This window comes from Protopterus annectens, chromosome 10.part0 (genome assembly GCF_019279795.1).
Source record: "Protopterus annectens isolate FY-2018-M chromosome 10.part0, PAN1.0, whole genome shotgun sequence".
Classification (NCBI taxonomy): domain Eukaryota; kingdom Metazoa; phylum Chordata; order Ceratodontiformes; family Protopteridae; genus Protopterus; species Protopterus annectens.
In genome coordinates, this window is record NC_056744.1 from 552,136,389 (window position 1) to 552,424,746 (window position 288,358).

Below are 288,358 nucleotides of genomic sequence, written 5' to 3' on the forward strand. Positions count from 1 at the left end.
CTCGGTCAACATTGCTGCCTCATGTACTGTTAGCATTCAACAGCCATGGACCCACCTTCCATTTGCATGCTTATGATTACTGTAGCCACTTGTCTGCACAGAGGACAGCAAAAGCCATGCTATGTACATATGTGTTGTGTGTGTGGTCCATGCACATATCCACTGCAATTACATGTATGACATAGCCTAACATGTGTGTTCGTTGGTGTACAGTAACAGTCATCTGTCACAGCTGTGTAAGACCCAGGGCCCCTGGTATGCGTAGAGCTGACCTGGTTATGTACAGTGGTATCATTGCAATGCATAACACAGGATGGAACACTGTCGGTACATGTGTATTCTGCACAGTTGCTGTAGACCTATGTACAGTGCACTGGTCATGAGTCACATGGTGTTGTGTTAATGTATGGCTGTGTATTGCTGGTCCAATGACATTGTGATGTCAGAGAGCTACATTGTAGATTGTGGTGTGTACCGCTGTGATATGCACCTGAGACATCTGTGATAGCTCCTGAGTGTGTACTGGTCAATACAGGTGAGTGGCCTTCATGTACGTGGGGACAGTAATACCATACTTTGCCCTTCTGTGTTTAGAATCCGTGTGCATGCAAGATGGCCCTTTGCAACTGCTAAGTGTGTGAGCATGCCCAGTATGCCATTGTGTAGATGGACACACAGTACATTACAAACTGCGCCTTTCCGTGTTTAGAATCTGTGTGCATGTATGCAAGACGGCCCTTTGCAACTGCTAAGTGTGTGAGCATGCCCAGTACGCCGTTGTGTAGATGGACACACAGTACATTCCAAACTGCGCACTTCCGTGTTTAGAATCCGTGTGCATGCAAGACGGCCCTTTGCAACTGCTAAGTGTGTGAGCATGCCCAGTATGCCATTGTGTAGATGGACACACAGTACATTCCAAACTGTGCCCTTCCATGTTTAGATTCCGTGTGCATGCATGCAAGACGGCCCTTTGCAACTGCTGTGTGTGAGCATGCCCAATACGCTGTTGTGTAGATGGACACACAGTACTTTCCAAACAGACGTGTGATACTAAGTGTGTGGGCATGGCCACTGAAATCCTGTATAGCGATGGTGGTCATCCAGGCAACAGGTGTCAATTTTCAATGTCACGATGGATGCCTACATTGAACACACTGGTTGCTGTCTTGAAGGGTGTACTGTCTGTGGCGCATCCCGTATCTATGTAGTATTGTTGTAGTGCTCCGTAGATATTTGGTTGCCCCGATCACACCACTGCCGTGTGTTTGTCTACGTCTACCTTGGAACAGTAATATGCTTTCAGACTGCTCACTCTCTATACATTCCCTATCGGCGTCCTTGCCTTTGCGGATGATGTCACTTACCTAGAAGTATGCCTCTGGGAGTGCTGTGTTCAGTAATCTCGGTAGCGCATTCTGTAAATGCGTCATGCTGTAGTGTGTTAGGGTAGTTAGGTGTATGTTCGACTCCCAACCATGTGTGTATGTGTATGTGTGTGTGTGTGTGTGTGTGTGTGTGTGTGTGTGTGTGTGTGTGTTTTTGCGCGCATGCTCCCATCCGCCTGGGGACTCAGTCTTGCTTATAGACGACGCACACCACAGCAGTTTGCTACCGACGTCTTTGCCTTTGCGGATGATGTCAACTACCTAGAAGTATGCCTCTGCGAGTGCTGTGTTCAGTAATCTCGGTAGCGCATTCTGTAAATGCGTCATGCTGTAGTGTGTTAGGGTTGTTAGGTGTATGTTCAACTCCCAGCCTTGCCAAATGTGTGTGTGTGTGTGTGTGTGTGTGTGTGTGTGTGTGTGTGTGTGTGTGTGTGTGTGTGTGTGTGTGTGTGTTTGCGCACATGCTCCCGTCCGCCTGGGGACTCAGTCTTGCTTTTAGATGCCGCACACCACAGCAGTTTGCTACCGACATCTTTGCCTTTGCGGATGATGTCACCCACCTAGAAGTATGCCTCTGGGAGTGCTGTGTTCAGCAATCTCGGTAGTGCATTCTGTAAATGCGTCATGCTGTAGTGTGTTAGGGTTGTTAGGTGTATGTTCGACTACCAGCCCTACCAAGTGTGTGTGTGTGTGTGTGTGTGTGTGTGTGTGTGTGTGTGTGTGTTTCCAGCTGCATGACAACAGTACATTGCTTTGACAGTATTCACTCTCCATAATATCCGTGCAGTGTCTTTGCCTTTGATGCTGCTGTCTGCAGGCTAGACATGTGCCTGTGTGAATTATGTGATCCATTGATCATGGTAGCGCGTCTTGTAACTGCGTACTGCTGTCGTGTGGTACAGTGCTTATATTTATGTTCTGCTCCCAATCCTGCCACATGTGTGTGTGTGTGTGTGTGTGTGTGTGTGTGTGTGTGTGTGTGTGTGTGTGTGTGTGTGTGTGTGTGTGTATCTACATATATATATATATATATATGAGATATATGTATGTATATAGCTATATATATATATATATATATATATATATATATATATATATATATATATATATATATTGTATATTGTATATAGATATTTATGTTGGGATTATCACTCTTGACTGTGCTGCATTGTCTGTACGTGAAGACCTTGGATGTATGTACATCTGCTATGGTGCTGTGATAGTGCACATACTGTGTGCTGTAGTGATTGTGGGTTATACATGTGTAGTGACCGGTTATTGTGTTGCTAGGTATTACACGGGCATTGGAAACAATGTTAGTGCAGCACCTTTGAGTGGTCGTATGCAGATCTCGGAAACAGTCAGTGGTGGTTATCACATTAGAGTGTGAGTATGGCTCATATCCATATGTAGTAACTGTCAAGTCTATGCACCCCAGGTTAACATTACAGACACACGTTTATCCACAGGTTGTGGTACAGATCCCAGGACTGTATGTGTAGACATTGACAAGTGCAGGACTGGGTTGTGTTGGATGCATGGAGGGGTGTCATGGCCAGCAATGGGGATTTCTACAGCCTGGCAGGTATGGTCTGTGATTGTCCCACAACCTCCTGTATATGGCTGACACATGCTGTACCTGTGTATATGCAGACACACACACTTACCACAAACAGCTATGGCTATCACATACACACACCCATTGCACCACCATTGGGCCATGCAATAACCATTGTCCTTCACACACACACACACACACACACACACACACACACACACACACACACACACACACACACACCTATGTGTACATTGGATGGCTCTATGACAGCTCTGGATATGTTAACATCACACCCTGTGCATATGATGTCACCTGTGCCACCACCTGTGATGTGTAACATTGATGCAGGATCTGACTAACCTGGTGCTGCTGCACAGAGTGGCTTTATTCCACTGAACTGATGTTAGCATGTTGTTAACATACAGTGTGTTACTTCCAGGTGTACTTCAGCAGGCATGATGCATTGCAGCTATGACCATCACTGTAGCATAGTTTACAGCACTGTTACCTCTGATGATGGATGATGTAGTCTCCATCCATGTGCCATTTCACTGATGTGTGTAGTATTGGCAGCATGTGTGTGTGTGTGTGTGTGTGTGTGTGTGTGTGTGTGCAGTACGTGTGTGATGTGTGTAGTACACATGTATACCTGCTTAGAAATGCATACACAACACTACACAGGCTTCACCATTCGTACACTAGCTTACTCATTCTTCCACATGCGCACATGGGCTAATGTGCGCACACATACTTACTCGGGATTACTGGTGTGCACAGGCGCAGACACACTGTGGGCAGGTTTGCAGGTCACATCGGTGGTATCCATGGCGTACGCCGTCAGTTTACTGACGTTCCCTAGGAAAGCTCATGACACGCCTCTTCCACTGAGTACTGACAGCACACATGTGACACTGCTTCGGTGAGGTTACAGTGTTTTGTACATACACACTCCTGTTGTCACCTATCTTCTACTCTAATAGTCCTCTTATCCTAAACTACACCGTAGAGGCTTGGCCCATATGGCATGACATGTTGTGATTCACTATCCTCAGCCTCACTTGCCTCACATTGCCTACAAATGCTTCGTTACATCTCTGACAGAGCGCTTCCACACATAGGTACCAGTATGCAGTAGCCATGTTGTCTCCGGCTTGCCATTCATCTGCATGGTGTACTAACATCTAACTAAACCTACATTTTGTATGTATATTATCCATATGTCTTGTGTTGAAGCGCAGCGCGTTCTCATGGTGCTGTGCTACACTTCCACACCCGGGATCGGGGGAGGACATCTACTGGTTCATTGATATCCAATGAACAAAGCTGCCACTGGCCTTGGACTTGGACATTGGCATGCTTCTTCGACTGTATTCATACTGTATTTGCAGCTGTCATTGCTCCGTTTAGCAATGTTAGTCGCATAACATCCGGGTACATTTCTGCACATAACTCTGCTCTTGCACGGACAGCTTACTGTTTCATGTATCATGTAGTTACGTAGGGTTACCACCTGTCCCACTTTGTGAGAGACAGTCCCTCTTTGGGCAGTTGTGTCCTGCAAAATATTGTGAGAAAATGGCAAATGTCCTGAGATTTTAGGACAAAAGTGTTTTCTATATTGTATGTAATAGTTGCATAAAACAGTTATTCTGTATCTGAAACATCTAAATGTTATACGAAACAGAATAGGGAACAAAAATGCTACAAGAATAAACTTTTATTCAGGCAAACAACTGAAGTTCTGTCCTTTGTACTGGCCATGGGTATGTTTCGCCCTGCAAAATCTGATGTCTGTAGCACAAATGTCCCACTTTAGCCATTTGGAAAGGGGGCAACCCTATAATTACATCATTTGCATAGCTTACACATACAAATGGGGTATGTTGCAAATCCCAACATTGTCCGTGCAATGTTCGTGTTACGGGCAGTCTTGCACGCCCCTGCGGGTGTTTGCTGAATAGCCTGGCAGTCATCTTTCCTTGCTGTATTCTCACTCAATCCATAAACGCCGAAGGCGTCGTGTATCATGGTCTAGGCTTTGCTGTGTGCTATGTCTATTTGTGGTGTATGCATGGCTGTGGGTATGTCCCACTGTCATCACTGGTAAAGGTGACACCCTATAGGTACTTCCTGTAGACTGCTGTGTCATTTGACATGTCAGCACATACCTGCAGATGAACTTCCTACTGCAGCGCTTTTCATACCTTCTGCGTTATCTTGCGGTCGATAATGCTGTTTCCTCACACATGTATCTGTTTCTGATCATACCTATCAACCTCCTAGTGCAAAACATCTGTACAAAGCCTAACATGATGGGGGGGACAGATAGGGGCAGATTCTACATATTGCTCTTACAAACGTAGATAGCTGGCAGTATTATAGGTTTTGCATTAGTATGCCCTTTCTGAGGGATTTGGGGTCTTAAACACATATGTTTATCATTATTTAATGATGTCAGTTCTCAGGTATTTGGCAGACAAGTACACATACCTCTCAACCTCCGACAGCAGGAAATCTGGACAAAACCATAACTAAAAGTGGGGCAAAAGCCCAAAAGTAGGGCCAATTTTTAAATATTGCTCTTACAAACTTAAAAAGTTGATAGAATAACAGGTGTTGCATTAGCGTGAATTTTCTGAAGGGTATGAAGTCTGAAACTCAAATGTCTCTCATTATTTTCTAACTTCAGTCTTTAATGATTTGCACTAATTTGACAGAAAACCCCAATTTTATGAAAACTGTACCAAATATATGAGGCAAAAATTTGGACATTCTGCAAAAATCTGTACAGTTGAGAGGTATGCAGGTACAGATTGTGAGAGGAACACACCACACATATGAGGCATACATCTGGACATTCGTACAGTTACGCCAATACACACAATACATGGTGCCATCACAAGCCAGTTACCATTACATTCCTATTGCTGAACACACCCACCCACTGGGTTATATTCCTCACACAGTCCAAAAGGTGCTTAGCCACACTACGTATTCCATCATGTACCTTATGTGAAGGCCGGTATTTGCGCTTTCCGTCAGTGGCAGAGCTCACATACGAGTATGGTGGACTGGAAACTGTATCGGTGATGCTCCGTGACACCCTGAGGGACACATGTCATTTGAGTCTATTAACCTTCCACATTGACTTTCACAGGCCATACATTGTAATTCACATTTGTGGGCAAACATGCTTATGAGTTGTACATGTCTTGTCATTTATCCTGACGTATTTCTTCTCACCTGTCCACCTAGTATCACTAGTTCTGTACATTTCATTAGGACGGGTTACCTTCATACCTCTCACTTGTACACATTATGGGTATATGCCCTGGGGTTTGACCTATGATTCTGTTACATTTGTCATGATAATGTGCCTTTCTGATAGATTGCTGGCAAGCCATGATGGACTGTGCGGTTAGGTAATCATGACTGACATTTCTATTTCATGATTACTAACTCTCATAACATTCGTATTCCCGACTACGCAATTATTCTATCAATGGTCTCACTTTGTCTGAGGTATATTTAATATAGTCCCTATTTGTCTGTCGTGTACTATGCTTTAGTCCAGCTGTCTTATTCTGACATTCTGGAAGGTATGGTTACCATCTTGGTCGAATGCGTGTTCATCCATGATAATCACCTACATGACACTGATATAGGTCCCTACATCGTCCCCCAATGGTTTACACAATATCCAGTGGGTGGGTTGCACCTTTTTGGTGAATATAGGCATGTGCTATACCCACTTAGGTATATTGATCACTTCCATGGGGTGTACCTAATAGATCTGTGCCAACCAGCACCTTGGCCCAATTCTGCATACCCATGATTCCCATACCTGACACACCTCCACAGTACCCATTAGACATGTTTAATGTGAACAATAAAGTGTGAGGACACTTCTGAGCACTCCCCACTCTGCAGATATCAGCTCGTACATCGTACATTCAATCGAAGCATGTGTTATTACCCTTGTACCTGCTACTTTTGCATGTACAGCTATATCGTAGTTGCAGCTGTGACATCTTTCGCATCAATGACGGTTCGCACTTCGTATGGATCAATTTTTGGGGTCCTGCAAAGGACACCTATATTCATGTTTAACGTGTAGAACTTGCAGGCCCTGTCACACTGGTACTTTCCGAGAAATGGTTTGGAAACCATCGGTGAATTCTCCTTTCAGGCATGTCTGTCTGTCTATTCATATTAGCTATACCGTGACCTATTTATGTACATGTGTTATATGTACAGGGACATATGTTTGTTGTGTATATATCTATTCATGTATCGTGTGTGTGTGTATATATATATATATATATATATATATATATATATATATATATATGTACATATATACATATGTCTGTACATTCCTCATCTCATAATTTGCTTTGGATTTATGTCTGTGGATATATGTGTATGTATATATCCATATCATACCTTTCAACTGTACAGATTTCCGCTGCATGTACAGCTGTTTGCCTCTTATCTTTGCTCCATTTTTCATAACCTTGTGTCTATCTGGCAAGTTAGTGTCATATCATTAAAGACTGACGTTGGTAAATAATGACAAACATTTCAGGTTACGACTTCATACCCTTCAGAGAATCTATGCTAGTGACACACCTGTTATTCTATCCGCTTTCTATGTTTGTTAGGCAAAATCTGGGGATAGTCCCCATTTGTGGTCCATTTTTCATAACCTTGTGTCTATCTTGCAAGTTAGTGGCATATCATTAAAGACTGACATTAGTAAATAATGACAAACATTTCAGGTTACAACTTCATACCCTTCAGAGAATCCATGCTAGTGACACACCTGTTATTCTATCCACTTTCTCTGTTTGTTAGGCAATATCTGGGGATTGTCCCTATTTGTGGTCTGTTTTTCATAACCTTGTGTCTATCTGGCAAGTTAGTGGCATATCATTAAAGACTGATGTTGGTAAATAATGACAAACATTTCAGGTTACGACTTCATACCCTTCAGAGAATCCATGCTAGTGACACACCTGTTATTCTATTCACTTTCTATGTTTGTTAGGGCAATATCTGGGGATTGTCCCTATTTGTACCAGTTGTTGTCATGGCTTTGTCCAGTTTCGTACTTTACGGGTTTAACAGGTATGAGCCATATACATGGAACGTGGGGAAAACACCATTCATTTTCTATTCTGTGAGTGGATTACACACACGCAGGTGCACTTGCATATCCTTATTGTGGGTTACATATGTTTCATAGATAATTGTGCTTCCGTGAACTTTCATAATTCTGACCGTAACAGTTAGATATCTGTATACCAGTTTACGGACTACTGCAAAACACACGTTCACCTTTACATATTTAAATGTGTGTACTGCACGAACGCTTTGATTACACTTTCAAGTTATATGTGCAGTGGTCGTAGGTCAACCGGGACTGCATTCACATTGGCCGGATACCGGAACCACTGTTCTATTGGTGTTCTCCCTCATTGATATGCATCCCCATAGTACTTAGCTACATCAACATACACCTCACCGCTTCACCTACGACACAGGCATCCATTCTCCTACTGGGAAAAAGGTGGTACTACATATTACACATTCCCTAATGCCTACTGCTGTGGACTCCGGCTGCATTGTTAATCACTCCGAGGGTATGCAGAACACCAAGGTATATAGTCCAGCCACATACAGGTCTTTGATTGTCAGGGTGTTCATGTAGTGATCTGGATTTAGGCTTGTCCAACTGGTGAACGGAACTTCCCTGTCCGAGGTCAAATGTCAGATGAAGCATATGGACAGGGCTTATCTCCCTATTTTGAAGTTTTACCTGTGTTTATAGACACAGGTGTTTGGGCACCTGTCAGCAGCTAATTCTGTTGGCATTACATATTATGGGTGGGTTTGTTACAGTCCATACTCCACGGTGAGGGGTGTTCCCATTTACATTTGACTATTACCTGTATACAGTCATACAGGGATTATTATTTTTGGACATTAAGTGACTACAGGTATGCGGTTGTACATTACATAAGTGTGGAGGGCTGTTCCTGTAAATATGTACGGACCATACCTCTCAACCTCTTAGAGCACCAAACCTGTGCAAAACCTACACAATGGGGGGACAATTAGGGACACATTTTAACGGTTGCTCTTACAAGCTTACAATGTTGATAGAATGCTAGGTCTTGCATTAGCATGACTTTTCTGCAGGTTGTGGATTCTTATACTCAGGATATTTCTCATTATTTACTGATGTCAATCCACAGCTATTTACCACACTGGTGCAGGTTGTCGGAGGCATACACCAACACTATGGGGTGAACCTGTGGTCATTCTTAGGGTTGCCTCCTTTTCAGCTGCCCAAAGTGGGACATGTTCTGTAGAGATGTCAGATTTTCCAGGACAAAACATACCTACAGCCATGCATAGTACTGAACTTTAACCTTTTTTGTATATATAATAGCTTATTCTAGTAACATTTGAATTGCTTATGCTACTTCACATAACATATTGAGGATTCATATATAAAATAACCGTTTTATGCGACTATTAAAGCATATTAGGAAATAAACTCTCAGGACATTTGCTATGTCTTGATTTTTTTCACAGGACACAACTGCCTACAGAGGGATTGTTACTCGCAAAGTGGGACAGGTGGTGACCCTAGTCATTCTGCGAATATCCGGACATTTGAGTGGTATGGCACAGACCTCTGTAATATGCTGTTGTGTTCTGGCACAGCAGTAGCTCAGCATTAAAGACTGCAGTTGGAACGTGCTGACAGACAGTTGGGTTTCAGACTTCATACTCCAGACATTAATGCCAGTGTGCATACTGTTATTCTATCAAATTCTATGTTTCTAAGAGATATGTTTACAGATTGTCCGTGAGTTTGGACCTTTGTCTCACTTATATTCATGGCTCTGTCCAGATATCTTGCTCACACAGGTTGACAGGTACGGTCAGTCATGACTGCACACAGTCAGTGTCCCTCACACTTGATCAGGGTTGACCTGTTTATGTAGTGTCTTCCTCGCCCTCATGCCATTTTCCACTTTGCAAATGTGTGCATTATATTCTCCCTCCTATTTGTGTCTGGACACGTGTGTCACAGGAAGGCATTTTATCCTGGGTGGTAGGTTATGCATGCCCACTTAGGGCTGGACAGTGTCATGGACCTCCACTGCACGTTCTGACTTGTGTCCAGATATATACTGGATTGGACATCATGTCGTCATACCCATTCTACTATTTACACGAGTTGGTCATCCCATGAGCGATATCCCAAAAATTGGTCAAGACGAAAACAAGTTGGATAACAAAGATTTTTGTGGCTTCACAAAAATGTGCAGGGGGTTTTACCTGCAGGGGATACATGGTTTGCAATCCTGACACTGCCAAGGGTGACAATACCTACTACATATGTGTAGGAGTCACTGTGTGTAGCTGTTTCTGCAACAAACCAGTGGACCAAGTACGGCTGGATTTGGTGGATGTTCTGGTATGGTGGCAGGTTGTGTGTTGTGGGGGATATGCTGGGTAGGCTATTATGCATCCAGGTGTGTTGCATTTGTTATGGCCAGTTCCATCAGGACCCATCTGTGGGTATGTGATGGTGCCGTATCTATACATTTGTCTCGCATATTTCCATATTCATATGTTTGTGGGATTGTGTTCTACACTATGGCCTGTCTGCTTGTCTTGCAGCTGTTTCTACATGAGGTTGTGTTTCTTTCCACTTCACCCACTGCCCCCTCATACACCTCCGGTTCACCTTTTCTGCATATGACACAAGTATCGCCTTTGAGGAATTTACCATTAAACACACACCCCTCACACACGAATTACTCACACCCCATAGAGCACTACTTTGGTTGTTGGCCCATGACATGGCCAGAGTTACACATTGACTACCCTACATGTGTCGGGTACCTTTATGGTTGTGTGGACTACCCTGCCATGTTTACTGTCCACATGCTATACCTCATGCACATAGGTACACGCCCTTACTTCACTTTCATTACTTGGTTGGTGTATCCGGGTACTACCCGTTCGACTGTGTCACATACATGTTCGGATTATACAGCTGCCTTCTGGATTTTGCCAGCCTGTTCTACTCATTGGTAGGATGGCACCTTTTCCTATGTCCAAGCTATTCCTTACACATGTCCGACTGTTGTGGACATTGCCTCCCCACAATCAATGGTTGTGTTTCCACCTTTTCAATTGTCCACAGTGTGACATAGGGTTACCACCTGTCCCACTTTGTGAGGGGCAGTCCCTCTTTGGGCAGTTGTGTCCTGACGTAATTGTCAACATGGCAAATGTCCTGAGATTTTAGGACAAACATATTTCTTATATTTTATGTGATAGTTGCATTAAACAGTTAATTTTGTATCTAAAATACCTGACTGTTATGAGAAACAGACTAAGCAACTAAAATGCTACAGGAATATGCTTTTCTGTAGGCAAAACAGTTATGTTCTGTCCTTTATACTGGCCGTGGGTATGTGTTGGCCTGTACAGTCTGATGTCTGTACCAAACATGTCCCACTTTGGCCATTTGTGAGGGTGGCAACCCTACTGTGACAGTTGCGGTGAACACGGCATATTTTACTGGCCGACACATACCCATGGTCAGTTCGGCAGATAGAACTTACAATTTATGCCTATATCTAAGCTTATTCTTGTAGCATTTCGGTATCTTATTCTGTTTGTTATGACATTTGTGTATTATACGTCCAGTGAAATATGTTTAATGCAACTATTGCATGACGTCTACAGAGGAATTATGTCCTATATTCTCTGGACATTTGCCAGTTTTACATGTCTGTGTCAGGACACATCTGCCCAAAGAGGGACTGTTGCTCACAAAGTGGGACAGGTGGTAATCTTGGTCGACGGTATGGATCATACTGTTTCTTTCGGCCTACATGTGTCCGTGTTGTTATGGCTCGTTTATATGCTCCTTCTGTTTTGTTTACATGCGTATGCTATTTCCTATCACATTTGGTATGTGAAATACGGACATACCTTTTGTATGTGACTATTATATGGCTTGTGGGATATGATTCAGACATACGGTCACTACCTATATCTACATTTCTCCTTGTGTATTTTGTTATGGACACATCTGCACAGCTATGTTCCCTCCCTCAAATTATGGGTCGGCTGGTGACCCTCTCTGTTGGACTGGACATACCTACTGGCGGCACGCTAACATCTGATACGTTTCACTTCCACATGGTATAGCTATCTACACTACGTTGGACTACAGGCACACGGTTTTCCTGTCATTTGTTCATGGGTAGGGACCCGATATTCCCTACTGTGCATTTGTGTTTGAGTCTTCATTTTCTGTTCGCAGGGACTCTGCTTTGCATACGTTTCAGTCTCCACGGACACTGATAAGTACGATTACTATTGCTAGCGGAATATAATATTCAGCAGTTTAGGTTTCTCCTCGAAAGCCGACATTGACACGCCTCCCTGCGCAACTTCGATATGCCCCTTGCACTCGCGCACGTTTCCTATGCACGTGGCTGTGGCGGCTGCGTGCCTTCATTAATATGCATATGGCGTGACTACTCCACATCTAAGCCGCACGGCCGGTGCAAGCCTTACGCCGGCCTTGCGCCAAGCTTCATGAATCCGGGGGATTATGTGTACATTCTTTATGGTGATTGCGATACAGTGGGGTTAGGAAATTTATTTTTTTCCCAATGTAGTGTGATCTTTGAGTTGCTATATTTAATTTACAGGGGGTGCAGTGGCGGCTTGCCCCCTGTAGAAATGTAGTAAAAAGTGTGTTTTTTTTCATTTGGTGGTGTTATAAGTGGAGAATATTTATATTTGCTTTGTAGTTTTCAATGTTGTGAGATTCGATGTTATGAGTTTTAGATGTTTTGAATTTACGATATTATGGTCTCGCTGTTTTGAAATTAGATGTTATGCATTTTTGATGTTTTGAAGTCGAACCATACACACACACACACACACACATATATATCTATATATATATATATATATATATATATATATATATATATATATATATGTATATATATATTATAGCAATAACCCATGGCTGGGTGTGGGTAATGCTGGATTTACCCACATTTAGCATGGTTTGTTCATGAGGGCAAAGCCCGAGTGACTAAACAAAGCCAATCGTGGGTAAATCCAGCATTACCCGCACCCAGGCATGGGTTATTGCTATTATACAATGGTATTAGTTTTGTGTTGTGTTATGTTTGTGTTGTTATTTAGGTTTTTGTTTGCTTTAATTTGTATTCTTCCACTTTTTATTAGATAAAATAGTCCACACTTTTACTTCATGTTAATTGTTTATTTTATTTGTTGTTTAATTTAAATACCAGTTATAAATTTTTTTCTGGCTCCCTTTAAAAAGTTTATGTATAAGAAGGCTTGTGCATGAAACTGAAGGGGTGTGATTAAATAGGGGACCATGGCATTTAATGTGGTATCTGTCTGCTTCTGCAGTTACATTGAAAAATCAGTGTTTGTACAGTGCTATTTAAAAAAAAATCAGTTACTGGAAGCACATACCCTATTACTGCTACCTTTGAGTTTAAGTTGGTTAAGGTACATTTCCTGGAAAATATATAGGTTATTTTGAAGCTGGATATTCGATCATATGCGCAGTAGCAAGCCCCGCCCAAACTCCACCTGACACATAGCATCACACATCTCTAAACCTCCTACCTAAGTAGTGACTCCGGTTCTGATCTTCAAAATAACCCTGTGGGCACTTGGATCAAATTCTTTATTTGAATAAACTGCTCTTAAAATCAGTATTCCTAGAGTAGACAGGGATGGATACAGAAGTTACATGCAGATTCATCTTAAAATACCAAATAAACTTAAGAGTCTCAAATAGAACTCATAGAAACCATTCTGAAAGCATGAGTAGTGTGCTTTGTGTAATTTTCCAATTCCCCCTGATCGTTTCTTTTTAAAAGGTAGAAGAATCTATGCCGATGTATTGTTGCACTGACTTTCACAGCGGCATCTCTTTAACCCTTCTGCATGCCTAATCAGCGTAACTTAATATTTTTACAATTCATAATGTTTCACACTTTAGTTGAATGAGTCTGTGATACGTGACAAAACTGCTTTAAGTTTAATGTCATTATTTGAGGGGTTTTGGTCTTCACTATAGCAAGCTCGTTGCTGCATCTTGTAATGTGAACAACTGTAATAGTTTTGTAAAAATATGGGATTTGGATGCTGATAACTGCTTCCTGACTTTACTAGTTCTTTTATGGCATCTGTTGACCACATGTGGGACTACATATCTGTAAATTGTAAGTACAGTCTTTAATTGCCACTTTATTTTTTGTTTTATTAGTGGGAAGTTGAGTGCCCTTACATACTTTAAAATCGGGAAAGGAAACCTTTCATTCAGTTTGGGGGGGTGTTCATTTCTTAATCTGTTCTACCAGAGTTACTGTGTGCTTTATGTGTGGGTGTGATGTGTTTTTTAAACTTTCTTGTCGTTTTATTATGTTGGTTTTGGTTTGAACTTTGGAGTTGGATCGGAGTTTTGTTCATTAAAGTGTGCCGGTAAAGTGTGTTTTGTTCACTTCTCCTCATTACAAGTTGCCGCAGATTAATACTTTTGCGGCCGGACTTCTTTACTTGGTTATGTTGGATTTATAATGTGCACGCTGGTTGGATTAGCCAGTCAGAGTATATATATATATATATATATATATATATATATAAATGATGCTATTATTAAATAACATTCATATATTCTGGCATGTCATGTATTGTTGATGTTATTGAACAACATAAATGTGCACTGTCATGTCATGTATCAATGACACTATTAATAATATAAAAATCCAACAGGTGTAGAAAGGAGCGACACTGATCTCTTTGGTACAAAAACCAAAAACTGTGTTGTAACAGAGTATTCAAATCCCAAAAAAAGTAGTAATCCAGTAATGTCCAAGCAAGTGAACCACAACCACTGGTGACTTAAAATCTTTATTCCATCAGATAAGCGTTTTCGCTGCTAAGAGCTTCTTCAGATCTATTGAATGGTACACAAGTTAAAATTCCCCAGTATATATATGGGTGTAACAAGAGAAACAATTAACACAATTAACACAATTAAAAGGGAAATGTTAAAAATCTCATATACTAGACAATACTAAAAAATATATGTATATGAGTGTAAGTACTTATATCTAACATTCAAAGATGAATGAAAAATGAATAAATAATATACTATGCCATGTGGGCATTGCAACTTTTGCTCTTATATTGATACAGCCACTGGGATTACACATCCTGATTCACACAAAGTGTTTAGAACTAATACAACTGCAGACTGCATGACGTGTAATGTGGTATATCTTGGGGTTTGTCAAGCCTGCTCTAGTTTCTATGTGGGCAAAACAAACCGTAAGCTCAGAGACAGAATGAGGGAACATATATACCACATCAGGAAGGGTTCTAGCCATAATGCTTTGGCTAAACATGTGAGTCTTTATGACAACACACACACATTCTTATTCAGGGTTTTAGAGATTGTAACACCGAACAAAAGAGGAGGTGACATTAGAAGTCAAACTGAAAGTAAGGAAAGTGACTGGATTGTCCGATTAAGAGCTGATAGTGGATTAGGCCTGAATGAGAGAGCCTCCATTAAACCCAGATTGAGGAGACGCAGGAATATAAAATGATCATATCCACACATTCTTGCTGCACTTAAGAGTATATGTTCTGATTGAATAATCAAGTAACTTACAAATGTTTACAGTATTTAGATGTAAGTAAGATTTTTTCTGCAGCCCATGACATGACATTTTAGCATACTCAACTTTTTACATTTTTTGATCCATTTGTCTTTTTATACATATGTGTATTATATTATTTATTAATTTTTCATTCATCTTCATTTCCCGGGCATCAATGACAGTATAGTTCCCATCTTGAAGTTGTAACATATTTTAGGTTAAAATGCTGGTCAACTAACATATTTTAAACTAATATTTTTATATGAATATGCTAAATTAAGGTTTTGACATAATATTTTGAAACAACATGTTAGCGATGATTTTAATTGTGTTTTTTTATATCATGAACACTCCCGGGGGGGGGGGGTTGTTTATTGGGAATGCTTCATTTTTGATAACATATTTTTAACTTAAATTAACATGTGCACAAGCACAATGGCACATGCACCAAAAAGCAGGACACTGGATACCAAAACGGATAGTTTCCTTTATTTCCACAACAAAACGAAGATGCTACACAGAGGTTGAGCGCTTTCATCTAGATTACTAGACTTCCTCAGAACATTGTTAGTAATAGTTCTCCCCATTAAATACCTAAAAGCCCGCCATTTACATCAATTATCCAATCTAGCTTATGAGCTTCATTTTGTCATTGTTTAAAAGTATAGTGATGTATTGCCTTATGTAAAATAACAATCAATATATTTCACAAAACTAAGACATGATTATACACTAAGCATATATTATTTGAAATATATATATACTTCCATATATTAACAATTAAAATCAGCATAAAATAACTCCATGACTGTCATTACTTCAGGCATAATAAATCCTAATCTATGTACAATATGTTTTAAAAAATTTTTTTTCCCCATGAAACACTTAAATAAAACTCTGGTGAAATAAAACTCTCATACTGTGTTATCCATTCTTACACATATATTCACTGTTATTATATATTAATATTGATATTAGTACTTATTGTAATGTTTAAAGTGTTTAAATTAATTTGATTTTAAATTAATTTGTTACTTCAACCTGTCGGTTGTGGTGATGGTAATATCTGTATATGGTACATAAATTCAAAGATACTGAAAATAGTGAGAATGTTCCACCCCTTCCATATTGGCTCCATAACAATGGTCGATCACCACCCATGAAGCTCATAAGCTAGATTGGATAATTGATGTAAATGGCGGGCTTTTAGGTATTTAATGGGGAGAACTATTACTAACAATGTTCTGAGGAAGTCTAGTAATCTAGATGAAAGCGCTCAACCTCTGTGTAGCATCTTCGTTTTGTTGTGGAAATAAAGGAAACTATCCGTTTTGGTATCCAGTGTCCTGCTTTTTGGTGCATGTGCCGTTGTGCTTGTGCACTAGTTGGAGTACTCAGTTGTAAGAGGACATTTTTCCTTATAGTCGTTGCTGTTTCAGTATGGATTCCTTACAGGATGTTTCAGGCTGTGGCACTCCAGTAACAAGGGAGGAAGTCAACAAACTACAATCGGAGATGGCAATTATTAAAGGGGAGCTCACCCGGTTAATCGAACTTCTAACCCCGCATTCTGGTTCTCCCAAAGCTTCAGGTAAACCTACAACTACCGTGATGGCGTCATCCCGTTCCTCTATAGGCCCGGCGAGTGACGAGGAAATCCCTAATGGCCAGGCAAGAACCTCGTCGCCGTTTTTATTCAGCTGTACGCCGAGGAAGGAAGCGCATCAAATGGTGGATAAAAGACCTAGTCCACTGAATTTTTCTGTAGCAGTGGACAATGCAGGAGAGGATATATACCTAATATCGGGAGCGAAACCTAAACGACACCCGCCGGAGCGAACATACGCTACTAAAGAAAACACCAAAGTGATTATACAGACAACTAAAGGTACTGTACAACAGTGCTTCCGACCAGGCAGGTCTGATGCACACGAGAACTATAATGTAGTAGCTTTTTTAAAAGTGCCGTTTGCCTTTTGTGACGGCAAAGACATTAGAAGTAAAAGTACAGATGATGACAAACAGTACACTTCACTTAAGCAAATGATATATGATTTTGGGAATAAACTCACCAAAATCAAAGCCCTACAAGTTGACAATCTATATCTCTGCAAATGCATGGAAAATGACATTGTGCCTATGGGTCTACGTTTTTTCAAAGAACCCATAGGTGTAGATTTGAATATGGACAATATCAAGCAATGTAATACTATGTTTAATGCATTTGGCAAGCAGTTTATGGAATTCATAGTAAATAATAATGATTTAAAGATGGGCATTTTATTAAGTGAGGTAGAAAGTTTGGATAGATCTATAAGACAGGATGTTTTATTTATGCAATAGGAAAAACTTTATTATAAACAATATGACTATGCTGAGAATAATAGCAAAAGAATATTTGAAAGAAAGTGTAAAAAAATGGAGAGGGACAGGCAGCAATATGAGAGAGGGAATGCTTACAGATGGAACACAATAAAAGGGAGAGGAAACACAAAAAATACTGTGAATATTGAAAAGCATGAGGTGGTTTATAATGAAAAATATGATGATATTTTTTTAGAGGAAGAAGAGAACAACAAAGGGAAAGTGGTGAAATGGAAGGGAAAGGGGGAATACAAGAGGAACAGGTACAGGAAATGGTAGGGAACCCCATAGGGACCTCATTGGATAATTTGTCAATATATGATGCAAACACAGTTGATGTTCACTACGACAGTGGTGAAATAACCACACCCAATACCCCCTCCATTTCAGGTGAGGTGAAAATATACAATTATACCACTTATGAAGTTAATCCCGAACTTTTACAAATATTCACCAAAGGTATGAAGTACATACCGGACACATCTATGGATTTGTTGGATACTTTAGTTGAGGTGAAACTATTCCTCAGAAAAATAAATCTTGGGGTATTCTTTCAGGACAGTAAACAGCAGGTAGTGAATGTAGGTTCACTACGTAAGAAGAGTTCCTTTACACCTCCTATGGCCAAGACTATAGAAGCCTATGAAAATGTTATTAACAAAGAGATTTATAAGCTTCATAACAAATATAAGTATAAGAGATGTGACAACCAGGTAGTACAACAGATACACACTACTTTAGATGCACTGTGTGACAATAATATCCGGATTATGACTGCGGATAAAGGGGGAGGCATAGTATTGTATGATCAAGAGAAATATAGCAACAAAATGTTTGACATATTAAATAATAGTGCACAATATGAAGCCTCCTCCTTAAACCAAGTGAATATAGCTCACAGGCGTATTGATTCCTATTTGGAAGAATTTCTGTTGGACCAAAGGATTGATGAAGAACTTTATAGATATTTAAAGGTTGAATTCCCAGTATTAGCAACTATCACGGGTATTCCCAAAGTACACAAAAGCCCACTAGACCCCCCTTTTCGACCCATTATTTCGGGGAGTCTGAGTAAAACCTTTAAATTTGGTAAATTTATTGACAGTAAATTAAAGCATATATACAACACAGTACATCATATTATGAAAGATTCATGGGCATTCTTAGGTATATTTAAAACTGAGATATGGAGTCCTGATGTTTTATTTGTTACAATAGACGTGCAGGAGTTGTTCTCCTGTATCCCTAAAAATGAAGGACTCAATAGTTTTATCAACAGCCTATGTAAACATAGTGCACTGGACCAAGATGATATTTCATTACTAACTTCCCTCATGGATATAGTACTAGACAACAATTACATATATTATGAAGGGGAATATTACAGACAGAGTAATGGTGTGGCGATGGGAGCAGCGTGCGTGCCCATGTATGCCAACTTAGTACTCTTGGATTGGGAGGAACAATATGTACACAATTCAACATGGATGAAGAATATTAAAACATATGTTCGATACCTAGATGACATTTTTTTGTTATGGGATGGAAATGTCGAAGAATTGAAGAGATTTATTGATTACATCAATGGTACGACAAATTACCTCAGATTTACACATCAGTTTAATAATAGGGGTATTAACTTCCTGGATGTGTACATATATAATGATGGACATACATTCCAATCCCAAATCCATAGAAAGGATACATATAGTAATGGGTACATACATTTTGGCAGTGCACACTCATATCAAGTCAAACGTAATATAGTAAAAGGCCAATGTATAAGGGCGGCTAGAATGACCTCAGTAAGGGAGCATATGGAAAAAGAGCTGTCCTTTATAGGAGGCCTATTTTTAGAGAAGGGATACCCTGTCAATATGATTAGAGATATTACAAAATATGTATCACAACAATGGGGGCTTCAATATACACCTTTATTGGGAATAGGGATAACCAAGAAGAAGGATAGAACAATTGATGGTGATGAATATAAAAAAGCATGTATATTCAAGTATGGAAAATACACTAATGAAATTAAGGGAATTCTTACCAAAAATTGGAATATATTAACAAGTGACGTAACAATCAAAGAAAGGATACCCCACAAACCACAATTTGTTTACAAGGCAGGAAATAACTTAAATAGAATTATACAAATAAAATCTAATCAGAACAAAATTAATAAGGTGAGGAAAGTAGGGACTAAGAAATGTGGTCATTGCAATTATTGCAGATACATATTAGAAGATTTAAACATCACATTAAAGAATATCACACATACCAAAATCACATTTAGACATGGGAACTGTCTGACAAAACATCTGATTTACTTGGCTATTTGTGATACATGTCAGAACTATTATGTGGGGAAAACGGATCGTTTTTTCAAAAATAGAATCTATGACCACATATATTGTATTAACAAACTGGATACGAATAATGCCCTGTCCCGACACCTCATTCATAGTCAAGGATGTGGTTGATTTAAATTTGGTATACTTGAGGTAATAACACCTAACCCCAGGGGGGGAGATATAAAATCATTAGTGAGTGAAAAGGAGATTAAATGGCAGCTAAGACTAGATGCAGCCACACCCCCTGGTTTGAATGAAGTTATTCCTACTAAACCCTTAGTTAAGACATAAAACATAGATTATCAAATTTAAAATATTAGATTACTGATTGTTTTTATCCCTATCCATCAAGTTATGTGGAGGGCTTGTACTTGGACCCTAGCATCATTAGTAAAAAACATATTTTGATGTCCTAATGATGTGGACACTTATATCTAGGGTACATCTTTGGATACTAGCAGCTATCATGGGTGGTGATCGACCATTGTTACGGAGCCAATATGGAAGGGGTGGAACATTCTCACTATTTTCAGTATCTTTGAATTTATGTACCATATACAGATATTACCATCATCACAACCGACAGGTTGAAGTAACAAATTAATTTAAAATCAAATTAATTTAAACACTTTAAACATTACAATAAGTACTAATATCAATATTAATATATAATAACAGTGAATATATGTGTAAGAATGGATAACACAGTATGAGAGTTTTATTTCACCAGAGTTTTATTTAAGTGTTTCATGGGGAAAAAATTTTTTTTAAAACATATTGTACATAGATTAGGATTTATTATGCCTGAAGTAATGACAGTCATGGAGTTATTTTATGCTGATTTTAATTGTTAATATATGGAAGTATATATATATTTCAAATAATATATGCTTAGTGTATAATCATGTCTTAGTTTTGTGAAATATATTGATTGTTATTTTACATAAGGCAATACATCACTATACTTTTAAACAATGACAAAATGAAGCTCATAAGCTAGATTGGATAATTGATGTAAATGGCGGGCTTTTAGGTATTTAATGGGGAGAACTATTACTAACAATGTTCTGAGGAAGTCTAGTAATCTAGATGAAAGCGCTCAACCTCTGTGTAGCATCTTCGTTTTGTTGTGGAAATAAAGGAAACTATCCGTTTTGGTATCCAGTGTCCTGCTTGTTGGTGCATGTGCCGTTGTGCTTGTGCACTAGTTGGAGTACTCAGTTGTAAGAGGACATTTTTCCTTAAATTAACATGTATTAGGCAGGAAATGTACTGAAAAATTGTATTTATATAATTGTATTTATGTATTTGGGTAGTTTATTGATCCATTTATTTATTTGGACAATTATTTAATTAAATGAGTTAAATGGAAGTGGGTGGGTATGTAAGGGAGTCAAGCATTCAAAAGTATTTGTTCTGAAGAAGTCTGTGATATAGAGACGAAACCTAGGTCAACACTGTCATTCAATAAAGTGGTATAATAGTGCTCATTGTGGTTCCTGTTGTTGGAGTTGGTCCATTTTCCTAGTCTGTGGTGACTGTTCGTGAAATTTGCAATTAAAAGCTAATACTCAGTTGGACATGTTTTTAATGTTTTAGCTGGATAACTGCAAGGCTGAAAAGTGATTTTCCTACCATATAGGCCTGAGAGACCTCTCTCCATCACAAGCTACAGCAGTGTACTTTGCTTTATTGGAAGATAGGTAATGGAAGAATGAATGAACAAATGAATGAATGGGTGAGCTTCTCACCAGCTATCAAGACTTTATTATTAATTATGCTATTTTAAAACAGTAAAAGCAGATATTTTAAATCCTGATGATCATATAAGTATGAAAAAGTGATAAAGTATACTAACCAGAGAAGTTAATGCTGATAGCAAATCTAAAATCAGCAAAAAATTTGCATTCCTGTGCCAACAAAATAAATTATTAAATATGGAGCTGTAAAATGTTTTGTGTTATGTGTTATATCTGAGTGCAGATTTTAATGTCAGCAAGAAAGTATGGAATGGCAGACACTCTGTGAGTCAGTTTTGTGTAGGAAGCTACTACTCTTAAAAGGGGCTTCAACGTAATATTATTAAATCATGATCTGAATTATCACATTTTATTGTAAACCTTTCATAATGGACAGTGGCATTCAAAACACTTCAGAATGTATTTTAAACAATTATATATATATATATATATATATATATATATATATATATATATATATATATATATACACATATATATAAAATAGCAAGTCATTCATAGTACAGTATTATTGAAAATTATTTTATCAACACAACAAGCTGTTGAAAATGGTTATGCTATTTTAGGAAGTCTGGAAGGAACATTTTAGTAAATAATTGTGTCACTGATGTGAGAAATAATTACTTTTTAAGGAAACACTAGCTACCTATTCAATCCAGTACTATGCATGCCATTAAGTGAAACTGTATATGTGGTTTCTTTTGAATTATCAATGCAAATGGAAGTTCTTAATGCCACTCTGATAACTGGGAGATTGCAATCACTGTACATTTGGAAAGGCTGAGCTATCACCACCAATTCATGGTTTTGAACTTAAAAAGCATTTCTGAAAAAAAGTTCTGGCTTATCTGACATTTGAAAAGCAAATAGCCATCAAGACATACTAGTCAACCACATTTACTATAAAAATGTAGGTTGAAGCATAAAATGGTGACTTGCTGAAATCAGACCTTTCAAAAGAAAAAAAAAACACGCAAAAAGGAAAAGGGCAAAAAAATCATTTTTTCATGTTTTTTTGCAGGTTACACAACTCACCTTCCAACCCCCCGTACTTGTATATACCAACACCACAGTTTTGCTACCTTGATGAAGGGAGAAATCTCCCTAAAAAGTGAATCTTTGCTGGTGCACCATTACAAATCACACCAGCAATGATTTGTTGAGAGGAAAAAGCATTCATCATTATGTTTCTCAACTTATTTTTATTATTTTTTATTTTTATTGTTTTCCTGCTGACTACTAGCAGACAATCATTTTCTCCTTGAGCATGTGTAGAGAAGCCACAAATGTATTACATAATGAGACCATGCTTGCTGTTAGCTCCTTCCTCTGATTTTGTGTTATAGGTTCTTACTCCTATTGCCCCTGAAATGGAATTGGGAATCTAGTCATTTCAGGAGGAAAGGTAATTGTTGTGGAATTGTTTTACTCTGAAATGATTGTATAGAAAATGACCATGCAGTTTTTTTATTTATTTACTTATTTTTATTTTTTATTTTTTTTCATAGCAATGTCAGTGACTATTTACCACAAAGTATTGTCTACCATTACATGCCGATAGAAAATTATCAGTTTTCTGCAAGCCAACTTTCACCACTGACAAATTATTGCTTCATATTAATGCTCTGTTCTAGGTCCTGATGAACCTGAAACATAAGATAGTAAAGCAGCAAGCATTTTACAAAATTATGAGGACTATTTTAAAGGCATGAATTATTATAATTAAACTGTTTCAAATATAAACATTATTTCATTGCATAGGATTAGAGAATATAATTTGATCTCATTTGTATTTATTTTTCCATTAAACATAGAGTGATTGTGTAAACCTTGGCTCTAGATGATTTTCACTGTTGAAGTGACACCGTGACCACTTGCAAAAATGGGGAAAAAGGTTGATGGATGGATAGTGTGATATCTGCCAGTCATGTAACAGCTTGCAACATCTGTTTTTGCTGTCTTGAAGGATATTGCAGACTTACTATGATGCACCATTGTTTGACCTGTATGCACTTTCTCATCTGCAGTGTAAGCACATAACCATGAGTTAGGCGGTTATATGACTGCAGTGCATATAAGATGTTCTGTCTTAAAAGTACGTACTAAATTGGCTTATGAAGCATATCACAGTGCAGCTGAGTACAGGTTTCTGGCCATCATACCATGCTGACACATTCTACTATGCAGTGACAGAAATAAATGTTTCAATCCAGTAGGAAACAACACAGATGTTTTAGATATGCATGTTTAAATCTGAGATTATTTTTTTCTTCAGCCTGAGTAAAAAAATGTATTATTAAAAGAATATGCTTTCTTTACCTACATGGTACACAGTCATTGTCCAATCATTTTGATAGATCAGTAAGATGAAGTTTCTTCTTACTTGTCCAATATCTCAGAGTGATTTTTTTTTTTTTTAGAAATTTAGGAAAGATTCAGATATAGATTATACAAGTTACAGTCTTATGAGGCTCTTAAGCTAAGTGTCAATGACCTCATTTATTAGACATAACAGGTATGAGATGTTTGGGGAAAACATTTAGTGGTAGTCCAGAGAAGGTCTTTGCGAGGGACAGTCCCTCTTTGGGCAGTTGTGTCCTGCAAAAAAATTGAAAAAATGGCAAATGTCCTGAGATTTTTAGGACAAAAATATTTCCTTTATTTTCTTTAATAGTTGCATTAAACAGTTATTTTGTACCTGAAACACCTAAATGTTATAAGAAACAGAATAAGCAACTCAAATGCGACAAGAATAAGCTTTTATTCTGGCAAAAAAGTAAAATTCTGTCCTTTGTACTTGCCGTGGGTATGTTTTGCCATGCAAAATCTGATGTTTCTACAAAAAATGCCCCACTTTGGGCATTTGAAAAAGTGGCAACCCTATCTTTTTCTGCAGTCTTGACAGACCTGTCATTTTTGCCTCAAAAAAAAAAGGAAACCGGCCCAGCGTCCTTTTACTCGGTTTTATCTATAACTTTATTTGACTCGCATAACACTAAGGAAAGAAATCAAAGTAAGTATAAACATTCATTTATTCTGGATGCTGCCTAAACCTCATCTACATCTGAGGTCTTGTTGCCCATGAACATTTTATTTTGCTGAAATTTACTGTTAAGACTTACAAAGCTGTATGCATATTTATTCTACAACTGTCTAGAATTGCTTCATTCTGAATCTTCCTTGACTGGCTACAGTTTGAAATCAAGGAAAACCTAAGTCTACTTAGCTGGCAACTCATACATTAACCTAATGAAAATTGTCTCTTTAAGTAAAGAACCCTACTACTGTAAATCACTGGTGCTGCTGACATGATGTGCACATTATGAAAAGCACAGACTGTTCTCTGACTAAACAAATACAATCAGATGTCTGTCATTTGATTTGCTTTATATCACATACTTATTGATTGACTTATTGATAAGTTGCTATGCATTTTCTCTGAGAACTACTCATGACATTTCAAACTGTTCTTGGCTAAACAAATATAAACCCTGAACAAGGCTTTTCCAGTTTAACTCCTTTACTGCTAACCAATTTTTCCAGAAAACTGTCCTGAAACTACTAACTATTTTATGATATTTTTTCTCTCTGCATATAAATTTCTATTTCACCAAAATATTTTTTTCACAAACTTTTAATGGAATGTTACTAGCATAACTATCTACAAAGCATCATTAGATTGGGGTTTTTCCTCAAAGGAAAATTACCACATGCATCTTGAATTTTATGGAAAAAATCATTTTAAGTCATTCAGCTTTAGTAAGTACAAAGCATAATATATCACTTTTATACAGAAATGTGCATTTTTTCATGCCTGAAATCCAAGTATCACTATATAATAATGTTTTAGTACTTTTTGCAATTGGTACTATGAAGAGGAATACAAGCTACTGATAATTTTTGCTGACTGTTATGCTTTGCAAATAATGTAGCTTGTTAATTTTAGAATGACATTCTAGCATGGATTTGACTAGAATTTGAATGGCAGTAGCCAATATTCACAGACAATTAAAGTGCTGCACAAAATAACGCTAGTAATAGAGACAAACAAGGAGGAGATGATTCCTAGGTACAAGTAACATGTCATCAGGATGATAAAAATAGGACATTATCTGGTGTATGCAAATAACTGCATAATAATATGAAAATAAGATTATCGATGCAAATAAGGTATACCGATATATGCAAAACACGGCATCATGCATAGCAAAGCGATTCAGAGATTGTGTGCTTAAAACTGGTGTAGGGCTGTTCTGAACCCCAAGGGTTCATGATTTACAGATAACTGACAATGTTTGGGGTAGCAGCAGCACATTAGTGGTCAGTCGTATAGCTAGGAGCCATTATGTTGTGTACAGTGGTCCTCTGCACTGCTGTAGGAGGTGCTCTGGGTGACTTACCTACCATCACCTGACTGACCAGCAGATCATGAACCATTTTCATGTGGATAGGTAGACTATACACGAGCTTTCTGAATATTGCCATTCACAAGTGGAATCAGGGGAGATGCATGGATTTCTCATCCTAATGGATACTAAGGAATGTGTGGCCTTAAATATCATAGCAGCAGTGATCTTTTAGTAACTTAGGCTGGACATGCTAGGAATATATCAAGCATCAGCTTTGCATATCCTGCATGAGTTTCTCAGCATAATGCTGCAGCATACAGAGAAGTGTATGTGCTTCCCAAGGATTGCAGAGGAGAGAATGACCATTATGTAGATATTTCACAGCATAACACCCTTGAGATCCTTTGAACCACTAATTGCACAAACATTAACTCCAATGCCCCTCACAATCCACAGGGAGAGAGATGCATCAACTAGAAGGGCTTCAACTCCCTCAAATTACAGGTGGTGTTTAATGACCAGGACATTAATTAAACTACAAAGGCAGTTTCCATGACTCAAGCTCATATGGGACATAACTAACTTATATCACTGTTTCATGCAGCGGACTTTGGAAGCAGTTCCTGTGACTCACATACATATGGGACATATCTAACTTATATCAATATTTCATGCAGGGGACTACCCCATGACCATTTAGCTGGTAGATGCATATATCTGTGTTGCAGAAAGCAAGTATATAAAGTTGCCATGCAAACTACTAGCAGGTCTCATATAATTTAAAATTCTGGTTCTGCAGGTAATACCAGTTGTGTGCCAGATCCATGGATGTCGATCCCACTTCAGAACACCTGGACCATGACAGAGACAGCATAGAGTACCACTTATGCAAAAGCCTAGAGGGAATGTGTTTTTTAGCCAACTGAAGGGATGCTTCTGCTGCTTTGTACAACTGGTGGGGTACTGCAGCATGGAATAAAAACCTGCAGCCACATCTTTGTTGTGTGTGCCATGTTGCATAGCATGGCATTCTGGAAACAGCTACACCACCAGGGAAACCTTCCATAAGGGCCATCATAATTCTAGGAGCAGCAGCTGAGGGGCAGAACAGTTAGGAGATGAACAGACAGCATCAGTAGTACCACAAGCAAGTCAAAGGTGGGAGCAATACATTTTGACACTGGCAAAGAGGTAGGTAGTATCTAGTCTACAATCACATGTATTGATGTAGGTAGAGAATACAGTGATGTCTGCACTACAACACATAGACTATAGAAAACAGTGGACTGACTGGCCACAGTGTGTGTCAGATATTACCATACCCACACATGTTACGAAGTGGGCCAGGCAATATTATTATCACTTGCACAGATGTGATCACATATTACCCAGAGTCATCATAGTGTCAAGAATAGTCATGCACTCATGTAGCAGGTTGTGAGGAAACAGGGATCATACCTTTTGTTGCTGAGGTAGAAATATTAAGCCATGAGCATTGCAATATGCACTATGGTGACCTATGGTCTCAGGTATTGATGGTATCCATGCAGAGATGCCAAACAAAGATGCTTGCTTCAGGACCCAAGAAGTGCATGGTATCAACAAACCAGATGATGGTCATGTGTTGCTGTGTTAATCTGTCTGCCACATGGGATAGTGAAAGAGCAGAACTACATGAATGAGAGTTTGCAGCCTGGTGAGTTGTCCTACGCAGACCTCTCAACTGTCCCTATTTTGGAGGAGAGTTCCTATTTTCAAGTCTGATTTCCCTGCACAGGATGTCCTTATTGTGGGTATATGTCACTATTTTCAGGTGTGATTTACCCCTTCACACAATTTTCTGAATCCCCTTATCACATGCAAATTTTGAAGCTGTATAGTACACAGAAAACCATATTACATTACCAACATGGTAGTGACAGCAAAAATTTAATGAAAAAGGGCACAAATCATACAACTACCTTTTTTTGAAGCAAAAATAAAAGAGTTTGTGTGGAGAAATTTCTCAATATATTTTATGAAAATCTACTTGATAATGTGCTTACATTTTCTTCACTCTGTGTTTTTAAACATTTTTCTGAGTAGTATCCCATAGTGTTGCTTGAAGCAGGAAGAGTTATGTGCTATTTGGCATTCAATTTTTATCCTAATTAGATATCCATATTCTTGGCTAGGTATACCTACTTTTCAAGGTCTTTTGTTCCTGTTTACAATATCTGTTGATTGAAGTCAGAGGAGCATTCACAGCCCTGAACATAAGACTGGCTTTGCCCAGTAATGGTAAGCTCTATGCTGTTACCAACAATAAATGTGAACCTGTTTCATTAACAGTCAGTGTCATGTGGATATTCATGGCCAGTGATCTTGTATTAAGGTCCTTGCATGGCCATGGCAACCACCAGTGGATGCAGTGTCAGCCACCAGTGACTGGAACAAACACTGTCTGCTCCTGTCTCCATACTCCATGCCACTGTTGAATTGCAATGAATCATCTTATAGGCCTTACACCTCATCACATAGTCAATGCAGAATACTGCCTATATTCGCAAGGCTATAGGCAGCAGCTGTCTGTGTCTGTTTCACTGTACTGTATTTTCTCATTTATGCTAAGTGTTGAAGCCAGGTCAGGGACAAACTTGTCATTGTGGCAACATTGTAAACCAACATACCTTTCCACTGTGAGGTATGCACACACACACACACACACACACAGACAGACAGACACACACACACACACACACACACACACACACACACACACACACACACACTAGAGGCAGTGTATGCTGCAGATGTCATGAGGGCTGTGGACTCCTGTCCAGTATGAACATGTCAGGTAACTAAAAACAATATTATCTATACCTAATTTTTTATGATTTCTCCCCTGATTTCACCACATTTTTATCACCTGATTATGTATACCCTGTATAAATGTGTAAATTACTTATTGCTAAGATTTACCTCTGTCTTTGTTTGTAACTTCATCCAAGGATGAATATAGTCTCTGCATTTGCACAATATTGCATTAATGATGTTACTTAATTACTGTTTTATTTATTTATTTATCTAAGAGTGCTTACTACCATACTACACTGATTATAATACAGCATTTTCAGGCACGGCCTGTGTTGTCTGATATTTATTTATTTATTTGTTTGTTTGTTTATATTATAATATTTTTTTGCTGCTATTCCAAATGTAACAAGGCTGAGACTGTAAATGGTCAAGCTTTGATCAGCACCTTGCTAAAGTAAATAATTGCAAAGTAAACAAGTGCAAATAAAGAAAGAAAGAAAGTATTGTGAAACACGAATAGCAGTGTAAGGACCTGAATGACAATACATGCATTAAGTATTTATGTATGTATGTATGTATGTATGTATGTATGAATATATGTATTTCTAAAACACAGCTCTCAATAACTTTGGTCTTTTCACACACATACTGTTCAAGTGGAATGTGCCATCTTTAACAGGGTAAACTTATTTTGACTGAGAAGAAGCCACATATATACATAATGGCCACAACAATATGCAGCATGTTAATCTCAGAGATACATACCACCTCACCAAAATAAGCCATTTGAGTTATCATTTCAAAATAATTACAAAATGGCTTTCTTTTCATACATAACTTGCCCTTCTCAGATGAAGTCAGTTACTTTTTATCTACTTATCTAATATCTAACTGTGAAAAATGCAAAGGCTATAATGGTTACAATAATATATTTCAACTTGTTACTCTCAAGCTAATATATTTCAACTCGTTACTCTTGCCACCTCTCAGCAATCAATATAAATAATCATTTAACATTAACTATCCAGTTGACTGTTACTTTCACACATAACATGCCTTACCATGACATATACAAAACTAATAATCTTCCTTATATACCTCTTATAGGTTCATAGGTTCATAGGTAGGTACTAGGCTATTGGCCTTGGGTCTATATAAGCTTAGCCAAAAAGGTACCCTGGCTTTCGCCACCCAAGGAAATTATTTTCCTGTGCCCCTATTGAGCAGAGCCATAGAAGTGATCCCCAGGGTGAATTTTCCTATCGGCCATCCAATCATCAAGATTGTTCTTGAAGAGGGCTAATGAGGAGCTTTGTTTGATGTAGATAGGTTGTTTGTTCCAGAGTATGGGAAGTATCTGGGATAGGAATGTATCCCTCAAGCATGTTCTGTTTTTTGTGGTGACAAGGTTTAGGTCCCTAGAGCATGTAGCTCAGAGGGATTGGGATTTCTTTAAGTGGAGCATGTCCAACAGCTCTTGTTTTGACATAGCTTTGCATGTTAGGCAGAGATCGCGATGTGTGATGGAGTAAAGCTGGAGTTTTTTGAGACGGTCTGTGTAGGTCATCTGTTTGAGGCTGGTAATCCTCTTTGTGAGGTATTTCTGCTGCCTTTCTAGCTGTTGTAGATGTCTTGTAAGGTACATACCAAAAGGGGCATTGTACTCTATAATGGGTCTAATGAGTGATGAGAAGAGGGGAACAGTGACCTCTTTTTTTTCTGGATGAGAAACCTATATTTGATTGTGGTGAAGGGGAAAGATATAATCATCACAATAATGTATTTCAGTTTGTTAGCCTAACACTCATTTACACATCTATCCAACAAGCCATATTGGTTAACAGTAGGCGTGTATCTCCATTGCATTAGGCAAATGATCTGAGCAAACATGTACGGTCTAGCCACAGACCCTAGGTATTCCCTGTAGGTTTCCTGTCATTCTTGACAAGGACCATATTACCAATCCATGAAAAAATTACGTGATACCATCTAGTCAGGAAGGCTTTAGTTGAAAGACACCAAGGTGCTGCACCATTTAATGAATACTGGAAGGTTATTCCTCAAAGAGTCCTTTAAGTAATAAGTTTTCCCATTCAAGAAGTGTAGTTTTTCATTCAAACAAGTTCTACTTATGTTACAATGTAAATTGAGAGTGATGGAGTAAGTGTTCCTAACATTACAAGTATTTCTGAGGTGGAGAAGATATAGTAAAATGGACTTTTATAGTCCAAAAGTGCAAGACAGAGATTATCATGCAGAGGGTGTCTATGATCAGCAATCAAATGGAAAGATCACCGAAAAACATTACATTGAAAGTGTCATTCAGTGAAACTCCAGATGTGGGGTGGGGGCTGCACCCCTCACCCCCTGCTAATTATATATAAACCTACTCTGATATCACACTGTAGTGGGGAGATGGCAAATTTCTTAATCCCTATTGTAATGTGATCTTATTCATATGGCTTGATGAACAGCATGGTCAATGAGACATGCCAGTCAATGTTTTTTCCATTCAATGGCTGAACATAGACCCCATGCAAGGTGCTGTATGAAGCAGAAAAACTTAAATACTTTAACTTTTCTGTATAGTTGTTTTATTCTCTTGGTTAAGACTGAAATAATTACATCTTTCATACTGTGTTATGCGTTTTTGTGAGAAGCATGCAATGACTGAACTAATAAGGAACGAACATAGAGGAGTAAAATATTTTTGGATCTTGAGGATATACTTCTGCTAATTAATGTAAGAATAAACTAAAACATTTCCTTACTGTAAAGTATTCATGTTGATCAAAGGACATTTTATTGAAAACAGAATTGCCTAGAAGTATGACAACTGTCACTTTATGCAGGATTCTATTTATGTGACAATAAATGGGAAGTACTTGTTTCCCAAATGCAATGACATTATACTGTTTGCATTACATCTAAGACCATGGCCTACCTAGCTTTTCCTGAAGAAAATAAGAGATTGTTGGGAATTAAGAATGGCAACCATTTTTATCATCTACAAACTTGGTCCACCATAAATCTTGGACTTCTGTTTTACATAACAGCAGAAGATGGTAAATAGAATGGAAACTGGCACAGAGCTCTGAGAGATTCCTCTAGTGTGCAATATATTACATGAAACTATACTGCTGTCACCCTTTATTATTGATCAGTATGCCAACTAACATGATATTTGAGTAATGTAGGAGTCAATGTCTACCAAATTTCACTGTTAAATAGATTAGGTTCTACTCCATGTTTTTATAGATAATGCTAATTAAACTAGTGGAACAATAAACTCCAGCACCAGTTAGAATGCACATTTATGTAAAGGCACCACAATTGCTGTTCTCCAGAGATTAGGTGTATACTCTGTGATGAGACTGAAATTGAAAATCATAAAGAGGAGTTCAACAGTAACAATATGTGTGCTAACAGCAAGGCTTCCTGGTACGTTGCTGGGCTCACAGAGCTATTATATTTAGTTTTTTACAATAGCTTCCAGGGTGTGGTCCACACTGAATATTGGGGGATAAAGTTAAATTAGTCAAGGTATGTGACATTGTGGGGCAAGGAAAGGAAGAAATTGATCTAAATTTATTAGCCAGGACATTACTAAGCATTACCTCTGGTGTTTGTAATGCAATTAAAAAGCCTTGCAATTATCCTTTGAGGATATTACACTCAGGATCATTGCAGACTCCTCTTTCTGGCTGATGGTAGATTTCATTTCCTTCTTCTATCATTACATTTATTTTTTCTGAACACTCCTTCATAGAGGCATAGACCTGAATTTTCCACCACACTAATGCCTAATAAATACTGATTAATGTGTACATTGGTTCAGGAAGCTTTAAAAGTCATGAGTAAATGTGGTAGCTTTGGTGGCTGTGTCAAAAGGGGACAAACAACTCCTGATATTATTAAGATGTTCAGATGGGGATATATGCCTTGCTTTAGAGTAGTTCTTAAATTTAGTTGTATTTGTGGACTAATTTGTATTGAATTTCACTGAAAAGTAAACAACATCATGGTGACATTTCGTCAAGAATGAGATATCATTATGTTTGCAAGCAATGGTAGTATTCAGAAGGACAAGGTCAAGCATATGTCTCCCTCTTGTAGGAATATGGACAATTTGATCTAGTAGGTTCGTATTAATGAAATTTAGGAAATTCTGAGCAGTTTTATTGATAATTGTGCAAGGATCTTGAAAGATGGATGGTAAATGAAGTCACCTAAAACTGGGGTAATACAGATCAACTCAAACTTGTGAAGGCATCTAATGAGGTCATTAAGTAACACTGAAAGACATCTATTGGTAGCACTGGAGTGGTAATTGATTATCAAATGTTAAGAATATATTTAGGAGCTTAAATTCAGAATATTGAAATATTTGCCACAAGGCAATACTTAATGCGGATAAAAAAATATTCTCCTTACCACTCAGCAATTCAGAAAGACTGATAGACACTAGACTCTGTTATAGAGCAAGTGTTATCAGAACCATTATTGTATTTTATTTTATTTTATTTATTTGCAAGCCAGATAAACGTATTGGATACTAATTTATCTTTTCTTTAACAACACATATAAGAATGTGATCAAGTATGAAGAGATCCTCTAAAACAGGGAATTCAATGTATTGTTCAGACTCCAACATACATACATACATACAAACATACAAATATTTCAAGCACATAGATTAATGCCTTTCTAGCCTGTCAATATATCAAAGCAGCTGTTCCCATAATAAGTGTCCAGGCTGTTCTTAAAAATATCTCAGCTAGTGCTTGCTATAATGTAATTTGGTAGTCTATTCCATGCATCAGCTGTCTATCAAATCTTCTGTATATTTTGTCTGATGATTCCCAACTACTTTTGAAAACTACAAACATTCTCAGAGGTAGTTGTCTCTAAATGTCCTATATAGCTGAATAAGGTCTCCTTTTAAATGTCTATCCTTCTGCCATTAGAATGTCACAACCAGCAAAAAGTTGTGCGACTGTTTCAATTCTGTTTCTCCCGCATGTTCAATGGACTTTGTAGACCATTGTGTATGTAGCCCACTATCTTGGGCTGCTAATATTAACCTTTCATCTTTTGGTTTGAATTCGGCTCTCCTTAACTATTCCTGCATTCAAACCTGATCAACATGAGGTTCTTCCAGGAGTTTTCTATACTTGCAACTATATTTATGCATTTTTCACATTTCTTGCCTTCTCATCTAATCCTTCACCTTATATTCTTTCTTATGTTTTTTGGCACATTCAGTTGCTTCCTGATGTTTATCTACTTCTGGTTTGATTTCCATTCCTGCTTGATGCCGGTATGCTACTGCTAGACTTTGAAAGGAGGTCTTCTTAGATTTATTGTTCTTGTGTTTCAAAACTTTCATTACATCTGGGTCTTGTGAGGTCAGCAGATATGTGTGCAGTCCCATGATTGCAGATCTATACATGTAGTGAATTTCAAGGAGGCCCATACCTCCTTCAGTAAGAGGAATATTTAATCTTGGTATGCACTGATTTTTATTAATTATTTGGTGAGCATGAAACATTCTTTTTGTTTTTATGTCTAATCTATCCAACATATTTTGGGGCCAATCAATCACTCCAAAACTTTAAGTTAGGGCAGGAAGAGCAAACAGGTTTATAGCTTGAATTTTCTTCCTAGATGTCAAAGCTACTTTCAGTATTAATTTAAGTCTTCTAAAATATTCCTTACTTACATTTGGAGGCTTTTCTTAACTTTGTCTCAATCTTTCTAGCTGCTACTTCATCCCATTTCATATCTTGTACCTTTAAACTTCTTATTCTTTCTTTTACTTCTTCTATCCATTTATGATCTTTGTTATGATCCACAGGATCTTCACAGATATTTCTCCAAAATGTATCTATTTCTTTTTTTTCAGGTGGTCTTTCAGTTCTTTTTACCTTATTTCACAATTCTCTATATGACTTTTTGGGGTCATCAATAAAATGCTTATTTTTTACTTTTCCTTTATATTTGTCTATGCATCTTCTAAGTTTTTCTGCCTGTGCTAATATTTTTAGTTTATTATTTGCAATAGTGCAAGATAGATCCTGATCCATTATAATAGTGCGCATTGCTTTTATCACATCTATCTTGCTGAGTAATTTTGTTGATCTGTTCCCTCTTCTATACTCTTCTAACAGTAACACTTCTTGTCTTAATTCCTTTATAATTTAATGTGTAAACCAAATGTCTGAACTTGCGGTTCCTCTCGTACTAAGCAGGATTACTATTGCAACAACACATCATCAGTAGGGTAAAACTAACCTGTCTCACAATGGTCTGATCCCAGCTCACATTCCCTATTAGTGGGTGAACAATCTAATGCTTGGTGAATTCTGCTTCATAATGATAGGAAGAGCCATCATCAAAGGATCAAAAACCGACATTGCTATGAACACTTGGCTCCCATAAGCCAGTTATCCCTGTGGTAACTTTTCTGACACCTGCTTAAAACCCAAATAGCCAGAAGGATTGTGAGGCCCCACTTTCACAGTCTGTATTCATACTGAAAATCAAGATCAAGAAAGCTGTTACCCTTGTGCTCCACGGGAAGATTCAGTCCTCCTTGAGCTTGCCTTAGGACACCTGTGTTACTCTTTAACAGGTGTACCATCCCAGTCAAACTCCCCACCTGACACTGTCCCCAGAGTGGGTCATGCCTGGATGCCTGGGCACTTGGAGCCAATGAGTGGCCCAGAAGGGGTCACCCCCCCGCCTCACTGGGTAAGTGAAAAGACTATAAGAGTAGTCGTATTTCATCGGTGGCCGAGGCCTCCCACTTACTCTACTGTCTGTTTTTGGTGAAGTGTTTTCAGGACATTATTACTAATTCTGTTTCCTCCCTTTGCTTTGTTTGGAAACATTTTGTATAGTTATTTTTCACTATAATGTAATTTGATTTCAGTATCTGAGGTTACCTGGATATCACTAGGACAATTTATCACCCCCCCCCATTGAGAAGTCAAACTGTTTTGCATAAGATTTTATAACTATATCTGCGATAATAGGACATACTGCTAGCACAGTTAGCTGGAATTTTGTAAATAATTATATGTGATTTGTGAAAATCAGACTGATTTATACAAGATGCTTATGTTACAGATGTATTAGAACTGTATGTTATGTGTATATCAAACTTATCTGTACACATGTTTGTGTTGAAAAAGTATTTGTAAAGTGCTTGTGTTTAAAATGTATACACAGTGTGCCCTACTGGAGAGAACAGAAATGTACATGCACAAGTGTAACTGTTTAAATGTATATGTTTTAACAGAGGAAACTGACAGACAAGAGGTTATCCTCAGTCCAGCAAACTTTAACATATATCTGAAATAAAATCACTTTATGGGCTACGTCATGAAGATGTTGTCTTACAGGTTTCAGTGCAGCCAGAGACACACAGTCTCGACTAGGAAGCTTTCTGCATTGTCTTCTGGGTGAACTAATTACTACTCTGGAAGCACAGAGGTATGAAATTGTTTTATGACTTCCAGCACCTGCCACAGATCTGAGAAAAAGACCTTGTGTGTGTATTTTTACAAGTAGGTGCTAAATCCTGCCAGCTTTCAGAAATGGGAGCTTGCATGGGAACTAGAAGTCAGATGACCAGAAGTAATGTCATTCTGCAAGCTATCCCAGGGGTAATATTTTAGATATTATTTTGAGAAGTCTCTTAGTGAGACTGAGCATTCCGTACTCTATCTTAGGCCTGACAACAAGAAGGACCATTCACCACATCATTTGCTTTGCTCTGTTAAGTAAGTAGGGAATAATGATCCTCTTAGATTCATTCAGGAATATAGTGAAGCTTTATTTAAATATTGTTTTTGTTTATTTGTCTGAGCTTGTCCTTCTATGTTATTTTAAATATTTCCTGTGTTTTGAACTCTGATGCCACTGTGAATATATACTTAGTATTTTCTTATTATTTATTATTTAACTATATTTAAAACTTTCATTGTGGCTGATATTTGTAGAGATATTTAAGTTTTGAGACTATTTGCATATTTATTTGGTGATACTGGGTGGGCCACTCTTAATAGGTTCATAGGTTCATAGGCAGGTACTAGGCTATCGGCCCTGGGGCCTAAACAAGCCCAGCCTAAAAGGTGCCCTGGCATTTGCCACCCAAGAAAATTAATTTCCTGTGCCACTGTCGAGCAGAGCCGCAGAGGTGATCCCCAGGGTGAATTTCCTATTTCCCATCCAATCATCAAGATTTTTCTTGAAAAGTGCTAATGAGGAGCTTTGTTTGATATAGATAGGTAGTTTATTCCAGAGTATGGGAAGTCTCTGGGACAGGAATCTATCCCTCCGGCATGTTTTGTTTATTGTGGTAACAAGGTTTAGGTCCCTAGAGCATGTAGCTCAGAGGGATTGGGATTTCTTTAAGTGGAGGATGTCCAATAGGTCCAGGTTTGACATAGCTTTGTATGTTAGGCAGAGATCACCTCTGAGTATATGCGACGGAGTAAAGCTGGAGTTTTCTGAGACGGTCTGCGTAGGGCATCTGTTTGAGGCCAGTAATCCTCTTTGTAAGGTATTTCTGCGGCCTTTCCAGTTGTTGTAGATGTCTTGTGAGGTGCATACCAAAAGGGGTGTTGTACTCTATAATGGGTCTAATGAGTGTTGAGTAGAGGGGAACAATGACTTTTTTTTTTCTGGATGAGAAACCTTTTGTGATGAGGTGTGCCACATAGAAGGATTTCCTGACTACTGTGGCAATGTGATTATCAAAGGAGAGACTTGCTCTTTGCCAAACTACCATTTGTATTAATATTAACATCACTCAGTATATTGGGTACCCTTGTAAGGGCCTAAAAGTAGCCGGGGAGGGGTTCTGGTGGCACTGATAACTACTTTATAGTCTGGGAAAAAGTGGGCATAGCTAGTAAATCTGTGCCACCCTTTTCCAGGTGTGTGTGTGTGTGTGTGTGTGTGTGTGTGTGTGTGTGTGTGTGTGTGTGTGTGTGTGTGTGTGTGTGTGTGTGTGTGTGCAAATCAAATCTTAAAGAGTGTGTGTGTCAGCCACTTGGGCAGGGACTCCATGCACTGGTTGGACAGAGAGAGTGCCGGAGGACTTGGCTTTCAACCCTGGCTAAGGAATCCATTCTAAAGCTATGCCAGTGGGGAGTCTTATTGGTGATCTGAAGAAAGAGAGAGAAACCAGCCCCCAGACTGACTGTGTTTCCTGTGTGCTCTTAAGTGAAATTGTGCTTTATTGTGCTTAATGCAAGAGCTGCATCTGGAAATACTGTTTGTGTACCTGTTATCCTCTCAGTGAACGTCCCCCATTGGTGCCAGTGGTGAAGATTGAGACTCCTTGATTACTGCCCCAGAGATGGAGGGTCATCACATATTGGTTTGTAGTCCTGGGACCACCACATCACGTACTGGGGACCAGTGGTGTGGATATTGAACTTCTGTAGCCTGTAAGCAGTTGTCACTAAAGAAGGTCTTTGTACTCTCAAGAAGCCATGTGGTTGACATTCAGAGTTTTATATCACAATAGTTTTACTTATTTTTTGTTAGCTTAGTTAGTCAGGGAGAGCAGGCAAGGATGTCAGTGGAAGATTATGGCAAGCTGACAAGGAGCCATTTGTCTGAGATGTGCCACACCAGAGGACTGGTGCATGTCAAACTGACAAAAGGGGAAATGGTTGCAGTCTTAATCACAGCTGCATCACAGACAGCAACCAGGAAGACAGCCATACTGGCCTTGGGGATGTACAGCTCACAGAAAATGGATAGTTCAACTATTCCTCAGAGGACTTAAAAATTCATCTGGAGTTAAAGAGACTTCATCTGGAGGCTAAACTTTTGGAACTAGAATCAGCAAAGAGACTGTTGCATTTGGAGGCTGAAGAATAGGAGAAACAGGTGAAACTAGACTCAGCAGACTGAATTCGGCATCTGGAGGCTAAAGAAAAAGAGAGACTGAGATGTCTGGAAGCCAAAGAAGATGAGAGGTAAAGGCAACATGAAAAGGAAATGCTGTCTCTCCACCAGTGTCATGGAGGTAATGACGAAGGGAGTAATTGAACCCCAGAAGCAATAAAGGTCAGAATATTTCTTCCACAATTTACAGTGGGTGATCATTTTGATAGTTTTATTCATATGTTTGAAAGGGGATGTAAACAGTATAATGTTGACCAAGGGCTCTGGGTACGGTTCCTGACCCCCTTACTCCATGGTAAAGCTGTAACTGCTGTTTCTAAATTGTCTGATACTGATAGCTTAAATTATTATACAGTTAAAATTGCTTATTGGAGTGCTTTAAGTTAACACCTGAAGCATATAGAGAAAAGTTTCATGAGCATAAAAGGCAGATGAAAGTGTCTATGATTATATTTCTGAGTTAAGCACTTATTTTCATAGGTGGTTGAGTGGGTGTCAGATCACCACTTCTGAAGGGCTGGCAAAAGCCCTTAGCACCTTACTTGAGGACAAGAGACTCTGGTTTTCAGATAGGGAATGCAACACTGCAAATGAGCTGGGGAAAAAGGGGATCCCAACTTAGCAAGTAGGGCATCACTGCACAGGAAAGGGATACCCAGTGCTGCCACAACAGAGTCTAACAGTAACAGTGGAACCCACTTGCTCAGGTACATGAATAGGATCAAGGGTTAAAGTTTTAAATGTAACCAGTGAGGCCATGTATCATACAGATGTCCACAGAGCCAAGGTGAGGAACAAAAAGTAGGGGAGACAGAAAAAGGAAACAGAATGCCAGTGGTAAGTTGCCTGGAGACAACAGAGGTACCAAACTACCACAAGAGGTCATATCCTGTATTAGTAGATGGGAAACAGGCCACTGCTAAGAGAGACACAGCCTCTGACCTAACCATTGTGAAGCTTGCAATGGTGAAAGAGAAACACTACTTGCTTGGATTGTCTAGCCCAGACAGAGTCATAAGAAGCAAGTAGTTGTGGTTGAGGATATCCGTGCAGATGTCCTGATAGGGAATGATTTTGAAAATGCAGTACCTTGTGTACATGCAGTTACATGCAGTCAGGCTTGGAGACAGGCATGTGGGTCTAGTAGCCTGAGAGAAACCCAGACAGACATCACACCTGAAGCCAGGGCTGGTGAGGTTGCTATTTCAGGGAAGGAGTTACCCTGTAGAACTGAGCCTGTAGGTGCACCACAGCTGCTGGTAGGTACTGATTTTCCCTTGGACAGAGTGATTGCAAGGACAGAGGTGAGCAGTAGTACCCAAGCTGACAATGAAGCACCACTGTCAGTGAATACCAGGGATACCAATCTTCCTGTGGAAGTTGAGCTGGGAAAAGTTACAAAGGTAGAGTTGAGACAGGCTCAGCTCTAGGAAGGGAAGTAAATACTGTGGGAAGAAATAGCCAGGGAATTGTTATGGCTAGGCTTGTATAGGATCTAGGGCCAATAGCCTAGTACCAACCTATAAAACCTGTTACCACATCAGTGGGAGCACACTGAACACTGAAGGTGTTATAAGAAATCTGGGGACACAGGTTGACAGCAACCTCTCCTTTGACCACCACATTGCTACTGTGGTCAGAAAGTCCTTCTATGTGACACATCTCATTACCAAGGGTTTTGCATCCAGGAAGGAGGAGGTCATCATCTCTCTCTACCTTTCCTTTATTAAGCCAATCATCGAGTATAATGCCCCATTTGGCATGTACCTCTCTAGACACATGCAACAGCTGGAAATGCCACAAAAGTACCTCACATAGAGGATCCTAGGCCTTAAATACATGTCCTATATGGCCAGACTAAAAAAACTCCAGCTATTCTCTGTCTCATATCGTTTACTAAGAGGTGATTTCTGCTTGACTTACAAAGCCATGTATGACCCAGCTCTGTTAGAAATGCTACATCTAAGGAAATCCCAATCCCTCCACAGCACATGCTCCAGAGACCTCAACCTCATTACCACAATCAACAGAACTTGCTGGAGGGAAAGGTTCATTACCCAAAGACTGTCCATGCTCTGGAATAGACTTCCCATACATGTAAAGCAGAACACCTAACTGGCCCTTTTCAAGAGAAATCTTGATGAGTGGATGGGAATTAGAAAGTTCATCCCAGGGATCACTCCAGTGGCTCTACTTGATAGAAGCACTGGGAACTAACGTTGGGCAGCATGATGCCAGGGCACTTCTATGGGCTAGGCATGTAAAGGCTCCAGGGCCATTAGCCTAGTACACACCTATGAACCTATGACCCTACATTACAAGGCTGGAGGGAGGTAGCTAGGTAGGCACCTGATTCTCAAGGAAAAGGGGGAATCTGTATACTGGAACAAAGGTTACTGTATAGAGAATTGACCCTTGAGGGAGGGCTAGAAGGTGAGAGAATACAGTAGTTGGTAGTGCCCATATCCTACCATCTAGTACTCCTAGCCATAGCCCATGACATTCCCCTTGCAGGTCATATGGACATAAAGTGTAGGAAGAGACACATTATGCAGAACTTTTATTGGCCTGGGATTTCCAGGGATGTAACAGGGTATTGCAGGACCTGTGGGCAGTGCCAAAAAGTAGACAAGACAGGAGACAATGTCAAAGCTCCTTTGATGCCTTGGCTGTGATTTAGGAGCCATTTCAGATGGTAGCTATGGATATTGTGGGGCCACTGAGTATACCAAGATCCACAGGGAAGACGTATATCCTAGTGGTAGTCAGTTTTGCTACCAGATACCCTGAGGTGGTGACTCTGTCCTCCATTAAGGCAGAAAAGGTGGCAAATGCTTTGTTAGATATTTTCAGCAGAGTAGGTTTCCCAAGAGAAATACTGACTGACAGAGGTACCAATTTCATCTTGGACCTGCTGGCTTGTCTGAGGGAGCTCTGGGGGGGGGTGAAGCACCTAAAGGCCACCGCCTACAATCTCCAGACTAACTGTCTGGTGGAGAGGTTAAATTCTGCACTGAAGACCATGCTACAGATCAGTTTAAGAGATGTGAGGAAAATATTTGCCCCATCTGCTGTTTGCATGCAGAGAAATACCCCAGGAATCTACAGGTTTCTAACCTTTTATGTTGCTGTATGGGCATAGGGTGAGGGGACCTCTAGATTTGATTTTTGATGAGTGGGAGGGTGAGGGTGAATTCCATAAGGATTCTGTTGTATATGTTGAGCTTGGTCCAGAAGAAAATTACAGAAGCCCAACAGCAGAAAAAGGTCTGGTATGACAGGAATGCTCGAGTCAGAGAGTATACTGTGGGACAGCAGGTTATGGTTCTCATTCCTATCAGACAAAATAAGCTGCAGGCAGCTTGGAAGGGACCCTTCAAAGTGATAAGGAAGGTCAATGATGTTAACTACATGGTAGAACTGCTAGGCAGGAGTCAGGGACACAAACTGTAACATTTTAACATGATGAAACCTTACCACAATAGAGAGACCCTTGTGCTGAGTATTTGCAGTGGATGGCAGAAGGAGTCTGAGGGGGGATCTGGTGACTAATCTCCTTGGTGAGGCTCAGACTGACACCTCAATAGAAGGGGTAGCAATGTCCCAGCAGCTATTCCCTACCCAGGTTCAAAAAACCCAGCTGTGTTACAGGAGTTTGGGGGCATGTTCACTGGGAAAACAGGTTGTATCCACCTGGTGCAGCACCATGTGGATGCAGGACCCCAAAGGCCTATTAACCAGGCCCCTTATAGGGTGCTTGAGAGAGTCAAACAGACTCTGAGGGAAGAGATACAGGAAATATTGAAACTGGTGGTAATCCAGGAGCCCAGCAGTCTTTGGGCCTCCCCAGTGGTACTGGCACCAAAGAAGGATGGCAGCACCAGGTTCTGTGTGAACTACAGGAACCTAAATAGTCACACAGAGTCAGATGCTTACCCCATGCCTAGGACAGATGAAGCCCTAGAACAGCTGGATGGAGCTAAGTATCTAACCACTCTTGATCTTACTAAGGGCTACTGTCAAGTCCCCTTGCCTCCCAATGATAGAGAGAGGTCAGCCTTTGTGATGCCTTTTGACTTGTATGAGTTCACAAAGATGCCCTTTGGGATGAAAAATGCCCCAGCAGCTTTCCAGAGGCTGGTAGATTGCATCTTAACAGGAACAGGAGATTTTGCCCTTGCTTACCTGGATGATATTGCCATCTACAGCAATTCCTGGCAAAATCACATTCAATATTTCAGGGAGGTGCTGGGCAGACTACAGATGGCAGGGTTGACCATTAAGCCCATTAAGTGTCAGGTGAGTATGACAGAGGTCTCCTGCCTGGGACATAGAATGGGGAGTGGTAAGTTCAGCCCAGAACCTGCCAAAGTGGAAGCCATTCAGAGATGGCCTGCCCTTGTTACCAAAAAAGAGATGAGTGCATTCTTAGGGATAGCAGGATACTATGGAAAGTTTGTTCCCAATTATAGTATGATAGCTGCTCCCCTCACATACCTGACAAAAAAAACCCAGGCCAGATAAGGTAGTGTGGACCCCAGTATATGAGCAGGCATTCCAGAAGCTTAAAGGAGCTTTGGGAGGACTCGCTGTGTTAGCAAGTTCAGATTACAGCAAAGAATTTGTTGTGCAGGTGAATGCTTCAAACCATAGGGTGGGGGCTATACTCAGCCAGATTTCCTCAGAGGGAGAGGAGCACTCAGTGGTATATCTTAGCTATAGGTTCCAACCCAGGCAGGAATGCTATGCAGCTGTAGAAAAGGAATATCTAGCCATAGTATGGGCACTGTAGAAACTTCAGCCTTATCTGTATGGAAGGAAATTCACTATAGTTACAGACTAGAATTACTTAACATGAATACATCAAGCCAGCCAGCAAAATATCAAGTTACTAAGGTGGAACCTAGGGTTGCAGGCATATGATAGTGCAGCACCACAGTGGAGTTAGCAATGCCACTGCGATGGGCTCTCAAGACATGGTATGGGGTAATGTATTCCCAGATAGGCTCATCCATCTCAATCAACATTTCTCAATGGGCACTTGAAAAATTAGCTTGACTCTTCGAAGGGGATAGAGGTGAGACAATAGGAGGCACTCCCAGCACAGCTAGCTGGAATTTTGTAAATAATTATATGCCATTTGTGAATATCAAACTAATTTATACCAGATGCTTGTGTTACAAATGTATTAGAACTGTATGTTATGTGCACATTAAACTTATTTGTACAGATGTTTGTGTTGAAAATGTATCTGTAAAGTGCTTGTGTTTGAAATGTATCCATAGTGTGTCCTACTGGAGAGAACAGAAATGCACATGTACTATTGTAACTGTTTAAATGTATATGTTTTAACAGAGGAAACTGGCAGACAGGAGGTTAACCTCAGTCCAGCAAACTTTAAAATATATCTGTAATTAAACCATTTTACAGGCTAGGCCATAAGGAAGCTATCTCACAGGTTTCAATGCAGGTAGAGACGCAAAGTCTGTACTAGGAAACTTTCTGCATTGTCTTTAGTGTGAACTAATTACTACTCTGGAAACATGGATTTATGAAATTATGTTATGACTTCCAGCACCTGCCACAGATCTGAGAAAAAAACCTTGTGTTTGCATTTTTACAGGTAGGTGCTAAATCCTGCCAGCTTCCAGCAATGGTGGTTTGCATGGGAACTAGAAGTCAGATGACAAGCAGTGATGTCATTCTGCAAGCTATCCCAGAGGTAATATTTTGCATATTATTTTGAGAAGTGTCTTAGTGAGACTGAGCAGTCTGTATTCTGTCTTGGGCCTGACAACAAGAAGGACCATTCACCACATCATCTGCCTATCTCTATTAAGTAAGTAGGCAATAGTGATTCTTTTAGATTCCATCAGGAATATAGTGAAGCATAGTTTATATATTGTTTTTCTTTATTTGTCTGAGCTTGTCCTTCAATGTTACTTTAAATATTTCTTGTGTTTTGAACTCTGATGTCACTGTGAGTATATACTTCGTATTTTCTTGTTCTTTATTAATTAACTATATTTAAATCTTTCATTGTAGCTGATTTTTGTAGAGATATTTAAGTTTTGAGATTATTTGCATATTTATTTGGTGCTACTGGGTGGGCCACTCTTACTAGCCTTGTCCTTGGTCAAACTACCATTTGTATAAATATTAATTTCACTCAGTATATTGGGTACCCTTGTAAGGGCTTTAAAATAGCTGGTGAGGGGTTCTGGTGGCAGTGCTAACTACCTTATAGTCTGAGCAAAAGGGGGCACAGCTAGTAAACCTGAGACAGCCTTCCCCAGGTGTGTGTGTGCATGTGTGTGTGTGTGAACCACTTGGGCAGGGACACGAAGCACTGGTTGGACAGAAATAGTGTTGGAGGATGTGGCTTGGAACCCTTGCTAAGGACTCAACTCTATAGCTGGGCCAGTGGGGAGTCTTATTGGGGATCTGGAGAAAGAGACAGGAACCAGCCCATGGACTAACTGTGCTCCCTGTGTGCTCTTAAGGGAAAGTGTGCTTGATTGTGCTTGATGCAGAGAGCTGCATCTAGAGATACTGTGTGTGTCCTTGTTATCCTCTCAGTGAATGTCCCCCACTGGTGCCAGTGGTGAGGATTGTGGCCCTTTGATTACTGGCCCAGAGGTGGAGGGTCATCACAATATCTATAATCTGTTGTGTCTGAGAATAAATGTTAGAATAAACATACAGTTTATCAATGAGTATGTCTTTACTCCTTCCCTATCTTATGTATTTGTAAAATTGTTTCCTATTATGATCAATATATTGATATAAATTTTCTTCTTTTTGTTTCTTGATTTTGTCTCACACTATGCTTAATTTGTTTGTCCAGCTTGTTTATTTCAATTTTGAAAGTTGTAGTTCAACCTCTTTAATATTTCTTATACTTTTTGTCTTTCACTCTAATCAAGGATCATTTTCTTATTGAAAATATCCCCCTTATGTTGTATGCCTCAATCATGATGTTAAACATTGTTTTTTTATTTTTTTGCACTCAATTTCTCTTTAAAAACTTTTCACATTCCTTCTGCAGTTTTTCCACTGAACACATCACTCCAATTAGTTTTACATAATAACTGTTTTGCTTCCATATAATTTGCTATTAATCTTCTGAGCATTGGTTTAGATTTCATTTTGGGAGAATTATTTAGCAACAAATTAACCTTTATAACCCCATGATAACTGCACATCATTGGTGTTAAAACTTGACATGAAGTAACATGTTCCCTGTTTTTTTATTTATTTTTTTTAATAAGCTGAAGCAATTGTTCCTGAACATATGTTGGGAATAATTTCCTTACTAATGTTGTTGAATCAATAATATTCAAGTCTGTTTCTGGTAAATTTAAGTGGGAATAATTTCCTTACTAATGTTGTTGAATCAATAATATTCCAATCTGTTTCTGGTAAATTTTAGTCCCCAGCCAATATTATTCTTCCCTCTTGTGTTTCCGCTAGGTCAGCAGCACTTGACTTTGGTGGTGTATATACTCCAGCAATTGTTATATGTTCCATGGGTTGTCTTTATTGTCACAGTTACACAGTCTATAGTATTGGTTTTACCATTGAACATGTAATAATCACAGGTCTCCTAACTATCTTTAATCCCTATCATAACACCTCCACCTGAATTTTTATTAAAGTGTCTATTACAGTAATCACATTTATATCTTACTAAGAAGCTTATGGCTACAAAGTCCCCAATAAGTGTCCGTTCACCACAAAGCTGATATAAGTATTGGTATTTAGTCACAGGTGACCCAGTTATATTGGAGATTATGGGAGATCAACCTGGAATAATATACAAGATGGGTAAGAACATAAAAAGTTTATTGGGGCAACAAGTATCAACTAATAGGATAAAAAATAACGGAAGGGAGAATCACACCACCAAATGTGGAAGTTGTAATCAATGCAAATTTATTAATGAAAGTAAAGAAGTGGTGATCCAAAATATATTAAAATCTAGAGTGAAATTTATCAAAGGGAATTGTAATACAAAAATGGTTATTTACATTGCTTTATGCAATAAATGTTCTAGTTTTTACGTGGGAAAGACAGAGAGATTCCTGAAAAGACGTATCTATGAACATGTACATAACATTAAGAAAAAAGATTCCACCAACGCCCTTTACAGACATATAGAAATGAAAGGACACACACAAGGATTTAAATTTGCTATTATTGAAACTATCAAACAGGATCCATGGGGTGGTGATATAAAAACCCTATTAAGCTTTAATGAAGTATGGTGGCAGTTATTTTTAGACGCTACAACACTACCAGGGTTGAATGATTGTATCTCCTGTAAACCCATTTTATCTATAAAATAGTAATTAAGATTTTACTGAACATATGGAATAATAACTGTCTCCTGAGCATAGAAAATGATGGACATCGTTAAGTGAAGAAGCATCATAGTATATAGGGGTATGAGGAATTTCTGAGTGTTAAGGATTTCATCCAATAACACATAAAGTAAAGGTCATATTAACCACATCCATTATTGTTTTATCATTTTTTTGCAGTTTATATATACTTTAGATTTAACTAAATATCGTTACAAACCTTTTGTAGTTAGTAGTATACATACTATTATTTATGTGTATTAATACAGTCAGTAGTTTTAATTATGAGGTTAGTTTGTTGTGTATTCACATCAAAGGAGACAGTATCTTCAGTGTTAATACCATATTAGTTTTGGCAACAGTTACATATTATGGTTATAATCCTATTTATAGTAGGCATATGACCTGATTGGTCTGCCTATTAATAACCAAAGAAATTTAGATTTGAATAAATTGATGAGTAATTTTTTAGTTGGATTATACTATAAATAAATTAAAATATCGTACCACAGTGTAGGGTTGACAGTTCATAGTGACGATCGCTTTGTACACATCATCGGTCCTGCGTTTAGCTAGGCAGAATGTTATAAACAAATTCTTAAATATATTTTATATGCTATAGATTTTTTTATCATATTTTTTATATGACAGTTGGTATGTTAGCATAAAATGATTCCTATGTGTAAGGTTGATTGTTTATGCAATGTTTATATATTTTTTAATATATATTTTTTTAATTCATCGATTATGCGTTCAGCAAGGCAGGATGGTACAAATCTATTATATATGTTAAATATACAAATATTTCATTATATTTTAAAAGTGAAAAATTATTTGTAAATAGCCCTCTATTCGAACTGGTATATTGGAGGGCAAAAAATGTATAAGGATTGCATGACAGCAGCAGTACGGGGAAGTATGGCTTTAAAAGTTTGAACAATTTGTGACGGCAAATAAGTTATTTAAGGCGTCTTTGAAATTTACTGGTTGTTCTGAAGAAGCCCACTAAGATGGGTGAAAGCGCTTAACTTTCTGTGTTTCAGTTTTTCAACTGTTTTTAACTGATTTTTAAAATAAAATATTCTGTTCATCCATGGATGTGATTGTTGGATTCCTTTTCTACAAGCATCGGTTTTGTGGTGAACGGACACATATTGGGGACTCTGTAGCTGTAAGCTTCTTAGTAATTTGTTCAAAACTATTCAGTTGTCACATTTATATCTTGACAGAACTGGTTTACAGACATTGTTCTTTAACCATGTTTCGCAAACAATAACAATGTCAATTTTGTGGGATCATAGCAAATTTTCCAATAAAAAAATATTATTAATGCTCCTAGCATTAATAATCACCAGAGATGTATCAGATGTTGCTATCTGTGAACTGTTAAATTTTCAGCCTGGCAAAACACCTCCTTTGTGTTCATCAGATATTATAAAATATCTGCTGCAAAAAGTCTCTCCCCTGATCTTGTAAAGTTCATACCATCCTGTCTGAACACAAGTGCCCATCATTAAATTCAGATGCTCTACACATTTCCATTTTTTAAAACGGCACATTACTTTGATGTAGGTATTTACCCCAAAAATCTATTAATTCACGGTAATGTGACTCTACTTTCTATATGTGATTTATCAAAAATATGTCCGAACAACTGTACAAGCTATGCTAAGAGGGCTGCAAGTTCCCAATTAACACCTTGTGGATGAGATCATTTGTACTGACATGAATAAAAATAGATGCGTACTTCTTTACATTAAAGCATTCTAAAGCCTGCCTCATATCCTCTATTTTTACTCCTGGCAATCATAACACTATTTGATGTTCATTATAAAACCTGCACATGATTTTTTGTTAAAGTGTCTGTTACAGTAAACACATTTATACCTTAACAGAACTGGGTTCCAGTCATTGTTCTTTAACCATGTTTCACAAACAACAACAATGTTAATAACTGAATCATCGATTACAAGAACATCTTTTGCAAACAGATCTGAAGAATCTTCAACTTCTAATTCAAGAATCTCTGTTCCATCAGTCGTTACAAAGGAATGGTCTTCATCACCATTGGTGTTATTAATCCCACTGATTTCATTGTTTATTACATTTGCAAGCAGTGCCACTTTCCTGTAAAATAGATTAGAACCTACTAAGTTGGAGTGTCTTACATATGACCTTTCCCTAAAAATGATATCATGGGTTCAGAAATAGCCTTAACTTATTTAGAAACTATTATGAGCAAGTTTAAGGCAGGCCATCCCAGATGAAACAGGCCAGCATGCCAGTTATTACCTTCCATGATGATACACACTGGATCCCCTGGAATGACACCAATTAATAAGACAGTTGTTTAAATCAATTATTTTTGGATGAAATTGTGTAATCCTTCTCAGAGAATTAAAGATATTGCTCAAGACAAGACCTTTACCTGGTTTAAACAAAAGTATAGACGATATACAGTCATGTAACATATATAGGTGGCACACATTATTTGTAGATTACGTGCAGATGAAGGTATGTTGAGCTATGTAATCTTTGACTGAAAATGACTGGGTAGATTTTAAGTAATGTATAATCCCTGGGATTCAACAAGCTCTGCAAAGCATGCAGGAATAGTGCAATAGCTGCTGCATGCAATATGGCCGACGAGCAATCCAGGAACGAGCTCCCTGGACTTACACGGGTGCTCCTACACTATTCCTGCAAGGACACAGCTCCTGTATGCTAATGACCCCATTTGAAGGTGAAAACCATGCAAATGAGGTGAATTAGTGATTCAGGAAACAGGCAGGCATCTGTGCAGGAAAAGTGTAACCTACAGAAATGTATTTGGCTACTAACCGAATACATTTCTGCAAATTACAAAACGGAGACACGAAAACTCCAAAGAAAGCATGCATTCAATGTAGTCATGAGAAATAGCTGAAAAATTATAAAAAAAAAAACTTTTATTTTTTTTGGCCGATTTCGGCCGTTTAAGCATAGGGCAGTGGTGCACAAATGGGATCAGCCAGAAAATAATGAAAAAAGATGGAAATAATCTTTTAAACCCAAATCAGCATTCTGCCATGATAGTCAATGGCATGCATAAGACAACAATACCATGGAATAGTGGTTGCTAAGGGGGAAGGCTGAGTGTCAGTTTTGTAACCATGCAGTAACAGTCAGTTGTATGCAAATGAGGGGATTGACACTGAATCACAGATTTCCCCTCAGTGTTAGCTTGAACCAACACTGTATGAGCAGCAACACCATGGTATAAGCATAAGAGGTAGATGATCTCATTAGGAGGAGTGTCATGCATACTGTAAGCTTATTCAAGCTCTGTGGCCCATGTATGCCCTTAGCTAAGCACAGCTAAGGATGGGTGTGTGTGTCTGAGGCTGCCTATCAGTGTTTACATTGACTAAATGGGTGTGTGCGCCACGCACCAGGTTTTAAACAAAAAAAAACAGAAAATAGCAGCTCTGTTAACATCTGAGCACTGGGTATGTGTGGCATGCCTTGGAGCTTAAACAGGAAGGCAATGGGAAGGGAAAACAGCAGTAGGAAGGCAATCAAGGAGAACTAGCATAGCTGCCAGGTGAAATATATCAGAATCAGCCAATTACAGAGGCAGCAGCCCAGCCCAGCACACTACTATAAACTATGCAAACATCTTTCACTCTGTTTTTTTCCACAAACTCTACACCACTGGTGTACACAGACAGGGAAATGTTACCTGACAAAACTAACAAAATAATAGGGGCTGCTGTCGCTCTCATACAGCAATATGTGGAAGAGGCTGAGGGTGGTGAGGATGAGAATGCTGATGACCAACCCACAGTGAGGAGAAGAAGTAGAGTGTACAGACCCAGGGTAACCTACCAGGGGCTACTTGAGCTGGAGACAGTGGAACACTATAGGGTGGACAGGGACATTCTACAGAAATTGTTGAGCTGTGCCGGCCATGCCTCACACACAGAATCAACACAGGGGAACTCATCCCAGATGATACCAAGGTACATGTAGGCTTAAGAATAATAGCCAGAGGTACCTTCCAAAGGCCAACTGGGGATATCATGGGGATCCCACAGGCATCAGCATCCAGGGTACTCCACCAGTTCCTGGATGCCGTGTCAGCACATGTCGGTGAGCACATATATTTCCTCAACACCCATGAGGCGTTGACCAGCAATATGTGTCTCTTTGACCAAATAGCAAAATACCCTGAGGTAGTGGATGCTATAGACTGCATGCACATACACATCAAAACACCACCTGGTGAGCAGTGTAGGGTCTACATAAACCACAAGGGCTTCCCCTCCATCAACTGCCAGGTCATGTGCGATGCCCAGAGCATTATCATGAATGTGTGTGCTGGCAGCCCTGGAAACTATCATGACTTCCACATCTGGCATATGACACAGCTGTACCAGAGATTTGCCAGTGGGGACATCCCATATGGCCACCAAGTGGGGGATGTTGGTTACTCACTGGAGCCGTGACTGATGACACCCATCAGGAATGCACACACACCTGAACAAAAACTCCATAATGAGGCACAGGCACAAACCAGAATCATAACAGAGCATGCGTTTGGGATGCTCAAGTCATGGTTCCAGTGACTGGACATATCCAGTGGAGCCTTGCAGTACTCTCCAGCAACATGTACACAGATTTTCATTGTATGTGCCATGCTACACAATATGATCCTGTGGAAACAGCTGCAGCAGGAACAGCATGGGGCAGGGCCACACAGCCCCCCCACCATTGCCAAGGCCAACACAGGCACAGAGTGACTCAGAGGAGGAACAACCTGAGCCTGCCCATGTAGGTAGAAGGAGGCATCCTCAGTATGCCCAGGCTTTGGCAAAGAGGCAACGCATGGCACATACACTGACATGGGAGGAACCCAGGGAATGACACCTCTCTCTGACTCGCACATACAGTAAAATGGATGCCAGAAATGACACTACCTGTGCTTTACCATGTATAGGGAGTATACTATGTGCATCCAACGTAGTCACCCCTCCAGCACCATCCTCAATACTGGCACAGCCACAAGGTAAGTCACTCTTCCTATCAATTGCTGAATGGAGTAGTATGTTCTGCTAGTTGTATCTATGGTATGGATGTGATCATGCTAGGGAAACAGGTGGCTGAATGGGATGCAGCAGATAGTGGACACCTATATAGGCAGCATGAAATCCATAACAAATACTGGTGTCAACAAGGTAGGCAGTACTAGACAAGGTGACAAATCCCACTGCAGTACATGTGGTGGCCCAAATGTGTGTCCATAGAACACACACATGCATGTCAGTGAGGCTCACATACCCAACAACAGCCTCAGCCAGCAGAACAGGTGTAGATGACCATAAAAATAGGCTGTGTTAAGGCCTCCAATTGATGGCAATGGAGAACAGCTCCCCTCCAGACCTACACTGACATACTACAACAAGTCAGGCAGTTGTATGTTAGTTCTGAAGGGTAAGAAGTCTGAAACTGAAATGTAGGTCAATAAGACCTAAGATCTGTACTCTACTGATATGCCTCTAGTCTGCATGATAGATCAGAATACAAAATGAAATGGAAGCCAACAGAGTACCTGAAATACCAGTACAGTCATAGCAAATGTTTACAGCTGTCAGGTGTGCCCCCCACACACAATCCTATGTAGAAATGCAGTAACATGTACGTGTGGGTTTAATAACAGTGGAGCATTGATTAGCTGAGCTGGCCAAATTTAGAGGACAGATTGTTGCATGTGTACAATATGCAGGGGTCTGTGTGTTATGTTGTTGTGTGTTGTATATTACATGGAAGTGGTCAGCATGTAGGCATGGAGGGTTGTGTAATAGTGGCCTATGGCCAGTACTGTCAATGACAGGGCCATGTTCTGACAACTGCAGTGCCAACCACAATGCATCCCAGCAAGGCCCAATTCAGCAGTCATCCATACTCACTGTTCAGATGTCAATATCTGTCACCATCTGAAAGATGGACATGCCATGAATGTGGGCCCAGACATAAACACAGTACACAGGTGGAAATACCTTAGACAGAGTACATAAAATTTAACTGTCAACTGCACACACCTTTAGAATTGTACATACGGGTTAACAGCACATTAGTTGTCTGTGTAGTATGGAATACTGATGTAGGCTGGCCAATCACTGGCAGACCACAAAAGGCACAGTTATGAAGTAATGAGAAACTGCCTATGACCCTGGACAAGGCAGTATAAAGGGCATGTTCCAGTTATATCTGTGAGTCAGCTGCAAGAAGCTTCCACATCACACATGCACTCAGCTCACCCCACCATCAGCCACAGGTTTATCACAGGTCATATCCCTGCAGTTGGGAATGAGTGGAGTATGACACCCACTTCCATATGGGAATACCCACAGAATGCAACATGTTGAAGACGTGTCCCATGAGGGTGTGTCCCTAGCTGTAAGCAGCACCCTGCCAGCATCCAGAACAATGGATTAATATGGACAGGAACTATTGCCATTAACACCTCGCACACTTACCCACTCACCCCAGGGTAATCCAGTGGCTCATAGCCTGGGACTGTAGGAGTGACAGAATGCACTGTCCTGCTACAGATGCCCTGCATCACTAGCAAATGTCCTACAGTCCTCTGTCAAAGGCCTGTGCCTCACCCATACTGCCAATGTATGTTATCTCATGGGGTCCCAACTAACAACATAACACAGTCCACAGAACAGAAATGCAAGGCCATGTCGACAAATCCCAGCAGCATACCCACCATGTCCTACTGCATGAACTGTGGACCAACCCCTAAATACCGCTGGGATGAAGAGACAACTATAGGGATACTCCTCAGATATCGCTCGCATAATATTAGGAAAAAGATAGACTAACAGAGTAGGGGGGTGTAGAAGCATGGACGCCATGGAGTGTGTGAAGTCTGAAACTCTGATGTGTGCCCATACTACCCCTGCCTGCAAACCCAGTAATGGTTGGCTACAAACCTGTTTGTAAACCACAATGTGAAAGGGAATTAACCAAATATATGAGCCCTGCCTTTGGGTAACCTGGGTGAGTCTGTACAGCTGAACGATATGGCCACAGCAGGATATGGCCATTCTGTTATGTCAATAGAGGTACAAGCAGGGGATCCTCAGCCACCATAGTACCAAGGTGCTGGACCATTTACACAGACCCATCGGCAAGTGTCTGTAGCTACCCCTCCAGAATGGCATGAGTGTGCAAGAATATGTAGGCTGCAGACCACAATACTGGATTTCCCAGGAAATAACTGTGAGCAAATAAGTATATGTCAGTAGTTTATGACATAATACATCACAGTGTAAAACAGTACATATGTCTGAATATCTCTGCTAACACCAACCATGTAATACAAGCAGCACAGACACAATAGTTACAGTATCCCACTATCTTTCGCCCATTGTGACTCCATATTGTCAACCAATCTACAGATATCCTGCAGAAACAGGTTGCTAGCTGTAGGTGTAGAACACAAAATCCTGCACTGGAGTACAACCTACCTGTAATGGATTCACACACTCAATACAGAAGGTCAAACTGGGCATGCTCCTACACTTAGAGAGATGAAGCCCATGTCTGACAACAACAGTAGACTATAGATATCTCAGTCGCAGATGTCTGTGCAAACACACCACATTCCACACCATTCATGCTTTGCACACACATTAGATAGGAATACTCACACATATCCAAGGCCAACACACTATAATAGGTCAAACATACACACACACAAATGTGGGGAAGAGAGAGACAGACAGTGACAGAGAGATTTTCATCATGAGGTCTGTCCCACCCACCACACATCCAATTGGCCAATATCACATGATGTGCCGATGTCAATCACTGTAGACATTTGATTTTGGTAGCCCTCAGCCCTATAGTGTCTGTGGTGCTTGTGATAACTGTGTAATGATAGTACAAATCAGTATTCATCTAGCATTTTTATACCCAGTCCTGTCAAATGTAAAGTTTTGTGTGACTGAGCGTTGTGTGTGTGTTTCCAGAGGAATGGTTTATGGCCCATTCACACACACTGCACTTCCCATCACCCATGTTAGCACTCATGCTGATGTCAGTCACCTTGAAATAACCCTCTGGCCAAATCTCAGCCCCATAATTTCTATTGTGCTTGTGATAACTGTGTAATGCTATATTGTAACATACTAGTTAGGTGGGCGTTCTAATCCCAGACATTGCAACTGTGAAACTGTGTGTGTGTGTGTGTGTGTGTGTGTGTGTGTGTGTGTGTGTGTGTGTGTGTGTGTGTGTGTGTGTGTGTGTGTGTGTGTGTGTGTGTGTGTGTGTATGTGGAGATTAATGATTTTAAGGCCATTCACAGTCACTGCACCACCCATTGCCCTACTTTAACAAGCCTGCTGATGTCAGTCACCTTGAAATACCCCTTTGGACAAAAGCCAGCCCTATAAGCTCTGTGGTACGTGTGATAACTGCGTAATGCTATAGTGTAACATATTAGTTAGGTAGGAGTTCTAATCCCAGACATGATAACTGTGAAACTGTGTGTGTGTGTGTGTGTGTGTGTGTGTGTGTGTGTGTGTGTGTGTGTGTGTGTGTGTGTGTGCACTAAAATTCATAGGAAAGAATTCCATCCTTTCTTCACAGGGGAAGTATACATCCTCAACATGTGTTTTCCAACATTTTAACAGGTCATGCTATGTGAGTGTCTCGCCTGTCCTGTGACGAGATAGATTTTTCCACAGAGCTGGGATGCCTTTTGCATCAAGGGGATATAATCAAAAAGAGATTTATAAAGCCCAGTGTAAGGTGATAAATGAGTGGGGAGGCAAGGCAAAACCTTATTTCTCTGAGAAAGTGATGTACCCATGCAAACAGATGACTGAGCCCTCAGTGATCCCCATGGCATTATCCTTTACCCGGGATGTTGAAGTAGTGCAGGACATACTTGTTAAGAATTGATCCATCTTACAGGTAGATGAGAGGATTTCAGCCTTAGAAGGACCCCAACCTAGGTTTGTCTTCAAAAATATAAAGAATCTGAACCAACACCGGGGACTGGTTGATTGTGGCAACTGAGAGCCATGGCAGATTGTAACACCAAGAACTTGGTATATATAGCACATTGTGTTATATGCTTCCGATTCTATGTCAGTAAGACCAACCGTAGGCTAAGGGAAAGGGTGAGAGATCATCTCTATTGTACCAGAAAAGGTCTGGATCTTAGTGTGTTAGCTAAACACACTATTCAAGAAGGCACTAATCATACCTTCCTTTTTCAAGTCCTGCATGTAATGGATCAAAATTTGAGGTTAGGGGACATTGTTAATAAGACAGAGAACATTGAGTTACAATGAATTTTACGGTTGGGGCTCATAGAGGTTATGGGCTGAATGATAGTGTCCCCCTTAAAAAGAAACTTAAGTAATGGCATGTAGGATATGAATGGACTATACCCCTTTAAAATCAGGTGTTCTAATTAATTAACTAAGTGAGGTTTTGAGAGTGAATGTTGATTCATTCTTATTGGTTAATTATTGTGAGCATTTTGGATTTATGTGTGTGCCTTTTTATTCTTGGTTATCTGAAGAAACGGTGTCTATCACTGCAAAAGCGCTCACCTATTATTAATAAATTATATTGTTTTAGCTTGTTTATTTTTAGTTTTTTTTTAATTGACACTACATTTGCCTTATGTTTGGGATTTTCTGTCTTTTTAATCTACGTGGACTGCTCACTTTTTTTGGGATTCTTTGTGATTTTGTGTGTCTGATGAGTAATGATTTTGAGGCTATTCACAGCCACTACACCTCCCATTGCCTAATTTAGCAAGCCTGCTGATGTCAGTCACCTTGAAATACCCCTTTGAATAAAGGCCAACCTTATAAGATCCGTGGCATGTGTGATAACTGCATAATGCTATAGTGTAACATACTAGTTAGTAGGAGGTTTAATAGATAGGAGTTCTAATCCCAGACATGGCAAATGTGAAACTCTGTGTGTGTCTGTGTGTGTGTGTGTGTGTGTGTGTGTGTGTGTGTGTGTGTGTGTGTGTGTGTGCGTGTATGTGTGTGTGTGTGTGTGTGTGTGTGTGTGTGTGTGTGTGTGTGTGTGTGTGTGTGTGTGTGTGTGTGTGTGTGTGTGTGTGTGTGTGTGTGTGTGTGTGTGTGTCCTTGATAATACCTGATATCATGGACATTCATACTCACTACTCTCCCCTTACCCCTACTTTAACACTGCTACTGAAGTTAGTCACCTTCAAAGATACCTGTGGAGAGCTCTCTAAATGTTAAGCTCCATGGCTTGTGCCCTAAATGCAGAACAGTGTAGTAGCAGTAACTGCACAGGTATGGATTTGAATCTCATCTCTGGCAAGTGTTCGTATGTGTACCTCAAATATTATGGATCCATTTACACCCAGTACACATCTCAGAGCCTGACTTTAGCAGTCCTGCAGATATCATCCACCTTAGAAGAACATGTGGCCAACCCTCAACCATGTCAGGTCAGTGGTGCAGGTGGTAAATGCATAACATAATGGTCCGTAAAAATTGTTAGAGATTTGAACCTCACCCCTGGCAAATGTAAATGTGTGTTTAGGGTAAAATTATTTTTGGGATCTCTCACCCACTACATCACCCAATGCCAGTATTTACAAGGGCTGGTGATGTTCCTCACCTTAGAAGTACCTTGGGATAACATCCATCCTATAAGCTTTCTGATGCATGCAATAAATGTGGTACACTATAGTAGCAATACATAGCTAGGTTAAGGGTCTGAATCTGAGTACTGGCAAGTGTGTATGTGTGTGTGTGTGTGTGTGTGTGTGTGTCTGCCATCAGTATACTGTGTGGAGGTTGTTGTGATTGTGTAATAACAGAATGCATTGTGGGGTGGGTTTTGCTAAATTATTATGTTGAGGGCCTGGTATATGTCACAATGTCCACCTTACAAGAACAACAGATGTCAAACACCAGAAAGGCTGGTGTAGACAATCCATAGCCCTACATATGACATTATGGATTGGTGAACAATATAGACAACCCTTCTATTACTCAGAGAACACTCTCCACCCATGTCTCATACACAAACACACTTGGCTAGGCAACAACTACTATATTGGTAGTTCTCTGCATATTGCCTCACAGATAGTAACCACGGTGTGATTGCAGTGGACTACATGCCTGTTGACCACAACAGTGACACTGACATCAGAAAGTACTGCGATGTGTTACATATCCTGACTGAATGTGTGTTATCCAGCAAGTAAAAGGACATGGCACCCTGTTCCATCCCTGCAGTAGGCAAATAAATGCTTACAGTGGTCCTTTTTCTATGTTCCCTACTGGACACCTGCAACAACTGTAGAGTCTCCAAATGTAACCCACAAAGGGAATACATGCCTTATATACATGCCCTGTATGGACAGTTGCCACTAACGCCACTGAATACCTGTATCATGCTGTCAATGTAGGTGCAAACATGACCTCAGTTCCATTGCCAGGTCTCACCAAATGAGGTCATGAATGCTACATCAGAAGATAACAATCTGTCCATACAACATGCCCCAGAGACCTCAAGTACACTTCCACATGTCAAAGAACATGCATGTGGGACATGTGCACAACCCAGATACTGTCCATGTTATGGAATATAGATCACATACATGGGGAAGTAGTGCATATCACTGGCCACCCACAATAGTAACCCAGATGAGTAGATGGTGAATATAATACCCACCTGTGGGGACCACTCCAAGGACTACACCCCTGAGTCACACTGGAGACTATTGTCATGTGGCCTGATGCCAAGGTATTCCATTTTCCTAGCCTTATACAGTCTTCAGGCTCATTCACCTACTAGACACCTGTGAAGCAATGAACCTATGCATCTCAGTACTGGCAAGTGTGTGTGTGTGTGTGTGTGTGTGTGTGTGTGTGTGTGTGTGTGTGTGTGTGTGTGTGGAGATTAATGATTTTGAAGCCATTAACACTCAGTACACCTCCCATTGCCCTACTTTTGCATACCTGCTGATGTCATTCACCTTGAAATAATCCTTTGGCCATGTTTCGGCCATATAATCTATGTGGCGCTTGTGATAAATGTTTAATACTGTAGTGTAGCAAACTAGTTATGTAGGAGTTCTAATCCTGATCCTACCAACAGTGTTAATGTGTCTGTTTTCATGACAGAGTGTGTGTGTCTTCGTTGACACCGGGTTTTGTGGATATTCACACTTACTACACTTCCCTTACCCCTACTTTAGCACTGTTGCTGATGTCACTCACCTTCAAAGATACCTTTGGACAGCTCTACAACACATAACCTTCATGGCACATGCAATAATTGCGTAACACTGTAATAACAATACGGGGGGGGGGTGAAACTCAGTACTGGTAAGTGTGTGTTTGTGTGTGTGTCATCTGTATCCTCTGTAGGTATTGGGGTGATTGTGTAATGACAGTATCCATTGCAGTGTGGGTTTTGCTACATCATTATATTAAGGACCTATATATCCCATTGTCCACATTACAAGGCCAACAGTTTTCAAACACTGTAGATGTTGTTGTAGACAATCTTCAGCATTAAATGTGTACAACCATGTACAATTATTATGTGACAGTATGGATTAGTAAACATTAGAGGCAACTGTTATAATACCCAGATACCACTCTCCACCCACAGATCATACACAAACACACTCGGCTTTTACTCTCTTACTCCCTTCCTTTCTTACTTTGTTTCTGTATCTCTCTCTCTCACACACTCTCTCTCTCTCACTCTCTCTCTCCCTCTCTCTCTCCCCTCTCTGGTGGATGTGGAAAACTATATCTATTTTGCATAGGCAGCAGCTTGAGTTTTGTAATGCTCATGATCAGCTGATGGCCTGTACATGAATTGCAGTTCCCCACTCTCTTATTGCATGTGGAACAGCGGTGGTATCATTCCTATAGCCAATTGCATAGAAACACACACCTATAATTAAGCACTTCCTGTGAGTGTTGGCCCTTTTCCTTCACTGTGAGCAAGACTTCATGCGAGTGTTTGACAAACAGCATCACAGAGGGTGGTTGGAAATGTCTCTTACAACATACACTGTGGAGACAGGCCAGCAAACAGGAGGGGGATGTTCCAGACATGGGGACAGAATCTAAGTATTTCTGTTCTACATTTGAAGTCATGTTGGTTTAACAGGGTTTGTGCGGATATGGATATTCTACATGATTTAAAGTCTGGCATGACAGTGTTATGTGGTTGAGGAAACTCTCACCTGTAGGGATATCTGCAGACTGCCCAGAGTTTGGAGTCTTACATGTGGTGTGTTACTCACACATTTCTTATCTTTAGAAATGCAGTAGCATACTCTGATGATTGCAATCAGTGCATGGTGACTTCATATCCCACAGAAGAGATGTGTCACAACAAACCCTGTTACACCAGGAAATTTCTTAGTTTATCACAGCAATATGTCAATATTGGCCCTGTGTTTGTGCCTCTATCCCCCAAGTCTGTCACCCTTTGTCCATATGTCATGTAGTATGAGGTGCATATGTACAGTACATCATTATTTACTGAAATCATACCTGATAACAAGCCAGTGGGATATCAGACTTCTAGACATGTTATGTATAGTAGGCCTTATATTTGAGGACAAAAACCTGGACATTCTGTTGCAGTCTGTACAGTAGTGAGGTCTGTGTACTTATGGTGATTGTTGACAGACTGTGTGTTGTGAATATGTTACTTGGCCTGTGTACAGACTGTGGTAGATGTCATTGTTCTTGGTCTTGTTCTATCTGATGTTGCATGCTGCTCCAGTTTATGGTACTCTATCTGAATACAAGTTTGTAGGGCCAGACTGACACATGTTACATACCAGCCAGGCATCAGATTACACTGTGTATTGGCCCAGTATATGTAGGGTTAGTGTGTGAGTGGCACATATGAGGATGGTTTTGTTCACACAGTCCGTATACTGTACTATTAATTAGGTTTACCATAATGTGACTGTGTTCAGATTGGTTTTGGGTATGCATTTTCACACTGGCCTCTATTAATCCGTGCTGTTACATACCTGTAAAGCCTGCTATATTTGCAAGTACATGTGTATTCCCCCATAGGAAACTTGTTTCAGTGTTGTGGCAGTCTGCCTGTAGTTTGCACAGTGCTTTGTGACATGCCTAACAGCTCAGTGTATTTACCTAGTGTGATGTTATGTCCAGATATTTGTCAGATGTACTGTTGCCTGGCCAGTATATATATATATATATATATATATATATATATATATATATATATATATATATATATATATATATATATATATATATATATATATATATATATATATATATATATATATATATAAATATGGTTTACCTTCATAATGTCGATCACATATAATCGACCGGCCACATCATCGAATCATTTCCGGAAAACCAGAACTGCGAAAATTTTCAAATGTCGAAAAAAACTTCGAATTCGACATTTCCAACCGAGTCACACATCCACACCAGTGCTAACATGGGTCAGAAGGGGAGCGAGATTTTACAGTTGGGGAATTTGGTGTTCGACGTTATGAAAAGTTGCAGTTCGGTATTCGCAGAAGTGGGGCTGACCATAACGTGATCGGCATTATGAAGGTAAACCTATAAATATATATATGCGTGTATGTGCATGTATACATATATCAACATATGTGTGTGTGTGTGTGTGTGTGTGTGTGTGTGTGTGTGTGTGTGTGTGTGTACATATATATATATATATATATATATATATATATATATATATATATATATATATATATATATATATATATATAAATATATATATATCTATATATATATATATATATATATATATATATAGATACATATACACACATATCCTTGTTATGTGTAAACATGAGTTTTGTATATACCTTCCCAGATGTATCCTACCATATTTAGCTATGTGTATATTTAGATATATCAACATACTGATTCAACACTATTTTCACTAACGAGTACTAAACAATTGTAGAAGTCAAACCGGTTGTTCACTACTATTCAGTATGTGTACTGACAGATATATTTGAAAAAAAACAGCAAACATTTTTACAGCTGTGATGGCTTAGTGGGCAACTGCTGTGCCTATAGTGCACAGTGACCTGGGTTCAAGTCCTGAAAGGGCTGTTTATTTTGTTGCTAGGCATAACAATGACAGTTGGATACAGAGTGGCGGAGGCAGTTTTCAGCAGCTTGAAGCGGGTTTGTATGGGTTTGCGTAACGGTAAGTGGTGCTAACGTACAGTTAAATGAAAAGGCATTTACACCCTGTCAACTTCACTTACCACTGTGCAAATCTGCTTAGCATTTACATTTAAGCAATGATTACTCCTGCTAAGCATAGCTTAGCCTTGGTAACCAGTGATCACATTCCAGACTTAGAAAATAGCAGGGTAATGACATCTTTAATAAGTGTATTTAGTTCCATGTAAATAACATGATTCTATGTGCTGTCATTACAATAGCAAGGGGTGTGAGTATACTGTATGGTACACCTGAGTATATATGGCTAGTACAACAATCTTTTCTCTTTGCATGTGTTTCATACATGGGTAATATCCCAGGTTATATACAGTCACATTTGAATGTATTGTATCATTACTTTAATACTGTTAACAGTGCTTTGCCAAGTAAGAGTAGATTGCAGATTGTAATACTGGAACCATACACCCCTGCATGCAAAGCTGGACTCTGAGTACTGACTATCATGTTCTTGGTGTGTGAACTGTGTGTTATTAAGTATTTGCTACTGGATATTGATCTGATATGTGGATATTAACTGTAGACTACTATGTGTATAGGACGTCATTGAGGGCTGCTGTCATGTAACAGTGGCATACCTATCAGTGTCAGACATCTATTTGTCAAAACATTCATCCTAATGCATAACCTGTTGGCTAGCTGATTTTTATCTGTCCCCTGTATAGATGTGCAGATGTCAGGTACCTATCCTGGATGCTTACAGGCAATCTATGCTTGACTGTCACTGACATGTCTACTCGGCTGTGTTATGAATGCCACAGCTAGGAAACCCCACCCTGTATGCACCACATGCCAAAGATAGCTCAACTAGACTAACACAGTCAACAGAACATGCTTGGGTACAGGTCTCCAACCCAGACACTGGCCATGTTATGTAATATATGTTGCATACATGTCAATTGGAGTACCTCACTCCAGACTCTGCAAGAGACAACCAGATGATTGGATGTTGCATTTAACTGTCACCCTGGGGATCACTCAAGTGGCATCAGTTGATAGATGGCCTGCTGACAAATGTCAGGTGGCATGATACCACTGTACCCACATCCCCTACTCTTCTCATCTCTCCATGGACATTATCCTGGTACACACCTAGGAACACCTGCACCTATGGACCCCAGTACTGACAAATCTGTCATTGTATATTACCGAGAATAACAGTGTTTGTGTGTTTGTAAACTTGTAGTTGATAATACCCTGAGGGCCTTCTCACTGACTACACTCCATTGTCATAGTTAGAAATGGATGCTGCTGCTGTAATGGACATTAAATGTACCTTGTTACACTCTTCATCCTATGGGCTGCCTGGAACTTGCAGTTCCAGCATAACACTGTTACACAAATGGGTAGATAGGCATGGGTTACCCTCTGAGTCATGGCAAGTGTGTGTATGTGTGCAAGTGTGTATATTTGTAGGATACAGCATTTGGAGGCCACATTCTCCAAACACAATACATCTTGCCATACATTTTAAGGGATACTGATGTTGCTGACATTAGGAGAGCCATGACAAACTCTCACTCTACTATCCCTGTGGCATGTGCAATAAATGCATAATCCTGTAGTAGCACTGATGAGATAGACAAGGGATTGTATTGCAGTCCAGGTCAATGTGTGATTGTGGGTATGTCAGACCATTATCATGGGTTTCAGTGAGGAAAATATCCAATGTGGGGTGTGGGTGCTGGGTATACTGTCTTTACACCATGGTACCCCCAGTACATGTCCCAAGGTCCACTGTCACCATCAACCATACAGGTAACTGATTACACTATCCAGCCCAATGATTCATGTGCTGTGTGCAAATTATCTGTAGCAGAATGGACTCATTGACAAGATAGTTAGCAATGATAAACCCAGGTCTCTCAGATGTGTCTATGACTATGTGTTTGTCAATGTGTATATGACACAATGTCATACTATGTATTATTCATTAACACCCAGTACATCCCTCATTACTATACTGCACAAGGCCTCTTCACTTAACAAGAAACTCATGATACACCTCATCCTAAAAGCTGTGTGGTGTGTACAATTAAGACCAAACACATTAGTAGCAATAAGTACCTAGGTAGGGGTTCTACTCTCAGTGTTGCCAAGTAAGTGTGTGTATGTGTGTCTGTGTGTGTGTGTGTGTGTGTGTGTGTGTGTGTGTGTGTGTGTGTGTGTGTGTGTGTGTGTGTGTGTGTGTGTGATGGGATCTACTTCAGTTTCAGAAAATACATGTCCCAGGAGGTCATCTGCCTTAGAACTGACTGGCAATCACTAACATTTCAAAGGAATCATCTTCTGGAAGTTCATTCCATCACAACTAGTAGTAGATGTGTAAATGCCCTCTTCCCCACTGTACAGCTGTACAGTGATACTAGAGTTGGTATATATATATTTGGGTGTGAATGTTGTTGGGCACAGCCACCCTCATTGGGGTTACTGTTGTGTGTATCCACCCCGCTTAGTCTGCTGTAACACTGTACAGTTTATGTTAACAGGTTAGGTAGTTGTCAATCACACTATGTGTGGTTCTATGCCACCCCACACCCTCCAAAGTGGAGGGCTGTGCCACCCACACCAGCACACTTATGTTTACCAACTCAAGGATTGCACTACATTGGGGAAGAGAACATATACCCTGCCAGTACCATCGTCAATGACATTAAACTGGCAGACTGATTATTTACTGATGTGATGTTTTGTCTAGTTTGTCTTGGTGGAAATACATAGGCTAAAAATAGTTCACTGCAAAATTAAGTACATCCATGTGCACAGTATTCTCTGTGTATTGCATCAACACCATAAGCCTCTGTGTGTGTGTTATTCACAAACATTTGGTGTGTGCCACCCAGTACACTTACCATTGTCCACTGTAGAAGGGCTGCTGACATCAGCCACCATGCACTCACCTGTATACACCCCTCAGACCTATCAGCCATGTGGCTCATGCAGTAACTGTAATACAGACTTGTTACTTGTGTTCAGCTGTACCCAGGATATGACACAGTCAATGTGTCACCACAATGCCATACCCCTTATAGGTAATGACAGCAGACCAACATCCTGCTGGCACATAGACACCTACAACACAAACTGAATACATTTTGGAGACCACAATCAGTCAGTGTTAATAACAGCTATAATGCATCATGGCTGGACAGCTGCACATCCTGACATGTAAGGATTAAACTTTCCAGCTGAAAACATGTTACACAGCATTACATTCCTAAACCTTAGTACATTCATCATATGCATCAGAACCATATTAGCCTGTCCCTGCATTGATGGTATGGATGACAGGGATGTGGCACATGTATCATCTTATGCACAGGGTGTGTTGTGGGTTTGCCAGATACTTAGGCTGAGACATTTGGTTGACATCATGTGTGTGTGCTAGGGGGCTTCATTATCAATTGGGCTATGTGGTGTGTGTAGGTTTGGAGGTGCTCTAGCTGTGTTGGTGATGTGTGTGTGTATGTATGCACACAGTTCTGCCATGTGGCTGCCCTATACAGGTTTTTTTTGGACAGCTGCAGACCATGCATGGCAGGATGTGCAGTTCACCGTGTCTGGCCATGGACACGGGAACTGTCCCTGCCAGAGGTTCCATGGGCACTACCAGGTACAAGCCCAGATATGGTACTCTCCCCTGATGATGACAAATGTCTTCTGGATCCGGGTCCCTGTTGGGACTTGCCAGGACCACATGCACATGGTCTGCTGTGTTGTAATGTGGTCAGCACCCCTTTCGCAGTGCTGATGCTGGTACTGCCACTATGGGAGCAGCTGTGACTTTTGGCACGTCCACGTAGACCTCCACCTGTTGGTGTTGCTAACCTACGTCCATGTGGTTGTCACCCTATTCCCACCATATGTTCTGACACAGACACTGCATGGTCGAGGATTCCCACCATCTCACCCAACCGTCTATTCAGGACCTCTGCAAAATAATGGTGGGCACCTGCAAGATCACAGATGTTGTCAAGTACAGCAGAATGAGTAGCCCTCTTGAGCCTCAGACCCTGTCTGGTATACCATTCTATATGTGCCTGTGCCTCCATGATGTCCTGAAACATGCATCTGGTGACACCTGCTGTGGCACTTCTGCCAGGGTCATGATGGCCAGCAGCCCTCCTACTAGCACCCCTGTACATCTGCCTGTGTGGTACCTCACCGGTCATCCGGCTATGGCTGCTTTGTACAGACACATTTGCCATAGTCACCACACTGTCTTGTTCCATGCCACCACCCGCTAACTGTCTCTCATCTATGGCCACTGATGATAGGGTATGTATAGGCATTGTGACTGTGTGCGGGGATGGGGGTGGATAAAAGTGGGATGTCAAACGATGGCAGAGCTTTAGCCCCTAACAACCCTGCCTGTGCCTCTCCATACCTATCATCATTGTCAGAGTCTGTATGGACACTAGCATCAGTTTGCTGCAGGAGGAACCCTGACCCACCTCGCCACCTGTGAGGGGAAAACAAAAAACATAATTTAAGACCTGTACATAATTGCTTACTTCTACACACACACACACACACACACACACACACACACACACACACACACACACACACACACACACACACACACAGACACACACTTACAGGTGAGGTGGCACAAAGATATTACACAGACCTCTCATTACCCAACAGTCACCATGCATGACATATGGCACTCAACAGCATGCACTGCAGCCATACTCAATCCTTGTTACCAACATTATACATCTCTGTGATGCATGAGTTGTGTTAGAAGGTGATGCCCCTACCCCTGGAACACACTGCACCTGTGTACACAGTATTGCTATGCACCTGTTCAGAACTATAGCATACTTACTGCCCTGCACTCTTTTCTCAGTATATATTGCCTCTGCTATACAGCTTTTGTCCACTAGAGGGCAATAGCTTCCTTTAGACCACCATTCTGACTCCAGTTTTAAGTAACTTACAGGCTCTTGGATTCTAATATTCTGGAAGAGCTAATACTCCCACTCTATTCTTTCTTTCTTCTAATATTCTTCACTGCCAACCCTCTCTGCATATTCTATTATCAAGGCATTGTGTCACCTTACCCTCTGCTGCTTTACTTACCTTTGCTTACTGCTCCTCTGATTGTTTTCCTAGGGTGAACTCCTCTGTGGCTCTTCCGCTTCCGTTCGCCCTCTTGGCTCACTCCGCTCCCTACCCTGCCCCCAAATCTCACCCGCCCCCAGTGGTCCTAAACTTATACTCTAACTGCCACACCCCTATGCATTAGGACCAACCTCTAACTCCTCCCCTTAAAGTGCTATTACCTCTATTATATTCTCACTTTACCCCTATTTCCTCCCCCTTAAAGAACCATCACTCATTTACCTTTATCCATTACCCTACCACTCTATCCACAAATATCCCTACATTTAACCACCTTAACCTAAACAAATGGCTCAAGGATCCTATAACCCCTTACCTTTATTACTACTCCTAATTATACTTATCATTCCCTATCTACTTACTCTCTATGAACACCATACATTCCTAGGACTGCATACCCACATCACACACACCTCTGTCCTTACCCCCAGCTCCACTCATAGTGTTAGCAACCTCCCCAGCTCAGCTAAGTACTCAGCAGCCATATTTCATAGACTCCATCACATCTCTCAATGTAACCCACTAGCTAGAAAAAATAAGAACCTAATTTTTAAACTTCTACAACTCATCCTAAAAGTTCAGGTCCACTCCCTGTTAGATGGTGATATACACCCTAACCCAGGTCCTACCACTATCACAGCTACACAGCCTGATACACCAACAAATTCAATCACACAGACACTTACCAAGCCCCCCAACTCTCTCCTGATAGCTCATCTTAATATTCGTAGCATCAATAACAAAATAGCTCACCTGCATGCCCTTATTGATGTTTATTCCTTTGACATCCTCTGTCTGTCTGAAACATGGCTTAATCCATCAATACAAGACAGTGCAGTTCTACCCCCTGGCTATAATATTATAAGACGTGACCGTAACACTAAAAAAGGAGGAGGCATAGCCATACTTTATAAGAATGGATTACAAGTTACCTTGTTAGACTCCAAACCTCCACTTTGCAACAATGCAGAAATTCTTCTGACTAAGATTCAGCTTTACAAAAGCAAAGCCATATATCTATCGTGTCTATCTTCCCCTAGGCAATAACATCAACACATTAGAGGCTATCCTCAGCTGGCTCTCAAGTAACTACCCCCAAAAAACCATTATACTTGGAGATTTTAACATTAACTGGAACTCCTGCATATCTGAGCAGCCTTCTACTCATATCAACTTATATGGTTTTACCCAAACTATAACATCCCCAACCCGCACCAATAAAACTAACAACAAAACTAGTACCCTTGACTGGATACTCACTAATACCCCCCAACTAAACTATAAAACAGGCACCCTCACTGAGGACATAAGTGATCACTTGCTTACCTATTTAATCAGAACAAAAACTGTCATCCTAAACTCTACCATCTGTAGAACTATTCGCACTACCAAAAATTTTAACCCTGCTCACTTTCAAGCTGAACTAGTCACCTGTGACTGGTCACCCCTGAAATACCTCCCAATAGATAATGCCGTTAAATACTTTAACTCTAAATCTCTAACCATTTTAGACAGCCATGCCCCATTACGCAAAGTTAGAATTAGAACCAAACCGGCACCATGGCTCACCAAAACGACCAAACAAAAAATCCTCCAAAGAAATAAACAATGGGCCAAATGGCACTCAACAAAAAGCTCCTCAGACCACCTGCAATTCAGACAGCTAAGAAATGAAACAAAAAAAGCCATATTAGCCGATAAAAGAAACTACTACTACCAACTACAACAAACCTTCCAAAATAATCCCCAAAAATTCTGGCGAGGTATCAATAACCTCCTACACCCTGGATGCTCAAGTACTCCCTCTCCCTCTGGCTCTGATCACAACAATCCCATCCAAATAGCTGACTCATTTAATACTTTTTTCACTGAAACCATACAATCCCTAGCCAACCAGCTATCCCCTAGCACCCCAGGCTCTGCCACAACCTTTACCAATAATTCTCATCAATTTCATTTTCAGCCAGTGCCCACTTCACTTATCTGTAACCTCATACAGAAACTTAAACCCACTACTCTCTCTGCTGATAAATTACTTGCAGAATGCCTGCAAAAAGCTGCTAAAGTCCTAGCCTACCCCATATCCATCCTCATTAACAGAACTATTTCTGAAGGATCTATTCCCCTAATCTGGAAAGTCTCTCACATAATTCCCCTGCATAAGGGCGGTAACTCCAAAGAGTTGTCCAATTATAGGCCCATAGCTATTCTATCTCCTTTGGCAAAAATAATGGAGAAATGTATACACATACAACTGTTAACTTACCTACTCGATCACAATTTATTAGCACCCTGTCAACATGGCTTTAGACCATTTCATAGCACCACCTCTGCTCTCTTATCCTTCACTAACCATATTAACAGTAATCGTAATATTGATACTCTATCCTCAGCTGTTTTTATTGACCTGTCCAAAGCATTTGACATGGTGAATCACCACCTCCTGATAGACACACTCAGAAACCTGTCATTGGACAACCATACTATACAGTGGTTCCAATCATACCTACATAACAGGCAACAGGCTGTACTATGGGAAAATACTTTATCTTCCCACGTCCCAGTCACTCTAGGGGTCCCGCAAGGATCTATATTAGGCCCATTACTCTTCTCCATCTTTACAAATGACCTTCATTCTGTAATTCCTCAAGCTGACTGTATCCAATACGCTGACGACTCCACACTCATATGCACTGCTGCTTCTCAATCAGAACTTCAGTCACTAATCCAAATGACCTTTAGTACAGTTGAAAACTGGCTCCTACAAAGACGTCTTATCCTTAACCCCAAAAAAACAAAAATGCTACTATTTACCCCCACCCGCAGAACCTCCCCACTTAACTTTACTATTACTTCAAATGATGGAACTATAATATCTCCTGAACCAACCACCAAATACTCGGGGTACTAATAGATAACAACTTGTCCTTTGAACCTCACATTTATAACACCATAAAAATAGTAAACAAAAAACTAGGTTCCCTCTATAGAATAAAACCCTTTCTTACACCTCCAGCCAGGGTTACTATTGCTCATACCCACCTCATCTCTACCTTGCTCTATGCCTCCCCTATCTATACCAAAATATGTAGAAGTAATCTGAGTAAACTTACATCCTCCTACAACAATATTGCCAGATTTGCAGCTGGGTCCTCCTATAGAACTCATCACTGTATCAATCTGAATCAGTTAGGATGGTTAGAGCTGCCAAATTTAATACTTTTCAATCAATTAATGGTAGCCCATAAGATCCTGTATTTACCTCAAAATACACCCATACTTACATGCCTAGTCATCCCCTATAATAACCTCAAGACCTTACGCTCAGCTAATAACCTACTTGTACAAATATCAAAATCCAACAACTTAGCTGGTGACACCTTGTTCTCCAGTACAGTAGGTAAAGCCTGGAACATCCTCCCAAGCCAGCTAACCTCAATATCCTCTGTCAGCTTATTTAAAAGCAAGCTTAAACCCTACCTCAAATCACACTGGCTATGCCCCTGTGTTAACCCAGACTAAGTACCTAAATATTAACTAGACTCCCACAATTCCTAGCCTCCCATGATCATGATCTTGTGTTGTCTCACTAATTTTTAGTGAGCTTAACCTTCCTTAGGATTTTTCTCATGTAAATAAGTATATACTGTGGAATGATCAAACACCTTCATATAGTATCACAACCTATGTGTTAAATAACACTAGAAATCCATCCTTGTTCGCTGTTCTTCTATACTCTATCTATTGATCTCTAGTGTTTTTCTTTCTTAGGTTTTTGTGAGACCTTAGTATCTCTTATCATAAATTACTAGGTGTATCTAATTTTGTAATATGTTATAAAGATTTGTACTACACCATTTCTAATACAAATGTATTAGTCTTATTCATCTATTCTTAGATAAATTTTTCCTTTTTCCTACTGAAATATAAAATATATAATCTTAGGCTTGTACTATAATTGTTAAAACTTCTTATGTACCAAATTATACTGTTATTGTCTTTGTCTTGACCTTTTATGTTGTTGTAATTTGCGAAGCTTTTCTCCCCGGGCCTCCACTGAAAATGGACATATATCCGGCTGGACTAGCCCGGTCAACAAATGTAAAATAAAATAAAATAAAATAAAATAAAATAATACTGTGCACCATACCTCACGAGTGTACACATCATTGCTGAATGTGTATATGTGTGGCAGTTATGTTTGCTCTGTTGCTCACAGCCCCTATGTGTTTGTCTGACACATACCTGGAATGATATGAGAACAGATTTCAGTAGTGAATGCCTGACCTCTGATTTGCAGATCTCATCATCAGCAGTGCATGTATGAGCAATAAAATCCAATTACACTGACAGCCTTCAAAGCTTATTGTGGCTATGGGGAGTGTACACACCCTTATTGACATGCCAGCCTCTTCCCTGATATGCAATGGGGCCACAATACTGCATATGTTAACATTACACACACTTGATATGTGATATATGACCTGTGCAATCAAATAAATGTGTTAGTTGTGCAGATGCTGATTGAGATGCATACAATATGTGGGTTGTACAAGTGTGCACACCCTTAACATGATGGTTTGTTGCAGCACCTGTTAAGTGAACTACAGCAGTCACTATTCCTGGAAGGGGTATACTAACATGGCCTATCTTCAGTTGCCATTATTTGGTCACTCTGCCATACAAATGTCCCCCAACTCTGCCAGATTGCAAGGTCATTTCATGTGCACAGCCCTTGGAGGTCACACAGTGCCTTCACTATTGCTGTGGAGTCAGGGTTATGTCTGGCACAATTCATGACCTTGACTGTGTTCAGATACTGCCATTCTTAGTGAGCTTTGGATGTATGCTTCAGTTCACTGTTGTGTTTCAGGATGACACCCCTCCCCATCCTCAGCCTTATTGAAGATGCTTGACAACTACAGGCCAAACATGAGTGTCATTTTGCAGTGTTCCAAATTCAGAACTCCATGTCTACCGGCCTAGTTCCTGCTAATAAACAGCAAACCTAAAGGTGCACACTGGAACTAGAAAGGTAGAGATGGGGGTGGTGGGCCTGAGGTCGAGTGATGTGTTGCTTGTGCACCACATGTATCTTTATTAATACTGTCTGTAGGTTTCATCCTTGGTCTCAGTACACCATTACACATTGCAACACATGCCTTTGGGAGACTTGATGTTATGCATATGCTACCTGTAGAGAGCCCTGGATGATGTTTCCTGTGGAACAACTCTTCCATCTGATTACCCTAACTCATAGGCCACACTTATGCAGAGTCCAGGTGATTGTCGACACAGGTACTGCACAGGCAGTACTTCTTAGACATTCCTGCAAGTCCCTCAGTGTTGCTGCATGTTTCTGGGCAGCCTCTATGACCAGTTTGCAACATGTGTTGTCATCTGTCTTGGATGGGCATCAGTTTATTTTCTACATTAATGTTGTCCCATAATTCATAGGCACATACATGACTATCTGCACTGTTTGCCATGGTATATGCAATGTTGAGGTAAGGCTACGTCTCCCACTCCTGAGTGCTACCTTTTGGATATGGGATCCATTCCATGGTTTGTAAGATGTGTGCAAGCCATGGCTGCCTCTGTTGCAGGCGAGTGGGCAGATGTCATGGACATACTTCTTCGACAGCAGACCATTACTTGGTGTGACATTGAGGCCTTGTACTTGATGAAAAGTCCATACTCAAGAAGAGTGAATGTTGTCAGTACCTCACAAGCTGCTTCCACAATAAGTAATTTGGAGTGCGTGCACACATATGCTTCCAGTGTTTGTTAAGGTATGTATTCCCCATATTTGTTGTCCTAAAATAGGATTCCATATTACACATTCATTGCTCATGTTAGGATCAAATTACAGGCTGTAAAAGGTGTGGAATGTGGTATTGTGATATGCTGTTGTGTAGATCTGTAACTGCTGCCATTGTAATAGTGGTGTATACACTGTTGTAGCCACTGCATAAGGGTAATGTTTCAGACATGTCCCTACTGTAGGCCATTTGTCCCACCATTATGTTTATCTCTGTCTACACATCTTGCACTGACAGGTTGTTAGGTATACTGCAGGACTCTTACATATGCTTCAGATATGCCACCATGGTGACCACTGTGATGCAGTGCATTTAACAGCAACAATAAGTGAACATGTACAGCATGCATTATGGGTAGGTGGTTTAAATGTGTGCATGGCAAATATCATGGCCATAACATGGCTGGTGTGTTGGCAAACCTGAACAAAAAAAGTCCATACTTACCAGCTACAGGCTGCTGCCCCAGAGGTATACCAGAGGGACCTACATAGTTGTGTGAGAGATGTAATGTCAGTAGCCACACCTGTGGCATCGGTACAGGGTGGGAGCAGCATTTCAGTACATCAACAGTACAAACCCACAATACTAGAGATTCCCTTTGTCAAATTACCTTTGTCAGTAGCCGTCGTATCAGCCAAGATTGACATGACTTATTTATTAATATGCTAGTTGTGAATTAAATTGAATTGCTGATCAGGGTAAGTTGTATCGGTTTGTTTACCATTTTATATTTATTTATTTTAATTGAGATTATTTAGTATGGTAACAAAATGTTACATCAGCCAAAATAGATATGTTGTCTATGAATATCCCTGTTGTGATTTATACAGGATTGCCGGTTAGGGCAAAGTTTATTAATGTTAGTTTTTTTATATTGTATTCTAAATGCTTTAACCCAGGTGAACTAACAGGTTTTATTTTTATTTTTGTGGTGTAGGAAACCGCGTAGAATTGTTTTGTTTACCTGCATCGGTTTATTAGCACACATGGGTTATTATAAAGTTAGTGTACTTGCTATTGTATATGAAGGTTTTTTAAAAAACGAGCATTTACATCAGAGTTATGAATGTGGGATTAAATGGAACTTGAATGGTTTGAGTGAATGAGGTGAATCAGGTGACTTTCATAAGGCTGTATTTAAACCATGTGGTTGAGTTTAAACTGTTTTACGCTATTTCTGAAGACGTCGGCGTGCAGCTGACAAAAAGCCTGAGTTTTAGAGCTTAAAATAAAAGTGGAAATTGTAATATTTTTGGCATCTTACTTCATAATTTTGCTATATTTGCTATCGTACTTGGAAACTGTACCCTGCTGGTCTGGAACGCACCCTTTTGGAGTTTTATTATATGCATTAAGATACTTTACAGATGAAGATGGATAAGCAACAGTGGTCTACTAATGTGGCTGGGGCCTTACGTGCATGCTCCTTGTCCATTGTGTGGGTAGCACCCACCTCCACAATGCTATCTTCAGGTTCCTGGCTTGGCTGGTGGGTGGGTGCCCCAAGGCTGGCAAGGAGCTCCTCAGCATGTGTCAGTGGGGGCTGGATGGCATGACCCCTACCTGTGGCTAGCTGGTCCCTCCTAACTGCAGCAGCATGCTGATGGGGGTGGTGGATGAGATCAGTGCAACAATGTCACACCTGCTCATAACTGGGCTTATGAAGGCCATCATTTACCCTGTAAATGAGCTCATTCCACAGGGCAGTCATCTCCTGCAGATCATGGGCTGTATGCCCAAAGAGGGTTCTGCGGTGATGCACAAGGTAGTTTATTATTATTTCTTTCTCCTGTGGTGTATAAGCAGGGAGACGCTCCCAGGACATGGTACTTGGAAGACATAAACAGGAAAAAAAGGTCTGAGGACCTCATACTGCAAGGATATAATAGTTGTTAATTAACATCCCCCCCCCCCACCATATCTGCAACAATAATCTGACCACAAATTACAATGAGTATGTTTACACCAAATCTACTGTTGGGACATATATCTTATTGCGCAACAAATATTGAAACGTGTTTCTATTCATGTTCCATGTTGAAACACTATCATTGTTGGTCTGTTGCTAACAATGTAACCTGCATGCCATTGTAATGGCCACTGTGGTTCCATATATGTATGTGTTCTGTTTGCTATGCAACTGTTCCAAATCTGGTGTTTTGGGTTAATGGGAAAATCTATGCATGCTGTTATACCTAATCCTGGATTGACATCAGAATAAAATCCACTCAGGTACTAACAAATCTTCGGTTCCACCAATTAAGTGCCCACAACTGCCAAAGGATGATAAATCCACAATTTATTAACAAACGACAATGACAGAGCGATACTGAACGCACTATTAGACACAAAAAACACTTGAAACACAGTGAATGCAGTACAATGTTAAGCACTTTCAGCCAAATCAGCTGGCCTTCATCAGAACTAGAGCGTATTACTATTACGCTGTTTAAATAACTTAATTGGCGCCAAAATCCATATTACATTCCTTAAAGTTATACTAACCATATGTTGCGTATATAACCTTAAAGTTCATTAATAATCATTATTATATCATCAAACTGAAGCACTGTATTTAAAAAAGAAACTTGATAAAAAAAATATATATATATATATATATACTTATTAAAAACTCAATTGTTATTTCATTATGACTTAACCTTTTTAAACATTATTTATTGTTGCCTTAATACTGTTATAAATATATATATAAAATATGTGTATAAATATAAAGATTTAAATAACTGAAGATAAGGATGATAATAATATTAAGAACTACTGAAATAAATAGGGAAATATAATAAAATACTTGCGTGTGGATGAGGACTCAAATATTATTACAAGTCGAAAAATACAGGAATTATTACTGTTCAAAAATACTAACTAAGTACTAATTAAATAATTAATAAATAAGTAAATAAGTATTCAACTTCTTATATTACACATTATTAATTTCATAACTAATCTAGAATAACTTATTAATAGTCAATTTATAAAAAAGTTTCTTAAAAAGTTTTTTTAAAAAGTTTTTTTAAAAATATAACAAAGATTTTACTGAAATACTTTCGTTTAATCCTGGTGGAGTTGTGGCATCCAACCATATTTGCCACCATGTCTCCTTATATGCCAGTATGCTCTTAAAATCACCACCTCTTGGGTCTATATCTATTATATCAAGTATACTAAACTTGAATTGATGTTCATTCCCTTTACTTTCTACATGTCGATATAGGGCATTCATTCTATCTTTGGTCCTAATACTATAGGTATGATCATATATACGTTTCTTAATACATCTTTCTGTTCTTCCTACATAAAAACTTGGACATATCTCACATTTAGCCAGGTATATCACCATTTTGGTGTTACAATTTCCTTGTTTACATCTTATAATAGTTCTATGTCCATTCTGTAATATTATCTTATTATTCTGTGACATATAGCTACATTGATTACATGATCCACATTTCCTGCTTCTATTGTTATTGTATATAAAATTTCTTTTCCTATCAATATTTTTATGTTGCATTAAAAACTTCATATTACTTCCCATTTTATAAACAAAATTAGGCTTGGTACCTAATATTCTAACCAGACTCTTATCAGTACTGATTAAATGCCAAAATTTGTAGATTATTCTTTTAATTTTATCCACTCCATCATTATATTGTAATATACATACTCTTTCATATTTGGAAACTGATTTGTTATTAAATATATTATTACTAAATGCATTCTCTGCTCCCAATAAAGGCTTATATTTAATATTCCATTGTCCGATAACATATTCAATAATCTCATTCATCATATCCACAGGATATCCTCTTTGTGCAAAGAGTTTTTTGATAAAATTTAATTCAATTTTCATCTCTTCATAATCCGAGACCATTCTAGCTGCACAAATACATTGTCCTTTAAAAACATTATATTTAACTTTGTTAGGATGGCAGCTAGAATAGTCCAAATAATTGTTAGAAAAAGTGCTTTTCCTATGTATTGCGCAACAAATATTGAAATGTGTTTCTATTCATGTTCCATGTTGAAACACTATCATTGTTGGTCTGTTGCTAACAATGTAACCTACATGCCATTGTCATGGCCACTGTGGTTCCATATATGTATGTGTTCTGTTTGCTATGCAACTGTTCCAAATCTGGTGTTTTGGGTTAATGGGAAAATCTATGCATGCTGTTATACCTAATCCTGGATTGTGTTGACTATTACTACCCACATATGTTCTAAAACTGCAACACAATAGCATGTGGGGAAGGCTGTTCCCAGCAGAACCACATCTCCCACCTCATCTGGCCTTGGCACCAGGCCACAGCACATCTGGGACTCACCATAGGACCTCCTCATCTGCTGGTCCTGCACTGCCTTCAGGTGGAACCACCTCAGGGGATGGTGCTCATCCGCCCCCCCCCCCAGGGGCAGGCACAGACAGGATCCTGTCACCTGATGTCAGGTCCAGGGTCTGGTGCATAGGGAGCTCTGCAGAGAATTGGGGGATCTGCTACATCAGCTTGAGGCCCTCATGGCACAATTAGAGGTTCAGCCTGCCCCTCCTGCACAGCCCCCAGCAGGGCCACCTTCAGGGCCGTGAAGGTGCAGTGGTGACTGCTCATGGGTGAGGACTTCAGTCCCACTGTTTCCATTTGGGAGCTCATGGGCTTCCAATTTCCAAATGCCCCTCCCTGTCCAAGGTATTTACTCACCACATGTGCCATATACCACCCCTGCATGCCATCTTGTATGTTGTGTCTGTCTTTTGACCCAAACATCCTCCCCAAATATACCTACTATCCTTCCCCAACATCCCACTCTCACCTTACCAAAAAAAGGGCAATCTGTTCCCAAGAAGAATTTCAAACCATACATAACTGTTCATTTTGCACTCACTTACAGCTGCTTACAGGTGCCTTAATCACTGTCTATCCAACAGCCCTTGTTCTGGCCAGCAAATAAATTATCAGCCCTTGCAAGTGTCTAACCCAGGACCCTGCACACCATAGCAACAGCAATTTACCACTAAGTCATCTGAGCTGCAGATATGTGTGATGTGTTCATGTTTTCTCAAACATATCATGCAGCACAATCATTCAACAATAGGGAAAATGTATGTATATATATATATATATATATATATATATATATATATATATATATATATATTTATATGTGTGTGTGTGTGTATGTGTGTGTGTGTGTGTGTGTGTTTGTGTGTGTGTGTGTGTGTGTGTGTGTGTGTGTGTGTGTGTGTGTTTGTATATATGTAGACATGCACGTGTGTGTGTATATATATATATATATATATATATATATATATATATGTGTGTGTGTGTGTGTGTGTGTGTGTGTGTGTGTGTGTGTCTGTATATATGTAGATATATATATATATATATATATATATATATGTGTGTGTGTGTGGAGTGCATTCAGACATCGGATCCACACTCTGAACCTCTTTCCTCCACAGCTGCACTGTTCTGCCTTGCTACAAAACAGTGAGCCACATGTGGACACAGCCTAACATTAGGGGAGATATAGAGGGACAGATTATAGATATGCCTATTACAAATCTATGAAGTTTGTGCATGATACATTTCACATTACCATGACTGTTCTAAAGGTGGTGGGGGTCTGAAACTCATTTGTCTATCATGACTTCATTACTTCCACCTTCAGCTATTTGCCAGACTAATATACATGTTTGGAGGAACAGAACAAACACTATGATGGCTTAAATCTTGACATTCTGTGCAGATCTGCAGAGTTGACAAGTATGGCCCACTGCCTACAGGGCCACATGTTATGTCTATAGCAGTTGTTCTGCAGGACATCATTACAGCAAGTCTTAATGGCACGTATAAATCTTTCAACATCATCTATTCCATTATTACAGACCATGTACTATATTCAATTACATGCTGACATGTTTCAATACCTGTTTTATTATTGTGCTCTTTTCTGTGTACCACTTGGATATCTTCCTTGTTTGTTTGTTTTTTTTTTTTTTTTGTAGTATTTTTGTTTTTTAGTATTATGTATTTATTTTTTTATTTCTCTCTCTCTGTCTCTCTCCACTACAGTGATCGAGCTGGCTTGAATAGGTTGCAGTATGGCTTTTGTAGGTGATGCTTGTGATCAGGTAATGGTCTCTGCACCAATTGGTGATCCCCACTTGCTAACTGCATGCAGCCAGCTGTGTAGTACTTCCAATAGCCAGTGTCATAACAAACCACTACTATAAATGACTACATCATGTGGGCATTGTCCTTTTACCTTTTCTGTATGGAAGACATTTTTTCCTGTGTGTGGGCAGCAGTGTTACTGACAGCAGATAGCAATACCTCTTACAACAGGACTTGTGGACACAGGCCAACTATATGTTTGTATAAGGTTCCAGACCTAGAGACAGTGTGTGATTATTGCTGTTATATGCATTGAATACTGCTAGTTTTACAGGGTTTGTGTGTACATGCTAGTTTTGCATGGAATGCAGTCTGTCTGCATAGCTCTCAACTGTGGGCCTATGCACATGATGGCCAGAGGATTGGCTGTTATGCTTTGTCTGTGCACCACACAGGTTTTGTCTCTGACGTAACAATAGCATTCTCTCTGTTGATTGCTATCAGTACATGGCAACATCCATTTGTGTTTCTGACTTCATATTCCTGAGTAAGGGTATGTTGCAACCAATCCTGTAACACCAGCAACTTTCACAGTGTATAACAGCAACATTTCAAATATGAACCTGTTTTTCAGCCTCTGTCCTCCACCTATATACCAGGCTTTGTCCAGATGTCATGCGGTAAGAAGTTGTTAGGTAATGTCCTATCATTATTTAGTGCTGGCATTCCTGCTATAATTCCAGTGATGTTGTGGACTCCCACACAAATTGTGGGGTAGGGTCCATATATATGAGGGCTACAGCTGGACAAAACGTGTGTGACCTTGTACAGTCTGGAGGTCAATGTATGGAGAACACTGTTATATGGTCTTGTAAGCCATTTTATGGGGGAGGGGTATTACATGTTTTTAACCTAGGCTGTTACAACATGTGAAGGATATCAGTAGTAAGAAACATTACGGTATATGGCTGTACATTTTCATATGTTTCACCATGGGAACAGTGGTGGGCTAGAGCTTACTGTCTTACACACAGTTCTGTTTGTCAGTGTGATAGTGACGTTTTAAGTTAAGCATTGTTATGTAACAGATACATTTACATTGTGACAACTAATACTTTTCCCCCTAGGGGTTGAGTACAGACTGTAACTGGAGGCTGCTGGACTACATCTGTAATTGTTGATTGGTTCTTATCTTCAAGGAAAGTGTTTTTTTTTTTTACAGTTGTACTACTTGAAGGCCTTAGCCTGGACAGCAAAGTATGTTATGTTTTGCAGATTACTGTATCATATGTTTTGTTTGAGAGTTGCAATAATCAGTTATGTATTTCAAACACCTAACTGCTATAAGAAATGGCATAAACAACTGAAATAGTACACAAATATACATTTCTATGCATGCAAACTTGTGTGCGGTGTCATGTCCTTTGCATTGTGTGTGGGTATATGTTTAATGCAATAATTCTCATTTGTAGGAAAAAAATCAAACACTGCATAGGTGCCAGAAGCTGTTAAAGACTGTGCGGGGGGGGGGGTGGAGGTTGACAGGGTAATTTTGTTATAACTATTTGCTACCACAACATAGGTTCACTTGGAGGACATTTTAACCATAGCCAAGTCCCTTTTGGTGCTTGAATTAACATTTTCTGATTGGTCTTAGCTATCCCCATGGCTGATATTTGTATATTAGCCCTAGTGAGAACAACTGTGATCATATCATAGATAATTTGAGGGGGCCATGTAAGGGATGCAGCATTTAGGAACTGCCTCTATCCATTAGTTGGCATGAGGGGAAATCCTGCAGTACATTTTCTATTACCCATCCTTAGATCCAAGTTGCATTTAAATATGGATGGATGAGCTTTGCTTTATTTTTATGGATTGTCTGTTCTGGAACAGTGGTAGCCTCTGTTATATATATATATCCATCTCTCCACAACATTCAGTTTAGATACCTGGACTGAGTATTTCTGATGCCATTTGACTTGCTGATGTTCAGTAGATCCATCTGTATTATATCGGAGGATGCTTTGTATGCCAGACATGTCACCTCTAAGCACTCTGTAGGATACTGAGTATAGTAATAAATCTTTGAGGTGGTCCATGCAAGACCTATTATTTAGGACCTATATCCTTTTAGTAAGGTATCTCTGAGGTATTCCAATTGTTGCATGGGGCTGGACAGAATCATGCCAAAGTGGGTATTATACAAAATGATTGACATATTGAGAGCTTTGTAAAGGGGGACAACAACATCTCTAGATCTAGTCACAATCAATTTGTTTATAAGCTGTGCAATATAGAAATGCTTTCTTATGACTTTGGGCACATGTTGGTCGAAAGTTAGGTCATTGTTCACACAAGTTCCCAAATGCCAAACAATTGTATCAGTTCTTAGAGGGCATTTGACACCAGTTATTATTTGGAATAGACCTTCCTGCATGATGGTTAAGTCATTTAGGGATTCAATAACTTCTACTATTTTGCAGTAATCTCAAACTTAGCCGGCCAAAGCTCTTTGGTATTTCCTTTTACTTTTGAGATGTATATGCCAAACAGAAAACGTCTCAGCACCGAACCCTGGGGCACTCCATTGGTGACTGGTCGCTTCCCCTGTTTTGATCTCCTGCAACCTGTGAGCCATGTTGGCAATGCAGCTGGTGATGTAAGTGTTTGCTCCTATATTATTCATCTTTTGTACTACACTTGAGTAGGGGATTGTGTCAAAAGGCTTTGCCAGGTCAAAGTAATGTGGTGTGAACTGTTTTACATTCATCCATTGCTTTGGTAACAAGAGTAAAGCTTAACATTTGCTCATGATTTTGAGCCTTTCACACTTTCCTCTGGGCTGTCTTCAAACACATTTTTTATGGCCACGCATACATGTATGCATTCCTTGATTCACCTTCCTGATTGTATGAAATTATATTCCTTGTATAATACAGCACCAGTTGTTAGAATGTGTTTTAAATCTGTAGTTTTGAACAGTCTTCCAGTAAGCAATGAAACAAAATGTATGAACCAATAATGACAAAACAAAACTACCCATTTTAAAAAATTTCAACCATAAAACTCCCTGGACTACATGAAAAGAGACATAGGGGAGCTCTCTGAGCATGTAGCCCAGGCCGGTATGACCCTGACCTTGAGTAGCATCTTACCCTCACCAAGAATGATGCCACAATATGAAGACAAGATGATCAATTTCAACAATTGGCTTAAGTGTTGGTGTCATTCAAAGGGGATCCAATGCCTGTCAGCCTGGGATGACATGCTCGACAAGCCACGATGCTTCGCTAGGGACGGCTTGCACCTGTCACCCCTGGGCTTTCGGATATTGGCAAAGGCTCTTGCTACCCCCATAGTGCCTTTTTTAGGCAAGGCTCAAAATACAAACCCACCTCCATAGGTATCACAAGGGATAAGAAACTAAGAGTAATGCTACTCAACGCCAGAAGTCTAAACCTCAAGATGCACGCACTCGAAACTCTCCTTAGCATGGAGAACATCGATATCTGTGCAGTAACAGAAACCTGGTTCAAGGATTCCGAGAGCAACCCAGCACTACCAGGTTATACCTCATACCATGCTTTTCGGCCCCAAAACTTGGACCGAACCACAAAAGGAGGGGGAGTATCAATATTCATCAAAGATACCCACACCTCCAGGTTGGTGGCACAGCACGAAGCATCAGAGACTATCCATGTGCAACTAACTGTGGGTAAAACTGCCTTCCAGTTTATAGCCTGCTACAGACCACCCTCCCAAACACAGGAACCCCACTCGGCCTTCCTGAGAATACTGGAAAATATGAAGGTCTCTCCAAACACTATTATATTGGGCGACTTCAACTACCCAAACATAGACTGGGAGAATTACTCTAGCTCCAACACCCTAGCCCAAAGGTTCCTAGAATTTATAAACTCAAATGCTATGGAACAACTTGTTACCACTCCCACAAGAGGGGAAAACATACTGGACCTGATCATCACCAACATGGGGACACTATGCTCCAGACCAGAAGTGTATCCCTCACTGGTAAAATCAGACCATAAACTAATCTCACTGGATATTCACATCCCGACCCCACCTCCTGCCCAGAAAACCACAGTGAAAAACTTCTCTAAAGCAAATTTCACACGTCTCAAAACCGAGGCAAAATACTTCAAAGCCCCCGGGCCTGTGGAAAATACGTCCCAGACCGCAGAATCCTTTATAAACGCATTCTATGAACACCTTCAGGAATGCATGGATCATGCAATCCCAAATAAAACCGAGACCCAATCCTCCAAAGGCAGACGTCCTGTCTGGTGGACCCCAGCCATAAACAAACTATACAATAGAAGGAGGAAGCTACTACATGATAGAGCAAAATCCCAAAAAGGGAAGGCATCCCTGATCAGTATTAGCAAAAAACTACGGGCATTCATAAAATCGTCTAAGGCCAGCTTCGAGAGAAAAATTGCACAGGACACTAAGGATAATCACAAGGCTTTCTTTAGTTATGTTAGGAACCTGGGTGGGAATTCCCAGATATGTTCAGAATTAGTCCAAAATGACAAAAAATACACCGAGCCCACAGACATTGCCAACATCCTAGCTGACAGGTTCAGTGCAAACTCCCCCCCCCACCAAAAGGGCAAATATCTATCCCAACAGAGTGCTGCCCCCCTGACATCTCAGATGCTCAGGTAAGAGCCGCCCTCTCCAAAGCAAAAAACACAGCATCAATGGGACCAGATGGTGTCCTGGGCTGCGTCCTACATGAACTCCAAGAAGAGCTAAACCCAAACATAAAACTACTGTTCAATCTTAGCCTTACTACAGGATATGTACCCAAAGAGTGGCGTACAGCAACAGTGGTCCCTCTCCACAAAGGTGGTGCCTCAATGGATCCTGGAAACTATCACCCCATAAGCCTGACTAGCTTGGTCTGCAAAGCTATGGAAAGGATCATCATGGACCTCATAAATAAAGATATTGGGGACCTACAGACACTGGATCCTACCCAGTTTGGCTTTGTTAAGGGCAGATCCTGCCTCTTAAACCTGGTCGATTTCTTTGAAACAGTCACCAAGGCCATTGACGAGGGGAAGGTGGTCCACACAGCCTACCTGGACCTCGCAAAAGCCTTCGATACAATACCCCACTTGGGCATTATAGATAAGCTCACCAGCTTAAATATAAACCCTTATGTCACTAGATGGGTTGCAAACTGGCTCAAGGACAGAACCCACATGGTTAGAATTGCTGGAGCCATGTCAGACTCCAAACCAGTTACAAGTGGCGTCCAACAAGGCTCAGTCCTGGGACCTCTCTTGTTCGGTATATATTTCTTGGCGGTACAGGCCAACACGGAAGGACTGTAGCTGACCAAGTTTTCAGATGACCGCAAACTGGGCGCCATAATCAACTCTCCAGCCGACACAAGCATCCTCCAAAAGGGCCTCATAGAAACAGACAACTGGTGCCAGAGCCATGGCCTCAAGCTAAACGCCAAAAAGTGTATAGTCATCCCCTTTGACAAAAACAAAGTGCCCACAAATTACCACATCGGTGGTAATCCATTAAGTACAGAAGAAGTCATTAGGGACCTGGGGACCCAAGTTGATAGCAATCTCTCATTTGACAACCACGTGGCCAAAGTGGTTAGAAAAACATTTTATATAGTCCACCTAATCATGAAGGGATTCACATCTAGATCAGGGGAGGTCATCGTGCCTCTTTACTCATCCCTCATCAGGCCCATAATTGAGTACAATGCCCCTTTTGGGATGTACCTTACCAGACACCTGCAGCAACTGGAAAGACCCCAAAAGTACCTCACCAAGAGGATCAAAGGGCTCAAACAGATGCCATATGCTGCCCGGTTAAAGAAACTCCAGTTCTACTCAGTGGCATACCGCCTGCTCAGAGGCGATCTGTGCCTGACGTATAAAGCCATGTCCAACCCGGAATTAATAGACATGCTGCACCTCAGAAAATCCAAATCCCATCGAGCTACGCGCTCGAGAGACTTGAACCACAGCACTGAAATAAATAGGACATGCTGGAGGGACAGATTCATAACCCAGAGGCTCCCTTCACTCTGGAATAAAATCCCAGTCCAGGTTAGGCAGAGTCCCACATTGACTCTCTTCAAGAGGAATCTTGATGAGTGGATGGGAGATCGTAAGTTTACCCCGGCTATCACTTCTGTGTCAATGTTAGACAGAGGCACAGTATACTAACCTCAAAAAAGGCATAGCAAAATTAATTTAAAATGGGTGGCGAAAGCCAAACACACTCTGGCTAGACTTATAAATGCCCTAGGGCAGATAGCCTAGTATGAACCTATGAACCTATGAACCTATGAAAAGGCCAGTCAAACTTCTCATAATCCACCAATATCAGTAAATATGCAAAATGTCTACAGAAGTAAGTCATCTAAATAATTTCACATTTAAGGGATCTCTAATGAAAAGGTTGCTGCTAGGAAACAACTCTATATTTCATTGTTTCATCTAAAAATAAATTGGCTGTTGCCCTTGAAGAATAAATTGCCTATGGTATATTAAAAAAATGATACGCTAATAATATTGCAACAGGGAATGGATGGCAGACTGATAACAGGTTCATTGTTGTTAGGTAACTCCTCCAAAGGAGGACATTCACAAGACTGTAGCATCCACTCCCTTTAAAATACAACATAGTACAGTATCAGTGATCTGCATACTGTGGGAGTAGAACCCACAACCTTCTGCATCAAGCATAAGCTACTACCTGTTGTGCTAGCAATGCAAACAGTCTTGGAATATGCAGCACTAAACTTCTCTTCCCCTGAAGCTCTCAGCTCCTTGTAAAACTTTTTATTTAACATTTTTTTCCAGGAAAGTCAGACTTGGAAGAAAGCCAATTTTCCGCAGAGGGCAGAGACCCAGGGAGAAATGCTCCAGATGTCTTTGTAACATGGAAAGAAACCAGAATACCCAGAGGGAAGTCACCCAAATACAAGGAAGACATACAGACTCCACACAGAAGGTACCCCAGCCAAGAATTAAACCACATAATTTTGTGTTGTGAAGTAACAACACTATCACTGCACCATCCACTTGACACAATTAAATATTTCAGTTTCAAAGCAGAAAAAATCTGGAAAAAGCCAAATTTTATTTGATGGGAGGGCAAAGGGCTAAAACCAGGGACACATTTTAAATATTGCTTGTATAATCTTAGAAAGCTGCTAAAATAGTATTTTGTGTTACTGTGTGTTTCCAAATAAAAAGATGGTAAGACTGAAACTTAAAGGGCTTTCATTATGATTTGCCAGAAAGCTACAAATCTTAAGAGAAACAGACCAAAAGTATGAGCCAAACTCCCTGAATCACATGTGGTGGTGTGGGTAGAAAATGCAGCACCCTGTACCTAAGGTACAGGTTTTGAGCCCAATTACACACACACATGAAATATCACTTTGGAACTACATACAAGAAATGTTGCTTTGGAGCTACTGCATAAAATAAATGGAAATAGCACTAAACAGCCATCACTATCACTTTGGAGCTACTGCCCTTTTTTATATAAATCCAATAGCATTGTACCTACAAACTCTAGCACATAAATTATTCCAGACATTAAACAACTTGAATACATCCTTGGTCAAAGCATTACACTTTATGTGCAAATGACCATCTTGGAATACTATGCGATCTCAAGTGGTACCCAACGTCAGAGCCCATTCTAACGCCAAAATAACTGACTGTAAATGTTTTAAAACCTTGATGACAGTTTGTAAATAACATTCTAAGCAATGCCTCAAATATTTCACCAACTTTCACACTGTTCTCACACCACCATGGGAACAGCCAGCAATTCCTCATACAGTAAACTCATGTACTGTTACGTCCTATGTTTTCTATTCTGTATACTTGAAATACAGAATTAAAAATGCAGTGCGTGCACTAACATTACTGCAATCAAATCTGTAACAATCTGTGTACCATTTTGTGACTGGTTTGATTAAGTTATTGAGGGAAATTCCACCCACTTTACAGAACATAGTGGGATAAAGAAAGATTTAGGCCAATGGCAAAGTGAGCTATTTAGCTACTGCAAAAAATAAATGGAACTAGTACTAAACGGTCATCACTACCACTTTGGAGCTACTGCATAAAATAAACGGAGCCAGAAATACCACTTTGGAGCTACTGCATAAAATAAATGGAGCTAGCACTAAACGGCCATCACTATCACTTTGGAGCTACTGCATAAAATAAACAGAGCCAGAAATACCACTTCAGAGCTACTGCATAAAATAAATGGAGCTAGCACTAAATGGCCATCACTATCAGTTAAAAGAGCTACTGCATAAAATAAATGGCCATCATTTACTACATAAGCGTAACAGAATGAAATATCACTGAATTACTCCAGAACTGGAGCCTTAGAAGTAAGCAGTTATCCACAGAGCTAACACTTGGGAGCCTTATCAGCAAGAAGTGCTTTCCATGCACTTTTGTGTTTAAATTCGTGTGCGATGTGCACATGAGTCCTCCCCCCACTCACCCTGTGATTCCAACACCTATAGCTAAACTGCCCTATTCAGAACATTTCCATCATAAAGGTCTACTTCCACATACAACTGCATTTTAAATTTGTTTGAAAATTTTTCCAGTAGGCAAGGAAGCAAAATGCATGCACCAATAATGACAAAACTGTCCTATTCAGAACATTTCCATGATAACAGTCTACTTCCACACACAACTGCATTTTAAATTTATTGTTTGAACATTTTTCCAGTAGGCAATGAAGCAAAATGCATGCACCAATAATGACAGAACTGCCCTATTCAGAACATTTCCATGATAACAATCTACTTCTACACACAATATATAAATACATAACCACAGTAGTGTAAAGCATAGGTATGTTGCACAGCTTCTTGAACATATTTTCAATTGTGGGGGGGGGGGGGCAAAAGGCCAAAACCAGGGACACATTTTAAACATTGCTTGTATAATTTTGGAAAGTTGCTTGAAAAAATGCTATGTCACCACTATGCATTTCACTGCCAAGTTTTGGCCCCAGAACCCTATGCACTACTGTCAGAGGAACATACCACTAAGCTAAAGCAGGAGTTTCTTGAAAGACAGGAAGACAAACTTAAATGGCTATCATATCATTTAATGAATTCAGTTCTCACGTCTCACCATAGCTCTCAACCTCTTAGCACAAAAATACAGAACAAAGCCAATAATGGGGGAATACAGCCCCAAAATAGGGACACATTTCACTCTTATTCACTTACAGTTACAAATAATGTTAATTCAAAACACCCAAGCTAGATAAGAAGCATTCCTACAGTAAAGTGCCTGACAAGTAAAATATGACACAGACTATGGCTACTGTTAACAGAGCTGGAAAATAGTTATGTTATTTACCATGATAAAAGTGTTGATAGTACAATGAATAATTCACAGTAAGTGAGTTAAGGTCCACACTGCATGCAAGCACAGTACAAACACACACACACACACACACACACACACACACACACACACACACACACACACACACACACACACACACATACACGCACGCACGCACACACACACACATGCATACACGCATGCACACACACACACACACACACACACACACACACACACACACACACACACACACACACACACACACACACACACACACAATGCTATCAGGGTTGTAGGTATTGCCTAGAACCATGGAAAATTTTTGTGTGCAGCTGAAATGAACCTTTTATGTATGTAAAAAAAGAATACATTTTACAGTCCTGGTGTACCTCTCAGTTTCTAAGGCACCCTGCCCGATACCTTTGCCTGACATCTTGCTTTATTTCCCATAAAAAAGATTAGAGCAATGGAACACTTGTGATGATACTGCTTTAGCAGATCTGGCTTTTTTGTTTTACGGCAATGGAACTTGATTCCGTATAAGCTCAGTGACTTCCTTGTGTTTTTCTGCTTTGTTTAGCAGAGGGATGCATTAGCATGACACTTTCATTTCATTACATTAGCATGACACTTTCATTTCATTACATTTGTAACAATTTTAGTTCTAAATCCTACTCTGTGTAGAGAGCTCAGATAAGTTCCACTTCTAAGCTTCTTGTCCTGGAGCATTTGAGTTCACATAACTGCTTTCAGATTTATATACTCTTACAGGGTAGCTCTTTATATAAGCCAACAGCAGTAGTACAGCATGGCCAGGGTAAACATTACACAGCAGATCGTGATGTGGATAGGCACATGAAATGCATGATGTTCTGAGATCTGATCTGTGCAAAAATTATCTCTGTACCCATGGCTCTTTATTCTTATGCCCACTGCATGTTGTCATCTTGAAGTATAGAATATAACCAAAGGCTAGGTAAAGCATGTAATGTTCTCAAAATGCCGGATGGAACAAATTAGTCAGCACATTATCAATAGAAAAGCACACAATATGCATACACAGCTCTTACTGCTAAGTAACCAGCATGTTTACTGAAAAATACAAATTGTTTTCATTGAAAGAATTAAAATTGAATTAATATCACACCATGTCCTATTTTTGTTTGCAGGTAGTTTCCATTTTCAAAGCAAAGTCAAATCACTTGCCACATCAAAACTCCTCCCATAGGGTTCATACTAAGCTAACTGCCCTTGCGAGCCATTATAAGCCTAGCCAATTATCCCTTGTGAGACTCAAACCCTGTATCTTGTGTTTCTAAGGCAAATACCTTAACCATTAGCCCACCCTTAACAAATGAGCTTCTAAAGATTACACCATAACCTTTCCATCACCATATAACAGCTCAGCAGGGAAATAGCAAAAAGGAAAATTAAAACTATATAACTGTCTCACATTTGTTCCTGATGATAACCACAATATAATCTATTGTCTGAACCTGTGGCTAGTAACAGAAATGGGACATATTTTCTTTGCTCCCTGCATGCATCATGCACCACTTATATGTGTTGTTCACCACAACACAAGACAGGTAGACGTCTATCAGCACCAGTCTGTATCGCAAAAAGTTAGGGAAGGAAAACATTACTGTTACAAGCACTGTCTTGGCTTCCATGCATGTGTCATCTATGAGTGCTATTTTTCAATGAAGATAAGTTTGACAGAACTCCAGAGTAGATCAGAGCTCGGTAGTGCTCTTGCATCCCATATTATTACTATAAATGGCATTAGGCAATTATGACAATTAGAATACGAGATAATGTGTTTAACTCGAAGTTTTATACAGATCCTTAAAGATGAATGCTTCGTCGTATATCATGCAACAGCTCAGATGTCCAAGCAAATTCTCATTTGACATGTTACCCCAGGAAGCTTTTGTTTCTTTAGGAATTCCCATTTATAATTTTGTGTCATAACTATTCAATTTTAACTGTAATGAAGGTTCCTTTTTTCCCTATCGCTACACCCCCCTCACAGCCGTTACAGCTAAAGGCGCAAGTGCAACAGAATAAGACTACGAGACAAAAACTGGGTTCAATACATGACGATTCTTTAATCTTCCAGATTTTAAAATGCACACACACACACACACACACACACACACACACACACACACACACACACACACACACACACACACACACACACACACACACACACACACACACACACACACACACACACACACACACACACACACACACACACACACAGTATGCAGCTTACTTACTCGTCTCCCAGTACAGACTCCATCCTAAGTCCTAAACAGCAGCTTCCGAAAATAAATCCCTCTGAGTCTGATAAGTTCCCACTTGCAAAAGCCCAGAAATACTCTGATTCTAATAAGTTCCCGCTTGCAAAAGCCCGAAAATACATGCTCTGTGAGCTGTCTTCATCGGCACGAAAAATGAAATAATAAAGAAGTAACACTTGGGAGGTATGATCTGCAAAAGTGAGGGGGCTTCCCTCCTCCCTCGCTCTATGCTTCCGGCGCCCATGAAACACTGGCCATTTTAAAAGGTGGCAACTGTAGGAATAATGGCTATTTGATATGCTGTGCACCCTATATATATATATATATATATATATATATATATATATATATATATATATATATATATATATATATATATATATATACTCTTTTTATACATATCTATAAATAGTTATATATTTATATGTGTATGTATGTGTATATATGTATATGTATATGTGTGTGTGTGTGTGTGTGTGTGTGTGTGTGTGTGTATGTATATGTATCATTGGAATGTTTACTGCTTCCACATTGTACATTACCAATGGTAGACTGACTGTTCTGCATGATATGTTAGTGAAATTATCCAGACATCTTACAGCTGAGAATGCTTACTCTTAATGTGTTGTGGTTATGTTGAGTAGGGCCCTGGGTAGGGCCCTGGGTTCAAGACTTGCAAGTGCTGGTTATTGTGCTGCAAGGCAAATCAGTTCAGCTGTGGAAGAAGGAATAATGGCAATAATTACAACAGATCCCTATTTTGGGCCCCTTCACCCCCATTAACAGTGCCTTTAGTCAGATGTTTTGCAGTGAGAGGTCCAGACTGTGGCTCCAATGTGCGAATGCAATATATATATATATACATACATACATACATACATCTCCAGATATAAATACATTTTCCCTACTGTTGAATGACTGTGCTACATGATATGTTTGAGAAAACATCACATATTTTGGAGGTCAAATGGATTACTGGTAACTCACTGTGGTTATGACGTGCAGGGTCCTAGGTTTGAGACTTGCAAGGGCTGATTATTTTGTTGCTAGGCAGAACAAGTGCTGTTTAATACAGAGTGATTAAAGCACTTTTAAGCAGTTGTAAGTGGGTTTGCACGTCAGTAGGCAATGCTAACTTCTGGTTAAATAAGCTTACAGACAGTTAGCCTGACAGTGCTTAATCTGTGTAGCTATTGCTTGCCACCATGCAAACAGGCTTAAGCCCGCTTACTACTGATTTATAGAGCTTACTCCTGCTAATCCCTGTGCTAATTTCTTTAAAAGAAAAGAAAAAAGGGATGATAGGAAAGTGTTGAAAAAGGGGACATGCAGAGGGAAAAACAATGTAGCTAGGGATGTGCAGGACGGGTGTAGAGAAGGTCCATAGCTGTCCATTTCTTCTACAGCAACAGCTGTGCATATGTACTGAATTTGGAGGTAGATTTGGACATTGGACACTCAAACCCTTGAGGGAGGGGTGGGGACAACAATAATGTGTTGTGAAGCCAATTAGACCAGATTACATGTGTCCAGTGGACACGTGTGCAAAATGGACAGCTATTTATGGGGTGATTTTTTTTTTGAGAACAGATTGCCCTTTTTTTTAAGGTGAGACTGGGATGTTGGGGAAGGATAGTAGGTATATTTGGGGAGGTTGGTTGGGTAGGAAGACAGACAAGACAGCATACAGTGGTGGTATATGACACATGTGTGGGGTAAACACCTTGGATGAGAAGGGGTGTTTGGAAACTGGAAGCCCATGAGCCCTCAAATGGAAACAGTGGGACTGAGGTCCCCAACCATGGGTAGTCACAACTGCATCTTCATGGCGCCGCAGGTAGCTGTGCTGGGAGCTGAGCATTAGGGGCAGGCTGACCCTCTAAATGTGCCACATGGCCCTCAAGCTCGTGTAGCAGATCTCCAAACTCCTTTTGGAGCTTGCTACGCACCAATCCCTGGTTCTAACTTTGGGTGACAGGATCCTGTCCACACCTGCTCCCAGTGGGTGAATAGCCCCATCCACTGAGGCGGTTCAACCCGAAGATGGTGCAGGACCAGCGAACAAAGTGGTCCCGGGGTGTGTCCCAGGTGTGCTGGGGCCTGGCGCCACTGCCAGATGAGGTCGTACAGGTGGGTTTGCTGGGATCGGCCTTCCCATACATGCTATGGTATTGCAGTTTTAAAACATATGTGGGTTAGTAATAGTCAACATAATCCAAGATTAGTTATAACAGCATGCATAGATTTTCCCTTTAACCCAAAACACCAGATCTGGAACAGTTGCATAGCAAACCGAATGCATGCATTTATGGAACCACAGTGGCCATTACAATAGCATGCAGGTTACTTTGATAGCAACAGGCCACCAATGATAGTATTTCAACATGGAACATTGATAGAAACACATTTCAATATTTATTGAACAATAGGACATATGTCCCAACAGTGGGTTTGGTGTAAACATACCCATTGATTTGTGCATTTAGATTATTGTTGCAGATATGGTGGGGGGGGGAGATGTCAATTAACAACTTATATATCCTTGTAGTACTCACAACTTTAATGATCATTGCTCTAATCATTAAGGTACAGATATTATTAGAATACCCTATGGCTTTGGTTTGGCGGTGGTATGTTTGTACACAGTGTATACTTCAACTGTCTTATAGCTAAATTCTTACATCTTTTACCTGGTAGACCTGTGGATGGAATGTTTGTTAACACTACCTCACTGTTTCTACACATATTCCCAGATTCAAAGTTAATATTATGCACATACCTCTCAATCTCTTAATGCACACACTCTGGACAAAGCTTGACAACATGGGGATACAAATAGGGACATGTTTTGAATATTGCTGTCATAAACTTGGAGAGTTGCATGAGTGACATGATTTGTTTTAATATACATTTTCTGAAGGTTTTAGGTCTTAAATTAAATATATGTCATCATTTCGTGACTACAATTCTGAGATCATCCCACTGATTTGCCAGGGGGACAGAGGAACAGGCAGAAAATATGAGTCACTTATCTGGACATTCTGAAAAATCTGGACAGTTGAGAGGTATGATTATGCATACAGTTTACTACCACTCCCAGGATTCGAACCATGGCTGTGTCTGCTAAAAATACAATAATTTAAGTCCCAGTAGAGTGTATTATTTTAATATTGCTGTCTATCTCTTCAGTGTTTTCTGTCTAAGTCTCTCTTGGTTGTACAATCTGACCTTGTAATTACAGTAGTCTTATATAGACATTCGTACACATATTTTTATGTAGCACAGTGTGAGAAACAGTGGTTGACACAACATTACTATTCTGATATCAGATGTTACTGAATGCGACATGTCAGACCATACTATACCAGAGTAAACACTACCAGTCCAGGATTTAAATCTTTATTGGCAGGCACAGTTTTCTTATCTAACAGACTTGTGGAGGGAATGTTTGTTAACACTACCTGACTATTTCTACACATATTCTCAGATTCCAGTTAATATTATACATATACCTCTCAATCTCTTAATGCACACACTCTGGACAAAGCTTGACAACATGGGGATACAAATAGGGACATGTTTTAAATACTGCTGTCATGAACTTGGAGAGTTGCTAGAGTGACATGATTTGTTTTAATATACATTTTCTGAAAGTTTTGAGGTCTGAAAATCAAATGAATGTCATTATTTCGTGACTACAATTCTGAGATCATCCCACTGATTTGCCAGGGGGACAGAGGAACAGGCAGAAAATATGGGCCAATTATGTGGACATTCTGAAAAATCTGTACAGTTGAGAGGTATGATTATGTATACAGCTTGCTACCACTCCCAGGATTCGAACCATGGCTGTGTCTGCTAAAAATACAATTTAAGTTACTGTAGAATGTGCTGTTTGGATATTGCTGTCTATCTTTTCAGTGTTTTCTGTCTAAGTCTCTCTTGGTTGTACAATCTGATCTTGTACTTACTACAGTCTTATACAGACATTTGTAGACATTTATTTTATGTAGCACAGTGTGGGTAACAGTGGTTAACACAACACTAATATTCATAGAATGCAACAATAAATGCCATACAATACCAGAGTAAATGCAACCAGTCCAGGATTTAGAGCTTTATTGCCAGGCAGTTACAGTTTAATTTAAATATGACCTATATGGGACTATTACTGTCATATTGTCTGGTTTATTCAGTACAACACATACAACAGTTTTTATACTGCCAGGTGACTTTCTACTACTTTATATTTATTTGGTATGACTACTACAAGCAGGATTGTTACTCCCCAGCCTTGCTATGCAGCCTTTGCAGCCTACTAGCAGGGGGTTCTTAATTCACAGCCCGCTCAGCTGCAGCTATAAAGGAAATAGAGTCATAGTTAGGCATACCTATCCATCACATACACATGCTGGACTTTAGTAAACAGTAATGGTATGACTACTTACACACTGCTGGGACATCACCCCTCTGCCTTGCTTTTTGGACCCACTCATCCAAGAGCTCCCTCTTTCTCTGCTTCAAATCAGCATAGTGGTGCCTGACCTGCTTACCAATCCGAGGGATACCAGTGGCACTGGTGAGATCACGGGCAAGACAGTCCCAGGCTTCTGCTTTATATTGGGAGCCCTGGTACTGGCCCTGCAGCAGTCTCTCATCATGTTTTTTTACCAGGAGTCCCATCATGACCTTGGACTCCTGTATGCCCCAGCGCTGTGCCCAGAACCACACTCCCACTCCAACTCCTGCCATCCTGCCTATAGTGAGAAGCTGCAACCAGTTATGAGCTGTATTCCCACCTGTGAGGTTTAAATATGGCTAATTTCCTGCCCTTTGCCATGATTGGATGGTTTTGAATATGCTGAGCTAAGCTAAGCTATGGGCAAACCTGCTTAGCTAAGGTTGGCATTGCTTAAAGGGACAGGTTCAGCACTGCTTACCATTGGGCAAATCCATGTAGCTGGGCTACTCATTGCTTAGCAGTCATATTTACACAATGCTTACACCTGGTAAGCAGAGTTGTGCAATGCTTAGCATTGCTTATTTTTCATTTTATAGACTATCTGTTGTATGGCATTGATTCATCATTCATTACATATTACAAATTTGTTTACTGTCCCTGACAGCCCCCAAGGTGTTTTCATTACATTTATTCATGTGTGACTATACTGTATTAGGCACTTGTGTTTATATGGGGATTTCACAACTTTATTAAACTGACATCTCACATCTGGAACTAATGCAGTACTCCGGTTAACAAATATATGTTATTTAGTAGGTAATACCAAAAAAATGTTTATGTACTGCTTTCAAATGTAAAATGCTAATTGGTTACAGTGAGGATCGAACCGGGAATAGCTGCTCGCAAAGCATACACTCAAATGACTACACTATTGCAATACTGCTTATGTTGGATGTCTCTTGCTTTTTAACTTCTTGTGCTGTTTAAGCTGGACTTAGCATAGCTAAGCAACGGGCACACCCACGCAGCTATGCTTAAACCTAATTGCATTTTTAAAAAAAATGTTTTGTTGAGTTATTTTACCTATACCCTTCAGAATATCCCTGCTAATACTGAACCTGTTATTTTATCACCTTTCTGCTTTGGCTCTGTCCACATGCATTACTCTGATGGGTTGGGAGGTGTGCGCTATGTGCTTATGCTACCTGTGTTATCCTAATAACTTTTGGCTTGGTGGCATACCTCTCAACCTCTTAGAGCAAAATATCTGGACAAAGCGTAAAATGATGGGAGACAAATAGGGACACATTTTAAATATTGCTCTTACAAACTTAAAAAGTTGATAGAATAATAGGTTTTACGTTAGCATGAATTTTCTGAAGGATGTGTGGAGTCTTAAACTCAAATGTTTTGTCATTATTTAATGATTTAATCCTCAGTTATTTGTCAGAAAGGTACAGATTTTAGGGGGAACACACCAAAAAATGAGGCAAAAATCTGGGCATTCTGCAAAAATCTGTACAGTTGAGAGGTTTGCTTGGTAGGGACGATTGTCCCTTATGTCTTTGACCACAGATTTGTTTTCCTGATGGGTTGGGGTGTTACGAGCATTCTCTCTTGTTTATAATTGCCAAAAGGCAATTCTGGAGTGCAGGGGGCATGTCTATTGTGAGAGCTCTTCTCTCAGACACACCCACTGCACTCGTACACGGAACCGTGTCTGTTTTAGAGCATGGCAGCACACCTTCATAAATATGCATGGTGCACTGCCATACTGAACAGAAACAGTTCCTGCCATGTAGGAATAACTTATTCCTGCACAGCTGCTTGCTGAATCCTGGGGAATGTTTATAACTGAGAGCATGTCAGTATGGTTTGTGATGTAAAATGCTTGCAACTAGGACTGTGTCATTGTGGTTAATTTTCGTTTATATATATGTATGATTGCTAATGTCATAAATGATGGTTTGATAAAGATGTTTTCTGTTTAAAAAAAGGGGCAGGAATTTAATAATTTATGTAAAGTTACTTAGGTTATATGATCTATAGCAATATATTTGAAGTATAGTGTTTGTTAATTTTAACTTGTTAATACAATTTATTAATTTTATATAAATGTAAATGTGCCTATGCCACAAGCGATAATTCAATAAAGGTGTTTAAAAAAATAAAAAAGGGTATGTTAGAGCAACTAGTATTACACTTAGTTCAGTCCAAACAAGGTCTTAGCTCCTTATGTAAGGGAAATATTTTCTTAAAAAGGCCTCACAGAAATGGACAACTGGTGCCGGAGTCACGGCCTTAAACTAAATGCCAAAAAATGTATAGTCATCCCCTTTGGGAAAAACAAAGTACCCACAAATTATCACATAGACAGCAACCCACTGAGTACGGAAAAAGTAATCAGAGACCTAGGGACCCAAGTCGACAGCGACCTCTCATTTGACACCCACATTGCCAAAGTGGTTAGAAAAATATTCTACCTTGCACACCTCATCATGAAGGGATTCACATCCAGATCCAAGGATGTCATTGTACCCCTATACTCCTCCCTCATCAGACCCATGATTGAGTACAATGCCCCATTTGGTATGTACCTCACCCGGCATTTGCAACAGCTGGAGAGACCACAAAAGTACCTCACCAAGAGGATCAAGGGTCTCCAACATATGTCTTATTCCGCCAGACTAAAGAAACTCCAGCTCTATTCTGTAGCATACCACCTGCTCAGTGGTGATCTCTGCCTGACGTACAAGGCCATGTCCAATCAGGATCTAATGGACATGCTCCACCTCATAAAATCCAAATCCATCAGGACCACGAGAGCTAAAGACTTAAACCTCGGCACAAGTATGAATAGGACATGCTGGAGGGATAGATTCATAACCCAGAGGCTTCCCATGCTTTGGAACAAGATCCCAGTTCATGTTAGGCAAAGCCCCTCACTGACTCTCTTCAAGAGAAATCTTGATGAGTGGATGGGAGATCGTAAGTTTACCCCAGGGGTCACATCTGTGTCACTGCTAGACAGGGGCACAGTAAACTAATTCTATTATATAAGGGGGCCTTCATTGTGTCACTACTAGACAGAGGCACAGTATTCTAAATCTATTCTGTGCATTTTGTGCATTTTTGTACCATTTCATGGGGTGGCGAAAGCCACATCACTATGGCTAGACTTACAAATGCCCCAGGGCGGATAGCCTAGTACTAAACTATGAAACTATGAAATTAACAGCTTCAGTAAAAGCAGGTATATTTTAGGCGGTCCTGATATAGTGTTAAACTGTTTACAGACAAATGAGGTTTGGGAAGAAACCAATTTTTCCAGAGACACTTTAAATGGTTAGCTGGTTAAGAAGAAGACTGGCAAAAGTGGGGGTCTAAAGGTTTGGGAATGGGAGGGGGGAGATTTTAGGGCTGGGTGGGAAGTGGAAAGAGCTTATGTAGAATTGTGGGTATAAAGGTTTAAGTTAGGATGCATGAGTGTTGTGGAGGAAGTGAAGTTGGTGTAAGGAAGGGCTAAAGGGGTTTTATATTAGTGTAACTGAGTGGGGAGGGGTCAAATTTAGGTGTGAACTTGCTGTATTGCATGCTTACATCCAAGACAGTCAGTAGGCACTTCAATGGACAGGTAGCCTTGGATAATTAATAGTATTCATGGATATGGCGAGCAATGGTTGTATATTTATTTTCTCCTTGGGCCCAGGCTATTACTTGCTAACAACTCCTCAGCATGTGGTAGCCTGATTGGGAATATGGTACAATTTTCTCCTAGAGTGTGAGAGTCTCAGGGTTGATTCTGACAAAGGAGTTGCTCTTCAGCAGGTTGGCACATTTGGGTTTGGTTTGACCTTGTCTGGGGTGCAGGTATGCCGTTTGTGGTAGTTAAAGGTTTGGGTGAGGTTTGTTGATTAAGATGGAGTAGTGGTTCAAGTGCCTGGTGGTAGTGTTTTCTTTCTTGGTTCCACTCATTTCTTTGAGAAATATGAACTGTTTGTAGTCCCACTAATTTTGTTACTTTGGACAAAGTGTGAGTGAGGAAAAGTGCATTCTGAATACATGATTGGTTGTTTTAGGTTAGGTTTATTTAGGTATTATTATCTGGATTTGTAGATAAAAGTGTTGGTGGTGTAGTGTGGTGCAGTTTCAGTTCTGGGGTTTAGTTGGGCAGTCTGGCAGTCTTGTGAGGTAATCGTGGTGTTGTTCATATGAAAGTTCATTGGTGGTGGTAGTATAGTGACTCGCAGCTTTATTGCTGCTGGTATGTTTTCAGCTGAGTCACTAATGAGGGTTTGTGTGTTTCAGAGGCCACAAGGCACCCTGAGTAATGGTCGCTCACTGTGCATGCTCTGTCTGGCATTAACCATTATGAGGGGATGTGGGGGTAGTGTGGATGTGCGGATGATTGTTCTGAGTTTAATCCTTCACCACCTTGGCATGTGGGGTATTGTGAAGTTAAAAAAAAAAGAAAAGAAAGAAAAAAAAGACTAACAATTGCATAGCAGAGGGAAGCAGGATTACAGGGAAGTAATTGAGGTGAGTGTGATGGAACACATGAAATGGTGGGTTTAGAAGAAAGGCTGCAGGAGACATAGCCTATTTTACTTCATATATTGACATGCTAACTGATATCTACTCTCATTTAAAATTACAGCTGTATAAGTGTGCCAGGATAATGCTTTAATGTTCACAAACAGATATAGATACACCAGTAATGCTTCTATTCAAAAATTAAAGTCTATTCCTAATAAATAATAAAAGTGTCCTTGTCTACTGAAATAAACCATAACACAGTACTTGATGTAAAATCTTCTTCTTCTTCTTTTGGCTGCTCCCATTAGGGGTTGCCACAGCGGATCAACTGTTTCCATTTCTTCCTGTCCTCTGCATCTTGCTCTGTCACACCAACCACCTGCATGTCCTCTCTCACCACATCCATAAACCTTATCTTAGGCCTTCCTCTTTTCCTGTTACCTGGCAGCTTCATCCTTAGCATCTTTTTCCCAATATATACTCTACATCCCTCCTCAACACATGTCCAAACCAAAGTAACCTTGCCTCTCTGGCTTTGTCTCCAAACCTTCCAACCTGGGCTGACCCTCTAATATACTTATTCCTAATCCTGTCCATCCTCGTCACACCCAGTGCAAATCTTAACATCTTCAACTCTGCCACGTCAAGCTCTGACTCCTGCCTTTTTGTCAATGCCACTGTCTCCAACCTATATAACATAGCTGGTCTCACTACCCTCTTGTAGACCTTCCCTTTCACTCTTACTGGTACTCGTCTGTCACAAATCACTCCCGACACTCTTCTCCACCCACTCCATCTTGCCTGTACTTGGTCCTTTACCTCTCTTCCACACTCCCCATTACTCTGAACTGTTGATACCAAGTATTTAAACTCATCCACCTTCACCACCTCTACTCCCTGCATCCTCACCATTCCTCTATCCTCCCTCTCATTCACACACATATATTCTGTCTTAGTCCTGCTGACCTTCATTCCTCTTCTCTCTAGAGCATATCTCCAACTCTACAGGGTTTCCTCCACCTGTTCCCTACTCTCACTACAGATCACAATGTCATCTGCAAACATCATAGTCCACTGGGACTCCTGTCTGATCTCATCGGTCAACCTGTCTATCACCATTGCAAATAAGAAAGGGCTCAGAGCTGATCCTTGATGTAATCCCACCTCCACCATAAACGCATCCGTCACTCCCACCACAGACCTTACCGCTATCACACTACCCTCGTACATATCCTGCACCACTCTTACATACTTTGCTGACACTCCTGACTTCCTCATACAGTACCACAACTCCTCTCTAGGCACCCTATCATATGCTTTCTCTAAGTCCACAAAAACACAATGCAACACCTTCTGACCTTCTCTGTACTTCTCCATCAACACTCTCAGAGCAAACATCACATCTGTAGTGCTCTTTCCTGGCATGACACCATACTGCTGATCACTACTCATCACCTCCCTTCTTAACCTAGCTTCCACTAATCTACTTTACTTGATGTAAAATAAAGCCTTCATATATTATAATATACAACACACTTTCAAGTATCACCCATATGTGGCCTTTCTATACTTAGTGGTGGGGGAATTGTGGTATGGCAGGGATAGAATGAGGTAAGTTAAAGCAGGGGGCTGTTAGTACAGCTAATTTTTGCTTAAAGCACTGATGGGTGGTCAATTGAAGTGCATAAAAAATGTAATTTAAATCCATTAAAAAAAAGAAGCTACAGCTTACTGACAGTTCAAGGGTTCCAGATCTTACTAAGTAAGCTTAGGGCAACTTGATCCAGATGGATTTTGACTGCAGAATGGTCCAGGATAACATAATTTAACACTTGCAGGTTTATGCATGCACTGTATATGTTCACTATCCATCCCGTTCAGGGTGAAGGCTCATGTGCAACCTATGATGGGAAGTCTAGAATATTTTTTTTTTGTCTGTGTGTGTATGAAGTTCCTAATGTTTTTCTTTTTTTTTTTTGGCAGATGGCTGAAATGCAGAGTTTAAGACAAAGATGGATTGCCATTGTCTCACAGGCAGAAGAGTAGTTTCAGGAGTTGCCAACCAGTGAGTCTCCTGTGACCAAAGAACCCTGTGTGTCCAGCCAGTAGAGGAGAGGGCAGGTGGTGAAGAGCAGGTCAGTGGCCTGAGGGAAGCAAGCATGGAAGCCGACGGATAGTGCCACAGTGGATGATCCAGCTGTTGCAGCTGTGCAAGATGCAGTTGCAGGTAATGATACTTTGTTGGGAGTTCATGTAGGCTTGTCAGACTTCGTGTGGTTTGGGACTAGCCTGGGGGTAGGTGAAAATGGGGAGTCACTTCACCAGCCAAGGAAATTGTAAATGCTGTAGAGGATTGAGAGGCTTAGTGAGGGGGGGGGTGCAGATCCAGGGGATGCATTCATTGAGGAGGGTAGCTTAGGGTTGTCTATAGGGAGTTTAGGGTCGCCCTTATGTGGGTGTGAAGTCACAACAGCAAGAGGTGGGCTTGAACTTTGGGTTCCAACCAGAGGATTGGTTAGCTACACAGGCCCTGGGACAAGTAAAAGTGGGGGTCTTTTTGAGCCCTCACATACTGGCATTGGTTAAAGAAAAGATCTGGAAGGGTGAGTGCATAAATATCTTTGAGTTAATTGATGCTGAGGGGTTCAACACTTGATGGAATTGGAAATGGTGAACAGCAAAGAACTTCTAGTGGCCTTAGTATCTTTGGGGAAGAGGACAGTCTGTAAGCTGAGAAAAAGAACGTGGGACAACTGGGTGTTAGGTTTCATGCATTACATAGCAGTTCAGTTGTAAAAGGATAACTCCATGGCATTACCACTTTTGGCTTATTTTCTCACAATCTGTGAGGCACAATGAATGCGGGTGGGGAATCCCTAGTTGTGGTATGATCAGCGGTTTCATAAGCAAAAAGCAGTGGAGCAGTCACTGCATTGGGAAGTTAGCACTTTGTGGCTGCTAATAGAGGTGGGGTAAGCTAGGTGGGTAGGGGTCTGGGGTGTGCTGGGCCTTTAATGCATGGAGTTGTTCATGGTCAGCGTGCAGGTTCTTGCACACTTTTTAAATTGTGCAGGCATACATCCAGCTCTACAGTGTGGCCACTGGGAAGGCAATTTGGTCAATCCATGTTCACTTCTGACCAAAGTAGGAGCATTACCTCCTTCACTTCAGGGATTTCAAAGTTTTTGGGGATGAGATAATTTTTCTGGACAGAGAGGAGTGTCCTTTTGTGGTCAGAGGGAAAGACCAGTGATGCATTCACCCATTAAGGTATATGCATTGCGGCACATGCTCAAGCAATTTCCTAATTTGACAGTTGCAGACGAAATAAAGGATTTTTGGAGGGATTTTCTATTAAGTCGGTAGTTAGAGGAATGGCTCAGTCTGTAAGAATTTGTGTTCAGTGTGGGGGGATGGAGGGCATTTTGAAAGATTTGGTGGAGAGGGAACAGTGTGAGGACAGGTTACTGGGCTTATATGATCATCCTCCCTTTGGCAGTTTATAAGGTGTCATTGTTAGGTCTGGTCCCTAAGTAGTGACCTGGTGAATTTTGGTTGATTCACCATTTATCCTATCTTGAAGGGAACTCTGTTAATAATTTTACTTTGGTAGAAGACACAAAAGTTATGTATGCTTCATTGGATGAAGTGGTACGGGTCATTCGATTTTGTAGATTGTAGCTGTAGGTGGTAAATGTGGATATTGAATCTGCTTTTTGGTTACAATTGGTGCGACAGGAAGAATGGCTGTGGCTGGGCATGGTGGTTGAGAACAAGTTTTACTTTGACAAGGCCATGCCAATGGGGTGTTCAGTGGTCTGTGCACGTTTTGAAAAGCTTATCACCACACTACATTGGATCTGGCAGCAAAGGGTGGGCATTCAGAAGGTACTGCATTATTTGGACTATTTTTTATTGGTAGGTGAAGGGTATGTAGGAGTGATGAAGGGAATGCAGGAGTTTTTGGGGATGTGTGAGGAGCTTGGTGTTCCATTGGCTACCCAGAAGTTGGAAGACCTTGCCAAGGCATTGTGTTTTTTGGGATTGCTAGTGGATGCAGGACAAGAATTGTTTACCATTCAAGAAGATATGACACTTGAAGTGAAAGATTGTTTGGGTGAGGGACAAGGGCAAGATGCAAATTAGAGACGTTATGGAGTTCTTAGGGCTAATGAATTTTGCATTCCGGACAATTTATGTTGGTCATAAATTTTGTAGATCTGTGGCTTTCTTGTTAAAATGGGGGAGAAGTAAATATCATTGGGTAAGGACTAGTAAGGTTGTTAGTGCTGATTTAGCATTGTGGTTGTCATTTTTAGATCAGTTTAATGGCATTTCCTCTTCGCAGTCAGATTTGGTTCATCAAGGGAAATTGCAGTTTTTTACAGAAGTGGCATGGGATATTGGGATGACAGCATTTTTTAATGGTGAATGGTTTTATCCTTGACAGCCAGATAATTGGAATGATGAATGCAAGACAGATGTGGCTTTTTTGGAATCGATTCCAATTTGGGTTGTCTCTGTGGTGTGGCAAGACAGGTTGCATGGTAAGAGGGTAATTTTTAATTCAGACAATATTGCAGTGGTGCGAGTTTTACAGTCTAAGACAGCAAAATCTAGATTTTTTTTGTTACTATTACAGAAGTTGGCTTTGCAGAGATTGATAATTTATTTTTCTTTTACAGGTGTGCATTTGATAAGTGCTAGAAACAGGATTGCTGACAATTTGTCTCATTTCAGTTTTACAGATTCCAGCAGCTAACCCTGAAGATAGCGGGTGAACCAGCTGTGTTGCCAGATGATGTGTGGCAGATTGGACTGAAGTAACCAGATGGCTGGTGCATCAGTCTTGGGCATTTTCTACAAGGAAGGTGTATGGTAGAGCATTACATGAGTTTGATAAATTTGTTTTGCAGCTGCCTGAAGAAAACAGATTTTGGTCAGTGAAATTGTTATTGCAATATTTAGCTTGAGCTTGGGTGCAAGGTAAGGCTGTTAGGTTAGTTAAGGTGGACCTGGCCCTATCACTATATTTGCATGGGTGATGGGGTTGCAAGATTTCACGAAATCCTGGACAATGTCTCGTATGTTCTAGGGATGGGGTAGATTTGCTGGCATTAGGGTGAACAGGCGATGGCCGATGACAAGACAGGTTCTTAAGGTTTTGTTGTGGGGTTTAGCTTTAGTGAATGGTGACTCATCAGATTATAATTTGGAGTGACATCATCACTACGGATATCTCATTTAGGGTGTCACACTTGTTAGGGTTGCTGCTTTTTGTGGGATGTGATGGCATTATCTGTATCGGTAGAGATTTAGTTGCATAGATCTAAGACAAATCAGATGCAGATGGTTCTGGAAAAGGTTAAAAATGATTTGTTGTGTCTGGTGGGCTGTGCTAGGAGGTTACAGTGGATTGATGCTGGGAATCCTGAGGATTTGTTTTTTTTTTGGTAGAAAGAGGGTAAGGTGATAATGGGAAATCAGTTTATCTGTGTTATGAAAAGGGCTATCCAGTGTCTTGGTTTTCTGAGAGAGAGAGGTTTTTGACTGACTAATTTTACATTGGAGGGGCTTCTGATTTAGTGAGAGAAGGTAGGTCAGTGGAGGTTATTAATAGAGTAGGTCATTGGTCTTCAAATGCCTATTTGTCTTATAGAAAGTAGGTTGTTGGTCTTCAAATGCCTATTTGTCTTATATTAGATAATTGGTTAATGTGGTTGTTCGGTTGTTAATTTTTTTTTTCAAGGGAAGGAGATTGCCAGTCTGAGGCATTCCTATACTCATTGGGTGGTGAAACAGGCTGCAGTTAGACCAGATGGCAGCAAGCTTGGTTTACATCACTTCGAGTGGAGAGTCAAAGGGCATGTTATCAGAGGCCTCAGATGGCATCAACTCGTGGAGGAGTTTGCTGACATACAGTCACAGACTGGGATTCCATGAGTTTTAGTGGTTCATTTGACAGGTAATGATTTGGATATTTAAGGATTTAGCTACTTTAAAGAGGACATTTTCAAGTATGTCTATTGTGTGGTCTGAAATAGTACCATGTTTATTTTGGAGGAATGCCAACAGTTTTATGGGAATAGAGCAGGCACATCAGTTTGTTGATTTTAGATTGGCAAGGCAATTGGTCAATTTGGGTATTCATACAATAGGAATACGCAATAAAGCTTCCACTCATATGGCAAGTGCAACAACCAACAAACAGTGAAAATCCAATGCAAAAAAGGCCAGCACTCAACTGAAAGGTAAAACATGTAGTGTTATACATTGGCTTGTGGCCGAAACTGGTCTGTTGGATATATTTTAGGCTTTATTAAAGTCTGGATTTACCTTTCACTCGAGTGCTGGCCTTTTTGCATTGGACTTTCATACAGTAGAGCATAGGGACTTTGATGACAGGGACCCAGTTTGGTTTAGAGAGGATGGAGTGCTCTTGAGCGAGTTCAGGTTGGATTTATTTAATGTACACCTGGCTTTGTTTTTGGAAGGTTTGTTGAAGGTATTGCATAAGGGAGTGGGAACAGCCAGTGTCAGGTTGGTGGGCAGAGAAGATGGGTAGGCTTGTCCCTCTTCTGTTCCACCTCTGGTGTTGGGTGTTGGATTCAAGGCGGTTGCTTGGCGATGAAAGTGAGTGGTGGTACACTGTTTTTATAAGTGAGAGTAAGCGAGTGGTTGTGGTAATGCTGCCTATTTTGGGCAGGGTGAGTAGGTTACACTACCCTGGTAAATTGTTACATGGATGGTCATACTGTGATTAACAAAATGTAATAATGCTATGCAATAAAGTTGTGATTACGAAAATTTTAATAAAGGTCGTCAAATGCCATTTTGATGTGGTCTGTGTTATTAAAAGGGATCAGGACAAATGAGGTTTGGGAACAAATCAATTTGTCCAGAGGCACTTTAAGTGGTTAGTTGGTTAAGAGGAAGATGGGAAAAATGGAAGGGTCTAAAGGTTTGAGAAGGGGAGGGGGAGATGATAGGGCTAGTTGTGAAGTGGAAAAAGCTTAGGCAAAGTTGTGGGTAAGGAAGGGTTAAGTTAGGATGGATGAAAGCTGTGGAGAAAGTTGGGTAGGTGTAAGCAGGGGTTTTATGTAAGTGTAGATGAGTGGGGAGTCAGATTTAGAAGTGAATTTGCCCCCCCCCCCATCCCTGTTTTTATGGCATTGAGGATTTGGTTATTAGTTAGGTAGAGTAGTTGATTAATGAGAAAAGAGATGCAGGCTTGTCCCTCTTCTGTTCCCCTCTGGTGTTGGGTGTTCGATTCAAGGAAGCTGGTTGGGGATAAACGTGAACAGTGGTACACTGCTTTGATAAGTGAGAGTAAGCGAGCAGTTGTGGCGATGGTGCTTATTTTGGACAGGGTGAGCAGTATACGATGCCCTGGTAAATTGTTACATGGATGTTTATGCTGTGATTAATTAATAAAGGTCATCAAATGCCACTTTGGTATGGTGTGTGTTATTGAATGGAATCGGGACAAGTGTGCCATGTGAGAGGTTAGACTTTAAACTTAAGAAGTGTTTTCATCTTTATGAAGTAGTATTGGTAAAAGGTAAAATAAGTGATTGTCAGTTGTTACACCACATCAGAATTCTTAAAGTAAGCAGGCTGGGAACAGAAGGAACAATGCAAAGTTTAAATCTATGTTGGCAGTAGACAAAATTGGCCAGATATTAGTGACTACCTATCTTCTGAAAAAAAAAAACACAAAAGATTTATGAAGAAGGATTGGTACAGTGTCTTACAATTAGTCAAATAAACCAGATCATGAGATTCAGTATTCACTTTTGTGACCAGAGAAAAGCAGAGATTAATGCAGAATAACATAGTCACACATGATAACCCCAAACCAATAGTATAAATTAATTTTGGGGAATGCTGTTATGTGTACTGAAGCATGTCCATGAAACAAGGCTAATTACATACAAACAATATCCACTTAGCTCAGCGGGACTTCAGCAACTGAGTACACTACAACTCAGGACTATGATGTGCCAATTCATGCAGTTGACCCCCCCATAGATTAGATACAGTGCCTTACTATAATGCACTGGTCTGTGTAGCTAAGCTCTTTATGTATTAGGCACACACACACACACACACACACACACACACACACACACACACACACACACACACACACACACACACACCAAAAGAGAAAAACATCAAGTCAGCTACAGATAAATACTAAGAAAAACTTAGGGCAAACTGCACCCAGTTCAGGCGGGCAGAGGCAGAACCTGCATTGATAACCACAACCACAAACCTTATCATCAACAATCAACTCAAGTCATTCACCTACTGTCTGGTCCAAACTGAGATTTAACAACAACATAACAACAAAATTCAATCATCACAGCATCACAACCCAGGTGAAACAGGAATGATATGTGACCAAAATCCATTTAGCAGCTCAGGACACTGACAAGCTCAGTACAGCATAGCTCAGCACTTTAAAGCATTTTCCAGTGTAACTAAGCTCTGTATATACTAGACAAACACCTGTCTAAAGGGTGAAAATCAGCAATTAGCAACAAGGGTACATCAGGCAGCTAATCAGTGAGAAAAACGTAGTCATGACAGCATCGAGCTCAAGCAGGCAGGGGTAGAACCATTCTTATTTTCACCAGGGACCTCAACAACAAACAACACAACCAAAATCACAACAGTCACAAGTCAGACTTATTCACTTGTATTCTGGCAAACAAACAGTATCAGATAATAACATTATCCAATTAGTACAACAAATTCACACCCAGCTGAAACAACAGCAAATTTCAAACAAAATCTAGTAAGGATAATAATAATCCAATACGTTGATTTCAGTATAGTTTAGCACTATAATACTCTTTGCATCCACACATATTTTATCCTCACAACAACATAGTGATACTCTTGACAAATCATTTTTCATGTAACTATCACATTAATACAGTTTAGTATTAAAGAAACCCTCAAGTCAATCAAAATAATACATTAAAAAAGAAGAAAAAAATGAGTCACTTTTGTCAAAAGTATGTACTGTTATCACTGTCACCAATATCTGGTGTCCTGACAGTACTTTTTTATTTATTAAATTATTTATAAATGCAATTGAGATAGTCTTCCATGCAAATTAGATCATCCATTCCCATTTACATATTAAGCCAAATAGCTAGAGAACTTTAGTTAAACAATGAGACTGGCTATTCAGAGCAAACCATCCCAAGTGTTCACCTCATATAGTACCAATGCATGCATTCCTTAGCCATGTCCTGTTTATTTATTTTATTCAAGATTTGTTAACAAGGTAGGTGAACTGGCCATAGGACCCTTTTCAGTTTAGGACTCAGCCCAAGGAGTCCAGTCCATACCACTTCATACCATTATACATACAACGGAATGTAGAAGTATTAATACGGAAATTTGCATAGGCATTGGCAATGACATATTTGTAGATACAGCAGAGTACTGAATTGCAATGTATGAATAGATCCTTTTGAATCTTAGTTGAAGTTCAGTTCCAAATAAGCATTTCAATGAATATGATAAAAGCATTTACTAGGTAAGAGAGAGAGAGTGAAGTAAAGAATCATAGCAATAAAGACTGCAACAAGTCACTTGCAGATTCTAATTCCATTTCATTTTAATGGAAAGCTGTGCAGAATTTTTTCAGTATAGTTAATTCTGTCAAAATATGTATCACAGTTGTTCAGAGGGTCAGAATGCATTTTTAATTTAAAATCAGAGGGATACCTATTTTAAAATAAAGTAAGAGAAGTTCAAAATAAGTATTCTTGTAACAACATTCTGTTTATTGCACACAATGGTAAGATAACCTGTTTCAAAGGGTAAGGCAGTTATCTCGATTTTATTCTTAGGTCACAGGTGAAACAGTTCCAGTAACTGTCATTACTCTGCCGTGCAGCAAATTTGCTTGCTTTGCATATTTAAATGATATGCGTGCTAGCCTTGGGCTGCATCCTTCCCATTTAGTTACTCCTTTAATGCTTTCTTCTTCTGCAAGATTCTTACAAGCTACCGTGTAATTGCAATAATGACAACTGAACTATCACTGTTAACGACACAGAGGAAACTGTACCTCTCTTTCTGCATGCTTACTGTCATGATTTACAGGCAGATTTCTCAAATGTTCACGTGCTGTACCTTTTTGATCCTAAACAAAAAACTCTCAGCAGCTGTCAAAACATGGATTTTATTTCACCACAAGGATATCTCCATGCTTTCGGAGGCATTCCCTGGCTCAAAAAAGATGCAATCTCCTATCAGAGGATATTTAACTGAATTTTATCCTGATGTTCTTTTCTATATTTTGCACAATTCCTCTGAACAATTCCCTTAAAAGTGGACTAACACAACTTAGTTTATCTTGTATGAATTGCAGATATTGGCAGATTAGTTAGTATTATCCAACACTTCTGCAGTCTTTGACACATGGCTGAAATCTTGCTTTATACTTTCTTTCAGTCACACTGAGCCTTGAGTTTTGTAGGTATAGATCAGCTAAGAGAACAGATGGTGGAGTTATTCTTCTTTTAAGAAAGAATATTGTAACTATTCAGACTATCTTAAGTCACAGTGCTAATGACTACAAACTAGATACTAGCTTTGCTAAATCATTATAAAACTGCATACCAAAGTTTATATCTGTTTGCCTATATTACTCCCCATTTATACAGTCTAGGACTAATTAATAACTGCATATAGATTAAAAGCATTATGCATGCTTTACGAAGGAATGCTGAGTGACAGGCTTAATCCTAACTCAAAAAATACAACTTGATTCACTTTAACATGTTGCACAGAAATTACAATACTCTAGTAATAAGCTTGTCAACTAACACTTGTAATAACTAATAGAAAAGAAAGGTCCAGCTCCTCTCTTACTTTGGTATTTATTATTGTCTCATATTGAAGTTTAACAAATAAAGTGAGACAAAATCCGTCCAGTGCCCATCTTTGAAAGATGTTTCTCTCCTCATGTAAAATATACTGCTCTTGCTTAAATGAACATGCAGTGCTGGTTTGCTGTCATATCCTGGTCTAGTTTTTGCACTGTACTTCTATCTCTGAGTATATTGCTAATGTTCAAAATAACATGTTCCTTCTATCAAATTGCTGTGAATTAGAAGCAATTCCTGATGTTGACCTACATCCTAAAATCCAGCCTAAATATGAAATGCCATCAGGTGTCTAAGAAAGTAAATGGCTGTCTCTTTTTACATAACCAAGTTTACCAGCTCAGAAAAATGCTCTGTGGAGATAAACTAGCAAAGTCTACTTTCAATATAAAAAAATAATTAATAAACAAAGAAACAAATGGACAAAAAACATGTAAATATATAATGATCTACCTCAGGGAATATCAGATAACATTCCTCTTTTGTTTTGTTGAGCTAACAACAGCACTGTTGCACAACTTTTAGCAGCTCCTTCCTTTTACCAGTTTGAAGTTCAGTCCCATTTTCTCTTCATTTTAAAACAACAAATGGTTGGGCAGTTCGTGCAGAGGATGAGGAGGACTGATCCATGGACAGCTTTAAAAAGTCAAATCACTGTAATAATCATCATAAGAGAAACTGCGTGCACTGTTTTACAACAATTTATAGGCTTTGGTAGGGATTCGGAAATACATAGCACAATGCACAATCTTGTTTCTGGCAAGATTGTTCAGTGCATTATGAAGGAATGATTCAAAGAACACAGAAACATTAATTAAAGTGATAAGAAATAGGCATGCAATACCACTGCAGTCTCGCTGGAGACAGGTGCATGCAAATGCAAAAAGTCTGTAGGCATGGCTAATGCAAATTAGTGACGTGATTCCCTGGAGTACTTCGCAATGATTTCAATTGCAAGAGAGTGTGTGTGTGTGTGAGTGTGTGTGTGTGTCTGTGTGTGCGTGCAAGTATGTGTTTGTCTGTGTGTGTGCTTTATATATGAATAAGCATAGCTATATCTGTATAGAAATCAAATCTGTCATGTATACATATATATTATTCACTGGATTTAACAATATTAATGCATTTAATGCCATGGTATTGTTCTGCACTAATCTGATGAAGCCTCACCTACTTACCACCTCACCAACTGGCAGTTAGACAAAAGTTCTTTAAACTCCTGAGTTTATTATTTTGTTCTTTTTCCTTACTTGCAGAGCCAGATCATGGTCAAATTGGGCCCTATGTGGGGTAATAGATTGGGTCCCCCCAGAACAGTCCCTACTGCAGCAACTGCCTAATATCCATAAGATATCAACAACAGCCCCCCTCCCCAGCAATTCCAGCATTCCATTACTTGTCTATTTCTCCTCAGTTACCATAAACACTGTTCAAACCTGTCAATATGCGCACTGTTTTCTTACTTACTTCTACAATGATTACAGACATTGAAATAAAATAGCACAGCAGTGATAGCCATTTGCTAAACAAACAACACAGTCTTACAATGAAAACAGACTTAAGTCTGTAAACTTCTCTGCCATTGAAACTCACATTAATTGAAACAGTATTAAAACCCACATTCAAATAAAATGCATCTGGTCAGTGGAGAATTAAGTTTACCTTTGTGCTGTTTTCTAACCATAGGCTTCTTGCACACATTTTTAGGGGTGTGCGTACATGTATGTGTTCTTTGATTCACCTTCCTGATTGTATACATTACATTCCTTGTATAATACAGCACCACTTGTTAAAATGTGTTTTAAGTTTGTAGTTTTGAACATTTTTCAAGTAAGCAATGGAACAAAATGTATGACCCAACAATGACAAAACTGCCCATTTCAGAACATTTTAATCATAAAAGACAACTCAAACTTCTGTCATTACAATCCACCAGTATCATTAAATAAGCACAATCTCTGCAGAAGTTAAAGTCATCGAAATAATTCCACATTAAAGAGATCTCTAACTAATGAAGAAGTTGCTACTGACAAATAACTTTACATTTCTAAGTTTCATGTGCAAATTCAGTACCTGCTGTCCTTGAAGAATTATTTGCCTATGTTACATAAAAAAATTAGTAAGCTGGTAATATTGCAATCAGGAAAGACTGACAAACTGACAACAAGTTCATAGTTACTAGGTATCTCATACAAAGGAGGACACACTCGGGATAGCAGAACCCCTATACCTCCTTAAAATGCATCAAATACTCTGCAATCAAAAGGGCACTGCAATACCAGCACTCCATATACATGGTGTGGGAGTAGAATCCACAGTCTTCTGCCCCAAAGGCAATTATGCTACTAATACTCCTTTAAAATTCTACAGCACAGTGACTGCCATTTGTTAAACAAAACCATTACTTTCACATTCAAACCAGATTTTGCATGAGCTTGAAACTCACAATTCTATAAAAATGAGGTTTGGGAACAGACCAATTTGTCATGGGACTGAGGGTAGGTGTGCAAGTAGGGGGTAGACTGGGTTTGGCAAGGAATTAAATAGAGATTGTAAGTTTAGTATGAGTTAAGACTAGGTAGGGAAGGGTTAATTTATTGGAGGAAGTAGAGATGAAGTAAGGTTTGTGTAGGGTAGGGCTTATAGTAGTTTTATGAGTGGATATTTGGTTTAGGGAGCACAATTTGGCATGATCTTGTTAATTGTAGCAAATTCTCCTCCTCAATACTAAAACAACTGTATGTAGTAATAAAATACAAAGTATTACATTGTTTCCTCATCCTATTTTTAGGAGAAATAGTAGATATCTTATGGGTACTATCCCTTGTTCTTCTGCAATTGCTTTCAAAAAATTTTTTACAGCTTTTATCAATCTACTCATTGCTGCAGCCCCTTCGCTTAAACATCTACACAATTTTATCTAATTCTTTTACAAAAGCATGTTCATTGCATAATCTAGAAATCCTAAGTATTTCACTAAAAGGTAATGCCTCCAATGTATCGGGGGGGGGGGGGGGGAGGGACAACTCTGTCCATGTACATATTGTGTCCCTTCCTCAAACTTTCTATTAACTGATGTATCCAAGTTTTTACCATTCATAATATTCAATGTAACATCCAAGAAAGAAATACTCGTCCCTATTCGGAGACCATCAAATTCCAAAAGAAATCTGTTCCTATGTAACTCAGAAATGAAGTTCTCAACTACAGCCTTGCCACCTTGTACCAAAAATATCAAGTCATCTATAAACCTATAGTATCTGATAACATATCTACGAAAAAAAAATATTCCTATATCAATATTCAGTCTCAAAAAGAACAGATTTCTTTTGAGATTTGATGGTCTCAGAATAGGAACGAGTATTTCTTTCTTGGATGTTACATTGAATATTATGGATGATAAAAACTTGGATGCATCAGTTAATAGAAAGTTTGAAGAAGGGACAGAATATGTACATGGACAGAGTTGTCGTCCCCCCATACATTGGAGGCACTACCTTTTAGTGAAATACTTAGGATTTCTAGATTATCTAATAATGAGTATGCTTTTATAAAAGAATTAGATAAAACTGTGGAGATGTTTAAGCGAAGGGGCTACAGCAATGAGCTGATTGATAAAAGCTGTAAAAAAATTTTTGAAAGCAATTGCAGAAGAACAAGGGATAGTACCCATAAGATATCTACTAGTTCTCCTAAAAATAGGACGAGGAAACAATGTAATACTTTGTATTTTGTTACTACATGCAGTTGTTTAAGTATTGAGGAAGAGAATTTGCTACAATTAAACTTGTGGATCACCCTTGGGTTGTATTTTGCTGTTTTTTTGCTCAGTGGTTGCTGATGATCTTGTTAATTCCCTGAAAATGTACTGAAACTCAGATTGCCAATTCAGTCAGCAGTCTGGTAGTTGGTGTAGAGGATTCAGGCACCTATCACAACAGAAGCTCACATTCTCTTCAACAGTCTGGTAGTTGGTGTAGAGAATTCAGGCTCTGCATCCTATAACCAAGTTACAGGGTGAAGCCTGATCAAGTTAATAGACTAAACTGCCTCCCCCCAACTAGAGGATTACATACCATCAGCCTCTTAGCACAAGAAATCTGGACAAATCCTAAAATAATGTGGGGGGGGGAGCAAAGGCCCCAAAGTAGGGAGATTGTAAATATTGTTCTTACAGACTTAGAAAGTTGCTAGAATAACAGTATTTATCTTGACATTCATTTCTGAAGAAAATGAAGTCTGAAACTCAAATGTATAACATTATTTAATTATTTCAGTCCTCAGTGATTTGCCAGAAAGCCACATATTTTATGAGAAACTGACCAAAATTATGAGGGTAAATCTGAACACTTCAGAGGTATGTTAAACAAACCCACACCTCATGCAACTACCTTCTCTCTGTTCTCTCTCTCTCACACACACACGCACCTACCTTCTCTCTGCTTTCACAGAAAACACACTACCTTTTCTCTGCTCTCACACAGCAACACACCTACTCTCTCACACAACAATACACACACAAACACACCTTTTCTTCTTCGGCTTTTCCTGGTTAGGGGTCACCACAATGGATCGCCTGTCCACTCATGATTGGCAGTACAGTTTTACGGTGTCAAGTTGCCACCCCGGCACCCAACCTTCCACAGAAGGTGCACACACATTCATGCCTAGGGCCAATTTAGAGTGTCCAATTCACCTACAGCATGTCATTGGGATGTGGGAGGAAACCGAAGCACCTGGAGGAAACTCACGTGACCACAGGGAGGACATGCAGACTCTGCACAGAAGGCACCCCAGCCGAGGATTGAATCGGAGAACCTCTTGTTGGGAGATGGCAACGCTAACTGCTGCACCACCGCTGCCTCACTACAAGCACACCTTTTCTCTCATACAGCAATACACACACACTATGTCTATTACTAACAAAATGGCTAGTTTTAATTACATACACACATACATACCTACACATGCACACACTTTCTCTCTCATACAGAAACATCAGAACCACTAGTTTAAATTATATACACACACACACACACACACACACACACACACACACACACACACACACACACACGCACACACACGCACACACGCACTTACATTCTCTATAAATGGAATGGCTTGTTTAAATTCTGTGCCCAAGTACGGAATGGGTTTACATCGAATTGGTTTGCATGTGAGCAATGCATTCATGGTACTCCTTAAAGAAGAAGATGCTGCCACCGCAGTGTTAAGAAGTTTTTTTTTTTTTATCATAAAGCCTACTGGCCAGAATGGGCCCACGTAGCCACAGGGCCCTAGGCGACTGCCTGTGTTGCCTACTGCTGGATCTGGCTCTGCTTACGTGCATGAGTTTCAATAACAGCAGTAAACTGCTTGTGTTTCTCAAGGCCAAAATGTACCTTTTCCTTCATGTCAGCATAGTCACCCAACTATAATCTTATCTTGATGTTTATGAAATAAATTACCCTAGGATCAGTTTATGTGGCCTGAGGCAATGTTGCATTTCTGCCCTGATTAGGTTCACCACTTCCTATTTAGCCCAAGCTTCACATTTAGTTTCTAAGTCTGTTTTCAACAAAGATTTACACATTTGTGATTACCCTTCCATCATAGTCTCAGCTTTTATTAGTTTACAACCTGTAATATCTACACTGTTTTGTATGTAAGACTATTGACAGTGGACCTATCTTTATATTATACCTAATGTTTCTTTGTACTGTATTAACAATCTATGAATTACTTTCTACTTGTTTCAGTTATAGATGGCTTATTATCTCACGTATCCTTAATGATTAGGTAAATATAGTATACTACCATGGACTAGACAGTCCGTACAGTTATATATTTTTCTGGACTCCCTATTTCTAGTCTCCCTAAACATCTCTGCCAAGGATTTTGCAACAGTCACTGGTACAAGACACACTTACTGCAAGCTCACTGATTCCCATGGTGGGAACTACACTTTGTTGTTTTATAGGCATTACTACTGTGTCTGCTAGGACTTATGACACTTGTTACTGACAACCTCTTATACCAATTTTGACAGCATTTTGATGTAACTAACTGAAACAGAAGTCAGTTATCTCTTCCTCTCTTAACCCTGTTTGGTTCACTATCATAGGATGCTGCAGGTTATCTTAGGCCTCGCACATACAGAGCCCCTTTCTGTCTCTCTGGGCACACTTGTAATTGATATATCACTAGAAAGTTGAATTTATCCTGTCATGGAAAAGGTGGTATGCTCCTGACATAAGGCATACAAGGTAGGCGCTCCCAGTCACAGATTCAGATTGATTGTCCTGACTAGCTGTAGTTATGATCACTACAGTATAATATTTAAGGATTTTAATTTGACTGGTTGTCACATATTTTTGTAGTATGTATGTAGTATGTGGTTTGGAGCTTTTCTCCCCAGGCCTCCACTGAAAATGGACATGTATCCAGTCGGACTACCCCGATCAACAAATGTAAAATAAAAATAAAAATAAATAAATAAAATACATTTTTATTGGTTTACTATCAAAATTCAGAAAGACAATTCTCCGAATAATGACTTACTCGACAAAAAAAGGTCAGAAGTGAAAAAAATTGTTCAATCACAACAACGAAGGTGGTAATTTCGAATTCAACATTATCGATATTACCCAACTTACCTTGACGTCCAGTGATGTCCTACAAATGTTTTGCAGGGGTGCAAGCCCCCTTGTACCCCCACACACCCCTGCATATTATATATTACAACTGCATGATTGCACTACAGTGAGGAAAAGGGTACATTTCCTGATCCCGCTATAGTGCAATTTCCAATCAGTATATCAAACTCACAACAGCAAATAAACACTAGCCTTTGTTGTTGTGGAGTCGAATATTTTCCGGATCAGCATTACTTGAACTTGAAATTATACATTCAACGAACACATTTCATGTAATTGCTGTACACAATTTTGCTAGTAAAGTTTTTTAGTAGTTGTTGCCCCATCTAAACATGTGAAATAGCATCTACTTATTAAATTACATATACAACTATGCATTAATATTTATAAAGACTATAACAAGTGATTCAGTGATGGAGTTAGATCTGATGAAGCTGTTTTAAGGTGAAAGTGTCATCTATTTGTTTTTCAATAAAGAAGTTTGATTACAAAGCAAGTTATAAGTGTTTGATTACTCTGAAGTATCAAATAAGCTTGTCTACAGTGTATGATTCCTTTTTCCTGAATTTGTTTAGGATTCTCAGTCAGCAGCTTTGTTTTTTTCAAGTCTTACCCCTCCCCATGCCTCAATACAAAGATCTTTGCTTTTATATCTATATCTATATACCTATACCTATATAGATATATATATATATATATATATATATATATATATATATATATATATATATATATATATATATATAATATAGATATATATATATATATATATATTTATATATGTATAGATACATGTATGGATTTATATAGACACACACACACACACACACACACACACACACACACACACACACACACACACATATATATATATATATATATATATATATATATATATACATATATATACATATATATATGGGTCTACTTCATTTGATCGACAGACCATTTGGTCGAAATTTCATTTGACCGGAAACCAGTATGCAAGGCATAAAACTGGGATTTGTCTCCCTCCCCAATGTAGTGCATCCCTGGAGTTGATATATATAGTTAGGGGAGGTGTGGGGACACAGCCCTCCACATTGTGGGGTATGGGGGTGAAGCCCCCCACCTATTTTCATTTAAAAGAAGAAAATAAAACAAAACGTACACATTTTAAACAAAAATAGGTGGGGGGCTTCGCCACCCCACACCCCCTAACTATATATAACAACTCCAGAGTCGCACTACATTGGGGAGGGGGACAAATCCCAGTTTTATGCCTTGCATACTGGTTTTCGATCAAATGAAATTTCGACCAAATGAGTTTTGATCAAATGGTATGTCGATCAAATGAAGTAGACCCATATATATATATATATATATATATATATATATATATATATATGGTTTCAATTGAAACCATCGAATGTTCAGAACATCGAAGTTCTGATCATCGAGACCAGAACATCGATGTTCAGAACATCGAAGGTTTAAAGTTAACCACAGAAAAAGAAATAAACAGTCAACAACTATTTTATGCAGGGGGGCTTTGCCCCCCTGCCCCCCCCCCCACTTTAATATTCCAACTCTGAGATCGCACTACAGTGGGGTAAGGGAAATCTCTCGTTTAACGCTATATGCGGTAGCGCTAAACGGGAGATTTCCTGAACCCTACCTGCAATGCCAACACTCAGATGGCACACACACACACACACACACACACACACAACATGCAGGGCACTTTGCTGCCCTGCATATACACCCAAAAGTTTACATTTTTACTTACCTGGCACTTCCACTTTGAACCTTCGATGTTCTGAACATTGTTGTTCTGGTCTCGATGATCAGAACTTCGATGTTCTGAACATTCGATGGTTTCAAGTGGAACCATATATATATATTTATATAGATATACACGCACACACATGCACAAGCACATATATATGTATATATGGGTCTACTTCCTTTGATCGACAGACCATTTGATCGAAACTCATTTTGTGAAATTTCATTTGATCGAAAACCAGTATGCAAGGCATAAAACTGGGATTTGTCCCCCTCCCCAATGTAGTGCGACCCTAGAGTTGATATATATATATATAGTTAGGGGTGGGGGCATAGCCCTCCAAATTTGGGGGTGTGGGGGTTAAAGCCCCCAACCTATTTTCATTTAAAATGTGTACTTTTTGTTTTATTTTCTTCTTTTATATGAAAATAGGTGCATGTATCTATCTATATAGATAGATAGATACATGTATACATACACACACACACACACACACACACACACACACACACACACACACACACACACACACACACACACACACACACACAAGAAAAAGAGAGAGAGTGAGAGAGAGAGAGAGAGAGAGAGAGAGAGAGAGACAGATGTATGTAGGCACCTGAGCAACAGTGTTGCATGTGTTTATCAAAGTGAATACTAGCATGTTTACTTTTACCCATGATGTGTTCATTTCAGAGTCATACTATTGTGTCATTAATGAGGTTTTGTCCAGCACCTCACTTGCATGTGTCTGAATCACTTTTTATAGCCATAGTGCTGCTAGAGCTTACTGGAGAAGACATATTAGAGCTATGAAAGAAAATGGTGAACTAGTTCCCCAAGCACACTCCAACAATGTTCCCAGAATAATCAAAGCAGGCAGTGAAGCAGTAGAATCCTTTTATTAAAGTGATAAAATCACTGATAAATCACAAATCAGATTAGAGCTATGGTAATGATTTCACTGAATCTTATAGGTTCATAGGTTAATAGGTGGGCTAAACCTAGCCATTTAATATAAATGTATCCCACAAGGTACTGTGCCTTAGAGGTGTGTATGTTAGGACATTCTTTAACAGTTGTCTTTGCCCATCAGAGACATAGGTATCAGTCCAAGAGTGAATCAGTCCAAGGGCGAATTTCCAATTTCCCATCCAGTGGTCCAAGTTGCATGGGAAGCCTATTCCAGAGAATGAGGCTTCTCTGAGATAAATATCTGTCCCTCCACCATGTCCTATTTAAGTCACAAGCAAAGTTCAAATCCTTAGATCAACTAGTTCTGATGCTGTTTGTTTTGCAGATATGCAAAAGATCCATCAGAGTGGGATACAAGGATGCCTTGTAGGCCAGGAAAAATCATATCTTAGCAGTCTCTAGGAAAAAAAGAGTATAGAGATAGGGCTTTGAGGTAATTTGCACAGGGCATTGTATTTTTGCTGTCTATTGTTTTCATGAGGGACCTCTGTGGTTCTTGCAATTGTTGCATGTCCCTGGTCAGGTACATAACAAAAGGAGCATTATACTCAGTAATGGTGTTTGATGAGCGCTGCGTACAGTGGCATGATGACTTCCCTAGACCTAGATGCCATGCCCTTACTTATAAACTGAGCAACATAGAATGCTTTTCTTACTACCTTAGACACATTTTGGTTGAAATCCAGGATTCTGTTTACATGTGTTCCCAAATCCCTGACTACTGTGTTGACTTTTAGGAGTGCAGTATCAATTAAGAAGTTTTCCCTGGTGGCTGACTTCCACAAAGGTATTATTTATTAATTCTTTGTTGACAGGGTTTGTCCCACTAGAGTACTAGCCTCTTTTCAGGGGAGACCCACGTTAGTATTTATACTACTAGGGGAAATTTGGCCAGAGCATTGAGGAATTTCTCATACTCTGCTATTAGGAGTAGGATGTTAATGTGATCACAGACTTCCTGTTTCCATTCTGAGCACAGTGACAGCTCAGAGAAGCAGAGAGGGAGAAGAATGGAGTCACAGGAAGTTCTCCGTATTAGTGGCTTTCTTATGAAGGCAGTTGAGCCTTCAGTTGTTAAGAATCAGTTGAGCCTTGTTGCTAGGTATGGAGTGTCTGAAGTTAGCAGGAGAGATGAGAAGGCAGACAAGCCTTTTAGTTTGGATTTGTATTGTGGAGAGTCAGGAGAGAAGGCAGTTAAGCCTTTTAATTTGGAGTTGTATTGTGGAGAGTCAGGAGAGAAGGCAATTAAGCCTTCTGATGTGTTCTCAAATGTTTTGACAGCCTGGGGGAGAGGAGATGATGGACAAGTCTTCTTTTTGATTTAATGGACACGAGGAAAGCTATACAAGGAAGGAAAACACAGTCAAGCCTTTTGCTGACTCAGATATTTTTTCAATGGTGTCTATTTTGAAGAGAGGAAGAATAAGGAAATGGCTGTGTCATGACAACTCTCCAATCAGGGGAGGGGCTGCAGGGTGATTTACTAATGGATATGTTTAATACTAGTGAACCTGAGTATGGGAGAGAAACTTCAGGGGGCCACATTATGGGCAAAATTCAAGTTGAAAAAGTGAAGAAAAAATCATATGCAGAAATGGTGAGAGGAAAAAAGAAAAAAAGAAAGGAAGATATGAGTAATACAGGACAAGTTTGAAAAAACAAACTTTACTATTAGAATTTTCAGTAAAGAAGGGGAAGGAATGGACAGGTATAACATTTGGCATAATGCAAGAATGCCTTTAAGGACAAAGGCACCTGAGGTAAGAGCTTGTATTCACATTAATAAGGAACCTTTCTGTGATATCATAATTGAGACTGGTTACATGATAGAATTAACGTGAGGACCTGATGGAATAGAATATCAAATGTATAAAGATGTGTTACTATGGCACAAAATGCTTTTTGGAACTATTCAATGAATGGTTAAAAGAAGGATTTAAGTATAAAGAATTATGCAGTGGTATTTTAAAGTTTATATGGAAAAAGGGGGATAGAAAGCGAATACCGAATTGGAGACCATTAGTATTAAATAATGCAGACTATAAAAATAAAATGAAAATTATACAAAGGAGAATGAAAGGTAAAATTCATAACATAATAGATGAAGCAATATATAGTGGCAAAGGGAAATGAAGTCAGGAGTTTTTAATGATAGAGAATAGAGAATTAGTAGATGATTGAATATTGAGGAAGGGATAAATGAAAATAACGACAGGTGACACAAGTAAGGTTTTTGATTCTATACAACATAAAATATTATGGGAACTATTTCAGTCTTATAATATTAGTACTAAGATAACATATATATATGCTACTGCCTATGAGTATAACAAAATACAAATCTTGGTAAATGCTTGATTAAGTCAGGATATAAATGTTAACTGGAGTACAAGACAAGGGTGTCCCTTAAGTAGTTTCATTAATGTATTGGTAAGTGCAATATTAACTTGTAAAAATCAAGATATGAAGAAAGAAGCATAAGTTATTAAGGAGAATAATAAATTACCTATTATGTCAACCTACTTAGACGACATTATACTTGTTATAAAAAATGTGAAAAGAATGATAATAGTATTGAGCTATTCAAATGAGGGTTTAAATGCCATAGGTTTATATTTAAACAGAGTAAAGAATAAAGGTTTGGTGTGTAATAGAAAGATGGGAGAAACTAAATAACAGTTTTGTGTATACACTTTGTAAAACAATAAATAACTGAATCACAATGGAATAAAATGACGGAGAAAATGAGAAGCACATGTGGAGAATGTTTAGGTTATCATTTAAGAAAAAGGTTTATTTAATAAAGTCAATACTTTTATTTATGTATTTACATTTGTTAACTGGGTAGTCTCGGAATGGGTTAAAAAGAAAACATTTTCAATGGAGACCTGGGGAGAAAAGCTCCAAAACAAAAAGAACATTATTAAGGTACAAGTAGTAAACTTAGTTTAAGTAGTACATTGCTAACAATATGTAAATGAGCTTAACAAAAACATTCTATCAAAACATAATAGAATACAATATAAACATGCATGTTTCAGGCATACAGGAATACTATTTTTTTTACAATATATATGAGGTACATAAGTCATGTGGCTATAACAAGGTGAGTCACTTCTCAAAGACCAAAATTGGTCATGTAGTTTTACAAGTTAGGTCATCTAAAGGAGCAAAGATTAATAAAGGTAAGAAAGATAATGGGATAGCCCTATGTGGGATGAGCACTATTTGGGCTAACGTGTGAGATGAGTGGGAAACAATAGGAATAATATTAGTTGGGAGCAATACCGGGGCATAGCCAACTACTATTCAAATAGTCTTTCAGGGTAGTTTTAAATGTGGACAGGTTGGGGTTTCTAGTTATCTGTTGAGGAAGGGTGTTCCAATCTTTGACTATTTTATGGGAGTAGAGGGAGTCTCTGTGATAGGTGTGAGACTGGGTTACTTTTAGAATTAGTTTGTTGGATGACCTTAGGAGTCTACAGTTTGTGTTTGGCTGGACTAGCTTGGACAGAGCTGGGCAGACAGTAGGGTTGAAGATGATTTTATGGGTAAGTCTAAGTTGTTTTAGTAATAATAGGTTGGGAAGTTCTAGCCATTTGAGCTGTTGGAGAGCAGTGCAGTAGTGTGTTCTGTTAGGTTGGTTGGTGACAAACTTAACTATTCTGTTATAGCAGGAGTCTAATGTATTTAGGTCAGGTAGGTTAGTAAAGACCTCAGAGCAGTATAGGAGGGTGAATAGCAAGTGGGATCTTGCAGTGGCCAGTCTAGCTTGTTGTGTAGGATATGGTTTAACCCTGTATAGAGTGCCTAGTTTAGAGTGGATTTTTTTGATAGTCAGATAGATGTGTTTATGAAATTTTAATGAGTCATCTATGGTTACCTCTAGCAGCTTGGTCTGATTGGTGGGTTCAATTTTTGCACCATTGTTAGATAGTAATGAGAAGGATTGGGTACTGGGTTTGGAATATTTATTAGAGAAAATTATGAGCTTGGTCTTATTTGGATTTAGGATTAGTTTGTGGTTGGTGAGGTACTTTTCAATGTTTTGGAATGATGATTGCATTTTGTGTTGGAGTTCTTGTGAGGACTAGGCTGAGCAGATAAGGGAGGAGTCATCTGCATGCTGGATGACGGTGGCATGTTGGGTGGCAGTATATAGGTTGCTGGTAAATATTATGAAGAGGAGGGGACCAAGTATGGTGTCTTGTGTTACCCCCTTGGTAATTGGTAATAGTGGGGAGGGGCTGCTTTCCCATTTAGTGGCCTGTTGACGATCAGATAGATAACTGTGAAACCATGTTGGGGTGTGGTATTGAGATTGTAAGTGATAAGTTTGTTGAGAAGCCACTGATTGGACACTATGTCACAAGCTTTTGACATATCTAAGAAAATGGCTGATTAGTTGTCCTTCATTTTTGAGGTGGCAAATGGTCTCTGTAAAGGTTATGAGGGCTGAGTTAGTACTGTGTTTAGGCCTGAAGCCATGCTGGGTGCTGGAGAGTAGGTTGTCAGTAACGAGGTGATTCATGAGTTGCTGGTGGATACATTTCTCTAGAATTTTGGCAAGGGGGGATAGAATGATGATGGGACGGTAGTTAATTATGTCTCTAGATGGGCTGCCCTTATGAAGTTGTATGACATGAGAGATTTTCAATAATTTGGGAACATATTGTTCAGAGAGAGTGGTTTATTAGTAATGATATGGGTGATATTAATAGCAAAAAATGTCATACCTAGCTAATGTATTTGGTTTGCCATCAGAATATGAAAAAGAGATTTGCACTATTGTTTTCTCATTTATATAGGGTTCCAGGCTTGACCCTGTTAAAAGAGGGTCTTTGTAGGGTGAGAAACAAGACAAAGGTTTAGGACTAATCACCCTGTGGTATATCCAGCTTCAATAAATATGTATAAAGTCCATGGTGTTGCTATAAGTCATGTGTGCTGTGGATACTTTTTTTTTAGCTTATTTATACTATTTTGCAAATTTATACTATTTACACCACTTTTTTTGTCTGCCAGATACTTTTATACTGCATTTATTTATTATGTACTAAACTACACTGTTATACTGCAAATGCCTGCTACATTACTTCTTTTGGCTTTTTCCCAGTTAGGGGTCACCACAGCGGATCACCTGTCTGCTCATGATTGGCAGTGGAGTTTTACAGTGTCAAGTTGCCAGCCCGATGCCCAACCTTCCACAGAAGGCACACACATGCACACATTCACCCACACCTAGGGCTAATTTAGAGTGTCCAATCCACCTACAGCATATGTCTTTGGGAGGAAACCGGAGCACCCAGAGGAAACCCACACGGCCACAGAGAGGACATGCAGACTCTAATCTAATTTTATGGTAGTTTTCACTCTTTAGCAAGCTTTCTTGTTGTTTCAACTGTTTGTTAAGTATTTACTGGTATTGTTTTCTCTGTTTTAAATCTATCTGTTCTGCCTGTTCTGGTTTTCCCACCAAGCAGTACATAAGTAACTGACCCGTTAACTGTTTAAATTATTCTTTAGACCCTCCTGGCTGATTTTCTGTTGTTTTAAACATTTTTTCTACTAATTTTCTGCTGTGTGAAATACTCACTAGTGTTTCCCATTGAAACTAAGGTAGCTAGTAGCTGTAGCATAGTCCAGATCTAGGTCTGCTGCTTCTGGAACTGTTTATAGTAATTTGTTTGTTCTGAGCACATTTTCCAGGCCATTTTGGATTGGAAGGGGCCTATCTGTTCTTCTGTGAGAGAATTGTGCTTGACTGGCACCTGACTGGTAATGGGAGGCCAGTTTAGGGCTTGGAATAAGGATCCTCATTGGTCATTGTTGTTTTTCAAGTTTTAGGTTCCGGTGTTTAGATCCTGCTTCTGAACAGGCTTCTGCTTGTTTGTACCCAGCTGAAATAAGGTGGGCTAACAGCCACAACTCTCAGCTGAGATATAAGATGACTAGAGGCTTCTGAGCTTCCAAAAAACATAAGTTGCCTGTTTTTTGTTTATTTGGTAGACTTTTTTATTGCTTGCCACATACTTTTATACTGTATTTATTTAATGTGGACTAAACTACACTGTTATACTGCAAATGCCTGCTACACTGTGCCTGTAAAATCAAATTTTATTGTTGTTTTCACTGTTTAGCAAGCTTTTTTGTTGTTTCCATTGTTTGTAAAGTATTTACTGGTATTTTTCACTGTTTTAAAGCTATCTGTTCTACCTGCTCTATTTTTTCCACCAATCAGTACTTAATTAACTAGAGATATGGTTGAGGTCTCTAAGTATGTGTCCCAGGCAGGTATATCCCTAGCCAGGCCTCTGTTAACAACTGTTTAAATCATTCTTTAATGCCTCCTGGCTGATTTTCTGCTGTTTTATACATTTTTTATTCAGTGTCTCACTGCTATTTGTCTGCTGTGTTAAATATTCTCTAGTGTTTCCCACTGAAACTAGGATAGCTAGTAGCTGTAGCATAGTCCAGATCCAGGCCTGCTGCTAATGGAACTGTTTGTAGTGGTTTGTTTATTCTGAGCACATTTTCCAGGCCAACGTGGATTGGAAGGGGCCTATCAGCAATTTTGTGAGAGAACTGTGTTTGAATGGCACCTGACTGGCAAAGGAAGGCCAGTCTAGGGCTTGGGATAAGCATCCTCATTGGTCCTTTTGAATTTTGTTAGAATTTTTTCAAGTTTTAGATTCTTGTATTTAGGCCCTGCATTTTATTTGCATGCCATGCAGCATTGTGCACTGCCAAAGCTGGACAATTAAATTCAACAAATTTTCCCTTAAAACCCAGGCAGAAATATCCATTTGTCGAGCTCCTCCATGATCGTTTCTAAAAAGCCATCCCTAGTGATAACAGTCTTCAGTCTGGCATTATGGACAGTTGGACTATCCTTATGTCTCAACTACCACGCCCGTAAGGCATAATGCTCAAAAACCAAGTTTTCTAGTCATTGTAGACTCAGTAGTGAGACACACAGATGTCCCACTCACCAAGAAGGGCAAGGAGAGTAGGACACAGTCAGCTGCCTGTCTGGTGCCAGGATTCTCCAAATCATTCATGCACTCAAGTCTCTCAGCAACATGTACCATTATGACTCTGTCATAGTTCATGTTGGGGTGAATGACCTGAAATGTACCTCACTGGACTATATGAAGAGAGATATGGTTGAGGTCTCTAAGTATGTGTCCCAGGCAGGTATATCCCTAGCCTTGAGCAGCATATTACCCTCACCTAGAATGATGCCACAGTATCAACAAAAAAATTATTGATTTCCATAATTGCCTTAGTTTTTGGTGCCATTCCAAGGGGATCCAGTTCCTGTCTGCCTGGGAAGCCATGGTCAAGAAACCTCCCTGCTTTGCTAAACACAGTTTGCACCTGGCACCACTAGTCTTTCGGCTGCTAACAAAAGCTCTTGCCTCCCCCATACTGCCTTTTTTAGGCAAGGTGTCAAAAACAATATTACCAATGTGAAATTAACCAATCAGAACAAAATTAAGTGTCATGCTGCTAAATGCTGGGAGCTTAAACCAAAAACTGTACTCCCTGGAAGCGCTTCTCTCACTAGAAGATGCAGATGTCTGTGCAGTCATAGAAACCTGGTTTAAGGCCTAAAAGAGGCTACAATGCCTTCCATACTTTTAGACAGAAAAAGGAACATGTGAAAACCAAAGGGATCAGTGTTTCAATCTATATTAGAGATAAAGTCACCTCATGTTTAGTTAAACTGGACAACTCCATGGTTACTCCAGGTCCAGGTTACGGCGAGCAAAATCCCCATTCAAGTCCTAGCCAGCTATAGATCCCCCTCTATGGGTCACGACACCCATGAAGCCTACTTAACCAAACTAAAGACAATCTAAATTTTACCAAACACACTGGTTAAGGGAGATTTCAATTATCCCACCATCAACTGGGAAATCTACTTTAGCCCAAGCATGCTAGCACAAAAGTTTCTTGACTTTGTGAGTTCAAATGCCCCGGAGCAAATTGTCAATACCCCAACAAGAGGAACACACATTCTAGATATGTTCCTTACCAATATGTCAAACAGGTGCACTGCTGCAGCTGTTGTTCCCTCATTACTTAAAAATGATCACAAGTCAGTCACCTTTAAACTGACACTAACACCAGAATTCACAAAGGGTGAAATCAGGCTAAAAAACTTCACCAAAGCAAACTATACCCTCCTAGGCGAAGGAATAAATGCATTCCAAGCCCCACCCCAAGCTGAAAGTAGTAACTATGCTGAAGTTACCACTGACGTCCTGTACCATTACTTGCATAAGTGTATAAACTCGTCTGTACCAGATAGAATCAAAGCCAGAGCCCCAAGTAAAATCAAGCCACCATGGTGGACTTGTAGTATCAACAAACTCTACAACAAGTGCAAAAAGTTGCTGTCCAAGAAAACCAAAGACAAGGATCCAACAATGGAAAAGCACCCTCCTCAGCCTTAACAGGCAAATAAGACAACTTGTCAAATCATCCAAGAGCTCCTTTGAGAGAAACCTAGCAAATACTGCCAAGGATAACCATGAGGCCTTTTACAGTTATGTATGTAACCTAAAGGGTAGGACCCAAGCATGTGCAGACCCGGTGGCCAATAGTATCACACACACTGACCCCACAGAGATATAAAACCTGCTAGTGGAGAGGTTTGGTGAAAATTTCACTCCCTTATCCCCTCCTAACTTACAACAAACCCTCCCCCAAACTTCCCCTCAACTTAAATATCTGAAGAGCAGGTACTCAAAACCCTATCTGAGGCAAAGAACATGGTCTCTCTGGGGACCAGATAACATCACAGGCTGTCTTCTAAACAGACTAAAACATGAACTAGCATCATTACTAAGTACCCTCATCAGTCATAGTCTAACCACAGGGTTTGTTTCTGTGGAATGGAGAACAGCTACAGTTATTCCCTTCCACAAGGGTGGCCTAGCAACAGAACTAGGGAATTGCACTCATAAGCCTTACCACCTTTATCTGTAAGGCCATGGAATGCATTATTATGGAATTCATAAATAAAGACATAGGTGACCTCCAAACCCTGGACCCGACCCAATTCGGCTTCATGAAGGTCAGACCCTGCCTGTTAAATCTGGTGGATTTCTTTGAAAGTGTGACCAAGGCCATTGATGAGGGGAAATCTGTGCACACAGCATACCTTGACTTGGCAAAGGCTTTTGACACAATTCCACTTTCAGGCATTACCGATAATCTTAGCAAACTGAATGTAAACCTCTTCATTGTAAGATGGTTTGCCAACTGGCTCACAAACCGGACATACTGTCAAAGTGGGTGACTCCACATCAACCAGCAAACCTTTTACCAGCGGGGTGCCACAAGGGTTAGTGCTGGGCCCCCTATGCTTAGTATATACTTCTCAGAAGTTCAGGTTAAAACTATAGGGTTGTGGCTGACCAAGTTTTCAGATGACTGCAAACTAAGTCCAGTCACTGAATCCCCAAATTATGTCAGTATACTCCAGGATGATCTCACACAGACCAATGACTGGTGTACTAGGCATGGTCTCAAAATTTTATTTTATGGTCTCAAAATGAATGCAAAGAAATACATCATCATTCCCTATTGCACAAACAATCTCCCTTGACACTGTCAAATCAATAGCAATACCCTAAGTACCCATGAGGTGGTAAGGGACCAGGGATCACATGTTGACCACAACCTTAACTTCAACCACCATGTGTCAAACATTGTAAGGAAAGCTTTCCATATAGCTCACTTGATTAGTAAAGGCATTGCCTCAAAAGCAAAATAAGTTATAACGCCTCTATACTTGGCAATTATCCGGACCATAACTGAGTATAATACCACATTCAGTATGTGCCATTCTAAGCATCTACAGCAATTAGAGAGATCTCAGAGGTTTCAAACAAAAAAGATCAAGGTCCTCCAGCATGTGCCTTACAAGGACCAACTAAAAACCCTGTCACTATACTCTGTATCATATAGACTTCTTAGGCGAGACTTATGCGGGGCCTACAGAGCAACCCAAGACCCAAACCTAATGAACTTACTAAATATCTGTATATCAAATGAGTCTAGGGCTACCCATTGCAGGGACTTAAATATGGCCTGTGACTTAAATAGGACATGCTAGAGGGACAGATTCATCTCCCAGTGACTGCCACGTCTTGGGATCAGGCTACCAATTCATGTGAAACAGAGCACCTCTATGACACTGTTCAAGAGGAACCTGGATGAGTGGATGGGGCACCATGAATTCTTACCAGGGATAGTGCCCACATCCCTCCTGGACATGGGCTGTCATCACTAAATGCAATCTTGGATATTGACTAGTATCTCTATAATATTATATTGGGTGGAAATGGCTAGGCTTAAAATTATCTCTGGGTCGATAGCCTAGTAATCTTCTATAATCCTATGATGAATTACTAACTGGAATATTAACACAAAAGTATGAGAAAGAATGGAAGCTGGCACTTAGTTTTAAAAAGCAAGAGAGTGCATAAAGGCTGAAATGCAACTTTATAAAAAAAAACATTAATATGGGAAATAAAGATAGATGGAATTGAAAATAAAAGATAAATAATGTATATAAAGGTTATGTGTCAGTATTATTATGTGCACCCTTGGAGAGATTTACAGGATGAGAAAGTCAAATATATAAAAGCAAGAATGGAAATAGTTAATAATATGGTAGAATGCCAAGACCTTTTGTGGAAATTGACTATAAATAAATTGCCAGTAAAGGCCAGTATGTCTTATAAAAACAAGAAGAAATAACATGTACTTGTAAAGAAACTTAAACAGCAGACCATATGTTTCTGAAATGTAAAAGAGTTATAAAGTTGTGGAAAAATAGGTGATTTAAAGCACTTTGATGATATAAAGGTGGTGGATGATGTAAACATGGACATGACTGAATACATTTTTTATGAACATATATTTTGGCTTTGGAAAATGGAGTAAGGGTCAAAATCTTAATGAGAATATTAAACTTCTGTACAAGTGGAAGACTGAAATGTGTATATTAGAAAATATAATGCACCTAACATTGTAAATAGTGTAGGTGTTGTAAATATTATGTAAATGCTGTAGCCATGATTAAAATAAAGGACCACTACTCTCTTCAACAGGTGCCATGGGATCTTATACATTCACATGCTCATCTTACCGTTGTACTGCACTGTCAGGTATCAATCTAAATTGTGTGGGAATAGAACTCATAGCCTTCAGCACCCAAGGTGAATGTCCTTCTTGTTGTACCACTGACACTGAAAATTGTTGAGCATTTCCTTTCATTGAGTTTTAAGTTGTGGCTTTGGCACCAGTCGTTTGTCTGCATTAGACCTTACTGTAAGATGTTAGTATCTTGGAGGGTTTCTATGATTGCTCCTAGCTTGCAATCATCTGCAAATTTGGTAAGACAGAGGCTTTTGACATTGGCCTTGACTTCTAAAAACTAGATGACAAAAAGGAGTGGGACCAACACAGAACCTTGGGGGACTCCACTCTTAATCAGGTTCTTTGTAGAGGTGGTCTCTCCAATTCTAGCTTCCATGTTTCTGTCAGTGAGCCATATGGCTATAATGCAAGTTACATACAGTTTTTTGCCTAATTCCACAAGTTTTGTTTAGAATGGCCAAGTGGGGTATTGTATCAAATGCCTTACCTAGGTTAAGGTAGGCAATATGCACACTTTGCCCTCATCAGTTGCCTTGGTGATCTTCTCAAAGAAGTCCACCAGGTTCAGTAGGCATGACCTGCTTTTGACAAGGCCAAACGTGGTTGGGTCCAATGCCTGAGGGTTTTCTATGTTGTTGTTAATCATTTCCATGGATTTTCATATGAGACTAGTAAGTCTAATGGCTGTGTAGTGCCTGGAGTCTATTAATGGTCCACCCTTGTGCTGAGGGATGACTGATTTAATCCTTTCATGTGACATGAACCCTGTTTGGAGGCTAGGGTTGAATTTTTACTTATTTGACATTTGTTGACCAGGAAAGTCTGACTAGGGCAGAGCCTATTTTCAGCAGTGGCTCAGGGAGAAATGCTCCGGACGCATGTCTTTAGAATGTGGGAGGAAACCCACCCAAATGCAGGGAGAACATGCAAACACTGCACAGAAAGCACTCCAGCCGAGAATTGAACCAGAGAACCTCTTGCTGGGAAGTGACAATTTTAACCGCTGCATCACTGTGCCACCCGGTGAATCTACTGGTCCTGATAGGCCATTATTCCTTTTTTCCACCATGTAGACTATAAATTCTAACTTAAATGGAAATTAAAATGATTTGTCATACTTATCAAATATTATCAGTTTTAATAATGAAACAGTCAAACTGAAAAGATTTAATTCTGAGTGGGTTTACTATTTTGTCTATAAAAGATGTTGATGTGACAGAGTAATCCTACCCTGAGCAACTGTTTGTTGGGATGATTTCTTGAATACAGCAAATTCTAAATTCTAAATTGCAAGTCAAAGATAAGAGAAAATACCCTCTTATTAATGCTGAACCCCATTAACAGAGGCATAAAGCAGCATGGGGACAAAATTATGGATATTTTATAAAAAGTTCAAATTATGAAGAAGAGCAGAAAATACTTCAGTCTGTCTGTGTTTACTACACTATCTGTCCTTTTATAGATACATAGATTCATAGACTGTTACTAGGCTAGTGGTACTGGGGGGTGGGGGGGCTTTCTAAGCCTAGCTAAGTTTTCCTGAAAGAATAACGATGCCCTGTATCCAAATAGGACATTGAGGGCTATGCACTTATAAGCTTGACAGGCATATACCCTGATATTCCCACTCACTTGACAAAGGAAGATCGAAAGATTCTGTCTCAGAATTTCTGTTACCGTTGAGCATTATAGTGAGAGGGTCAGACTTATACTGTGGTGTGGCAGTCATTTTTTAAAAAGTGGTTGATGATATGACAGATGTGAGGAAGAAAGGAGAATAGAGATGGATACTATAGCATGGAAGCAGAAATGGAGCAAGATAGTGAATAGGTAACGTATTTACCCAAAATAATGACAACGACAGGTTGTCGGTAGCACACATGCTATACATAATATGTGTAGCTGGTGTAGAATGTGTGTGTGTGTGTGTGTGTGTGTGTGTGTGTGTGTGTGTGTGTGTGTGTGTGTTTGTGTGACATGCACACTGCACTCACTACACATAGTATGGACCAGATACATAGATCCACACATGCTGAGGTTCTTAAATGTAATCTTCTAAAACTTTAAAGGCTTTATCAGGTTGTTGCTGCCTAAAAAAAGTACAAAGTTTTAGCCAACATTTAAGAACCATGGGTGCCATCCTTTGTGATGCACAACCTCAAAAATGCATTCCCAGAAAGTCTTGGACTTTGTAAACACAGACCCCATGAAACAGGCTTCACAAAGAGGGGGGAATGTTATGCTAGGGAGAGTGCATCATTCTCCTATTTTTGTAAGAACGAGTGCATCACCCCCCCCCCACAAATATGGGGGAATGATGCACTCCGCTTAGTATAATGTCCTCACTGGTCAGATAAGACCACAGAGGTGTCAACCTTGAAATAAATATTAGGCCTGGGACCTCAGCTAACCTTGGAACATTTAAAAATATTCCAAGGCTAGTTACCTCCTGCTAATAGTCTAGCAATAGTCCAAGCCCCCCCCCCCCCAGCCCCATATCTGCCTATATGGAATTGTTCACAGAAAATCTGTACATTCATGTAAATAGTGGCATGGAGACACTTGTACCTCCTGAAATAAACCTAAAATAATCTTCAAAAGCAAGTCACCCTGGGGGAATCCCACTATAAATAGCTTGAACAACAAAAGAAAAGAATAATGTCCAAAAACAGGAAGGGTGTTACCCCGCAAGGTAAAACCTTCCTCATCAATCAGAGCAAGCAACTCATAGGACTATTCAAGTCCAGCAAAGCCAAATTGGAGATGATAGACAGTCATATGGATACATACAAGGCATAAATTAGTTGCTAGTTTCAGACAACTGCAAACCAGTTGTGCTCACTGAATCCTCTAAAGACAGAGATATCCATCAAGAGGACCAGACACATATAGATAAGTACTGCAAGAGCCATGCCCTAAAAATCATTGCAAAAAATGCATAATAGTATCCTTTGGAGAGAGAGCTACTCCTTGAAATCACCACATTGATAATACACCCATAAAAGTAGACCCAGTAGTCAGGGATTTGAGAATGCATGTTGACAGTAACCTGGCCTTTGACAACTATCTGTCTACTGTGGTGAGAAAAAAAAAATAACCGTGTGCAACTTATAAGTAAGAGCATGGCATCCAGGTCCAAGGATGTCATTTTTAGGCTGTACACAGCTCTTATTAGATCAGTCATACAATACACCATTCACATTTACCTGACCAGGCACATGAAACATCTTGAGAGACCACAGAGGTTCCTCACAAAAAAAATACAGTTAATAAACAAAACGTCAAATGCAGACTGTCTCAAAGCCCTATCCTTGTACTCGGTCTCCTACAGACTGCTGCAAGGTGATCTAATCCTAGCTTACATACCTCTCAACCTCCTAGTGCAAGAAATCAGGACAAAGCCAAAAATAATGGGGACAAAGACTCATAATTAGGGATAGATTTTAAGCATTGTTCTTTCAAACTTAGAAAATTGATAGAACAATAGATTTTGAATCAGCATGAATTTTCAGAAGGATATGAAGTCTGAATTCAAATAACTGTCATCATTTATTGACTTTGGTCCTTAATGATTTGCCAGAAAACAATACATTTTATGGAAAACAGACCAAACATATGAAGCAAAAATCTGGACATTCTCCAAAAATCTAGACAGTTGAGTGATATACTTACAAGGCATCCTCTGATCCCAGACTGACAGATTTGAAAAACCTCATCTGCAATACAGACAGGGCAGGGACGTCGGGAGGCATATGCACTGTACTGATTTCAGTGCAACTTATTTAGAAGGGGGGTAGCTTTTTATTTTTTCACTTGGTTTTTTTTTTCTTCGCACTTTAGCTGCGCTATGACGTCAGCTCATCAGGGCTACCAGCCAGTCGGAATGGAGCTCGCCGCGCACGTATTTCCAGCTGGTTCAAATGCTTTTGTGAGTGGGAACAAACCAGATGGATTTACTTTTGGTTAGAAGGCTTCATTTTCGATAAGGCTTTATGTTATTTAGGTCTCGCTTCATTTTCAGCAAGGATGTTATTTTCGGCAAGGATTTTATTTAGAAGGTCTCGCAGCAATGCTCTTACAGAGGGTTGGTGAGTAAGCTGAAATAATGTTATGTTCAGAAAGGGTGTGTGTGTGTGTGTGTGTGTGTGTGTGTGTGTGTGTATGTGTATGTGTGTGTGTGTGTGTGTGTGTGTGTGTGTGTGTGTGTGTGTGTGTGTGTGTGTATGTATGTGTATGTGCATGTATGTGTATGTATGTGTATGTGTATGTGTGTGTATGTGTGTGTATGTGTATGTATGTGTATGTGTGCATGTGTATGTATGTGTGTATGTGTGTAGGTGTGTATATGTGTATGTGTGTATGTGTATGTGTTAGGGTTACCACCTGTCCCACTTTGCGAGGGCCAGTCCCTCTTTGGGCAGTTGTGTCCTGCAAAAAAATTGAAAAAATGACAAATGTCCTGAGATTTTAGGACAAAAATATTTCTTAAGTTTTCTTTAATAGTTGCATAAAACAGTTATTTTTTATCTGAAATACCTACATGTTATATGAAATAGCATAAGCAACTCAAATGCTACAAAAATAAAATGTTATTTTGGCAAAAAAGTGAAGTTCTAGCCTTTGTACTAGTCAAGGGTATGTTTTGTCCTGCAAAATATGACATTTCTACAAAAAATGTCCCACTTTTGACATTTGAAAAGGTGGCAACCCTAGTATGTGTGTGCGTGTGTGTGCGTGTGTGTGTGTGTGCGTGTGTGCATGTGTGCCTGTGTGTGTTGGCATCACATGTAATTCCAGATACAGTGGCAGCCTTGTCGTAAAAATTGAGATGGGAAGAATTCAGCAACCTTTCCTATACGTGATCCTTGTCTAAGCCTAAACAATGAAGTGTCTGCAAATAGTTGCATGGCTGGTCAAATTAGGACTCTGCAAACTTTTCTTAATGATAATTTTCTGCTGGAAAAGTCTTTTCACTGTAGGAACAGAGCAGGTACACAACAACCACTGCAAACACCAACCAGCTACGTTTTTAAATGCTGGCAGTTTTTGAATTTGTTAGAGTTCAGCCGGAAAGTTTAACATTTTGCTCTAGTATTTTTTTCAGGCAGTGAACAGTATATTTAGTGTATAGACTGCTGTGATATAGGCTTCATTTATTTTTAACAGTTGTGAGCTATGGTGAGAACTGAAGTTGCATTCCCCCATTATTATTTTTGCTGTTTGTCCAGGTTTTTGTGCTAAGAGGTTGAGAGCTATCTAATAGCCATTAAGTTTCAGTCTTCCTGTTTTGCAAACTGATGATTTAGACTGTAGTGCATATGGTTCTGGGTTCAAGACATGTGTGGTGGTAACACAGCATTTTATTTTAGCAACTTTCCAAAATTATACAAGCAATGTTTAAAATGTGTCCCTGGTTTTTGGGCTTTTGCCCCCCCCAATAAATGTTGGCTTTTTCCAGATTTCTTGTGCTGCAAAGTTCAGAGATACAGCTGAGTGTCGAGTACATTTTACAAGGAGCTGAGAGCTGCAGGGGAGCTAAAGTTTAGTGCTGCTTATGCTGAGCTTGCTTATATTCTTAATAGCACAACAGGTAGTGCACTTACTTTTGATACAGAAGGCTGTGTGTTCTTCTCCCACAGTAGGTAGTTGTATTGCTGATACTGTACTGTGTTGTAAAGGGGGGTGGATGCTGTAGTCCTTTTTGGCGAAGATATCTAGTAGTAACTATGAACCTGTTATCAGTTTGCCATCCATTCCCTATTGCAATATTACTAGCGTATCACTTTTTTTTAATGCAACATAGGCAATTTATTCCTCAAGAGCAACAGGCACTTTATTTGTAGATGAAACAATGAAATATAAAGTTGTTTGCTAGCAGCAACTGCTTCATTAGTTACAGATTTCTTTAATGTGGAATTGTGTAGATGGCTTTTACTAGTTCAGAGATTGTGCATATTTACTGATACTGGTGGACTGTAGAAGTTTGAGTAGACTTTTATGATGGAAATGTTATGAACTGGGCTGTTTTGTCATTATTGGTGCATGCATTTTGTTTAATTGTTTACTGGAAAAATGTTCAAAACAATAAATTTAAAATGCTGTCTAACAACTATACTGCATTGTACAAGGAATATAATTTAATACAATCAGGGAGGTGTATCAAAGAGCACATGTATATTCCATGTGCAAGGGGCCTATGATTTGAAAACAGCACAAAGTTAATCTTTATCTGCCACTGGCAAAATGTATTTTCTTTGAATGTGGGTTTCAATGCTGTTTTAATGAATGTGAGTTTCAAGGGCAGAGAAGTTTCAATGCCAAGTCTAGTTTCATTGTGAGACTGCATTGCTTTGTTTAGCAGATATTTATTGGTGTTCGTGCTGTAAAATCCAAAATAAAACTTTTCTAGCAAATCATTTAGGAATGAAGTCACTGAATAATGACATACATTAAGTTTCAGACGTCATAACCGTCAGAAAAATGCATGCTAAAGCAAGACCTGTTATTCTATCAACTGTCTTAAGTTTATACAAGATCAGTTTTTAGTACTGTTTGTATGTTCCCCCAATATATTTGGCCTTGTCCAGATTTCCTACATTAAGAGGTTGAGAGGTACGTGCAAATAAATCGCTTTATAGAATTAGGAATATCCAAACCTCTCAACTCTTCCCAATTTTGGCTCAAAATGTTGCTCCCCCCTAATAATCCCTCCACAAAAATAGCAATTTTGGAAGAAAACATGGAGGCTTTATAATTATAAATAACTAATGATCAGAGTTATACATTACTTTTATTTCAGAAATGCATGTAGATTCTCTAATTTTGTCAGCTGCTCAAGTTAACAGTGCTCATATTAAAATGGTGTACCTTCTTTGACAGGTTCCCAGCTGTATTGTCTGGCAATTTTATATTTTTGCATCACATTTTTGGTCCGTTTTTCATAAAATTGCGGTTTTCTGGCAAATTAGTGGCAAATCATTAAAGACTGAAGTTAGAAAATAATGGCAGACATTTGAGTTTCAGATTTCATACCCTTCAGAAAATTTGTACTAATGCAAGACCTACTACTATTCTATTATCTTTCTAAATTTATAAGGGCAATATTTAAAAAAAGTCTTTATTTTTGGGCCTTTGCCTCAGTTTATTTATGGATTTGTTGCTCTAAAAGGTTGAGAGGTATGTGTGTGTGTGTGTAGTAGGTAGCATACCTCTCAACTGTCCGGATTTTGCAGAATGTCCAGATTTGTGCCCATATTTCTTGTCTGTTCCTCATACATTTTGTGATTTTCTATAAAAATCATTGAAAGCTAAAGTTGCTAAATAATGACACATTTGAGTTTTAGGCTTCATGTCCTTTAGAAAAATTCCTACTAGCACAAGTCCTGTTATTCTAGCAACTTTCTAAGTTCATGAGAGCATTATTTAATATCTGTCCCTGTTTATTTTAGGCTTTGTCCATATTTCTTGCACTAAGAGGTAGGTGGGGTGTGTGTGTGTGAATGAAACACCCTAGTTAGGGGTAGCAGGTGGTTAGTAATTTGCTCAAGCTCAAAACCTGTACCTTAGTTACAGAAAACAAAAGCATGAATACTCTACCCCAACTACCATGCTGCATTTTTCAAAGAACTGACTTTCAGGTTCATTTTCAATTCAAGGAACCAAGTTTGAGTGAATTTATATTATATTACTGAAGAGGCATTACAGCGAATGCCTCTTCATTGATACTAAAAGAGCGAACCATGAATTACGAGAATGGCCGTAGCTTGGCTGGGGGGGGGGGGGGTAGCAGTTTGAGAGCTGTGAGTACAAATTTGAAAATCCTAGCTACACCCCTGAGACAGGGTACCTCAGAGGGGTAAGTATGTCTCTCAAGGATTATCCCTTCACAAGAATAGGCTTCCCATCCATGTGAAGCAATGCTCATCCCTAATCACATTCAAAGTAACTTGGACTAATGAATGAGAAATCAAACATTTACCGATGGTTGGCACCAATGTCTCTAATAGACAAGAGCAGCTTGATGTGTGCAATCCTATAGCATAACAAGAACATTCCTTGGGATATTGACACATTTCAGGAATATTTGGGATAAGCTTGGCGAGCCATAGAAAGCTCTTGAGCTGATAGCTGTAACCACCTGTGAAGCTATAAAAGGAAGAATGAGGAATGGGAAAGAGAACAAGTGGAAAGAAAGGAGGAAGCAGAGTCATTAATGTGAGATGGATGGAGGTATTAGGAAGTAAGAAACAAGAACCTGCAGGAATAAGGAAAACAGAGCGAGAAAGAAGTCTGAAGAATGATATATGGTACCAGTGACAAAATGGGGATATATCAAATAGGGAAAAATAGAAGGAAAAAATAAGGAGATACAGATAACAGGAAGTTAGGATAAGCAGAAAAGGCAGGGGATCATCTTGAAAAAAATATGGCATGTTAGATCAGGATTCCATGAAAGAAATAAAAGATAATTTAATAGCATTCATGATAATGATAGAACTAACATAGAAAACAAGGTGTCAAAAGGGAATGGTGGAATTACTTGATACTAACGGAGACATTTAAAAAAGGGAAAAACAATGCAAGGAAAATATAGAGGGGCACCATGGAATGTTCATAGAAAACATGATTGCAAGAACTTGTGATGCATGGAAGAAGAAGTAATCATCAGGAACATTCTGAGAAGGTCAAAGATAGAAAGAGAAAGAAGTGATATAACACCAACAAGCAGATATTTGGAAGACAGCAAAGATGATGCAGGAGCTATACAATTAAATGGAATAGGAAAGCAGACTCTACAAATTCTTCACAGATGATATTTTACTTCCAAAGAGCCTAGACGATTAAGGAAGAATAGAAAGTAATGCACAATACAGGTTCAGGAAGGCAAGACCAGAAATGCTATTCATTCTCTGGGAATGTGTGTGGGCTCAGGAATTAATGAACATGCTTTGGAAGTCTAAAAGGGCATATTCCAAACAGAATGTAAAATTCAATGACCATATTTTATGTGTGGAATACATCAAGTGGGGAAAAATGAGAGAAGAAAGAGAGCTCAGAGTCCAAGGAATGTTGACACAGGGGATAAAATATTATATTCTGAATGAAGAATAAAGCATTAGATTTAGGAGCTTAGTAGGCTGACACAGGGTGACTAGACAAGAAATAGACAGAAGATTTCATACCATCATAAGGAAGAACTTGAAAGCAATGAAGATAAAAGGGGAGGCAAAAGAATGAAAGGATAGTAGAAAGCACTGATAACTTATTGTGGAATCAAGCATGGTGTGGATATACCTGATGTTACAAGAGGGTTGCAGGAGAGAGGGTAAGGGAAAACATTAGAAACCAGCACAGTGTATATGAAACAGCTCACTACTACAGATATAAGGTGTGCCATACACAGTGACTGTACACTGCTGAGTCCTATATCTTTTCTTCCCTGTATTACAGCTAGCCATCAGCTACCATCAGTTCCGCTCCTCAGCCACCAGATCTACTGGACACTTCTTAGTGTCCTCAGGCTTAACCTGACCTCTGTGTTGGGCTGATGAGGAGACTGAGAATTCTGGTGCAGGATAACACTGTTGCTAGCGAGTTTGCCCTACCCCACCAGCCCTCAAGTATCTTTGCACACTGCATGCTCCACAATCATTGCCTTTGGTGGAAGCATGCATGGTTTTGTGCATATGTAACCTCCCGACCAACTGGTAGCTCTCTTGCAGTGTGGGCCTCACTAGACTGATAATGCTACTATTGCAGTGAGCTTAGGCAGCATCCTTCAACCCTAGGATGGGTTAGCTGGCATTGCCCATTCAATCTGATCATCTAGTCCTTCCAGTGGCCATGCTGCTAGTGTCATCTGGGACACAGTAGAATAAATGTTCATCTTTCTGGAATAGTTTCAAATGTGGTAAAATGGGGGGTGTCTATATCCTACAGAATTTATATATTCTTAATTTGTGACCAAGAAGGAGCTGTGTTCATATACAGGAATATTAATATGACTCTGTACTTGTATTGTAATGTTTATAGCACCAATTTCTTTGTAAAATAACTGCAAAATATGTTTAATAATGAGGTCACAGAAATAATATCACTTAAAATATAATTTTACTAAGTATATATATATATATATATATATATATATATATATATATATTTATGTGCACTTTATCTAGCTCTGTTGGAAATAGCAAAAGTTTATTTTCTTTTGGTACTGAAACATTCTGTCATATGACAACAAATGCTTTAACAAATCTGTGAAAATTAATGACCACATCCAACAATTAAATATGGACTATTATATTCAGTAATCTAAGTAACTGTACTTTTATGGAACAAAGTGAGAGAAATTATTAATTTAAAAAACGTGAACCTGTTTCCAAGAGTTATTAAAAGTTATATGTTTACCTTTACCTTGGAAAACAATTTATGCACTTACAATAAAATGGCATAGCAGCTTCTCTGATTTTAGGCTTAAAGTGGTACAAGAAACATTTGCTTAAAGTGCCATATTTTTAGAATGAGCACAGCTATGCTGACCTGCTCGCCCACGAAAAATTAATTTGACTGAATATTTTCTTGGATGACAAAAATGTGCAGTTAATTTAAGTTGCTGCATGGCTGAGGGAATTTCTCAGTGCATTACTTAGGCATAGATATCTTATGTTCACAAAACTGGCAGTTCGGATAAGTGAGACAGTATTAAAATTATATTCCTCTGGAGACAGCACTAATGATTTTATACCTAGAATAACCTAAAAGGTGCCTATACTGGAAGAAGCTAGCTTTATCAGAAGGAAAAAAAATGCATCTCATTCAGTAATAGGCCACAGGGTAACTAACCATGTCTGTTTTTATATCTGATAGAGAGGGTATCATGCTAAACAATGGGAAATGGTATGTATGCCCAACTTAAATTTGGATTTATATTTTGGCTTCCTAAATTGTTTAAGATTTTTTCAGTTGTTAATTCATTGTACTAGGAACAATATTTAACACCAATCGGTTGTGAGAGTGGGCACAGTGAACATGCTCTTTAATTTTAAAACAGTTTTTATTATGTGTTGTGTTTATGTCCATGTGTGTGTGTGTGTGTGTGTGTGTGTGTGTGTGTGTGTGTGTGTGTGTGTGTGTGTGTGTGTGTGCATGTGTGCGTGTGTGTGTGGGTGTGTGGGTGTGTGTTGGTTTGTGTTTGAGTATGCATGTTTATGCATGTGTATGTGTAGGGGAAATGAGCCATATCACCATCCAGTGTTTTGAGCATTATCTGTTTTGATTATCTTTTGACAGTATAATTTGGGACAGCCAACAAGTAGTTTAACCGCTGAACATGCCAAGGATAGGATAGACAGCTAAGTAAAACATGGCTAGGAAAATAGTCACTACATTTTTAGCATTCTAAATGCAGGAGGGTAGATACAGGAAATACATCTGTATTCTTACATGACTTATAATACATATAATTACAGGGCATTAACAAGACTGCCAACAGAGCCACTAGCCAAACAAAAAAGAATTGAGTATTATTAGTTTACAGGTTTAAATAACAGGGAAACTATGATGTGCATAATGTGAGATCTCACAGCATTTAAATGTGACAAATGCGACAGTTGCTGAGACATTGATTACATTTTTCATTTAAATTTTCATAGAAAACTACTAATATATGTAAAAAAAAGGGATTCTCAAGACATACACTCTTAAACCCTATTACTAGTGTATGATTGCATCCCCTAAGAAAAGACAGAGAAAAAGAAAGACACAGAAAGAGAAAGGGGCGGGAAACAAAACAGGAAACATTAATATGCAGCAATAAATATGCAGCAATAAACTTTAACATGAATAACTACTTGATCAAAAAAAAAGAAATTCAGATTATCAACATGATAACCATTAGGCATCCTACCATGCAGGAAGAGGTTGCACAGTGAGCTATTACACCAGATATGAGAATCATGTGCACTGCCAGGATGTTGGGCAGAGTCGTTGTTGATACACCCACATGCATCACACCCTACCTGGCAACTGATGGAATAGTAGCCCTTCCTATTGAAGTACCACTCACACTGTGGAATAGGAGGGGTCCTAATTGCAGCATGGGTGCAATCTATCACACCAAATACCTCAGGGAAAGGTGCCAGCCCATAAAAGGCACACATAGTCCTGGCTTGGTCCTGAGATGATACCAGGAATCAGATATACTGATCCACATGTTCAAAGAGTACATCCAGAAACTGCTTCAGTATCCTAGAGAAAGAAGCCTATGAGATTCCCAGCATGTCAATAGTCAGTCTCTGGAAGTTTTTCACAGCACGTACAGTGAGGGCCATACATTTTCTGGTGTCCACAGGAATAAGAAGTTCACATATTCCTCCAGTACCTCTATGGGGGTCAAACATGCCCACTAAGACCCTTATAATATCCTTGTCCACTCTAAACATATCAAGGATTTCTTGATTATTAAAGATATAATGAATAATTCTTTGATTATATTTTCTCCTTCTTGGAAGGCAAGCACCACTGGGTTCAAGTGATTTTGGCTAGGCCAAGATAAGCAACTCTGACTTAAAAATTGCAAAGCTCACTGCAAGAGATAACATTTTTGCCAGCTGCAACTCTGATAGATTTAGCTATGCTTCCCTCTGCAACCAGAACAGAAAATCATGGAAAATTGAGTATGAATTGCAAATGGTGTAAAGTTGTCATCATTAGCATATGAAGATTCATCACTCCTCATTTCCATCGCATTATTTACCAATCTGCATAAGTATATTTGAGATCACCTCACATCAGCATAAATGGCCTCTTTGAATCATAGCTTAGCTGCATTCGTTCATGTAATCAATCCGAAAGTCTTAACGCATTTGTGTAACTGGCTATGAATACTCGCCACTGTCTCATCTTTAAATTGTTGCTCGGTTTCAAACCTTTTACCCGCAGTTTGCTTTACTCATCATCGTATGTATTCACACTGATGTCTCATCTTTGTTGTTATAAATGCTTCAAAAATGCTTTGTCTTCATGCTGCCTAAAGTCTGTTATGCCTGGCAAAAGGCTTAATGCCATTATTCTATTCCATAAGTCCCACCTTGTACTGTTTGTTAAACATAGTATCATGCATAAATGTTTGTTAATCTTTTAATTCTATTCATCTGAATCAATGTAATACCTGCCATTGAACTAATTATAACATTTCTGCCAAGTATCACGTGTTGTTTATTCTTTGCTATTGTATCTATTTTGTACTGACAGTTTAGTGACTTGTATTTTTTTAAGTAATCTGTATCTATATATCTGCTGTTGGAACAGATGTATTTCATTTTCTGGCGGCTATAGCTGAAAAGGCATTTAGGTACAGTATACTTATGTTAACTAAAATAAAATGGTAAATAAAAGTTGTCGTCAAGTTTAAGTAAACATTTTCCAAAACTTCTTGCTTAACTATTTCAAAGATAACATTTTTATATCATAGAAAACAGATGTTGATTTGAAACTACAAAAATATATTGTATTGCATTATGTTTAGACTTGCCTTATCTTAGAAATTTATTTGTGAAAATCAGTGGTTTAAGAACTTCACCAAATCCTTCGAGGACAGTGAATTGATAAGTACCAAATATAGCATTATAATCCTCAGACATAACTGTGACTACCTAAAAGCTTCAAGGACCGTGCTTCTAGGACACATTATCTAACTTCCAAAGACGTTTATCACTGAGACATGTTCAATAAACTTCATAAGATCACTACCATTTGTAAAACACCCGACTTTCAATGTTTCCTCTAAAAGACAGTCAGTCTGCTGTAAATATTTCACTATAAGTTTAGATATTTAACTTACAAAAGATGTTTACTGTGGAGCAGTGAATGGCTTTTCCTTTTGGGCAAGGCTAAAGTTAAAACCTGTCCATTGATTTCTCTGTTTTTCTAAGTTAGTTTCACCCATCCATGCTGATTCTCTTTTGTTCAACTTTATATTGACATCATAACAAAAAAAAAAAAAAGATGACTGTTGGATGACCTTTCAGTAGGCAATATCTATACAAACTATATCCATAATATATGATGAAAAATGCACATTGATTTTGCAGAAAATAAATCCCCTCTAAAGATTTTTTGGAAGTATCATAGGATTTGACTGGCCTTCATCTTTTCCTCCTTTTTAAAGTTATTTTTATCAGCAGTTTCAGTAAAACGGGACATCACTGAACTGGGCCTTGAGATAATGTACCATATCAATTGGAATGTGTTTATATCACCTTCTCGAAAGATGAAAATAGCGAACGCTATTTCATTGAAATTAAAATATCTTAACTACATAATATCGAACATTCAGAACACCGAATTTTTTCCTTGGGAAAAAATTCACTATTCTGAAACACATACACACAACACAAGCACATCTATAAAACATCAATACACACACATACACTTATAATCCTACAACTAACCCTACACTAAACTATACATACACTACTAGCTATCCACTTACCTTACCCAATCCTTAACCCTAAGGTCCGTCACTATCTCACACTCACCTAACCCCACCCTAAACCTAACTCACTTAACCCGCCCCTAACCCTAACTCACCTAACCCGCACCCTAACCCTAACTCACCTAACCCACGCCCTAATCCTAACAACCACACAATTGCACACTTACCTGAACCGGACCCGTAAATTTCCACCACAGCACTGAAAATAGCAAAGCCACAGAACCGGCCAACCAAATTCTTTCCCTAGGAAAGAATTCACGTTCTGCAGCTTCGCTATTTTTAACGTTCGCTCAAAACGGGTCAATATTAGAACATTTGAAGTTTTAAAACTTTGTTTTTCTGATATAGACCCAATTGGAATCACTGTGGCAAGATAACACTGATTCCATACAACACAAAAACAAGATAGAAAAATGTATTTTGGCAAAATCAGAAGTACTTATGTCCCACACTGCCTAGCACATAAAGATGTTTCTGAAGGCCTTCTCATAATATATATTATAATTTGTGTGATGGAGAACATAAGGAAACAAAATTTCAACATTTTAAATGTAAAGCTGTATATTTTTGTATAAATCTTGCTTTAGTTTTCCTGCAAGATAGCTATTTTTTTGTTACATATTTTGAGAACAAGATTCTTCATAATGCAAAACTGGGACCCGCAAATTGGCACTTATGATCGATATTGTGTTTGTTACCTCCTCAGCTAAGGTCATGCAAGATCATTTTATAGTAGCTTTACAATCTTTGCCGATACTATTACTGCTACTACTATTACTATTACTACTACTAATAATAATAATAATAATCTTAACAAAACAGGGAAATTAGCTTTTACAAAAATAGTAGGACTAGTGCTAAAGAAATCTGCCTTGAAATTCAACAGAATCAAACACTGCTGAAAGCCAAGATATTGCACGAGCTGATGGGGACACAATGGAAGAGATTTATAGCCTCTAATAAAACTCCTGGCTTGGTAACAGGTAAACCAATTTAAAAACTTTTTGACTGTAAGAAGATACATAAGTGACTGACACCCACCCTCCCCCTATTTTAAACAAGAAACTTCTTTATTGAATTATTATTACTTATGACATACACAGACCTCATTGATTGTACTGTTAGAAGAGTAGAGGACTTCTTCCACTATGATTGGCAGTCAATGCGCTTACAGTCTATGATTAGATTTCATATGTATCCTGTCCTCGTGTGTTGGACTTTGACCCACATCGTGGTTGATATGATTATAGTTAGTTTTATGTGCTCATTAGCATTTTCTCACAACCAATAATAGTAAGTCTTTAAGTTAACATTGCTGGATTTTATGAATGGTATTTGTGCCATTTGTCTATTTCTCTATTTTTTTATATTTTTCACGTTTGTTTTATCTTTCTTCTTTTCGCATTTTAAGTTTTATTTGCAGTGATTTATAGATCTTTGTTTATAGGTTTGCAGTCAATCATTTTGTGTGTGGATGTGCATTTGGATATTGTATTTAAGTTCTTAGACAGTTCTTTTGACAGTGATGTTTGTATGTTTTTATCAATGGTTTGTCATATGTTGCTAGATATTTACTTTGTTGTTATGATAGTCTAGTTTTAGTTTCTTGGAATGCCTCCCCAGCTGTTTCATATTGTATCTATTTTTGTTATACATTACATTTTTTGCCCTGCCATTTACTAGTTTTTTTTCTTTGACTTTATCTTATTGGTTCTTTTTTCTTAATGGCAGTGCTCCTTCACTAGAGATGTTTGATGCACTGCTTGAGGAAGTGAAATATATGTTTAGCATGATTCAATAGACGATGGGTCTTTAATGAATGGATTTTGTATTGTCCTTGTTGTTGAATGTAGCGAGATGATGTACAGCACAATTATTGTTATAATGTTACCCTTTGGTTATTTAGTGTTTTTATACAACCAATTGCAGTAAGTATTTAAGCAGAATATGTTTTGATGTTATGTGTTGTTTTAATGAATTACAATTGTTTTGGAGTGGAGTTTGGGTTTCTTGGTAAGTCCCTATATTTTTTCACATCTTACCTATATCCAGTATATGCTGTACCTTTTGCTCTTTGCTCTGCCATTGGTGAGTTTCTTTTTTGACTTTATCCAATCGGTTTTCCTTTCCAATGACAGTGTTTTTTTGATACAGATCTTATTGGATGTACTGTTTGAGGCAATGATATAAGGTAATAAAATACATGTATAGCGTGATTGGATAGGTGATACATTTTTAACCAATGAACGATTTTGTATTTTTCTTGCTCTTGAATGTAGCTTGCTGATGTACAGTGCTACTGATAACATAATGTTATTCAGTGGTTGTCTAGTCTTTATACAATCAAAAGCATTTAAGTTTAACATGATTGGATGTCATATGCTGTTGGAATGCATCATGTTTATTTTTTATGTTTTGGCTCATTTACATGTTCATTTTTTATTGGTTTAGAGTTTTTTTTAATCATTTTTTAATAATTATGATTCCATGACTTGAAAAAGGGTTTCTTATTTTGTTGTATTAAAGTTTTATTTCAGCCGTGCTTTGCATCCCTTTTTCTCCAAAACTGTCATTATTTATTTACTTTGGTCCTTGATGATTTGCCAGAAAACAATACATTTTATGGGAAACAGACCAAAAATATGAAGCAAAAACCTGGACATTCTGCAAAAATCTGGACAACTGAGTGGTATACTTACAAGGCATCCTTTGTTACCAATTTAATGGATTTGAAGTGTATCTGCAAAAAAAAAAAAAAAAAAACAGCAGTTTAAGAACCTAAACCTTGTCTGTAATACAGGCAGGGCATGTCAGAGGGGTAAGTATGTCTCTCAGAGATTATCCCTTCACTAGAACAGGCCTCCCATCCATGTGAAGCAATGGTCATCTATAACCGTATTCAAAGCAACTTGGAGTAATGAATGAGAAATCAAAAATTTACCGATGGTTGGCACAAGTGTCTCTAATGGACAAGAGCAGCTTGATGTGTGCAGTCCTATAGCATAGCAAGAACATTACTTGGGATATTGACACATGTCAGGAATATTTGGGATAAGCTTAGTGAGCAGTAGAGCTCTTAAGCTGATAGCTGTAACCACATATGAAGCTATAAAAGGAAGAATGAGGAATGAAAAAGAGAACAAGTAGAAAGAAAGGAGGAAGCAGAGTCATTAACGTGAGATGGATGGAGGTATTAGGAAGGAATGAACAAGAACCTGCAGGAATAAGGAAAACAGAGCGAGAAAGAGGTCTGAAGAATAATATATGGTACCAGTGACAAAATGGGGATATATCAAATAGGAAAAAATAGAAGAAAAAGTAAGGAGATACAGATAATAGGAAGCTATGATATGCAGAGAAGGCAGGGGATCATCTTGAAAAAAATATGGCATGAGAGATCAGGAGTCTATGAAACAAATAAAAAATAATTTAATAGCATTCATGACAGTGATAGAACTAACATAGAAAACAAGGTGTCAAAAAGGGAATGGTGGAATTACGTGATACTAACGGAGGCATACAAAAAAGGGAAAAACAATGCAAGGAAAATATAGAGGGACACCATGGAATGTTCATAGAAAACATGATTGCAAGGACTTGTGATGCATGGAAGAAGAAGTAATCATCAGGAACATTCTGAGAAGGTCAAAGACAGAAAGAAAATGGAGCAATATAACACCAACAAGCAGATATTTGGAAGACAGCAAAGATGATACAGGAGCTATACAATTACATGGAATAAGAAAGCAGGCTCTACAAATTCTTCACAGATGATATTTTACTTCCAAAGAGCCTAGAAGATTAAGGAAGAATAGAAAGTAATGCATAACACAGGTTCAAGAAGGCAAGACCAGACATGCTATTCAATCTCTGGGAATGTGTGTGGGCTTGGGAATTAATAAAAATGCCTTGGAAGTCTAAAAAGACATCTTCCAAACAATGTGAAATTCAAAGATTTTTTTTTTATGTGAGGAATACAAGTGGGGAAAAATGAAAGAAGAAAGAGAGCTTAAAGTGCAACGAATGTTGGCCCAGGGGATAAGATATTATATTCTGAATAAAGCTATACATTTAGGAGCTGAGGAGGCTGACACAGAGTGACTAGACAAGAAATAGACAGGAGCTTTCATACCATCATAAAGAACTTGAAAGCAATGAAGATGAAAGGGGAGGCAAAAGAATGAAAGAATAGTGGAAAGCACTGATAACCTATTGTGGAATCAAGCAAGGTGCAGATATACCTGATATTACAACAGGGCTGCAAGAGAGAGGGTGAGGGAAAATATTAGGGAGTAGCACAGTGTATATGGAACAGCTCACTATTAGAGATATAAGGTGTGCTATACACAGTGACTTGACACTGCTGAGTCATCTATCTTTTTTCTCCCCTATCTTACAGCTAACTATCAGCTGCATTCACTTCTGCTACTGATTCACCAGGTCTGCTGGATGTTTCTTATTGTCCTCAGGCTTAACCTGACCTCTTTGTTGGGCTGATGAGGAGACTGAGAATGCTAATGCAGAATCACACTGTTGCTATGGAGTTTGCCCTACCCCCCAGACCTCAAGTATCCCTCCACATTGCACACTCTATAATCGTTATTAGTGCATGCATGGTTTTGTGCATATGTAACCTCCCAACCAAGTGGTAAACCTCTTGCAGTGTGGGCCTCACTAGTCTGTTAAAGCTACTATTGCAGGGAGCTTAGGCAGCATCCTTCCACCCTAGGATGGGTGAGCTGACATTACCCACTCAATCTGATCATCTGGTCCTTCCAGTGGCCATGCTGCTAGTGTCATCTGGGGCACAGTAGAATACATTTTCATCTTTCTGGACTAGTTTCAAATCTGGTAAAATGGGGGGGGGGGTGCCTATATCCTACAGAATTTATATATTCTTAATTTGTGACAAGAAGGAGCTGTGTTCATATACAGGAATATTAATATGATTCTATACATGCATTATAATGTTTGTATCACTTATTTCTCTGTAAAATAACTGCAAAATAGGTTTGATAATGAGGCCATTGAGATAATGTCACTTAAAATATAATTTTACTAACTAAATATATATATATATATATATATATATATATATATATATATATATATATATATATACTTTATCTAACTCTGTTGGAAATAGCAAAGGTTTCTTTCCTTTTGGTACTGAAACATGCTGTCGTATGGCAACAACTGCGTTAACAAACCTGAGAAAATTAATGAATGAGCTGTTTGACCACATCCAACAATTAAATATGGACTATTATACTCAGCAATCTAAGTAACTGTAATTTTATGGAACAATGTGAGATAAAATATTAATTTAAAAATGTGAACCTGTTTCCAAGAGTTACTGAAAGCTATACATTTTACCCTTACCCTGGAAAACAATGTATCCACAATAAGATCAGTCATAACAGCCTCTCTGATTTTAGGCTCAAAGTGGTACAAGCTAAATTTGCTTAAAGTGTATTATTTTTAGAATGAGCACAGCCATGCTGACCTGCTCGCCTGTGAAAAATTAATTTGACTGAATACTTTCTTGGATGGCAAAAATGTGCAGTTAATTTAAGTTGCAACATGGCTGAGAGAATTTCTCAGTGCATTACTTAGGTATAGATTTCGTATGTTCACAAAACTGGCAGTCCAGATAAGTGAGACGATATTAAAATTATATTCCTCTAGAGACAGCACTAATGATTTTATACCTAGAATAACCTAGAAGGTGTCTATACTGGAAGAAGCTAGCTTTATTAGAAAGAAAAAAAAATGTATCTCATTCAGTAATAGGCCATGGGGTAACTAACCATGTCTGTTTTTATATCTGATAGAGAGGATATCATGCTAAACAGTTGGAAATGGCATCTATGCCCAGCTTAAATTTGGGTTTATATTTTGTCTTCCTAAATTGTTTAAGAATTATTTAAGTTGTTAATTTATTGTACTAGGAACAATATTTAACTCCAGACAGTTGTGAGGGTGGGCACAATAAACATGCTCTTTAATTGTAAAATCATTCCCCGGCATTCAATAAAGTAATTTTCCATGTAGGAATAGTGCAGCCACTCCTGCATGGAATATGGCCGCCGAGCGATCCAGTGTTTTGATGTGCACAAACCTACCTACACTGTTGTTGCAGGGAAACCAGTGCAGAATGCTAATTACCTCATTTGCTGGTGAAAACCATGCAAATGCGGTGAATTAGCAATTCAGCAATCAGGCAGGTAAGAACAGTGTTAGTTGCAAAAATGTATTTGGTTACTAACACAATACAATTCTGTAAATAACAAAATGGAGGCATGACAGCTCCAAAAAAGAATGTATTAAACTCTTTAGGCATGCCAATGTCCAAATATATGGCCATTGGCATGGAAAAGTGCTTAATTTTTATAAAAATTAAAGGTTTTTTTTTGGCCTATCTCAGCCGTTTAAGCATAGGGTAGTGGAGCGCAAACAGGATTGTGCCGAAAATAAAAAAAAATGTGAAAACTCAATTTTAAGGGGAGTCTGCATTTTGCCATTATAGTCTATGGCATGCAGAATCAAAAGAGTACCAGGGAACAGTGGCTGTCAAGGGGAAAGGCTCTGTGGTAGTGCAGTAACTATTGACTAAGGCAGTAGGGTATGCAAATGAGGGGAAATTTACTAAATCACAAAAATCTTCTAAGTGCCAAACTGCATCTAACTGTGTAGGTGCTATAGCACAACTGTGTAACTAGGAAGAGCAACAAACATGAAAAGGAGGTGTCTCAGACATGTTGTAAGAACACTGGAGCCCTATGGTGCACAGATAAGCTTAGCTAAGCACAGCTAAGCAAGGGGTGTGTCTGAGACTGTACTGATTTATTCGATGAAATGAAGAGTGTGTTCACATCCCAGGAGGGCCACATCTTCATGTTTACATTAGCTAAACATGTATGTGCGGCACACACTAGGTTTAAAACAAAACAAAACACCCCCCCCCCCCGGCAATAGCAGGACTGTTTACATTTGGGCACCAGGTTTGCGCAGCATGCCTCAGGGCTTAAAAGGGAAGGAAATGAGAAGGGGAAAAAAGTAAAATAGCAGAATAAAACCATCAAGAACAAATTACATAGATAGAAGGTGGAATGCAACATAGTCAGCCAATCATACAGGCAGCATCTGCAGCACAACAGTATAAACTATGCAAACACCTTACAGTCTGTTTTTTCCCACAAACTCTGCACCACTGGTGTACACATGCGGGGGAAGTTTAACTGGAAAAATCTTAGGGGCTGCCATTGCTTTGATCCATCAGTATGTGGTAGAGGCTGTGGGCGGAGATGAGGATAATGCTGACAACTGCCATAGACCAAGGAGGAGGAGAAGAATCTTCAGACCCAGGGTATCATACCAGGTGCTACATGATCTGGAGACAGTGGAATGATACAGGGTGGACAGAGACATACTTCAGCAAATTACTGAGCTGTGGTGGCCTCAACTCAGACCTAGAGCCAACATAGAAGAACCCATGCCAGTGGATACCAAGTTATGTGTAGCCTCAAGAATTCTAGCTGCAGGTACTTTCCAAAGATCTACTGGGGACATCATGGGGGTCTCGCAGGCATCTGCATCCAGGGTACTCCACTAGTTCCTGGATGCCATGCTACCACATGCTGGTGAGCACATTTACTTCCCCAACATCCATGAGGAGAGGGCCAGCAATATGGGTCTCTTCCACCATGTAGCAGAATACATGGAGGTACTGGGTGCCATAGACTGCACGCACATCCACATCAAAGCACCACCCGATGAACAGGGTAGGCTCTACATAAACCACAAGGGATTACCCTCCATCAAATGCCAGGTCATGTGCAAAGCCCAGGGCATTATCATGAATGTGTGTGCTGGCAGCCCTGGAAGCTATCACAACTCCCATATCTGGCATTCGTCACAGCTGTAGGCATTTGCCAGTGGGGGTGTCCCGTATGGCCATCTGTTGGGGGATGCTGGCTGTGCACTGGAGCCATGGATGATGACACCCATCAGAAATGCACCCACACCCACACAAGAATGCCATAACGAGGCACACGCACAAACCAGGATCATTATAGCGAGTGTGTTTGGGATGCTCAGGTCACGGTTTTGCTGCCTTGGCATATCTTGTGGATCCTTGCAGTACTCTCCAGCCACATGTGCACACATGTTCATAGTATGTGCCAAGCTACACAATATGATTCTGCAGAAACAGCATCAGCAGGAACAGCACAGGGAAGGGCCACAAAGTCCACCACCATTGCCAAGGTCCCCACAGGCACAGAGGGACTCAGAGGAGGAGGCCCCTGAGCCTGCTCCTGTAGACAGATGGAGGCATCCCCCGTATCCTCAGGCCTTGGCAAAAAGGAAATGCATAGCACACACACACTGACACTGTAGGAACCCCAGGGACTGACACCTCTCTCTGACTCGCACACACAGTAAAATGGATGACACACACACACATCAGATTACCTGTAACTTACCATGTATAGGCAGTGTACTGTGTGCATCCAATGTAGACAGCCCTCAAGCACCATCCTCACAACTGCCGCAAGCACAAGATAAGTCAGTCTTCTTAACAATAAATGAATGGATTAGTATGTTTTGCTAGCATATCTATGGTAATGCTGCATGCATGTAAGGAAATGCAGTGGCCTACTGGGATAGCAGCACACAACTGAAGCTATGTGGGACACCAGGAAATGTCTGGCAAAACTGGACTCCACACCCTATGCAGTAGTACCCAAGGTGGCAAACTGCACTGCAGTATATGTGTGGGAACAACTAACAGGGGGGTCATAGGTCACAGGCATGGATGTCAGTGTGGGGGTCCCATACCCTCCCCTTACACCCACACAGCAAGTCAGCTGTAGAAAACCACAGATAAATGTCTGGTAAAGGCACACAAATGGTGGCAAAGTTGAATTACCCCCCAACAGACTCACAAAGTGAGAGCACATCAGGTCCCTCAGTTGCAGGAAGGCTATGAAGGGTAAGAAGTCTGAAACCCAAATGTATGCCATTACAATCTGACCTGTGCTCTTTACTGATATGCATCTAGTCCCCAAGACAGGGCACATAAGTATGGTAAATAGAACCAAAATGTAAAGCAAATATCAGTACAATCTGTGCAAATGTGTACAATTGACAGTTGTGCCCGCCCCCCTTATACCCACACAAATGCAGTAACATGTATGTTTGCAGGGAAATAGCAAGATAGCACACATTTCCAGGGCTGTACCAATACACAGGAAAACATGCTGCCTGTCCACAATATGGAGGGGTCAGTGAGCTATGTGTATGTGTGGTTAATACTGTCAGGATTTGGCCAGCACGTTCTCCTGGCAGTTATCTTGTAGTGCCGTAGGTACAGTGCTTTCTTTGACAGGGCCATGTGCAGATAACTGCTGTGCCAACTGTTATGCATGTCAATGACACCCACTGCTCTGCCACTGACATATCTGGAAGTCACAGTGCTATGTGGAATATACTACACATATAAGGGACATCTTGAAGGATGTGTAGCTGAAGTGCCAAGGCTTTTGTGAATATAAGTTCTTTTTGATACTGTTGCCAGTGGTTATTCTCAATAAACCATTTTTCTTATGTTTGCTTTTACATATAATGGACATGCCTGCACAGTAGAATGCACTCTGTACTAACACCCATAACTCCCAACCTCTGACAGCAAGATGTCTGGACAAGGGCAGAAATAAAAGTGGAACAGAGACACAATGATAGGCATGAATTGTAAATGTTGCCCTTACATACAGAGAAAGTTGGTAGAGTGAGGGGTTTGCAGTAGTGGGAATTGTCTGAAGGTTATGTAGTCTAAAACAGTAATGTCTGTCATTATTTTGTAACATCACTCTTCAATTATATGTAACTAACTTGCCATAAAAACACAAGTTTATGTAGACAGGATGAAACCTCTAGCCAAACACCTGGACAACCTGCCAAAAAATGCACAGGTGAGAGGTATTCTGACACAAGGATATGATATCTCAGGTTAGAAAGATACCACACAAGCAAGAGATCCCCAGTCAGTATATCACCAGGTTGCTGGACTGTTTATACAGTGCATCATTACTCAATTGGCTGTAGCCACACCTCACAAATGGCCATGTTGAGCAAGACTCTGCATAGCTGCCCTCATAATATTGGTCTATGCATCATACAACTAATAAGCCTCTGGTAAAGCACTGTGATGATCTGAGGATGTCTGGCACTAGGTAATAGCACAATACATTTCAGTGTCAGACTACAGATATGTCAGAACATGTCTGTTAAACAAACCCAGTACCCTGAGGAAATTCCTGTGTACTCCTGAGAGGTATGCCTGTAGCACACAAACACCTGAACTCGAGTACACCTATCTCTGGAATGGAGTCCCACTCTAAATATAGAAGGTCACAATGGACATGCTCCTACACTTACAGAATCACAGGACATGTTGGAACCCATATAAGAATATATGACTGTATTGTGTATATATGTCTGTGCATACAGACAGCTATGTACACCCCAACTGTCCCCCCACACACACATCAGATGGGATTGCCCTCAACTAGCTGTACATGGCCCATATGTGATATATCTGCATCTGTTGCATGAGATACACACATATATATGGGGAACAGATAACAACATATGTCAAGCATACACACACATAAATGTGGGGAAGTGAGAGACAGATAGTGATAGAGAGAGACACATGAGGACACAGACAGAGTGAGTCTCACACACACAGATACCCTGAATGGCATACAGTGATGTTCTGCTGTGGACAGCGGCATACCAGTTGTAAACAGTTGCATGTGCCAGCATGAAAGGTGAGCCCTACTGTGTAACAGTACTGAGATTGGGTTTATAATATCACATCACCTGCCTGTGTGTGTGTGAATGTGTGTGTGTGTGTGTGTGTGTGTGTGTGTGTGTGTGTGTGTGTGTGTGTGTGTGTGTGTGTGTGTGTGTGTGTGTGTGTGTTTGTGTGTGTATGTGTGTGTATGTGTGTGTTTCCATAGGTCTAAGTATTAGGAGACTGTTTCCACTCAGTGCACTTCCCATTGCCCTACCTCACAAGATCTGCTGCTGTCATTCACCTTAGAAGTACCATTGGACACCTATCACCCCTATAAGTTCTGTAGCGCATGTGATAACTGTGTAACACTGTAGTACAAATAACTAGATAGTTAGGGGTTCTAACCTCAATACTGGCAACTGTGTGTGTGTATGACAGTTTTTTGTGCAAGAGTGAAGGAGTGTGTATTTGTTTGTTTGTACGTGATACAGTTTTAGGCCATTCCCACCCACAACACTTTCCAGTGCCCAACTTTATCAGTCCTGTTGATGTCATTCCCCTTATCAGCACCTTTGGCCTGTTGTCAGCCCAGTAAGTACTGTAGCATATGCAATAACTGCATAACACTATAGTACAAATCACTAGCTAGGCAGGGGTTCTAATCTCAGATCCAGCAAATGTGAATGTGGGTGTATAAGTGTGTGTGTGTGTGTGTGTGTGTGTGTGTGTGTGTGTGTGTGTGTGTGTGTGGGGGTGGGTGTATGTTTGTAAAAAGAAGTATTTTGATAATTTTACCACCCGGTGCCCTACTTTATCATTCCTGCTGATGTCATTCCCCTTATCAGCACCTTTGGCCAGTTGTCAGCCCAGTAAACTCCTTAGCACGTGCGATAACTGCATACCACTATAGTACAAATCACTAGCTAGGCAGGGGTTCTAATTTTAGATCCGGAAAAAGTGTGTGTATATGTTTGTAAGAAGAAAGTATTTTGATAGGTTTCCCACACAGTGCCCTACTTTATCCGCCCTGCTGTCATTCCCCTTATCAGCACCTTTGGCCAATTATCAACCCAGAAAGCTCTATAACACATGTGATAACTGCCTAATGCTATAGTATAAATCACTAGATAGGCAGGAGTTCTATTCTCAATACTGGCAAGTAGGTGTTTGTGTGTGAGAATCATATTCTGTGTGGGTTGTACCATTTTTAGTTCTATACCACCCTGTACACGTCCCATCATCCTATTTTACAAGGCCTGCTGATGTCAGTCACCTTAGAAGTACCTTTGGATAAGGTGAATTCATATAAGCTCTGTGGCATGTCTGATAACTCTGTAACACTGTTGTTGAAATAACTAGATAGGTAGGGGGTTCTAATTTCAATACTGGCAACTGTGTGTGGGGGTTGAGAATCATATCCTATGTGGGTTATAGCATTTTGAGTTGTGTACCACCCTGTACATTTCCCATCACCCTACTTTACAAGGCCTGTTAATGTCATTCACCTTAGAAGTACCTTGGGACAAGGTGAATTCATGTAAGTTTGGTGGTGTGTCTGATAACTGTGTAACACTGTAGTAGAAATAAACAGATAGAGGTTCTAACCTCAATGCTGGCAACTGTGTGTGTGTGTGTGTGTGTGTGTGTGTGTGTGTGTGTGTGTGTGTGTGTGTGTGTGTGTGTGCGCGTGTGCGTGTGTGTGTGTGTGTGTGTGTGTGCGTGTGTGTGTGTGTGTGTGTGTGTGTGTGTGTGTGTGTGTGTGTGTGTGTGTGTGTGTGTGTGCACTTGGGGTGAGAATCATGTCTTGTGTGGGTTATACAATTTTGATGTTTGTACCATCCATGCCTGTTTACCACCTCCCGATGGCATTACTTTATATAGCGTGTTAATGGCATCTGCCTCACATGCAGCATGTTAAACCACTGGACAGGCCATTGCAGTCATCTGTGCAGATGTCTACGGTGTATCTGTATGTTTGCAACACATATCTAGTCTCTCTCCCTTAACAATGGCCATGTATGTGATATTGTTGCCAAATAGGTCACAGTTAGTGTACTGACACACATGCCAGCATATGATATCATACCTGACTGAAATGTCATGCTGATACAATGTCTGTTACCCTATCACCTGTCCAGGCTTGTAGGAGCAATAGATGACTCCAGTTGCTATTCCTGGTGCGTTATCTCACCATCCATGAAGGCATTCACAACAGTATATGTTGTAAGAGGTAGTGAGCTATGTCCCATGCATATAATCTATGTGGGGCATGTCATGTGTATGTAGCACTATAGTACATTAAAGTGGATAAGTAGGTTTACGAATCTGTCCATTGCAAACTGTGTTTGTGTTACTGTATGCACATCCCCTGTATCAGTCTTTTTCAATTTCTCCAAGTCTTTTGGGTTTCTAATACCATGACAGAAATAGACCCCATTCCTAAGTCAAAGTATGATTAAAGTTCATGAAATTAGTATTGTTTCACTCTTTGATTTTAGCCAAAAGTACTCTTTGGAGCACCCACAATGTGCCCAGTAATGGCTTGTTCTGCAATTTGTACGGTGTTACATGAATTGGTAACATATCTAAATATGATTGTAAATTCTTTTTTATAAAACCAGTTGCTCCTACTACTACTGGAACTGTCTGGGTATCATTCTCCCACATGGCTCTCGTTTCTGCCTGCAGATCCAGGTATTTTATGAATTTGTGTCTCTCTGTACGCAAGCCACTGTAGTCACTGGGTGTGGCGATTTCAATGATCAATGCTACTTATGTCTTCTTTTCTTGGACCACTATATCTGGTTTTCTAGCATCTATCTTTTGAACTGTTGGTATTGGGTGATCCCATGTGATATAAATCATCATTTTCTATGATTCTTTGTGGCTGATGTTTCCAGTGTTTTTAAGCCACTTTGATACCATATTTGCACAATCTCTAGTGTAACAGTCTCGCTACATTGTTATGCCTTTGAGCATACAGTCCCTCTGCCATTAGTGCATCGCAACCAGCAACAAGGAGTGTGACTGTTTCCAATTCAGTTTTACAAAATTTACATATGTCTGTTTCTCCCACATGTTCAATGGACTTTGTAAACCAGCGTGTATGTAGCCCACTATCTTGGGCTGCCAATATTAACCTTTCATTTCTTGATGTGAATTCACCTCTCCTTAACCATTCCTGTGTTTGTTCTTGATCAACATGAGGCTGTACCAGAAGTTTTCTATACTTGCAACTATATTTATGTTTTTTCCACATTTCTTGCCTTCTCATCTGGTCCTTCACCTTATATTCTTTCTTTTGTTTTTTAGCACATTCAGTTGCTGTCAAGTTTTTATCTACTTCTGGTATAATTTCCATTCCTGCTTGATGTCGATATGCTTCTGCTAAATTAAGCAGAGATGTCATCTTAGATTTATTCTCTTCGTGTTTCAAAACTTTCACTACATTTGGATCCTGTAAGGTCAGCAGATATGTGTGGAGCCCCATGATTGTAGATCTATACATGTAATCAATTTCAAGGAGGCCCATCCCTCCTTCGGATCAGGGAATATATAATCTTGGTATGCACTGATTTTTATAAATCATTTGGTAAGCATGAAGAATCCTTCTTGTTTTAATATTCAGTCTATCCAACACTTTTTGAGGCCAGTCAGTCACTTCAAAACTGTAAGTTAGGACAGGAAGAGCAAATTGATTTATGGCTTGGATCTTGTTCCTAGATGTCAATGCTGTTTTCAGGATTAATTTAAGTCTTCTGAAGTACTCCTTACTGAGCTTTATTTGCATCTGTTTATGTTTTATTGTCGATCATTCACCAATTCCCAAGTATTTATATACTCCCTCTTGCTTAAGTTCTTTTATATCACATTCTTGTTCCAAACTTATGTTTTCCTGGTGCTGCAGTTTTCCTTTTTTTAAGGTTGCTTTTGCACATTTATCAAGACCAAATGACATTCCAATATCATCTGAAAAATTTTTGACAACCTGCAGCTGTGCTTTCAGTTCCTCATCTGATGAGCTATACTGTTTTAAATCATCAATAAAGAGAAGATGAGAAGTCATTAGACTTTGTTTTCTTGAAGCCAAATTGTAGCCATGGCCTAAGCTGTTAAGTAAACAGCTTAATGGATTAATGGCAAGGCAGAATAGCAATGGTGACAGAGAGTCACCCTGGAATATCTCCCTTTTAATTTTTATCCCTGGGATACTAATCTGTCCTTTATCATGGCTTAATTGCAAAGTGGTCTGCCACTGTTTCATGGTTACTGAAATGTTGTCAATCAGTTTAGGGGGTATCTTATACATTTTTAATCACTCTTTTATCCATGAATGTGGAATACTATCAAATGCTTTTTTGTAGTCAATCCATGCCATACTTAGATTCTTCCCCTTCTTACAGTTCTCCACTATAACTTTGTTTAACAACAAATTATCCTTTGTTCCATATAACTTTCTTTTATTGCCCTTTTGTTCTACTGCCATAATTGAGTTTTCTTCTAAATTACTATAAACTCTGTCAACTTCAATTCCCATGTATAGTTTGTACATCGTTGGAAGACAAGTTATTAGTCTATAATTGTTAGGGTAGCTTGCAGGTTCACTCTTAAGTAAGAGCATTGTTTTTCCTGTTTTTAACCAGTGCGGTGTGTTTGGGGTGCACATACTAATAGTTCTTAATCATGGCTAAGTCCTTGTGCAAAGAAGTTAATACTTTAAGCCAAAAGTTAGGTACTGCATCTGGGCCTGGGGTTTTCCAGTTAGAGGCTTTTGTCAACTTTGTTTCAATCTCTCTGACTGTTATGTCATCCCATTTCATATCCTGTACATTTAAACATCTTATTCTTTCTTTTACTTCTTCTATCCATTTAGCATCTTTGTTATGTTCCATAGGATCTTCATAGATACTTCTCCAAAATGTATCTACTTTCTCTTTTTTTGGCGGTCTTTCAATTCCTTTTACCTTATTTCCCAATTCTCTATAAAACATTTTTGGGTCATCAGTACATTGCTTTTTTGTGCTTTTCCCTTATATTTATCTTCGTATCGTCTAAGTCTTTCCACCTGTTTTGGAATTTTTAGTTTGTTATCTCCAATAGTACATAATAGAACAAGGTCTGTTCTAATACTGCACATTGCTTTTATCACACCTATCTTTCTTAGTATTTTTGTTGATCTATTCCCTCTTCTATAATATTCTAACAGTGACACTTCTTGCCTTAGCTGCTTTATAGTTTTCTCTATTCGATATTTCCATGATGGTATTCACTTTCGCCCCCTCTTTTCCCTTGCTACCCTGTGTTCCTGTGGTAGAACTTTATCAGTTATTAATTTAGAGCACAGTAATATATTCTGTTTACTTCTGTTATATTGCATGGATCTCTATGGACAGCCCTAATTACTGTGTTCATTTGTTTTATCAAGTTTCTAACTTTTGGGATTTTATTAACCTTCTGCAGTCTACTTCTCTCATTGATCTTGATATATCTGTCTTTGTCTATTAAATCAAGCAACTCTTCTCTTAACTCCTTTTCTTACATACTGAGGGCACATCCCTTGTTTTCCGTTTCCTGCGGACATTCTATAGAAAGTTCTTTAGCATCTTCCTGTGGCACATTCTCTTCAATTTCATCCTGTGTCCTCCGTTGTTCTGTCATATGGGAACTCACTGGCCTGTCACTCCTCAACATTGACTGCATCAGAGTTTCCACAGTTTCTTGTTCCTTTCCTTGCTGTCTAGTTTGGTTTCCTGTGGAAGGCTCCAAAATATCTTGATATGGCACCTGACTAATTGCTCCCTCTTCCACTGATTTTCCCTTAATTAGATATCCATTACTTTATCCTGTTGTGGTGCTTTCTGTACTCGATTTACTACACTGAATCCGTCCCGTTGCAGCCGTTCCATAACCTCAGTTTCTATTTCTTTGACTTCTCCATTACTAATTTCTAATTTCTTTTTCTACTTTTCCTCTTAGTCTTCTTATTTTTTGTATTGTAAAGTTTTCCATATCTGGATTCCTTTCCCTATATTTTTCTTCAAATATCTTTGGTGCTGCTCTTTTTGTATTGGTTAGTTTTGCTTTCTCCTTTGCATAAATATTACACCATATTAAATCTCTTTTCCTTTCCCATGTCCATATTTCTTCTTCACATGTCTCCTGATCTTCTTGCTTTTCCTTATTCTGGGGACTCACTCCATCATGTTGTGATGTAGTCTGTTTTAGACCTTTTACATTAAATCCTTCACTTTGCAGGCACTCCATAACTTCAACTTCTATTTCTTTAACTTCTGCTTTACTAATCATCATTTCTACATTGTATCTTTGTGCTCTTCATCTTTATATTGTGACATTTTCCATATCAGGATGCCTTTGCCTGTATTTCTCTTCGAATATCTTTGAGACTGCCTTCTCAAGTTCTCTGTATTAGTTAACTTGGCTTTCTCCTTTGCATAAATATTGCACCATATCAAATCTCTCTGTCTTCCCATGTCCATATTTCTTTTTTATATTTTTCAAATATCTCTAGGTTTTGTTGTTTATATTTTCTCACTTCCTCAGATGTTTCTTTTTCCAAACAGAACAAAATTTCTTGATCTATATACTGTTTTTCAAAAATCTGTTGTATTAATGAAAGTACATTTTTATTTGAAGCTTCTGACAGTTTTTCCTGCGGAAGTATTTTTCTTTCCTCTAATTTCTCTCTTAATCATTTTGTATATCTTGTGTATGGAAATTCTGAGTTTTTTGCATAATAGTAACAATGCATAATTTCTTTCTTCTTTATTGTGTGTATGCAAGTGATATACCGTTTTGTCTCCCTGTTCCACCCTGTGAACTCAGGAATACATACCACAAACCTGTCATACACAGTACCATGCATGCCCTCACCAACTGCACCAGGGTTGAGTGTATGAGAAAGAAATGGCAGGGGCAACAGGTGCTGACACGTGAATCTGTCGTGGTCAATATAATGGCTAAGCTGGTGAGGAATCTACTGACAGTACTCCAATAACCTGTTGCACATGCATGAGCCTGTGGTACTACACAACATTGAGGTGACGTGTCAGTCTATGACAAGGGGTTTGTATGCCAGGTCACACTGTCTGACAACAGCGTCCATCACACTGTTGCATGCATACACACCTGGTAAACATACATATAAATCTGTACATTGGCTATGAAATGGTTGGTGTATTTCCACTCTGCCATACTCCACATTGGTAATGTCTGCAGGGCCACTGCCTGCAGATACACAGACACCTGGAATACAAACAGAATACAGCATATCAGACTACATTCAGTCAGTGATACTAACAGCAATAATGCATCATGGCTAATAAGGTACATACACCTTTATGTGTATCCATAACAAATGCAAACATACAGCACCTTAAACAGTATTACATAGCTACACTGTACTATATTCACCCTGTGCATCAGACCCTTATTAGCCTGTCCCTTCATCGATGGTATGGATGACAGGGATGTGGCACAGGTATCATCATATGCACAGGGTGTGGTGTGGTTTTGCCAGAGGCCTAGGCTGGGCCATGCAGTTGACATCCATGTGTGTGTTTGGAGGGGTATCCTATAGATGAGCTGTGCAGAGGTGCTGTGAGTGGCTGGAGGTGACTTGCCTGTGATACAGATGTGTGTGTATATGTATGCACACAGTCACACCATGTGGCTGCCCTACACAGGGGTATGTTGAAAAGCTGTGGACCATACATTGCAGGGTGTTCAGTTTACCATCTCCAGCCACGAACACGTGAACTGGTCCTGCCAGGGGTCTCACTGGCACCACCAAGCCCAAGGCCAGATGCAGTACTGCTTCCTGATGGTGACTGCTGTCTGCTGGATCTGTGTCCCTAATGGGACTGGCCAGGACCACACACCGATAGCCTGCTCCATTTTGATGTGGACAGCAACCCCCCTCTGGTAGTACTAGTGTCACTGCCACTATGGGAGTGTGAATGTGCACAGCCCCATAGACTCTCAGCTGATGTTGGTGCTGACCTACGTCCAAGTGGACGATGCCCATCTCCCACCACATGCTCTAGCACAGGCATGCATGGTCAAGGATTGCCAAGGTCTCACCCCACCATCTATTCATGACCTTAGTATTTTGGCATGTGGCCTCAACAAGGTCACATATGTCACCACGTAAGTCAGGAAGAGTTGCATCCACCACCCTGAGTATTTGGTGTTGCATTCACTACATGTCTGTGCATCCATGACAGCCTGAAACATGCATCTGGTGACACCGGCTGTGGCACCTGCAACAGCAGCTCGATGAGCAACAGTCCTCCTGCGAGCACCCCTGCCCATCTGCCTGTGTGGGACCTCTTCTGCACTCTGGCTATGGACAATGTCTACACTCACACCTCCCATAGTCACCACACTAACCTATTTCATGCCACCCTCTGCTAACTGTCCATCATCTGTGGCTGCTGGGGACGGGACATGTTTGGGCATTGTGACTGTGTGCGGGGACATTGTGGATGATTGTGGGATGCCAACTGATGGCACAGAGTCAGCCCCTGACAACACCAGCTATGCCTGAATATGACCATCATCACTGGCAGAGTCTACAGAGACACTAACATCAGATACTGAGTGGGAGGGACTGCGACCAGCATGACCACCTGTGGGGGAAAGACAGCATATGTAAATTAATACCTGCACTATACCGTTTGCTGCTACACATGCACACACATGCATGCACATGCACGCACAAGCACACACACATACAAGTGAGGTGGCAGACAGCCATGGGTTCCTATTAGAACTCCGAACACTTGAAATGTCGAATGTCATATGGTCGACACCATATGGTCAACATTTCAAGAATTTGAAGCTTAAACGTAACGGCGCCGTTCGGTGCAGAATGGGAGAATTTCCCTTTTCTGCACTGAAGTGCGATCTCGGAGTTGGTATATTTAAGTAAGGGGGTGGGGGGGTGCACCTTTAAAGTAAGTATTTTGTTTTATTATATATGCAAACTTTTAAACTTCGATCATATGTTGTCGAACATATGGGATTCAATGTTTTGAAAGTTCAAATATATAATACAGACCCAACAGGCATTACACAGACCTCACAATAGCCAACTGGTGACATTCACAGCACAGTCAGTCCACTACATACACACCCTGGACAGGTCCTCAACATCATGCAGTGCAGCCCTTTCCACTTCCTGTTACAACTTATATACACCTCTGTGATATGTGAGTAGTGTTAGTAGGTGATGGGCCTTCAAGTAGTACACACTGCACCTGTGCACACATGATTGTTATTCACCTGTATAACACAGTGGCAATGCCTACAGAACATACCTCTCCACTGTGCAGAGTGTTGCTGAATGTCTACATGTGTGGCTCATATTTCTGGTCTGTTTGATATAAATCCTGTATTTGTCTGACACATTACTGGGATGATATGAGGACTGGTGTCACATATTTTGAGTCTCACACTTCAAAACCTGCAGTACAGGTATGTTACAACATAACAAGTTACACTAACAACCTTCTAAGCTTACAGTGGACATTATAAGTGTAGGTACCCCTGGTAACATGCTAGGTTTGTCTGATATATAACATGAGACCATAGAGATCATGTGATAACATTTCCCAACATTAATGTAAGTCCTCTTCATCCACAGCTTTCTAGCAGACACATGATGATTAGTGGCCAAAAGGGACAGCTATTTGGAACTCTACCTAATCCCCTCCACCTTGGCTACAGGCATATTTCCAGCTTATGAACATCAACCCTAATGCATGACACTGCCATCACCATGCTTCAACATGGGGATGGTGTTCTTTTGGTGATGCACAGTGTTGTTCTTGTGCCAAACAAACCGTTTGGTATTGTGGTCAAAAAGTGCAATCTTGTTATCATTACACCATAACACATTTCCCCACATGTTACTGGGGGACCTGACTTATTTTTCTGGAGAAGTCCACCACACCTGGATGATGTTCTGTGTGTGAGAAGGCTTCCATCTTCCAAACCCACCCCAAATACCAGACATGTGGAGAATACGGGAGATTGTTGTCACATGTAGTACACAACCGGTACTTGCCAGTGATTCCTGCAACTTTGGCAGTGTTGCTGTAGGTCTCCTAGCGGCCTCCCTGACCAGTTTGGTTCTTGTCTTTTCCATACATTTGGAGGGATGTCCAGTTCTGTGCAAAGTCACTGTTGCCCCATATTTCCACCAGTATGTGATGACTGTCTTCACTGTGTTCCATGGTATATCCAATGTTGTGGAAATGTGTATGTACCCTTCTCTAGGCTGATACCTATCACAAATGAGATCCCTTTGCTGCTTCATAAGCTGTATGCGAACTATAGCTGTTGCTGTAGTAGGCAACAGAGTAAATTTAGTATGATCCCGTTAGGACAGCTGACCATTATTTGCTGTTAATCAAAGAGTCTCTGTAATTGATGGCAGGTGTGTACCCAAGAAGACCTAATGCTATAATAATATTGAAAGCTGCTACAACACAGTATCAGCTTCAGCCTGTGCACACATATGCATCTAGCTTCTTGTAAGTTTTGCATGTGCCATACTTGTTCCCCTACCAGATGTGTTTGTTTTACAATTGGATTGTACAGGTTATAGGTCACCTGAAAGGTTGGAAGGGTTCAGAAATGTGTTATGGTTCTCTCATTTTTGTATTTCACAAATACTTGGCATTCTAACAAGTGTGTGTGTGTGTGTGTGTGTGTGTGTGTGTGTGTGTGTGTGTGTGTGTGTGTGCACCATTTATATGCACTGCATAACACTAATTTAAAAACTATGTCCCTAGTTTTGGGCCTTCATCCCCCCGATTTTGTCAGTCTTTGTCCAGATTTCCTACAATGACAGGTTGTGAGGTATGCTACAGATATGTGACATCTCCTGCAAATAGGCCACTGTGATGACTACTGTGATGCAATGCAGTTAACTCCACCACAAATGAACATGCAGATATTGTAAAATAGCTGAGAGTAACAGTTGTGTGCATGGTCACATGTATGATCTTAACATTCCTGGGGTACTGGTGAGCCACAACAGAAAAATCCCATACTCGCCAGCTTCAGGCGACTGTCCCACATGCAGACCAGAGGTACCTATGTAGTCGTGTGGGAGAGATATTGTCAGCAGACTCACATTTGGCATTTGTACAAGATGAATGCTACATGTCTGCACAGGTACAGTACAAGCTATGATAGTACACAATTTGCCGTCCCTCACAAAAGATGTGCAATTGTGTGCATTACAAAACCCCACTCACAAATATAGTTTGAACTGACATATGCATCTAGATACTCTATTGAAGACAGCATGACTGCTACTTGCTTAAATTGATGTGCACTGTGGTCTTACCTGGATGCTCCTTGCTTGTTGCCTGGGTGCCACCCGCCTCCACGACTGGTGTTTCATATGTTTCTTGTTGTGTGGAGGCTGCCCCAAAGTTGGCAAAGAGCTCTTTCATTGGTGTAAGTTGGGCCTGTATAGCAGGACCCCCACCTGTGGAGGAACAGTCCCTGGCCACTGCAGCAGCCCTTTGCCAGGCAAGACATATCAGGTCAGTTGCCCAATGCCTGGCCTGATCGTATGTGCAGCCATGGTGGCCCAAAGTGTTCACTCTGTGAGAAGGTTGTCCCACAGGGTAGTCCGCTCCCGCAGATTTTGTCAACTCTGGCTGAACAGCTCTGCATAGTGCTGTAGTACTGCTTCTGTAATGGCTGCATTTTTCTCAGCAGTGTACACCGGCTGATGCTCTATGGCACCTGTAAGACATAAAAAGGGAAACACATCACACGACCCTCAGACATTTCCCAGAGGTATTTACAGAGCCTGCACATCAATATTGCCTATCATTAGCCACCATTTACAACCACATCATACCCCTGTCATCTATCAGCACAGTATGAACCTGCATTGCACTCCTCGTCCTGATGCATCCTGTTCCCCCCCAGTGAGGGCCAGTACATTACATAAACCACCATTCATCATTCATGTTTGTGTAGAGGGATGGCAGTGGCTGTCTACCTTGCAGATGGGATGTCAATGGAGCTAAGGCTTTTCTTGCATACAGTGTATAATGGAGCTGGAAGCATATGCCTGAGTTCATGTAGGATGCAGACAGCAATGGTCGCAGGTCCCATGGAGACTTCATTTTGTTGACTTTGATTAGGCAGTAATGCACCTGCTCCCTGATGATGAGGGTAGGGGTGTGGGTGCTGTACATATCCACCTACACTGATGGTTAGCCGGGTGGGAAAACCTGTCTGCAGCAGTTTGCCTATAGCTATGGTGTGTGTGTATGTGGTGTGTTTGACCACTATTACAGGGTGGATTGTATTGCTGCCTCTGAGATTGCAGACATATGTGAAGATGGCCTTGTGATTGCCCTTGGTGGATGTGTCCAACTTGTACTCATAGTTACGATACAACTCTGACCACAAAAAGAAAAGAAAATCTTTTCACCGACTGTGAAAAAATAGTCCTTTTACTCATTTTGTCATGGATATGATTGATTTTTGTTTAAAAAACAACTATTTTCACTTTAATGAGATATTATATAGAAAAAAACAGGGGACGGCAATGGGGGCTGTATTTGCCCCCATGTATGCAAATCTTTTTATGTCCTATTTTGAAAAAAGGTTTTTATTTGATTTAGAATTTATGAAACAAAATGTATTGTTTTATTTTCGTTACATTGACGATTTGATTTTTATTTGTGATGGTGGAATAGAACTGGTTGACAAATTTATGTTGGATTTACATAATAATCCTTTTGGTCTGAGCTTTGATGGTCTACAGAAGGGTAATAAGGTAATTTTTCTGGACCTTGTTTTAGAAGGCACGGATCAGGGGAATATTTTTTCCAACATACATAGGAAATTTTTAGATGGGAACCAATACCTTCATGCTTCTAGTTGCCATCCTAGTCATGTTATGGAAGCCCTTCCTTATGGGGAGTTGGCTCGAGTTTCAAAACTATGTAATGTTTATAGTAATTTGGAGAAGGAATGGGAGACAACATATAATATGTTTTTGCAGAGAGGTTATGATTCCAATACGTTGACTCAGGCCCTTAAAAGGGTGAGGAAAGAGAAGGTTTAATAAGGAATGACTTTTTGAGTAAAAGACATAATTTCCATCCAAAATATACTTCTGAAATGAGGGATAAAGGAAGAGACAATATTTATTTTGTTTCTACTTTTAATGTCAGGAGTGAAGATATCAGAGATGTAATAGAATATTATTGGAAATTTTTAATAGATGATAGAATATTGGCGGATATTCTTCCAAAGAAACCCCTTTTTTCTTATAAAAGGGGTAGGAGTTTAAAAGACATGGTAGTACATGGAAGGTTTATAATGCCTCAGACTAGTGTGCCGAGGTCTTTAAATAATTTTGGCACCAAATGCTGCAATAGATGTAGTATTTGTAAAAATATTGTTAGGACGTTTGATAACATCAATGGTGTTAAATTTATACCAAGGGAAGTTTTTACATGCAGGAGTAAGGGGGTTATTTATGCCCTAAATTGTCCATGTGGATTATATTATATTGGTGAGACCAAAAGAGAATTTCGAATTAGATTAACAGAACATTTAAGGGACATAAGACATAAAAGAGAAAATAAGTCTATTGCAACACATTTTAATACCTGTCATAAAGGTGCTGTATCTTTATTAAAAGGAACTGTCTTGGAAAGTATTAAGTGTTTATATGGTGATGAAAATGTTTTGAAATATAAATTATTGTATAAAGAAAGTATTTTTATCTTAAAGTATAAAACTATGGCACCTGTAGGTCTTAATAGTGAATTTAATTGGAAGTGCTTGCTTTAAGTTTTAATAGTATAATTGATTAATTATGTAATTAAGAAGAATTGATTGAATGCTTGGTCTATATATATGCTTATTCTATGTGTAAGTGTTTGTACTCTTGAAAGGTGGTAACACCGAGGCGCTGGAGAATAAAAGAAAGATTTAATTTCCTTGGTTTTCTTTCACAGTCGGTGAAAAGATTTTCTTTTCTTTTTGTGGTCAGAGTTGTATCGTATTTTGGAGGTTGTGTGAAGCAGTTTGTGTTTTTTTTGTACTCATAGTTAGCCTTACAGTAATCCACCTGGGACCTTATATGCTCATTCAGACAAAGGTTGATTCACTGCCAAGTTGGTGCCTGCTCCTACTCTGACCTGTACAGTCGACATAGCGACCAATTATGTGGTTTGTGTATTGCTGCTGTCTATAAAAGGGGATTACTCTACTTTGGTGGAGACAGGTTTTACGGGTAAGGTATTACTGAGTCCATACAGCTATGTCGGTGGTCATATGGCTGTTTGTAGTAGGCAGGGACACAGGGTCATAACACAGGTGGACACCTCTGAAATTTCAACCTGATAATCATGCTTATTCTAGTACCCATCTCTGTGTCAGGGCAATGCAGCAGCCAGTAGCTGTAGAAATCTAACTCTGTTGGATGCACAGAAATTGAGATTACACACATGTGCAACATGTACAGCTTACTTATCTAACAGTTTGCATCCCATGTCTGCTGTTATGAGGCAGCCAGGTACACCTACTTATACATAGATGTGCTCAGGTAATACCTGATATACATTTCTGTTCTATATCAGTATGGCGCACTGTATTTTCACCCTTGCTGGTCAATCATTCCTGTCAAACTGTTAGAGCAGGACATCTGGAGGACACTACACATACATGGGGGTGATGGGCCAAAATTAGCGACACTTTCTTAATATTGCTGTAACACAGTTAAGTCATTTGATAGCACAGTAGCCTTTGCATTCACAGACATACCTTGGAGAATGTCTGATGCTCATATGGCAGGAAGAGAGGAGAAAGGCTAGGAGTTTGTTAGTGAGGGTAGGAACTTTTAATGTTGGCAGTATGACTGGTATGGGGACAGAGCTAGCTGATATGATGGACAGAAGGAAGGTTTATATATTGTGTGTGCATGAGACTAGATGGAAGGGGCGTAAGGCTAGGTGTATTGGAGTTAGGTCCAAATAGTTCTATCATGGTGTGGATGGGAGGAGAACTTGTGTAGGGGTTATCCTGAAGGAACAGCATGGAAAGGGTGTTTTTGGAGGTGAAAAGAGTGTTGGATAGAATGATGTTAATGAAGCTGGACATTGATGGTGTAATGATGATTGCTGTTAGTGCATATGCTCTGCTAGCTGTGGGTGTGATGGATGAGACAGAAAAATCTTAGAGTGAGTTAGATGACGTGGTGATGACTGTACCCAAGTGTGAGAGAATGGTGATTGGAGCAGCTTTCAATGGGCATGTTGATGAAGGGACCAGAGGGGATGCAGAAGTGATGGGTAGGTATGGTGTTAAGCAAAGGAATGCAGAAGGTGCGATAGTGGTGGAGTTTGCAAAAAGGATGGACATGGCTATGGTGAATACATGTTTAACAAGACAGAGGAGCATAGGGTGACATACAAGAGTGGAGGAAGATGCACACAGGTGGATTATCTCCTATGCAGGAGGGTCAGTTTGTAGGAGATCGGAGACTGTAAATTGGTGACAGGGGAAAGTGTAGTTAGGCAGCATGGATTGTTGGTCTGTGGGATGACATTGTTGATCAAGAAGAGGAGGAGGAGTGTGAGGGCAATACCCAAGATCAAAGGTAGACAATGAAAAAGTGTGATTGTGAGGTTGAGTTCAGGGAAGAGTTAAGACAGGTAGTGAGTGGCAGTGAAGAATTACCAAATATCTGGGTAACTACAGCACAGTTAGTAAGGGAGATGACTAGAAATGTGCTTGATGTGACATCTGGATAGAGGAAGGAGGACAAGGGGACCTGGTGGTGGAATGATGAAGTACAGGACAATATACAGAGAAAGAGGTTGGTGAAGAAGCAGTGGGATTGTCAGAGAGATGAAGAAAGTAAACAGGAGTATAAGGAGATGAGGTGCATGGCAAAGAGAGAAGTGGCAAAGGCTAAGGATGAGGCGTATGAAGGGTTGTATGAAAGGCTGGAGACTAAGGATGGAGAATTGGACCTGTACCAACTGGCTAGACAGAGGGACCGAGCTAGGAAGGATGTGCAGCAGATAAAGGTGATAAAGGATAATGAAGGAAACATACTCACAAGCAAGGAGCGTGTGTTGAGCAGATGGAAAGAGTACTATGAGGGGCTGTTAAATGACGAGAATGGGAGAGAGAGTAGGTTGGATGATGTGGGAATGGTGAGTCAGGAAGTGCAACAGATTAGCAAGGAGGAAGTGAGGATAGCTATGAGGAGGATTAAGAATGGAAAGGCTGTTGGTGCAGATGACATACCTGTGGAAGTATGGAGTTGTTTAGGAGAAATGGCAGAGATCTTTTAACCAGATTGTTTAATGTAATCTTGAAAAGTGACAGGATGCATGAGGGGTGGATACAAAGTGTTTGATTACTGATTATATGAATAAGGGTGATGTACAGAGCTGTAGTAACTACAGAGGGATAACACTGATCAGTCACAGCATGAAGTTAAGGGAAATAGTAGTAGAAGCTAGGTTAAGAAGGGAGGTGAGGATTAGTGATCAGCAGTATGGTTTTCATGCCAGGAAAGAGCAGTACAGATGCAATGTTTTCTTTGAGAGTGTTGATGGAGAGGTGCATAGAAGGTCGGAAGGAGTTGCATTGTGTCTTTGTGGACATAGAGAAAGCATATGACAGGGTGCCTAGAGAGGAGTTGTGGTAGTAAGCATATGACAAGATGCCTAGAGAGGAGTTGTGGTATTGAATGAGGAAGTCAGGAGTGGTGGAGGAATCTGTAAGAGTGCTACAGGATATGTACAAGGGTAGTGTGACAGCAGTGAGTTCTGTGGTGGGAGTGACAGGTGCATTTACGGTGGAGGTGTGATTACATCAGGGTTCAGTTAAGAGCCCTTTTTTATTTGCAGTGTTGATGGATAGGTTGACCAACAAGATCAGACAGGAGTCCCCTTTTACTGTGATGTTTGCAGTTGACATTGTGATCTGTAGTGAGAGTAGGGAACACGTTGATGAGACCCTGGAGAGGTGGAGATATCCTCTAGAGAGGGGAGGAATGATGGTCAACAGGACTAAGACAGAATATATGTGTGTTAATGGGATGAAGGAGAGAGGAATGATGAGGATGTAGGGAGTAGAGTTTTCAAAGGTGGATGAGTTTAAATACTTGAGATCAACAGTTCCCAGTACTGACACATGTGAGGACAGGAGAAGAAGAGAGTACAGGCAGGATGGGGAGGGTGGAGAAGAGTGTCAAGAGTGATTTGTGACAGACAGGTACCATTAGGAGGAGGGATGCTGAGTATATTGGGAAAAGGATGAAGCTGACAGGTAAGAGGGAAAGAGAAAGGCCTAAGATAAGGTGTATGGATGTGGTGATAGAGGAAATGCAGGTGGTTGGTGTGACAGAGCAAGATGCAGAGGACAGGAGGAAATAGAGACAGATGATCCACTGTGGTGACCCCTAACGGGAACAGCCAAAAGAAAGGGAAGGAGATGTAGAAATGTCAGTCTTCACAAGTTGCCAATTATTTGCCAGACATAACACAACTCTATGAGTATATGACTACAAATATGAGGCACACATATGGTCAGTGTGCATAACACTGGACAGTTGAATGGTATGAACTCAGTATATCACATGCAATTCAACACATACATCTGTAGTATTTCACTATGCAAATACCCTGTATAGGGCTCTCACATTTCTGTGACAGATATGTATATCAAAGTTGTATTCACAATTAACATATGGATATCTATGACATCCCAGTAGCTGGACTAGCAGCGTCACAGTCAGTATTGTTCAACACACACTCCAGTAGTAGTCATATGTGAGACACCCTTTCCTGGGGTCACTCAGGGGCCAGAACTGTGATCTATGTCACTGCAGACAGACCCATTTGCTAGGGCCATACGTTATGATCAGCAATATATCAATACAGCAAATCTTGTTGAGACATATTTGTTGAACTTCCTATTTCCCAGAATTACATACCCCCTACTGCATTCTATTACATGCGTACTTGTTTGACATACCTTTTTTTGCCAAATATGTTTGGTTTTATTCCACTATGCGTTGCTTGGTTTCTTGGTCTGTCTCTCTCTCTCTCGCTCCCTCTCACACTCTCTCTCTCTCTCTTTCTCTCCAAGATGTAGGGTATATATTGGTTTTGCATAGGCAGCAGCTTGTCTTTTGTAAGTAATGCTCATGAGCAACTGATGGCCTGTGCACCAATTGGTGTCCCCCACTTGCTAATTGCATGCAGAACAGCTGTGGTGTTATTCCTATAGCCAATGGCATGGCAACACACTCCTATAATTATATATATATATGTATATATATATATATATATATATATATATATATATGTGTGTGTGTGTGTGTATATATATATATATATATATAAATATATATATATATATATATATATATATATATATATATAAATATATGGCAGTCGCAGTGGTGCAGTGTTTAGCATTGCCACATCACAGCAAGAGGTGCTCCAGTTCAATCCTCGGCTTGGGTGCCTTCTGTTCAGAGTCTGCATGTCCTCCATGTGGTCACGTGGGTTTCCTCCAGGTGCTCCTGTTTCCTCCTACATACAAAAGACATGCTGTAGCTGGATTGGACACTCTAAATTGGTCCTAAGCATGAATACGTGTGTGTGTGTGCCTTCTGTGGAAGGTTGGGTGCTGGACTGGCAACTCGACACCATAAAACTCCACTGCCAATTATGACTAGACAGGCGATCCACTGTGGTAACCCCTAACCTGGAAAAGTCAAAAGAAGAAGAAAAAAAAAAAAATATATATATATATATATATATATATATATACATATATGCATTTTTACACACACACACACACACACACACATATATATATATATATATATATATATATCTATATATATATATATATATATATATTTATGTATATCTCTATTTATATTATGTATATATATTTTTGCATATATATGCATCTGCATACATGTATACATGTGTATATGTATAAATTCAAATCCTGACTGATTCTACGGAATCTTTTCCCTACTGTTGAATGACTCAACTGCATGATATGTTTGAAAAAGCATTAACAATTCTTACAACTCAGATGGTATAGTGGTACATTGCTCTGACTATGGTGTACAGGGCCCCGGATTCGAGACTTGGTAGGGCTGATTATTTTGTTGCTAGGCAGAACAGTGGCTGATGGAAACAGGGTGAGTAAAGCAGTTTTAAGCAGTTGTAAGCAGGCTTACATGGGTTTGCATAACGCTAAGTGATGCCAACACACGGTTAAATCTACAGATGCTTAATCTGTGTTGGCTTCACTTAGCATCGCGCACACTCGCTTACTCCTGCTTACTACCACTTACTCACACTTACACCTGCTCTAATTTCTTTAAAAGAAAAGAAAAAAGAGGTGATAGGAAAGTGGTGAAAAAAAGGGCCCACAAAGGGAATAACAATATGAAATATAGCTAGGATGTGCAGGATGGGTGTATGGAAGGTCCATAGCTGTCTATTTCTTATACAGCAATAGCTGTGCATTTGTACAAAATTTGGAGGTGAATTTGGACACTCATACCTCAGAGAGAGGGTTGAGGACAACAGAAATCTGTTGTCAAGCCGAATGGACTAGATTATGTGTGCAGTGGACATGTGTGCAAAATGGACAGCTATGTATGGGGCAAAATTTTTGGGGGACAGTTGCTCTTTTCTTTTTTTTTAAGGTGAGAGTGAGATGTTGGGGAAGGATTGTAGGTATGTCTGGGGGTTTAGGTTGGGTAGGGAGACAGACAAGACAGACAAGACAGTAGACAGGGTCAGTATATGGCACATGAGGGGGTAAACACATTTGATGGGAAGGGTGGTTGGGAATCCAAAGCCCATGGGCCCCCATATGGTTGCAGTGGGACTGAGATCCCCACCCATGGGCAGTCACCACTGCACCTTCATGGCCTCAAAGTTGGCTGGCTATGGGCTGGACAGGAGGGGCAGCCTGCCCCTCAAGGTGCGCCAGACGGCCCTCAATCTGGTGCAGCTGATCTCCAAACTCAGATCTAAGGGTGCTGTGCACCAAACCCCAGACCTGATGGTGGGTGACAGCCTCCTGTTTGCGGCCAGTCCCAGGGGGGGTGGGGCGGGCCTCATGCCCTGCGGTGGTTCCACCCAAAGGTTGTACAGGACCAGTGGAGGAGGCAGATCTGATTTGGTTCCCAGACGTGCTGGGGCCTGGTGCCATGGCCAGATGAGGCAGGACAGGTGGGTCTGCCTGGATCTGCCTTCCCAGACGTGCTATGGTGTTGAGGTTTTATAAATTATGTTGGTTAGTCATGAACAATAAATTTCAAGATTAGTTATACCAGCATACATGGGTGTTCCAATTAACCCCATAAAACATATTTGGAACAGTTGCATAGCAAACAGAACACATGCAGGAATGGAACAATACTATGCATCATAACAGCATGCCAGTAACATTGACGGTAACAGGCCACCAACAATGGTATTTGAACAAGGTATGTTAGCATGCAAGCAATCACGTATAAGAATGATAATATAACACAAGTCCCAACATTAGGTTTGGAGTTAAACATATCCATAGTATATGAATTATTGTATTGATCCAGAAGAGGAGTGGGGGGAGAGACAAAAAGTCCATTAACATTTGTTTATGCTTCTATTTTCTACAACAGTACTGCTCAATACTCTATGGGTCTGCCCTCACTTTACATCTACATATGGACCATAGCTTCTATAGCACAAATATACCTATTAAACTGTCAGCCTGTAATGGCATATGGCAAACTGTGACAACTCTGGGTACATGACTAGAGGGGATTCGTACATGTCAGGGGCACATATCTGGCACAGGAGGGGTACCCTGACCTGCCATTATGTGAGTGTGCTACTGACATACTTCAACTGGTTTCCTATCTGTGTCCTGGATTAGTTGCAGCAGTGACCACTAGCCATGACAGTGTGACACTTGGGAGACATGTATCGGAAACATACCTCTCAACCTCTTAGAGCATGACATCTGGACAAAGCCATACATGAGAGTGGGACAAAGGGCCATAAATATGGATAATTTTTAGATATTGCTCCTACAAACTTAGAAGGTTGATAGCATAACAGCTTTTGCATTTGCATGGCTTTTCTGAAGGATATGACATTTGACACTTATATGTCTATCATTATTTTCTAACGCCTGTCTATAATGATTTGCCACTGATTTGCCATGACACCATTACTTTATGTAAAACAGACCAAAACTCTGAGACAAATATCTGAACATTCAGTGAATACCTGTACAGTTGAGAGGTATGATTCGGGAAGAGTGCATATTGTATGTACCTATCCTGCTGTCATTTGCAGGAATGTGGTAGGACAATTGAACAGTTGTGCACAGTTTATTGGTTTATTATGGAAATGTTGCTGTGCAATTGCATGGCAATGAAGTATTCGAACAACAGATGTTCGAGTACTTCATATGTGTGCAGGTTACAAGAGCGAACGTCATATTTGCAAATGGACTGTGCATTCGCAAATATAATGTTTGCTCATGTAAAAGGATCGCAGTACAGTGTGGTTAGTGAAATATATCCCTTTCCTCACTTTAGTGCGATCTCAGAGTTGGAATATTATGTTAGGGAGGGTGTGCAGGGGGGCTTGGCCCCCTGCATAAATGGGATGTTAGGTGTAAGGATTAGGGAGGTACAACAAAGGTGGCATTGTTGTTAATGCCGTAAAATGTCGTTGTTGACATTTTCGGCATTAACAGCTGTTTTTGACAATAGGGCCTTTAGGTTAGTTGTAGTTTTGGTAAAATACTTTGGTTATTCGAACCATTTTTATTTTAATTTTCGATATATTGATAGTAAACCCAGTTAAACCCAGTTTATTACTATACCCTTCATACACCTACTAGCAACATTTCCTTACCTGTAAAACCTGTGGGGAAAATGTAGGTTAACACTACCTGACTGTTTTTACATTTATTCCTGATTCTTTGTATGTAGATTTGCATGCATCTTAGTACCACTCCCTGGATTCGAACCCTGTCTGGGCATGTTATAATTAACAACTAAGCTATTTCTCATCGCAATGAGCTGCTTGGGAACTGCTGGTCCTTGTTTCCTTGGTTTCTGCGTAATAGTCTCTTGGTTAGACAGTCTGAACTTGAAATCCTGTCATTCATGCATGACAGATAATTATTGTACTGTGCATTAATCCTTTGGATTACTACAATCTGGAAAGCAGAGGTTAACACAAACCAATGCTGCATGGAACACAGTTTTATACTTTACACATTACTATTCAGGGTTCAGAGATTAGCGCAGTATATATGTCTACAACAACTTACCGGAATAAACACAATGGTTTTTGTAAAGGGTCTTTATTTCACATCAATATTAGTCAGTCAAACTTTTATATTTATTCAATTCACACAGTAAGAATATACCTACTAGCAGTATGCATTGTACTCATTCTTAGCTTTTTGAACTATATACTGAAAAATAGATTTGTACTCACCAGCTTGCCTTCGCAGCCTCAGCAGTCTGTCACCATGGGCTTAAATGTTCAGAGCCCTCTCTGCTACAGCTGTAGGGGCTAAAAACACACATTATGCATATCTGTCTATCACATTCTCAGGCTAGTATTTGCTATAAACTACTTGATAGTGATACTTACACACTACTGGAGCATTCTGGGCACATCCATCTTGGATCCACTGGTCCAAGAGATTCCACTTCCTCTGCTTTAGGTTGGCATAGTGCTGATGTACCTGATCACCAGTCTGGGGGATGCCAGTAGCACTGGTGAGGTCACTTGTGAGATGGTCCCAGGCCTCTGCTTTGTATTGGGAGCCCTGATACTGGCCCTGCAGCAGTCTCTCTTCATATTTTTTTACTAGGAGTTCAGCCATGTTCCTGAACTCCCGAATGCTCCAGCGTTGCACCCTGAAGCGTACTCCCTCTCCAATGCCAGCCATTGTATCTGCACAGATAGACTATAACAGATCATGGCTGTATTCCTGTCTGGCCTGTTTAAATAGTACTATATTTCTGCCTTTTGCTGTCATTGGACTATTTGGAAAAGATTAAGCTCTGCTAAGCAGTGCGCAAGTTCGCCAGTTTTAACACTGCTTAAAGGAAAACTTGTTGAGCACTGGTTAACTGTGTGCAAATCCACATAGCTGAGCTACCTGCTGCTTAGCAATCATATCTTAGCAATGGTTACATTTGCTAAGCATAGCTGAGCATTGCTAACCATTGCTCACTTTTAATTTTTTTAAATATCAGGGAACTGGTTTCCTTTATTAAGTGTATATCATATACTTTACATGACATCCCTCTATGTGATTTCCTTACATTGGCAAGGGGTGTGACTATACTGTATGGGGCACTTGTGTGCACATGGGTAGTTTCACATGTTATATGCACTCACACTTACATTGTACACCAGTTACACTACCCTGGTTGACAAAAAACAGTTGCTACATAATTTAAGTTTACAAAAAATTATTTTAACACTACTTTCCCATAGAAAAATAAGTTGCTTGTTTTGGTACTTAAACCATGAATGCCTGCAAGTAAAGCCAGGGCTCTAACCTCTACACTATCTCAGCATAGAAATGTTACTTGTATATTTGTATTTATCTCCTATGGGCTGTTTAAGCTATTGTAAGTGGTGGGCCATAACGCGCACACCCACTTAGCTACGCTTAAACATTCCTTACCCTAGAAAAAAATAATATAATATTATTATAATATTATTATGTTATATAAGTGAGATTTGTGGTGTTCTGACAAGTCATTAAGGACTGCAATCAGGAAACAATGGCATTCATTTGGCTTTTAGGCTTTTATCCTTCATGGACTCCTGCTAATACATATCCTGTTTTCTATCAACTTTCTAAGTGTGTGAGGGCAATTTTTCAGAGGTGTCCCTATTTTACTGCTTTTTCTGCCCATTATTTGTACCTTTGTCCACATGCAGTGCTGTCAGGGAATATTGGCATACCTTTTCTTTCAGACTTCTACCCTTCGGTAATTCATGCTAATGCATGACCTGTTTTCTATCAACTTTCTAAGTTTAGTGGGCAATATGTGGGTTGTATCCCTTTTGAGGGATTTATCCCCCATTATTTGTGCATTTGCACACATTTCTTGCTTTATCAGGTTGTGGAAGTGTCATACAGCACTTTGGCAATGCAGGGGGTTTGTCACAGAACTTATCACACACCCCCTGCATTGCTTTCTTGATACTGTGTTTATTTTAGTGTCCATGGACACTGAAATGATCATTTATTTCATTTCAGTGTCAGTGGACACTGAAATACTGGCATAATATTAGAGAAATTCTCTAATATTATGCCAGATCAATTTAGAAAGTGCCGGGGGCATGTTCAATGTCTGTGCACTACATGAACATGCACCCTACACTCATTCATAGTCCATGTCCGTATAAGTTGAAGAGCAGCGCACTTTCATGAATATGCAAAGTGAGCTGCTGTGTTATGCAGATATGAACCTCTCTGTGCAAGAATAGTGCTATTCTTGCATGGAGTTTATTGAATCCAGGGGATTGTTTTTATTATGTTTTGTGTATATGTCCATGTGTGTGTGTGTGTGTGTGTGTGTGTGTGTGTGTGTGTGTGTGTGTGTGTGTGTGTGTGTGTCTGTGTTTGAGTGTTCATGTGTATGTGTGTGTATGTGTAGGGGAAATGAGCCATATCGCCATCCAGTGTTTTGGCATTATCTGTTTTGTTTATTTGTTGACAATATAATTTGGGACAGCCAGCAAGTAGATTAACCACTGAGTATGCTGCTAATAAGATAAACAGCTAAGTAAAACATGGCTAGGAAAATAGTCTCTACATTTTTAGCATTCAAAATGCAGGAGGGCAAATACAGGAAATACATCTGTATTCTTACACGACTTGATATAAATGTTAATTATGTAAAATATAATTACAGGGCATTAACAAGACTATCCACAGAGCCACTAGTCAAACAAAACACAATTCAGTATTATTTTAGTTTACAGGTTTAAATAACAGGGAAAATATGATGTGCATAATGTGAGATCTCACAGCCTTTAAATGCGACAAATGTCACATTGGCTAAGACAATGATTACTTTTTTTAACTTAATTTTCATAGAAAGCTACTAATATATTTAAAATACAGGAGTCTCAAGAAATACCCTGTTAAACCCTATTACTAGTGTATGATAGCATCCCCTTAAAAAACACAGAGAAAAAGAAAGAGACTGAAAGAGAAAGGGGGGAATAAAACAGGAAACAGTATGCAGCAATAAATATGCAGCAATAAAATTTAACATGAATAATTACTTGATATAGGTCGTAGCCTGCTATAGGTACCCAACCATGTCCCAAGACTCACACTCCACATTTCAAAGCACCTTGGAGAATATTAGGGTCCAACCTAACACTCTCATATTGGCCAACTTCAAATTCCCCTCCATTAACTGGGAAAACTACTCATGTACCAATACACTTGCCCAATGTTTCTTGGAATTCATTAATTCCAATGCCCTGGACCAGCTCGTTCTTACCCCCACTAGAGGTAGCAACATCCTTGACCTGGTCATCGCTAACATGGGCGACCGCTGCTATACAGCAATAGTCAACTCCTCCCTGGTTAGATCCGACCACAAACTAATCACCTTGGAAATCCACATCCCTCTCACCCCACCCCCTGCAAAGGTAACCACCATGAAAAACTTCTCCAAAGCTAACTTTGGGCTCCTAAAAACAGAGGTAGCTAATTTCATGGCACCCATGCAAATGGAGAATTGTTGCATGACCACTGAATCCTACACCAATGCACTGTACGAACATGTACACAAATGCATGGATCTCGCCATACACAATGGAACCAAGATGCTCTCCTCCAAAAAAAGAAAGCCAATCTGGTGGTCCCCTGCCATAAACAAACTCTACAACAGAAGGAGGAAACTGATGCGGAATAAGGTGAAGTCCCATGATTGTAAAAATGCCCTTATCAGCCTCAACAGAAAGTTGAGATCCCTCATAAAATCCTCTAAAGCTAGCTATGAAAACAGAATTGCAGCAGATAGTAAAGACAACCAGAAGGCCTTCTATAGTTATGTAAAGAATCTCCATGGCAATACCCAGATTTGCTCTGATTTACTGCACAATGGTGCCTCCTATACTGAGCTAACAGATATTACCAATATACTGGCCGACAGATTCAGTGCCAACTTTACCCCTCACCCCCGAAAGAGACTAGTCACAATACCAGTAGATTGCCAGGCACCCAGTATTACTGTTGCACAGGTTAAAACAGCACTGTCCAAGGCCAAGAATACAGCTTCTATGGAACCTGACAATATCCCTGGCTGAGTTCTACATGAACTACAGAGTGAACTGGCACCTCACCTGTGTGCTCTGTTCAGTCAAAGCCTCACTTCATGCTTTGTCCCTACCGAATGGCACACTGCTACAGTCATCCCTCTCCACAAAGGAGGAGTGACTACAGACAATATAAACTATCACCCCATTACCCTGATGAGTCTGATATGCAAAGCTATGGAACACATCATCATGGACCTAATAAACAAGGATATAGGGAATCTCCAAACTCTGGATCCCACACAGTTTGGTTTTGTGAAGACTAGGTCATGCCTGTTCAACTTAGTCAACTTCTTTGAGTCAGTCACCCAAGCTGTGTATGAAGGCAAGGTGGTTCATACAGCCGACCTTGATCTGGCGAAGGCCTTTGATACCATTCCCCACTCAGGAATCATAGAAAAACTCACTAAGCTAGGCATCAATCCCTATATCACTAGTGTGGGTTGCAATCTGGCTCACAGGCAGAACCCACAGTGTAAAAGTAGCTGACTCCAAGTCAAACTGCTGACCAGTCATGAGTGGAGTCCCACAGGGTGTGGTCCTGGGTCCGGTCCTGTTGGGTATCTACTTCTCTGATGTCCAGGCCAACATAAAGGGACTCTTGCTGAAAAAGTTCACAGACGACTGCAAGTTGGGAGCTATTATTAACTCCCCAAGTGATGTTGACATCCTACGGAAAGGCCTCACTGAGACCAATGCCTGGTGTCAGAACCATGGCCTTAAGCTCAATGCCAAAAATGTGTCATCATCCCCTTTGGGAAAAACCTGGTTCCCATGAATTACTACATCGATGGTAGTCCACTGAACACTGAAGGTGTTATAAGAGATCTGGGAACACAGGTTGACAGCAACCTCTCTTTTGATCACCACATTGCCAGTGTAGTCAGAAAGCCCTTCTATGTGGCACATCTCATTACTAAGGGTTTTGCATCCGGGAAGAAACAGGTCATTGTCTCCCTCTACTCTTCCCTCAATAGGCCAGTCATTGAGTACAATGCTCCATTTGGCATGTACCTCATTAAACACCTGCAACAACTGGAGAAGCCGCAAAAGTTCATCGCAGAGAGGATCCTAGGCCTTAAACATTTGTCCTATAGGAACAGACTAAAAAAACTCCAACTATTCTCTGTCTCATATCACCCACTTAGAGGCGATCTCTGCTTGACTTACAAAGCCATGTCTGACCCAGCTCTGTTGGAAATGCTACATCTAAAGAAATCCCAATCCCTCAGCACCACACGCTCCAGAGACCTCAACCTCATTACCAGAATCAACAGAACATGCTGGAGGGACAGGTTCATAACCCAGAGACTGCCCATGCTATGGACTAGACTTCCCATACATGTCAAGCAGAGCACCTCACTGGCCCTCTTCAAGAGAAATCTTGATGAGCGCATGGGAAATAGAAAATTCTACCCAGGGATCACTCCAGTGGCTTTACCCAACAGAGGCACTGGGAATTTATGTCGGGTGGCAAGGTGTCAGGGTACTCCTATGAGCTAAGCTTGTAAAGGCTCCAGGGGCATTAGCCTAGTACACACCTTGAACCTATGAACCTATAAAAAAAGGAAATTCAGATTACCAACATGATAACCATTAGGCATCCTACAAGGCAGGAAGAGGTTGCACAGGGAGCTGTTGCACCAGATATGGGAATCATGTGCACTGCCAGGATGTTGGGCAGAGTCATTGGTGATACACCCCCATGCATCACACACTACCGTTCAGTTGATGGAATAGTAGCCCTTCCTATTTAAATACCTCTCACACTGTGGAATAGGAGGGGTCCTAATTGCAGCATGGGTGCAATCTATCACACCAAATACTTCAGGGAAATTTGCCAGAACTTGAAAGTCATACATAGTTCTGGCTTGGTCCTGAGGTGACACCAGGAAACAGATGCACTGATTCACATGTTCAAAGTAGACTTCCAGAAACTGCTTCAGTATCCTAGAGGAAGAAGCCTACAAGATCCCCAGCATGTCAATAGTCGGTCTCTGGAACGTCTTTGCAGCAAGTACAGTGACAGCCACACATTCTCTCATGTCCACAGGAATAAGATGTTCACATATTTCTCCAGTACCCCTACGAGGGTCAAACTTGCCCACTAAGACCCTTATAATATCCCTGTCCACTCTAAACCTATCAAGGATTTCTTGATTATCAAAGTTATAATGAATAATTCTTTGATTATATTTTCTCCTTCTTGGAAGGCAAGCACCACTGGGTTCAAGTGATTTTGGCCCGGCCAAGACAAGCAACTCTGACTTAAAAATAGCAAAGCTCACTGCAAGAGATAACATTTTTGCCAGCTGCAACTCTAATAGATTTAGCTATGCTTCCCTATAGCACATCTGCAGCCAGCACAGAAAATCAGGGAAACTTGACTATGAATTGCGAATGGTGTAAAGTTGTCATCATTAGCATATGAAGATTCAACACTCCTCATTTCCATCTCATTATTTACCAGTTTGCATAAGAACATTTGAGATCACCTCACATCAGCATAAATGGCCTCTTTGAATCACAGCTTAGCTGCATTTGTTCATGCAATCAATCCGAAAGTCTTAATGCATTTGTGTAACTGGCTTTGAATACTTGCCACTGTCTCATCTTTAAATTGTTGCTCGGTTTTAAACCTTTTACTACAGTTTGCTTTACTCATCATCATATGTATTCACACTGATGTCTCATCTTTGTTGTTATAAATGCTTCAAAAATGCTGTTATGCCTGCCAGTAGGCTTCATGGGATTATCCTATTCCACAAGTATAAATCCCACCTTGTGCTAGTGTTAAAGATAATATCATGCATAACTGTTTGTTAATCTTTTAATTATATTCATCTGAATCAGTCTTGTTAATCTTTCAACTATGTTCATCTAAATCAATCCACTGCCTGCCATTTAACTTATTATTACATTTTTGCCCCAAGTATCATGTGATGTTTACCCTTTGCTTTTGTATCTATTTTGTACTGACAGATTAATGACTTGCATTTTTTTAAGTGACCTGTATCTATATATAATTGCTAATGTAACAGCTGTATTTCATTTTCTGGCAGCTATAGCTGAAAAGGCATTTACGTACAGTACACTTACATTAACTAAAATAAAATGGTAAATAAATGTTGTCTTCAAGTTTAAGTAGACATTTCCAGAACTTCTTGATTAACTATTTCTAAGGTAAAAAGTTTATATTAGAGAAAGCAGATGCTGCTTTGAAACTACAAGAAATATATGGTGCTGCATTATGTTTAGACTTGTCTTATCTTAAATATGTATTTGTGAAAATCAGTGGTTTCAGAACTTCACCAAATCCTTCGAGGACACTCAGGACAGTGAATTGATAAGTACCAAATATAGCATTATAATCCTCAGACCCAACTGTGACTACCTAAAAGCTTCAAGAACTGTGTTTCTAGGACACATTATCTAACTTCCAAAGAAGGTTATCACTGAGACACGTTCGATAAACTTCATAAGATCACTGCCATTTGTAAAACACCTGACTTGTAATGTTTCCTCTAAAAGACATTCAGTCTGCTGTAAATATTTCACTATAAGTTTAGATATTTAACTTACAAAAGATGTTTACTGTGGAGCATTGAATGAATTTTCCTTTGGGCAAGGTTAAAGTTAAAACATGTCCACTGATTTGTCTGTTTTGTAAGTTAGTTGCACCCATACCTGCAGATTCTTTTATGTTCAACTTTATAATGACATCATCAAAAAAAAAGATGACTGCTGGATGACCTTTCAGTAGGTAATATCTGTACAAAATATATCCATAATATATGATGAAAAGTGCACATTGATTTTGTAGAAAATTAATCCCCTCTAAAGATTTTTTGAAAGTATCATAGGATTTCACTGGCCTGCTTCTACATCTCTTTTTTAAAGTTATTTTTATCAGCAGTTTCAATAAAATGGGACATCACTGAACTGGGCCTTGAGATAATGTACCATATCAATTGGAATCACTGTGGCAAGGTAACACTGATTCCAGACTACACAAAGCGAGATAGAAAAATGTTTATTTGGCAAAATCAAAAGTACTTATGTCCCACACTGCCTAGCACATGAAGACATTTCTGAAGACCTTATAATATATATTAGAATTTCTGTAAAGCAGAACATAAGGAAACAAATGTTCAATATTTTAAATGTAGAGCTGTTTATTTTTTAATAAATCTTGCTTTAGTCTTCCTGCAAGATAGCTATTTTTTGTCACATATTTAGTAAGATTCTTCATAATGCAAAACTGGGACCCACAAATTGGCACTTATGATCAAAATTGTGTTTGTTCCCTCCTCGGCTAAGGTCATGCAAGATCATTTTATAGTAGCTTTATAATCTTTGCCAATAAAATTACTGCCACTTCTATTACTATTACTAGTAATAATAATAATCTTAACAATGCAGGGAACTTAAAGAGCTTTTACAAAAATAGTAGGACTAGTGGTAAAGAAATTTAGCTTGAAACTGAACAACATCAAACAAGACTAAAAACCATGATATTGCAAGAGATAATGGGGACACAATGGAAGGGATTTATAGCCTCTAATAAAAGTCCTGGCTTGGTAACAGGTAAACCAATTTAAAAAAAAAATTGACTGAAAGAAGATACTTAAGTGACTGATACCAACCCTTTCCCCTGTTTAAATAAGAAACTTCTTTATTGAATTATTGCTTATGACATATGCAGTCATACATTTGTAGAAATGAAAACAAACCACACTGACATATTTTCAGATGCAAACAGTATACATCATTTAAATCTTCTATACCATCGTCAAGCATTATATAGCTCATTCAATTACTGCCTTCCTTTAAATCTCATTCCTCTTCCAAAACATTATCCTGCATGTATTGATCCCACAAGTCCCATTTATTTCAATGTAATTTGCTTCTACTCTTTTGTAAAGACCCCACCGCCAGTTATTTTATCTCTCTTACTATATTCACTGCATCTAATACAGTTGGTTTGGACTTTGATTTTCATTTTCTAGTTATTTCTTTTTTGGCAGCCACTAGAATTAAACTCAGCAAGGCCTTATAAGTGACTGACCCTTAAGTGCATTTTGCAAACTCCATTGTAAATTTACCTCCATTATAAAAGACTGCACAACAAATGCATAGGAAAACCCTGCATGCCTCCATTGTCTTTAAATATATCATTCAAAACTGCAGAAATTTATGGAAAGGTCTTTCAGACTATATAGATCAACTTAGATATTTAAAGTAGTTAAAATGTGTTTTCATTCTCAGAAGTAATCCATTTATAGATCAAAATGACAAAAGTCATTTGCAATTTCCAGTCTTACTTCTGATTAAAACAAGCTGAAATATGATTGCTATCAAAACAAAACTTACATGGATACTTTGCAAACCCCAGTCCCTCACAGACAGTCCCCTATGAAGAATCCACTTCCCGGAGACCTAGAAGATGAATAATTTGCATCCCAAAAGTAGGAGAATATAATACTTAAATTTGAAACTCAAATGCCTCAGAATACTTTGCATTCCACAAGCGGATGTCTTGCACTGAAACATATACTTGTGGATTTTAGACCTTAAGGATGATAAATAAATTCACCTATACAACATGGATTTTGCTGTTCTGCTGTCTCAGATTGTGTGCATGTGTGGGCACGTTTAGAAAAGAGATAGAAAAGGTGATGTTAAGGAGTCATATATTTTATTCTATTACAAGCTTTAGCAGTAGTAATTCTCTATTTTTATTAACACATTGAAAAGAATATTGGGTTAAGGTTTCAATTTCCTGTCTGTAATCTCACCATAAATTGACATTCACTTACCTCCTCACTAACAAAAGGCTTTGAGAATCATCATGCCTGCAATGATAAATTATTGCTGCTAGGTAATGTATTTTTGTCATTTTACCCACATACCCATACACAAACACACACACACACACACACACACACACACACACACACACACACACACACACACACACGTATATTAATACACACTTGCACAACACCAGGGCATAATTTGCACTAATGTGCACTATATTATCAGCTATTTTAGGCATAATTCCTGTTTGTCTCACTCAGGCACCATGATGAGTGTCATTATTATTTCCCATTCCTTCTTAAATATGCAACTAACCTTTAAAAATTGTCTGCTCACTGACCTGGTAATTAAGATGACATGATGAACTAGCACAAAGTGGACAATTCTTTTGTAGCTCTATGCTCACTGCTAAACCTCAGTGAACTTCATCATAGAGTGATGCTGTGCTAGAGGTTGCCAGTACATTTTCCAGCATATGCTTTTGTGACACAATGCTTATATGCTCCTCCCAAAAAATTTAATTTGAAGGTACACCATATCCAGAATAACAAGTATGCATACGTAGGCATTGCAGCACCAGAAAAAGGTTTGTGTTTATATCATCCAAGTGCTCTACCTCTCTTTCTGTATATATCTATATCTATATCTATATATATATCTATATCTCTCTCTCTCTCTTTATATATATATATATATATATATATATATATATATATATATATCTCAAGATATTAATAACCAGACATGCATTCGTGTGTGTAACTAAGAAAGTATGTTTTACTTATTTTAGTTAAGTTGTTACCAATCAAAACTTCAAATGTAAAAGAAAAATTAAAAAAGAAATAACACTTTTCGAACAAAATTAGTATACTGATGACTTCTACAAATAATTATGACATTAAACTGATGTGAATATTTTTTGTACAATGTTAATTTAAAATGAAGACATAGACTGCATTATGTTAGGAAGACAAATTCAATTCATTCTTTCATTAAGTAAGCTGAATGATATATTTATTAGTAAGGTGGTTGAATGGACTTAAGTCCATCTGGGGAATGCTACAATGCTTCCAGTGTATGTGTTTTCATCTCATCAGAAATATCTTTAATTATTCAAATAAAGTAATTTAGAGAAAATGCATCTGAAATATATCACAAACTAATTGCAAAGGCTGATTTTCTGCTGTACAAATTTGTTTCTTTGGGATACAAAACAAAGAAAAAAAAGTCTTGCTCCATGGCTGGCAGATCTCAAAGTGATTGAAATGTTTGCACTTTTTCATTTAGCATCAAATCCTTACTCAAAGTTCAAGGAACTTAATTCTCAAAAGAGTAGGGCCTTGCGCGAATGTAAATGCTAAAAGGAAAACACGGGCAATGCTTGCTTGAACATGAGACACAGTGCTGAATACTAGAAACTTAATTTACATAAACACAAGCTGAGCTGAATTATAATGCAAGGTTTTCATTACCCATCAAATTAGATAGGATTTTTTTTTGTAAAATGAGGACTGAAAATTAATACATGTGATCTACAAAGTCCTAATTTTCCAGCCTTTTCTAATGTAAACTAACAAATACATAATATTGTTTAAACTAGGCTTTATAATTAAGCCACAACTTTTTTCCCCTGTACAAAGTATAGCTAGAGAAATGTTATGTTACTTGAATTAGGTAAAATAATATATTATTTTATATGCTGCCGTAGCTCCATTTAATTGCAAAAACTGGCACACAGAATCATTTATTTTGTTGGGAAACAAAGACTGATTCTCTATCTGACCAGTTATATGCATAGTATATATGCTGCAGACCGTATAAAATGTGTCATTTCCATATACATAACATTTAGATTTTTTTGTTCCAGTCATTATCTTCCCTGTGATTTTGGGCCCTTTAACCTACTTAGAAAGCTTTTCCAGTTGCCCTGTGCTTTAATGTAACAAAAAATGGCCGGGATTCACTAATCCTCCATGTAAGACTAAGTCTTACATGGAAACTGCAGTGTAAGAGTATGATGTCAGCTCTTCATGCATATTCATGAGGGTGCGCTGACTCAACTCTAAGGCTTACACGGAGCATGCACGAGTGCAGGGGGTGTGTCAGACTGCCGAACAGTCCAAATATCCATGCCCCTGCAAGTGCCTAAACTGCAAATGTCAACTAAAATGAGCGAGTCCACTCAAATGTCCACATACCCAACACTACACTCCCCCACATTCTAAATCCCTGTACAAGTTTAAAATGTAAAGGTTTCCTTTTTTTTAATATTCCTGATATAGCTTCCCGTATTTGTGCATGTATGCGTGGGTTTGCCCATTGCTTAGCTACAGGTAGCAGTGTAGACATCGAAGAGGATAATAAACTATTTATATGCAAATTATGCCAAATAGTAATAGTGTAGTGGTAGAGCCCTCACACAAAGAGGAGTCATTCCGGGTTCGAGTCTCGCCACCCCACCTACCTATTTTCTGTCGGAAATGTGTGCATAAATAGAATTCCTGACATTTACCTTTTAAATCTAGGTAAAATGCATTGAAATGGCCTATGTGGTAGTGAACGATATTATATATATATATATATATATATATATATATATATATATATATATATATATATATATATATATATATATATAAGAAGGTGGAATAATCATGCATACTGATAAATGCATAAGTAACGTATCTTAAGCAATGTGAAGCACTGCTAAGCAAAGTTTACTAGTATTAAGCACAGTTAAGTATAACTGCTCATAGCTTAGCACTGCTTTAACTAGCGCAATAGCTTTGCGCAGAGCTGCGCATCACGCCAACTAGCACAAACAAAACATGTTCACGTGGAGCTGCGCACCGTGCTAACTAGCGCAATGTTAGGCAATGTCGGGCAGCGTAGGGCAACGTAGAGCAATGTCGAGCAACATTGGGCAAAGTTGAGCAATGTTAGCTAAACACAGCCACACCTCCTAGCCAGTCTGGCCGGTTGTAAAATAAAAAGCAATGAGAGGCCTCGAACCCGGGATACTGTGCACAATAACTACAGTACTAAACCACTAAGCCAAGACATCTTTAAATATGGATGCATTACCAACACACTCATATATATCAATGGAAGTTTACCCATTGCTAAGCAGGTTTGCTTTTAGCTGAGAATTTTTAAAACTGGCCAATCACAAATAAGTGCGGGAAATGAAGCAAATTTAAGCTCCATAGGTGGGAATAATTGCCATAACTGGTTGTAGCTCCCATCTGCAGACAGTATGGCTGGTGTTGGAGAGGGCTCTCATTTTTGAGCGCAACGGTGGGGCATTAAAGAGTCAAAAGTAATGGCTTGGCTCCTTGTCCATCATCATGATGCAAGACTCCTGCAGGGCCAGTTTCAGGGCACTGAGTACAAAGCGGAAGCCTGGAACCGTCTAGCACATGATCTCACCAATGCCACAGGCATCCCTCGGACTGGTGAGCAGGTCAGACACCAGTTCTCAGACCTGAAGAGACACAAGGGGGACCGACTGAACCAGTGGATACAGGAGGCCCGTGAAATGGAAAATGCCCCACTACTGAGTATGCAGCTATGGAATGAAGTATGTAAGAATTGCTATTGTAGTCTATGTTATGGATAGGTATGTCTCAATATCCCTTCATTTACTTCACAGCTGCAGGTGTCCGTGCTGCGAATCAGCAAGCCTATGCAGATAGGCTGCTAAGGCTGCACCGCCAGGCAGGTTAGTAACTATTCTGCATGTGTATCATATAAAAGAAGTGAGAGAGCCTGAAAAAGAGTGTTGTAACCCATTAATAAAGGTATAATGAGTGTTGAATAACTTCTCTGCATGTACTGTTATATAAAATAAGTGAGACAGCATAAAAAGAGGTTGTAACCCATTAATCAAGGTATAATATGTCTTGAATAAAAGACCTCTGCATGCACTGATATATCAAATAAATGAGAGAGCCACTAGAAAAGTGTGTAATGTAATTAATAAAGGTATAATTCCTGGAGTGTGTCCGTGACACTTTCTTCGATATGTTGTTGTACCCTTGCATTATAGAAATAGTACTGTTGTATTAAGCGCAGTCAACCCACAAATGTGTAGGCCCATATAAAGTGGATGAAGGGAGTGCCAGTAACTGTTAAGCATATATACAGTCCTCAACTGTCGGTTCATGGCCAGCATTTACAGGTTAATCTGACACATGAGTAGCATGTTATTCTGTTCCCCAGAAATGTCAGTGTGCTGCTAGAAATGTAGGGGGCTGTCAACATATACCTGATAATGTCACCTGAACACATACAGACATGTAGATATATAAATATAAATTAAATATATAAATATGTAGCAGTAACATCTGCATCCAGGACAGTTTGTATGTCAGATACAGGTCAGGTATATCAAGAACTAGCAAAACCCATTTTACAATTTAACGGACATTGCCCAGTGTAATAATACATGTAGGGGATATATAATCCCCTATCAGCTGCCTGTCGGGTGCTCAGATCCGCCACATAACACAAGCACTTAGGTCACTCCAGAACAAGTATGACGCTGTCATTGTACATGTTGGTGTGAATGATCTAAGACGTACCTCCCTGGACTACATGAAAAGAGACATTGAGGAGCTCTCTGATCATGTAGCCCAAGCTGGTATGACCCTGACCTTGAGTAGTGTACTACCTTCACCTAGAATGATACCACAATACAAAGACAAAATGATCAATTTCAACAATTGGCTAAGCTTCTGGTGTCATTCTAAGGGGATCCAGTGTCTGTCTGCCTGGGATGAGATGATAGACAAGCCTCGCTGTTTTGCCAGAGATGGGTTGCACTTGTCACACCTAGGTTTTCGAATACTGGCCAAGGCTCTTGCCGTCCCCATAGTGCCTTTTTTAGGCAAGGCTCAAAGGACAAACCAACCACCGTAACCAGCACAGGTAACCAAAAACTAAGGGTAATGCTACTCAATGCCAGAAGTCTCAACCTGAAAATGCACACACTCGAGGCTCTCCTCAGCATGGAGAAAATCAATGTTTGTGCAGTGACAGAAACCTGGTTCAAATCTCAAGAGAGCACCCCAGCACTGCCAGGTTACAATTCATATCATACCTTCCGGCCTCAGTTACCGGATCACAGTACAAAGGGTGGAGGTGTATCCATATTCATCAAGGATACCCATATCTCCAGGTTAGTAGCGCAGCATGATGCCCCAGAGATCATCCATGCACAACTATCAGCAGGCAAAACCACATTTCAAGTCATAGCCGGTTATAGATTGCCCACCATGTCCCAAGATGCTCACTCTGCATTCCTTGAGACATTGGAAAATATAAAGGTCCTACCCAACACCATAATCTTGGGTGATTTCAACTACCCTGGTATAGACTGGGTGAACTACCAATGTTCCAACTCCTATGCTCAGCGATTCATAGAATTTATAAATTAAAATGCCCTTGAACAACTTGTATGTTCCCCCACTAGAGGGGACAACATATTGGATTTAATCATCACAAATATGGGCGCCCACTGTACCACACCCATTATCACTCCCTCCTTGGTCAGATCCGACCACAAATTGATAACCCTGGACATCCTCACCCCTCCACCTCCCCAGTCAAAAAAACCATAGTCAAAAACCTTTCCAAAGCAAACTTCAAACTACTTGCATCCAAAGTGGAAAGCTTCACTATTCCCTTGCAGAAGGATAATGATATCCAGGATGCGGAATCCTACAGCAAGGCACTCTATATGCATCTTCAGGATTGCATGGACCATGCTATCCCAAATAAAACCAAGACTCCATCCTCAAGCAAGAAGAAACCAGTCTGGTGGACCCCAGTCATAAGCAAACTTTACAATAAAAGGAGGAGACTTATACAAAAAAAGGCCAAATCTCAAGTAGAAAAATCATCCCTGATCCGCATTAGTAAGAAATTGAGGGCGCTCATCAAGTCAACTAAAGCTAATTTTGAAAAGAAAGTTGCCAAGGATGCCAAGGATAACCATAAGGCCTTCTATGGCTACGTCAAAAACCTAAATGGCAATGCTCAGGTCTGTTCTGAGCTAGTACAAAATGGAACAAAATACACTGACCCTTCTGACATTGCCAACATCTTGGCTGACAGGTTCAGTGCAAATTTCTCCCCCTCCCTCACCACCTACAGGGACTATTACCATTCCAGGGGATTGTGTAAGTCCAATTATTACTGATACGTTGGTTAACAAGGCTCTATCTAAAGCTAAAAACACTGCCTCCATGGGACCAGATGGTGTCCCAGGCTGTGTCATATGCGAGCTCCAAAAGGAATTAACCCCGCATCTTAATACCCTGTTCAATCTCAGCCTCTCCACAGGATATGTGCCCAGAGAATGGTGCACGGCAACGGTGGTCCCGCTACACAAGGGTGGGGCCACAACTGACCATGGGAACTACCGAACAATAAGCCTGACCAGTCTGATCTGTAAGGCTATGGAGTGAATCATTATGGAACTCATAAATGGAGAGATTGGGAACCTCCAGTCGCTGGACCCCACAGAGTTCGGCTTTGTCAAGGGCAGATCATGTCTCCTGAACCTGGTGGATTTCTTTTAGACAGTTACTCAGGCTATAGATAAGGGAAAGGAGGTACACACGGCTTACCTTGACCTTGCTAAAGCATTTGACACCATTCCCCATTCGGGTATTATTGATAAGCTCACCAGCCTGGGCATAAACCCTTACGTCACAAGATGGATCACAAACTGGCTCTCAGACAGATCCCATAAAGTAAGAGTAGTGGGATCTATGTCCGAATCCAGACTAGTAATGAGTGGTGTGCCTCAGGGCTCTGTCCTACGGCCCCTCCTGTTTGGCATATACTTCTCAAAAGTACAGGCAAGCAAGGAAGGGCTGTGGCTGACTAAGTTTGCGGACGACTGCAAACTGGGTGCAAGCCGACATGGAGATCCTCCAGAAGGGCCTAAATGAGACTGATGCATGGTGTCAAAGCCATGGTCTCAAGCTAAATGGAAAAAAATGCGTAGTAATCCCCTTTGGAAAAAACAGAGTACCCGCAAACTACAACATAGGAGGTAATCCCCTGAAATCTGAAGAAGAAATAAGGGATCTAGGGACCCAAGTAGATAGCCAGTTTTCCTTTGATAACCATGTTGCCAAAGTGGTTAGAAAATCCTTCTATGTGACCCATCTGATCATGAAAGGGTTTGCATCAAGATCTAAGAATGTAATGGTGCCCCTCTACTCTTCCCTCATCAGACCCATTATTGAGTGCAATGCACCAATTGGAATGTACCTGCTAGACATCTCCAGCAGCTGGAGAGACCACAGAGGTACCTAACAAGGAGAATTACTGGCCTCAAACAGTTGCCCTATGCAGCACGATTGAAAAAGCTAAGACTGTTCTCTGTTGCATACCGCTTTCTCAGAGGCGATCTCTGTCTAACATACAGAGCCATGTCCAACCCAGAATTGTTGAACATGCTCCATCTTAGCAAAACCAAATCTACTCGAGCTACATGCTCTAGGGATATAAACCTCAACACAACAATGAATAGAACATGCTGGAGGGATAGATTCCCTTTGCAGAGACTTCCCTTACTATGGAACAGGATCCCGATCAACATAAGACAGAGCCCCTCACTATCACTCTTCAAGAGGAACCTTGATGAGTGGATTGGTAACAGAAAGTTCACACCGGGGATCACACCAACAGCACTACTAGATAGGGGCCAAGGGTACAAGCTGCTAGTACAAGGGTCTAGGGAACTACTAAAAGGGTGGTGAATACCGCACAACATGGCTGGGCTAATATATGCCTTCGGGCAGATAGCTCAGTACCAAGCTATGAACCTATGAACCTATAACTGCAATCAATAAGAATGTAGAGTAAACTACAAGTATATATAAGTTGTTAATGGAGGTATCTTTTTACACCCTACTGTATGTGCATAAACAATGCAATTTCACACCTCAATGGGTATGTCTAATCTCATAACATTTGTTGGGACACATGTCCTATTGGTTTATAAATATCTGCATTTACTTTGATGCATGTGTCCTGTTCACATAACACAATATTGGTGGCTTGTTGCCACTAATCAATCCTGCATTCTGTTGGAATGTCCACTGTTGTTCTATATATGCATGTGTTATGCTTACTGTTCAACTGTTGGAACTCTGGTGTGTTGGGTTAATGGGAATACTACTGTATGCTGTTACATCTAAATTGGAATGCTGTTGGCTATTAATAACACATATTGTCATTAAATCCTCCTAAACATAGAACGTATGGGAAGGCCAGTCCCAGCGGACCCACCTGTCCCACCTCAGCTAGCGATGGCACCTGGTACCAGCAAGTCCGGTGCCCAGCCCGGGACCTCCTCCTCCATTGGTCCTGTGCCACCTTCGGGTGGAAGTGCTGCAGGGGATGGGGCTCATCCCCCCCATACAAGCGTGGCCAGAGGAGGGCCACCTATCACTCTCAGAACGGTCCGGGCTGTGGTGCGTAGGGAGATCGAGCATTCAGTCGCTGATCCTCTACGCCAGCTCGAGGCAAGAGTGGCACGACACATGGGTGAGACTGCCACTCCTACGCAGCCCCCAGCACAGCCACCCTCCAGGCTGTGAAGGTGCAGTTCTGACTGCCCAAGGGTGGGGATCTCAGTTCCACTGTTGCCATCTGTGGGCTCATGGGCTTGCAATTTCCAAACACCCTTCCCCGTCAATGGTGTTCACCCACCCCATGTGTCATACTCCGCCCCTGTATGCATCTTGTTTGTCTTGTCTGTTTACCTCCCTAACCTACCTTCCCAAATATACCTACTTCCCCAACCCCACATTCCACTCTCCCCTGAAAAAAAAAATTGGCAATCTGCTCCCACAAAAAAAATTAAGCCCCATACATAGCTGCCCATTTTGCACACATGTCCGCTGGGCACATAAACTGAAATTTAATTGGAAGTACAACATACTTCATTGTCCTCACTCCTCTCTCAGGGGTGGAAGGTTTCAAATTTCCATCCAAATTATTAGTATATGCACAGCTGTTGCTGTTAAAGAAATGGGCAGCTATGGACCTTCCCTGCACCCATCCTGTACATCCCAAGCTGTTTGCTCTACTGTCTTTCCCTCTTTGTGTCCCTTTTTCGCCACTTTCCTACCTCCCCATTTTCTTTTCTTTCAAAGAAATGAGCGCGGGGGTTAGCGGGAGTACACACTTTTAAGCAGTAGTTAGCGGGTTTGCGCAAGTGTGCACCTGTGTGCGCTTAGCCAAGCATCGCGCAAACCCTTGCAAACCCACTTACAACTGCTTAAAAATGCCTTAGTCACTCTGTATGTCAGGGCCCTTGTTCTGCTCAGCAGCAAAATAAATTAACTCTGTCAGTCTCGCACCCCGGACCTTGTACACACTAGACTGCATGAAGTACCACTGAGCCATGGTAAGCATACAACAAAATTGGTGCTGAAATCAATATATCATGCATCAGAGTGAATGTAAAGGACAAATAGGAATGCCATAACACAAATCCTGTTCTGTGGATCCTTACCAGCAGTTCTTGTGGAATTGCATTACATGACTTTGAAAAGAGAACCCGCCATTCTAGCAGGAAATAATGTTACAGCAGCACTTTACAACCCCCACACAGTATCAGAGTAGGACAAACACTAGCATATCTGATTAGGGCAGAGGACATACTTCGCAACTGTGACTAAATTTCAGGCATGTCCCTGATTTTGAGACAAGCTGTGTCCCTCTGAATCCCTCTGAAAGCTACTGACATTAGGCAGAAAGGTGGTGAATTACACTTAATGAATAATGATAATAAGTAAGAGCTGGACATGTTGGGCAGAAAGGTGGTGAATTACACTTAATGAATAATGATAATAAGTAAGAGTTGGACATCACTTGTACTTCAGGAAATGTGTATTAATCCATATGCTCTGGTTCTCACAAAGTCTCAACTTAATGTCTCTAATATTGTAAAGGTGTACCTCACTTCTACCTACTTTTCCCTGGGTCTGTTCAAATATGTACCTGAGTGTTTGAGAGGCCTGGCAGAGGCAAAAACACACAGGCATATCAGCCATTCTGTTGTTATACACTGTGCAAATAGCTTTGGAAAGAGTTCCAGAAGCATACCTTTATGTAGGAGTACAACAGTGAAATACCAAGGGATGTAGCCATGTACTGGTAGCAACCAACTGTGACAATGCCATTGTTCCAGTGCTGAAAAGACCGGTGTGGTGCACAGACAAAGAATAACAGGCTAACCTCTGGCTACCGTCTGGATAGGTCCACAGTTGGGAGCTACGCAGACTACTTGCCTTGGTAAACTAACAGGTACACAGCAACCCTTTAAGTTCAGCAAGATAAAGTTCACACATTAATACATAATGCTCTCTGTCCTTCTGCACCCCTACCCAAATGTACAATAATCCTGTGTGTTCAGGGTCTACCAAGGATGTAGGCAGGCATACTCAGTAATGAAAACTGTCCAGTTCTCTTGAGCAGCCTGTGCTAATGTCAACACTAAAAAAGCAGAAACTGTTCAAAAGTGGGTAAATTAATATTCACAGTATAGTAGTTCACAAACAGTTCATGTGCCAAATTAATACATCTCAATAACTACTTTTGTATGGCAGTTAATTGTATAAGTAGAAAAGAAACTACATACACCCATGGATCTTGCGTTAGTATTTGTAGGGCTGAGTACAATTCTACTCTGACAACTGTGTAGTGGAAGTGGCAACATTCAGGTCTGAGTACAACATTTAAATCACTGGCTACACCCCTAGCTTCACATATAAGATGTATACTAACCTTCTGATTTACACAACGGTGTCCACAGCAAACAAGAATGGGCCCCACTTTGGAAAGCTGAAAGGGCTACGCCTACCTGACATAGCAATTTATAGCATTGGGTTGCTATGACAGTGAGTACTGAAATTACCACACAGCAGGCTGCATGCAATTACCAAATGGTGGCCACCAGTTGGTGCAGAGGCCATCACATGCACATGTGCAGATACCTATAAAAGCAGGCTGTACTTGCTGCCCACACATGCAATCATCCCATTGCAAATGCTGTGAGAGAGAGAGAGAAAGACAGAGACAGAGACAGAGAGAGAGCCGCACACCCACACCCACACCAGTGGAAAAAAAAATAAAAATCTAAAATAAAGCCAAAGATACAGCAAAGTGAAAACTACAAACACATACAAAGGAAATGTATGTAACAGATATGTATTTACTGGTGTGTAGTAGATGTATTTGAAGACTACTCTACATACTTTGAAACATCAATATGTGGCAGCAGTACATATCTTTGCACAGATGCCCTGCATAACTACTGCCATGGACAAATCAGTGTGTAGCTGTGTGCAGTGGGACATAACTGTGATATATGTAGCTCAGCATTAAATGTCAAACATCTGAACCATGTCATCTGTGTTCTGTACAGTAGTGTGGATAATGGCTATTTGCTGGTATATGACATGTGGTGGTTAAATGCTGTGGGTGTGATTTGTTAGGCTTGCAGTGTCGAAGCTAGTGAGGCCTGCTAAAGCCACATGGGCTGAGAACACCTTCAATGCATTTCACACAAGACTGTGCAATATCATTACATAACTGTATATCTCACATACTTCGCATAATTGATATTCCCACCATGAAAGGTGGACTGTATATGTGCCTATATGTATATCTATATGTACACCAATGGATGTTTATATGTATGTGTGTGTATATATATACACACACACACACACACACACACACACACACACACACACACACACACACACACGCTCTAGGGACCTAAACCTTGTCACCACAATAGACAGAACATGCTGGAGGGATAGATTTATATCTCAGAGACATCCCATAGTGTGGAACAAACTACCTAGCAATAGCAAACAAAGCTCCTCAGTAGCACTCGTCATGAATATTCTTGATGACTGGATGGGAGATAGGAATTACACCCCGGGAATCACCTCTGTGGCTCTGCTTGACAGGGACACATGGAACTAAATTACTTGAGTGTCAAATTCCAGGGTACCATCTGGCTAGGCTTCTATAGGCCCTAGGGCCAATAGCCTATAACCTACCTATGAACCAATACACATCCACATGTACTTGTTGCAATAATTGCTATGTGAGGTTGACTGAGTGTGATGGTGAATGTGTTGGTGAATGTGTCACAGTTGTGTATATGTGGGATAGCTTAGTGCAAAATTGTTTCTGTCATGGTATTATGTGTCCTAGCTCTGATCCCAGCAAAAGATGTGTATGCTATTGCTAGCCAGAAAAATCAGTATGGCATACAGTCTGACATAGTCCCTTTGTGTTAACTGGGGTGTGCCATTGGAGGATAAAGCAGTACATGTATGCTCATTGATTGGTACTGCTGGTGAATCAAACCCCTGTATGAACTATATTACTACCTGAAGCTGTAGGCCTAAACAACACAGTATGGTGTATGTCCACATTGCTTGGAAACACTGTTTTGTGTGTTCCCTGTAGTCCTCACAGATTACATACATCAGGCATAAAGGTTTGTAAGTACTGACACACAGTACTGTATGGTACACACGTAAAGCTCATCTTTGTTGCCATACCTCTGTGTCCTGTATGTATGTCTGATGTGTGTGTGGGTATGCCTGTAACATGCCCTCGGTCATATATGTGTTACAGTATATAAGTGGGTATCTAGCAACATGTATAGTCTAGTACAGCAGTATGCCTCCTATATTCATGAATGTGCACATATTGTAGGCAGGGGTTTTCCATCAACAACTAGTATGGTATACTGGTAATACTGTAACTGGACTTTACAATCATTGCAATGGATTACATATTTTGTTATGCATTAGCTGGATATATACCTACTGTGGCTAGGTGATGCATTGTGTCGCATACAGTGTGCCATGTACTGTTGCATAGTCTTACATAGTGGTTTCTCTTTGTTGCTGTGCAGAAAATGTTTTAATATGTAGAGCGTGTCAGGCATTGTCAGGCAGTTGTGGGTTGAGCACTGATATGTGGTATTGAAAGTGTGTGTCCTCTGACAGACAATAGTTTGCTATTTATGGCAGTTCAGTGATATCTGTACTGTAGAATGTTAAGTGTGCCACATGACTTGCTCACACATATTGTTTTCTTGTCTTCCAGGTACATGTCCCACGATCGCAATCCTGCCTACAGCCGTGCATAGGATGAGATACTAACCAACTGTGTCATCAAACAGTACACCCTGCTATGTTCAAGAACCAGCCAGGACCAGCATGAGCAGACTGCACTGTGGCAAGATGCTCTCCATAGGATAAATGACATAGGCATGCATAACCAGACTTTTGAGCAGGTACAACATCATTGCAGTGATTTACTTAGACATGTCCGGCAGCGTGCGTCTGATGTCCGTAGGCAACAGCTTGCCATAGGTGGTGGGGTTGCCACCCATCCCCCCCACCAGAGTGGAGGAGCTGCTCCTGAGCATGGGGGCTCCCAGCCAACAACAACAGCACACATTCATCATTATAGAGGCCGGAACCCCCAGGCAACTTCACACGGAGCACGCAGGTAAGGTGGCATATCTGTAGACTACTGTTACCTCTATTGTTAGATCATGCATATGTGAGATGTGTACTGTGTAGTTAGAAGATGTGGAGCCTGGTGCTGTTCAATACTGATAATTTGGAACATGATGTGTAGGCCTGTGACTGTTAACCATTGTGCTACTGTAAGACTGCAAAGCCACAGTACTGTTTCATATCCTTGTAGGTCTCCCTGGTGTGACAGCAAGGCAGCAGACCCATGCTGGTGAGTGTGTTCTACATTTAATATTGCTAATAAAATGTGCATGTCATAGATGAGGTGTAGGCCATGTACACATGTAACACACCTACACATAATGCATGCTGTGCTTGTTTGCTGTGAGACTATGCACATCTCAGTAACGTGAGTGGCTGCCTCAAACACATGCAATACACAGAGCATGCCAAACAATTGTGGCTACACTATAGTGGACATTGGATAGGCAGTCGATACACATGCACATGACATACACAACTCCGTCATATGCAGTACATGTTAATATGCTACACATGGCGTATTCAGACACACACTGTAAGGTCACACTCCAGTATCCCAAATGTCATCCACACAGCACACATAATATACCTGAGGGGTAGAGGCCTATCATGGGGCAGTGCGACACTCTCCAACATGCAACACATTTATGTTAGGCAATGCTCCCTATTGGGCACCTTACAAACCCATGTAACAACTGGCTGTGAAATGGTGAATGTAACCATGGTACTGCAGTTCAGGTACAGCATGATAGGTGCTGGTCTGGCACACATAAGTAGCCGTTTATGACCACATGATGCTGCATGATGATGGCTCATGATACAACACGCCATCCAGTTACAGTAACCACAGTACTACACATAGCATTAACTGCTATGCACCTCAATGGTGTGTGTGCAAACATATGCACCGATACACAATATGTATAGCAATCACCATTTGTACAAAATGACACATATATGTCTTGTAATGCTATTGATTGTATAGGTCACATGACACACACTGTGTATGTGTGATGTTTAATGTTGCAGTTGTGTTGTAGCATGCCATGTCATGGCTGGCACTGGCATGTCCACAATATGTCCTACACTCACCATAACCATTGTACAATGGCTATGTTGAGCAATGATATTCCATCAGGTATGCATGCACCACTCATCCTGTGTGTATACATAGCATGCATGTGCTAAACCTGTGTCCACAATCATCTGCTAAAGACACAGATGCTCTAATCAGAAATGGATATCTATGTGACACACAGATACACATCCAGCCATGTGTGCATGTGTGCATGTGTGCATTTGTTCATGTGTTCTGACATCATGTACAGGTCGTAAAGTGTGTTTCCTGTCTTCCTCCACAGGTGCTCAGGTTGGGCTGGTTTACTGCAGAAGGGAAGCTGATGTCACTGGCTCAGATAGTGATAATGATGATAGGTGTGTTGAGGCACAGGCATGTTTGCCAGGGTCTGTCGCTGGGCCACCAATTGACAGTACACAGCTGTCCACCCCATCCATGCACATAGTCATACTGCCAATACATCCCTCATCACCAATGCCCATAGCTGAGGGACAGTTTACAGTCAGCAATGGCCAGGACTGTGTGGTACCTATGGCACATGCATCCGGACACAGCAGCCATACCCAGAAGTCTGGAACGGTACCACACAGGCAGATGTCCAGGGGTTCTCATTGGAGCACTGCTGGTCATCATGGCCCCTGACAGGTGTGCCACAGGTCTTACAACCTCACGCATGTTCCAGGCTGTCATGGAGGCACAGGCACGTATGGAACTGTACACCAGACAGGGACTAAGGGCACAGAGGGCACATAACACTGCTTTAACTGACAGTATCCGTGACCTAGCAGGTGCCATCCATAATTACACTGAGGTCATGGATAGATGTTGGGGTGAGACATTAGATGTCCTCCACAATGTCATGTCCATGTGTCAGGACAATGCGGGATGGGTGAGACATCGATGTGGACATATGCCAGCAACATCAGCAGCTGGAAGTCACCGCGGATGTCCCTCAAGTCACAGCCGCTCCCATAGTGCCAGTACCAGCCCCAGCAATGTTGGGGGTGGGCTGTCCATAGACTGTCCTAGAAGACCATGTGCACGTGGCTCTGGACAGTCCCAGCAGGGACCTGGGTCCAGTGTATATCCATCTACCTCTGGGGATAGTACCCAGTCTGGCTTATTACCTGATAGTGTCAGTAGCACCCCTGCCAGGCACAGGTACCGTATCCTGGCCAGAGATGGTGATCTGTAAAGCCTGGCAGGTACAGTCTGTGGCTGTCCCACAAATACCCGTACATGGCAGACACATGATGGAACTGTGTGCATGCAGACACACACACACATGAACCAGACACCTAGGGCTAACACATACCCGCAAACATTACATCATCATTGGCCCGTAGCAGTACTCTTGCTCCTCACACACATACACACACACACACACACACACACACACACACACACACACACACACACACACACACACACACACACACACACACACACATGTCGATTGGATGGCTCACTGTAGGCCTCTGGCAAACCAACAACACACCCTGTGCATATGATGAAATCTGTGCCACCTCCTGTCATCTGTAACATCAATGCAGGAACAGGCTACCATGGTGCTGATGCACAGGGTGAATTTATAGCAGTATAGCAATGTTACCATGTTGTCAGCAGTAGAGTGTAATGATATGCTTGAAGGTGTAGCTGAGCAGGCATGATGCATTAAAGCTGTGATTGTCATTGTAGTATTGTTTAAACCAGTGTTAGTTAAAATAGTGTATTGTCTGCCCACGTGCCACTTGGCTGATGTGTGTAGTATTGGCAGCATGTGTTAGAGAGTGGACAGCATGTGTGGGACGTGTGTAGCACAGATTTGCAGGTGTACATTTGTGAACATGGTGGAGGTGCACTGTCTGCATGTACGTGCATAGTGGACACATGGGCAGGGTGACATGCCCTGTATTACACAGTAACACTCCATAGTTTCTATTGGTGGCCAGTATGCATTGTACTACACACATTTCAGAACCTGGCCACACATGTGTGTATGACATGTTTTGACACTGTGCTCTGGGTGATACTGTTACTATCTGTCATTGTTTTGCATTCTGGTAGTATACATAACTTCAACAGCCTGACCATAACCAATCGTTAGATGATGTCTTGACAACTGACACACAGATGTAGGACACACAGCAACATTTGGATCCTTCAGGTACTATACCATGCCAGTAACCAGTGGTATTCACCTGCACCCATTACTGAGACCACTCCTGTTTGTCGTATAGCTCTCTTAGGTACAAGCAATCACAGTAGGGATATGTCCGTCCACATCTGGTAATGCATACTGTGGCCTATAATGCATTTTCCAGATGACACACACATCCTCCACAAGGGTATCATACAGACAGATACCTGTTGTCAAACCCATGCTGTAAAGCTATAAGCCAAACTATGCATAGTCATCCACCTTTATGAAACATAGTATCCCCACAGTACTACATAGGTAGTAGCTACCAACATGAAGGACAGGTACCGATGTGTACATGCAATCAAGTGGTACGTCATCTCTCCTTTGATAATCACATTTCCAAAGGTATGTTTAAATCCCTTGGTGGATCACATAAGCAATAAGGGGTCTGCATGCATATCCACTAAGGTTGTTGTACACCTATAATGAATAGCCATCATTGATAGACCCTTCTGCATTTGAACAGGTCTGACATATACCTCGGACATAAATCCTCACTCACACAATTCTATAGAAACTGTAATGAGTGTGTGTGACACAGTTGACCTAGCCCAGGGATCACTGCAGTGGCTGGCCTTGTCACAAGCATACATGTGTGACCTAAGGTCTGGAAAGCAGCAGCACACTCTTGAAAAGATGACAGATGTGTTCTTGGAGAAAGCAGGGTTCCCACACATGCAATCATTGAGGTCACATGTACGTATATGTATTTGCCACACAGCTACCTCACATGTGCAATGCACATACTGGTGTCATACTGATATGTCATACAGTAGTAAAAGCAAAACCCACAACCCATTGTCCAACACACACACAACATCACCAAGTGCAGGATTCAAATCCCTATCTAACTACTTCATGATACTACAGAAGCATGGATTTACATGACACGCTATAAACATTACTGTGAGTTCTCGTTTCCACAGGTATATTTGTAGGATGGTAACATCATCAGACCTGACAAAGATTAGTATACCACTTTTAAGGTGTTTGAGTACTCTCCAAAAAGGTTGCTTCTTTCCAAGGAGATCATATACAAACAGACACACACACGTGTCAAGTGCAGGATTCAAACCCCTACCCAGTTGGTTTATGATATTACAGGAGCACGAATTTACACAGTGCGCTATACACATTACTGTGAGTTCTTTTTTTCTACAGGTATATTTGTAGGATGGTGACATCATCAAACCTGATAAAGATTAGTATACCACTTTTAAGGTGTTTGAGTACTCTCCAAAAAGGTTGCTCCTCTCCAAGGAGATCACACACACACACACTTGTCAAATGCAGAATTCAAGCCTTACCTAACTGGTTTATGATACTACAGGAGTATGCATTTACACGACACGCTATATACATTACTGTGAGTTATTTTTTCCACAGATATATTTGTAGGATGGTGACATCATCAGACCTGACAAAGATTAGTATACCACTTTTAAGGTGTTTGAGTACTCTCCAAAAAGGTTTCTCCTCTTCAAGCAGATCACACGCAAACAGACACGCACACTTGTCAAGTACAGGATTCAAACCCCTACTTAACTGGTGTATGGTACTACAGAAGTATGCATTTACATGACAAGCTATACACATTACTGTGAGCTTTTTTTTCCACAGATATATTCGTAGGATGGTGACATCATCAGACCTGGCAAAGATTAGTATACCACTTTTAAGGTGTCTCCAAAATGGGTGCTCCTCTCCAAGGAGATCGCACACAAACAGACACACATACATTTGTCAAGTGTTGGATTCAAACCCCTACCTAACTGATTTATGATGCTACAGGAGTACACATTAACACGACATGCTATACACATTACTGTGAGCTCTCTTTTCCACTGGTATATTTGTAGGATGGTGACATCATCAGACTAGTCAAAGTGAGTTACATTAGGTGACATTGGGTGGGCTACATAGAAGGAATGTCTAAACACTTTGGCCATGTGATCATCACAGGACAGTTTACTATCTAACTGTGTCCCTAGGGCCTTCATGACTTTCTCCATACATACTGCAGTATCACCTATGTGGTCATTTGTTTGTACTTTGTTTTAGCCAAACGGGATGACTAAGCATTCTTTGGCATTCTTCTTGGGGCATTGTTTTGACACCAGGTATCTGTCTCTGTAAGCCCCTTCTGGAGGATGTGTGTGTCAGCCATAGAGTCGATTATGGACCACAGTTAGCAGTCATCTGCAAACCTGTTCAGCCATACTCCTCCCATGCTTGCCTGTACCTCTGAGCAGTGTCTACTGAACAGGTGGGGTCCCAGGGACAAGACCTGTGGGATGCCATTTGTGACTGTCTTAGAGTCAGACATGGCACCCACAACTCTGAACATGTGTGTTTGATTTGTAAACCACTTGGCCACACATCCTGTGACATAGCTGTTGATGTTCAGACTGGTAAGTGTGTCCATGATGACAGAGTGCGGAATGGCATACACTCTCCTTATTGAGGTCCAGGTGGGCTGTGTGGACTACATTCACCTCCATCTATGTCCTTGGTAACTGTTTGAAGTAAGTCAACTATGTTTAGTAGGCAGGATCTGCCTTTGACAAGGAGAGGTTGTGTAGAGTCCAGTGTCTGGAGGTACCCAATGTCACTGTTTATGGGTTCCATGACAATTTGCTCAATAGCTTTGTAGACCAGGCTGAGTAGACATATAGGGCAATGGTTTCCAGGTTCTGTTGTGGCACCCCCTTTGTGGGGCTGGATGACTGTTAGTGTATGCCATTCTTTGGGTACATACCCCGTGGTACGATTGAGTCTGGGCAGTGAATGTAGGTGAGGGTGTAGTTCCTTTTGGACCTAGTGTAAGACACAGCCTGGGACACCATCCAGTCCCATTGATGCTGTGTTCTTGGCTTTGGAGAGGGCTGTCTTTACCTGCATGTCCATGATGTCTGGGGCTCTGCATCCTTCTGTGATGGACACAGGCCCTTTTGGGGGAGATCGAGGGAAGTTTTCAGTGAACTTGTCCCCCAGGATGTGGGCAATGAAAGTTGGTTCAGTGTATTCCTTTCCATTTGTCAATAGCTGACAGCATATTTGGAAGTTGACACCTGGTATAGCTACCACAGGCTTTGTGGTTGTCATTCTTACAGTCCTTGGCAATTTGTCTTTTGAAAGTGTTTTTGAATTATTTTATGAGCGATCATTGCTTCTTCCTAAAAATGATCAGTGATGCCTTTCCTTTAGTGAAGTTGGCTCTATCAGGTGTTAGTTTCCTCCTTCTATTGTCTAGCTTATTTATGGGCAACGACCACCAGATTGTTTTCTTATTTTTGGAGGAGTGCATCTTGGTTTTATTTGTGATGTCTCGATTCATGCATCCCTGTAGATGCTCATAGGATTGACTTGTAACTGATTCGGCAGATTGTATACCATTATCCTACAGCAAGAGGTCTTTGGAACTTTCCACTTTTGTCTTGGGGCGTGTGCAGTTTGCTTTTGAAAATGTCTTCACAATAGTTTCATTAACTGGGTGGGGGGGGCGGGATGTGGATGTCCAGTGTGATTACTTGATGATCTGATATTACCAGCGAGGGTTTTATCTCTGTTGTGGAACACTGGTACCCCATGTTGGTGATGATCATGTCCAGTATGGTGCCACCTCTAGTGGGCATGGTGACCAGCTGTTCCAGGGTGTTAGAGCTTTTAAATTCTAGGAAACATTGGGCAACGGACGTTGTACACAAGTAATTCTCCCACTCAAGGTTTGGGTAGTTGTAATCACCTCATATAATGGTGTTTGATAGGACCTTTATATTTTTCACTGTTCTCAGGAATACTGAGTGAGGTTCCTGTGACAAGGTAGGTGATCTGTAGCAGGCTACAATCTGATGAGCAGCTTTGGCCAATGTTAGTTGCACTTGCATGGTCTCCAAAGCCTCATACTGTGCCACTAACCTGAAGGTGTGTGTATCCATAAGGCAAATGGGTACACCCCTTCCTTTTGTATTTCACTCATGGTTTTGGGTCTGAAGGTCTGAGGGATTGTGAGTGTTTTACGTAGAGCATGTCCAACAGCTCTGCATTTGACATAGCTGTGTATGTTAGGCAGTGAACACATCTGAGTAGGTGATATGCAAGGGAGTACAGATGGAGCATTTTGAGATGGTCTGTGTATGGCACGTATTTCTGTCCGCTAATGCTCTTTGTGAGGTATTGCTGCAGGCTTTACAGTTGTTGTAGTTATCTTGTGAGGTACATAGCAAACGTGGGGTTGTACTCTATTATAGTTCTAGTGAGTGATGAGTAGTGTGGAACAATGTCCTCTTCTATTCTGCAGGAGACACATTTTGTGATGAGGTGTGCCACATAGCAGGGTTTCCTGACTACTGTGGGGATGTGATTATCACAGTTGTGTCCAGTGTACACCTGTGACCCAAGGTCTCTTGTCACACTTTCAGTGTTAAATATACTACCACCTACGTTGTAGTTCTTGGCAACAGAGTTTTTAACAAAGGGGATGACAATGCACCTTTTGGCATTGAGCTAGAGCCCATGGCTTTGACAACAGCCATCTGTCTCAGTGAGCCACTTTTGTAGGATGTCCACATCTTTAGTGTTTACAATTATGGCTCCAAGTTTGCAGTCCTCTGGAAACTGCTGTAGCCACAGACCTTCCATGTTAAAGTTTACTTCAGGGAAGTAGATACTAAACAGGACAGGACACAGGACTGGACCATGTAGTACTGCATTCATCACTGCTCCAAAGTCATACTTGAAGTCTGCTACTTTCACAGTGTGTGTTCTGTCAGTAAGCCTGTTGGCACCCCATCTTGTGACATAGCAATTTATACCTAGTTTAGTGGGTTTATCTATATTTCCAGACTGTGGGGTGGTGTTGTAAGCCATGGCAGGATCAACATAGGCTGTGTGAACCACCTTTCCCTTGTCGACGGTTCTGTTGACTGCTTCAATGTCATCTATCAGGTTTAGGTGACATGATCTGCATTTTACAAACCCAACGTGGTTGTGGTCCAGGGTTTGGGTATTACAAATGTAATTGTTTATATGTTGTATGATGATACATTCCATGGCCTTGAAGAGCAGGCTCGTCAGGCTAATGGGGCACTAGTTCCTGGGGTCCATGGTGTCTCCACCCTTGTGTAGTGGGATATCCGTCACTGTGCACCATTCTACAGGCACAAAGCATGAGGTGAGGCTATGACTGCACATGGTACGTCAGTGCGGTGCCTGTTCGTTCTGTGGTTTGTGTGGAACACAGCCTGTGAAGTTATCTGGTCCCATGGCTGCTGTGATACTGGCTTTGGAGAGTGTTTTTTGCCTGTGCAGCCATGATGACAGCAACTTTGCAGTCTTCCATTGTAGAGATGTGCTCTTTCATGGGTGAGAGGGGGGTACAGTTAACACTGATCCTATCTGCCAGGATGTTGGCAATATCAGTTGGGTCTGTATATTTAGTGCCACTGAGCTGTAACTCAGAACAGATTTGACTGTAGCCATGACATGGACCTGTCTGTTGGGCAGGTTGGGCAGAGATCTCCTGAGTAGACAGTATGCAACAGAGTAAAGATTGGGTTACATTCAGTCTTGTTGCATGGGGCAACTGTTTGAGGCCAGTAATCCTCTTGTTAGGGTACTTCAGTAGTCTTTCTGGCTGCTGAATGTGCCTAGTCAGATTCATCACAAGTGTGTTGTGGTACTCTCTGACAGGTCTGATGACTGATGAGTACTGGGAACCTCCTTTGACCTACATGCACAGAACTTGGCAGTTTGTGTGAACACATAGCATGATTTTCTGACAACTTTGTGAATGTGTTTCTGGAAGTAGAGATGTCTATCCACATTTGTTCATAGATCCCTTATTATCACCTCTGTATTTGGCATGTGTGAGCATGCCCAGTTGATCTTTCAGTATGTTGTTGCCTGACATTTGCTTTGTTTTTTAAGTGTGTGAGCATGCCCAGTATGACCTTTCAGTGTGATGCTGAATGACATCCACTACATTTGTTGGAGTGTGTGAGCACGCCCAGTATAGACATTTATACTATATGTGTATGGAAAATCATGTTGTATTTTTACAGCAGGGCTCACCTTTGTGTCATAGATCAACAGGGATCATGCTGTGCCTGCAGGGCTTCCATGAGACACTTTGCATAGACTTATCAACATTTCTACATACGGGGGGACAGCTATTCTTTGTACATTTCTACCCAGGGGCACACTTGATTGTTATTGTGGGTGTACATAGGATGAGGGTTTCACCTGACTTATACACATTTACTATGCCTGCACTGCTGTGTACGGTACACCATTTCAGTCTGTACTGTTGTCTATCACACTGGCTTGAGGCATACTACTGTGCTACAGATCCTAGCGTCCAATGTCACGTATATTAGATTGCAGCTTCATAGCCCACACAACCCACATCACACCGCCTGCCCTGATGTTCTCTGTCTGCATGGGCCTGTGGGGGAGGTTACACATATGCCTCTTTAGGGACATGATACAGCATTTCTTTGTGTTTGCATTACTGTACAATTGTCCTGCTGTGTCTGTGCCACTGAAATGCTATTATGGCTTAGTGGTTCAGTACTGTGACTATAGTGCATAGTATCCTGGGTTCGAGCTCTGTCACTGCTTTTTATTTTCATGCTGGGCAGACCAGACTGCTTAAGGAACAGTAAAGCAAATATGAGCATGTTTACCTGACTTTGCTCAACTTTGCACGACTTTGCCCGACCTTGACCAACATTGCTCAACGTTGCCCAACATTGCACTAGTTAGCACGGGAAATTTTGTTTACATATACTTAATATTGGTAAATGCTGCTTAGCACTGCTTTATATTGCTTAGAACATGGCAATCATGCCTCCGGTGGTGCTGCAGGGATGCCTATGTCGGATGCACATACTACACTCCCTATACATGTTTGAAAACAGGTAGTGTCAAGTTAGGCTTCCCTTTTATTTTATGTGCAAGTCAGAGAGAGGTATCATTTCCAGGGTTCCTACTGAGCCAGTGTATGTGCTATGCGTTGCCTCTTTGCCAAGGCCAAGGCATATTGGGCACACCTCCTTCTGTGCCTGTGCAGGCCTTGGCAATGGTGGGGGGCTGTTTGGCCCTGCCCCATGCTGTTCCTGCTGCAGCTGTTTTCGCAGGATCATATTGTGTAGCATGGCACATACCATGACAATTTGGGTACATGTAGTTGGTGAGTACTACAAGGCTCCACCAGATGTGTCCAGCCACCGGAACCGTGACTTGAGCATCCCAAACACACGCTCAATTACATTTTGTGTTTGTGTGTGTGCCTCATTATGGAGTTCTTGTTCAGGTGTGTGTGCATTTCTGATGGGTGTCATCAGCCATGGCTCCAGTGCGTATCCAGCATTCCCCCACTAGATGACTGTCAGGGATGTCCCCATTGGCAAATGTCTGGTACAGCTGCATCAGATGCCAGATATGGGAATCTTGGTAGTTTCCAGGGCAGCCAGCACACGCATTCAGTATTATGCCCTGGGCATCGCACACGATCTGGCAGTTGATGGAGTTGAAACCCTTGCGGTTGATGTAGGCCCTACCCAGCTCACCGGCTGGTGAATTGATGTGTATGTGCATGCAGTCAATTGCACCCACTACCTCAGGGTATTCCGCTATTTGCTGGAAGAGACGCATATTGCTGGCCAATACCTCACGGGAATTGGGGAAATATACATGATCACTGACATGTGCTGACATGGCATTCAGGAACTGGTGCAGTACCCTGGATGCTGATGCCTGTGAAATCCCCATCATATCACCAGTTGGTCTCTGGAAGGTACCTGTTGCTAGTATTCTTAGGCCAACACATACCTTGGTTTCCACTGGGATGGGTTCCCCTCTGTTGGTTCTGTGTGTGAGGCGTGGCCTGCACAGCTCAACAGTTTGCTGCAGGAGCTCTCTGTCCACTCTATAGCGCTCCACTATCTCCAGCTCATGTAGCCCCTGGTAGGTTATCCTGGGTTTGTACACTCTTCTCCGTCTCCTCACTGTGGGTTGCTCAGCAACATCCGCAATGGCACCACCCTCAGCATCTTGCACATGTTGCCTTATAATAGCAATGGCAGCCCCTAACATTTTTTTTTCTCGGTTAAGCTTTTTAAGTTTTCACTTCTCTTTGTATACTGCAGTGTTGCAGTGTTTCTGTGTAAAACATGGGGGACTGTTTTTTGCAGAGTTTTAAGTGCTGGGCTGGGCTGGGCTAGTGTACTGCCTGTGTAATTGGCTGATTCTGATTGATTTCACCTGGCAGCTTGGCTAGTTCGCCTTGGTTAACTTCCTACTACTACTTTTCCTTCCTTTTCCCTTTCTGTTTCCACAGGGGGCAGCGCAGCGCAAACAAGCGCAAACACGCGCACACGAGCGCATACATGTGCACACAGCCTTACACAGGCTTACACAGGCTTAGGCGGGTTCACATCTGTGCACACAGGCTTAGACAGCCTTACATAGGCTTACACAGGTGCACACACGTGCACCCAGGCTTAGACGGGTGTACAGGTGCGCACACATGGGCACACAGTGTAAGCATCTTTGCAAGAAACTTTGGAGGTAGCCACAGCATACGCTTTCGGTTTCTGGGTTTCAGTTCAGACAACTGTAGACACGCCTCTTCCAGTCCTGAGTAACTCACAGCAAACACATGCCACTCTGCTCCAATAAGCTTACAGTCTTTCATACATACCCTCCTCATGATGTCACCTATCTTCTACTCTGTTACTCCCCTAATCCTACTCTTACACTCTAGGGACATGGTTCACATGGCAAGGAAAATTGGGATTCACTATCCTTATACTCATTTGCATAGGACTGCCTACTAATGCTTGGTTACATCTCTCACACTGAGCTTCCCCCCTTTGCAACCACTACTCAGTAGTCATGTTGTCTTCAGCCTGCCATTCACTTGCATGGCAGATGGATATTTTTAATAAAATGCCTATTTTTGGCTTTTATTAAATTTTTTTATGGTTTTTAGAGCACAGCACGTTTGCGCGGTGCTGCACTATGCTTAAACATCAGAGATCGTGGAAAAAATAATTTTTATTTTTTATTATTTTGCAACACATATAAATGCCAATGGCCTTATATTTGGCCATTGGCATGCTTCCTCAACTGGATGCATCCTTTATTTGGAGCTGTCATATCTCCATTTTGCTATTTACAGAACGGTACTCAGTTACCAACCGAGTACATTTCTGCAAATAACACTACTCTTACTCGGACAGGTTAGTGTTTCCTGGATCGCAAATTTACCTCATTTGCATAGCTTTCAGCTGCAAATGAGGTAATTTGCATAACCTAACACTGTCCATGCAAGAGTCGTTTTAGGAGCTCTCATGGACACCCCTGCTGGCTGTTCCTGGATCGCTCGGCAGACATATTGGCTGTCTGGAGTCTTACACTACTCTTAGACTCTGTGCAAGCCTTCATGAATCCGGCCCAATGTTTCCATATATCTTTCCACTTAGCCAATCCCCTTGATTTTTATATTGAGTTCCTGTGTGTTTTCAATTTTTCCCATGAGCTTTATAATATTTTTTTATATCCCCACTTAGTTTCCGTTTCACTAATCTCTTTGTGTATTACTTCAGGTGCAGGCCATTCAAAACTGCATCCAGTGGATAGTAAACTGACTCAAATAAGGGACGACATCTTCAAAATTTATTTTTCATTATGCAGAACATAACATTTTTGTTTGATTTTAGGGTATTGCATTTGGTAGGATATTGCATTTTTGGAGGAATCAATATCTCATTTTTCTATAAACAGTGTTACTTTAATTTACTGTGACTAGCATAAAAAATCAGACTGTGGGAAATGTTAATAGGTCTGGTAAAACTTTAAGAGTAAAAAACGTGGTAGTTGCAGTAAAGGTGTAGTTAAATGTTGATTATGCAAGGAAGCTGCATATAAAACAAGAATATCTCCACACAGTATAACAGAAATGTGATTTTGTCATACTCATCTGAGATCTTCTGTTTGGCAAAATGCATTGTGTGTGTGTGTGTGTGTGTGTGTGTGTGTGTGTGTGTGTGTGTGTGTGTGTGTGTGTGTGTGTGTGTGTGTGTGTGTGTGTGTGTGTGTGTGTGTGTGTGTGTGTAGGGCGGCCGCGGTGTTGCAGCGGTTAGCATTGCCGCCTCACAGCAAGAGGTTCTCTGGTTTGATTCTCGGCTGGTGTGCCTTCTGTGCGGAGTCTGCATGTCCTCCCTGTGGTCACGTGGGTTTCCTCTGGGTGTTCCAGTTTCCTTTCACATCCCAAAGACATGCAGTAGGTGGATTGGACACTCTAAATTGGCCCTAGGTGTGAGTGTGTGCATGTGTGTGTGCCTTCTGTGGAAGGTTGGGCGCCGGGCTGGCAACTCGACACCGTAAAACTCCACTGCCAATCATGAGCGGACAGATGATCCGCTGTGGTGACCCCTAAATGGGAAAAGCCGGAAGAAGAAGTATGCATGTGTGTGCATTTATGTGCATGTGTTTATTTGTGTGTGTGTGTGTGCTTAAGTAGCATCTAAGAATCTTTCATATGACTATAGAAAATTTGTACCAAGATGATACTGGAAGAAAAAAAATCAGATATATTTGCAGTAAAAAGTGGAATTTTCTGTCACTGGAAAAATGGCCAAAAATCCCTCCACTGACAGTAAAATTGCTCATCTAACTTTAGACAGTGAGCTGTATTTTAGCACTGCAAAAAGGTAGAGAATGATTATTATTTATCGAAAAGACTAAAAGCAATCTTGCCCATTCATTTCACTGACACATACAGCATAGTTGTACAGTATTTGATCTCTGCATTAGGTAGGTTTATCATTTCATTTTAGAGCATAAAATGAAACATACAGCCAGAACAGTTTGTTGTTAATTTGGTGTTATAACAGACACATAAATCGTATATGTTATTTCACCGTAAAGGTAATGTTTTGTTAGTGAATATCCTCTAGGCTTCCCTACCAAATACAGGCACAAATATAATCCTACACATAACATGAAGATGAATGTTTGCATATGTATCCATACATAAAATTAAGAAATATGAGTGCCGTGTCATATCTTTACTCTAATTTACTATAAAATTTAGCAGTGTTTTGGAGATAGAAATCTTTACTGAAATTTGATTTGTAGGTCATCACAGTTATGAAGTTGTCTAATCATGTGGTATTACAAAACAAATGCACAAAAATGTCATGCTTTGTGGTAGGCAAACACACTATCTATAAGAATCACATTTATTGTAGTATAAGGACTAGAATAGTAGTTATTTTCCAAAATGTTCTATTAAACCATTTTTAGTAATATAGTGAAACAATCCCAGGAATTCATTAACTGCATGTACAGGTAACACTAAAGTGAACACGTTCAGCTAGCTGTACATGACAATTAGCATTGTTAAAGAAATATACAAGACGGTGAGCTAATGTACCCATTTAGCAGCCTCTACAAAAGCTCATGACACCTTCTCATGGGCTTGTTGAGATAATGCAGGGCCTATGTAAACAATGAAAACAGAAATGCAAAAAAAAAAAAAAAAAGTCTGAGTTCAGTAAGCAAGTATGTGCAAATGGCACAGCAATAGATAGGGCAACCTGGAAGACATAAGAGACAGAAAAAGCCTAACAATAACTGTGGACAAAGAAAGTTGATACAGTTGCATATTGCATTTAGTGCAGATAGTGGGCATGTAGGATCTTCATTGGCATTGTCATGTATAATAAAACACAGGCAGTAGTTGTTCAAAATGGATCAATTGTTCATAGATTCATAGTTTCATAGGCAGTTACTAAGCTAAAAGCCTAAGAACCCTTACAAGCCTAGCTATATTTATCACAAGTTGGATCAATTGTCCGTAGTTAGGTGAGCAGAGTTTGCAGAGGTATGAGTCTATGGTAATTAACACAGACTGCCTCTGTTCATGAAGGGACATGGCTGCCACCCCAGGAGTGAATTTACAGTCACCCATCCATTCATCTAGTTTGCATTAGAAGAGGGTCAGGAAGGGGTTCTGCTTTATATGAATAGGAATTGTTCAAGAGAAGAGGTAGTCTCTGGGAGCTATATCTCTCTCTCCAGCATGATTTCTTCATTTCAGAGACTAGATTAAGATCCCTGGAGTGAGTGACCCTCACACAGTTTGATTTACAAATGTGTAGCATTTCCATCAGGGCCAGGTCAGAGACTACCCTGTAAGCCAGGCACAGGTCACCCCTCAACAGTCTGTAGTAGACAGAATACAATGACAGGGTTTTCAGTCTTTCTGCGTAGGGTTTGCTTTGTGTCCCTGGTATTTTCTTGATGAGAAACCAGCTCTCCAGCTGTTGCAAGTGTCTGGTGAGATACACACAAACATGAGTACTGTACTCAATTAGTGGTGTGATGAGAGCCAAGTTTAATGGAATTACAACATTCTTAGATCTAGATGAATTGGCTTCACTTATGAGATGTGCCACAAAGAAGGATTTCCTTACTACTGTGGATATGTGGTGATTGAAGTTCAGATTGCTATCAACCTGAGTACCCAGATCATGTACCACTGGGTCTACACTTAGGGGGGTGTTGTCTATATTGTAATTAGTAGGGGATATTAGCATTTCCAAAGGGAATAATAATAAATTTTTTGCATTTAATTTCAATCTGTGGCTTTGGCACCAATCATGTTTCTGTGTTAACCTTTTCTGCAGTATATTAGCATCATTGGGAAACTCGGCAGTTGCTGCCAATTTGCAATAATCAGTGAACTTGATCAGCCGCAGGCTTCCCACATTTTCCTGGACTTCTGAGAAATAAATTCTGAACAGTAAAGGGTCCAGCACAGAACCTTGTGGTACACTACTGGTAACTGGTCTTTTGCTAGAAGTGAAGTCACCAATTAGAGTATATTTGTCCTGTTGGTGAGACAATTGGCTCTACATCTGGTGACATAGGGGTTAATATTCAACTGGGAGAGTTTCTGTATAATACCTAAGTGAGAGATTGTGTCAAGTGCCTTGGCTAGGTCAAGGTAGGTGATATGCATTGCCTTTCCCTCATCCAGGACCTTGGTGACTTTCTCAAAGAAGTCAACCAGGTATAACAGACATGGTCTAACCTTAATAAATCCAAATTGAAATTACCTATGTCCTTGTTGATGAGATCCAGAATGATTCTTTCAATGGCCTTGTAGATGAGGCTAGTCAAGCTTTTGGGTCTATAGTTCCCAGGGTCAGTTGATGGTCCTCCTTGTGCAGAGGGATTACTGTTGCTGTCACCCACTCTTCCAGTTTTTTTTCTCTTCACACTGAGCTAATCAAAGGAAGGACACTGAGCAAACTTGGATCTATAATATATAACATTAAGTATCCTGTTTTTTTGCTTATTTTTTCGGGTTATTTATAGCACTTTGTCTACTGCATACTTTCCTAGCTAGTTCCACTGTGTGTGAAGTATTATCTGGAAATTGTCCACTTTTATTAAGCATATGTTTGGGTTGTTTGATTCTGATAACTTGTTTGCAGTTAAAAGCTTTCTCTAGAGGCTCCTTTATCTGTTTAAAACTTTCATTTAAAGGCTCACTGCTGCTTTTCTGCGGTGAGAAACAGTTATGCAGTTTGTTTCCCACCCTCCCTGCCTATTTGTATGCTGTTCTTATAGTTGGTGGCTTTGCAGTTGCCCGCCCCTACTGTAAATTTGATCTGGTACACTCCTCCCAGTCTAGTGTTATTACTTCATTCTACCTAATACAGGGAGAACATTTGAGAAGGCCAATCCACTTAGTTTCTGCTCCTCCTTTTTCTCTTTCCACTTAAAAAAAAAAATCTAAGCATGTTTCCTGCCTTTCCTGTGAGTAGTCTAGTCTGGATACAGATTTGCTGTGTCCAGGACTGTTTGTGGGCTTCTGAGCCCCCAAGCCTTACTGTGTTGGAGGGAAGCCTTCTAGCATAATTGTGTTTCTTAGAACTAGCCAGTTTCAGCACTCAAGTCTGTTTCTTTGAGCTCAGCACTTGTTCAGAACTCGTTGTAAGCACTAAATAAGCTACAAATTATAACAGCACTCAACTTTCCTCACTTGTCTAGAGGAAAACAGTTTTTAGTACTTAACAAATAAGCACCTGTCCAGGTATGTCTAAGGGTCATCTCCCAGTGTTTTCTCCTGTCTACTTTATGAATCTGGGCATCTTGGGGCAATGCAGCAATTGCCACATGTACACAGACAACCCTCTCCTTCTGCCACCCAACACTATAAACTGTGAGAGATGCACTTATAGAGCCAAACTGGAAGCAAAGCTCTCTTCACCCAAGACTGGACTAGACAGTCAAGAGAAGAAGGTAAACACTTGCACCACACCACACTCATCACATAGTCCCTCAAAACCTACACCACCAAAACACACACATAGAAATACAAAAGACACACCTACATTCGTGGAGGCTCTCAATAAAAACCTGCCCAAGCAACAGGGACCTCCAAAGCAGAAACACAAGCAACCTCCATCTCCCAACACAACCCAAATGACACATAGCCCACAAACTCAGTTTGCCACTCAACCACAGCCCATAAGGCATAACAACGTACCCAACACTCTAGTCATAGGTAACTCTATAGTCAGGCACACTGATGTTCCACTCACCAGGCTAAACAAGGAGAAAGTTGCTGTCAGCTGCCTGTTGGGTGCCAGGATCCACCACATAACGCATGCACTCAGGTCACTCTACAACAAGTGCAAATATGACACTGTCATTGTCATGTTGGTGTGAATGACCTGAGACGTACCTCCCTAGACTACATGAAAAGGGACATGGAGGAGCTGTCCAATCTTGTAACCCAGGCAGGTATGACCCTAGCCCTGAGTAGCATCCTGCCATTACCCAGAATGATACCACAGTACAGGGCCAAAATTACTGACTTCAACAATTGGCTAAGCTTCTGGTGTCATTCTAAGGGGATCCAGTATCTCTCTGCCTGAGATGACATGATCGACAAACCACAATGCTTTGCCAGAGATGGCCTGCACCTGTCGCCCCTGGGATTCCGGATACTGGCAAAGGCTCAAGCCACCCCTATAGTGCCTTTCTTAGGCAAGGCTCAAATGACAAATTCACCACTGTAACAGGTACAAGCAAGCATCATCTGAGGGTATTGCTACTCAATGCTAGAAGTCTAAACCTCAAAATGCACTCACTCGAGGCACTCCTTAAAATGAAGAACATCGACATCTGTGCAGTGACAGAGACCTGGTTCAAGGCTCCAGAGAGTAACCCTGCATTACCAGGCTATAATTCATACCACACCTTTCAGCCACCTAACCTGGACCGAAACACTAAAGGCAGAGGCGTGTCCATATTCATTAAGGATATCCACACCTCCAGGCTAGTTGCTCAGCATAATGCATTTGAGATTATCCAGGTGCAACTAACTCTGGGCAAGACTGCAATCCAAATTGTAGCTTGCTACAGATCCCCCACCATGCCCCAGGATTCCCACTTCTCATTTCTTGATATACTGGAAAATATTAGGATACAACCTAACACCCTAATAATGGGTGATTTCAACTACCCCACCATTAACTGGGAAAACTACTTGTGTACCAACTCTTGTGCTCAACGTTTCCCGGAATTCATAAATTCCAATGCCTTGGATCAACTTATCCACACCCCCACCAGGGGCAGCAATATCTTAGACCTGGTTATTACCAATATGGGCAACCAGTGCTCCACACCAGAGGTCAATTACTCGTTGGTCAGATCCGACCACGAGCTAATCACCCTAGACATCCGCATCCCTCCCCCACCCCCCATTAGGGAAACCACCATAAAAACTTTCTCCAAAGCCAACTTCACGCTTCTTAAGACAGAAGTGGCAAACTTCACGAGACCCATGCTGATGGACAATAGAGGTATGACTGCTGAATCCTACACAAATGCACTTTATAAGCACTTACACGAGTGCATGGAATGTGCAATCCCTAACAGAACCAAGATGCTATCCTCTAAAAAAATGGAAGCCAATCTGGTGGTCCCCTGCTATAAACAATCTCTACAACAGAAGAAAGAAACGGTTGCAAAAAAGAGTAAAATCCCATGATTGGAGGAACTCCCTGGTAAGCCTCAGTAAGAAGCTGAGATCCCTCATAAAATCCTCCAAAGCTAGTTACGAAGACAAAATCGCCACTGACTCTAAAGACAACCATAAAGCATTCTATAGCTATGTCAAGAATCTCAATGGCAACACTCAGATCTGCTCTGAGTTACAGCACAATGGCACTAAATATACAGAACCAACTGTTATTGCCAACCTTCTGGCAGATAGGTTCAGTGCTAACTTTACCCCCCTCTCATCCCCTAAAGGGCCCATCTCTATACTGGAAGAATGCAAAGTTCCTGTAATCACGGCTGCACAGGTAAAAAACACACTCTCCAAAGCCAAGAACACAGCATCCATGGGACCTGACAACATCCCAGGCTGCATTCTACATGAACTACAGAATGCACCCCAACTAAGTACCATGTTCAGTCATAGCCTCACCTCAGGCTATGTGCCCACTGAATGGCGCACAGTGACGGTTATCCTACTCCACAAAGGGGGAGCCACCACGGACCCTGGAAACTACTGCCCATTAGCCTGATGAGCCTGGTCTGCAAGGCTATGGAACGTATCATCATGGAACTTATAAACAATGACATTGGTAATCTCCAAACTCAAAACCCCACCCAGTTTCGGTTTGTAAAATGAAGATCATGTCTCCAAAACCTGATAGACTTCTTTGAAGCGGTCACCAAAGCTGTAGATGAAGGTAAGGTGGTTCACACAGCCTATCTAGATCTCGCCAAGGCTTTGGACACCATCCCCCACTCTGGAATTATAGATAAACTCACTATACTAGGTATAAATCCCTATGTCACAAGATGGGTCACCAGCTGGCTCACTGACAGAACCTGCACTGTGAAAGTAGCAGACTTCAAATCCAACTTCAGACCAGTGACAAATGGAGTACCACAGGGTTCAATCTCTGAAGTACAGGCTAACACAGAAGGTCTTTGGCTAACAAAGTTTGCAGATGACTGCAAACTAGGAGCCATAATCAAAACTCCAAAAGATGTAGGCATCCTACAAAAGGGCCTCATTGAGACAGATGCCTGATGTCAAAGCCATGGCCTCAAGCTCAATGCCAAAAAGTGCATTGTCATCCCTTTTGGTAAAAACTCTGTACCCATGAATTATCACAAAGGTGGTAGTCTACTTAACACCAAAAGTGTGATAAGAGACCTTGGGACACAGGTGGACAGTAGTCTCTCCTTTGATAATCACATTGCCACAGTAGTTAGGAAATCCTTCTATGTGGCACACCTCATCACAAAAGGTTTCTCATCCAGGAAAAAAGAGGTCATTGTTCCCCTCTACTCGTCACTCATTAGACCCATTATAGAGTACAATGCCCCTTTTGGTATGCACCTCACAAGACATCTATAACAACTGGAAAGGCTGCAGAAATACCTCACAAAGAGGATTACTGGCCTCAAACAGATGCCCTACGCAGACTGTCTCAAAAAACTGCAGCTTTACTCCATCACATACTGCCTACTCAGAGGCAATCTCTGCCTAACACACAAAGCTATGTCAAACCCAGAGCTTTTGGACATGCTCCACTTAAAGAAATCCCAATCCCTCTGAGCTACATGCTCTAGGAACCTAAACTTTGTCACCACAATAAACAGAACATGCTGGAGGGATAGATTCTTGATCCAGAGACTTCCCATACTCTGGAACAAACTACATATCTATAAAAGCTCCTCATTAGCACTCTTCTAGAAAAATCTTGATGATTAGATGGGAGATAAGAAATTCACCCCGGGGATCACTTCTGTGGCTCTGCTCGACAGTGGCACAGGAAAATAATTTTCTTGGGTGGCGAAAGCCAGGGTACCTTTTGGTTAGACTTATATAGGCCCTAGGGCCAATAGCCTAGTACCTACCTATGAACCTATGAACCTTTGAAGGCATTCCAGCCAAGACGTCAGAGAGTGAAGAGAGTGAATAAAATACTTCTGGATTCTACTGGGTTACTGATCTTTTGGTTGTTTCTTTATTTTATTTTATTTTGTTTTAGTTGTGTATTACCCGTTCTTCCAGAACCTAGCCAGTCCACAGGCCATGGTTAAACAGGGATTCAAGTGGGTCTGCTAGGTCATGCTTTAAGTTGTTTAAAAGGCACCCTGGGATGTTGTCTGGTCCCATTGATACTATGTGTTTGGCCTTGGAGAGCATAGAGATGACCTGGCCTCTTGAGATAATAGGCTGAGCAACAGTGGCAAGTATACTTTGGGAGATGACTGGTGAAGACATGTGGGGTTGAAGTTTGCCACAAATCTGTCATATAGCAGGTTGGCTTTTTCTTCCAGTTGAGTATAGGTGGTGCCATCCACAACCACTTCATTGCATAGCTGGGTATCCCCCTTTAGATTTCAGACAATGTTAAAGAATGCCTTGTGATTATCCTTAGCAAGGGAGGTAAATTTTGTTTCATAATTAGCTTTGGAGGACTAGACAAGAGCTCTCATGTGTTTGTTTAGGCTAGAAAGAGATTTTTTCCACTGCTGAGTCAGTTCAGTTCCCTCTTGCTATTGGATATTAGTTTAGTTTCTTTCTTTTGTTGTATAGCCTGTTTATACTGGAGGTTCACCAGGGTGGCTTGTTTTTCCATCAAGACACAGTTTTAATTCAGTCAGGCACAGCTGATTCTATACAACTGTTTAAGTGGTTATCCAGGGCATTAGTGTACACCTCTACATAAGAGTCTGTGTTATCTTTGTTCAAGGGGGCTTTAAAGCTTCTTATACCATCAGTTAGTAGGAGGTGATTTGTCTTGGATAATCCTTAAGCATTTTTGAGCTTGATGGGATATCTGGCATTATAATTACATTGAAAGTGATTAACTTATGGTCCAGTCTTACCAGGGAGGACATCACAAGGGGGCAGCAATGCTCACCCATATTAGTGAGTACTATGTCCAAGAAATTTGAGCCCCTCATGGATATACTGACTAGCTATTCTGGATCATTTGCATTGACAAAATCCAAGAACCTCTGAGCCAGAAAGTTTGTGGTCTTGTAATTTTCCCATTTGATGACAGAATAATTAAAATCACCCATAGCTAAGATTTTGGGCTGTATGGTAAGTGACTCCCATAAGTCCAGGTATGTGGTATGCTTTTCCTGGTTGCTGGTGGGGGATCTATAGCTAGCTATGATGTGATAGGGGATTTTGCCTATTGTTAGTTGGACATGGAATAGCCCAAGACAGTCATCCTGTTTGACCAGTCTCAAGGTGTACTACTTATCCTTAAGTAAGATGGATACACCTCCTGCTTTCGATCTTTCATGCCCAGTTTGTGGTCTGAATGTATGGAAGGCATTGTAGTCCTGCAGGGCAGGGCAGCTTTCCATGCCTTTGAATCATGTCTCAGTGACAGCACAGACATCAGCATCTTCCAAGTGAGGAGTATTTCCAGGGATTTAAGTTTCTTGTTTAGACTACTAGCATTAAGCAGCAGTACCTTGAGTTTATCTAGAGAGGATTTTGTTACATTGGGAGGTTGGTTGTTTTGACACTGACTAAAAAAGGCACAATAGTGATGGCTAGGACCTTTGCCATTATCCAAAACCTAGAGGAAAAAGGTGCAGACCATCTCTGCAAAGCAGCATGGCCTGTCAGCCATGTCCTCCCAGGCTGACAGAAGCTAAACCAATTGTTAAAATCAGTCGGGTTTTTTTGTCTGTATCATGGCATCATCCTTGGAGAAGGTAGAATGTATGAATAGACATGTAGGTAAAACAGGTTACAATTTCCTCTGCCTTATATATACATATTGCAGTATCAGTGCAGGGGTAATGGGAAAGCACAAACATAAACTGTGGATCAAATGAAAAAGGTTAAGGAATACCTGGACATATTTCACATACAAGAACTGATAGTGGAAACAAATAACAGTTTTGGTGGCAACATGCATGTTGGGAAGGGTAGACATGGAGATAGCAAATATGTCCCAAATCGGCATGTAGTGTAATCAAGAAGGACTTGCCACAGAAACAAAACTGCCACTTATAAAAGCATAGTGATAGATGATTATGCTGCAATGTATTTTTTACAGATGTCTAACTATAGCAGATGAGACGTAAGTACCAGGAAGGTGTGGCGTATATCAAGTGAAATAAGTGAAATATTCTACGATGCAGATCCTGGAAAACACAAGTCATGTTGGAGCAGTCTAGTATCATTTGAGTTGTGTATGTGTGTGTGTGAGTGTGTGTGTGTGTGTGTGTGTGTGTGTGTGTGTGTGTGTGTGTGTGTGTGTGTGTGTGTGTGTGTGTGTGTGTGTGTGTGTATACGACTGTTGGGGTACGTCTATGGACATAATTAGGAATATGTGAAAGGAAGATTACTCATGATAGTAAGCACCCTAGGAGAAATAATCACAACACAAGTGTGCCTGATGGCAAGACTGTGTAATGACAACTTTCCATGCACTGTTTCTCGTTATTAAAAGTGATTGGAGTATAAAGCAGTAGTGGCTATATCACATCATATTACATGTGCATGCTGCTGGCACCTATACATAAGGAATACAGTCTGACAGAGTACACCTCTGAAGGCAGTATACTGTCATGCCGAAAATCCAAATGTCTACTGAGCTGAACATTATGCAGCACATCTCTAATACCTGGATCACAGCATGCAAGATACCTCACATGCAGGTGGAACAGTAACATCAGTTTGTAAGTGAATTGCAGAAACTGCCAGAGGATACATATAATAGATGTACACTGACCTATAACAATGTTGGTATCCTGCAAGCATGGGCTACTGCTTCCATTGTGCAGCTGTTGGCAAAGCCATGCTGCTAGAGGCAAATTTTCAGAAGCTTTTGCCACAAAACAACAAATGACAATCATTGCTCCACTGCAATGATAACTTAATGTGCACTGTGCTAAATGTCACACAATGAAAGACATTATTATTACAGGGCATTCTCAGAAGGAAGTATAGCAATTAGTGGGTGAACCTCAGCTACACATCCCAAACAATAATAAACTGTGATAACATAGGTCCTATGACACTTTGTGACCACTGTGTAGCAAGACACACATCCGAATCTCATGAATAAACCATTCTTGTTTGTAACCACTGAATTGTAAATAATATTTATTTTATTTTATTTTATTTATCCCTTGTTGACTGGGTTAGTCACACTAGGCTAGTAGTCTCTTTTCAGGGAAACTTGAGGTGGTATTTATATTAGAAAAACTGGAGCTCTGGACACCACAGCTTAAAACTTTAATAAACTTCAGTAAAAAAGGTAAGCACTTTCATGGAAAACAAACTTGCTTCATTTGACCATATAAAAAACTTATACAAACCACTCACATATATATAGAAAATTCAAAAAGGCATTCTCCAATGAAAAGAATATTCCAATCTAAAAACAGTCCACTGGAACAAGGGACTGGCCAGTAGAGATGTGCTGTATCAACACACCCCTTTAGAAACATGAATATTAAAACAATGACAGAGAAAACTTACCAGAACCAATAATATCATGAAAAAGGTACACACCTCTGACATTTAAATATTAAAGTTTAAGAGCCTGAGACTTAAGAACTGGCTTCAAAGACACATGTTCATTCAGCCCTGGAAATACATTTCCTATTAAAGGAATTATCCATTTAATTTCCTTCTTTTCAATGATATTCTTAAAGTCCCCATCCCTCAAATTCAAAAAGGCATTCTCCAATGAATAGTTTTAATATTTAATATTTAAATGTCAGAGAGGTGTGTTTTTAACAAATGAAGAAAGATTACAAACTGAGAAAATATGGGGAGGAAAGATAATCCAGAATTTGGAAAATGAAAGGTGTTCTGGAATAGCTGCATTCTGTAGAAATTCATTAACAATGGGAAGATTAACCATTCTAGGTTAAAAATGGAAAGAACAACTGCATATTATTATAACATTGTATACTTATACAAAATGTAAAGAAAGGGAAAGCCTATTTTATCAGATTTTAGACCATTTAGTGATAAATATGAATATTATAATAACAAGAACTTAAACTGTGATTTAAGATGCAAGCATAGAAAGAACGGGCATGATATAAGAAAAATGGTAGAAGTTATAACATGTGGTATGTTAAAACTTTGGGACAACAATTCATGGACTTATAAAAGAGGTTTGTATACAACTGAAATATATTATTTTGTAGTATCAGAAGGTTATGTTATAGAAGAAAGGAAGATAGTTGAAACAGGATTTTCTGATCATCTTGCAATATGGCCAGAGATAAAGTGAAACAAGGAATACCTAAAAATAGGTAAAGGAATAAAAAGAATAAATGAGACAGCAAGGAATGAAGAAGGACAGATATCAGTAATACAGGTATGGAAAGATCATATTACTATGATAACATTTTATAAAAAATGGTCTGAATGGTGGATGAAATTTAAGGGAAAAACAAAACTTGTGTATTACAGTGGCAATATGATGTGAGAAAAGTAGAGAAAGAAAAATATAAAATAGCATATAATAATACATTTGGCGATTTAGAACATAATGATAGACATTACTTTGGCAAAGAAAAGAATTATACGAAAGACATTAAGAAAAAATACAAGAATTGTATAAGGAACAATATTTTTACAAGGAAAAAGAGAAGAAATATTGAGTTATGTAAGCAGATTAGTACAGGAAGATGGTAGTGTAATGAGAGAAATTAAAAATGTAAAAGTAGAAATAGAAAGAACTCGGGGAAAGATTATGATTAGTGCAGTATAATATGTACAAGAAATGTTAAATGAAAAAAGAAGGTAGTGAAAAAGAACACATACCATTAAAAAAGTTAACAGAAAAAGAGAATAAAGAGTTGGAAAAGGATATTTATTTAAATGACTTAGTTGTAAATATAGATTTGGCTGTAGGACCAGATGGACTAATGTATGCACTGCATAAAAATATAAGGGATTACCAAATAAAAAAAAATCAAAGATTTTGAATGAATGTTTAAATGAAGGCTTTATGTATAAAGAATTATGCAGTGGAATACTTATCTTCATATGGAAGAAGGAAGATATAAGACAATTAAAAAAACTGGAGACCGATTGTATTGACTAATAATGATTATTATATCTTTATGAAAATAATACAAAAGAGATTTGAAACTAAAATGGAAAATATTATGGAATATAATATATATATATATATATATATATATACATACACACACACACACACACACACATATATATATATATATATATATATATATATATATATTTTATATATATATATATATATATATATATATATATATATAGTAAAGGTTTGTCCAAAATTATTGATGGTAGAGAAATTACTGATGATATTATAAACAGAAAGGAAGGAGTGGAAATCATAATAGGAGACCATAGCACAGCATTTAATACAACTGGACACAAAATCTTATGGGTGATAATGAAAGAATATAAGTGAGTGAGGTAGGAAGTTATGTATGTCAGCGTATAGTGATCATAAATTAAAAATACCTGTAAATGGCTAGTTAACCAACATTTACATAAGAAGAGTGGAGTAAGACAGGGGTGCTCAATTTATTGTACACTCTTTGCATTAGTTATGAATGTGATAGAATGTGAAACACATTACACAATGAAGGAGGTAGGTTATATAACACCTGGAAGATTAACAATTCCAGTTCTGTTAACATATGCAGATGACATAATAATTGAAAAAAACATAACAGAAGATGGCTTTAAATAAAGGGAAAAGTAAATGTTTAGGTGATGCAGTAAAGATAGGGGTATATGTCTTATAATGAATGAAATTTCTGTGTTAGGTATAAACTTTGGGAATAAAGATGCAAGTAGAATTCAATGGAAAGAAGAAAAAAGAAATAAAACAAACTCATATTTGCTGAAGAATGTAAAAATTATTATTTAGAAAAAAGGTTTATTTGATAAATTCAGTATTGGTGGGAAAATAGCATACTTAGCAAGTATATTTATGTTGCCAACAGTATTTGAAAACGAACTAATACAGATATTTTTTTCATTAATATGGGGCTTTAGGTTAAACCCAGTAAAAATTAGGAGGTTTTGTAAAAATAAAGAGGAAGAAGTTTTATTGTTAATTAACCCACTGATATATCCTGCTTTATTAAATTTGTACAAAGTGTTAAAGTAGGTAAATGAAAAATATGAGAGATTAGTAGTAAAACTGTATAAATCTAAGTATGATAAATTTTGAGGGTATAATAAAAATAGTAAAAGAGAAAAAGTGTATAAATGAAGACATAGCATGTTAACAAGAAAAAATATTTATGAGGAAAATAAAAATTGATGATAGAGAATAAGATAGAGAAGTAATGATACAACATTACTGTGTATTATCTAAAACCATGGGAAAAACTAACAGATTAAAAAAAACAAAGCTATACAAATAATAAGCAAATTGAGTTATCAGGAAGAAGAGCGTCAACATTTTTGTGTAGACTGGTAATAGATACATTAACACTAAAAGGAAATATGCCATGTAAAAAGAAAATGGATGGAATATGTTTACATTGTTAAAAAGAAGAAACTACAGTGACGTGTTTTTGAAATGTAAAACAGTAAAAAAATGTTATGGGGAAAACTATGTAAAGACATTTTTTTGAAGATTTAAAACAAGTGGATAGAAATAACATGGATATGATTAAATATAGATATTACAGGAATAGAAATAAAGAATATGTTAAAATAATAGTCCAAAAGTGATTTATGTCATATGGTTTATATGCAATGAAAGAATAAATTTAATTTGTTTAATGGTAAATGGATTTTAGCAACATTATTAAGTAAAATCAGATGGTAGCTATGAAAAAACAGAGGGGTCTACCTAGGGATGAACATTTAGTATGACTATAAATATGTGAAAATATATTTGTATATCTATAGATTTATACATTTGAAAATATTTGTAAATATGTTGTAAATAAGAGCTATAATGCATGTCAAGTTCCTCTTGTCATACCTCTCAACTCTACAGATTTTTGCAGAATGTTCAGATTTTTGCATCATATTTTTGATCTGCTTTTCACAAAATTGTGGTTTTCTAGCAAATTAGTGCCAAACCTTTAAATACTGAAGTTAGAAAATAATGACAGACATTTGAGTTTTAGACTTTATATCCTTCAGAAAATCCATGCTAATGCAAAACATGTTATTCTATCAATTTTTAAGATTATAAGAGCAATATTTAAATTTGTCCCTATTTTTTAGGCCGTTGTAATACTTTTATTCATGGTTTTGTCCAGATTTCTTGCTGTAAGAGGTTGAGAGGTATGCTCTTCATCTGTCCATTAACTCATGGCAGCACACAATATTTCACATCACAGTTGTCAGACAGCACATACTTGAAAGGATAACCTAAACATTGTGTTTGAATGCATATGTCTGACAATAAATGAATTACAAAATTTCACCTTACCCTCTCCAATTATAAATCTTTACAGTAAGTCAAATTGTTATTTTTTTTTCTTTTGAGAAGCCAATCAGGCTTATTAGCAATCTTTTACATACTGAATAGTTACACCTTATTAGGCTGAACACCTGCTTATCTGAGTTCTTAGAGCTATATAACAATCATTTCCATCATAGAAAGAAACTGATCTTAAGTGTCATGAAGAACACACATGATGGGATTACATCAGCAGTATGTTGCAATGGTTATGGCTCCCCTAAAATGTATTCTGGCACCCCAAAATTTTAATGCTGTTAATGTTCAGACAAGTATGAGCTACCATGTCACCATGAGTTGCATAAGTCAGTCCTGTCTGTCATTCCTGTTTTACACATATAGTACCAAATTTAAACCACTAACTATTTAGGGCTACACTTTATACAGCAGCTTATTCAATGCTGATGCCATGGACTAAATCATTAGAAGAGTTGTCAAATAACTCACACATGAATGGATGACATCAGAAATATGTTTAAAGCCATACAACTCACCTAAAATGTATTTGAATGATCAAAATTGTGGTCACCGTGAAAGTGGCACTGTGATCTTGAATTATCCAAAGCACATCTGTCGATAAAGCCATTGCTAGACTATTTTGATTATCTCTTATGCAACCACACTATCTGAGATTTCTTGGGTTTCAACCTAGCATTTTAAAGAGCTGTGTATCAACTGTTTCTGACATAGGAGACTTTAAAATAAAGTATCATAAAATACACACTTCTAGGTGTGATTTAAGGAGTGTTTTTGAATGCTCATATATCAGTGAAATGTATCCTGAGGAATCAAAATCATCTAGCAATGTCAATACTCAAGCAAGTGAAAATCAACCATATCAAAATTCATAAGGTAAGGCAGTCCTATCTGCCACTGTTATACACAATAAGAAAAATCTGTGGTATCCCCCAAAGTCACAGAAAACCCAGTATGCAACCTATAATGGGTCAAAAACAAACTAAGCAGAAACTTCAAATTGTGGAGGGTATGAAGTTCACTCCTTGATATATGTTATGCACCTAGTTCACTAATAAAATTTGAGCTTTAAAATACATACTACAAAATAATAAAATAGTAGGCAGTCCACAGTTGAGTTAAAAATGGAATATCCTTTATTGAAACACAAACAAGAGATCCTAGTTGAGTATAATGAAAAGCATTAAATACATTCCCCAGGATTCAATAAAATCTGTGTAGGCTATGTGTAGAGCCTACATAGAATGTATCCATGTACGCCACCATGGTTCCTCCATGGAAGAGCACTGGTGAGAGAGATAACAGTAACGTTAAAGGCTGTCCTGTACTTGTGGACTGTCCAGAAAAATTCTGGACAGTTGGTAAGCATGGCACAATTATTTCTATTTATTTATTTTTTTTATCTTTATGTGATGTTTGCACTGTGCAGCATGGTGCTTAGTGATGCCAAGCTGCATTTATATATATATATATATATATATATATACAGCAGACATCTAGTATATATTTAAAAATAGAAACTGGATGCAATCATTTATTTTCTGCCTGTTTGCGCACTGCAGCAAAATGCTTAGCAGTGCTGAGCTAGCTGTGCTTATACATATACAGCAGACATTTGGTATATATCTAAAAATAGAAACCAGATGTAATCAATTTTTAATTTTTTTTATTTCTGCTTGTTTGAGCAGTGCAGTACAGTGCTTAGCAATGCTCACCCGTGCTTACAGTAGACATCTGCTAGACATCTAAAAATAGAAACCGGCTGTATTCAATTGTTGTAGTTCTGTTGAGTTTAGCAAAGTGCAAACTCATGCGGCGAAGCTACACAACGTTGACAGACATCTTAGTAGTATATGTGAAGATATACTAGTTCCCTGTACTATCCAAGTGGCTAGATAGGTTGAGTCTATAACTTCCAATGTAGTTGGTCCCGGGTTTGAGTCCTGAGCAGTCATACATTTTACATTTATTGCTGTGAAAATGTGTCAGATGACTGAAACATCAGTTTAATTTAAAACTAAAAAATTGTTACATTTAGAAAAGCTGCACGATGGTAAGCAGTGATTGAACATGGTCAATGGGCTACATCATTTGTGTGTTGCTCAACTCCACTTAAACATAGTTTGTGCAAGCTTGCACGATGCTAAGCTCTGCTTCAATGGTTTGTACAAGTTTGTGTGACACTAAGTGGTGCGGTGCTTTTTTGAAAGTCACAATATGATGTGCAAGGGCGGGAATGCAGTGTTTATAAAGGCCAATAGGTGGGAATTTCACAACATTCATTGCAGTCTTTACTTCACTTCGTTGTCGATACGCCTGGTGTTGTTGGAGAGGGAGTTTGCTTTTGGGTGCAGAAGTAGAGTGTGCAGGAGTCCAGAGTTTTTGTTGGACTCCTGGTTAAGGATTATGAACCTCAGCTGCTGCAGGGTAATTACCAGGGCTCAGAGTGTAAATCTGAGACCTGGGATTGGTTGGCCAGGGAACTTACCAGTGCTACTGGTATCCCCCTCACTGGTGAGCAGTGTCATCACCACCATGATGACCTGAGGTATAAGAAGAGAGGAACCTTGGATACCTGGGTCCAACAAGCTAGGTCTGGGCAAACCCCATACATATGTAAGTATGTTTGGTAGTATTTTTTAAATATACAGGCTGAATCTGTGCAAAACTGGTATGCATAATGGTTTGCTTCTCTTACAACAGCTTCAGAAGAGAAGTCTCTCAATGTCCAGTCCCATGCAGGTGCCTGGCCAGGATGAGGCAATCATGTGCTAAGTAGGAAAACATCAAAGTAATAACTTAATGCATAATGTAATTATACAATAAATTAATTACAGAGTTTGCAGTCTTAATAATCAGGTATGACTTACCTGGGACATCTAACATGTTTAGTAATGTGTCACTGCCTACCTAATATGGTAAATCATATTAAAGCAAGTAAGCATGCTGTACTGTATAGTATAGCTTCTAAACATCAGTTAATGTTGGGGTCTAGCCAAATTAAGAGTCACTGTTCTGGTCTGCTCATTGTCTGAAATATGCTGTAGATTGCACTCAATAAATGGACAGGGTATATGGATTACTTAGAAGTCCTACACAGCTATACATGGTCTACATGCCAGACTTAAAGCAACATTAATCAATACATTTTAAAGGGCAGTGGTGCTTTGATATGTAATGTTTTCAAATAAAAGTGCTCACTATTCCTGTATTCACTGCATATGTGCTCCAATCTGACACCAGTCAACTGGTAAATGTAAATGAATAAAGAATGCAGCAACAATTGTCTGAGATAAATGTAGTGCAATACCCAAAATAAGGCTAAAGTCTGTATTCTGCCCATTTTGTCTGAAATAATGCTGCATATCCCACCAAGTGAAGGAACAAGGTATATGGGTAATTTAACTGAAGTCCTGGACAGCTATTCATGTGCCTACATGCCAGAATTTAAGGAACGGTATCAATAAAGTTTAAAACAGGATTGTGCTTTGATAAGTACTCTTTTCAAATAAATGTTCATTACTCCTGTATTCACTGCATTTGTGTTTTAATCAGACAACAGTCAACTGTTACATATTAACTAAGAAATAATGCAGCAACTTCTTCTTTCGGCTTTTCCCGGTTAGGGGTCGCCACAGCGGATCACATATCCGCTCATGATTGGCAGTGGAGTTTTACAGTATCAAGTTGCCAGCCCGGCACCCAACCTTACACAGAAGGCACACACACGCACTCACACCTAAGGCCAATTTAGAGTGTCCAATCCACTACAGCATGTCTTTGGAATGTGGGAGGAAACTGGAGCACCCGGAGGAAACCCACACGACCACAGGGAGGACATGCAGACTCCACACAGAAGGCATCCCCAGCTGAGAATCGTACCAGGGAACCTCTTGCTGTGAGGCGACAATGCTGACCACTGCACTACCGTGGCTGCTCAAGAAATAATGCAGCAACAAATTTCAGAAATGCATGTAGTGTAGTACCCAGATTAAGTGTCAAGCCTCAGTTCAGATAATTTTACCCTGAAATATGCTGTAGATAGCACTCAGTAAATGAAGAGGGCATACAGTTAGGTCAACAGATGTCCTACACAATCATACACATGTGTGTAACTGCCAGTTTTCATGTGAGATTAAGCATTACAGTGTAAAACGAGATGGTGCCTTGATAACTACTATTTTCAAAATAAAGTTCTCATTCATGTAGTCACTGCATTTGGTTTCCAGTGTGATGCCACACACAGCTATGCATGTGTGTAAATGCATGATTTTACATAAAATGATGCAATAAAAGTCTTAAAGGAGATGATGTTTTGAGAATTTATTATATTCAAATGAAGTGCACATTTTTCCTGTAGTTACTGATTGTGGGTTCTAATCCCATGGCAGCCAACTAAGAAATTTCCAGCTGTCTCGTGTACTTAGTGTACATGAACATACCTTTCAACGGTTTACCTTTACAATGGTGAAACACTAGTGCGATTGCTCATATGAGCAAATCGTAACAACAAAAATCAAAACTGCGACAGTTTCCAATGTTCGAAAATCAGCAAATCAAAAAGCAGATTCAGTGATTTTCGAACATAAATGTCAAAAAGAAAATGTAATGAAGTGCAAAGCAGGGGGACAAGCCCCCTGCACCCCCCACACACCCCCTACTTTAATATTCTTACTCCAAGATCGCACTACAGTAGGGAAAGGGACTATTTTCCGATCCCTACTATAGTGCAATCCACCCCAAAATGCCAAATCTGCAATGAGCGAATGTCACTGTGCATTCGCTCATTGCACAATCGAACCTTTTTCCATTCGACATTTGTAAACTTTGCAAATGTCCTTTCAAACATCTGCTGTTCGCCCTTTTGCAAAACATGCACATGATATTAAACCCCTTTCAACTGTTATGATTTTTCAGAATGTAATGACCAGTGCCCCAAAAGTCTGGCTCTTGATTAGCAGATACATGACATTACTTAAAATGCAATGTTTTGGCAAAACCATTATCAGAATACCTTACTGCTAATATATGAGCACACTATGTAAAAATATCCCCTGTAGTTGTGCCTCTGTACCACCATGTGTTAGAGCTTAGCCCATACTGTCCCATGCTAACAGGTAAGAGCTATGTACGTACAGCATCATCTACACAGTACTTGCAGTCACTGTACTCACAACTGAAATTGCATGTATTTAGAAGTATGTGGAAGTGGTCTGTGCAGTAATATTACCTGCGTAATTAATAATTGTATTTTTTTCTCTAATCCCACCCCTTCTCTTCTTTAATTTATTAATGCCATTATTATGATTTGATATTGATATATTTTTTGTACCTACCTCTTATGTAGGCCTTATGTATAATTTCATAGTGCTTTGCTGTTAAAATACTTTCATTTACATTATTTATTGTTGTGTTCTCCTTATCTTCCTTTCTACTTCTTTTAATTATTATTATCTTTTATTATGTTAATACTAACATTTGTTTGGTTATGTTTCTTTTTACCTTATGTTTATATTTAATTTACTACAGTGGGACAAGGTAGGCTGGTTACAGGTGATCCACATACCTTGGCTACCCCAGCCATGCCACTGGGGCCTAGCACATCTGGGCTGCAGCCTGGTGGTGCTCCCTCTTCTGCCTCTGCACTACATGTGCCATTGGGTAGTTGTCTCCCATAGGTTGGGTTTGCCCCCCATCCCCTCTGGGAGTGGAAGTGGAGGGGGTGATGATGCCACTCATGAGGATCTGCCAAGCATGGTGTTTGGGTTGCTGCGCCTTACTGTTGGTGTATGCCTATGCTGGATGGAGACCATGCTGTCCATCCTGGTGGGACAGCCTCACCCAGAGCACTGGCATCAACCACTGCCTCCACAGGAGCAGTGAAGGAGCAGTGCTGACAGTCCCATGGGTGAGGACTTGAGTCACACTGCTACCATGTCTGATGTCCATGGGACTGGGATTCCACAACACCCTCCCCAGCCAAGGTTTTTACCGCCTCTTGTGTCACACACCATCCCTGTCTGCTGCCTTGTCTACCTTGCCTGTCTGCAAAAGTACCCTCACCTTCTCAACTTACCTCCCCCACACATACCTACATCCCCTCCCCAACATTCCACTCTCACCTTAAAAAAAAAAAAATGGGCACCTGTCCCACAAAAAAAATATTATCCTATACATAGCATTTCACATGTGTCCACTGAAGACACTTAATTTGGTCCAACTGGCTTGACAATGCACTTATGTTATCATCACCCCTGTCTGGGGGTGACAGTCCAAATTCAATTAAAAAATCTGTGAAACTGCACAGTTATTGCTGTTCAAGAAATATAGCTATGATTCTTTCCTACACCCTTCCTGCACAAACCTACTTGCCTTTCACTATGTCTTTCCCCTGCTTACACCCCATTTCACTAATGTCACATAGCCCCATTTTTCTTTTCTTTAAAGATGTTTTGTGTGATCAGGTGTGGCATGCCACATCTCTTAGCCATACAAGTTAGTGCTACATTGATATACGCTTTTCAAAAAATATTAATCACGTTCAAAAAATACACCTGCTCCCTATTTTGAACCCAGTACCATCACACCTGTGCAACAGTTTATCTACCTGACAAACCACACAGCTGCTAATTAACACAGGTGTTTTAATCAAAGCATAATAAGTATCACATGTTTAAGCGATGGACAGTTAGGTGGCATGGGATTAGAGGTCTTAGGTGGAGTCAGTTTATGGATGAGATTGAAGTGATATAGTTACGACTGGTGTTTCCTCGAATATTGGTGATATGGTTAGCAGGTAATGATTTTGGAATAATTCCTAAGAAGCATTTGGTGGATATGATAAGGGAGGACTTGTTTATGTTGCAAGAATTATATCCAGGCATATGCATCGTATGGTCGGAGATAGCACCATGTTTGTGTTGGAGGAATGCTGCTAGTTTTAAGGCTTTGGAGCACACCCACAGGTTTATTAACCATATGCTGGCATGGAAGTTGGGGGCTTTGGGTATGTATATGATAGACCATAGGGATTTTGATGACAAAGACCCAGTTTGGTTTAGATCTGATGGGGTGCACTTGAAGAAGTTTGGTTTAGATTAATTTAATGTACCTTTAAGTTTATTTTTAGAAAGTTTTGTTGTAAGGGGGGGCATCCTTTGGTCAGGCTGGTGGGTGATAAAGAGGGGCAGGGTTGTCCCTCTTCTGTTCCCTGTCTTGGTATTGGGTTTGATGTAATGAGTCTGGGGGATGAAAGTAAGCTGTAGGGCGCTGCTTGATTAACAAGAATAAGTGAGGGGAAATATGGACACTGCTTATTCAGACAGGGTGAGCAGGTGCACTGGCCTGATGTATATTACAAGGATCTTGATGTGGTTGCAAGGTTATTACTGTTGCAATAAATATTTGAAAATAATGTCTTTTGGTTTGTATTATTGATGAGGAAGGACAACTGTAACAAACGTCTGCCTTTTGAAAATAAATTAAGGAAATAAAAAGTGTAGTTGGGTTGCAATATCTAAAGGTGATGAACAAAACATCATGTACTGACAACAATGAAACAAACATCAGTAGTAAGTTAAAGCTCCCATATTATCAAACGGTGCCACGACTCAGCAAAGGAACTTTCAGCAATCACGGCAAGTTCTAGAAAGGCACCTGTAACCTGCTTTAAAAAACATCAAGAGGAATGCAGATCTCTTATTGTGTAAATCTGCAATGGATAAAGAAAATGACTTCTAACCTTATTATAATTTTGTGTTTTTCAGCTTTAATAATAATATTGCAAAATGCACGCAGAAATAGCTTTCTTCCATTTCAGACTGCCATAGCAATAATGAAGACTGAAGCACCACTTTTGGATTCCAGCTAATACAATCTAACTCATATGAATAACTGCACTATTCTATGTTAATGAACTGACTGAAAAGGAAACCTGTCTCTGCTTGCCTTATGTGGTTAACTTGAGACAAACAAACAAATGCATACGTACACAGGTACACCTGTTGGTTTAGGCAAGGCTGCTGCCCCTCATGTGATTCACGGCTGTCAAATCAACCTCACATTATCACAAATCAAGAAATGAATGCTAAAGCAACAAAAGTACACCAAAACACCTAACTTCACAAAATATTATTTCCCCAAAATTTCTGTACTAACTCCACAGATGCATAACCAGGGTGTTATTGTTAAAACTGCAACACAGCATAGCATGATTAATTCCATGTTTTAATCAAAAGCTTATCAACGGAAGTGGAATTTCAACCACACAGCTAGTAGCACACATGCACAAACAGACACACACACACACACACACACACACACACACACACACACACACACACACACACACTTTCTTACATAACAAAAATAAGCAGAGTGTACTCCATATACGTAAATAGGGTTGGTTTAATCATCTGGCATTAGGTGTATAAAAACAGGTTTTGCATCAGTGTGCATTTATTGAACAGTAACATCAGAGGTATGAAACTTTATTGATTGGCATTATTTGATAACAATAATATTTAGTAATTTACCAGATGCAAAAATTTGGGGCTATTAGAGAGAGTTGAGAGGTATGCAATGGGCTAACAAAGCAATGTAGTGTGTACAATGTGTCCTTTGTTAGATTAAAAGAAATCTTAAAATTAAGAATTAACACCTTGTACTTATTCTTAGCTCTAATCCTTTTGCTCAGTTCAGTTGAAGTCACCACCCTCGATTGGCAATTCTTGAACCACAAAAGATTTGAAAATCACTCAAGTAACTTTTTTCACTTATTTAATGTAGAAACCTGTACTGTGCTCATGTGCAGTAATAGCTGCACTCAAGTTCTGCAGCTTAAAGGAAATACTGCTGTAAAATATTTTAAATTAAAAAATAATAATAATAACAAAAAATAGATAAACTAGAGGAAAGGGACTTAAATGAAAATGTATGTGGGTGGCTGCAGCCCAGCAGCCAGTATCACATGCTGCTCCAGAATAATTCAAATGACATCATTCTAAAGCAGTTGGTTAAGTCTTTAGGATAGAGTTTAACATCTATGTTAATTAATAAGATTAGGTGATATCTTTGATTAAAAAAGGATCAATGTTTGCTCTTGTGAATGAAGATTTTCCAAGACTGGGTCATACATTGATCTAAAAATCCATTACTTTTTTATACTGAATTATATTAGATGTTCAGCAACATAGATCAACAAGGTATAACATAACAAAACAGAGAGAACTGCAGCATAACTCAGGAATAAAGAACTATTAACACTATTTACAGAGATCAGTACTTCTTATAAACTGGTTCATGTTCAAGTAATAAAGTATTCAGTCAAATACTCTACAATGTTTACTGATAGCCTTTCCCTTGAGCAAAATAAGAAAGCAGGGTCCACCATTTCTAGGATATAGTTCAACTGGTGGTAGCATTTAAATGAATAAACTGTTACCCAAATGCTTGCAGAGGGTATATCATCATCTGGTAGTGAACTTTACTGTCAGACTTCCACTACTTGGCATGTGTCAACTTAATGACACTTGCTAACGCTCAATAAAGCTCTGAAGATGCTAGAAATTTGGAGTGATAATGTGGAATTATACCCAAAAACTAAAATCCCCATCCTGTATATACATTTACATTTCTGGCTCAGGTAATCCCAACACATCTGAATCACAGGGCAGTCCCAGAACATATATGAATCATGTCTGCATCTCTCTCCTATTTCCAACAATTCTCAATCTGATTTACATTTTAACCTCCAAAGTATACATGCAATTAAGAACCGTGATATTTAATTCTTAATTGTTGGTCCTGGTAGCAGGGATAGCATTTCATTTTATTGAAGGCCACCCATGCAAGCTAACATTGGTCATCAGTTGTATTCATTCTCCTGATTCCAACATCTACTTTTTGTTAAGCACTTTAATGATCTGCTTTACGTACTAACATATCTTTATAGATTAGACTTACCCTCCCAAATGTAGCTCATCCCGATTTATGCCAGGGCATCACTCTGCCTGTTTTTCCTACCAGATAGATCTGCCTTTTGCAAACCTCTCGACTAATTATATACAAAACAACATGAAAACATATTACTTTTAATAGCAACAAATAACCTCTGAAGAGTAAGAACAAGTTCTGGTTTGTATTTTCTGAAAAGAAAAGATGAATGAATACATTTTTGTCAAGAATGACACACCACTTTCCTGCTTGTAAAATTCTCCCTCAAAAAACAAGTAATTATTATTTAAAACCAAGATACTCCTTCAATGTGGGGAAGAACAAGCTAAAAAGAAGAATCTATGAACATATATATGACATCAAGTGCAAGGATGTAAGAAATGTCCTATATGAGCATTTGTGCACAAGCCCCCTATAGATTTTTTTGTGTTAGAGAAGACTGTACAGGATGTGAGAGGTGGACCCTGTGAATCAAGGACTGAGTTCAGGGAAGTGTACTGGCAGTTAGTGTTGGAGGCCAATAGACAACCTGGACTGAATGAGGCAGTTTCGATTGCTCAAGTTTTAAAGTTAAGTGCGATAAGACTTTGAAGTTGGTCCATTAAGCTAGTAAAATAGAAAAAAGAAGAAAGAGGCCGTCTTTGGAATGGTTTATTTATTCGTTATTTGTTTATCATTTTTCGTTATCTATTATTTTTTATCTTTTTTGAATATATTTTTTAACTATGGGTACCTTAAAATATATAGCTATATATTAGTTAGCTATATATACACAGGGATTACTGATTTGTATAATGAGCCACTAGATGGTAGTAAAGGACTGTACACAAAGGGACAAAGTATGTAAGTATCCCAACAATGTGCATTGTGGTTCTGTACTTCGTCAGGAACTGTTAAAGATTTTTGAGTTCTGTGGTATGGAAGTGATGAAGGCCATTATAAGGCAAAATGAGACGGACATGGTGGGTTTAATGGTTGAAATTAAACATTTAAATAAAAAAGTGGTGACAGATTTTATGTTTATTGTGGAGGAGGAACAAGTGTAAGGTGGATGAAAAATGTGTTTGGATTTTTAAAAGGAAATGTAACAAATTGGAGAGGGACATTTTAGAGTATCAGGAAAATTGTAACTAACACAAACCAAAGACCCCAATACAATATAAGAATGAGGGGGGGATAAAAATGAGAAGAAGGACAGTGCTACCAGCACTAAACATTCTACAAGGAAACTGCTCCAGTACTTATTATTAATGCCCACCCCTCCAGGCATATCTAAAGGTCAGTTCTCTGTGCTTTGTCCTATTAACCTGGTGAACTTGGGCATCCTGATGCAATGTAGCAAGTGCCTCATGTACACTGACAAACCTCTCCACTTACCTCCCAACACTCAGATTTGTGAGAGATGCACTTATATATCCAAATTGGAAGCCATGCACTCTCCAGCCAAGACCAAAATAGCTGGTCAACAGGAGATGGTCAACACTTGCACCACACCACATGGAACGCATAGCCCTCTACAAACACTGTCTTCACATAAAAACACAAACCACACACCCACATTCATGGAGGCTCTCAATAAAAATCTACCCAAACAACAGAGACCTCCAAGGCAGAAACACACTCAACCACCACAACACAACACTAATCATGAGGCACATAACTCTCCTAAACAGTGCGCCACTCAACCAAAGTCCATAAGGCAAAGCAGCATACCCAACACACTAGTCATAGGTGACTCAATAGTGAGACACACTAATGTCCCACTCACGAGGTTGAATAAGGAGCAAGTAACAGTCAGCTGCATGTCAGGTGCCAGGATCCACTACATAATGCAGGTCTCTCAACAACAGGTACAAATATGACTCTGTCATTGTACATGTGGTTGTGAATAACATAAGATGTACCTCCCTGGACTACATGAAAAGAGATGTAGAGGAGCTCTCGGATTATGTTGCCCAGGTGGGTATGACCCTAGCTATATGCAGCCTCCTACCATCAACCAAAATGATACCAAAGTACAAGCAGAAAATGATTGATTTCAGCAACTGGCTAAGTTTCTGGTGTCATTCTAAGGGGATCCAGTATCTGTCTGCCTGGATGTCATAATTGACACACCTCAATGCTTTGCCAGAGATGGCCTGCATCTGTCAACCTTGTGCTACAGATACTGGCGAAGGCTCTTGCCACCCCTATAGTGCCTTTTTAGGTGGTGTTCAAAAGACCAAATTACCACTGTAACAGCTACAAACAAATGCAATCTGAGGGTCATGCTGCTCAACGCTAGAAGTCTAAATCTCAAAATGCACTGACTGGAAGCATTCCTTAAAATGGAGAACATCAACATTTGTGCTGTAACAGAGACCTGGTTCAAGGCAGGAGAAAGCAACCATGCACTACCAGGCTATAACTCATTCCACACCTTTCAGTCCCAGAACCTGGACCAAAGCTCCAAAGGCGGTGGTGTTTCCATATTCATAAAGGATGCACAATCCTCCAGACTGGTAGCCCAACATAACGCATCAGAGATACTTCAGGTACAGCTAACACTGGGCAAGACAGCGATTCAGGTCATAGTCTTCTATAGGCACCAACCATGTCCGAAGACTCACTTCACATTCCTAAGCACCCTGGAGAATATTAGGGTCCAACCTAACACCCTTATACTGGGTGACTTCAACAACCCCTCCATTAACTGTGAAAACTACTCAGGTACCAATACACTTGCCCAATGTTTCCTGGAATTCATTAATTCCAATGCCCTAGACCAGCTTGTTCTTACCCCCACTAGAGGTAGCAACATCCTTTACCTGGTCATTACTAACATGGACGACCATTGCTCTACACCAATAGTCAAATCCTCCCTGGTCAGATCTGACCACAAACAAATCACCTTAGAAATCCACATCCCTCCCACCCCCCCGCAAAGGTAACCACCATGAAAAACTTCTCCAAAGCTAACTCTGGGCTCCTAACAACAGAGGTGGCTAACTTCATGGCACCCATGCAAATGGAGAATAGCTGCATGACCGCCGAATCATACATTAATGCACTGTACGAACATGTACACAAATGCATGGATCTTGTTATACCCAATAAAGCCAAGGTGCTGTCCTCCAAAAAAAGGAAGCCAATCTGGTGGTCCCCCTGCCATAAACAAACTCTACAACAGAAGGAGGAAACTGATGCAGAATAAGGTGAAGTGACAGGACTGGAAAAACTCCCTTATTAGCCTCAACAAAATGCTGAGATCCCTCATCAAATTCTCTAAAGTTAGCTATGAAAACAGAAGTGCAGCAGATAGTAAAGACAACCATAAGGTCTTCTATAGTTATGTAAAGAATCTTCATGGCAATTCCCATATTTGCTCTGAACTACTGCACAATGGTACCTCCTATACCGAGCCAACAGATATTGCCAATATACTGGCCGACAGATTCACTGCAAACTTTACCCATCTCTTCCCCACCAAAGGACCAATCACAATACCAGTAGATTGTCAAGCACCCAATATTACTACTGCACAGGTTAAAACAGCACTTTCCAAGGCCAAGAATACAGCTTCTATGGGATCTGACAATATCCCTGGCTGTGTTCTACATGAACTACAGAGTGAAATGGCACATCAACTGTGTGCCCTGTTCAATCACAGCCTCAACTCAGGCTTTGTCCCTACTGAATAGCACACTGCTACAGTCATCCCTCTACACAAAGGACGAGCAACTGCAGACCCTGGGAACTATAACCCCATTAGCCTGACAAGTCTGATATGCAAAGCTATGGAATGCATAATCATGGACCTAATAAACAAGGACATAAGGAATCTCCAAACTCTGGATCCCAAACAGTTTGGTTTTGTGAAGGGTATATCATGCCTGCTCAACCTGGTTGACTTCTTTGAGTCAGTCACTAGAGCTGTGGATGAAGGCAAGGTGGTTCATATGGGTCTATATTATCATATCGCACATTCAGAAGAGTGAATGGCAGATAATCGACCCCATGTAAGCGAAAGCTTACAACATTGAAACTTCAGAACAGCGATTATTTCCCAATGGAAAACAATTGCTGTTCCGAAAAAAAACAACAACAGTAAAACATTACTTAATGTGGGAGGCTTCGCCAATATGCCAACTCTGAGATTGCACTAGAGTGCTGAAAAGGCAAAGTAGTGAAAGCGGCCAAACAAATTCTTTCCTAGGGAAAGAATTCACTAAACAGCCTCTTCGCTATTTTGCCTTTTCACACTTTACTGTTCGACAAAGACGCATTCGACAACCTGTGTCTGCGACAGCATAATAGGGAACCATTCATACACCCTACCTTGATCTTGCCAAGGCCTTTGATACTATTCCCTACTCAGGAATCATAGAAAAACTCACTAAGCTAGGCATCAACCCCTATATCACTAGATGGATTGTAAAGTGGCTCACAGATAGAACTCACAGTGTGAAAGTAGCTGACTCCAAGTCAGATTGCCGACCAGACACGAGTGGAGTCCCACAGGCTCAGTCCTGGATCCTCTCCTGTTTGATATCTACTTTTCCGAAGTCCAGGCCAACACAAAGGGACTCTGGCTGACAAATTTTTCAGACAATTGTTGAGTTATGAGCTATTATTAACTCCCCAAGTGATGCCGACATCCTACAGAAAGGCCTTACTGAGACCAATGACTGATGTTGGACCCATGGCATTAAACCCAATGCCAAAAAAATTGTCGTCATCCCCTTTGGGAAAAACCCAATTCCCATGAATTACCACATCAATGGTAGTCTACTGAACACAGAAGGTGTTATAAGAGATCTGGGATCACAGGGTGACAGCAATCTCTCTTTTGACCACCACATTGCTACTGTGGTCAGAAAGTCCTTCTCTGTGGCACATCTCATTACTAAGGGTCGTGCATCCATGAAAAAAGAGGTCATTGTCTCCCTCTACTCTTCTCTCATTAGGCCAGTCATTGAGTACAGTGCCCCATTTGGCATTTGCCTCACTAGACACTTGCAACAAATGGAGAGGCCACGAAAGTACCTCACAAAGAGGATCCTAGGCCTTAAACACTTGTTCTATATGGACAGACTCAAAAAACTATGTCTCATATCACCTACTTAGAGACGGTCTCTGCTTGACTTACAAAGCCATGTCTGATCCAGCTCTGTTAGAAATGCTACATCTAAAGAAATCCCAATCCCTCTGCACCACATGCTCCAGATACCTCAACATCATTACCACAATCAACAGAACAAACTGGAGGAACAGGTTCATAACCCAGAGGCTGCCCATGCTATGGAATAGACTTCCCATACATGTCAAACAGAGCAGCTCACTGGCCGTCTTCAAGAGAAATCTTGATGAGTGGATGGCAAATAGAAAATTCACCCTGGGGATCACTCCAGTGGCTCTACTCGACAGAGGCACTGGGAACTAAGGTCAGGTGGCATGATGGCATGGTATTCCTATGGGCTAGGCTTGTAAAGTCTCCAGGGTCATTAGCATAGTACACACCTATGAACCTATGAATTGGAATGATAGAAGGGACAGGGATAGGGATAGCCTTTACATGTATGAGCAGAAGGCAAGCAACCCACCTTATCAAGGAAATTTTCAGGACCCTTTAGAGTACCCCCCTTTAAGGAGATCTGAGAGATTGAGAACCAAAACACCAGTATAATATTATTACAACCAAGGGAGGGTACTGGAGAGGGTGGAGATATTAAATAAGATCCCTGAGGGTTTTAAGGAGAATGAAGGAGGAACCTTGGGCCGAGAAAATTTTGAGGAAGCTGCTTTTAGGATAACAAAGGAAAGGATAAGGTATATATACAACAATTTTAATATTTATAATTAAAGTGGATTATAAGTGAATAAGGCATTTTTTTAGTTTATTCATTAAAGGCTTACAATTTATTCCTAGTAGGAAAACTGAAATTAGAAAGGTCCTAATAGACTTGAAGCTTTTTCTTAGGAAGAAAGATTTGGAGCTGATTTATGGCTCACAAGAAAAATGTAAAGGGGAAGAAGCTCTGTTAAGAAATTAAAGTATATATAACCCACCCCTACATATACAGCTAAGGAATTTTGAGGTGTTCGTGGAAAAGGAATTAAGGGAAAAATTAGGGGTTAATAGAATTACCCCAAAATTGTCTAAGGAACAAAGAATGTTGTTAGATGAAGTATGAAGGAACGACCTTGTCAGGGTGATGAAGCCAGATAAATGGGGTGGGATTATGTTAATGGACAACATTTTATATGTGGCCAAAATGATGGAACTATTAAATGATGACAGGAATTACTCAAGGGTCTCTAAGAATGAGATCAACATTGCTTATCGTAGGGTTGATTTTGTGCTGAAGGAATTACTACAGGATGAAATGATAGATATAAATTTATATAATTATTTATTTATTGATAAACCAAAAATTCCATCCATGTTCAGAATTCCCAAAGTACACAAAAATGTGAGGGACTCCCCTCTTTCAGACCGATAGTAGCAGCAAGTGGTTCAAAGACATTCCCTCTAGCTAAGTACTTGGATCTGAAATTAAAGGAGCTATGGATCCAACAAAATAATATTCTTAAGGATTCATGAGACTTCCTAAGGAGTATTAGGAAGGAATTTTGCAAAGAGGATTTAATTTTTGTTACAATTGATATTGAAGATCTATTTAGTGTGATCCCTCGTGGGATGGGTCTTGAATGGTTTGAGGGAGCATAGGTAAGGAAGGGACAATTAACAAGTGATGAATTTAAAGTATGTACAGAATTGATGGAATTGGTTTTAAATAATAATTACCTGTTTTTCAAGGGAGAATTTTACAAGCAGGTAAGTGCTGTGGCAATGGAAACATGTTGTGCCCCTAACTTATGCCAATATTGTGTTATCAATTTGGGAAGAAAAGTACATTTTTAACTCTAGGTACGTGGGTAAGTGGAATCTATATAAGAGGTACTGGATGATATTTGTATTTTTTGGACAGGAATAGAAGATGTGTTAAATGAATGTTTATGTTATATTAACAATACTACTGATTTTTTAAGGTTTACCCATCATATTTCTAGAGATAAGTTGAACTATCTTGATGTCTCTTTTCACAAGGTGGATAATTTTAAGGGTTTTGAATCAACAGTTTATAGGAAAGACACCTTTTCAAATTCGTATTTATATTTCACTAGCCCACACTCCTTTAAAGAGAAAAAGAGTATTGTGAGGGGGCAATTCATTCGAGGCTCCAGGATGACATCTATGGAGGAGGACTTCCTGGAAGAATGCAAAAAGATTAAGAAAATGTTTTTGAAGAGGAAATAACAACTAAATTTAATAAGGGAGGTTATGGAAGAAATAAAAAAGAAAAGAGGGGAACATTTGGACCAATTCTAGGGGTAGAGGTGGAGAACCCCCAGATGAAGGAATTTAAGGAAGAGAACATGGATGAGAAAGGGAGAGCTGACATTTACAAAGGAGCATTTACTATTAATTTCAATAGTGACATCTATATTATTAAAGAAATTATTAGTAAGAATTGGGAAAAAATGTCTTATTTTTCTAGATTGGAAAACATTTTAAGGAACCCCTCAAATTTGTGTTTAGGAAAGGTTATAATGTGAAGGAAGTTCTTGAGAATGAAAGAGGGAGGAAAATGTGAATTATCTTAATAAAAAACTGGGCAGAAATAAGTGTGGGACTTGTTTTTGGTGTCCATATATTAATAATAGGGAAACCTTGTTTTTGAAAGCAAAGGATAGAGTGTTGGAATCTGGGTGTTATGTTAATTTTGAAAGTATGGGGGTGATATACCTGGCTACATGTAAAAAATGTGACTCCTTCTATGTGGGGAAGATGGCATGTAAGCTAAAAAGAAGAATCTATGAACATCTATATGACATCCAGTGCAAGGATGTAAGGAATGCCCATTATAAACACACCTTGGTTTATGTACAAGCCTTCTATACATTTTTTTGTGTTAGAGAAGATTGAACAGAATGTAAGGAGTGGACCCTGGGAAACAAGGATTGAGTTCAGGGAAGTGTACTGGCAGTTAGTGTTGGAGGGCAATAGACAACCTGGACTGAATGAGGCAGTCTCAATTACTCCAGTGTTAAAGTTAAAGGTGGTGAGATTTTGAAGTTGGTCCATTAAGCTAGTGAAATAGAAAAAAGAGAAAATACAGTGTTTTTGGAATGGTTTATTTATTCATTATTTATTTATCATTTTTCATTATCTATTTTTTTTATCTTTTTTGAATATATTTTTTAACTATGGGTAGTTTAAAATATATCGCTATATATTAGTTAGCTATATATACACAAGGATTGCTGATTTGTATAACGAGCCACTAGATGTTAGTAAAGGACTGTACGTGAAGGGATATTTAAGAGGGAAAGGTTATTCACTATTTTTGGATATAAATTTTTTAAGTGGTTTATTAAGGAAAATAGGTTGAATGGTATGTCACTTATTCTTATGGAAGTTGAAGTGAACTTGATCTATGTTTATGTATTTCAAAATGTTTATACAGTTGTTTAAATGTTTCTTATTAAAATGTTTAGTTATTTTTAATTGAATAATAGTGCACTTAATGAGGGTATTTAAGCAGTCGGGGGATTGATGGAATACCTGATGAAGTTGTGGAATACGACGAAAACGCTGTGTATTGGATTACGTTAATTAAACAGTCTTGCTGGTTTTATTTACTGCTCCCTAGTCTCATTCTTTGCCAAGTTGTTTATACTGCTAGTGTTCAACTAGCTATTGGTCCTTATTGCTTTCTGGTGTCGTGATTGTTTTTGTTTTTAGTTTTGTCAAGAATGTTACTTGTTTACAAGTTAAAGATTTCAGACACTTTATGGAGAAAGAGAAATCAGCATGTAGTGCTTCCAGGATATCATGTGAGTTGTTAGCAGTATAAAAGCTAGTTAAGATATTATTTGCATTGTTAATTTAATATAGGGTTAATACTGGTTCTTACTGTCAATTTTAAATGTGCTGTGTTATGATATATTCTACAATGAAACAGCAAAATACAAAATGTCAAGAAATTGCATTGGCAAACACAAATAACTAAAGTAACACAAGGATGAAGAGTTCTACCATAAACACTTTTTGTAGGGGGTAATTACCCCTGCATTCTCATGTTGGGGTAACTCCCCAACTTCCTGAGTTTATATCTACCAGCTCCAAAGTTACATAAATACCAAAAAGGGAAATTGGGATGTGAAGGGAAAAGAAAGGAAAGTAAAAAAATCACACATAGTGTGTTGGTAGTGATTTCCTATGAAAAATACACATCAATGTTTAATAATCTTAATAATCAGTCATATAAAGGCACTGATAGTGTATGTGCTAGAGGTTGGTAGAAGTTGCAACACAGAAGTTTAATTGTACAGTTTGATCTAAGCTATGTGCCTCTTTCAATGTTATATGGGCAGTTTAATACTTTGAGGGCAATACAGTGATATTTCTGAGTAACTAATGGGAAATTGGGAATACATGTTTATGGTAATTTATAGTTGCCATTTAGTTCAATGAATGAAAAGGAATGTTCTATTTTGGGAAAGGTTGCTTATTAGGGGTACCTGTATATGATCCCTGTTTAAGTACTTTTGCCAGTTTATGTAGTATTTATGTTGCATCAGAATGAATTTTGTTCTTTCCCTGCATTTGTTGTAAAGCTTAATGTAGGAGCAGGCAGACAGCTGAAATTTCTGAACGAGTAGACCGATGTTAATAGTTTTTCACATAAATCTGTAATTATAATGGGATTGCATCAGTTTACTAACCCCCCCAAAAAACATTGTTTTCATTTTATCCAAATTCATTCTGGACTGATATGAGATAAATCAATGAGATATATGGATGCAGTCTTCTAGTAACAATGTTTGAAGTGTTTGGTAGTTTACTGTCAGTCTGAAAAGGGGCAGGGAATCTGCATTTAAACTCCTATTAAGTGAGGAGCACTTTCAAAGACACAAGGCCTTAATCCATTTCCATGCAAAGCCATTCTGCGTCACAGTAAATGGCAAAGACATGCAGACTAGCTAAGAAACACTCAATAAGCAATCTGTCTAAAGTCACCAGTGAGATGCTTGAGTTCTGAAGAATTACCCAATGAGTAAGATTTTTAACCTGCCTGACCAACAAATGAATGATGACCATAGCCATACCCAAAGTGAGATAACCGAGTGGGTGTTTACCTAGGGATGGATGGGTGTGTTCAGTCTATAACAGTTAGAGACAAACTTGTCTGCTCATGAGTCAGGGGCCAAGCCAAAATTAATGTGAGATCAATGGCATAATAATGAGGGACAATCTTTGACTATTACTCTAATTCACTCAAAATAGTAAGCAGAACAACATGGTTTGCATTACCATGCATTTCCTGAAAAATAACAAATAACAAATGTTAACTTCTGCTAGAGAAAGGGCAAATTGAGCCCTAACTGTTGAAAGATTGTTCTCCAGAAGGGTGTTAATGTGAAGGTAATGCCCACTGAAAAAAGAAATCTGACATTTCATGGCAGCATATGAAGCTGCCACAAATCTCAAACAATTAAATTCCAAACAGTTGAGCATAAAATGTAAAGAAAATATAATTAAAATAAAGAAAGGAATATGTGTGTGTGTTTGTGTGTGTGTGTGTGTATGTGTGTGTGTGTGTGTGTGTATATATTTGCGCATGCACATGTATGCGTATGTGTGTTAATGTGTCTGTGTGTGTGTGTGTGTGTCTGCATATGTGTATGCTTGTGTGTGTTTGTGCTTGTACGTGTGTGCGTGAGAGTGACTGACATGTGGAGAAAGAGGGGGGACAGCAATGACTTCACGAAGCAGTCCAATAATGTGAATTTTAAAACTTATCAAACTTTAAATGTCTGGAAATATTGACTAACTTTAATCCTCAGTAATTTAAACTAAAAGTGAATGGTCAGCATAAAGCAACAAAACTATGAACAGTGGAGGTGGGGAGGAAGAGGTGCAACGCCTTGTGTTTTTTTTTTTATTCATGGCTCAGAAAAGGATATATGAGGATGTGTTCCAAAACAAAATGGATGTTGTGTGTTTCTGTGTGTTCGTGTTTGTTTGTTTTTGTCCCATCCTTCTGAATGTGTGTATGCATGTGATGTATGTATGTGCATATACAGACATTAAATACTTAACAAACTTATATTTTGGGTGTAAAATACTTCTTCCAACAACAATTACACATACTAAAGCAAGTTTGAAATATTAGGTGGTGGAACTATTGTTCATATATACATACATCTTAATGAAAAATATGATCAGATAGCCTATTCTCTAAGCACAGGATCAGGCCTCAGTACACCTTAGGGAATGTGTTATTTCCACAAGAACATACACACTGTTGGGCATAATTGCATGCATAATACTGACTATAATATATTCCACAGTGATCTTTTAAAAATTAGACATTGGGCAGGATTCACGAAGGTTTGCACGGAGTCTAAGAGTAGAGTAAGACTCCATGCAGCCAACATGTCTGCCGAGCGATCCAGGAACAGCCGGCAGGGGCGTGCAAAAGAGCTCCTAAAACGACTCTTACACGGACAGGGTTAGGTTATGCAAATTACCTCATTTGCTGCTGAAAGCTATGAAAATGAGGTAAATTTGAGATCCAGGAAACCCTAACCTGTCCGAGTAAGAATAGTGTTATTTGCAGAAATGTACTCCATTGTCAACTGAGTACCGTTCTGCAAATAGCAAAACGGTGCTGTGACAGCTCAAAATAAAGGATGCATCCAGTTGAGGAAGCATGCCAATGGCCAAATATATGGCCATTGGCAATTCTTCCCATTGCAAAATAAAAAAAAAAATATTTTTTACCTCGATCTCCGAAGTTTAAGCGTAGCGCAGCGTCGCACAAAAGTGCTGCACTCTAAAAACCATGAAAAAAAATAAATAAAAGCCATAAATAGGGATATTAGTCTAAATATTCAACCACCATGCAAGTGAATGGCAGGCTGAAGACAACATGGCTACTGAGTAGAGGTTGCTAAGGGGGGAAACTCAGTCTAAGAGATGTAACCAAGCATTAGTAGGCAATCTTATGCAAATGAGGGTAAGGATAGCGAATCCCAATTTCACATGGCATATGAGCAAAGTCCGTGGAGTGTAAGAGTAGGATAAGGGGAGTATCAGAGTAAAAGATAGGTGACTTCATGAGGGGGGTATGTATGAAAGAATGTAAGCTCATTGGAGCAGAGTGGCATGTGTTTGCTGTCAGTTACCATCGCTGGAAGAGTCGTGTCAACAGGTATCCTAGCTAAAGTCAAGAAATTGAAGGTATATGCCGTGGATAACATTAAAGTTTCTTGTAGAAGTGCCTGCAACGTGTTTGCGCGTGGGTGCGCACCTGTAAAACCGAGTAAGACTGTGTGCATGCGTGTGCACCTGTGTGCATGCGTTTAAGCCAGAGTAAGCATGTGTAAGGTTGTTGAAACCTGTGTAAGCGTGTTTGCGCCTGTGTGCGCTCGTTCAAGCAGAAGTCAGCAAGTGTTAGGCCATGTAAGCATGTGTGCGTGTGTGTGAGCTGGTGTGCACGTGTTTGTGCTTGTTTACGCGGCGCTGCCCCCTGTGGAAACAGAAAGGGAAAAGGAAGCACAACAAATAGTAGGAAGTTAACCAAGGAGAACTAGCAGAGCTAGCAGGTGAAAACAATCAGAATCAGCCAATTACACAGGCAGTACACTAGCCCAGCTCAGCACTTAAAACTCTGCAAACAACTTTCCACTATGTTTTTCTCAGAGACACTGCAACACTGCAGTAAACTAAGAGAAGTGAAAACTTAAAAAGCTTTACTGAGACAAAGAAATGTTAGGGGCTGCCATTGCTGTTATAAGGCGACATATGCAACATGCTGAGGGTGGTGACAATGCGAATGCTGCTGAGCAACCCACAGTGAGGAGACGGAGAAGAGTGTACAGGCCCAGGGTAACCTACCAGGGGCTACATGAGCTGGAGATAGTGGACCGCGATAGAGTGGACAGAGACCTCATGCAGCAGATTGTTGAGCTTTGCAGGCCACACCTCACACACAGAACCAACACAGGGGAAACCATCCCAGTGGAAACCAAGGTATGTGTTGGCCTAAGAATACTAGCAACAGGTACCTTCCGAGACCAACTGGTGATATGATGGGGATTTCACAGACATCAGCATTCAGGGTACTGCACCAGTTCCTGAATGCCATGTCAGCATATGTCGGTGATCATGTATATTTCCCCAATTCCCGTGAGGTATTGGCCAGTAATATGCATCTTTTCCAGCAAATAGCGGAATACCCTGAGGTAGTGGGTGCAATAGACTGCACGCACATACGCATCAAAGCACCAGCTGGTGAGCGGGGTAGTGCCTACTTTAACCGCAAGGGTTTCCCCTCCATCAACTGCCAGGTCATGTGTGATGCCCAGGGCATAATAATGAATGTGTGTGCTGGCTGCCCTGGAAGCTACCATGATTCCCATATCTGGCATCTGACACAGCTGTACCAGACATTTGCCAATGGGGACATCCCTCATGGTCACCTAATGGGAGATGCTGGATATGCACTGGAGCCATGGCTGATGACACCCATCAGAAATGCACACACACCTGAACAGGAACGCCATAATGAGGCACACGCACAAACACGAAATGTAATCGAGCATGTGTTTGGGGTGCTCAAGTCATGGTTCCGGTGCCTGGACACATCTGGTGGAGCCTTGCAGTATTCACCAACTATATGTACCCAAATAGTCATGGTATGTGCTATGCTACATAATATGATCCTGCAAAAACAGCTGCAGCAGGAGCAGCATAGGGCCAGGCCAAACAGCCCCCCACCATTGCCAAGGCCATCACAGGCAGAGCGTGACTCAGAGGAGGAACAACCTGAGCCTGCCCCAATAGGCAGAAGGAGGCATGCCCAGTATGCTTTGGCCTTGGCAAAGAGGCAACGCATAGCATATACACTGGCTCAGTAGGAACCCGGGAAATTATACCTCTCTCTGACTCGCACATATAGTAAAAGGGATGCCTAACTTGACACTACCTGTTTTCAAACATGTATAGGGAGTGTACTATGTGCATCCAACATAGGCAGCCCTGCAGCACCACCTGAGGCATGATTGTCATGTTTTAAGCAATATAAAGCTGTGCTAAACAGCTTTTACCACTATTTAGTATATGTAAACAAAATTGCACACACTAAGTAGCACAACTTTGGGCAATGTTGAGCAACGCTCAACAATGTTGAGCAATGTTGGGCAAGATTGGTCAAAGTTGGGCATAGTTGAGCCAATGCAGGTAAACATGGTCATATTTTCTTTACTGTTCCTTAAGCAGTCTGGTCTGCCCAGTATGAAAATATAAAGCAGCGACAGTCCTCAAACCCAGGATGCTGTGCACTATAGTCACAGTACTGAACCACTAAACCATGACAGTATTTCACTAGTCAGCTTGTATGAAGAAATGTTGATAAGTCTATGCAAAGTGTCTCATGGAAACCCTGCAGGCACAACATAATCCATGTAGAGTTATGACACTAAGGTGAGCAGTGCAGTAAAAATACAACTTGATTTACAACACACATATAGTATAAATGTTAATATTGGGCATGTTCACACATGTCAACAAATGTAGTGGACTTCACACAGCAACATACTGAAAGGTCACACTGGGCATGCTCACACACTTGAATAAATGAGGCAAATGTCAGGCAACAACATACTGAAAGGCCAAAGTGGGCATGCTCACACACTTAGGCCATGTCTAAGTACAGCAGTGGGCCACACATATCTGGCAGTTGCATGTGTTAACCCAGGAACCTCTCACAATTCACCAATCCTGACTTGTGCACAAAGTGATATGGCAACAGACACATATATAATATATTGGAACCCTGTCATAGTCAAATATGTACTACAGATACTTAGGTTGTTCATAGAAAGTGGAAAAGCAAAGAAGATAAAAAACCCGAAATCAGTATCATCAATAAACAATGTGCACTCCAAACACTATCCAATCCAGGTTATGGAAATATTATCTGTGAAGGAGTCCATACAGAACCATGACACTTCCTTCAGCTATGTCATAAATAGCAATGTACACTCATATGTTCTGAGTCAGGGCCAACTGTAAATGACTGACAATGCCAACATCCTGTCAGACAGGCCCATACATACATACCCACCTCCCACTGACAAAAGGCCCAATCATCATACCAAGAGATATCACATGTAGAATGGGTAAACAGCTCCTTCCAAAGCTGAAAACATGGCATCAATTGGATTGCATTGTGTCCCTATATGTGTCATAAGTGAACTGCATAACAAACCAGACCCTGCACCTGAACAATCCATTGAGCCTCACCCTCTCTACAGGATATGAAACTGTTGAATGAGTTACAGCAACATATGGCACACTACACAAGTGTTGGTGTACAACAGACCATGGGAACTATAGTCTTATAAGCCTATGAAGTCTGATCTGCAAGGCCAAGAAATCCATCATGCTTGAAGTCATAAACAGAGCTATTGGAAGCCTATAAACACACAACCCTACCAACTTTGGTTTGGTCATGGGCAAATCATGGTTCCCAAACCTGCTAGACTGTTTGCAAGGCAGCCACCCAGGACATACATCAATGAAATGAACTACACATGTCCCACATACTCTTTGAATAGCCCTTTTCCAACATCCCAGACACATGTCGTATCCACAAAATCAACAACCTGTGCATAAATATGTATTGTCATCTGATGGATTGGCAACTGGGCCACAGATAGATCACACAAGGTAAGAATTGTGGAGTCCTGTTCAAGCTGGTAACACCTGCTGTCCCCCATGGTTCAGTCCTGGGATTGCATAAAACTAAGTGCACACACATTACCATGTCTAGTCTGATGATGTCAGCATCCTACAAATATAGCAGGAGAAATGAAACCACCCAGTAAAGCATATAGCACGTCGTGTTAATGCATATATCTTTCTAGTATCATAACATAATTAGGTAGGGGTTTGAATCCTGCAATTGCTGTGTGTGTGCAGGGGGGTGTATGTTTCTGTGTGATGTTCTTTGAGAGCATTGTCCTTTTTGGAGACTAGGAAAACACCTTAAAAGTGTTATATTCCTCTTTGGCAAGTCTGATGATGTCAGCATCCTACAAATACAGCAGTGGAAATCAAAACTCCCAGTAAAGCATATAGCGCGTCATGTTAATGCGTATCTCTCCAGCATCATAACATAGTTAGGTAGGTGTTTGAATCCTGCAATTGCTGAGTGTGTGTGTGTGTGTGACACTGCTGGTCAATGTGTTGTGGGTTTAGCTTTTACTACTGTATGACATATCAGTATAACAACAGTATGTGCATTGCACACTTCAGGTATCTGTGTGGCAAATACATATATGTACATGTGACCTCAATTAGTTCATAGGTGTGAAGCCTGCTTTCTACATTAATACATCTGTTACCTTTAACAGATTGTGCTGCTGCTTCTCAGACCTTCAGTCACATATGTATGTTTGTGACAAGGCGAGCCACTGTAGTGATCTGTGGCCTAGGTCATCTGTGTCACACACACCCATGACAGTTTCTATAGAATAGTGTGAATGAGGGTTCATGCCTGGGGTATATTTCAGACATGTTCAAACACAACAAAGTCTGTCAATAATGGGCATTCATTATAGGTGTACAACAACCTTGTGGATATGCATACAGACCCCTTATTGCTTATGTGATACACCGAGGGGCTTTAGAATACCTATGGAAATGTGAATACCAAAGGACAGATGACATAACACTTGGCTGTATGTACACATTGGTACCCGTTCTACATGTTGGGGGCTACTACCTATGTGGTACTGTTGGGATACTATGTTTAGTAAATGTGGATGTGTATGCTATAGTTGGCTTATAGCTTTACAGCATGGGTTGGACAACAGGTATCTGTCTGTATGATACCCTTGTGGAGGATAAGTGTCTCATCCGGAGAATGCATTGTAGGCCACTGTACGCATTTCCAGATGTGGACGAACATATCCCTAGTATGTTTGTTTGTACCTAAGAGGGCTATATACCAAACAGGAGTTGCCCCAGGAATGGGTGGTGGTCAATACCACTGGTTACTGGTATAGTATAGTACCGGAAGGATCCAAATGCTACTGAGTTTCCTACATCTGTGTGTCAGTTGTCAAGACATCATCTAAAGATTGGTTAGTCAGGTTGTTGAGGTTGTGTATACTACCAGAATGCAAACCAATGACAGATAGTAACAGTATCACCCACAGCATAGTGGCAAACCATGTCATACACATGTATACCCAAGTTAAAACATATGTGTATTAAAATGCATACTGGCCACCAATAGAAACTATGAAGTGTTGACACTGTGTAATACAGGACATGTCACCCTTTCCATGTGTCCACTATGCACGTACATTCAGACAGTGCATCTCCACCATGTTCACAAATGTACACCTGCAAATCTGTACTGCACACCACACACGTACTGTCCACTCACCAACACATGCTGCCAAAACTACTCACATCAGCCACGTGGCACATTTTTGGAAATAACACTGTTGTAAACAATACTACATTGATAATCATAGCTTTAATGCATCATGCCTACTCAGATATACCTACAAGGATATCATTACACTGTACTGCTGACAACATGCTAACATTGCTACACTGTTATAAAGTCACCCTGTGCATCAGCACCATGTTAGCTTGTTCCTGCATCAATGTTACAGATGATAGGATGTGGCATAGTTTCATCATATGCACAGGGTGTGTTGTTGGTTTGCCAAAGCCCGACATTGACTCATCCAATCGACATGTATGTGTGTGTGTGTGTGTGTGTGTGTGTGTGCGTGTGTGTGTGTGTGTGTGTGTGTGTGTGTGTGTGTGTGTGTGTGTGTGTGTGTGTGTGTGTGCGTGAGGGACAACAGTCCAGCATGGGTCAATGTTGATGTAATGTGTGTGTGCATGCGTTAGCCCTAGGTGTTTGGTTTATGTGTGTGTGTGTCTGCATGCACACAGTTCCACCATGTGGTTGCCATATACGGGAGGTTGTGGGACAGTCACAGACTGTACCTGCCAGGCTGTACAGATCACCGTCTCTGGCCACGGACACAGTACCTGTGCCTGGCATGGGTGCAACGGACAGCATCGGGTACTAAGCCAGACTGGGTACTATCATCAGAGGCAGAGGGATGTCGATTGGACCCATGTCCCTGCTGGGATTGGCCAGAGCCACGTGCACATGGTCTTCTATGATGGTCTATTGATAGCCCAGCCCCAACATTGCTAGGGCTGGTACTGCCACTACGGGAGCGGCTGTGACTTGTGTGTCGTCTGCGACGACTGCCAGCCGGTGATGTTGCTGGCATACATCCACTTCGACGTCTCAGCCATCCTGCATTGTCATGGCACATGGACATGACATTGTGGAGGACATCTAATGTCTCCTCCCAACATCTATCAATGACCTCGGTGTAATTACGGATGGCACCAGCAAGGTCACGGATACTGTCATTGATAGCAGTGTTGTGGGCCCTCTGCGCCCTTAGTCCCTGTCTGGTATACCGTTCCATACGTGCCTGTGCCTGAATTACAGCCCAGAACATACCTGAGGTTGTAAGACCTGTGGGGGCACGTCTGCCAGGGGCATTACAACCAGCAGTGCTCCCATAACAACCCCTGGACATCCGCCTATGTGGTACCGTTCCAGGAATCTGGGTATGGCTGCTGTGAGGGGATGCATGTGCCATAGATACCACACTATCCTGGCCAATGCCTACTGTATGCTGTCCCTCACCCAAGGCCATTGTTGATGAGGGATGTATTGGCAGTATGAATGTGTGCATAGATGGGGTGGAAAGCTGTGTACTGTTGATTGGCGGCCTAACGGCAGACCCTGTCAAACCTGCCTGTGCCACAACACATGTATCCTCATTTCCACTATTTGTGGCAGCGTCTTCAGATTCCCTGCTGCACTCAACCAACACAACCTCAGCACCTGTGAGAGGAAGACAGGAAACACACTTTACAATCTGTACATGATGTTAGCACACATGGACACATGCACACATGCACACATGAACACATGCACACATGCAAACATGCACACATGAACATATGAACACATGAACACATGCACGCATGCACACATGAACACATGTACACATGAACACATGCACACATGAACACATGAACACGTACACATGCACACATGAATACATGAACACATGAACACATGCACACATGCACACATGAACACATGCACACATGCACACATGAACACATGAACACATGAACACAAATACACTACTCACTAAAGTAGACACACACACACACACACACACACACACACACACACACACACACACACACACACACACACACCAACAGCAATCCAGAACATACCCATTAGTGGTTGATGGTGGAGTACAGTATCATAAGCCAAAGAGTCCTATCACACGTGTCAGCAGCAGGATGTGTGTTGCTCAACAGCATGCAGTGTGAGTGTAGAGAGTCCTTGTTAATAACAGTATACATGTCTTTGATGCATGTGTGTTGTTCAGTGATTGGCCGCACCCTGGAACACAATGTGTATATGGACACAACATTGCTGTGCAAGTATTAAATGCTTTTCAATGTCCTGTGCACCATCACTCACAGGTATACATACATTGGCTGGATGCACACAACTGTCAGGTGTATAGCAATGAATGCTATGTGTAGTACTGTAGTTACTGTAACTGGATGTAGTGTAGTACCATGAGCCATCATCAGGCAGCATCATGTGGTCACTCAAGGCCACTAATGTGTGCCACACTGGCAACTATCTTGCTGTACCTGAAATGCAGCACTGTGGCTACATTAACCATTTCACAGGCAGTTGTTACATGGGTATGTAAGGTGTTCAATAGGGAGCATTGCCTAACATGAATGTGTTGTTTGTTGAGGAGTTTTTCACCGCCCCATGATAGGCCTCTACCCCTCAGGTATAGTATGTGTGCTGTGTGGATGACATTTGGGATACTGGAGTCTGACCTTACAGCAGGTGTCTAAATACGCCATGTGTATCATATTAACACGTACTGCGTATGACAAGGTGATGTATGTTGTGTGCATGTGTATTGACTCTGCCTATACAATGTCCACTACAGTGTACCACAATTGTTTGGGATGCTCTGTGTATAGCATGTGTTTGAGGCAGCTACTCATGTTACTGGGATGTGAATAGTCCCACAGAAAACATGCAGAGCATGCATTATGTGTAGGTGGTTTTACATGTGTATATGGCCTACAACTCACCTATGACATGCACATGTTATGTGCTATATTAAATGTAGAACACTCACCAGCATGGGCCTGCTGTCTTGCTGTCACACCAGAGGGACCTACAAGGATATGAGACAGTTTGTCAGTGTCAACAACTATGGCATTGCTGCTGTGAGTTTGCAATTATACAGTAGTACAATGGTTGACAGTCACAGGCATACAGATTATGTTCCAAATTATCAGTATTGCACAACACCAGGCTCCACATCTTCCATATACACAGTACACATCTGACATATGCATGTTCTAACAATCGAGCTAACAGTAGTCTACAGATATGCCATGTTACCTGCAAACTATGAGTCAACTTGCTGGGTGACTCCGGCCTCCATGATGACACATGTCTGTTGTCCAGGAGCCACCACGCTGAGGAGCAGCTCTTCCACTCTGGTTAGGGGCGGATGTAATGCTGCACCACCACCTGTGGCAAGCTGTTGTATGCGGACATCGGAGGCATGCTGCTGGACATGTCTAATTAAATCACTGCAGTGTTGGCGTACCTGCTCATAAGTCCAGTTATGCATGCCTACGTCATTAACCCGACGGACAACATCTTGCCACAGTGCAGTGCACTCATGCTGGTCCTGGCTGTTTCTGGAGAACAGCAGGGTGTGATTTTGTACTAGGATGGATATAATGATTTCCTCCTCTTCAGGGGAATACGCAGGGTTGCGATAGTAAGACATGTCCCTGGAAGACAATAAAACAATTATTGTGAGCAAGTCATGTGGCACACCTAACATTCTAAAGTACAGATATCAATGAAATGCCATATATAGCAACCTATTGGCTGTCAGTAGATATACACTTTTAATGCCACATATTAGTGCTCAGCCCACAACTGCCTGACAGTGCCTGGCACATTCTATATATTAAACCATGTTCTGCACAGCAACAAAGTGAAAACAGTATGTAAGACTATACAACAGCACATGGCACACTGTATGTGACACAATGCACCACCTAGCCACAGGAGTTATATATGAAGCTAATGCATACAGAAATATGTCATCCATTGAAATGATTGTAAAGTACAGTTACAGTACTACCAGTACACCACACTACTTGTCGATAGCAAACTTCTAAGTGATATATGTGCACATTCATCAATATAGGTGGCATACTACTGTACTACACTATACATGTTGCTAGATCTGCACTTATATCCTGTAACACACATACAACTGAGGCCATGTTACAGGCATACCCACACACACACACATCAGACATACCTACAAGACACAAAGGTATGGCAACCCAGATGAGCTTTACCTGTGTACCATACAGTACTGTGCGTCAGCACTTACAAAACCTTATGCCTGAGGTATGTAATGTGGGAGGACTACAGGTAACAAACAACACAGTGTTTCCAAGCAATGCAGATATATACCATACTGTGCTGTTTAGGCCTACAGCTTCAGGTAGTACTACAGTTCATATGGGATTTGTATTCACTAGTGTTAACAGTCAATAAGAATACATGTACTGCTTTAGCCTGCAATGGCACACTCCAGTCAACACCATGGGACTACGTCACACCGTATGCCATACTGATTTTCCTGCCTAGCAATAGCATACATATCTTTTGCGGGGATCAGAGCTAGAACACTACATACCATGATATAAACAGTTTCCTACTAGGCTATCACACATATACACAATGTTGACACATTCACCTACACATTCACCATCACACTCAGTCCACCTCACATAGCAATTAATGCAACATGTACATGCGTGTGTGTGTCGGGTCCTAGGTAGCTCATAGGCTATTAGCCGTAGGGCCTATAGAAGCCTAGCCATACGGTACCCTGGCCTTCAACACCCATGTAATTTAAGTTCATGTGCCCCTGTCATGCAGAGCCACAGAGGTGATTCCCGGGTTGTACTTCCTATGTCACATCCATCCATCATGATTATTCATGATGACTGCTAATGAGGACCTTTCTTTGCTACTGATAGGTAGTTAGTTCCAGGGTGTGGTATGTGTCTGAGATCAGAATGTACCACCCCAGCATGTTCTGCTTTTTTACATTACAAGGTTTAGATCAGTACAGTGTGTAGCTTGTAGGGATTTTGATCTGTTTACATGGACCATGTCCAACACCTGTGGGTTTGGCATAGCTTTGTATGTTAGTCAGAGGTTTGGCTCTGGGTAGGTGGTATGCAACACAGTGTAGCTGCAGTTTTGTAACACAGTCTGCATAGGGCATCTGTTTGAGTCTGGTAATACTCTTTGTGAGGTTTGTCCCTGGCGTCTACAGTTGCTGTAGATGTCTTCTGAGGTACATACCAAAAGGGCCATTGTACTCTATGATGGGTTTTATGACTGATGAGTAGAGTGGAACATTGACCTCTTATTCCATTGATGACACACCTTTTCTGATGACATGTGGACCGTGCACAGTTTACATGACTAGTGTGGCACTGTGATTATCAAAAGGGACACTACGGTCCACCTTTGTCCCATGGTCTCTTATCACACTTTTGGTGTTGAGTAGACTATCACCTATGTGGTAGTTCATGGGTACAGGGTTTTTAACAAAAGGAATGGCAATACATTTACAACATTGAGCTTGAGCGTACATATAAACATCCATTGGTGTACATATCGATTTACATGTAGGCACATATACAGTCCACCTTTCATGGTGGGAATATCAATTATGCAAAGGTTGAGAGGGATACAGTTATGTAATAATTATGCACAGTCTTGTGCAGAATGCATTGAAGGTATTCTCAGCCTATGTATCTTTAGCAGGACTCCCTGTCTGGAAGACTAAAAACTTAACAAATCATACCCACAGCGTTTAAACACCACATGTCATACACCAGCTCTGTATGCTGTCTTGTTTGCCACACACTACAACCTACATGAAAATATGCACATAACAACCTTCACCAACATATATGTGTCCACCCTTCACTAACAGTTGCAGTATGTCCCTTGCTCTATGCACATGTTAAGATGCTAATATATCTGACACATAAATATCTCTACATATGTGTGTGCCATACACATACAAGGTACACACTGTTGTAAGTCCGTAGACCTCACGGATGACCTGTTGGGCCTTGCTACAACATGAACAGTTGTCACATGTGTGCATAACAGTAATATTACAGGGAGTATTTATAGCTGTTAATGCTATATTACTATACTAGCCTGGTACAGCAGTTGCCAATGCTAAACTACACATTATATGACTATCATGCATGTGTTACTCTGTCATTCATGATGAAAGCACTCATAAAGAAAAAACCGGTCAGTTTAAACCTACAGAAGGATCTCCATGAATCCTTCTTATTTTTTTTTGCTACTTTTTTACTTGACTAATAATGGACAAGAATACCTTAGTATTTAAGTTAAAGTTAAAAATATAGCTTATAGGTTAGTCGGATTATAGTCATGTCCCATCAAGGATCACAGAACCATAAAGTAAAATATAAAGGTTATAGGTAATATGGTCCTGTGCATCAAAATTCATGTGTTGCTTTGCAGGTATGCAGCACATAGATAAACAGCAGTATTGTTATCAACACTGAAAGAAATAACGTGATTGAATAAAATCCATGAAACCACTACATACGGGCAGCCAAATGAAAAAAAAAAAAAAAAGACCCAGGCACAAGATTGAGAATAAAAATATATGTAACAGCAGGGTCATAAAATCTAATTCTGACATTTCTACTTCACATGATACCCTCTTCCCTTTCAATGAGCATCTTAGGAAGCTGTTTGTCACATACATTAAAATTATAGATGTATCACATAAAATGTAGTAATTATCTGTCACAATAACAAAGCATGCAATTTTAGTTATTCATATAAAGAAAATGAGTATGACCATAGGCAAAATCAGCAAAACCATATCTGTCACATCATATCATAGTAGCTTCTGCAAAATAATTCAGGCTTTTAGACATGGTAACATTTTTTCAAAGAGGATCAATAAAAAGATGGCATGTAAATATTCCCAAATTACTGAATGTGTTCAAGCAGAATAAAAATGTCTGTTTGAGTGGTGCAGACATAAAAGAAATGCAAATGAATCTTATGTGAAAAAATAAGGAAAAAAATGATGTATCTCCTAAAAAATGGATATGTTTAACTCTAAGGCTGGGATTCAGAGAGACTGTGGGCTTGGCCCCTGCCAGCCCATCGTTGTATACCTTATGTGTGTGACAAGGTCAGATGGCTCATTACAAATGAATTGTCAGGGAAATTAGTGAAAGAAGGTGAGGTTATTAAATATCTCACTTCTGGCTGAAGCAGAGCCTGCAGGAAGAGCACATAATGTTATGGTGCAATCATAGGGAAAAATAAGCAAAAACAATGGTCACCCATTATACACATGCATCACTGGGGCTTTGTGCAATCCCATGTGCAAAGTAGCAGCAGGAAGGAGAAGTGATATGGAGGACTTAAAAGGCCATGATTCCGGTGTGCTGACTTACTAAGGGGCGGAAATTGGAATATAGGATAGTGTTGAAAGGGGGGGGGAGAAAGCAAAGGGCAGACCATGGGATGAAAAAATAAGGAAAGTTTAAGTTGGAGATGGCTAAGGTGGAGTAAAATGTTATTGAAGGAGAGTAAGAGGAAGGTACAAGGGTTAGGATAAGTACCTAAGTCACACAAACAAATATTAAAGACAAATAGCAGTGATAGGGTGGTACTGACACAATAAAAGAGTTGGTGGACCATGGAGGGAGACGCCACACAAACGGAGGGATGACAATGGTGATAAGGAGGGTTGGACAATAAAAAGGAGAGGACATAGACACAAAAGCTAGGGGAGGACCAGCACAGGGGATAGGCTGGAGATCTACAGCAAATGTCCCTGCCAAGGATTACCCAGTGCGACCTTATTCAACATCTCGGCTGCTTTACCACTGGTCCCTGGCTCAGATGGTTAAGGCAATACAGGGTAGGAACGTGATTCAGTGAGCTGCAAGAGAAGGTTCTCTAAGTGGCTGATGCAGGCATCTAGCCTCCTGTTAATAAGCTTCCCTACTTTGTCTGTCAGCTGCCAATGGGTGACAAAGATGTCATCTCACTGACACTGCTACAGGCAGGCACTGCTACAGCATGACTGTCTGGCACAGAGGTGGCAGGTGGCAGGAGGACCTGCTACAGTTGCAGTGTTCAGACATTATCACAACATGCAAATGGAGTTATTCAGAAACAATTATGAGTTGAGCCCTCATTTGAATAATCTCCAACTTTCAGACATCTGAATTTGTATGATAAGCATTAGGGAAGTATGTGAGAACTGTTTTACTACGTTAGAATTCCGAGAGTTACAACTCTTAAACCTTCCACAGGTGCATCTTACACGAATTGTTTCAATAACAACAGCTTCTTTAAATTTCAACAAGTTAAGTTACACTTTTTCAGCTTTTCAAACTGTAGCTAATGTTGACTGTTGTAGTTCATAAATATAGTTTGATGATACTTTTATGCCACTTTGAATAAGTTCAGTGGGAGGGGTACTCACAGGGTAAGGCAGTTATTGTGCTGAAGGATTTGTATGCCTAATGAGAAACACATCCATAATGAAGTACACAAAGCACATGTGAACACATTCAGGTAGGCCTTGTAATATCTTATTCAGTACAACCATTTGCCTGTTCTATAGTTTATACATATACTGCATGTGCAAAACTGTTTTTAATAATGAGAAGAAAAAGTTGTCTCACCTCGGGAGTTGAAATAGTACAGCTGTCATAATGAAGGGCATATTTGCTCATAAACATGCCTGACATTAGGTCAACTGTCTGGATAGACAATAATAACTGTCAGGCAAATCAACAGCATAGTATAAATGGAAGGGGATTACATTGTTATAAAGGCTTTTCTGACCCATTCATGACTAAGATGCTAATACTAGTAATTTCCATACCTATAGAGCAATGTGTAAATGGAAAATCTCTAAGTCTACCACAAGCTAATCACCCTAGACATCCACATCCCTCCCCCACCCCCATTAGGGAAACCACAGTAAAAAATTTCTCCAAAGCCAACTTCACGCTTCTTAAGACAGAAGTGGCAAACTTCACTACACCCATGCTGACGGACAATAGAGGTATGACTGCTGAATCCTACACAAATGCACTTTATAAGCACTTACACGAGTGCATGGATCGTGCAATCCCTAACAGAACCAAGATGCTAACCTCCAAAAAAAGGAAGCCAATCTGGTGGTCCCCTGCCATAAACAAACTCTACAACAGAAGAAAGAAACTGTTGCAAAAAAAGAATAAAATCCCATGATTGGAAAAACTTCCTGGTCAGCCTCAGTAAGAAGCTGAGATCCCTCATAAAATCCTCCAAAGCTAGTTACGAAAACAAAATTGCCACTGACTCTAAAGACAACCACAAAGCATTCTATAGCTATGTCAAGAATCTCAATGGCAACACTCAGATCTGTTCTGAGTTATAGCACAATGGCACTAAATATACAGAACCAACTGATATTGCCAACATCCTGACAGATAGGTTCAGTGCTAACTTTACCCCCCCGTCATCCCCTAAAGGGCCCATCTCTATACCATAAGAATGCAAAGTTCCTGTAATCACGGCTGCACAGGTAAAAAACACACTATCCAAAGCCAAGAACACAGCATCCATGGGATCTGATAACATCCCAGGCTGTGTTCTACATGAACTACAGAAGGAACTGGCACCCTACCTAAGTACCATGTTCAATCATACCCTCACCTCAGGCTATGTGCCCACTGAATGGTGCACAGTGACGGTTATCCGACTCCACAAAGGGGGAGCCACCACGGACCCCAGAAATTACCACCCCATTAGCCTAACGAGCCTGGTCTGCAAGGCTATGGAATGTATCATCATGGAACTTATAAACAATGACATTGGTAATCTCCAAACTCAGGATCCCACCCAGTTCGGGTGTGTAAAAGGCAGATCATGTCTCCTAAACCTGATAGACTTCTTTGAAGCAGTCACCAAAGCCGTAGATGAGGGTAAGGTGGTTCACACAGCATATCTAGAGCTCGTCAAGGCTTTCAACACCATCCCCCACTCTGGAATTATAGATAAACTCACTAAACTAGGTATAAATCCCTATGTCACAAGATGGGTTGCCAACTGGCTCACTGACAGAACCCACACTATGAAAGTAGCAGACTCCAAATCCAACTTCAGACCAGTGACAAGTGGAGTACTACAGGGTTCAGTCCTGGGTCCTCTCCTGTTTGGTATCTACTTCTCTAAAGTACAGGCTAACACAGAAGGTTTTTGGCTAACAAAGTTTGCAGATGACTGCAAACTAGGAGCCATAATCAAAACTCCAAAAGATGTGGACATCCTACAAAAGGGCCTCGCTGAGACAGATGCCTGGTGTCAAAGCCATGGCCTCAAGCTCAATGCCAAAAAGTGCATTGTCATCCCTTTTGGTAAAAACTCTGTACCCATGAACTACCACATAGGCAGTAGTCTACTTAACACCAAAAGTGTGATAAGAGACATTGGGACACAGGTGGACAGTAGTCTCTCCTTTGATAATCACATCACCACAGTAGTCAGGAAATCCTTCTATGTGGCACACCTCATCACAAAAGGTTTCTCATCCAGGAAAAAAGAGGTCATTGTTCCCCTCTACTCGACACTCATTAGACCCATTATAGAGTACAATGCCCCTTTTGGTGTGTAACTCACAAGACATCTACAACAACTGGAAAGGCTGCAGAAATACCTCACAAAGAGGATTACTGGCCTCAAACAGATGCCCTACGCAGACTGTCTCAAAAAACTCCAGCTTTACTCCGTTACATATCGCCTACTCAGAGGTGATCTCTGCCTAACACACAAAGCTATGTCAAACCCAGAGCTTTTAGACATGCTCCACTTAAAGAAATCCCAATTCCTAAGAGCTACACGCTCTAGGGACATACACCTTGTCACCACAATAAACAGAGCATGCTGTAGGGATAGATTCATGTCTCAGAGACTTCCCATACTCTGGAACAAACTACCTATCTATATCAAACAAAGCTTCTCATTAGCACTCATCAAGAAAAATCTTGATGATTGGATGGGAGATAGGAAATTCACCCCGGGGATCACTTCTGTGGCTCTGCTCGACAGTGGCACAGGAAAATAATTTTCTTGGGTGGCGAAAGCCAGGGTACCTTTTGGCTAGGCTTATATAGGCCCTAGGGCTAATAGCCTAGTACCTACCTATGAACCTATGAACCTACAGAAATAGCTACATGGAAATCAAAATTCTCAGATGTAGAGTGAGACAGTACTCCAGGCCCTCCTTCTCAATGTCCAGCAGCTCTTTGGGCAAGATATTGCTGACCTGACCTATTAGGAATATGCCTACAAAATCTGTTAGTGAACATTAATGGTGTTGATGGCCAGAACCATATTTAAGCAATAGCCTCTTGCAGTGCCACCAATATTACTCATGCTGATGAAAAAATGAGCTGCTCACCTGGCACAAGAAAGACATGTGACAGGTGGAGGACAATTAGTTGAGCCAGGTCTCTAGGAGATGGAAGAAATTCTGGCTTGTCAGAGGCAGTGACATCTGTACATGGTCACTGCCAGTGCTAGGTTATTTTGTGCCCTAGGCAAAACTTATTAGTGCACCCCTTGTTTCACAACAACACATTGACAAACAGTCCTATTTATCTTGACTACTCCTACAAAATGATATTAGGTTAGAAAAACATGTCATCCTTAAACTGCTCCCTAAAACACACTTCAGACCTAGTATCTCTTTGACTCCTGCCAGGATATTAAATTAAAAAATATAATAATAATAATAATAATAATAACAACAATAACAATAATAATAATAGTAAAGAAAGTCATCAACAGCCCCCAAAACACACAGACCACTAGTATCTGGATGACCATGCCAGACAATGTATTACAGTATAAAAAAAAACACAACAGCCCCCCCAAAAAAAGCTGCATCGCAAGTATCTGTTCAACCTTGCCAGCGTAGTATAAAAAAGGAAAAAAAAAAGGAAGTCATTAACAGCCCCCAAAACACACACACACACACACACACACATACACACACACACACACACACACACACACACACACACACACACACACACACACACACACACTACCTAACCTTACCTACAACAATTATCTAGTTGACCAAGCCAGGAGTGTTAGAAAATCACAAACTGCCCCCAAAACAGCCAGCCCACTGCAGATTTTGCCTTCTACTCTGATCTGGTTGACCGTGCCAAACTCCAGGCCCAGGATGTTAGAAACTAAGAACAAATGTGTAACCACTACACCTTTTCATTTTAAACAGTATCTGATCGATCCTGCCAAAAATAATAATTAAAACATAAATTATCTGGCCGACCCTGCCAGGGCAAAAAAATTACAGAAAATATCTGGTTGACCCAGCCAGGGAAAAAAATGCAACATGTAGTATCTGGTTGGCCATGCCAGGAAAAAAAAATGCAATATCCATATCTGGTTGGCCCTGCTGAAAAAAAAAAAAAAAAAAAACAGTCAGAAGAGCCCATTATTCTTTTCACACTTAGTGAACTATCTGCTGTCATTGTGGTCTGTGGATTAGTTTTCAATTAGCAGTAATAAAATTCATGCACGCCTAGGAAGAAGACTCCACTGCTGCTCTCTCACTCTCATTCGTTGCTTTATCCAATGCAAAGAGCAGGAAGAGACTGAGAGAGCATTAAGACTAATCAGCAGCCATGTTGTGTATGTGTCTGCTGACTTAATAGTCCTATCGGACTCAGATCCTTGCAGTCTCTAGTTAATCCGGACTGTTTTTAAAGCAGGCTGGCAATGGTGTGTTTTTTTTTTTATTAAAGCGGAACTCAAGAACTCATGCACTTTGCTCCTAGTTCTGCGAATACTCGCTATGAGCCACCCGGCTGCACCCCCTCATGATCTGTGCCTTAGGTGAATGCCTAATTCATCTTAATGGTGGTGCTGACCCTGTACATGATCCCACAGTTCAGTGATGGATATGATGAAGAGCTTCACTGAGCACTGAGATTATCTAACAGCCATGCTCCAGATATGTAGAGTTCCTCTGAAACAAAAGCTGTAAGTGCTATTGCCCCATTTGAAATTGGTCAAGTTACTAAAGCTGTCAGATCTGTATTATTCAGAAACATCAGGGATTCTGCTTGCATGACCATGTGTACAAGGTATGCTATTTAAATGTTTGTTTTTCAAATACTACCATTCCTTAACATATCTTTAATGTATACTTCCAATGCTGGATTATACTTACATAAGATATTGTGCTCTGCTGTGTTCACAGGAGATTCTCATTCAGGTTCTACCACTGTGGAACTGCCACTGCCTTATACTGGAGGATCTGCAACTTCTGATGATGATGATGATAGTTAGGATAAGGTGTGTGTTGAATACAAGGAAAGTGACCACTTCATCCACCACACAAACCGTGAACTCAGCATCTGTACCTGCGGACATCTAAGAGAGGCACAAACCACACAGGGAGGACAGATAACTGGGGACACTAGCAATCAGTGAAGTGTAGTACCCCATACCAGACATATGTCAGTATTTGACAGTAGCTTCCTTGCGTGAGGTGTACGCACAAAGGACAGGATACTTGGGTTTGCTGTAAATATTTACTTATTTATTTTATTTTACATTTGTTGACCGGGCTAGTCTAACTGGATATGTGTCCATTTTCAGTAGAGGCCCAGGGAGATAAGCTCCGAGGAAGTAAAAATATAATAACATTATACAAAGATTAATTTGTATGTTAAACATTGCAAGAAAAGAAATAGGGAATAATCACGGTGGTCGTTTGTTCATAGTATAGTGCTAAATATACAAATACACTTAATACAATACAAATGTAGTTGCAATACAACATATAAAAAGATAACAGCTGAGTTAGATAATATATTAGTAAACAGGCTGACATAAAGAAGGGAAAGAAAAAAGTAGGAGCTGTAATAATCAGTATATGTTAAAAACTAGTCTGCTTAAAGAAATTAAGAGGATGTAAGTAAAAATAAAATCTCAAAAGGTCTAGGTCAGTTGTTAAGAAAAGGAACAAGAATATTGAGAAGAAGAGAGTAGGTAGATCCAAGTAAGACAGGTGGTAGATCAGTCAGGATTGGTACAGGGCACAACCAGTGTGCTCTGAGAAAAAGTTTCAGGTTGTTTTTAAAGAGTGATATAGAGGGAACTGAGGCAAGTTCACTAGGAAGAAGGTTCCAGGATTTTCCATCAGCATTAGAGAAAGGAGAGTCTCCAGCCCTGTTGTTTGACTTACAAATATTTACTAGAAGAAGAAGCCAACTTTGGTGAAAGCGCTTAGTCAGTGGAATAAAAGATATTCTTCCAAGGCTTGGTTCGTGGCTGGTGGTTCTTTGGCAGTGATCGTGGTGCTTTGTGACTTATTTGCTTGCTTGCCCTTGGTTGGGAAGTATATTTCTCTCTATTTACTAGAAGTCTATGTGATGAACGTAAGGTCTTTAGATTGTTGTAGGGGATAATGAGGGTAGATAGTATAGGGGTATTGGTAGGATGGTAAAGGGTTTTGTGGGCAATGGTAAGTCGGTTACTGTCCTAACCCCGAAGTTAGTGTGTCGTTGACTCCATCATAGCATATGTGCAGGGCCAAACTAGAGGAAAAGGCTAGCAAAACTACAGCCATGACAGAGTTAATAGGCTGATGTAGGGTGTGTGAGGTAACCTATTGGAGTGTATGTCCAATATTTATGATTGTTTGATAGAATAAATCACATAATGCAATATTCAATGTCTTCTCAATCTCACCTCCTTGGCATGAGGCACTGTCCATGAAATCATTCCATTGCTACCGCCAAAGACAGTATCCATCATGGCTGTGGATGACCTAGATCACATTCTTGCAGCAATTATTGTGAAGATGTTTGTGACCAGCAGTGGACGTCCCTGGATATTTTGAATTGCAGACACCCTTATGTGTCCATGATATGTCATACAAACTTTATCACTGAAATGTGGCAACACTTTCTGAATCTCAGCCTCTGAGCAAAATACATTAATTTTTACTGAATATTTCTGCAAAGAATTTGGAAAACATAATGATTTGTTTTAGTTTGTGTTAACATTTTTTTTTCATTCAATAACTGTAACTAAGATATTCACCTGTACTGATTTCAGATGATAAGAATTAACATCCTCTGTGGAGGGTGAGACATAGAGCAGAAGAGTAAGAGGGAGGAAACTATAGCTATGTGTATATTTATATGTATATGTTGAAGCAGCTATAATATCCTGGAGACAGTTTAATTTAAGTTAAAACTATAGCTACGTGTATATTTATATGTATATGTTGAAGCAGCTATAATATCCTGGAGACAGTTTAATTTAAGTTAAAACTATAGCTACGTGTATATTTATATGTATATGTTGAAGCAGCTATAATATCCTGGAGACAGTTTAATTTAAGTTAAAACTATAGCTACGTGTATATTTATATGTATATGTTGAAGCAGCTATAATATCCTGGAGACAGTTTAATTTAAGTTAAAACTATAGCTACGTGTACATTTATATGTATATGTTGAAGCAGCTATAATATCCTGGAGACAGTTTAATTTAAGTTAAAAGTTAAGTTTCTATGAGTTATGTGCTGTTTATTTACACTGAAAAGGTTAAAGCAAGTTCATTGTGAAGTTAACAGAAAAGAAACAAACAAGCACAATTTTGCTTAACATGCTTCTTGTATTTATAGTTATGTGTTTGCTAGTCAACTTCTAAAGTCTGCCATTAAAACACAATATTCCTTTCAACTAGTTTGGTGTGGTGTAGCAGCTCTGCTGAAGCTGACTTTCATCCTTAAACACATCCACAGGAAGACTGATGGTAGAGTTCGAGTACATCTGCAGTTAGACTTCTAGTACTCTTTGAACAGATCTTTAAGATTTCCACTGATGCTTCTGGTATTTTCTACAGGTTCTTCTGGTCAGGACTCATCAGGAATCTCCACTCCTGCTCTTATAATCCTTGCCTGTGAGATGTAAGCATCCCTTACAGTCTATGCTTCTGGACCTTCTTTTAACAGCACTCTGTGAAGCACATTTCCTGGCCCATTGTCACAAGATATTACCATAATATACAAGGTGCACATACTGTCACAAAGTTTTTACCATGTCTTATTGTATGGACCAGAATTTAGTAAGAAGTAGACAACAATACTGAAACAACAAAAGCAAACGCTATGCCACAATTACCTCCCCCTTCCTCCATACCGAGTATCGAACCTATTTCAGGGCTGAAGACAACACAGCAACATAATGAGGCTGTAGATAGGCCGATGGATAATGATTAAAGGAAAGTTCAGTGCTGGTAAATTCCACTTGCATCAATGTGGTAATTTATGGGAACTGGGTTTTTCCCATAGGGGATGACGACACATTTTTTGGCATTGAGCTGAAGGCCATGGTTCTGACACCAGTCATTGGTCTCAGTGAGGCCTTTCTGTAGGATGTCAACATCACTTAGTGAATTAATAATAGCTCCAAACTTGCAATCATCTGTGAACTTTGTCAGAGTCCCTTTGTGTTGGCCTGGACTTCAGGGAAGTAGATACCAAACAGGAGAGTTCCCAGTACTGAACCTTGTGGGACTCCACTCGTGACTGGTCACCAGTCTGACTTGGAGTCAGCTACTTTCACACTGTGGGTTATATCTGTGAGCTAGTTTGCAATCCACCTAGTGATATAGGGGTTGATGCCTAGCTTAGTGAGTTTTTCTATGATTCCTGCATAGGGATTATTATCAAAGGCCTTGGCCAGATCAAGGCAGGCTGTATGAACCACCTTGCCTTCATCCACAGATCTGGTGACTGACTCAAAGAAGTCGACCAGGTTGAGCAGGCATGATCTACCCTTCACAAAACCAAACTGTGTGGGATCCAGAGTTTGGAGATTCCCTATATACTTGTTTATTAGGTCCATGATGATGCGTTCCATAACTTTGCCTATCAGACTTGTCAGGATAATGGAGCAATAGTTCTCAGGGTCTGTAGTCACTCCTCCTTTGTGGAGAGGGTTGACTGTAGCAGTGTGCCATTCGGTAGAGACAAAGCCTGAGGTGAGGCTATGATTGAACAGGGAACACAGGTGAGCTACCAGTTCATTTTGTAGTTCATGTAGAACTCAGCCAGGGATATTGTCAGATCCCATAGAAGCTGTATTCTTGGCCTTTGACAGTGCTGTTTTAACCTGTGCAGCAGTAATACTGGGTGCCTGGTAATCTACTGGTATTGTGATTATTGGTCATTTGGTGAGGGAGAGAGGGGCAAAGTTGGCACTGAATCTGTCGGCCAGTATATTGGTAATATCTGTTGGCTTGGTGTAGGAGGTACTGTTATGCAGTAGCTCAGAGAAAATCTGTGTATTGCCATGGAGATTCTTTACATAACTATAGAAGGTCCTGTGCTTGTCTTTACTATCTGCTGCAATTCTGTTTTCATACCTAGCTTTATAGGATTTGATGAGGGATCTCAACTTTTTGTTGAGGCTGAAAAGGGAGTTTTTCCAGTCTTGGGACTTCATCTTATTCCGCATCAGTTTCCTTCTTCTGTTGTAGAGTTTGCTTATGGCAGGAGACCACCATATTGGCTTCCTTTTTTTGGTGGAGAGCATCTTGGTTCTATTGCGTATGGCGAGATCCATGCATTTGTGTACGTATTCGTACAGTGCATTGGTGTATGATTCAGTGGTCATGCAACTATTTTTCATTTGCATGGGTGCCGTGAAGTTAGCCACCTCTGTTTTTAGGACCCCAAAGTTAGCTTTGGAGAAGTTTTTCATGCTGGTTACCTTTGCAGGGGGTGGGGGGGTGGGATGGATGTGGATTTCCTAGGTGATTTGTTTGTGGTCTGATCTAACCATGGAGGAGTTGACTGTTGGTGTAGAGCAACGGTCGCCCATGTTAGTAATGATCAGGTCAAGGATGTTGCTACCTCTAGTGGGGGTAAGAATGAGCTTGTCCAGGACATTGCAATTAATGAATTCCAGGAAATGTTGGGCAAGTGTATTGGTACATTTGTAGTTTTCTCAGTTAATGGAGGGGTAATTGAAGTCACCCAGTATGAGAGTGTTAGGTTGGACCCTAATATTCTCCAGGGTGCTTAGGAATGTGGAGTGTGAGTCTTGGGACATGGTTGGGGACCTATAGCAGGCTACGACCTGAATCGCTGTCTTACCCAATGTTAGCTGCACCTGAACTATCTCTGATGCATTATGTTGGGCTACCAGTCTGGAGGTGTGCGCATCCTTTATGAATATGGAAACACCACCACCTTTGGAGCTTCGGTCCAAGTTCTGGTGTTGAAAGGTGTGGAATGAGTTATAGCCTAGTAGAACAGGGGTGCTTTCTGCTGCCTTAACCAGGTCTCTGTTACAGCATAAATGTCAATGTTCTCCATTTTAAGGAGTGCTTCGAGCAAGTGCATTTTGAGGTTTAGACTTCTAGCATTGAGCAGCATGACCCTCAGATTGCATTTGTTTGTTGCTGTTTCAGTGGCAATTTGGTCTTTGGAACACCACCTAAAAAAGGCACTATAGGGGTGGCAAGAGCCTTGGCCAGTATCCAGAATCCCAAGGGTGACAGATGCAGGCCATCTCTGCCAAAGCATCGAGGTCTGTCAATCATGTCATCCCAGGCAGATAGATACTGGATCCCCTTAGAATGACACCAGAAACTTAGCCAATTGTTGAAATGAATCATTCTCTGCTTGTATTGTGGTATCATTCTGGGTGATGGTAGGAGGCTGCTCAGGGCTTGGGTCATGTCCGCCTGGGCTACATAATCCAAGCGCTCCTCTCTATCTCTTTTCATGTTGTCCAGGGAGGTACGTCTCAGGTCAATCACATTTACATGTACAATGACAGAGTCATATTTCTACCTGTTGCTGAGGGACCTGAGTGCGTGCATTATGTGGCAGATCTTGGCACTTGACATGCAGCTGACTGTTACTTTTTCTGTATTCAACCTAGTGAGTGGGACATCAGTGTGCCTCACTATCGAGTCACCTATGAGTTGTGTGTCGGGCATGCTGTTTTGCCTTAGGGTCTTTGGTTGAGTGCCACACTGTTTAGGAGAGTTATGTGTCTCATGATTAGTGTTGTGTTCTGGTGCTCAAGTACATTTCTGCCTTGGAGGTTTCCGCTGTTTGGGTAGATTTTTATTGAGACCCTCCGCGAAGGTGGGTGTGTGGTTTGTGATTTATGTGAAGGCAGTGCTGGTGTGTGTTCTGAAGAGCTATGTGTTCCATGTAGTGTGGTGCAAGTGTTGACCATCTCCTCTTGACCAGCTATTCCGGTCTTGGCTGGAGAGTTCATGGCTTCCAATTTGGATATATAAGTGCATCTCTTGCAAGTCTGAGTGTTGGGAGGTAAGAGGAGAGAGTTGTCAGTGTACATGAGGTAGTTGCTACGTTGCCTCAGGATGCCGACATTCACCAGGTTAATAAGAGAAAGCACAGAGAACTGACCGTTAAACATGCCTGGAGGGGTGGGTATTAATAATAAGTACTGGAGCTGTTTCCTTGTAGAATCTTTAGTGCTGGTAGAACTTTTGTGTGCTACAATAATTACTACAAGAAGTCTGGTAAAGTGCTAGACTAATAAGCTAGTAAAAGTGAAGGAGAGGAGAGAGCTAGCAGATCTAAGGGAAAAATTGAGCAGCAGACTTTTTGGTCATGATATAAATTGTGTTTTTCCCTTTAATGCTGACTCCTCAACATAAGTCATATTTCTTTCATTTATTTTATAAAACATTCCCACTGCATCATAGCTGTATAATTTTCCAAAATGTTATTCATAGCAATGACATACACGCACACATAAAATTTTCACTACATCACCCAAGCCCTTAGTTTTATCTCAGTTGAAGGTCATCTTCCTTTCCTTTAAACATCAATTCAAACAAACCTGCACTTCCCTCATCCATATTCTGTTCTTAGCAACTACAACTATGTTGTCTAGATATATGAAGACTACCAGTATCGCCACCTGCTTTTGCAACACATATTGATTATCTTTCATTGTTCATTGTATAAGATACTTTACTGACTATTGAATTAATCTCCATGGAAAACAATATTCCAATCTTGGGGCATCATTGCCTTATATCACACTTCATGCATATTTCTTTATTCAGCCACCCATTCTCTAACACTCTCACCCTATTGTTCTGATATATGAACATACACATCCTCCTAACTTTGTTACCTATTCCATACTTCTCATAATATTTCACAAAGCATTATGTCCCACTCTATCAAAATCATTGCTAATATCACCTGCCATAAGTTTCACATCCTCCCTTTTACTTATAACATCAGCCATAGTTTCTCTCACATCCCATGTGTTTTGTTGACATCCCTTCACATTTACACCATTTATACTCTCTTCCATAGTGTGTTTCATCCTTCCTTCCATTTTCCCTATATTATTCCCATAAAAAAGTAAATCATACCAAGTGTGATGGGTCTCCCATTGTTTTATTTCATTCTTTTCAACTTTCTTCCATATAAATTTTAATATCCTACAACATATCTCTTCATAAACAAAACCTTCCATCATCCATTCATTTGGTACATTTACACATGCACTCTTTACCAGTCCATGAATTTCTTGTACATTGCATACCATGTACCATCTGAGCCTGATACTAAATCAATATTTACTTTCTTAAGTACTTCATCTGATTCACCAATATTAATTTCTTTTTCAATTTGCTCTTTAACTTCTTCTGGAAATTTCTTTGCTTCCCATTCTTTCTTATTTCCCACATGCTGTAATATAATATTTGTAATTTGCTAGTATATTCTTTTTACCTCTCCTTTTGCATTTTTCATTTCTCTCGTTGTACTGATCCTCCTTTACTATTTTAGCTAAATATGCAAATTCCTCCACTTTTCTCTATTATAAATAATATGGTTTCCTAAACATTAATTTCTTATTTTTTCTCAATTTCTTTAATATATTTATTTTTTCTATATCACAACACTCTCTTGTACTGTTCTCTAAATTCTCTTATATATTGCAATAAACGCTCCCATATTTCATTTTGTCTTCTTTTCTCATATCATCCTGCCACTGAAAAAAACAACTTATTATTATCTTTAAATTCAGCTCACTTCTCAGATCATTTTTTTTTCTAAAAGTCCTTCACAGTTATGTGATCCTTCTTTAACTGTGTTACTCTCCGCTCTCCAATTTCATCGTGTAGTGTGTTATTTATTCTTTCTATTTCCTTTCCTATTTTAAAATACTCCTTTTCTTCCATTGCTTTCATCCATATTTCTAAATGGTTGCAGAAACCCATCACAGTTGTATCACCATCTGCTGTGCCAAACCTTTTGATAATACCAAATAATCAATTTCAGATCCAACTGTCCCCTTTCTATAAGTCAATTGACTTTTGTACAACATAGCCAACTTATCACATTTTACACTTCCTGAATTTGTTTTATATCTTACCATTCATTTAAACTCTTCCCTTTAAATCACAATTAAAGCTCCCTGCAATTATTATTTCCATGTTAACCACACACAGTCTAACAATTGGTGAAATATATTCTTTCGTTTTACTTGCTACTTGTATATGCATACAATAATTCTATAAATATGTTCTCTCCATGTCTATCCTCAACATTACCAATGTTACAGCTAACATTTTCACTGTTCTTTTACACAACATAACCACTCCGAAACAGCTTTTACCTCTTTCGTTCCATATTATATTGTAGTTCCACCCCATACTTTTACTGTTTGCAGTCTTTTTCACTTGTCAAGAATCTTAAATCCTATAACATGATAACATTCACCTGACATTTAATACATCATTCCAGTATCGCTATCCTTCCTACAGTGTTAATAATACTGTTCACATTTACTGAAAGTACTCTAAAATTGTTGCACTTCATCCATTTTAAGTTTAGGGGACATATTATTAAATTTTAGTTTTTTATTGTTACTCTTTCCCCCATTGAGTACTTTCCTTGGATTATGTACAAATAGTCCTTGATCCTCAAAATAAGATTTTTTGATTGTTAGAAATTCAAAAAAATCTCAGCATCCCTTCTAATGACCTCTGCTCTTGCTAGAAACTGCTCTCCTTCTTTTTCCCCCTCCATATTCCTTTATTCTTATACAGTTTCTTCTTCACCAACTTAATATTCTCTTTCATCACCTGTCATTGCCCTTCCTCATGTATGTTTTTCCCTTCCCCCAGCTTTTTCAATATTTACTGTTTGCTCTTGACAGTCCATCCAAATGTTTTCTTTTTCACAGACTTCATTCAGCACAATAACATTTTGTTGTATGTCCTTTCTCCCCATACTAGTTATATTGTGTCATTTTATAATCATTAATTAAATGAGGTAAGTTCCCACATTAATTTAGGTGGGCCAGCATATCTTAATGTCCCTCTATGCCCAGCCATACAAACAACACTTGGCAAGTGTTTTACTATGTTTTCTTTGCATTTCAAAACAACTTCCAAACTCAACCCTCCACTCCACAAGTTTCTCATATCTAACTTTCACAGTGTTATCAACAATTTTACATGCATTTTTGAACATCTTCTTCTTTTCTCAGTCCATCAGTTCTAAACTTCAAAGCTTAACTGCAAAGCAACATTTTTAACAATTAAGTTGCTACAAAAAGCAAATAATTGTTCCATGATAAATGTGCTTCTTTTTGTCACATAGTTCCAGAAATTTCGTTGTCAGTCTCTCAGATTCAAATATTAAGTCACAAAAAATTGTCTGTCTCTATATGTATAAAAGATCAAAGTTTTGAACTCTTAATCCCAGGAGTCACCAAATAGCACTATATGTAATACTTGTCTATTTCATTCTCAATTTTTTGTTCTTATTCTCATAGTAGACCTTTTATTTAAAAAGTAAAAAATTTTACTTATAGTTTCTTGCTGCTCTTCCTTTTAACCTGTTATCACTGCTGCATAAGTTTGAAGTCCTGTGTTCTTTGGTGCCACAAAACCAGACTTCTTTTTAGTTTGATGCTTTTTTTTCAGTTTTACTTTCTCTCACTGTTGCGTTGTTTGCTTTCACATTACCTGGTTCCTTCTCCACATTAATATCCTCAACACTAAAAAAATAACTGTCATCTCATTTCATGAAGGTGCAGAAGTGACACCTGGATTATTGTGCTTGATTATTTTCAACAGAAAATCATCCACAAGCCATCCTGAAGCTAGTTCTTTTATCTACACCACTGCAATGGACTCATTCATTTCATTTACCATTGAGACAGCCAAAATCTGCTCATGTGTATCATACCACATAGGAATCCTTATCTGCATTCTAATTCTCTATATCAATTTTTTTTTCTGTAAATTATCATGTTCTGTCTTTCAGCTGTCCAAAGCGTTTATCTTTTCTCCCATGCTGTTGCTTTTAACAGACGCCTACCTTGCTGCTGCAGCAGCCACCTGACACCATCTAGCAGCTCCAAAGTGAAAAGAGCATGGCTCCTTAATTTTATGCAAAAATTACAAAAGAGCACATGTTTAAATATTTGCAAGTATAAAAAGGAAATGTGTACAATATCAATTCTGTATTGTAAACATAAAAATAATAACATTTGTGAATTTTCAAAAAGATAATCCAATTTATCAAATTGAAAATATCATGAAAAAAATAATAAATCATTCATCTCCAACTCCTTGTCTGTAACCAGAATTTTCCCAGTCTTATAATAAGCTTTATTTCCTCAAATAGGAATCCCCTGTACAACATCCCCCAAAAGTGTGGTACTGTAGTACATTTTAAGAAAACATACCCACCATCTTCTTCTAAGTTACATCCTTGTCTGTGACACCTCCTTACTGCAAAACGTTGTATGCCTCGTATTTTGTTTAATCGGTAATTTTAGTAAGGGTAGCTGATACAAAACTTCGACCATTCTGATATTTCCACATACCTGATTCTTCTCTGTTTAATTACCACTCTTTCTCATGCATTTCTCTTAACATACAGAACGTCATAATAAAAAGGACTCATAAAATCTGCATACCACATTTTCTATTAGCCACCAAGCCATGTACACCTATTTTCCACCGATGCATCCTATTGAAATTCTTTCATTTCTACTTTGCCATCAAATCTTACCCTTTTCCCCATTTTCATAGCTATCCCAAAAGAGTTATATCTTTTGAATAAAAAAATGTCAACAAATGTTTGTCCCTATCCTTAATGCTTTGTAACATATAATACATGTGTAATGATACTAGAAAAAATGTGGATAAACTAAATGTACCTCCCACACACCTTTTGTTACTTCACTATAAACAATATTTCTTCCTATGTGATTTAATTGGGTTCCCAGAAAAATGACGTGTAATATTTATTTTTTCCTTTCCTTAGGAAAAATAAAAATGCCATCTACATAACTTGCTAGTCCTATAAATGTCCCATTTATTAAATTAACTTTCTTCCTAAGTGACATTTTGAAGGCTTTCCAAAAGCTAACTGTGTCCTTCATTTTTGAAATCACATTTCTCCATTGTCTCTGAACACTTTCTTGTCCACCAAAGGTAAACCCTTAAGCTTTTATTTCCAATACAGTAGATTCTATACCTGGTATACCAATGTCTGTCCCAAACTCTTAGCATTTTTCCTTATTTATATGGAATCCTACATTTCCTAATTTCCTAAATTCATTTCTATTAGCTCAAATAAATATGCCAATAGCTATTTATTCTGAGAAAGTAGTATAAAATCATTTCATAAACTAAAAATTGTAGAGTTTTGATCCCTTATCCAACTCCTCTTGTTCGCTTTAAAATATAACATATTGCATTCATTACCAAGAATAAAATAGCTTCACTTAATGGGCATCTCTGCCTAACTCCCCTCCACAATTTGATGTCAGTGACTTCCCAGCCATTTATTAACACCTACACACTTAACCTACTGTATACTGTATATATTTCTGCAGTTTGATATCAAAGTTATGCTGTGGTAATAATGGTCTATGTTCTAAACTATCAAAGGCCTTTTCTGTATCTCATACCAAAAACACCCCTTCTCTTCCTGCCTGCATTTTGTGCACTGCATGTTTAATTATCAATAAAGGTTTCTTAATTTGTTTACTTGACAGACCATACACTCCTGTCATCATATGTCTACTGGTACCTTCTGCGATAATAACCTGAAGAACTTTCATAAAGATTTTGTAATCTGCATTGCAGAGAGTGATAAGTTTCCAGTTTTTCCTATCCCATTTATCACTTTTCTTCCATAACAAAACATCATTGCAGTATGTACCATGTTATCATTATTATCCCCTAAAATGACTCACTCATCCAAAATATACAAAAACGCATGTTTTGCATATCCCCAATGGAATTATACAAAACAGAGAGCTTGTCTTTATTTACCATTCCTAATACCAGTTTAAGCACATCTAACTCAATTTCCATGTGAATATATTTTTAATCTACATCTGTCTTTAATAACCCTTTACTGCCCTTGCATTCATATAATTTATCCAAATATTTTGTTTCAATGGTCATATTTTGCTAACTCATTTTTCTAGCCCAGTTTCATAAAACAAACAATAAATACTATTCTCATGGTTCTTAAAATCCCCCAACACTTAGAAAAGTAATACATCTTCTTTGGTCTTTGTTTAAAAAAAATAATTCTGTCTATACAATAACATCTATACTCTTTATTTTTTCATAAATTTCTACTTCTCTCCTTTATCTTGACTGTATATTTCTTTTGAATATTTATATTTCTGAAGCAACAATCTGTAAAAATACTTCTCTCTCCCAGATAAAACTTTTCATATAATATATATTGTTTTTATATTTGTCTTTAAATCCTATCCAATCATTAAGGGATGCGTAAACATTTTCCATTGTTAAATGCTTTTCACTTTATGTTTTCACCTTGCTCTGTAGTTATCCTCTTCTACTCATTTAACTATTCATTTTTAAAGTCTTTCCCTACAGCAAGACTCCCTTCTTCATCAACAAACTCCTTCACATGGTTCAATGATCAGAACAGTTGTTTTTTTTCTTGTCTGCCATTCCCCTCTATAATATGCATATCCATCATCTTGATCTAATTGCACATCACCTATCAATAACATTCCCTTATCAATTCTTCTATTCTGATTAACTTTACTCTGTTTTGCTTAATGCATCATTTTCTTCCTTGTGATTTTTTAAACTTGTCACTGCTTATATGTAAATCTGCAAATCAGGAAAACTTTCATCAGTACACCAACAAAAAATAAAGGCTATTTCCTCTTCACCTATGAATAAAGGTATACGTTCATAGGTTCATAGGTTCATACTAGGCTATCTGCCCTGGGGCATTTATAAGCCTAGCCCGATTGTGTTTGGCTTACGCCACTCCTTGATTTGAGTATACTGTGCCCTTTTTAAAGTTTAGTTTACTGTGCCTCTGTCTAATAGTGACACGGACGTAATCCCTGGGACAAACCTATGATCCCCCATCCGCTCATCAAGATTCTTCTTGAAGAGAGTCAGTGAGGAGCTCTGCCTAACATGAACTGGAATTCTATTCCAGAGTGAAGGGAGCCTCTGGGTTATGAATCTGTCCCTCCAGCATGTTCAATTTATTTCTGTGCTGAGGTTCAAGTCCCTCGAGCGTGTGGCTCTAAGGGATTTAGATTTACTGAGGTGGAGCATGTCCATTAATTCTGGGTTGGACATAGCTTTATATGACAGGCATAGATCGCCTCGAAGTAGGCGGTATGCAACTGAGTAGAGCTGGAGTTTTTTTAACCGAGCAGCATATGGCATCTGTTTAAGTCCCTTGATCCTCCTGGTGAGGTACTTTTGGGGTCTTTCTAATCGCTGCAGGTGTCGGGTAAGGTACATCCCAAAGGGGGCATTGTATTCTATGATGGGCCTAATGAGGGATGAATAAAGGGGCACGATTACCTCTCTTGATCTAGATGTGAATCCTTTCATGATGAGGTGGGCTATGTAGAAGGTCTTTCTAACCACTTTGGCAATGTGGTTATCAAAGGAGAGATTGCTATCAACTTGGGTCCCCAGATCCCTAATTACTTTCTCTGTACTTAATGGGTTACCACCTATGTGGTAATTTGTGGGCACATTGTTCTTGCCAATGGGTATGACTATACACTTTTTGGCATTTAGCTTTAGACCATGGCTCTGGCACCAGTTATCCATCTCTGCGAGACCTTTTTGAAGGATGTTTGTGTCAGCTGGAGAGTCGATTATGGTGCCCAGTTTACAGTCATCTGCGAACTTGGTGAGTCATAGTCCTCCCATGTTGGCCTGTACCTCAGAAAAGTAAATACCAAACAAGAGAGGTCCCAGGACAGAACCTTGTGGGACGCCACTTGTGACTGGTTTCAAGTCTGACATGGCCCCAGCAACTCTGACTCTGTGGGTTCTGTCTTTGAGCCAGTTTGCGACCCATCTTGTGACATAGGGGTTTATATTTAGGCTGGATAGCTTATCTATGATGCCCGAGTGGGGTATTGTGTCAAATGCTTTTGCGAGGTCCAGATAGGCTGTGTGGACTACCTTCCCTTCATCTATGGCCTTGGTGACTGTTTCGAAGAAGTCGACCAGGTTCAAAAGGCAGGATCTGCCCTTGACGAAGCCAAATTGGGTAGGATCTAGTGTCTGTAGGTCCCCATCATCTTTGTTTATGAGTTCCATGATGATCCTCTCCATAGCCTTGCAGACTAGGCTAGTCAGGCTTATGGGGCGATAGTTTCCAGGGTCCGCAGAGGCGCCACCTTTGTGGAGTGGGACCACTGTTGCTGTACGCCATTCTTTGGGCACATATCCTGTAGTGAGGCTGAGATTGTACAGCAGTTTTACTTGAGGGATTAGTTCTTCTTGGAGTTCATGTAGGACGCAACCCGGGATGCCATCTGGTCCCATGGAAGCAGTGTTTTTTGCTTTGGAGAGGGCGGCCTTCACCCGAGCATCAGAGATGTTTGGGAGGCTGCACTCTGCCATGGTAGATACTTGCTCTTTTGGGGGGGAGGGGGTGGAGAAGTTTGCACTGAACCTGTCTGCCAGGATATTGGCAATGTCTGTGGGTTCAGTGTATTTTTTGTCGTTTAGAATCAACTCAGAACAAGTCTGGGAGTTGCATCCCAGGTTCCTAACATAACTGAAAAAAGCCTTATGATTGCCTTTAGTGTCCTGTGCAATTTTTCTCTCGAAGCTGGCCTTGGAGGATTTTATGAGGGATTGTAATTTTTTGCTAGTACTGATCAGAGATGCCTTCCCTTTTAGGGATTTTGCTCTATCATGTAGTAGCTTCTTCCTTCTGTTGTACAGTTTATTTATGGCTGGGGTCCACCAGACTGGACGCCTGCCTTTGGATGACTGGGTCTTGATTTTGTTTGGGATAGCATGATCCATGCATTCCTGGAGATGTCCGTAGAATGCGTTTATATAGGATTCTGCAGTTTGGGCCGTAGTTTCCACTGGCTCTGGGGCCTTGAAGGATTCCACTTCGGTTTTGAGAAGTGTGAAGTTCACTTTTGAGAAGTTTTTCACTGTGGTTTTCTGGGCAGGCGGTGGGGTCAGGATGTGGATATCCAGTGAAATTAATTTATGGTCTGATCTTACCAATGAGGGATATACTTCTGGTATGGAGCATAGAGTCCCCATGTTGGTAATGATCAGGTCTAGTATGTTTTCCCCTCTTGTGGGAGTGGTGACTAGTTGTTCCATAGCATTTGAGTTTATAAATTCCATGAACCTTTGGGCTAAGGTGCTGGGGCTTGAGTAATGCTCCAGGTCTATGTTTGGGTAGTTGAAGTCGCCCAATATAATGGTGTTCGGAGAGATCTTCATGTTCTCCAATGTTTTCAGGAAAGCCGAGTGGGATTCCTGAC